General features: G+C 56.0%; 11 protein-coding genes and 2 long non-coding RNA genes across 21 annotated transcripts in view; 7 read left to right on the top strand and 6 right to left on the bottom strand.

The window, feature by feature from the left end:
• Positions 1–2,215, bottom strand: part of LOC309877841 — an 11,923-nt gene extending 9,708 nt beyond the window's left edge. The window contains exons 1-2 of the long non-coding RNA XR_014317439.1: positions 2,036–2,215; positions 1,217–1,334 (exon numbers count right to left, since the gene is read on the bottom strand). This is a non-coding gene — a long non-coding RNA (uncharacterized lncRNA). The remainder of the gene's footprint in view (positions 1–1,216; positions 1,335–2,035) is intronic.
• Positions 2,216–68,156: 65,941 nt separating this feature from the next.
• LOC309878123 lies at positions 68,157–70,340 on the bottom strand. The gene is made up of 3 exons (XR_014317486.1): positions 70,020–70,340; positions 68,853–69,711; positions 68,157–68,720 (listed from the first exon to the last, which is right to left on the bottom strand). It is a non-coding gene; the product is annotated as an uncharacterized lncRNA (long non-coding RNA).
• A 28,201-nt stretch (positions 70,341–98,541) lies between these two features.
• On the top strand, positions 98,542–110,932 carry M1AP (meiosis 1 associated protein; the record flags this gene model as incomplete). The annotated part of the gene is given in 10 exon segments (XM_082758801.1): positions 98,542–98,686; positions 104,926–105,119; positions 105,121–105,151; positions 105,154–105,178; positions 106,670–106,694; positions 106,696–106,847; positions 108,031–108,172; positions 108,714–108,920; positions 109,886–110,041; positions 110,345–110,932. Coding segments are annotated over 10 exon segments (1,218 nt in total). The 3' UTR covers positions 110,486–110,932.
• Positions 110,933–115,547: 4,615 nt separating this feature from the next.
• On the bottom strand, positions 115,548–121,836 carry DOK1 (docking protein 1). Its single transcript, XM_082758595.1, has 5 exons — positions 121,714–121,836; positions 121,188–121,487; positions 118,865–118,976; positions 118,540–118,712; positions 115,548–117,087 (listed from the first exon to the last, which is right to left on the bottom strand). The coding sequence occupies exons 1-5, from the start codon at positions 121,774–121,776 to the stop codon at positions 115,996–115,998; spliced, it is 1,740 nt and encodes a 579-aa protein (XP_082614721.1). The 5' UTR covers positions 121,777–121,836; the 3' UTR covers positions 115,548–115,995.
• Positions 121,837–125,601: 3,765 nt separating this feature from the next.
• Positions 125,602–140,890, top strand: LOC309877252 (protein O-GlcNAcase-like). The gene is made up of 17 exons (XM_082758484.1): positions 125,602–125,785; positions 129,074–129,129; positions 130,682–130,766; positions 131,190–131,320; positions 131,923–132,094; positions 132,428–132,526; positions 132,676–132,960; positions 133,235–133,363; positions 134,325–135,283; positions 135,355–135,529; positions 135,832–135,888; positions 137,501–137,586; positions 137,827–137,931; positions 139,068–139,159; positions 139,534–139,726; positions 139,804–139,975; positions 140,268–140,890. Exons 1-17 carry the CDS (start codon positions 125,746–125,748, stop codon positions 140,402–140,404), a joined length of 2,973 nt encoding a protein of 990 aa, XP_082614610.1. The 5' UTR covers positions 125,602–125,745; the 3' UTR covers positions 140,405–140,890.
• An 818-nt stretch (positions 140,891–141,708) lies between these two features.
• On the top strand, positions 141,709–160,468 carry LOXL3 (lysyl oxidase like 3). Of its 7 annotated transcripts, none has more exons than XM_082759205.1 (15): positions 141,709–141,865; positions 149,570–149,891; positions 150,420–150,583; positions 151,312–151,586; positions 154,689–154,748; positions 155,000–155,219; positions 155,528–155,708; positions 155,940–156,094; positions 156,892–157,065; positions 157,587–157,749; positions 157,968–158,211; positions 158,643–158,758; positions 158,855–158,991; positions 159,493–159,604; positions 159,823–160,468. In XM_082759205.1, exons 2-15 carry the CDS (start codon positions 149,582–149,584, stop codon positions 159,894–159,896), a joined length of 2,385 nt encoding a protein of 794 aa, XP_082615331.1. In that variant the 5' UTR covers positions 141,709–141,865; positions 149,570–149,581; the 3' UTR covers positions 159,897–160,468. The 7 variants fall into 7 exon arrangements, with proteins under 7 accessions (XP_082615331.1, XP_082615330.1, XP_082615329.1 ...); XM_082759204.1 differs by lacking the exons at positions 141,709–141,865; positions 156,892–157,065 and adding exons at positions 147,276–147,400; positions 157,212–157,367; XM_082759203.1 differs by lacking the exon at positions 141,709–141,865 and adding an exon at positions 147,276–147,400.
• Positions 160,469–162,291: 1,823 nt separating this feature from the next.
• Positions 162,292–170,860, bottom strand: HTRA2 (HtrA serine peptidase 2). 2 transcript variants are annotated; one of them, XM_082759658.1, is made up of 8 exons: positions 170,505–170,860; positions 168,536–168,740; positions 168,275–168,469; positions 167,982–168,014; positions 167,442–167,550; positions 166,579–166,648; positions 162,983–163,078; positions 162,292–162,669 (listed from the first exon to the last, which is right to left on the bottom strand). In XM_082759658.1, the coding sequence occupies exons 1-8, from the start codon at positions 170,843–170,845 to the stop codon at positions 162,504–162,506; spliced, it is 1,215 nt and encodes a 404-aa protein (XP_082615784.1). In that variant the 5' UTR covers positions 170,846–170,860; the 3' UTR covers positions 162,292–162,503. The 2 variants fall into 2 exon arrangements, with proteins under 2 accessions (XP_082615784.1, XP_082615783.1); XM_082759657.1 differs by having other exon boundaries at positions 168,275–168,740.
• A 382-nt stretch (positions 170,861–171,242) lies between these two features.
• On the top strand, positions 171,243–181,201 carry AUP1 (AUP1 lipid droplet regulating VLDL assembly factor). 2 transcript variants are annotated; one of them, XM_082758799.1, is made up of 12 exons: positions 171,243–171,359; positions 171,607–171,744; positions 172,213–172,363; positions 173,286–173,473; positions 173,561–173,633; positions 176,575–176,648; positions 177,542–177,608; positions 178,195–178,300; positions 178,620–178,775; positions 178,947–179,107; positions 179,311–179,399; positions 181,023–181,201. In XM_082758799.1, the coding sequence occupies exons 1-12, from the start codon at positions 171,310–171,312 to the stop codon at positions 181,069–181,071; spliced, it is 1,302 nt and encodes a 433-aa protein (XP_082614925.1). In that variant the 5' UTR covers positions 171,243–171,309; the 3' UTR covers positions 181,072–181,201. The 2 variants fall into 2 exon arrangements, with proteins under 2 accessions (XP_082614925.1, XP_082614926.1); XM_082758800.1 differs by lacking the exon at positions 177,542–177,608 and having other exon boundaries at positions 176,575–176,643.
• A 115-nt stretch (positions 181,202–181,316) lies between these two features.
• LOC309877440 (uncharacterized protein) lies at positions 181,317–183,023 on the top strand. Its single transcript, XM_082758754.1, has 5 exons — positions 181,317–181,523; positions 181,746–181,863; positions 181,938–182,171; positions 182,249–182,398; positions 182,647–183,023. The coding sequence occupies exons 1-5, from the start codon at positions 181,511–181,513 to the stop codon at positions 182,693–182,695; spliced, it is 564 nt and encodes a 187-aa protein (XP_082614880.1). The 5' UTR covers positions 181,317–181,510; the 3' UTR covers positions 182,696–183,023.
• Positions 183,024–183,252: 229 nt separating this feature from the next.
• LOC309877900 (dedicator of cytokinesis protein 2-like) lies at positions 183,253–249,772 on the bottom strand. The gene is made up of 53 exons (XM_082759764.1): positions 249,682–249,772; positions 248,002–248,085; positions 247,833–247,873; positions 247,553–247,608; positions 247,381–247,477; positions 247,139–247,287; positions 246,639–246,774; positions 246,392–246,546; positions 246,108–246,189; positions 244,870–245,005; positions 243,699–243,774; positions 243,145–243,224; positions 242,713–242,838; positions 242,270–242,394; positions 241,374–241,472; positions 241,150–241,222; positions 240,213–240,316; positions 237,870–238,059; positions 234,796–234,893; positions 234,337–234,426; positions 234,161–234,261; positions 233,909–234,043; positions 228,471–228,582; positions 222,801–222,871; positions 222,432–222,538; positions 222,135–222,262; positions 221,605–221,676; positions 218,166–218,261; positions 194,527–194,625; positions 194,173–194,267; positions 193,543–193,621; positions 193,314–193,414; positions 193,058–193,116; positions 192,314–192,462; positions 191,296–191,381; positions 190,663–190,819; positions 190,338–190,378; positions 190,021–190,111; positions 189,813–189,932; positions 189,273–189,362; positions 189,023–189,127; positions 187,491–187,632; positions 187,249–187,330; positions 187,061–187,145; positions 186,746–186,832; positions 186,031–186,207; positions 185,820–185,903; positions 185,599–185,736; positions 185,249–185,334; positions 184,650–184,800; positions 184,354–184,450; positions 183,977–184,110; positions 183,253–183,909 (listed from the first exon to the last, which is right to left on the bottom strand). Exons 1-53 carry the CDS (start codon positions 249,722–249,724, stop codon positions 183,820–183,822), a joined length of 5,487 nt encoding a protein of 1,828 aa, XP_082615890.1. The 5' UTR covers positions 249,725–249,772; the 3' UTR covers positions 183,253–183,819.
• LOC309877901 (uncharacterized protein) lies at positions 197,743–215,021 on the top strand. Its single transcript, XM_082759765.1, has 4 exons — positions 197,743–197,786; positions 207,576–209,457; positions 212,003–212,077; positions 214,706–215,021. Exons 2-4 carry the CDS (start codon positions 207,947–207,949, stop codon positions 214,896–214,898), a joined length of 1,779 nt encoding a protein of 592 aa, XP_082615891.1. The 5' UTR covers positions 197,743–197,786; positions 207,576–207,946; the 3' UTR covers positions 214,899–215,021.
• Positions 249,773–251,416: 1,644 nt separating the features above from the next.
• DQX1 (DEAQ-box RNA dependent ATPase 1) lies at positions 251,417–257,529 on the top strand. The gene is made up of 11 exons (XM_082758594.1): positions 251,417–252,101; positions 253,676–253,869; positions 254,116–254,491; positions 254,745–254,984; positions 255,163–255,262; positions 255,343–255,501; positions 255,681–255,872; positions 255,987–256,112; positions 256,289–256,479; positions 256,572–256,762; positions 257,001–257,529. The coding sequence occupies exons 1-11, from the start codon at positions 251,820–251,822 to the stop codon at positions 257,182–257,184; spliced, it is 2,235 nt and encodes a 744-aa protein (XP_082614720.1). The 5' UTR covers positions 251,417–251,819; the 3' UTR covers positions 257,185–257,529.
• A 7,354-nt stretch (positions 257,530–264,883) lies between these two features.
• Positions 264,884–268,449, bottom strand: TLX2 (T cell leukemia homeobox 2; the record flags this gene model as incomplete). The annotated part of the gene is made up of 3 exons (XM_082760260.1): positions 264,884–265,100; positions 265,296–265,533; positions 268,053–268,449. The coding sequence occupies 3 exons, from the start codon at positions 268,447–268,449 to the stop codon at positions 264,884–264,886; spliced, it is 852 nt and encodes a 283-aa protein (XP_082616386.1).
• Between the last annotated feature and the right edge of the window lie 8,410 nt (positions 268,450–276,859).

Raw genomic sequence — 276,859 nt, 5'->3', positions numbered from 1 at the left:
CCTGGAATTAGCTCAAACTTTTCTTCACCTTGAAAGAAAAATCTAGGAGCAGAACACATTATACATCAACAAAATTAATTCCATTTCATCCCCAGAAAAAAAATCACATACTCTCATCCCCTCCTGTACCTCAGCCGCTTGCCTACCCCACGTGGCACACGCTTCCATCTGTTCTCTTTACCCACTTATAGCACCTCTAAAAGACAAACTGGAATTTTACTCTATTGGATGTAGGAAAATAACTGCAGTGACAACCGCGCCCCAAAACCAACAGTTACCTCTGCTCACCACGCACCAGAGTCACTGCAGAGGCAGCTCGGGTCAAGACGTCCTGCACTGCGCACTGCGTTTCAGCCTGAACAAAAGGAAAAACACAGGCAGAAGATAAACATTCAGCTGACAGCAGTAGCACCCATCCCTCAACAACAAAAGGGACCCCATCTTTAGTTTTATCCTTTCAAAACAGCAGGCCACTTGCCTCTGTACCTGCAAATTAGGTCCAAGCTTGAAAGGAGCGGCCAGCATCACCCACGCCACCTGGGAACACAGAAGGACACAATGACCACTGTGCTTGCAAGCAACCACCTGCCACACTGCTCCTCTATCCCACACAGCCTCACTTCGGACCCTCACAGGGAAACACCTGAGCGTCTTCCCTTCGCTTCGGATAAGGGATGACCAGGCTGACAACACTCACCTTCCCTCAGTGCTTCGTGACACGAGGATTTCCCTTCCCTGTCCACGACTGCACAAAGCACCTGTAGAGACGAGAGAAAAGCACACTCTGAGGCACCTCACAACCACAGCGTACCTGCTGCAATACCTCTCTCTTCCCAGTTCCTTTACTTCAGTTGCTCACCAGCTCTAACTCAGATTCTTCGCTCACAGCGCCACAGCAAATTCTGCCCGGGCCACACAACATACGCTACACAAGCTACATTGCTTAGGACACACAAGCTGGAACGTTCCCGCCCAACAATCAGTCGCATCGCACAGGATGGATGCCGCATACTCCTAGAAACCAAACCTACCAGTCCTGAGCAGCTCCCAACCTCCACCTGCATACCACGTTCAGCACACTAACTGTTTACCCCTCAGAAAACCAGAAACTTAGAACATACACACACACAAAAAAAAAAAAAAAAAAACACAACTCCACAAACGCCAAAAAGACATGCACACACAGCAACCCCGGCAGCAGTAATCACAGACTTACCCTTTGCAGATGAAAAAGGTGACTCTGATACAACCCTGCTCAGTCTCTTGGTAATGCTGCATCTACGCTGCCAAGCCACATGTAGCATGTAATCAAGCTGGTGTAACTCTCCAGGGGACTAAAACAAGTGGTTTTAAACATGCAGAGATTAAAATATATCTCAAAAACAGGAGAATATGCGGTCATCCTAAAAAAAAGTGAGCCAGCAGCCTCTACTAAATATCCCTCTAATTCAAGCACTTAGAGATCTAGAATTCCAACCACTTAGAAATCCAGAAATCCATAGACTCCAGACTGCCTAGAGAACCCGGCAACTGACTGAAGGAAACACAAAGCACTTACCCCCAAAGAGCAGCCCAGGCAGAAGGAGCACTCTGATGCCATGCCTGGGGCTCATATACCTTTTGGCCCCGCCCAGCACCCAAACCCAATCACCTGGGAAAGGGGAGGGGCAAAGCACAAGAAAGTAGAAATAGAGCAAGAGAAGTAGCTGTTTTTCTTTTTGTTTCTTTTTTTAAATAAACATTATCTCAAAAGCATGCAGAGAGCAGACCAAATATTTGCAGTGATTCTAGAAGCAAAAACCGCCTTTGGCTTATTCTGCAGGTTTTAATATTGAATGGACAATATCACCAAGCTAATAACTGAAACTTTTTGAACTGGAATTACTTTACACAGGCTCATCCCCATCTGTAAACACAGAGAACCAGCATTCACTACCATGCAAGCCCTAATACCCATGTCCTGCACAACGCACACTACAACTAATGCAACATACCATTGTGCAATACTTCTCTGTTCCCAGTTCCTTTACCTCACCTGCTCAGTAGCTCCACCTGAGTAATGGGCCCGGGCGGCGCCGCGCCGAAATGGGCCCGGGCGGCGCCGCGCCGAAATGGGCCCGGGCGGCGCCGCGCCGAAATGGGCCCGGGCGGCGCCGCGCCGAAATGGGCCCGGGCGGCGCCGCGCCGAAATGGGCCCGGGCGGCGCCGCGCCGAAATGGGCCCGGGCGGCGCCGCGCCGAAATGGGCCCGGGCGGCGCCGCGCCGAAATGGGCCCGGGCGGCGCCGCGCCGAAATGGGCCCGGGCGGCGCCGCGCCGAAATGGGCCCGGGCGGCGCCGCGCCGAAATGGGCCCGGGCGGCGCCGCGCCGAAATGGGCCCGGGCGGCGCCGCGCCGAAATGGGCCCGGGCGGCGCCGCGCCGAAATGGGCCCGGGCGGCGCCGCGCCGAAATGGGCCCGGGCGGCGCCGCGCCGAAATGGGCCCGGGCGGCGCCGCGCCGAAATGGGCCCGAACAGACTTATTCTTCAGTGATGAAGAAGGTGACCCTGCTCAGTCTCTTGGCAGTACTGCACTTACGCGGTCAAGGAACCATGCTCAACTGTTTCCCAAATACAACTACCTAGCAACACCTCATAAACATACTTCTAATATGTCAATTCAAGGACATCAAGACTAGAAGGCTGCAAGGTCTAAAGACTCAACAGACAGCAAACACACAGGCAAAAGCTCCAGAAATACAATAAACTGTCCCTAAACCTGAAACAGAATACCCCTTACATGCCCACTGCTGCCATTTTCAGATACACGCTCACACAGGGAGCTTCAATGATACATTTCTCCTAAACCATGCTCCATCACTTTGCCACCAAGGTTGTGACTTTGATAAGATTTGACATAAAGGCAAAGACTCGCAGAAAACCCCGTAATTCTGCAAAAATCATAAGGGACCCAGAAACACAAAGCAAACACACAAAGTAACATCACCATACTATCCGTAACACTGCTATAACTACTACTCACCTGAGGAAGAGCTGCATGCAATACAGGCACCTACTACTAGATTGCTTTACAATGACAGATCCTACCAGTTGCCACCTCAAAAAGATAGGAGTACTGGTTTCTACTTGAAAACGCATCAGTCCATAGACTGACCCACCTAAAGAACCCTCCAAACTACTGAAGGAAAACCAAAGCACTTACCCTAAAGTGCAGCCCAGGCAGAAGGAGCTCTCTCATGGCATACCTGCAACTCAGTTACCATTAGGTCCCACCTGGAACCTGAAGCCAATCACCTGGGAAAGTGCAGGGGGAAAGCACAAAAAAGCAGAAAGAGGAGGAGCAGCAGCTGTGGTTTTATTAACTTCTTTATATGGCTTAGCTCAACAGCATGCAGAGCACAGACAAGAGAACTGGGGTGTTTCTAGAAACAAAAATCCCCATGCTTTTGCTACAGCTTTGAATATTGAAAGGAAAATACAAACAAGCAAGTAACTCCTTTTTTTTTTTTCCACCTGGAATTACCTCAATCTTTCATTTACAAAGAAAAATCTAGGAGCAGAATAGATTACATGCCAAAAGAAGAATTCGATTCCATTCCACTCGCAGGAGAAATCACTTACTTCAGCAGGCTATCTGAGAACCAAAAGGCTATGCTGATGGGTCAAAACACACTACAGGACACTGGGGCCGGGCCCTCCGCTGCACCCACTTAAAACCCATCCCTACACTCACCAAGGTGCAACCCCAACCCGAACACAGACGCAGCATTTCAGCCTCAACACAGTTTCCAGAACTGCTGGAAAGCAAGCTTCATCCTCAGCGAGGCGTGCCCAGGCTACACAGGACAGGGCTGCGGGCAACTCTTTGCCTACCGAAGAAGACCGCCATCAGCACCTGCTTTGTTCCGATCCTAAAGACTAACATCACAGCCCACGTCGCCTGGGACACCTGATAAACAGAAGAGAAAGCAGCCATACCGTTTTCAAGCCGTCCCTGCACGTGTCGCTCCTCGATGATCTGCAACCTCTTCTCAAATCCTCAACCGCTTCTGTGGAGAGCCTGCCATGGCACCTGCAAAGCAAGACCCTTCGCAGTCACCTCGTGCTACTGGGCAGTTCTGCTCCAATCCAGCTCACAAACAGCCCGCCCTTCTCGTGCTGCTCTTCAGAGTGCAGCTTGGCCCCACTCAGCCTGTGCGACACACCTGTGAAACAAAAAGAAAAGCATAGGCTGAAGCAGCATCCAAAGACACAGCACAGATAGGACAGTTACTCTCATCTGCTCCCTAACCTCTGCCCCCTCACCTGCCCTCGAGGAAGATGCTTCCATCTGCTCTCTTAGGCCAGCTACAACACACCTCTGAAATACAAACAGGATTTTTACTGTACTTTGTGCAGTTAAGTAACTGCAGTGACAACTGCACCACTAAAGTAACTGCTAGATCTGCTCATCGCTCACCTTGATAAAAGAAGCTGTGGTCAAGTCCTGTGTTGTACACTGTGTTGCAGCTTTAGCAAATGAAAACGGTCACAAGATAATCATTCAGCTGCCAGCATTAGCACCCATCCCTCAACAACAGAAGGGACCCCATTTACAAATTATTGTTTCAAAACAGCAGCCCCCTTACCTCAGCACCTCAGAAGTAGATCAAGCCAGTCACCGAGCTGCCTACCGAGTGCTGGACAGTTCCAGAAGGAGCTCTTTCCTGTGAGCAGTTCCTACTAAGGTACACACTCTACTGGGGACAGGAAAGATATAAAAATAAAAGTTTCAAAACCCCGTATCTGTAAGCTTTCATGATTCAACAGTGCACCGTTCAAGCATTATGGGAGCAGCTGCTCGCAAGCAGCTCAACTCTGCCAAATCCACATCTACCAACCTCCAGAGATGACTGTGCCAGCTGCCCGTCAGTACGCGCCCAGAGGCGGACCGGATGTCTTTGCCAATACAGTCCGGACAATGTATTAGTACACCCATGCACTGCCACGTTAGCTGTCATCACTAACTGCCAGGCAGGACAGCTCCAGACCAAACACATACACACACAGCCACGCCACAAACACTACAAACAAAACACACAACACAAGGCGCAAGAAAAAGTGACCCCCGGAGGGAAGCCCTATGGCAACAGCAAGTCACAACAGGTGCTCTGCACCAGACCCAAGGAGAGACTCAAATGTCACGACACGCGACTGGAAGACACTGCCAGAACTGGGGTGATGGAGGCCTAAAAAGCCTTCCTTCAAGACAAGAGACCAGAAGGATGGGGACTGAAAACCCCATATGATTCAAAGATTGAAGCCGAAATTCCTTTAAGTGGTATATTCTTTATTGCAGCGCTGGATGCACGGGGGGATCTCTCCACCTATCGTGCATACCCAAAGCAGAAAGCAGTCTTGAATTTATACAATCAATCTATCAATATTCTACCGGCGCCTATACATATTCATTGCCTACCCCCGCCTTCCCTCGCTTCTCATGCTAATTAGCCTTTTGGCACCTTGCGCCTGAGCAGAGCCTCCCAAGAACTGTGGGCAGGGGCCTTTGGGACGTGGGCAGGGGTCTTTGGGAGGAAGACCCCGAGTCTTCCTCACATTGTACTTTTCACCTTTGGTCAGGAATCCACTGAGTTGGCATGTTTCTTAATCGCAAGAGCTGGCTGTTGCTAATTCTTCCCTTTGTTGTCTCTTTATAATGAATTCCAACGTCCAGTTTTGAGATTTATAGTCCTTACATTTGTTTCTCTGTCCGTCTGCCGCTTCCTTATCGTGAGTTCCGGTGTCTTGTTTCGAGATATACAGTCCTTGTCTGGGGACTGTCCTTGCCTCCCCAATACCTCCTTAAACACATAAGACGACGCTTAGGAAATCAATTCCCAAGCAAGAGCTCCTGATGCGGCCCAGATGACTTCCACAAGAGCGAGGATGGAAACAGATGCGATCTCAAACCGAATATGACGCACGAGACCTGAAACAGAACTGCACTTCAAGCAGCAACTGCAAGACAAGAAGTGCTCGGATCAGAGCCACGATGACAAAACAAGCACTGAGGCCCTTCAGCACCGCTACCAAGTCCCCTGTCTGGTCAGTCCAGTGTCAAAAGCTAGAAGGATATCAAGACCCGAGAAGCACAGAACAGACATTGCAGAAGCAACACTACAGGACAGACGAACAGAAGGAAACTGTCCTGCCTGGCGCACGCACTCACGCTACAAAATAATCCCGCTGCTTCTATTAGCCTGGTGACCCGGCCACAAGCAGCCTGAACGTGACCCAGCCTGAACCACCCTCGCAGCGGCACCAAGTATTTTCAGCCAGCTGGCTCCACGCTGCTCTGGCTCCCAGCTCCCATTAGCCACCCCAGATATGCAAATACCAGGTGCCCCCCAACTTAGCTCTCAGGTTGCTGCATGGTAAATTCCCTCCGCCTCAAGAAATACACAGGCACTGGTCGTCATCTTAGTCAATTGCCAGGCTCATCATCAGCTGCAAAAACAGAGTACCAGCATTCACGAGCATGCCGGTCATGATGCCCACCTTCTCCACAACGCTGACTACTGCTGATGCAACATACAACTATGCTCACCTGTTCCTCTCCAAATCCAAGCTCCAACAGTGCAACCAGTATCATCCACACCACCTGGGAAAACAAAGGGATTAAATGATCGTTGCGTTCACAACACATCACCCAATGGTGTGGTTTTTTGTTGTTGTTGTTTTTGTTATTGTTGTTTTTTGTGTGTGTGTTTCCTGTATTTATTTATTTTTTAGTCTGCTTTAGCTCAACGGCATGCAGAGTGCAGACAAGAAAACTGGGGTGTTTCTAGAAGCCACAATCCCCACGCTTTTGCTGTAGCTTTGAATATTAAAAGGACAATACGACCCAGCAAGTAACTGGAACTTTCTTACCTGGAATTAGCTCAAACTTTTCTTCACCTTGAAAGAAAAATCTAGGAGCAGAACACATTATACACCAACAAAATTGAGTCCATTTCATCCCCAGAAAAAAAATCACATGCTCTCATCCCCTCCTGTACCTCAGCCGCTTGCCTACCCCACGTGGCACACGCTTCCATCTGTTCTCTTTACCCACTTATAGCACCTCTAAAAGGCAAACTGGAATTTTACTCTATTGGCTGTAGGAAAATAACTGCAGTGACAACCGCGCCCCAAACTGAGCCAGCAGCCCCTACTAAACATCCCTCTACTAAGTGAATTCCAAGCACTTAAAATCCAGAAATCCATAGACTCCAGCCTGCCTAAACAACCCTGCAACGGACAGAAGGAAAAACAAAGCACTGCCCCCAAAAGAGCAGCCCAGGCAGAAGGAGCTCTCTGATGGCATGCCTGGGGCTCATATAGCATTTAGCCCCGCCCAGCACCCAAACCCAATCACCTGGGAAAGGGGAGGGGCAAAGCACATGAAAGTAGGAAGAGAGCAAAAGGAGCAGCTGTGTTTTGTTTTGTTTTGTTTTGTTTTCCTTTCCTTTCCTTTGTTTTTTAAAATCTGTTTTATCTCAAAAACATTCAGAGAGCAGACAAGAGACCTGTGGTGTTTCTAGAAGCAAAAATCCCCTTTTGCTTTTGCTGCAGCTTTTAATGTTGAACTGATAACGGCACCAAGCAAGTAACTGAAACTTCTTCAACTGGAATTAGTTTAAACACGCTCACCGTCATCTGCAAACACAGAGAACCAGCATTCACTAGCCCTAACCCTAACCCCAACCCTCACCCTCACCCTAAACTCTAACCCTAGCCCCAGCCCTAGTCCCTAACCCCAACCCTGGTTCCCGAGAACTACATTTCCCGGCATGCTCCGGGCACCCAACATGGCCTCCCGGAGGTCCGGAGTCCCAGAACTACATCTCCCGGCATGCTCCGGGCAGTCAACACGGCCTACCGGAAGCCTGGTGCCGGAAAACTACACCTACCAGAATTCCCTGGACAGCCAGCACGGCCAATCAGAGGCCGAGTTTTCGAGAACTACATTTAACAGCACTCACTGTAACCCTAGCCCTTCCCGCCCTTACACAAAAAAGCCTCAAGCCCTATCCCTAAACATCCTCGAAACCCCTACGGACCTAACCCAAACTATTTACCACACTAAACCCCTGAAGTCCTATGCCTAAAACCCCTAACCCAATAAATTAAGACGCTCAAATCCCAAACCCGCAAAATTGAGATGCTCAAATCCCAAACCCAAAAAAATAGGACGCTCAAATCCCAAACCCCCTTCCAAAAAAGAAAAAGAAAAATCAAGAAAAAAAAAATCAAACAAAACAAAAACAACAAAAGGGGTAGATCTGGTGGCATCTGCCCTGTAACCCTGCAAAAATCACGAGGGACCTAGAACAACAAAGCAAACGCACAAAGTAACATTGACATCCTATCCATAAATGTGCTATAACAATTAATCACCTCCAAAGAGCTTCAAGCAATAAATGCACATACTACTAGATCGGTTTCCTCTAAAAGATCGTACCAGACCCTGACCCACCAAAAGAACCCTGCATGTAGCTAACAGAAGCATCAACAAAGCACTGACCCCAAAGAGCAGCCCGGGCAGAAGGAGCTCTCTGATGCCGTGCCTGGGGCTCCTATACCATTTGGCCCTGCCCAGCACCCAAACCCAATCACCTGGGAAAGGGGAGGGGGCAAACCACAAGAAAGAGAGCAGGAGCAGCAGCAGCTGTGTTCTTTTATTTATTTATTTATTTGTTTTTTTTTGTGCCTATCCCTAGTTTACAGCATGCAGAGTGCAGACAAAAGAACTGGGGTGTTTCTAGAAGCAAAATTTACCGTATTTATGCCTCAGCTTTGAACATAGAAAGGACAATACAACCAAGAAAGTAAATGAAATATTTTCCAAGGGAATTAGCTCAAACTTTAGTGTTAGGTCAGAGGTTGGACTCAATGATCTTGAGGTCTCTTCCAACCTAGAAGATCTGTGATTCTGTGTGATTTACATATGAAGAAAAATCTAGGAGCGTAGGAAATTACACATCAAAAAAAACAACGACGTAATAAGCAACGCGCATGCACGGCCCCACGGCCGCCTGCAGTACTCGTTTTCCACCAGCAGGAGGCGGCAGAGGGCGCCCCCGGGCCCCACCGCGCATGCGTCCCCCTCGGCCGCCTGCAGTACTCGTTCTCCACCAGCAGGTGGCGGCAGAGGGCGCCCCCGGCGTCACTGCGCATGCGCGCCCCCCGGCCGCCTGCAATACCCGATTAAAACCAGCAGGTGGCGGCAGAGGGCGCCCGCGGGCGTCACCGCGCATGCGCGCCCCCCCGGCCGCCTGCAGTACCCCTTTCCCATCAGCAGGCGGCAACAGAGGGCGCCCGCGGGCGTCACCGCGCATGCGCGGCCCCCGGCCGCCTGCAGTACCCCTTTACCACCAGCAGGTGGCGGCAGAGGGCGCCACCGGACCCCAACGCGCATGCGTGCACCCCGGCCGCCTGCAGTACTCGTTCTCCACCAGCAGGTGGCGGCAGAGGGCGCCCGCCGGCGTCACGGCGCATGCGCGGCACCCGGGCGCCTGCAGTACCCGAATAACAGCAGCAGGTGGCGGTAGAGGGCGCCCGCCGGCGCCACCGCGCATGCGCGCCCCTCGGCCACCTGCAGTACCCTTTTCCCAACAGCAGGTGGCGGCAGAGGGCGCCCCCCCGACGCCCAACGCGCATGCGCGCCCCCCGGCCGCCTGCAGTACCCTTTTCCCAACAGCAGGTGGCGGCAGAGGGCGCCCCCCGGACGCCCACCGCGCATGCGCGCCCCCCGGCCGCCTGCAGTACTCGTTCTCCACCAGCAGGTGGCGGCAGAGGGCGCCCGCGGGAGGCCTTGTCGGGCGGATCACAGCTCGCCTACTGTGCCATTCGGAGCTTGTGGCCGTATTTTTTCCAACGTATTTGCTACCCACACCCCGCGGGGCAGCTTGTCTTACAAAGAATTCTCTCTGTTAATATTCTCTTTAAGGCGGGCACGAAGCATCCACTGCTCTTCTAAGCAAGCAACCTTCCTTCTGTGCTCCCTTCGGGATGCAGGACTATGTGCACTCAGATTTATTCCACTCATTTTTCTTCCCCTTTTCATTGGCACAGTCTCCAAGGACGCCTGGCTTTCTTCTCACAGACTCGCGTCCGTTTCAGTGTAAGGCATCTTTTCCCTCCGCTGCTCTAATCCAAATTCAAATTATCCAGATAAAACAATAGCGAGGTAAGAGAGAACTGGCTGAGTTCAAGTCACCATCTTTCTGTAACTAATTTAGCAGACAGCTGTACCACATCAGAGGAGGAGGTTTAGATGCTAACCAGGTCAGGCACATCACGGTCAAGTGAGCGCCCCCGGAATCACTAAAGAAACTTAAGGAAGAATCTACTAGAAGAAAGCTGTCTCCTCTTACCACCACCTATTTAAAAGATAGTGTAGTACAGGCAGTTCTACGTGCATAAAACCACATACACACAGTATACCTGACCCAAGTAAATTCCCTCTGAGAAGTCCACCATTAAGCAAAAGAGGTGTATTGTGGTGACATACAGCTGCCGTGTAATGATCCTGAAGGGATGAATCGCCCTATGTATTCCAAGGTACTCCTGTGGTTTTTTTTTTTGTTTTTTTTTTGTTTGTTTGTTTGTTTGTTTTGTTTTGTTTTTTTGGTTTATTTTTTTTGTTTTTTTCCCCCCAAGTACGTTCAACGGTACAGATAAGTACGTTCCCGCTAAGAAAAAGAGTTCAGAATTGTTTATAACGAGTTCGTTCCACGTGTCACTTTCTCACTTAACGTAATAATAAAGATACGCTGCTGCTTTTGGATTTCATTTCCTTCTTGAATCTCACTGGTGTAATTCCAATGGTCAAACAACCTCTTCCAGAAAGACCAGCCCACTGCTTCACAGGAGAAGGAAAAGATGTCTCACACGCTGGCTAGTACTAAAAAGAGTAATGGGAAGAGAAGTTCAGGCCATCAACGTAAGTATGTTTCCCTGCCTCTTCTGCTGGCTGGTCAAGTGGAATCCTCAGGACAGCCCCAGTACCTTGTAAAGAGCTTCTTAACGCCAGCACAACTTCAACCTGTCTTTTAAAAGAAAGCTGTTAAAGGAGCAGGAGACTGTTTTTAAATGAGAACAACCGAAAATAAAATTATCTGAAGAGCCACTTACTACTGGCATATTACCGTTTAAAAGGAAAATATTAATTACGTGCAGGTGCTCCAGTCTTCGTTGCATTTTCTGTGATTCACAACATTACCTTTGAACAAAAGAGTAAGAGGAACGGAAGGGAGGATATTAACTCGGGTAACCAAGGATTTGGTAAGCTGGAACTTGGTGTCTTTAACACTTTAGCCTTGGAGCAAAAATGTACACCCTGTACAGGCTGAGCTGACTGATGAGGCAGGTGCTCCAGGGTACGTGCTACCGGGAGGTAAGTAACAAACACATTCCGCAGCTATTACCAGAAGTGGGGTTTCAGGATATGCAGACTGGTTTCACAAAAAATATTAGCGGTCTGTTGGTGACAGACAATTCGAGGAATTCAGCGCTGCCCATTACAGACTCCTCAGATCAGCACTTAACGAGAATTAATAAAACGGTTTATTTTTTTTTTTATATATATATATATACACACACACACACACACACACACACACCTATGTTCTAAAAAATGTATACAGTTAAAATATCAAATTAGTGATCCGGTAACAACACTGTTCAAAACCAATCTCTTTTGTATGAACATTAAAATAAATGCACACTTTTAAAAGCATTTCTTTTTAGTGCTTCCAAAGCACAGCGTGTGCCAAGGCAAGGCCACCTGAAGAATCTCCGTCCTCCTCACGGGATGAAAGAGAACTGAAGTCAGGGACCTGGGAAGCCTCAGGTGCGCTTTCATAATGTCTGCAGATAAAAACAGAAGAGAGTCTGAGGTAGATTGTTTAGTAACCACCAAGTGGTAACAGTCACAGGGCTGTCTTTAGCTTTCATTAACACAACAGCAGTTTCTTTACTCTCGATCTACGCTGAATCTCAAGTTTAAAGGCATGGCTAGCAGTTCTCGGGAACAAGGCCCTCGTCTCTGTGCTGGCAACATGCAATATTACCAGTGCAGGTGTTTCTGGGAGTTTTGTTTGTTTGTTTGTTTGTTTATTGGGGGGGGGGGGGGGGGACACACAACAGATGGGATCTCTCCACAATGCAGACACTGTGTGCATTTGACAGTGCCCCATTTTAGTGCGATCCACTGCCTATTGCACGTAAAACGGCTAATGACAGTATTCAAGTGAGTAAATTCTCACCACCTGCAGGAGGGGCAGCAATGGTTATTTTTTTCAGCCTGTTGAGCAAAGAGCACCCTCCACAGGAAAAAAGCCACACCTTTCATAGCACGTCCTTAAGGTTACAGCCCAGCTTCTGCCGATAGAGGTTCGTAAAGTTAAAGCTCTGCTGCTTCTTCTCGGACTCTGACAGTAAGATCACTTGACCGCCAGGATGGCGAGGGCAACAGCTACGTCCTCTTCCACTCTTCTGCGGCACAGCAAACTCATTCCCGGTCCGTATTCCTCTGGCTGGTACACTATTATCTACCGTTCACCTGATTAACTCTGTTGGGTAGGCTGTTGAACTCTAGCTCCTCTAGCGTTCTCTCTAAGTGCTGTATTAAGACACGATTTTTAAACCTAGGGAAGTAATTTCATTTCTTCTTCCAAAAACAGCAGTTAAATAACTCAGTATTATTTTGCCACGACAAACGGTATTAGCAGAGGCTCTCTGTTTCCAGCATGGAAGAGCTTCCCTCATTTCTGACATCAGAATGGCAAATTTAATTTGATACAGCCACCTTTCCCCAACCCACGCAAATTCTGGGTCTTTCTTCCATAACCACCCGTATCTTTCTATTTCACACTTCAGCTCTAGGTAACGACCATTTACTTCAGAAAATACAACGGCAGTTTGACCGCTGAAACTGTAATAATTTAAGTATGTCAAAACAAAACACTTGTTTTGGAAAAGACTGAGATTTGCTATCATGAACAACGTTAGCGTTTAACTCCGAATCATTCGTATCTATACAAACCTTGCTCCTTCCCTTATAGCAAATTCAATGAAATACTTCTGAGTTTCCATCCGTCCTTGTACGTACCTCCTCAAGAAGAGAGAAGATTTTTTTCACGATCTTAAAGAAGAGATCCAAACAGATATTAGAAACAGATCTTGTAAATGCATTTTCAGTAAATCTCAACAGCCAAAGGAAAAACAACAAAGCCTAGAGTTTCCCATTTCTGCATACAGTAATGCACGTAAGAAAAAAAAGCCAGCATACCAATAATTTGAAGTGATATCGATTAGCTGATATTCAAATGTAACGCTGAATTTTGTTCTCCTAAAAGAGCAGTATCTAGAAACACCTGCCCTTGGAAAATGCAGACTAGGTTTAATCAGCAGAGAAGCCTTGCATCTCCACGAACACGCTGCCATGATCAGCAGTTAATAGAAACAAAGGGATACCGAGCCATGTTTCAACCTAGAGCTGTCATTTTTGAAAGCAGAGGTTTAAGATAACTACTCTTTACAAGATGACCGATCTATGTGGAGCATGAGCACGATTGTCTCGTATAAAGTTTAACAAAAAAAAAAAAAAAAAGTAGCGCAAAAGAATGAACCGGACACCTTAGATGTGAAACAACAGTATTTTTTCATTGGTTTCTGTGTTTTCTTCTCTGAACCAACTATGAAAACACGAATGGTGCTGTGACTAAGCCTGCTTAAGAGTGCTGCAGTAAGGACGGTGAGGATATAAAGTTGGACTGTGAATACATGTACTTACTTTCTTGTTCTTCCACTACTTGTGCACGAGTAATCAAAAATCATTCCAAATCTGAGGTTTTATTTTCAAAACAGATCCTCATTTCAAGAAAAAGTCTGCTGTACCCCTAGCCTATTTTTAATACACTAATAAAGAACTTACTTCTTCCACGTTTGCGAACCTCTTTCACCACTCTGATTTTAATATTCCCTCCAACATTGTAGGTGTTATTTTAAATCAATTTGGCACAGATTCAGAAGTAGACTCCATCACTCGTTTTTGGTCATCTCCAGCCACGCTGTAATTTAGAGGCCCTCGAACAAGTGCATTGGTACCAGGTTTACGATCCAAGCCATCTTTGCATCATTTAAGCAATTGAACTCATCATGTAGAGAGTCTAAGTCACCAGGTGACATTTCATCCTCTCCCTTAACAGCTGGAACCGAAGAAGCCATTTGCACAGACAAGCCATCAATTTGCTTTTCCAGCAACTGACAGTTTTCTGCTTTCTTCTCTCCATTACCATCTTGGACAGTACTGATACCAGTGTCTGAAAATTAAGAAGGAGCTTAGTAGTGCATATAACTGCAGGATCAAAAAACACAGAAGGACGTTATTCTGCATCCCTTCTTGTTGAAAGTACTGTGGAGAGAGTTACTCAGCACTGTCAGATCACTTCAGTAGTTTTATTCACCCTTTGACGCAACCACAGGAATACCTCCTTTTGGGCTGCTACCGTCTCATATGACTGTCGTGAAGTTATTTGCTGTATTCCCATTTCAGTGACTAAAGTAAACTAAAGTTTCCCCTCCTTCCCCCAGTTCCAGCAAATTTTTCTTTCGACTCTGCTGCAACAGGTGGGTAAATTACTATTTGTGAGAAATTTAAAAATTTTTTTTTTTTTTTTTTTTTACACACTTTCCTTCCCCACTTCTCCCTTCCCCACTATAGAATACACAAATGAGAATTAAAAGCTGAAATGAAATCCTTGCTACCGCCAAACCATCGTGGTGAAAGGTTTCAGCACTTTTTAGAAACAGTTCCAAATTATTGCTCATTCAGGACTTCGTTACCTATAGCAACAGCCTGTTTGTCTAAGCCGACCAAAGAAATTCAGTCCCAATTAACTCTAAAAAACTTACGTGTCCTTTTGAATTAACACAGAAAGCACGGAGACCTTTTTTTTTTTCCTGCACACTATGTCCATTTATGACCACACAAGTTCCTGTACTACAACAACTCCAACATACTTTTATTTGTTGGCATGCCTTTGAGGTTCAGATATGGTGACGGAGATCCAGCAGCACAGGGTGGCCCTTTCCCACCAACATGGTTTGTCACAACAGTGACTGTGGCCGTCGCAATAGCGGCGACGTGCTACGCCTTCTCTCTTTAGTGATGCTGGAGTATTGGGCTCTCCAGGACGCTTGATCTTATTCTGAGGCCCAGCAACAAATTTATCTGCTTCATCTATCATCGTACCCTGAAAAGACTTTTTTTTTTTTTAAATATAAGTAAAAAACAATTGCTTCGTCAATTCACTACCAGAGTATTTGCCTCCGTGTTACAATTCAGTTACTTTTCAAATAGTGATACAGCAGATAGCAAGACTTCTCCTACCTTCTCATCCTGTTTGAACAGACTGCCAAGTGTATGAAGAAGCCTTTTTGGTTGATCTGGATCAATCTCCCGAAGGGGTGAAGGCATCATTTTCAACTACTCCTGATGATTTCCCCTTTGAGCAACAGGAACGCCGTGAAGGCAGTCTGCAGCAGAACAAGGTATCTAAATTTAGTCTACCTTAAGACTAAGGAAATACAAGCCTCGCATGCTTCCATTTCCAGTGTTAGCATTTAAGATCTAGAAATCACTATTTCCTCCCTCTACAAAACAAAGGAAAAGCAAAAGGCAAATAAAGCCCCTCTTTCCTTTCACCATCACTATAAGAACATCTACTGCATCCTGTTGCACAGGAAAGCTCACCCATGAAACTTAATTTTCAAATTCCAAGCACGCACAACATGTTTTGTGACAGAAGGCAGAAATTTCATTCTTTTCCTTCGGAATCTAGGGAAGGACGACTGACCCAAGAAACGATGCAAAGTCTACTTCCTCTCCCACACCGAGGACAGAAACACTACACTTAGGTGAATTAAATAGCTGTACCAGAATATTAATAAATAATTGTGTCCATTTACCTTCATCCTGCCCCACGATATCCCTGTGTGTTTTCAGAAGATTGGTTCTCATTCCGGTTAGCTGATCTAGAAGACTGTGACAAGACATATCATATGCATTTCTGAATGCCCGTGGCTTCAAATCCTAGTTTTATAATAAAACAAGTAACTTTCAGTTAACCCGCGAGTTCTCACGCACAAAGAAATTGCTCTGTGGGCTGTACTACCGTTAACTACTAAAAAAAAAAAACAAAACAAAAAAAAATTCCAAAACAACTTCAGACATTCTGAACGTATTCTGAAACAACTTTCTTTCCATCTCTCCAGAAAGAGCTTTCCTCCTATCTGTGACAAAGGAAAAAAAAAAAAAAAAGTTGTGATCGCGGGAGTCGTTACACAAAGCCACACTCTGTGAATTCACTACTACAGTTAAGATCATTTTTAGTCAAAAATACCTCGGCAGCAATGCTATCACTGCAAACATAGCGTTGCCAAAAAAAAAAAAAAATTCAACTCAAGATATAGGAGAGGGCGAGCTAAAAGCACAAATAACATGACCGATGGAGGCTGCAACAACCACCTGGTAGATGGTTGTCCACAGCCCTCGGATTGCATGGTCGTCTTTCCTGACAAACGAATACTGGAAGAACAGAAAAGATACACCGTGTGTCCGCAAAAGCCTTCGGGGAGACTACTGAAAGGAAAACCAAACCAAAAAATAAGGAACAGCAAGTGGCGTATACGTCAGTTTTGTTAACAGAGCACCACTAATGTACCAGGAATTTCCACATTCTTCGCCCCTCCTCTACCTTGAAAATGTCACCCAATTCTGTCAGTGTCTTCACCATCAGCATTTATTTATTTATTTCGTTTTTCACGTGGACATCCGAGGAAAACATTTCGAGTCCCTGTCATCGAGGAAGAAGAGGGGGGGGGGGGGGAAAAAAAAAAAAAAAAAAAAGAGAGATGAGGGGGGAAGAAGCACTGCCATTCCTTTCCTCGGTAACGCGAGCAAAAAGCTCAGGCGCTCAGCAACAACGTGCTTTGAAAGATAAAACACAGAAGAAACTGCACAGTCACGTGTATTTGTACCTGCTCATTTATTCATCTGCCAGTGTATTTTAGTACAAACGCTACAGAACATAGAAACCGCAAGGTTACTACTACCTTTTGTGACCGACGCGATCTTTGGCAGGAACAGCTATCGAAAAAGAACCAACAAAATCCCCTTCGTCGACAGCCATCCGAACCTTTATCGTCTAACAGCAGTCCTACAAACATCCCCTGGGATGCTCAACTCCTGAAACTTTCTGTTCAACTTGAGGCAGAACAAGCCCTTACCCTGGGCACCTTCACCCAGCTCTCCACTGCTAGCAGAGTAGCACCCTGATACTGTCCAGGACGCGCTGCAGCAGCCTACTCGCTTACGCGGATTTACTGCAGCCTGGTTCGAGACGCGCACAGAGGGACCCACGAAAAATCCACCCTTTCCTTCAGGGAAGTAAATACATACATACATACGGACGACACGGTAAGGAAGAAAAGCTGAACACACAGCATGCGGTCCTTTACCGTGGGGCAGATCCAGCATCAGCACAAGGAGCTTTGGGGCACGTGAGCGATCATCTACACCGGCCATCGCAACAAGCCAAACTCACGCACACAAGCCTCGACCTAAAAACACAGAACACACTAAGTTCCTTTATAGCTTATGGAAGTAACAACCAGCATCTTAGATGCAGTTGGATAGTTGGATTGCATCAGCTTAGGGACTGCCTCCTTCAAAACGCACAGGGGGGTGGGGAAACCAGTCTTGGAAACCTGTTGCCTAACAGGAAGGAGACTGTTGTCTTCTCCTCCATAGGTGACGTTCTTCCAAGCATCGTCCTGCTCCTGGATTTTACCAGCCGCGACGGGATGGTCCTACCGGCGTGAGTCGGGAACGCTTCCCACGGGGTTTCTGTGACACTGAAGTAAGTTTTCCGCAGGTACAAGTAACGCAGCACGAGACGGCAAGGAAGCTAAGGCACCGTCTGCAGCACAGCACGTGTGCGATATTGGGCCTGAGGGGACCAGTCAAAGCCTGCAGTAATCGCTGAACAGGTGGGCAAGCAGGGAGCCCTACAGGAAACAAAGCTCACGTTCTGCAAAGCTCTTTTCCCGTCAAGAAGACGGCCTTTTCTATTCAGCGCATTTACTGAACTTTAGGCTACTTCCCATTCGCTTTGGCAAGTTAGCCTTTGCGTAAGCCAAGAGGTTTTAAACTGCCAAGCACCACCGATGGTTCTTGTTCTCCAACAACAGGGAATTTCAATCAGGGCACTCGTTAACAGGAAAGCCTGGCTCTGTTTCACACAAATCACGTACCTAAACCACGGAGACAGGAGTCTGCAGGAAGAACTCTTTAAAAGGTGAACTTAAAGAGAAGGATACTACTCATTTTTCCACAACTTCTGCAAGGACTGCGGCAAAAAAAGGCTGAACCAGGGACGTCTCTATCATCATCCCCTCTAGAATTCAGCAACTCCATACAGTTATGGGGCAAATACCACAGCTGCAGCGCAAGACAAACAAAGACCTCGAAGGTCACGTTTCTGCCTGCGTACCGAGTTCCGCTGGGAAGACCCCCCACCTCTGGAAAGACCCCCAGCCGCTCAACTCCCAAGCAACGTTGCCACGGCCAGTGCTTACGCAGAGTTTTGCTCTCTCTCGCTGCTCAGTACAGGCCCAAGGCCTCCTTTATTGCACACAGTTCAAGCAAAACTCTTGGGACATAACCAATAGACAGACAGACAGAAATTGCCTCTCACGTCTGTCCTCACTGACCGCAACCAGCGTCCTGGAAAGCCCCGCAAGCACCGGTCTATTCCTAATACAACTCCGAAAGCTGAGGCGGGACAAAGTTTAGCCTCTCGTACCAAAGACTGAGCAACAGACAGAGCCTGACAGGCCAGTTCATTCTAGGTCTAAGAGGCTACTACGACTCGGCAGGCACTACGTGCCTTCCTTCCCTTTGCGCTTCCCAGCGCCGAGCAGCTCGCGCTTCCGCAAATTCAATGAAGCCTTGGAGCTGGGGCTGCAGGAAGCTTACGAGCACGCCTTGATTCCACCCCGAGGTCGCTGCGACTTACCTGGGCAGTCGGGACGGACGGGCTGCTCTCTCTCCTGAGAACCCTGCGACCGCAGCACGCCAGCTGCGGCTTTCCTCGCTTTACCCGGTGCGCCACCTTCGCTCGGCAACAAACCCCGCAGGGGTCCTAGCGGCGGGGAGCTGCTTCTGCCCCGGTGAACCGCAGCACAAGGAGAGAGCCGGCTGTCAGGACGCAGGGAGAGGAAAGCCTCCGAGGCGCGGCGCGGCGCGGCGCAGCCCAACGATCAAGCGCAGCGAGGACCCGCGCCCGGCCTCAACACCCCCCGCCCCTCCCGGCCCGACGCTCCGAGGAGGCACCCCCGGAGGCTCTCGCTCGCCTCACCGCCGGCAACCGCGCTCGCCGCCAGCGGCAACCTGCGCCTCCCGGCGCGCACGGCCCGGCCCCGGCCCGGCCCCGGCCCGGCCGCGCAGCCCGGAGCCCACGTGGCCGCCCGGCAGCGCAGAACTACAGCTCCCAGCATGCCTCGGGACGGAGCACTCCAGCCAATCCAGAGGGGCGTCGGCCACGCGCACGCAACGGCACCTCCTCCTGCTGCCCTCTCTGCCCCCCCCCGCCGCCGCAGCCGCAGCCGCCCCCCTCTCCCCTGTCCCCTCTCCCGCAGCCCCCCGAAGCCGCCCCAGCTCCTCTCGTGCTCCGAGCATCTCCAGCATTTCAGGAACTGGAACCCTGGAACCGCTGACGTCTGGCACGTGGCAGAAACGTGGCAGGAGACGTACTCTGCTGTCGCAAGGCACTTGCAAAGCCGGCCCGACAGCTGAAGCAGACTCACACAGTCCACCGAGCAACTCGGGGCCCCCACTGCTGTCCACTCACCCTCATGCTTCGTTCAAGCTTCCGTGCCTACGCCCTGAGCTACAAGAAACAAAGAGAGAAGGTCACATCCACAATGGATACGCAAACAGTGCGGCACATGCAGAGGACTCAAACACAGAGACCAGAGCCAGACAAATAAAAAAAAAAAAAACAAACAAACAAGCTGAAGTCCACAAATGCCACAAGGCCATGAATGCATAGCAGCCCCGGCAGGGGTAATGACAGACATACCCTTTGCAGATGAAAAAGGTGACCCTGCTCAGTCTCTTGGTAATACTGCACCAACGCGGTCAAGCCTCTTGTAGCACGTCATCAAGCTGGTTTTAGTCCTCTGGAGAGTTACACAAGTGGGTTGATTCATCTAGAGATTAAAATACAGATCAAACACAGGAGCGTATCATCCCACCATCCCAAAAAAAAAGTGAGCCAGCAACCTCTGCTAAATATCCCTCTATGAAGTGAATTCCAAGCCCTTAGAATTCCAGAAATCCATAGACTCCAGCCTGCCTAGAGAACCCGGCAACTGACTGAAGGAAAAACAAAGCACTTACCCCCAAAGAGCAGCCCAGGCAGAAGGAGCTCTCTGACGGCATACTTGGGGCTCATATACCTTTTGGTCCCACCCAGCACCCAAACCCGATCACCTGGGAAAGGGGAGGGGCAAAGCACATGAAAGTAGTGATTAAGGAGGTATTGGGGAGGCATTGGGGAGGCAAGGACAATCCCCAGACATGGACTGTATATCTCGAAACAAGACACTGAAACTCATGATAAGGAAGCGGCAGACGGACAGAGAAACAAACGTAAGGACTATAAATCTCAAAACTGGACATTGGAATTCATTATAAAGATACAACAAACGGAAGAATTGGCAACAACCAGCTCTCGCAATTAAGAAACCTGCCAATTCAGCAGATTCCTGACCAAAGGTGAAAAGTACACTGTGAGGAAGACTCGGGGTCTTCCTCCCAAAGACCCCTGCCCACGTCCCAAAGACCCCTGCCCACAATTCTTGGAAGGCTCTGCGCAGGCGCAAGGTGCCAAAAGACTAATTAGCATGAGAAGCGAGGGAAGGCGGGGGTAGGCAATGAATATGTATAGGTGCTTGTAGAATATTGATAGATTGATTGTATAAATTCAAGACTGCTTTCTGCTTTGAGTATGCACGATAGGTGGAGAGATCCCCCGTGCATCCAGCGCTGCAATAAAGAATATACCACTTAAAGGAATTTCGGCTTCGATCTTTGAATCAATCTGGCACCCCAGATGGGACAACCTCTCTGCCGGACCGCAGGACCCGCTGGGGACAGGACTCCCTAGGGTACCCCCGGGATTTCCCGGAGGGACTCCTCGACTCACCGGATCACTGCGGAGGCAGACAAGGACCCCATCATTGTAAGTGAGTATATTCTTTATTCTGGTTTGGTTTTCTGGTAGACCGGTCATCTGGGACTGTCCAGTAAGTCGGAAGGTGACTTCTGCAGGACAGTATTTGGTATATACTTCGTGGTTAGTACCACAAGTATATCTGGGGACCTTGGGGTCCATCTGTATCTGGAACTGTCTGTAAGTCAGAAGGTGATCTTCTGCGAGGCAGTGTTTGGTATATACTTTGTGGTAAGCACCATAAGTACATTTGGGGACCTTAAGGAAGGAGCTCGCTTTAAGGTCCATCTGGAATTGTGTTGTCTATTTCGGTTTTCTGACTCATGGAGTATGGTATTTAACTCTGGTTATTGTTACTGCGATTTTGGCTATTTTCCTGGTGGTAATAGTAGGTTTGTGGCATTGTTGTAAGAAAGATATCGTTACGGTGTTACACAGTTTGGTTTTCTGACTTATCGCATGTGGAATTTGACTCTGACTATTGTTATTGTGATTTTGGCAATATTGCTGGTAATAGTAGTTTTGTGACATCTCTACTGAAAGATATTGCGTGCCCGTATTTTTGTGAGTGATACGTTTTGTGATACGCTTTTGTAAGTAACATGTGTATTCTGAAAGTGTAAACTGGAAACTGGGGGGGCAAACAAGCAGTGAAATTTTAAAGAAAAGTGTGTTAGGATGTGTTTTAAGTCACTGGAAGGATATTGGAGGATCTGCCGGTGGAAGTGTGAACAGGAAAACATTGATAAAATATCGTAATCAGTGGTGGCCGCTTTATAAGCTGGAATGTGGAGAAAAGTGGCCCCTAAATGGAACTTTAAACTATAATATTTTGCTACAGTTAATGTTGTTTTTTGAGAAGCAGAACAGGATGAAATGTTGTATACTGATGTTTCAGCATCTTGGTGGGAAAAGGTACGGAATTAAGTTGGCCCCTGACTGAGCCTTTGATGATGGCATTAGAGAAGTACAGGCTGGAGAAAGATAAAGGAAGTGTTAAAAGGGTTGTTGAAAGTGTTAAAGGTGTTTGAAGTTGAATGAGCAGGGAAAGAGGATGTAGGAATGTTAATAGTTCTGCCTCTGCCCGAGGCAGAGATCTTAAAATCCCGGGTGTTAGCCCTTTAGGGCAAAGGGACCATGATGTGTCCGAGAGAGTTGTCACAGAAACAGAAAACCAGTTAACTCTTAAAACAACCTGAGTTCATGTGCGAGCTCAGATTGCCGATGGGACCGCTCAGGGAACTGTGGACAATTGCATTCCCCTGACCGACCCCCACTAAGACCCGAATCATCCTGAAAATTATGAACGGTTAAGTAAATACTAAAATCTGGATGAATTGGGAATTGAGAATATGCTTCCAACAAGGTCTAAAAGAAACCCCTATGGAATTTTTGGACCAACTCTGAAATGTAATGAAAATAAATAAATAAATAAATAAATAAATAAAACAAAACGGTTTGGACCTGGCTTTGGAGGACAAATTGACTAGCCTTTTCCTAGGATAATAGACCCCTGATTTCAACAGGAATAACGGGGACCTGGGGAATCTACCCTAGTACCTCCGCTGGTTATAATGAAGCTAGGGGAGGAATGGAAGTGAAATTTCTTATTGATATGGGGCAACGTATTCAGTTCTAAATCAAGCATTAATGCCTTCACAGAATTATTATGTTAGGGTAAAAGATGTGTCGTGGTTTAACCCGGCCGGCAGCTAAACACCACGCAGCCGTTTGCTCACCCTCCCCCTCCCTCTCTGGTACGGGGGAGAGAGGTGGAAAGTGAGGCCCGTGAGTTGAGATAAAGACAGTTTAATAAGACAAAATAATAATAATAATAATAATACAATGATGATAATAGTACCACTACTAATAATGTGTACAAACAAGTGGTGCACAGTGCGGTTGCTCACCACCCGCTGACTGATGCCCGGCCTGGCCCCGAGTGGTCCGGCCCCCTCCCCCCGGCTGGCCACCCCTATGTATTGTTTGGCCTGATGTCAGATGGTATGGAATACCCCTTTGGCTAGTTTGGGTCACCTGTCCTGGGTCTGTCCCCTCCCAGCTCTTACTGCACCCCCAGCCTGCCTGTTGGCAGGACAGAGCAAGAAGCTGAGATGTCCTTGGCTTGGTATAAGCACTGCTCTTTAACAATTAACACATCGGGGTGTTATCAGCACTCTTCTCATCCTAAGCCAAAACACAGAATTCTACCAGCTACTAGGAAGAAAATTAACTCTGTTCTAACTGAAACCAGGACAAGGTGTAACCGAAAAGGCTTATTTTTGTGAACCTTTGAAGTACAAGTTACGGAAAAAATGGGGCATACACAGATTTTTATATATGCCTAGCTCCTCATGGGCACTCTTAGGTAGAGATTTATTAGAGCAAGTAGGAGCAGAAATTGTTTTTGAAAAAAGGGAAAATGGAATTAAGTATAGGAGAAGAACAACTAACAAATGTGTTAAGTTTGGCACTAATACAAACTGACCCTAAAAGTGAAATACCTTTAGAGATCACAGATCAAGTATGTCCAGGAGTTTGGGCTACTGAAACCCCTGAAAGAGGTAAAAATGTGACCTTAATAATTATTAAATTAAAGCCAGGAGAGAAACCCGTTAAGGTTAAGTAATATCCTTTGAGGATAGAAGATAGGAAAGGAATTAAAGAGATAATTAATAATTTTTTACAGTATGGATTATTGATTGAATGCGAATCAGAATAAAATACACCCATATTGCCAATTAAAAAGGCAGATGAAAAAGCTATAGGCTAGTTCAGGATTTGAGGGCCATAAATAAAATCACTGAGGATATACATCCAGTAGTGGCAAACCCTTATACTTTGCTGACTAAATTAAAGAATAGTCAAGTCTGGTTTACCGTACTGGATTTAAAAGACGCCTTCTTCTGCCTAGGCTTAGCCACAGAAAGCCAAAACCTATTCGCCTTTGAATGGGAAAATCCCGATTCAGGCAGAAAGACGCAGCTTACGTAGACATTACTACCTCAAGGATTCAAGAATAGCCCCACTATTTTTGGAAACCAATTAGCAAGGAAACTCGAAACATGGATGCCTCCGGACACTGAAGGTGCTTTGTTACAATATGTACATGATCTCTTAATATCTACTGAGACTAAAGGGAGTTGTATTCAATGGACTATAAGTCGTCTTAATTTTCTGGGTTTAAATGGATATCAAGTCTCTTGACAGAAAGTCCAGCTGGCTCAACAAAGTGTGACCTATCTGGGATTTGAAATTTCGGAAGGACAACGAGAACTAGGAACTGAACATAAGGAAGTCATTTGCCAGACTCCAGAACCTCAAATGGTAAAGGAGCTACAAACCTTTTTAAGAATGACAGGTTGGTGTCGCCTTTGGATTTATAATCATGGACTATTGGTAAAGCCTCTATGTGAATTGATAAAGATTAACCAGTCAAAGTTAGTCTGGACTGGAGAAGCACAAAAAGTCTTTAAACAACTTAAACAAGAATTGATGATTTTGAAATATCAAGCAATATTGGTAGAACAGGACAACGTGGAAATTGTGATAACTAATATTGTGAATCTAGCCTCTTTTCTTAGTGATGCTCCAGCACAACCTGTGATTCACGATTGTTTAGAAACTATAGAGACTGTGTATTCCAGCCGACCAGACCTTAAGGAGGAGCCCATGGAAGATGCGGAAGAAACTTGGTTCACGGATGGGAGCAGTTTTGTTATGCAAAGACAACATAAAGCTGGATATGCTATAACAACTACTCAGCAGGTAATCGAGTCTAAGCCTTTACCCCCTGGAACATCAGCTCAAAAGGCGGAGATAGTTGCTCTCATGAGAGCATTGGAACTGGCAGCGGGAAAAAGGGTAAATATTTGGACAGATTCTAAATATACATTCGGCGTGGTACCTGCTCATGGAGCAATTTGGAAAGAACATGGATTGCTGACCGCTCAGTGAAAACACAAAGTATGCTGAAGAAATTTTAAAATTGTTAGAGGCTGTAAAACAACCAGAAAAGGTAGCTATCATGCATTGTCAGGGACACCAAAAGGGGAACACCGATTTTGAAATTGGAAATCGATTGGCAGAGGCTAAGCAGGCAGCTGAAATAACTGAGGTGAAGGCATTGTCTTTGATACCAGACGGTAAAATCCAAACTATATCCAAATTATACAAAAGAAGACTTCAAATTAATTGAAGATTTGAAAGGTAAAATGAAACCAGATGGATGAGTATATTTAAAAGATAACCACATAGTAATACCCTCTAGTTTGACATGGCCCATAGTTCTTACAGAACACAATAAAACGTATTGGGGAGCTGGCACACTGCATAAGAGCCTGCGTCAGACATTAGTGGGACGATATGATAAAACAAGTAACTCAACAATGTAGCATTTGCTTACACAATAACCCCAATACCAAGAATAGAATAAAATTTGGAATAATCGGTAAAGGAAATTATTCGGGGCAACAGTGGCAAATTGATTTTTCAGAACTCCCTAGAAAAGGGGGGTATCATTATTTACTGGTTCTGACTGACACGTTTTCAGGAAGGCCTGAAGCCTTTCCCTGTCGAACAAACAAAGCAAGAGAAGTGGTTAAAGTCTTGTTAAATGAAATAATACCATGCTTTGGGATTCTAGTAGCAATGTCTTCTGATAGAGGTTCACATTTTTGTGCTCAAGTGGTAGAACAGATAAGTAAGATTCTAAAGATAGATTGGCAACTGCATACTCCTTATAGACCACAGGCAAGTGGACAGGTAGAAAAAATGAACCATTTAATTAAACAATAAATAGCTAAAATTGGATAAGAAGCTAATTTGTCATGGCCTCAATCCCTCCCTTTAGCATTACTTGGAATTAGAGTTAAACCTAGAATAAAAGGGAATTTGAGTCCCTTCAAAATCTTATATGGAAGGCCATAGCAATTTCTATTTAGTGGAGAGGACCTAACGCAGTTAGGATCAGAATATTTATATGCTTATATAACTGAACTTCAGAAACAATTAAATAAAGTACATAAATTTGTTTTAGGGACCAGGGCTAGAGGGTTGGATCAACCAATCCACCCCTTTAAGCTCGGGAATTATATATATATATAAAGACTTTTTCAGGACAACCCCTACAGGAAAAATGGAAGGAAAGTGGATGGGACCATACCAAGTATTACTGACAACACACACCGCCATTAAGATTAAGAAGCAAGCAGCTTGGATCCACAATTCAAGGGTGAAGAAGGTCCCGGCGAGGATATAGACCACCACTCCAATTGGACCAACAAAATTACGGTTTTCCAGATCCTAATGATTGCAGGGGTGCGGTTCTCGGATTCGGGGTGGGCAACTTGGGATGAGAACTTACACCTGACCTTAATACAAACAATTTCTCAAGTAACTAATAAGACGAACTGTTGGGTATGCACCCATCTGCCACAGCATGGGAATAAGGGTGTATCGTTAATCGGGATTCCCTCGCCTGCAAACTTATCTTGGACTAATTTGTGGGAAGACACATCTTGGGGTCGAAAATATTAAGAAGTTTTGGAACTAGAAGTGAGTAGCTTCGTGCCGTTGGAATCTTACTATGTATGTGTACAAAGGTGTAACCTGCCTAAGGGTATGGGAAAACAGCATTGTATAAATACGGATACTACTTATGTGGGAAATCAGACATCTTGTAATTGAACAATTGATATTAGTACGACTAGCGGCTGGGCAAATTCAACCAGCTGGCCAGTACCAGAAGGAAAAGGGTGGTATTGGCTATGCAATGATACAGCCCGTAAGGTCTTGCCTGAGAATTGGAAGGGAACTTGCACTCTTGGAGCGGTAGTCCCCAATATGACAGTACATGATGTAGTGCCTCGAGGTTACTTGAGAAATCATATGCGGAGAATCAGACAAAAAATTAACAATCCATTGACAGAGAGACACACCGCTTTTCATAGTTTTGTTCGATGGTTTATCCCATGGTTAGGAGTGAGTGAATTGGAAAAGGCAATAGTTAATATTTCTGCAATTATAGAGAAGTTAGAAAACAAAACTCTGGATGCTATAAAGGCTCAACAAGAAGAGATATCTAGTTTATCACAGGTAGTATTACAAAATCGGATGGCCCTAGACTTGTTACTGGCCACTCAAGGGGGAGTCTGTACAGTAATAAACACAAGTTGTTGTGTGTATGTAGATCAGAGTGGAAGGATCTCTACCGACCTGGAAGAAATATGGAAGCAGACAAGGGTCCTACATATCAGTAAAGATGATCTTTCGTGGAGTTTTAGTGAAATATGGAATAAGTTAACCTCCTGGTTGCCCAATTTTCAATGGTTGAAACAAGTGTTCATTGCTCTAATCGCATTAGTAGTATTAGGAATATTTGTGTGCATGTTGTTTAGATGCCTGCTTTGTTGTGTTGCTGTAAATAATGAAAGTATCTGATGCAAAAGAATTTGCATGGGAAAAGAAAAGGGGGGATTGATTAAGGAGGTATTGGGGAGGCATTGGGGAGGCAAGGACAATCCCCAGACATGGACTGTATATCTCGAAACAAGACACTGAAACTCATGATAAGGAAGCGGCAGACGGACAGAGAAACAAACGTAAGGACTATAAATCTCAAAACTGGACATTGGAATTCATTATAAAGATACAACAAACGGAAGAATTGGCAACAACCAGCTCTCGCAATTAAGAAACCTGCCAATTCAGCAGATTCCTGACCAAAGGTGAAAAGTACACTGTGAGGAAGACTCGGGGTCTTCCTCCCAAAGACCCCTGCCCACGTCCCAAAGACCCCTGCCCACAATTCTTGGAAGGCTCTGCGCAGGCGCAAGGTGCCAAAAGACTAATTAGCATGAGAAGCGAGGGAAGGCGGGGATAGGTAATGCATATGTATAGGTGCTTGTAGAATATTGATAGATTGATTGTATAAATTCAAGACTGCTTTCTGCTTTGAGTATGCACGATAGGTGGAGAGATCCCCCGTGCATCCAGCGCTGCAATAAAGAATATACCACTTAAAGGAATTTCGGCTTCGATCTTTGAATCAGTAGAAAGAGGAGGAGCAGCAGCTGTGGTTTATTTACTTATTTATAAGGCTTAGCTCAACAGCATGCAGAGGGCAGACAGGAGAACTGGGGTGTTTCTAGAAGCAACAATCCCCATGCTTTCGCTGCAGCTTTGAATATTGAAAGGACAACACAACCAAGCAAGTAACTGAAGCTTTTTCAGCTCGAATTAGCTCAAACTTTTATTTACGCAGAAAGAAAAATCTAGGAGCAGAACAGATTATACGCCAACAAAATCAATTCCGTTCCACTCTGATTCAAAGATCGAAGCCGAAATTCCTTTAAGTAGTATATTCTTTATTGCAGCGCTGGATGCACGGGGGATCTCTCCACCTATCGTGCATACCTAAAGCGGAAAGCAGTCTTGAATTTATACAATCAATCTATCAATATTCTACAAGCACCTATACATATGCATTACCTATCCCCGCCTTCCCTCGCTTCTTATGCTAATTAGCCTTTTGGCACCTTGCGCCTGTGTAGAGCCTTCCAAGAATTGTGGGCAGGGGTCTCTGGGAGGAAGACCCCGAGTCTTCCTCACAGTGTACTTTTCACCTTTGGTCAAGAATCTGCTGAATTGGCATGTTTCTTAATTGCGAGAGCTGGTTGTTGCCAATTCTTCCGTTTGTTGTATCTTTATAATGAATTCCAATGTCCAGTTTTGAGATTTATAGTCCTTACGTTTGTTTCTCTGTCCGTCTGCCGCTTCCTTATCATGAGTTTCAGTGTCTTGTTTCGAGATATACAGTCCATGTCTGGGGATTGTCCTTGCCTCCCCAATGCCTCCCCAATACCTCCTTAATCAATCCCCCCTTTTCTTTTCCCATGCAAATTCTTTTGCATCAGATACTTTCATTATTTACAGTAACACAACAAAGCAGGCATCTAAACAACATGCACACAAATATTCCTAACCCTACTAATGCGATTAGAGCAATGAACACTTGTTTCAACCATTGAAAATTGGGCAACCAGGAGGTTAACTTATTCCATATTTCACTAAAACTCCATGAAAGATCATCTTTACTGATCTCATGTAGGACCCTTGTCTGCTTCCATATTTCTTCCAGGTCGGTAGAGATCCTTCCACTCTGATCTACATACATACAACAACTTGTGTTTATTACTGTACAGACTCCCCCTTGAGTGGCCAGTAACAAGTCTAGGGTCATCCGATTTTGTAATACTACCTGTGATAAACTAGATATCTCTTCTTGTTGAGCCTTTATAGCATACAGAATTTTGTTTTCTAACTTCTCTATAATTGCAGAAATATTAACTATTGCCTTTTCCAATTCACTCACTCCTAACCATGGGATAAACCATCGAACAAAACTATGAAAAGCGGTGTGTCTCTCTATCAATGGATTGTTAATTTTTCGTCTGATTCTCTGGATATGATTTCTCAAGTAGGCTCGAGGCACTACATCATGTACTGTCATATTGGGGACTACCACTCCAAGAGTGCCAGTTCCCTTCCAATTCTCGGGCAAGACCTTACAGGCTGTATCATTGCATAGCCAATACCACCCTTTTCCTTCTGGTACTGGCCAGCTGGTTGAATTTGCCCAACCGCTAGTCGTACTAATATCAATTGTTCAATTACAAGATGTCTGATTTCCCACATAAGTAGTATCCGTATTTATACAATGCTGTTTTCCTATACCCTTAGGCGGGTTACACCTTTGTACACATACATAATAGGATTCTAACGGCATGAAGCTACTCACTTCTAGTTCCAAAACTTCTTAATATTTTCGACCCCAAGATGTGTCTTCCCACAAATTAGTCCAAGATAAGTTTGCAGGCAAGGGAATCCCGAATAACGATACACCCTTATTCCCATGCTGTGGCAGATGGGTGCATACCCAACAGTTCGTCTTATTAGTTACTTGAGAAATTGTTTGTATTAAGGTCAGGTGTAAGTTCTCATCCCAAGTTGCCCACCCCGAATCCGAGAACCGCACCCCTGCAATCATTAGGATCTGGAAAACCGTAATTTTGTTGGTCCAATTGGAGTGGTGGTCTATATCCTCGCCGGGACCTTCTTCACCCTTGAATTGTGGATCCAAGCTGCTTGCTTCTTAATCTTAATGGCGGTGTGTGTTGTCAGTAATACTTGGTATGGTCCCATCCACTTTCCTTCCATTTTTCCTGTAGGGGTTGTCCTGAAAAAGTCTTTATATATATATATAATTCCCGAGCTTAAAGGGGTGGATTGGTTGATCCAACCCTCTAGCCCTGGTCCCTAAAACAAATTTATGTACTTTATTTAATTGTTTCTGAAGTTCAGTTATATAAGCATATAAATATTCTGATCCTAACTGCGTTAGGTCCTCTCCACTAAATAGAAATTGCTATGGCCTTCCATATAAGATTTTGAAGGGACTCAAATTCCCTTTTATTCTAGGTTTAACTCTAATTCCAAGTAATGCTAAAGGGAGGGATTGAGGCCATGACAAATTAGCTTCTTATCCAATTTTAGCTATTTATTGTTTAATTAAATGGTTCATTTTTTCTACCTGTCCACTTGCCTGTGGTCTATAAGGAGTATGCAGTTGCCAATCTATCTTTAGAATCTTACTTATCTGTTCTACCACTTGTGCACAAAAATGTGAAACTCTATCAGAAGACATTGCTACTAGAATCCCAAAGCATGGTATTATTTCATTTAACAAGACTTTAACCACTTCTCTTGCTTTGTTTGTTCGACAGGGAAAGGCTTCAGGCCTTCCTGAAAACGTGTCAGTCAGAACCAGTAAATAATGATACCCCCTTTTCTAGGGAGTTCTGAAAAATCAATTTGCCACTGTTGCCCCGAATAATTTCCTTTACCGATTATTCCAAACTTTATTCTATTCTTGGTATTGGGGTTATTGTATAAACAAATGCTACATTGTTGAGTTACTTGTTTTATCATATCGTCCCACTAATGTCTGACTCAGGCTCTTATGCAGTGTGCCAGCTCCTCAATGCGTTTTATTGTGTTCTGTAAGAACTATGGGCCATGTCAAACTAGAGGGTATTACTATGTGGTTATCTTTTAAATATACTCATCCATCTGGTTTCATTTTACCTTTCAAATCTTCAATTAATTTTAAGTCTTCTTTTGTATAATTTGGATATAGTTTGGATTTTACCGTCTGGTGTCAAAGACAATGCCTTCACCTCAGTTATTTCAGCTGCCTGCTTAGCCTCTGCCAATCGATTTCCAATTTCAAAATCGGTGTTCCCCTTTTGGTGTCCCTGACAATGCATGATAGCTACCTTTTCTGGTTGTTTTACAGCCTCTAACAATTTTAAAATTTCCTCAGCATACTTTGTGTTTTCACTGAGCGGTCAGCAATCCATGTTCTTTCCAAATTGCTCCATGAGCATGTACCACGCCGAATGTATATTTAGAATCTGTCCAAATATTTACCCTTTTTCCCGCTGCCAGTTCCAATGCTCTCGTGAGAGCAACTATCTCCGCCTTTTGAGCTGATGTTCCAGGGGGTAAAGGCTTAGACTCGATTACCTGCTGAGTAGTTGTTATAGCATATCCAGCTTTACGTTGTCTTTGCGTAACAAAACTGCTCCCATCCATGAACCAAGTTTCTTCCGCATCTTCTATAGGCTCCTCCTTAAGGTCTGGTCGGCTGGAATACACAGTCTCTATAAAGACTTTTTGTGCTTCTCCAGTCCAGACTAACTTTGACTGGTTAATCTTTATCAATTCACATAGAGGCTTTACCAATAGTCCATAATTATAAATCCAAAGGCGACACCAACCTGTCATTCCTAAAAAGGTTTGTAGCTCCTTTACCATTTGAGGTTCTGGAGTCTGGCAAATGACTTCCTTATGTTCAGTTCCTAGTTCTCGTTGTCCTTCCGAAATTTCAAATCCCAGATAGGTCACACTTTGTTGAGCCAGCTGGACTTTCTGTCAAGAGACTTGATATCCATTTAAACCCAGAAAATTAAGATGACTTATAGTCCATTGAATACAACTCCCTTTAGTCTCAGTAGATATTAAGAGATCATGTACATATTGTAACAAAGCACCTTCAGTGTCCGGAGGCATCCATGTTTCGAGTTTCCTTGCTAATTGGTTTCCAAAAATAGTGGGGCTATTCTTGAATCCTTGAGGTAGTAATGTCTACGTAAGCTGCGTCTTTCTGCCTGAATCAGGATTTTCCCATTCAAAGGCGAATAGGTTTTGGCTTTCTGTGGCTAAGCCTAGGCAGAAGAAGGCGTCTTTTAAATCCAGTACGGTAAACCAGACTTGACTATTCTTTAATTTAGTCAGCAAAGTATAAGGGTTTGCCACTACTGGATGTCCTCTTTCAGGGGTTTCAGTAGCCCAAACTCCTGGACATACTTGATCTGTGATCTCTAAAGGTATTTCACTTTTAGGGTCAGTTTGTATTAGTGCCAAGCTTCTACCTAAGAGTGCCCATGAGGAGCTAGGCATATATAAAAATCTGTGTATGCCCCGTTCACAAAAACAAGCCTTTTCGGTTACACCTTGTCCTGGTTTCAGTTAGAACAGAGTTAATTTTCTTCCTAGTAGCTGGTACAATGCTGTGTTTTGGCTTAGGATGAGAAGAGTGCTGATAACACCCCGATGTGTTAATTGTTAAAGAGCAGGGCTTATACCAAGCCAAGGACATCTCAGCCTTTTGCCCTGTCCTGCCAACAGGCAGGCTGGGGGTGCAGTAAGAGCTGGGAGGGGACAGACCCAGGACAGGTGACCCAAACCAGCCAGAGGGGTATTCCATACCATCTGACGTCATGCTAAACAATACATAGGGGTGGCTAGCCGGGGGGAGGGGGCCGGACTGCTCGGGGTTAGGCTGGGCATCGGTCAGCGGGTGGTGAGCAATTGCATTGTGCATCACTTGTTTGTACACATTATTAGTAGTGGTACTATTATCATCATTGTATTATTATTATTATTATTATTATTATTATTTTGTCTTATTAAACTGTCTTTATCTCAACTCACGGGCTTCACTTTCCATTTCTCTCCCCCGTCCCAGAGAGGGAGGGGGAGGGTGAGCACACGGCTGTGTGGTGTTTAGCTGCCGGCCGGGTTAAACCACGACACACCTTTTACCCTAACATAATAATTCTGTGAAGGCATTAATGCTTGATTTAGAACTGAATACGTTGCCCCATATCAATAAGAAATTTCACTTCCATTCCTCCCCTAGCTTCATTATAACCAGTGGAGGATCCGCTAGGGTAGATTCCCCAGGTCCCCATTATTCCTGTTGAAATCAGGGGTCAATTACCCTAGGAAAAGGCTAGTCAATTTGTCCTCCGAAGCCAGGTCCAAACCGTTTTGTTTTATTTATTTATTTATTTTCATTACATTTCAGAGTTGGTCTAAAAATTCCATAGGGGTTTCTTTTAGACCTTGTTGGAAGCATATTCTCAATTCCCAATTCATCCAGGTTTTAGTATTTACTTAACCGTTCATAATTTTCAGGATGATTTGGGTCTTAGCGGGGGTCGGTCAGGGGAATGCAATTGTCCACAGTTCCCTGAGCGGTCCCATCGGCAATCTGAGCTCGCACATGAACTCAGGTTGTTTTAAGAGTTAACTGGTTTTCTGTTTCTGTGACAACTCTCTCAGACCCATCATGGTCCCTTTGCCCCAAAGGGCTAACACCCATGATTTTAAGATCTCTGCCTCGGGCAGAGGCAGAACTATTAACATTCCTACATCCTCTTTCCCTGCTCATTCAACTTCAAACACCTTTAACACTTTCAACAACCCTTTTAACACTTCCTTTATCTTTCTCCAGCCTGTACTTCTCTAATGCCAACATCAAAGGCTCAGTCAGGGGCCAACTTAATTCCGTACCTTTTCCCACCAAGATGCTGAAACATCAGTATACAACATTTCATCCTGTTCTGCTTCTCAAAAAACAACGTTAACTGTAGCAAAATATTATAGTTTAAAGTTCCATTTAGGGGCCACTTTTCTCCACATTCCAGCTTATAAAGCGGCCACCACTGATTACGATATTTTATCAATGTTTTCCTGTTCACGCTTCCACCAGCAGATCCTCCGATATCCTTCCAGTGACTTAAAACACATCCTAACACACTTTTCTTTAAAATTTCACTGCTTGTTTGCCCCCCCATTTTCCAGTTTACACTTTCAGAATACACATGTTACTTGCAAAAGCGTATCACAAAACGTATCACTCACAAAAATACGGGCACGCATTATCTTTCAGTAGCGATGTCACAAAGCTACTATTACCAGCAATATTGCTAAAATCACAATAACAATAGTCAGAGTCAAATTCCACATGCGATAAGTCAGAAAACCGAACTGTGTAACACCGTAACGATATCTCTCTTATAACAATGCCACAAACCTACTATTACCACCAGAAAAATAGCCAAAATCACAGTAACAATAACCAAAGTTAAATACCATACTCCATGAGTCAGAAAACCGAAATAGACGACACAATTCCAGATGGACCTTAAAGCGAGCTCTTTCCTTAAGGTCCCCAAATGTACTTATGGTGCTTACCACAAAGTATATACCAAACACTGCCTCGCAGAAGATCACCTTCTGACTTACAGACAGTTCCAGATACAGATGGACCCCAAGGTCCCCAGATATACTTGTGGTACTAACCACAAAGTATATACCAAATACTGTCCTGCAGAAGTCACCTTCCGACTTACTGGACAGTCCCAGATGACCGGTCTACCAGAAAACCAAACCAGAATAAAGAATATACTCACTTACAATGATGGGGTCCTTGTCTGCCTCCGCAGTGATCCGGTGAGTCGAGGAGTCCCTCCGGGAAATCCCGGGGGTACCCTAGGGAGTCCTGTTCCCAGCGGGTCCTGCGGTCCGGCAGAGAGGTTGTCCCATCTGGGGTGCCAGATTGATTCAAAGATCGAAGCCGAAATTCCTTTAAGTGGTATATTCTTTATTGCAGCGCTGGATGCACGGGGGATCTCTCCACCTATCGTGCATACCTAAAGCGGAAAGCAGTCTTGAATTTATACAATCAATCTATCAATATTCTACAAGCACCTATACATATGCATTACCTATCCCCGCCTTCCCTCGCTTCTTATGCTAATTAGCCTTTTGGCACCTTGCGCCTGCGTAGAGCCTTCCAAGAATTGTGGGCAGGGGTCTTTGGGACGTGGGCAGGGGTCTCTGGGAGGAAGACCCCGAGTCTTCCTCACAGTGTACTTTTCACCTTTGGTCAAGAATCTGCTGAATTGGCATGTTTCTTAATTGCGAGAGCTGGCTGTTGCCAATTCTTCCGTTTGTTGTATCTTTATAATGAATTCCAATGTCCAGTTTTGAGATTTATAGTCCTTACGTTTGTTTCTCTGTCCGTCTGCCGCTTCCTTATCATGAGTTTCAGTGTCTTGTTTCGAGATATACAGTCCATGACTGGGGATTGTACTTGCCTCCCCAATGCCTCCCCAATACCTCCTTAATCAACTCGCAGCAAAAATCACTTACTTCAGCAGGCTATCTGAGAACCAAAAGGCTATGCTGATGGGTCAAAACGCACTACAGGACACTGGGGCCGGGCCCTCCGCTGCACCCACTTAAAACCCATCCCTACACTCACCAAGGTGCAACCCCAACCCGAACACAGACGCAGCATTTCAGCCTCAACACAGTTTCCAGAACTGCTGGAAAGCAAGCTTCATCCTCAGCGAGGCGTGCTCAGGCTGCACAGGAGGGGGCTTCGGGCACCTCTTTGCCTACCGAAGAAGACCGCCATCAGCACCTGCTTTGTTCCGATCCTAAAGGCTAACATCACAGCCCACGTCGCCTGGGACACCTGATAAACAGAAGAGAAAGCAGCCATACCGTTTTCAAGCCGTCCCTGCACGTGTCGCTCCTCGATGATCTGCAACCTCTTCTCAAATCCTCAACCGCTTCTGTGGAGAGCCTGCCATGGCACCTGCAAAGCAAGACCCTTCGCAGTCACCTCGTGCTACTTGGCAGTTCTGCTCCAATCCAGCTCACAAACAGCCCGCCCTTCCCGTGCTGCTCTTCAGAGTGCAGCTTGGCCCCTCTGAGCCTGTGCGACACACCTGTGAAACAAAAAGAAAAGCATAGGCTGAAGCAGCATCCAAAGCCACAGCACAGCTGGGACAGTTACTCTCATCTGCTCCCTAACCTCTGCTCCCTCACCTGCCCTCGAGGCAGATGCTTCCATCTGCTCTCTTAGGCCAGCTACAACACCCCTGAAATATAAACAGGATTTTTACTGTACTTTGTGCAGTTAAGTAACTGCAGTGACAACTGCACCCCTAAAGTACCTGCTACATCTGTTCATCGCTCACCTTGCCAAAAGCAGCTCCGGTCAAGTCCCGCGTTGTACACTGTGTTTCAGCTTTAACAAATGAAAACGGTCACAAGATAATCATTCAGCTGCCAGCATTAGCACCCATCCCTCAACAACACAAAGGGACCCCGTTTACAATATTATCATTTCAAAACAGCAGCCCCCATACCTCAGCACACCTCAGAAGTAGACCAAGCCAGTCACCGAGCTGCCTACGGAGCGCTGAACAGTTCCGGAAGGAGCTCTTTCCTGCGACAGGTTCCTCCAAAGGTTTACACTCTACTGGGGACAGGAGAGAAATCAAAATAAAAGTTTCAAAAACCCCTTATCTGTAAGCTTTCAAGATTCCACAGACCTCCTCCTCAAGCACACCGTTCAAGCACTATGCGAGCAGCTGCTCACAAGCAGCTCAACTCTTCCCCCCCACACGCACATCTGACAAACACCACAGAGATGACTGTGCCTGCTGCCCTTCAGTACGTGCGCAGAGGCAGACCAGATGTCTTCGCCAACACAGTCCGGACAATGTATTAGCACACCCATGCACTGCCACGTTAGCTGTCATCACTAACTGCCAGGCAGGACAGCTCCAGACCAAACACATACACACACAGCCACGCCACAAACACTACAAACAAAACACACAACACAAGGCGCAAGAAAAAGTGACCCCCGGAGGGAAGCCCTATGGCAACAGCAAGTCACAACAGGTGCTCTGCACCAGACCCAAGGAGAGACTCAAATGTCACGACACGCGACTGGAAGACACTGCCAGAACTGGGGTGATGGAGGCCTAAAAAGCCTTCCTTCAAGACAAGAGACCAGAAGGATGGGGACTGAAAACCCCATATGATTCAAAGATTGAAGCCGAAATTCCTTTAAGCGGTATATTCTTTATTGCAGCGCTGGATGCACGGGGGGATCTCTCCACCTATCGTGCATACCCAAAGCAGAAAGCAGTCTTGAATTTATACAATCAATCTATCAATATTCTACCGGCGCCTATACATATTCATTGCCTACCCCCGCCTTCCCTCGCTTCTCATGCTAATTAGCCTTTTGGCACCTTGCGCCTGAGCAGAGCCTCCCAAGAACTGTGGGCAGGGGCCTTTGGGACGTGGGCAGGGGTCTTTGGGAGGAAGACCCCGAGTCTTCCTCACATTGTACTTTTCACCTTTGGTCAGGAATCCGCTGAGTTGGCATGTTTCTTAATCGCAAGAGCTGGCTGTTGCTAATTCTTCCCTTTGTTGTGTCTTTATAATGAATTCCAACGTCCAGTTTTGAGATTTATAGTCCTTACATTTGTTTCTCTGTCCGTCTGCCGCTTCCTTATCGTGAGTTCCGGTGTCTTGTTTCGAGATACACAGTCCTTGTCTGGGGACTGTCCTTGCCTCCCCAATACCTCCTTAATCACATAAGACGACGCTTAGGAAATCAATTCCCAAGCAAGAGCTCCTGATGCGGCCCAGATGACTTCCACAAGAGCGAGGATGGAAACAGATGCGATCTCAAACCGAATATGACGCACGAGACCTGAAACAGAACTGCACTTCAAGCAGCGACTGCAAGACAAGATGTGCTCGGATCAGAGCCACGATGACAAAACAAGCACTGAGGCCCTTCAGCACCGCTACCAAGTCCCCTGTCTGGTCAGTCCAGTGTCAAAAGCTAGAAGGATATCAAGACCCGAGAAGCACAGAACAGACATTGCAGAAGCAACACTACAGGACAGACGAACAGAAGGAAACTGTCCTGCCTGGCGCACGCACTCACGCTACAAAATAATCCCGCTGCTTCTATTAGCCTGGTGACCCGGCCACAAGCAGCCTGAACGTGACCCAGCCTGAACCACCCTCGCAGCGGCACCAAGTATTTTCAGCCAGCTGGCTCCACGCTGCTCTGGCTCCCAGCTCCCATTAGCCACCCCAGATATGCAAATACCAGGTGCCCCCCAACTTAGCTCTCAGGTTGCTGCATGGTAAATTCCCTCCGCCTCAAGAAATACACAGGCACTGGTCGTCATCTTAGTCAATTGCCAGGCTCATCATCAGCTGCAAAAACAGAGTACCAGCATTCACTAGCATGCCGGTCATGATGCCCACCTTCTCCACAACGCTGACTACTGCTGATGCAACATACAACTATGCTCACCTGTTCCTCTCCAAATCCAAGCTCCAACACTGCAACCAGTATCATCCACACCACCTGGGAAAACAAAGGGATTAAATGATCGTTGCGTTCACAACACATCACCCAATGGTGGTTTTTTTGTTGTTGTTGTTTTTGTTATTGTTGTTTTTTGTGTGTGTGTTTCCTGTATTTATTTATTTTTTAGTCTGCTTTAGCTCAACGGCATGCAGAGTGCAGACAAGAAAACTGGGGTGTTTCTAGAAGCAACAATCCCCACGCTTTTGCTGTAGCTTCGAATATTAAAAGGACAATACGACCCAGCAAGTAACTGGAACTTTCTTACCTGGAATTAGCTCAAACTTTTCCTCACGTTGAAAGAAAAATCTAGGAGCAGAACAGATTATACACCAACAAAATTGAGTCCATTTCATCCCCAGAAAAAAAATCACATGCTCTCATCCCCTCCTGTACCTCAGCCGCTTGCCTACCCCACGTGGCACACGCTTCCATCTGTTCTCTTTACCCACTTATAGCACCTCTAAAAAGCAAACTGGAATTTTACTCTATTGGCTGTAGGAAAATAACTGCAGTGACAACCGCCCCCCAAACTGAGCCAGCAGCCCCTACTAAACATCCCTCTACTACGTGAATTCCAAGCACTTAAAATCCAGAAATCCATAGACTCCAGCCTGCCTAAACAACCCTGCAACGGACAGAAGGAAAAACAAAGCACTGCCCCCAAAAGAGCAGCCCAGGCAGAAGGAGCTCTCTGATGGCATGCCTGGGGCTCATATAGCATTTAGCCCCGCCCAGCACCCAAACCCAATCACCTGGGAAAGGGGAGGGGCAAAGCACATGAAAGTAGGAAGAGAGCAAAAGGAGCAGCTGTGTTTTGTTTTGTTTTGTTTTCCTTTCCTTTCCTTTGTTTTTTAAAATCTGTTTTATCTCAAAAACATTCAGAGAGCAGACAAGAGACCTGTGGTGTTTCTAGAAGCAAAAATCCCCTTTTGCTTTTGCTGCAGCTTTTAATGTTGAACTGATAACGGCACCAAGCAAGTAACTGAAACTTCTTCAACTGGAATTAGTTTAAACACGCTCACCGTCATCTGCAAACACAGAGAACCAGCATTCACTAGCCCTAACCCTAACCCCAACCCTCACCCTAAACTCTAACCCTAGCCCCAGCCCTAGTCCCTAACCCCAACCCTGGTTCCCGAGAACTACATTTCCCGGCATGCTCCGGGCACCCAACATGGCCTCCCGGAGGTCCGGAGTCCCAGAACTACATCTCCCGGCATGCTCCGGGCAGTCAACACGGCCTACCGGAAGCCTGGTGCCGGAAAACTACACCTACCAGAATTCCCTGGAGAGCCAGCACGGCCAATCAGAGGCCGAGTTTTCGAGAACTACATTTAACAGCACTCACTGTAACCCTAGCCCTTCCCGCCCTTACACAAAAAAGCCTCAAGCCCTATCCCTAAACATCCTCGAAACCCCTACGGACCTAACCCAAACTATTTACCACACTAAACCCCTGAAGTCCTATGCCTAAAACCCCTAACCCAATAAATTAAGACGCTCAAATCCCAAACCCGCAAAATTGAGATGCTCAAATCCCAAACCCAAAAAAATAGGACGCTCAAATCCCAAACCCCCTTCCAAAAAAGAAAAAGAAAAATCAAGAAAAAAAAAATCAAACAAAACAAAAACAACAAAAGGGGTAGATCTGGTGGCATCTGCCCTGTAACCCTGCAAAAATCACGAGGGACCTAGAACAACAAAGCAAACGCACAAAATAACATTGACATCCTATCCATAAATGTGCTATAACAATTAATCACCTCCAAAGAGCTTCAAGCAATAAATGCACATACTACTAGATCGGTTTCCTCTAAAAGATCGTACCAGACCCTGACCCACCAAAAGAACCCTGCATGTAGCTAACAGAAGCATCAACAAAGCACTGACCCCAAAGAGCAGCCCGGGCAGAAGGAGCTCTCTGATGCCGTGCCTGGGGCTCCTATACCATTTGGCCCTGCCCAGCACCCAAACCCAATCACCTGGGAAAGGGGAGGGGGCAAACCACAAGAAAGAGAGCAGGAGCAGCAGCAGCTGTGTTCTTTTATTTATTTATTTATTTGTTTTTTTTTGTGCCTATCCCTAGTTTACAGCATGCAGAGTGCAGACAAAAGAACTGGGGTGTTTCTAGAAGCAAAATTTACCGTATTTATGCCTCAGCTTTGAACATAGAAAGGACAATACAACCAAGAAAGTAAATGAAATATTTTCCAAGGGAATTAGCTCAAACTTTAGTGTTAGGTCAGAGGTTGGACTCAATGATCTTGAGGTCTCTTCCAACCTAGAAGATCTGTGATTCTGTGTGATTTACATATGAAGAAAAATCTAGGAGCGTAGGAAATTACACATCAAAAAAAACAACGACGTAATAAGCAACGCGCATGCACGGCCCCACGGCCGCCTGCAGTACTCGTTTTCCACCAGCAGGAGGCGGCAGAGGGCGCCCCCGGGCCCCACCGCGCATGCGTCCCCCTCGGCCGCCTGCAGTACTCGTTCTCCACCAGCAGGTGGCGGCAGAGGGCGCCCCCGGCGTCACTGCGCATGCGCGCCCCCCGGCCGCCTGCAATACCCGATTAAAACCAGCAGGTGGCGGCAGAGGGCGCCCGCGGGCGTCACCGCGCATGCGCGCCCCCCCGGCCGCCTGCAGTACCCCTTTCCCATCAGCAGGCGGCAACAGAGGGCGCCCGCGGGCGTCACCGCGCATGCGCGGCCCCCGGCCGCCTGCAGTACCCCTTTACCACCAGCAGGTGGCGGCAGAGGGCGCCACCGGACCCCAACGCGCATGCGTGCACCCCGGCCGCCTGCAGTACTCGTTCTCCACCAGCAGGTGGCGGCAGAGGGCGCCCGCCGGCGTCACGGCGCATGCGCGGCACCCGGGCGCCTGCAGTACCCGAATAACAGCAGCAGGTGGCGGTAGAGGGCGCCCGCCGGCGCCACCGCGCATGCGCGCCCCTCGGCCGCCTGCAGTACCCTTTTCCCAACAGCAGGTGGCGGCAGAGGGCGCCCCCCCGACGCCCAACGCGCATGCGCGCCCCCCGGCCGCCTGCAGTACCCTTTTCCCAACAGCAGGTGGCGGCAGAGGGCGCCCCCCGGACGCCCACCGCGCATGCGCGCCCCCCGGCCGCCTGCAGTACTCGTTCTCCACCAGCAGGTGGCGGCAGAGGGCGCCCGCGGGAGGCCTTGTCGGGCGGATCACAGCTCGCCTACTGTGCCATTCGGAGCTTGTGGCCGTATTTTTTCCAACGTATTTGCTACCCACACCCCGCGGGGCAGCTTGTCTTACAAAGAATTCTCTCTGTTAATATTCTCTTTAAGGCGGGCACGAAGCATCCACTGCTCTTCTAAGCAAGCAACCTTCCTTCTGTGCTCCCTTCGGGATGCAGGACTATGTGCACTCAGATTTATTCCACTCATTTTTCTTCCCCTTTTCATTGGCACAGTCTCCAAGGACGCCTGGCTTTCTTCTCACAGACTCGCGTCCGTTTCAGTGTAAGGCATCTTTTCCCTCCGCTGCTCTAATCCAAATTCAAATTATCCAGATAAAACAATAGCGAGGTAAGAGAGAACTGGCTGAGTTCAAGTCACCATCTTTCTGTAACTAATTTAGCAGACAGCTGTACCACATCAGAGGAGGAGGTTTAGATGCTAACCAGGTCAGGCACATCACGGTCAAGTGAGCGCCCCCGGAATCACTAAAGAAACTTAAGGAAGAATCTACTAGAAGAAAGCTGTCTCCTCTTACCACCACCTATTTAAAAGATAGTGTAGTACAGGCAGTTCTACGTGCATAAAACCACATACACACAGTATACCTGACCCAAGTAAATTCCCTCTGAGAAGTCCACCATTAAGCAAAAGAGGTGTATTGTGGTGACATACAGCTGCCGTGTAATGATCCTGAAGGGATGAATCGCCCTATGTATTCCAAGGTACTCCTGTGGTTTTTTTTTTGTTTTTTTTTTGTTTGTTTGTTTGTTTGTTTTGTTTTGTTTTTTTGGTTTATTTTTTTTGTTTTTTTCCCCCCAAGTACGTTCAACGGTACAGATAAGTACGTTCCCGCTAAGAAAAAGAGTTCAGAATTGTTTATAACGAGTTCGTTCCACGTGTCACTTTCTCACTTAACGTAATAATAAAGATACGCTGCTGCTTTTGGATTTCATTTCCTTCTTGAATCTCACTGGTGTAATTCCAATGGTCAAACAACCTCTTCCAGAAAGACCAGCCCACTGCTTCACAGGAGAAGGAAAAGATGTCTCACACGCTGGCTAGTACTAAAAAGAGTAATGGGAAGAGAAGTTCAGGCCATCAACGTAAGTATGTTTCCCTGCCTCTTCTGCTGGCTGGTCAAGTGGAATCCTCAGGACAGCCCCAGTACCTTGTAAAGAGCTTCTTAACGCCAGCACAACTTCAACCTGTCTTTTAAAAGAAAGCTGTTAAAGGAGCAGGAGACTGTTTTTAAATGAGAACAACCGAAAATAAAATTATCTGAAGAGCCACTTACTACTGGCATATTACCGTTTAAAAGGAAAATATTAATTACGTGCAGGTGCTCCAGTCTTCGTTGCATTTTCTGTGATTCACAACATTACCTTTGAACAAAAGAGTAAGAGGAACGGAAGGGAGGATATTAACTCGGGTAACCAAGGATTTGGTAAGCTGGAACTTGGTGTCTTTAACACTTTAGCCTTGGAGCAAAAATGTACACCCTGTACAGGCTGAGCTGACTGATGAGGCAGGTGCTCCAGGGTACGTGCTACCGGGAGGTAAGTAACAAACACATTCCGCAGCTATTACCAGAAGTGGGGTTTCAGGATATGCAGACTGGTTTCACAAAAAATATTAGCGGTCTGTTGGTGACAGACAATTCGAGGAATTCAGCGCTGCCCATTACAGACTCCTCAGATCAGCACTTAACGAGAATTAATAAAACGGTTTATTTTTTTTTTTATATATATATATATACACACACACACACACACACACACACACCTATGTTCTAAAAAATGTATACAGTTAAAATATCAAATTAGTGATCCGGTAACAACACTGTTCAAAACCAATCTCTTTTGTATGAACATTAAAATAAATGCACACTTTTAAAAGCATTTCTTTTTAGTGCTTCCAAAGCACAGCGTGTGCCAAGGCAAGGCCACCTGAAGAATCTCCGTCCTCCTCACGGGATGAAAGAGAACTGAAGTCAGGGACCTGGGAAGCCTCAGGTGCGCTTTCATAATGTCTGCAGATAAAAACAGAAGAGAGTCTGAGGTAGATTGTTTAGTAACCACCAAGTGGTAACAGTCACAGGGCTGTCTTTAGCTTTCATTAACACAACAGCAGTTTCTTTACTCTCGATCTACGCTGAATCTCAAGTTTAAAGGCATGGCTAGCAGTTCTCGGGAACAAGGCCCTCGTCTCTGTGCTGGCAACATGCAATATTACCAGTGCAGGTGTTTCTGGGAGTTTTGTTTGTTTGTTTGTTTATTGGGGGGGGGGGGGGGGGGACACACAACAGATGGGATCTCTCCACAATGCAGACACTGTGTGCATTTGACAGTGCCCCATTTTAGTGCGATCCACTGCCTATTGCACGTAAAACGGCTAATGACAGTATTCAAGTGAGTAAGTTCTCACCACCTGCAGGAGGGGCAGCAATGGTTATTTTTTTCAGCCTGTTGAGCAAAGAGCACCCTCCACAGGAAAAAAGCCACACCTTTCATAGCACGTCCTTAAGGTTACAGCCCAGCTTCTGCCGATAGAGGTTCGTAAAGTTAAAGCTCTGCTGCTTCTTCTCGGACTCTGACAGTAAGATCACTTGACCGCCAGGATGGCGAGGGCAACAGCTACGTCCTCTTCCACTCTTCTGCGGCACAGCAAACTCATTCCCGGTCCGTATTCCTCTGGCTGGTACACTATTATCTACCGTTCACCTGATTAACTCTGTTGGGTAGGCTGTTGAACTCTAGCTCCTCTAGCGTTCTCTCTAAGTGCTGTATTAAGACACGATTTTTAAACCTAGGGAAGTAATTTCATTTCTTCTTCCAAAAACAGCAGTTAAATAACTCAGTATTATTTTGCCACGACAAACGGTATTAGCAGAGGCTCTCTGTTTCCAGCATGGAAGAGCTTCCCTCATTTCTGACATCAGAATGGCAAATTTAATTTGATACAGCCATCTCTCCCCAACCCACGCAAATTCTGGGTCTTTCTTCCATAACCACCCGTATCTTTCTATTTCACACTTCAGCTCTAGGTAACGACCATTTACTTCAGAAAATACAACGGCAGTTTGAGCGCTGAAACTGTAATAATTTAAGTATGTCAAAACAAAACACTTGTTTTGGAAAAGACTGAGATTTGCTATCATGAACAACGTTAGCGTTTAACTCCGAATCATTCGTATCTATACAAACCTTGCTCCTTCCCTTATAGCAAATTCAATGAAATACTTCTGAGTTTCCATCCGTCCTTGTACGTACCTCCTCAAGAAGAGAGAAGATTTTTTTCACGATCTTAAAGAAGAGATCCAAACAGATATTAGAAACAGATCTTGTAAATGCATTTTCAGTAAATCTCAACAGCCAAAGGAAAAACAACAAAGCCTAGAGTTTCCCATTTCTGCATACAGTAATGCACGTAAGAAAAAAAAGCCAGCATACCAATAATTTGAAGTGATATCGATTAGCTGATATTCAAATGTAACGCTGAATTTTGTTCTCTTAAAAGAGCAGTATCTAGAAACACCTGCCCTTGGAAAATGCAGACTAGGTTTAATCAGCAGAGAAGCCTTGCATCTCCACGAACACGCTGCCATGATCAGCAGTTAATAGAAACAAAGGGATACCGAGCCATGTTTCAACCTAGAGCTGTCATTTTTGAAAGCAGAGGTTTAAGATAACTACTCTTTACAAGATGACCGATCTATGTGGAGCATGAGCACGATTGTCTCGTATAAAGTTTAACAAAAAAAAAAAAAAAAGTAGCGCAAAAGAATGAACCGGACACCTTAGATGTGAAACAACAGTATTTTTTCATTGGTTTCTGTGTTTTCTTCTCTGAACCAACTATGAAAACACGAATGGTGCTGTGACTAAGCCTGCTTAAGAGTGCTGCAGTAAGGACGGTGAGGATATAAAGTTGGACTGTGAATACATGTACTTACTTTCTTGTTCTTCCACTACTTGTACACGAGTAATCAAAAATCATTCCAAATCTGAGGTTTTATTTTCAAAATAGATCCTCATTTCAAGAAAAAGTCTGCTGTACCCCTAGCCTATTTTTAATACACTAATAAAGAACTTACTTCTTCCACGTTTGCGAACCTCTTTCACCACTCTGATTTTAATACCAGCATCGCTTCCCTCCAACATTGTAGGTGTTATTTTAAGTCAATTTGGCACAGATTCAGAAGTAGACTCCATCACTCGTTTTTGGTCATCTCCAGCCACGCCGTAATTTAGAGGCCCTCGAACAAGTGCATTGGTACCAGGTTTACGATCCAAGCCATCTTTGCATCATTTAAGCAATTGAACTCATCATGTAGAGAGTCTAAGTCACCAGGTGACATTTCATCCTCTCCCTTAACAGCTGGAACCGAAGAAGCCATTTGCACAGACAAGCCATCAATTTGCTTTTCCAGCAACTGACAGTTTTCTGCTTTCTTCTCTCCATTACCATCTTGGACAGTACTGATACCAGTGTCTGAAAATTAAGAAGGAGCTTAGTAGTGCATATAACTGCAGGATCAAAAAACACAGAAGGACGTTATTCTGCATCCCTTCTTGTTGAAAGTACTGTGGAGAGAGTTACTCAGCACTGTCAGATCACTTCAGTAGTTTTATTCACCCTTTGACGCAACCACAGGAATACCTCCTTTTGGGCTGCTACCGTCTCATATGACTGTCGTGAAGTTATTTGCTGTATTCCCATTTCAGTGACTAAAGTAAACTAAAGTTTCCCCTCCTTCCCCCAGTTCCAGCAAATTTTTCTTTCGACTCTGCTGCAACAGGTGGGTAAATTACTATTTGTGAGAAATTTAAAATTTTTTTTTTTTTTTTTTTTTTTTTACACACTTTCCTTCCCCACTTCTCCCTTCCCCACTATAGAATACACAAATGAGAATTAAAAGCTGAAATGAAATCCTTGCTACCGCCAAACCATCGTGGTGAAAGGTTTCAGCACTTTTTAGAAACAGTTCCAAATTATTGCTCATTCAGGACTTCGTTACCTATAGCAACAGCCTGTTTGTCTAAGCCGACCAAAGAAATTCAGTCCCAATTAACTCTAAAAAACTTACGTGTCCTTTTGAATTAACACAGAAAGCACGGAGACCTTTTTTTTTTTTCCTGCACACTATGTCCATTTATGACCACACAAGTTCCTGTACTACAACAACTCCAACATACTTTTATTTGTTGGCATGCCTTTGAGGTTCAGATATGGTGACGGAGATCCAGCAGCACAGGGTGGCCCTTTCCCACCAACATGGTTTGTCACAACAGTGACTGTGGCCGTCGCAATAGCGGCGACGTGCTACGCCTTCTCTCTTTAGTGATGCTGGAGTATTGGGCTCTCCAGGACGCTTGATCTTATTCTGAGGCCCAGCAACAAATTTATCTGCTTCATCTATCATCGTACCCTGAAAAGACTTTTTTTTTTTTTTAAATATAAGTAAAAAACAATTGCTTCGTCAATTCACTACCAGAGTATTTGCCTCCGTGTTACAATTCAGTTACTTTTCAAATAGTGATACAGCAGATAGCAAGACTTCTCCTACCTTCTCATCCTGTTTGAACAGACTGCCAAGTGTATGAAGAAGCCTTTTTGGTTGATCTGGATCAATCTCCCGAAGGGGTGAAGGCATCATTTTCAACTACTCCTGACGATTTCCCCTTTGAGCAACAGGAACGCCGTGAAGGCAGTCTGCAGCAGAACAAGGTATCTAAATTTAGTCTACCTTAAGACTAAGGAAATACAAGCCTCGCACGCTTCCATTTCCAGTGTTAGCATTTAAGATCTAGAAATCACTATTTCCTCCCTCTACAAAACAAAGGAAAAGCAAAAGGCAAATAAAGCCCCTCTTTCCTTTCACCATCACTATAAGAACATCTACTGCATCCTGTTGCACAGGAAAGCTCACCCATGAAACTTAATTTTCAAATTCCAAGCACGCACAACGTGTTTTGTGACAGAAGGCAGAAACTTCATTCTTTTCCTTCGGAATCTAGGGAAGGACGACTGACCCAAGAAACGATGCAAAGTCTACTTCCTCTCCCACACCGAGGACAGAAACACTACTTAGGTGAATTAAATAGCTGTACCAGAATATTAATAAATAATTGTGTCCATTTACCTTCATCCTGCCCCACGATATCCCTGCGTGTTTTCAGAAGATTGGTTCTCATTCCGGTTAGCTGATCTAGAAGACTGTGACAAGACATATCATATGCATTTCTGAATGCCCGTGGCTTCAAATCCTAGTTTTATAATAAAACAAGTAACTTTCAGTTAACCCGCGAGTTCTCACGCACAAAGAAATTGCTCTGTGGGCTGTACTACCGTTAACTACTAAAAAAAACAAAACAAAACAAAAAAAATTCCAAAACAACTTCAGACATTCTGAACGTATTCTGAAACAACTTTCTTTCCATCTCTCCGGAAAGAGCTTTCCTCCTATCTGTGACAAAGGAAAAAAAAAAAAAAAAAGTTGTGATCGCGGGAGTCGTTACACAAAGCCACACTCTGTGAATTCACTACTACAGTTAAGATCATTTTTAGTCAAAAATACCTCGGCAGCAATGCTATCACTGCAAACATAGCGTTGCCAAAAAAAAAAAAAAAATTCAACTCAAGATATAGGAGAGGGCGAGCTAAAAGCACAAATAACATGACCGATGGAGGCTGCAACAACCACCTGGTAGATGGTTGTCCACAGCCCTCGGATTGCATGGTCGTCTTTCCTGACAAACGAATACTGGAAGAACAGAAAAGATACACCGTGTGTCCGCAAAAGCCTTCGGGGAGACTACTGAAAGGAAAACCAAACCAAAAAATAAGGAACAGCAAGTGGCGTATACGTCAGTTTTGTTAACAGAGCACCACTAATGTACCAGGAATTTCCACATTCTTCGCCCCTCCTCTACCTTGAAAATGTCACCCAATTCTGTCAGTGTCTTCACCATCAGCATTTATTTATTTATTTCGTTTTTCACGTGGACATCCGAGGAAAACATTTCGAGTACCCTGTCATCGAGGAAGAAGAGGAGGGGGGGGAAAAAAAAAAAAAAAAAAAAAAAAGAGAGATGAGGGGGGAAGAAGCACTGCCATTCCTTTCCTCGGTAACGCGAGCAAAAAGCTCAGGCGCTCAGCAACAACGTGCTTTGAAAGATAAAACACAGAAGAAACTGCACGTTATTTAGTCTCAGCTACAGAGTCACGTGTATTTGTACCTGCTCATTTATTCATCTGCCAGTGTATTTTAGTACAAACGCTACAGAACATAGAAACCGCAAGGTTACTACTACCTTTTGTGACCGACGCGATCTTTGGCAGGAACAGCTATCGAAAAAGAACCAACAAAATCCCCTTCGTCGACAGCCATCCGAACCTTTATCGTCTAACAGCAGTCCTACAAACATCCCCTGGGATGCTCAACTCCTGAAACTTTCTGTTCAACTTGAGGCAGAACAAGCCCTTACCCTGGGCACCTTCACCCAGCTCTCCACTGCTAGCAGAGTAGCACCCTGATACTGTCCAGGACGCGCTGCAGCAGCCTACTCGCTTACGCGGATTTACTGCAGCCTGGTTCGAGACGCGCACAGAGGGACCCACGAAAAATCCACCCTTTCCTTCAGGGAAGTAAATACATACATACATACGGACGACACGGTAAGGAAGAAAAGCTGAACACACAGCATGCGGTCCTTTACCGTGGGGCAGATCCAGCATCAGCACAAGGAGCTTTGGGGCACGTGAGCGATCATCTACACCGGCCATCGCAACAAGCCAAACTCACGCACACAAGCCTCGACCTAAAAACACAGAACACACTAAGTTCCTTTATAGCTTACGGAAGTAACAACCAGCATCTTAGATGCAGTTGGATAGTTGGATTGCATCAGCTTAGGGACTGCCTCCTTCAAAACGCACAGGGGGGTGGGGAAACCAGTCTTGGAAACCTGTTGCCTAACAGGAAGGAGACTGTTGTCTTCTCCTCCATAGGTGACGTTCTTCCAAGCATCGTCCTGCTCCTGGATTTTACCAGCCGCGACGGGATGGTCCTACCGGCGTGAGTCGGGAACGCTTCCCACGGGGTTTCTGTGACACTGCAGTAAGTTTTCCGCAGGTACAAGTAACGCAGCACGAGACGGCAAGGAAGCTAAGGCACCGTCTGCAGCACAGCACGTGTGCGATATTGGGCCTGAGGGGACCAGTCAAAGCCTGCAGTAATCGCTGAACAGGTGGGCAAGCAGGGAGCCCTACGGGAAACAAAGCTCACGTTCTGCAAAGCTCTTTTCCCGTCAAGAAGACGGCCTTTTCTATTCAGCGCATTTACTGAACTTTAGGCTACTTCCCATTCGCTTTGGCAAGTTAGCCTTTGCGTAAGCCAAGAGGTTTTAAACTGCCAAGCACCACCGATGGTTCTTGTTCTCCAACAACAGGGAATTTCAATCAGGGCACTCGTTAACAGGAAAGCCTGGCTCTGTTTCACACAAATCACGTACCTAAACCACGGAGACAGGAGTCTGCAGGAAGAACTCTTTAAAAGGTGAACTTAAAGAGAAGGATACTACTCATTTTTCCACAACTTCTGCAAGGACTGCGGCAAAAAAAGGCTGAACCAGGGACGTCTCTATCATCATCCCCTCTAGAATTCAGCAACTCCATACAGTTATGGGGCAAATACCACAGCTGCAGCGCAAGACAAACAAAGACCTCGAAGGTCACGTTTCTGCCTGCGTACCGAGTTCCGCTGGGAAGACCCCCCACCTCTGGAAAGACCCCCAGCCGCTCAACTCCCAAGCAACGTTGCCACGGCCAGTGCTTACGCAGAGTTTTGCTCTCTCTCGCTGCTCAGTACAGGCCCAAGGCCTCCTTTATTGCACACAGTTCAAGCAAAACTCTTGGGACATAACCAATAGACAGACAGACAGAAATTGCCTCTCACGTCTGTCCTCACTGACCGCAACCAGCGTCCTGGAAAGCCCCGCAAGCACCGGTCTATTCCTAGGACAACTCCGAAAGCTGAGGCGGGACAAAGTTTAGCCTCTCGTACCAAAGACTGAGCAACAGACAGAGCCTGACAGGCCAGTTCATTCTAGGTCTAAGAGGCTACTACGACTCGGCAGGCACTACGTGCCTTCCTTCCCTTTGCGCTTCCCAGCGCCGAGCAGCTCGCGCTTCCGCAAATTCAATGAAGCCTTGGAGCCGGGGCTGCAGGAAGCTTACGAGCACGCCTTGATTCCACCCCGAGGTCGCTGCGACTTACCTGGGCAGTCGGGACGGACGGGCTGCTCTCTCTCCTGAGAACCCTGCGACCGCAGCACGCCAGCTGCGGCTTTCCTCGCTTTACCCGGTGCGCCACCTTCGCTCGGCAACAAACCCCGCAGGGGTCCTAGCGGCGGGGAGCTGCTTCTGCCCCGGTGAACCGCAGCACAAGGAGAGAGCCGGCTGTCAGGACGCAGGGAGAGGAAAGCCTCCGAGGCGCGGCGCGGCGCGGCGCAGCCCAACGATCAAGCGCAGCGAGGACCCGCGCCCGGCCTCAACACCCCCCGCCCCTCCCGGCCCGACGCTCCGAGGAGGCACCCCCGGAGGCTCTCGCTCGCCTCACCGCCGGCAACCGCGCTCGCCGCCAGCGGCAACCTGCGCCTCCCGGCGCGCACGGCCCGGCCCCGGCCCGGCCCCGGCCCGGCCGCGCAGCCCGGAGCCCACGTGGCCGCCCGGCAGCGCAGAACTACAGCTCCCAGCATGCCTCGGGACGGAGCACTCCAGCCAATCCAGAGGGGCGTCGGCCACGCGCACGCAACGGCACCTCCTCCTGCTGCCCTCTCTGCCCCCCCCCGCCGCCGCAGCCGCAGCCGCCCCCCTCTCCCCTGTCCCCTCTCCCGCAGCCCCCCGAAGCCGCCCCAGCTCCTCTCGTGCTCCGAGCATCTCCAGCATTTCAGGAACTGGAACCCTGGAACCGCTGACGTCTGGCACGTGGCAGAAACGTGGCAGGAGACGTACTCTGCTGTCGCAAGGCACTTGCAAAGCCGGCCCGACAGCTGAAGCAGACTCACACAGTCCACCGAGCAACTCGGGGCCCCCACTGCTGTCCACTCACCCTCATGCTTCGTTCAAGCTTCCGTGCCTACGCCCTGAGCTACAAGAAACAAAGAGAGAAGGTCACATCCACAATGGATACGCAAACAGTGCGGCACATGCAGAGGACTCAAACACAGAGACCAGAGCCAGACAAATAAAAAAAAAAAAAACAAACAAACAAGCTGAAGTCCACAAATGCCACAAGGCCATGAATGCATAGCAGCCCCGGCAGGGGTAATGACAGACATACCCTTTGCAGATGAAAAAGGTGACCCTGCTCAGTCTCTTGGTAATACTGCACCAACGCGGTCAAGCCTCTTGTAGCACGTCATCAAGCTGGTTTTAGTCCTCTGGAGAGTTACACAAGTGGGTTGATTCATCTAGAGATTAAAATACAGATCAAACACAGGAGCGTATCATCCCACCATCCCAAAAAAAAAGTGAGCCAGCAACCTCTGCTAAATATCCCTCTATGAAGTGAATTCCAAGCCCTTAGAATTCCAGAAATCCATAGACTCCAGCCTGCCTAGAGAACCCGGCAACTGACTGAAGGAAAAACAAAGCACTTACCCCCAAAGAGCAGCCCAGGCAGAAGGAGCTCTCTGACGGCATACTTGGGGCTCATATACCTTTTGGTCCCACCCAGCACCCAAACCCAATCACCTGGGAAAGGGGAGGGGCAAAGCACATGAAAGTAGAAAGAGGAGGAGCAGCAGCTGTGGTTTATTTACTTATTTATAAGGCTTAGCTCAACAGCATGCAGAGGGCAGACAGGAGAACTGGGGAGTTTCTAGAAGCAACAATCCCCATGCTTTCGCTGCAGCTTTGAATATTGAAAGGACAACACAACCAAGCAAGTAACTGCAGCTTTTTCAGCTCGAATTAGCTCAAACTTTTATTTACGCAGAAAGAAAAATCTAGGAGCAGAACAGATTATACGCCAACAAAATCAATTCCGTTCCACTCGCAGCAAAAATCACTTACTTCAGCAGGCTATCTGAGAACCAAAAGGCTATGCTGATGGGTCAAAACGCACTACAGGACACTGGGGCCGGGCCCTCCGCTGCACCCACTTAAAACCCATCCCTACACTCACCAAGGTGCAACCCCAACCCGAACACAGACGCAGCATTTCAGCCTCAACACAGTTTCCAGAACTGCTGGAAAGCAAGCTTCATCCTCAGCGAGGCGTGCTCAGGCTGCACAGGAGGGGGCTTCGGGCACCTCTTTGCCTACCGAAGAAGACCGCCATCAGCACCTGCTTTGTTCCGATCCTAAAGGCTAACATCACAGCCCACGTCGCCTGGGACACCTGATAAACAGAAGAGAAAGCAGCCATACCGTTTTCAAGCCGTCCCTGCACGTGTCGCTCCTCGATGATCTGCAACCTCTTCTCAAATCCTCAACCGCTTCTGTGGAGAGCCTGCCATGGCACCTGCAAAGCAAGACCCTTCGCAGTCACCTCGTGCTACTTGGCAGTTCTGCTCCAATCCAGCTCACAAACAGCCCGCCCTTCCCGTGCTGCTCTTCAGAGTGCAGCTTGGCCCCTCTGAGCCTGTGCGACACACCTGTGAAACAAAAAGAAAAGCATAGGCTGAAGCAGCATCCAAAGCCACAGCACAGCTGGGACAGTTACTCTCATCTGCTCCCTAACCTCTGCTCCCTCACCTGCCCTCGAGGCAGATGCTTCCATCTGCTCTCTTAGGCCAGCTACAACACCCCTGAAATATAAACAGGATTTTTACTGTACTTTGTGCAGTTAAGTAACTGCAGTGACAACTGCACCCCTAAAGTACCTGCTACATCTGTTCATCGCTCACCTTGCCAAAAGCAGCTCCGGTCAAGTCCCGCGTTGTACACTGTGTTTCAGCTTTAACAAATGAAAACGGTCACAAGATAATCATTCAGCTGCCAGCATTAGCACCCATCCCTCAACAACACAAAGGGACCCCGTTTACAATATTATCATTTCAAAACAGCAGCCCCCATACCTCAGCACACCTCAGAAGTAGACCAAGCCAGTCACCGAGCTGCCTACGGAGCGCTGAACAGTTCCGGAAGGAGCTCTTTCCTGCGACAGGTTCCTCCAAAGGTTTACACTCTACTGGGGACAGGAGAGAAATCAAAATAAAAGTTTCAAAAACCCCTTATCTGTAAGCTTTCAAGATTCCACAGACCTCCTCCTCAAGCACACCGTTCAAGCACTATGCGAGCAGCTGCTCACAAGCAGCTCAACTCTTCCCCCCCACACGCACATCTGACAAACACCACAGAGATGACTGTGCCTGCTGCCCTTCAGTACGTGCGCAGAGGCAGACCAGATGTCTTCGCCAACACAGTCCGGACAATGTATTAGCACACCCATGCACTGCCACGTTAGCTGTCATCACTAACTGCCAGGCAGGACAGCTCCAGACCAAACACATACACACACAGCCACGCCACAAACACTACAAACAAAACACACAACACAAGGCGCAAGAAAAAGTGACCCCCGGAGGGAAGCCCTATGGCAACAGCAAGTCACAACAGGTGCTCTGCACCAGACCCAAGGAGAGACTCAAATGTCACGACACGCGACTGGAAGACACTGCCAGAACTGGGGTGATGGAGGCCTAAAAAGCCTTCCTTCAAGACAAGAGACCAGAAGGATGGGGACTGAAAACCCCATATGATTCAAAGATTGAAGCCGAAATTCCTTTAAGCGGTATATTCTTTATTGCAGCGCTGGATGCACGGGGGGATCTCTCCACCTATCGTGCATACCCAAAGCAGAAAGCAGTCTTGAATTTATACAATCAATCTATCAATATTCTACCGGCGCCTATACATATTCATTGCCTACCCCCGCCTTCCCTCGCTTCTCATGCTAATTAGCCTTTTGGCACCTTGCGCCTGAGCAGAGCCTCCCAAGAACTGTGGGCAGGGGCCTTTGGGACGTGGGCAGGGGTCTTTGGGAGGAAGACCCCGAGTCTTCCTCACATTGTACTTTTCACCTTTGGTCAGGAATCCGCTGAGTTGGCATGTTTCTTAATCGCAAGAGCTGGCTGTTGCTAATTCTTCCCTTTGTTGTGTCTTTATAATGAATTCCAACGTCCAGTTTTGAGATTTATAGTCCTTACATTTGTTTCTCTGTCCGTCTGCCGCTTCCTTATCGTGAGTTCCGGTGTCTTGTTTCGAGATACACAGTCCTTGTCTGGGGACTGTCCTTGCCTCCCCAATACCTCCTTAATCACATAAGACGACGCTTAGGAAATCAATTCCCAAGCAAGAGCTCCTGATGCGGCCCAGATGACTTCCACAAGAGCGAGGATGGAAACAGATGCGATCTCAAACCGAATATGACGCACGAGACCTGAAACAGAACTGCACTTCAAGCAGCGACTGCAAGACAAGATGTGCTCGGATCAGAGCCACGATGACAAAACAAGCACTGAGGCCCTTCAGCACCGCTACCAAGTCCCCTGTCTGGTCAGTCCAGTGTCAAAAGCTAGAAGGATATCAAGACCCGAGAAGCACAGAACAGACATTGCAGAAGCAACACTACAGGACAGACGAACAGAAGGAAACTGTCCTGCCTGGCGCACGCACTCACGCTACAAAATAATCCCGCTGCTTCTATTAGCCTGGTGACCCGGCCACAAGCAGCCTGAACGTGACCCAGCCTGAACCACCCTCGCAGCGGCACCAAGTATTTTCAGCCAGCTGGCTCCACGCTGCTCTGGCTCCCAGCTCCCATTAGCCACCCCAGATATGCAAATACCAGGTGCCCCCCAACTTAGCTCTCAGGTTGCTGCATGGTAAATTCCCTCCGCCTCAAGAAATACACAGGCACTGGTCGTCATCTTAGTCAATTGCCAGGCTCATCATCAGCTGCAAAAACAGAGTACCAGCATTCACTAGCATGCCGGTCATGATGCCCACCTTCTCCACAACGCTGACTACTGCTGATGCAACATACAACTATGCTCACCTGTTCCTCTCCAAATCCAAGCTCCAACACTGCAACCAGTATCATCCACACCACCTGGGAAAACAAAGGGATTAAATGATCGTTGCGTTCACAACACATCACCCAATGGTGGTTTTTTTGTTGTTGTTGTTTTTGTTATTGTTGTTTTTTGTGTGTGTGTTTCCTGTATTTATTTATTTTTTAGTCTGCTTTAGCTCAACGGCATGCAGAGTGCAGACAAGAAAACTGGGGTGTTTCTAGAAGCAACAATCCCCACGCTTTTGCTGTAGCTTCGAATATTAAAAGGACAATACGACCCAGCAAGTAACTGGAACTTTCTTACCTGGAATTAGCTCAAACTTTTCCTCACGTTGAAAGAAAAATCTAGGAGCAGAACAGATTATACACCAACAAAATTGAGTCCATTTCATCCCCAGAAAAAAAATCACATGCTCTCATCCCCTCCTGTACCTCAGCCGCTTGCCTACCCCACGTGGCACACGCTTCCATCTGTTCTCTTTACCCACTTATAGCACCTCTAAAAAGCAAACTGGAATTTTACTCTATTGGCTGTAGGAAAATAACTGCAGTGACAACCGCCCCCCAAACTGAGCCAGCAGCCCCTACTAAACATCCCTCTACTACGTGAATTCCAAGCACTTAAAATCCAGAAATCCATAGACTCCAGCCTGCCTAAACAACCCTGCAACGGACAGAAGGAAAAACAAAGCACTGCCCCCAAAAGAGCAGCCCAGGCAGAAGGAGCTCTCTGATGGCATGCCTGGGGCTCATATAGCATTTAGCCCCGCCCAGCACCCAAACCCAATCACCTGGGAAAGGGGAGGGGCAAAGCACATGAAAGTAGGAAGAGAGCAAAAGGAGCAGCTGTGTTTTGTTTTGTTTTGTTTTCCTTTCCTTTCCTTTGTTTTTTAAAATCTGTTTTATCTCAAAAACATTCAGAGAGCAGACAAGAGACCTGTGGTGTTTCTAGAAGCAAAAATCCCCTTTTGCTTTTGCTGCAGCTTTTAATGTTGAACTGATAACGGCACCAAGCAAGTAACTGAAACTTCTTCAACTGGAATTAGTTTAAACACGCTCACCGTCATCTGCAAACACAGAGAACCAGCATTCACTAGCCCTAACCCTAACCCCAACCCCAACCCTCACCCTCACCCTAAACTCTAACCCTAGCCCCAGCCCTAGTCCCTAACCCCAACCCTGGTTCCCGAGAACTACATTTCCCGGCATGCTCCGGGCACCCAACATGGCCTCCCGGAGGTCCGGAGTCCCAGAACTACATCTCCCGGCATGCTCCGGGCAGTCAACACGGCCTACCGGAAGCCTGGTGCCGGAAAACTACACCTACCAGAATTCCCTGGACAGCCAGCACGGCCAATCAGAGGCCGAGTTTTCGAGAACTACATTTAACAGCACTCACTGTAACCCTAGCCCTTCCCGCCCTTACACAAAAAAGCCTCAAGCCCTATCCCTAAACATCCTCGAAACCCCTACGGACCTAACCCAAACTATTTACCACACTAAACCCCTGAAGTCCTATGCCTAAAACCCCTAACCCAATAAATTAAGACGCTCAAATCCCAAACCCGCAAAATTGAGATGCTCAAATCCCAAACCCAAAAAAATAGGACGCTCAAATCCCAAACCCCCTTCCAAAAAAGAAAAAGAAAAATCAAGAAAAAAAAAATCAAACAAAACAAAAACAACAAAAGGGGTAGATCTGGTGGCATCTGCCCTGTAACCCTGCAAAAATCACGAGGGACCTAGAACAACAAAGCAAACGCACAAAATAACATTGACATCCTATCCATAAATGTGCTATAACAATTAATCACCTCCAAAGAGCTTCAAGCAATAAATGCACATACTACTAGATCGGTTTCCTCTAAAAGATCGTACCAGACCCTGACCCACCAAAAGAACCCTGCATGTAGCTAACAGAAGCATCAACAAAGCACTGACCCCAAAGAGCAGCCCGGGCAGAAGGAGCTCTCTGATGCCGTGCCTGGGGCTCCTATACCATTTGGCCCTGCCCAGCACCCAAACCCAATCACCTGGGAAAGGGGAGGGGGCAAACCACAAGAAAGAGAGCAGGAGCAGCAGCAGCTGTGTTCTTTTATTTATTTATTTATTTGTTTTTTTTTGTGCCTATCCCTAGTTTACAGCATGCAGAGTGCAGACAAAAGAACTGGGGTGTTTCTAGAAGCAAAATTTACCGTATTTATGCCTCAGCTTTGAACATAGAAAGGACAATACAACCAAGAAAGTAAATGAAATATTTTCCAAGGGAATTAGCTCAAACTTTAGTGTTAGGTCAGAGGTTGGACTCAATGATCTTGAGGTCTCTTCCAACCTAGAAGATCTGTGATTCTGTGTGATTTACATATGAAGAAAAATCTAGGAGCGTAGGAAATTACACATCAAAAAAAACAACGACGTAATAAGCAACGCGCATGCACGGCCCCACGGCCGCCTGCAGTACTCGTTTTCCACCAGCAGGAGGCGGCAGAGGGCGCCCCCGGGCCCCACCGCGCATGCGCCCCCCTCGGCCGCCTGCAGTACTCGTTCTCCACCAGCAGGTGGCGGCAGAGGGCGTCCCCGGCGTCATGGCGCATGCGCGCCCCCCGGCGGCCTGCAATACCCGATTAAAACCAGCAGGTGGCGGCAGAGGGCGCCCGCGGGCGTCACCGCGCATGCGCGCCCCCCGGACGCCTGCAGTACCCCTTTCCCATCAGCAGGTGGCGGCAGAGGGCGCCCGCCGGCGTCACGGCGCATGCGCGGCCCCCGGGCGCCTGCAGTACCCGAATAACAGCAGCAGGTGGCGGTAGAGGGCGCCCGCCGGCGCCACCGCGCATGCGCGCCCCCCGGCTGCCTGCAGTACCCCTTTACCACCAGTAGGTGGCGGCAGGGGGCGCCACCGGACCCCACCGCGCATGCGCGCCCCCCGGGCGCCTGCAGTACCCCTTTACCACCAGCAGGTGGCGGCAGAGGGCGCCCGCGGGAGGCCTTGTCGGGCGGATCACAGCTCGCCTACTGTGCCATTCGGAGCTTGTGGCCGTATTTTTTCCAACGTATTTGCTACCCACACCCCGCGGGGCAGCTTGTCTTACAAAGAATTCTCTCTGTTAATATTCTCTTTAAGGCGGGCACGAAGCATCCACTGCTCTTCTAAGCAAGCAACCTTCCTTCTGTGCTCCCTTCGGGATGCAGGACTATGTGCACTCAGATTTATTCCACTCATTTTTCTTCCCCTTTTCATTGGCACAGTCTCCAAGGACGCCTGGCTTTCTTCTCACAGACTCGCGTCCGTTTCAGTGTAAGGCATCTTTTCCCTCCGCTGCTCTAATCCAAATTCAAATTATCCAGATAAAACAATAGCGAGGTAAGAGAGAACTGGCTGAGTTCAAGTCACCATCTTTCTGTAACTAATTTAGCAGACAGCTGTACCACATCAGAGGAGGAGGTTTAGATGCTAACCAGGTCAGGCACATCACGGTCAAGTGAGCGCCCCCGGAATCACTAAAGAAACTTAAGGAAGAATCTACTAGAAGAAAGCTGTCTCCTCTTACCACCACCTATTTAAAAGATAGTGTAGTACAGGCAGTTCTACGTGCATAAAACCACATACACACAGTATACCTGACCCAAGTAAATTCCCTCTGAGAAGTCCACCATTAAGCAAAAGAGGTGTATTGTGGTGACATACAGCTGCCGTGTAATGATCCTGAAGGGATGAATCGCCCTATGTATTCCAAGGTACTCCTGTGGTTTTTTTTTTGTTTTTTTTTTGTTTGTTTGTTTGTTTGTTTTGTTTTGTTTTTTTGGTTTATTTTTTTTGTTTTTTTCCCCCCAAGTACGTTCAACGGTACAGATAAGTACGTTCCCGCTAAGAAAAAGAGTTCAGAATTGTTTATAACGAGTTCGTTCCACGTGTCACTTTCTCACTTAACGTAATAATAAAGATACGCTGCTGCTTTTGGATTTCATTTCCTTCTTGAATCTCACTGGTGTAATTCCAATGGTCAAACAACCTCTTCCAGAAAGACCAGCCCACTGCTTCACAGGAGAAGGAAAAGATGTCTCACACGCTGGCTAGTACTAAAAAGAGTAATGGGAAGAGAAGTTCAGGCCATCAACGTAAGTATGTTTCCCTGCCTCTTCTGCTGGCTGGTCAAGTGGAATCCTCAGGACAGCCCCAGTACCTTGTAAAGAGCTTCTTAACGCCAGCACAACTTCAACCTGTCTTTTAAAAGAAAGCTGTTAAAGGAGCAGGAGACTGTTTTTAAATGAGAACAACCGAAAATAAAATTATCTGAAGAGCCACTTACTACTGGCATATTACCGTTTAAAAGGAAAATATTAATTACGTGCAGGTGCTCCAGTCTTCGTTGCATTTTCTGTGATTCACAACATTACCTTTGAACAAAAGAGTAAGAGGAACGGAAGGGAGGATATTAACTCGGGTAACCAAGGATTTGGTAAGCTGGAACTTGGTGTCTTTAACACTTTAGCCTTGGAGCAAAAATGTACACCCTGTACAGGCTGAGCTGACTGATGAGGCAGGTGCTCCAGGGTACGTGCTACCGGGAGGTAAGTAACAAACACATTCCGCAGCTATTACCAGAAGTGGGGTTTCAGGATATGCAGACTGGTTTCACAAAAAATATTAGCGGTCTGTTGGTGACAGACAATTCGAGGAATTCAGCGCTGCCCATTACAGACTCCTCAGATCAGCACTTAACGAGAATTAATAAAACGGTTTATTTTTTTTTTTATATATATATATACACACACACACACACACACACACCTATGTTCTAAAAAATGTATACAGTTAAAATATCAAATTAGTGATCCGGTAACAACACTGTTCAAAACCAATCTCTTTTGTATGAACATTAAAATAAATGCACACTTTTAAAAGCATTTCTTTTTAGTGCTTCCAAAGCACAGCGTGTGCCAAGGCAAGGCCACCTGAAGAATCTCCGTCCTCCTCACGGGATGAAAGAGAACTGAAGTCAGGGACCTGGGAAGCCTCAGATGCGCTTTCATAATGTCTGCAGATAAAAACAGAAGAGAGTCTGAGGTAGATTGTTTAGTAACCACCAAGTGGTAACAGTCACAGGGCTGTCTTTAGCTTTCATTAACACAACAGCAGTTTCTTTACTCTCGATCTACGCTGAATCTCAAGTTTAAAGGCATGGCTAGCAGTTCTCGGGAACAAGGCCCTCGTCTCTGTGCTGGCAACATGCAATATTACCAGTGCAGGTGTTTCTGGGAGTTTTGTTTGTTTGTTTGTTTGTTTATTGGGGGGGGGGGGGGGGGGGACACACAACAGATGGGATCTCTCCACAATGCAGACACTGTGTGCATTTGACAGTGCCCCATTTTAGTGCGATCCACTGCCTATTGCACGTAAAACGGCTAATGACAGTATTCAAGTGAGTAAGTTCTCACCACCTGCAGGAGGGGCAGCAATGGTTATTTTTTTCAGCCTGTTGAGCAAAGAGCACCCTCCACAGGAAAAAAGCCACACCTTTCATAGCACGTCCTTAAGGTTACAGCCCAGCTTCTGCCGATAGAGGTTCGTAAAGTTAAAGCTCTGCTGCTTCTTCTCGGACTCTGACAGTAAGATCACTTGACCGCCAGGATGGCGAGGGCAACAGCTACGTCCTCTTCCACTCTTCTGCGGCACAGCAAACTCATTCCCGGTCCGTATTCCTCTGGCTGGTACACTATTATCTACCGTTCACCTGATTAACTCTGTTGGGTAGGCTGTTGAACTCTAGCTCCTCTAGCGTTCTCTCTAAGTGCTGTATTAAGACACGATTTTTAAACCTAGGGAAGTAATTTCATTTCTTCTTCCAAAAACAGCAGTTAAATAACTCAGTATTATTTTGCCACGACAAACGGTATTAGCAGAGGCTCTCTGTTTCCAGCATGGAAGAGCTTCCCTCATTTCTGACATCAGAATGGCAAATTTAATTTGATACAGCCATCTCTCCCCAACCCACGCAAATTCTGGGTCTTTCTTCCATAACCACCCGTATCTTTCTATTTCACACTTCAGCTCTAGGTAACGACCATTTACTTCAGAAAATACAACGGCAGTTTGAGCGCTGAAACTGTAATAATTTAAGTATGTCAAAACAAAACACTTGTTTTGGAAAAGACTGAGATTTGCTATCATGAACAACGTTAGCGTTTAACTCCGAATCATTCGTATCTATACAAACCTTGCTCCTTCCCTTATAGCAAATTCAATGAAATACTTCTGAGTTTCCATCCGTCCTTGTACGTACCTCCTCAAGAAGAGAGAAGATTTTTTTCACGATCTTAAAGAAGAGATCCAAACAGATATTAGAAACAGATCTTGTAAATGCATTTTCAGTAAATCTCAACAGCCAAAGGAAAAACAACAAAGCCTAGAGTTTCCCATTTCTGCATACAGTAATGCACGTAAGAAAAAAAAGCCAGCATACCAATAATTTGAAGTGATATCGATTAGCTGATATTCAAATGTAACGCTGAATTTTGTTCTCTTAAAAGAGCAGTATCTAGAAACACCTGCCCTTGGAAAATGCAGACTAGGTTTAATCAGCAGAGAAGCCTTGCATCTCCACGAACACGCTGCCATGATCAGCAGTTAATAGAAACAAAGGGATACCGAGCCATGTTTCAACCTAGAGCTGTCATTTTTGAAAGCAGAGGTTTAAGATAACTACTCTTTACAAGATGACCGATCTATGTGGAGCATGAGCACGATTGTCTCGTATAAAGTTTAACAAAAAAAAAAAAAAAAGTAGCGCAAAAGAATGAACCGGACACCTTAGATGTGAAACAACAGTATTTTTTCATTGGTTTCTGTGTTTTCTTCTCTGAACCAACTATGAAAACACGAATGGTGCTGTGACTAAGCCTGCTTAAGAGTGCTGCAGTAAGGACGGTGAGGATATAAAGTTGGACTGTGAATACATGTACTTACTTTCTTGTTCTTCCACTACTTGTACACGAGTAATCAAAAATCATTCCAAATCTGAGGTTTTATTTTCAAAATAGATCCTCATTTCAAGAAAAAGTCTGCTGTACCCCTAGCCTATTTTTAATACACTAATAAAGAACTTACTTCTTCCACGTTTGCGAACCTCTTTCACCACTCTGATTTTAATACCAGCATCGCTTCCCTCCAACATTGTAGGTGTTATTTTAAGTCAATTTGGCACAGATTCAGAAGTAGACTCCATCACTCGTTTTTGGTCATCTCCAGCCACGCCGTAATTTAGAGGCCCTCGAACAAGTGCATTGGTACCAGGTTTACGATCCAAGCCATCTTTGCATCATTTAAGCAATTGAACTCATCATGTAGAGAGTCTAAGTCACCAGGTGACATTTCATCCTCTCCCTTAACAGCTGGAACCGAAGAAGCCATTTGCACAGACAAGCCATCAATTTGCTTTTCCAGCAACTGACAGTTTTCTGCTTTCTTCTCTCCATTACCATCTTGGACAGTACTGATACCAGTGTCTGAAAATTAAGAAGGAGCTTAGTAGTGCATATAACTGCAGGATCAAAAAACACAGAAGGACGTTATTCTGCATCCCTTCTTGTTGAAAGTACTGTGGAGAGAGTTACTCAGCACTGTCAGATCACTTCAGTAGTTTTATTCACCCTTTGACGCAACCACAGGAATACCTCCTTTTGGGCTGCTACCGTCTCATAAGACTGTCGTGAAGTTATTTGCTGTATTCCCATTTCAGTGACTAAAGTAAACTAAAGTTTCCCCTCCTTCCCCCAGTTCCAGCAAATTTTTCTTTCGACTCTGCTGCAACAGGTGGGTAAATTACTATTTGTGAGAAATTTAAAAAAAAATTTTTTTTTTTTTTTTTTTTACACACTTTCCTTCCCCACTTCTCCCTTCCCCACTATAGAATACACAAATGAGAATTAAAAGCTGAAATGAAATCCTTGCTACCGCCAAACCATCGTGGTGAAAGGTTTCAGCACTTTTTAGAAACAGTTCCAAATTATTGCTCATTCAGGACTTCGTTACCTATAGCAACAGCCTGTTTGTCTAAGCCGACCAAAGAAATTCAGTCCCAATTAACTCTAAAAAACTTACGTGTCCTTTTGAATTAACACAGAAAGCACGGAGACCTTTTTTTTTTTTCCTGCACACTATGTCCATTTATGACCACACAAGTTCCTGTACTACAACAACTCCAACATACTTTTATTTGTTGGCATGCCTTTGAGGTTCAGATATGGTGACGGAGATCCAGCAGCACAGGGTGGCCCTTTCCCACCAACATGGTTTGTCACAACAGTGACTGTGGCCGTCGCAATAGCGGCGACGTGCTACGCCTTCTCTCTTTAGTGATGCTGGAGTATTGGGCTCTCCAGGACGCTTGATCTTATTCTGAGGCCCAGCAACAAATTTATCTGCTTCATCTATCATCGTACCCTGAAAAGACTTTTTTTTAATATAAGTAAAAAACAATTGCTTCGTCAATTCACTACCAGAGTATTTGCCTCCGTGTTACAATTCAGTTACTTTTCAAATAATGATACAGCAGATAGCAAGACTTCTCCTACCTTCTCATCCTGTTTGAACAGACTGCCAAGTGTATGAAGAAGCCTTTTTGGTTGATCTGGATCAATCTCCCGAAGGGGTGAAGGCATCATTTTCAACTACTCCTGATGATTTCCCCTTTGAGCAACAGGAACGCCGTGAAGGCAGTCTGCAGCAGAACAAGGTATCTAAATTTAGTCTACCTTAAGACTAAGGAAATACAAGCCTCGCATGCTTCCATTTCCAGTGTTAGCATTTAAGATCTAGAAATCACTATTTCCTCCCTCTACAAAACAAAGGAAAAGCAAAAGGCAAATAAAGCCCCTCTTTCCTTTCACCATCACTATAAGAACATCTACTGCATCCTGTTGCACAGGAAAGCTCACCCATGAAACTTAATTTTCAAATTCCAAGCACGCACAACATGTTTTGTGACAGAAGGCAGAAATTTCATTCTTTTCCTTCGGAATCTAGGGAAGGACGACTGACCCAAGAAACGATGCAAAGTCTACTTCCTCTCCCACACCGAGGACAGAAACACTACACTTAGGTGAATTAAATAGCTGTACCAGAATATTAATAAATGTGTCCATTTACCTTCATCCTGCCCCACGATATCCCTGTGTGTTTTCAGAAGATTGGTTCTCATTCCGGTTAGCTGATCTAGAAGACTGTGACAAGACATATCATATGCATTTCTGAATGCCCGTGGCTTCAAATCCTAGTTTTATAATAAAACAAGTAACTTTCAGTTAACCCGCGAGTTCTCACGCACAAAGAAATTGCTCTGTGGGCTGTACTACCGTTAACTACTAAAAAAACAAAACAAAACAAAAAAAATTCCAAAACAACTTCAGACATTCTGAACGTATTCTGAAACAACTTTCTTTCCATCTCTCCGGAAAGAGCTTTCCTCCTATCTGTGACAAAGGAAAAAAAAAAAAAAAAAGTTGTGATCGCGGGAGTCGTTACACAAAGCCACACTCTGTGAATTCACTACTACAGTTAAGATCATTTTTAGTCAAAAATACCTCGGCAGCAATGCTATCACTGCAAACATAGCGTTGCCAAAAAAAAAAAAAAATTCAACTCAAGATATAGGAGAGGGCGAGCTAAAAGCACAAATAACATGACCGATGGAGGCTGCAACAACCACCTGGTAGATGGTTGTCCACAGCCCTCGGATTGCATGGTCGTCTTTCCTGACAAACGAATACTGGAAGAACAGAAAAGATACACCGTGTGTCCGCAAAAGCCTTCGGGGAGACTACTGAAAGGAAAACCAAACCAAAAAACTAGGAACAGCAAGTGGCGTATACGTCAGTTTTGTTAACAGAGCACCACTAATGTACCAGGAATTTCCACATTCTTCGCCCCTCCTCTACCTTGAAAATGTCACCCAATTCTGTCAGTGTCTTCACCATCAGCATTTATTTATTTATTTCGTTTTTCACGTGGACATCCGAGGAAAACATTTCGAGTACCCTGTCATCGAGGAAGAAGAGGAGGGGGGGAAAAAAAAAAAAAAAAAAAAAAAGAGAGATGAGGGGGGAAGAAGCACTGCCATTCCTTTCCTCGGTAACGCGAGCAAAAAGCTCAGGCGCTCAGCAACAACGTGCTTTGAAAGATAAAACACAGAAGAAACTGCACGTTATTTAGTCTCAGCTACAGAGTCACGTGTATTTGTACCTGCTCATTTATTCATCTGCCAGTGTATTTTAGTACAAACGCTACAGAACATAGAAACCGCAAGGTTACTACTACCTTTTGTGACCGACGCGATCTTTGGCAGGAACAGCTATCGAAAAAGAACCAACAAAATCCCCTTCGTCGACAGCCATCCGAACCTTTATCGTCTAACAGCAGTCCTACAAACATCCCCTGGGATGCTCAACTCCTGAAACTTTCTGTTCAACTTGAGGCAGAACAAGCCCTTACCCTGGGCACCTTCACCCAGCTCTCCACTGCTAGCAGAGTAGCACCCTGATACTGTCCAGGACGCGCTGCAGCAGCCTACTCGCTTACGCGGATTTACTGCAGCCTGGTTCGAGACGCGCACAGAGGGACCCACGAAAAATCCACCCTTTCCTTCAGAGAAGTAAATACATACGGACGACACGGTAAGGAAGAAAAGCTGAACACACAGCATGCGGTCCTTTACCGTGGGGCAGATCCAGCATCAGCACAAGGAGCTTTGGGGCACGTGAGCGATCATCTACACCGGCCATCGCAACAAGCCAAACTCACGCACACAAGCCTCGACCTAAAAACACAGAGCACATTAAGTTCCTTTATAGCTTATGGAAGTAACAACCAGCATCTTAGATGCAGTTGGATAGTTGGATTGCATCAGCTTAGGGACTGCCTCCTTCAAAACGCACAGGGGGGTGGGGAAACCAGTCTTGGAAACCTGTTGCCTAACAGGAAGGAGACTGTTGTCTTCTCCTCCATAGGTGACGTTCTTCCAAGCATCGTCCTGCTCCTGGATTTTACCAGCCGCGACGGGATGGTCCTACCGGCGTGAGTCGGGAACGCTTCCCACGGGGTTTCTGTGACACTGCAGTAAGTTTTCCGCAGGTACAAGTAACGCAGCACGAGACGGCAAGGAAGCTAAGGCACCGTCTGCAGCACAGCACGTGTGCGATATTGGGCCTGAGGGGACCAGTCAAAGCCTGCAGTAATCGCTGAACAGGTGGGCAAGCAGGGAGCCCTACGGGAAACAAAGCTCACGTTCTGCAAAGCTCTTTTCCCGTCAAGAAGACGGCCTTTTCTATTCAGCGCATTTACTGAACTTTAGGCTACTTCCCATTCGCTTTGGCAAGTTAGCCTTTGCGTAAGCCAAGAGGTTTTAAACTGCCAAGCACCACCGATGGTTCTTGTTCTCCAACAACAGGGAATTTCAATCAGGGCACTCGTTAACAGGAAAGCCTGGCTCTGTTTCACACAAATCACGTACCTAAACCACGGAGACAGGAGTCTGCAGGAAGAACTCTTTAAAAGGTGAACTTAAAGAGAAGGATGCTACTCATTTTTCCAGAACTTCTGCAAGGACTGCGGCAAAAAAGGCTGAACCAGGGACGTCTCTATCATCACCCCCTCTAGAATTCAGCAACTCCATACAGTTATGGGTCAAATACCACAGCTGCAGCGCAAGACAAACAAAGACCTCAAAGGTCACGTTTCTGCCTGCGTACCGAGTTCCGCTGGGCAGACCCCCACCTCTGGAAAGACCCCCAGCCGCTCAACTCCCAAGCAACGTTGCCACGGCCAGTGCTTACGCAGAGTTTTGCTCTCTCGCGCTGCTCAGTACAGGCCCAAGGCCTCCTTTATTGCACACAGTTCAAGCAAAACTCTTGGGACATAACCAATAGACAGACAGACAGAAATTGCCTCTCACGTCTGTCCTCACTGACCGCAACCAGCGTCCTGGAAAGCCCCGCAAGCACCGGTCTATTCCTAGGACAACTCCGAAAGCTGAGGCGGGACAAAGTTTAGCCTCTCGTACCAAAGACTGAGCAACAGACAGAGCCTGACAGGCCAGTTCATTCTAGGTCTAAGAGGCTACTACGACTCGGCAGGCACTACGTGCCTTCCTTCCCTTTGCGCTTCCCAGCGCCGAGCAGCTCGCGCTTCCGCAAATTCAATGAAGCCTTGGAGCCGGGGCTGCAGGAAGCTTACGAGCACGCCTTGATTCCACCCCGAGGTCGCTGCGACTTACCTGGGCAGTCGGGACGGACGGGCTGCTCTCTCTCCTGAGAACCCTGCGACCGCAGCACGCCAGCTGCGGCTTTCCTCGCTTTACCCGGTGCGCCACCTTCGCTCGGCAACAAACCCCGCAGGGGTCCTAGCGGCGGGGAGCTGCTTCTGCCCCGGTGAACCGCAGCACAAGGAGAGAGCCGGCTGTCAGGACGCAGGGAGAGGAAAGCCTCCGAGGCGCGGCGCGGCTCCTGAGAAGACGGGAAAACAATGGGAAAGCTGCTTACCTCTGAGAAGTCATCCTCAATCTTTGTGCCTCAGATGTTTATCTCACACGCTCGGTACATGAGTTAGCGGTCTCAGTACATTTGAAGGCTTCTTACCTCTGAGAAGTCCCCCAGGCTTTCTTCCACCAGATGATGGCTTTCCCGGGGACATGCAGCCCTGCATGGAAAGATCCCTGCCCAAGCAGCTCAAGGCCTGCGATGCCATGCACGTGCAGCTATTCTCAGGAAGATGCGCGTGCAGCTTTAAAGCCTGAACAGCAAATAGCAAGCATTTCTTTGGGGCAGGTTTTCCATCATCATCTCCCTCTGCAGGAAAGGGAAAAGTCGCTCCCCTCAGCTGCTCCTCCTCTCTTAACATTCCTAACATCCCCCCCCCATCCCACCTTCCCCTGCTGATTTTGCTCCTCTTGGGTCACTGCCTGCCTCCACCTTCCAGAGCAGCTCCTTCTCATTGAGTTCTCCTTCTGTGTCCTGTCCCCGGCTGCTCCCACGCCATGGTGCTCTTGACGGTGACATTAGCTGTCGTTCGGATCTCCTTCCCACTTGCTACCCAGTCTGCAGTTATCCCCATCGTGGGAATGGCAAACAACCTTGCAGGTCATCTGTATTCAATGAGCTGAAGGATCCGTTTACCCAGAAGATTTTGACAAGAGATTACAGAAACAGAGTCACTCCTCTGCACAACGCATTCCCCTTTCCAAAGCGACGCAAAGACGGCACAGGTGACCTCCCTGTAACTTTTTCAAATTCGGCACAGGTTTGTGGTAAGTATTAAGAAAAATAACAATAGAAAGAGAAGACCAGTAGTCTTGACAAGTTCACGAAGTCAGGAGAACTTGCCCAACCAACCCCAAACTGTTCGCTAGAGTAGCTTGATAGTCCATGTCCTTTTGAAAGCCAGATGAGGACGCGCGCATTCTGCTGTTTCCTGTCTGTGTTCTCATTCTGGCTGAACCTGGCAGGTGGACAGAGCAAATGGCTGAGTGGTGCTTTTCTCCCCACCATGGGAGACTCAGGAAGAAAAAGCAGTCAAAGCTCAGGGTTCAGATAAAAAGACAGTTTAATAGGACAAAGAAGGCAGGGAAAGCATAACAACGATGATGATGAGGGAACATTGCAAAGCAAGCGATGCGAGATGCTACTGCTCACCACCTGCTGACTGATGCCCAGCCCTCCCCGAGCAGCGGTCCCCCCTCCGACCCTCACCATCCTGTTCCCCACCGTTCCACGGGACAGGTTAAGAAAGGGCAGCAGGACACTCACCGCAGCTCCTGCTCTGGGTGCCACCGGGACGATTTCGCGGTTCAGGCATTTCCCACTCGCTCTTTCCCCCGGCTTTCTACTCCGTAAGGATCCGGAGGCTGAGCTGTCACCCCCCCAAGGAGAACACAGGGGTGTGACAGGCCTTACGCGGGCCAAAGCGACAGCGACAACGGGGTCAGACGCTGCGCAGTGACCGAGGCGGCTGCCCAGCAGCGCAGGACTACAGTTCCCAGTATGCCTCGGGACGGAGCAGCCCAGCTCCCCCGCGGGGACTCCGGAACGCCCCCCCCCCCGGTGCCGCTCCCTCCTCTCCTCTCCCTCTCCTCTCCTCTCCGTGCTCTCCCTCTCCCGTCCCTTTTCGCCCAGGCTCACCGCCGCCAGACCCCACGGCCCCGCGGAGCACGGGTCCGGCACGGCAAGGCACGCCCCCCGCCCCACACAAGCGCTCTCGCCCCAGGAACCGCCGACCTCACGGCGCTCCGCCCGCCGCCTCGCCCCACGCGCCGTCCCGGGGCGGCCCCGACCACCAAACTCGGTGCGGTGCCGCGTCCCGTCCCGTCCCGAGCTGAGGCGACGCAACTTCCGCCCCGGCGCAGGGCGCCGCCATTTTCCCGCGGGCAGGGGCACTAATGAGAATGCCGGGGGCACTGGCGCTACCACGCATGCGCGGCGCGGCTCAGCCTGCAGTACCGCTTTTTTGGCCAGAGGGGGCGGCAGAGGGCGACGGGGCGCTACTGCTCATGCGCCGAGCCGCTCAGCCTGCAGTACCCACCTTTCACCAACAGGTGGCGACAGAGGGCGCTATCGCGCCGCGCCGTTGCGCCTGCAGTAGCGCTTTCTCGCCAGCAGGTGGCAGCAGGGGGGGGGCGCCAGAAGAACTAGAAATAGCAAGTAGCTAGTACGTCAGTTTTGTTAAGAGTAACATTAAAATACTAGAAATTTCCACATTCTTTACCCTTTATGTTGCAAATATCACCCAAAACGGTCAGTGTTGACCATTAGCAATTTTTTTACAGAGAAGTAACTGCACTTTATTTAATCTTATCTATAGAGTCACGTGTATTTGTACTTGCTAATTTATTCATCTGCCAATTTACCTTGCTACAGATGCTACGAACTGTATAAACTGCAAGCTCATGTTTTATAACTGATAATGATCTTTGGTAGGAATAGCTATCTGAAAGAGCAAATAAAATCCCATTCATCCACAGTCATCTGAACTTTTATCATCTAAAAACAGTCCTACAAACATCCCCCGGGATGCCCAACTTCTGAAATTTTATGTTCAACTTGAGGCAGAACAAGCCCTTACCCTGGGCACCTTCACCCAGCTCTCCACTGCTAGCAGAGTAGCATTGTGATACTGTCCACTACGCTTTGCAGCCTACTCGCTTATGCATATTTACTGCATCCTGGTTTGATACAATCATAGAGAGACACACAAAAAATCCACTATTTCTTTCAGAAAAAAAAAATAAATTAAACTAAATTAAATTAAATTAAATTAAATAATAAAATAACTACAACACAGTAAGGAAGAAAAGCTGAACACACAGGATGTGGACCTCTACGGGATGTAGATCCAACATCAGCACATGGAGTTTCGGGGCATGTGAGTGATCATATACACCAGCCATTGGGACAAGCCAAACACGCACATGAGCCTTGATTTAAAACAAACAAACAAACAAACAAACAAACAAAAATAAGTTCCTTTATATATGGAAGTAAGACTTACAGCTTAGATGCAGTTAGATTGCATTGGCTTAGGGACTACCTCCTTCAAAATGCACAGGGGGGTGGGGAAAACAGTTTTGAATGTCTCCAGAGAAGGAGACTCCACAGCCGCTCTAGGCAACATGTGCCAGTGTTCTGTCACCTTCACAGTAAAGAAATGTTTTCTCATATTCAGCTGGAACTTTCCATGTTTCAATTTTTGCCCGTTGCCTCTTGTCCTGTCTCTGGGCACTACTGAAAAGAGTCTGTCCCTATCTTCACAGTCCAAACGGTTCCTACAAGGCATTGAAGGCAATTTTCTGACACAGGTGGTGGAGGAACCAATGAGGAGGGATGTGCTCTTGGACCTTGTCCTTACCAACAGGGATGGGCTTGTTAGGGATGTGAAGGTCGGGAGCAGCTTGGGATGCAACGACCATGAGATGATGCATGATACATGAGACAAGTGATGAAGTCTGCCACACTGCAAACTACTCTTCCCAGAGCTAAATGCCAAAGGCTGCTTACTGTTAAAGCAGTTTCCTGATATGAATAACTGATGACAGCACTATCAAATTTATTTTAGTGCTAGTATTTATACCCTACTAAACCTGCAAGAGATGTTACAAAAACAAAAGAAAAGAAAACAAAACAGTGTTCAGAGGCACACCAGTATGTCACACCACATCCCTCGCAGCATAACAAAATATTTCAAATTAAAGGATTTTTCAAATTCCTTCTAACTGAACAGCATTGCCCCCCACCTTCCATAGGCCTGACATAGGCACCATCTACTAGGCAGCCTGCCTTAAAGCATCGCTCGTCTGCCATACACGTGCACCAAGCTAAGCAAGATCCCAGTATGCTTTGGCAGCTAACTTTCCTCAAACTTCATCTGATTCAGTATTGTACAGGACATCCTGCTCACTGCACTCCTCTGCTCCGATCTGGTTGGCAAGAAGATCAGTCTTCTTGCTAAGTTATAAGAGGTGTTCAATGAGTACTGCAAATTGACTAGGTATCGGAGGAGATTAGAAATAGCACAGATTCAATCCCAGAAACAGCCTGAAACAACCCCTTGGAGAACAGTGACTATTGTACCATGTAAAAGATTGTGGAATAGATCCCATATTCAAATAGACAAATACGTCTCATATGTCAAATAGACAGTACGCTGTCAGCTATAAATGGGACACAAATATTTCTGTGATCACAATGATGGGTGGTTTTCTTTTGTTTAAGGTGCAAGAGCCAAGGTAGTTGTACTCAGAACTCTGGCAAGAAGAAAACACCTCAGACCTGTGCAATCCACTAGAGTGTGAACAATAACTATTGTTATTGTCCTGCTCAGGGAAGACAGGCCAGCAAGCCGAGGTGGTGGAGTTGCTCTTTACATGAAAAGCAGCTAGGACTACCAGAAATAAACTTGTCTCTGATACTCTCAAACAGGTTCCCATGTTCAAACTTATCCTGGAACAGCAACAATGCTTGAAATTCACTTACCAACTAGTTCAGTACAGTTTTCTTGTGGAAACAAACTCTTTCACACTGACGCTACTGCTTCCTTGTGGAAACAAGCACTTTCACACTAATGCTACTGCCTCAGGAAGTAATCAAGAGGGTTTTCAAATCAAACCAGGCAGAGGGTTTCAGTCCCATCTGTGCTTTCAATGCAGTGCCTCAACACAAATTCAAGGACCCAGGTCCTTCAATGTACACATCCTGGAGAGACACCAAGGGACCCCTGCAGAGCTAAGTAATTGCATCCATACTGTAGTTCAGGAAGCACCCTGGGAGCCCTTTGTACACCAGTCCTCACTGACAGGGAGCTGTGACCAGCAAGCAGCTTCCTTGCCAGAACTTTATGTAAAAGGAAAAAACACATATGCTCACTTTATGTAAAAGGAAAAAACACATATGCTCACTTCCCCAGTCTGTTCCTCATGTAGTGGCTGGTGTAAGTACAGAGAAAGATGGTGTGGCAGCATGCAGAAATGTATGAAAACCAGAGATGGGGTGGGAAGGGCTTTATCAAGCAGATGGTTTGCCCTGCCACCCCTTTGAGGCCTTGCCACCCTGCTACACACTTCAGTGAAATCCTAAGGGAGAGGCAGCTGGCCTTGTCTCACTGGCAAAGCTGCTTTTCCTGTGTAGTAAAACTGATGCTTGCATGCTGTGTCTCATTCTATAGGGTAACAACAGACTGGTTGCTGGTAGCAAGTCACAACAGCTGTCTTACAGGAGTTCCAAAGATGACGTGTGAAAAACATGTATTTCAGTTACAACCCAGCCATCCTTTTGAAGAGCATGAGCTGGAAATCTTTTATCCTGAAAGCAAGCAGAGGAGCTGGGCTTTCCTCATTTAAATTCTTCCTTTCAGAGATGTTTACTATAGGTAGACAAACCTAAGTGAGTTCACAGCTAGTTAGGTTTTACACACGTATCCATCTCAGTCTTATTCAGTACTGGATTGAATAATTTATGAAGGAAATTATAAATCCCAGACTAATAAAAATCACAAAGTTATTTTCAGAAATATTATTTTATTTAAAATAATAAGTTGTAAAAAGAATTATGTTGTGGGAGCTAAGCACCACACAGCTGTTCGCTCACCCTCTCCCCTTCCTCTCTGGGATGGGGCAGAGAATTAGAAAGAAATGGAATTCTGTGGGTTGCGATAGAGACAGTTTATTAGGACAGAAAATGAAGGAAAATAATAATAATAATGACAATAGTACTACTACTAATAACGTGTACAAAATAAGTGATACATAATAGAATTGCTCACCACTCACTTACCAATGCCAAGCCTATCCCCAAGCAGCCGGCCCACCCTATCCCAACCAGCCCCCCCATATAATTGTTCAGCATGACCCTATATCGTATGGAATACCCCTTTGGCCAGTTTGGGTCAGCTATCCTGGGTCTGTCCCCTCCCAGCTCCTGCTGCACCCCCAGCCTGCCCGCTGGCAGGACAGAGTGAGAAGCTGAAAAGTCCTTGGCTTAGTGTAAGCACTGCTCTGCAACAATTAAAACATCAGCATGATATCAATATTATTCTCATCCTAAATCCCAAACACAGCACCATACCAGCTACTAGAAGGAAAATTAACTCTATCCTAGCTGAAATCAGGATAAATTACTAACCATTTTTCATGGTGTTGACAAATTTGAAACTGCTCAGGAAATATTATAATTTTGTACCTTGAAATTTGGTCTCAGTTGCCTTTTCTAAACAAATGTCATCCCATACTTGCTTTCACTCTCCAAGATATCTAAGCATGTACTATATCATTTGTGAGCAAAGATACACCTTGTTCTTTAGACTGGAATCCTTTGTATGCAAATAGTTTGAGAATATAGAAAGATAAATTCATTTATATTAAATGCTGAAAGTTCTAAACTGCAGCCCATAACCTGCAATGTATCTATATAATGTAAATCAGTCTCCAATACTTCTGAAATTCACAGAGAACTATGCGGGGAGTGGGGAGTTACAACACATGCAAGAATCTCTCCATAGAGCCAGTGCACACCACAGGCTGGTAGGCTAAGGAACAGAGAGAACTTTTGCAACAGAGGCACAGGAGAAGCAGTCTCATCTTAGGTAGATGAATAATGTATTAAACAGCTGGAGCTCCTCTACAGTGTGAGGATCTAGGTGAAAGATTGATAAAAGGGAGGGTGTATTATGGACAACAAGCAGTGGACCTTTACTTTTGTAAGACAGGCTAATATCTACAAGTAAATTACAAGACAAGTAACATTAAGATTACTGAAAGATGCCACAGAGACAGACTATATGTCATTTCAGAACATGATACATGCTGAACACCTCTTCCAGTTTTCAAAAACTAGAACTGTTAATTAAAACTACTTTCAAATAGTTCGTAAAAAAACTCCAATCATGCAAGCACTGTCAAGCATGGTGCTTTTTCTTATACTTTCTTTGTAATTCTGCAGAAAGGAAAAAAAAAAAAAAAAGGAAGAAAGCTCCATGATGAAGTAGACAGGACAGCTAAATACGCAGCACTGGGTATGTTTCTGATTTTAACAGAATCTCTTGTTAGGTATTTGAATACAAACTATGGCTTCTTTTTGTCACCTTAGAAAGAGAAGGGGAGAGGAGGGAAGGGAGAGAGAATGAGGGAGAAGAAAAGGCAAGTGTATTCTGAGACATTCAGAGGGTGAAGGCAATTGTTTAGATCCTGTCCAAGTAGGCAGAGCAGTATGCCTACAACTCTGGCAAGGACGAAATACATTGAATTTAGCAAATGTGAATTTAACAGGAAACCCCAGGAAAACCTGTTACATCACCCAAGTATATGAAAGCCAGTACAAAAAGAATGGCACTCAAAGCTGTGGAAAATAATGCCTTTATGACAAGGCAAGTGGAGGAGTCAAAGAAAATGTTTCCCTGGGCCAGCAAGTTCCCACACAGCCTTGGAGAGAGATGGAGTTGCTTCATAGTTCTGGAGACCTATGGCCATGATGGGCTGTCACCTTGTGCTGCTCAGAAAAGTTTTTGTTCAAGACTATTCTAATCTATTACTCCTGCCTTCAGCCCATGGAACTACCATGACCTATGCAATAATTTCTGCACTAGCTTTTTATATATGATGGACCTTTTCTTTTTACCTGTCACGGACACTGAAGTTACTCACCTTTCTTCTCTTTAAACTTCACTTTTTGTACTGTCCCCATTCCATCATAGCCTTGAGATCTCTGCCTCCTATTCTTCCATTCTCCTAACTCACTTGCTCACAACAGCCATGTGTTTTAAGAATGTATGCTTGAAAAGCACCTTCTCACCCAGAAAAATCATTCATTGCTAGTGCAGAAGTCACTTACATATAATTTACCAAATTATCAGGTTCTATTTTAAGGTACATATGGTGCTTTCCCAGCTACAGCTGGTAGGAGGAAATGGGGCTGGATCTGACAGTGGCAAGGCTGCCACATCTCCATGCCCCCAGGCCCAACCAGTTGTGGGGCTGAGCACATGTTCCCAGCCGGCAAATACATGCAGAGCATGTGTATAGAACATGTATATATACATATACACAGCTGGCCACACAGATCACAGATGCCCAGAGTGTTCACACCAATACAGACTGCACCAGTGTCTCATCTGGCTCCCTGCTCTTGCTGAGCAGTATGGAAGTCCGCTGGCAGAAATATATAAATATATGCACACACAGATATATCTATCTCCACATTTTCAGTGTAGATGCCTCCAGCAGCCGGGCTTGATGTGGCATCTGGGCATCTGAGCCCCCGAGGCAGCAGCCATGCTCCAGTGGCTGCACAGATCATTGTGTACACACACACATTACATGCACACCCATGCACATATACACACAGCTGACTAGTATTCCCCTTGTCCCTCCAACAAACAGCTCCTTCTGCAGTCTTGCCCGTTGAAATCCACACACCCCTTGCTTCCAGGCCATTTCCCCTGTTCAATGCCTTATCAAGCTTGCTCTTTGCTAACCACCATATGCTCACTTGCACACCCGCACACGCTCCAGTTGCTGCCCCCTGGATACAGAAGCCTCCAAGCCACGGTCTGGCTCCAGCTGCTGGTACTTAGCCCCCCATGCACACATGTGCACACAGAGTAGAACCCTCACCCAGGAGAGAGTTAGGATCCAAAATAATTTATGACAGTAAGCTATGGGCTGAGTGTATCATTTTCAACCATTATCATGATTCTTAAGAACCCAGGATTAATCATAGAATCACCAAATGGTTTAGTTTGGAAGGGACCTCAAAGCACACCCGGTTCCAAACCCTCTGACATGGGCAGGGACACCTCTCACTGGACCAGGTTGCTCAAAGCCCCATCCCATCCCATCCCATTATCTTGGGAGAGCTCAGTCAGACTAGGGCCCTGTATGCCCAGTATGCTATTTCTGGCAGTGGTCAGGAAGAGATGTTGATAGCAGGAATGTAAGAACTGAGTACATACAAATGATAATTTCACTGAATCATCTTTCCAGTAATCTTCAGTTTATGAACTCTTTCTAGGACAAAGGTTTTATCTCCATCTTTCCATTTAACAGGCACTGAAGGTGTCTCATGTCATGAGTTAATTGGATTAGATTTGGAACTCATTCATGGTTTTGGCCTCTACACCATCCATCTCCTGCCTGTGAATTCCAGAATTTAAGTATACCCTGTATAAGAAAATATTTTTTTTTGCTTGTTTTACATGTAAACTTTGGTCAGATCATTTTACTCAGTCTTCTACCTCTTTTTAAATATAAATATGAATAAACTTTTCTGTTTGCTTTCTCAATGACATTCATAATCTTACATGCTTCTATCATGTATGCCCTCAGCTGTTTCTTTCAGAAGCTGAGGAATCAGTCTATTTAATTGGTTCTTATGCAGAAATTGTGACACCTATTTCATAACCCTTGGTTTTCCCCAACTTTTTCCATTTTTGCTTTATCCCTTGAAAGATGAAAGGACCAGAAAGGCATGAATTCTCTAAAAGTAGCTTCACAGTGGATTTATGTAATGCAGAAGTGTTTTCTGTAATGCCGATCATTTGTGTTCTCCTGTCTACAATCTTCTTTTTGTTCCATGTTTGAACAATGTTTAGTGTCATTAAGCCCTGCTAGATGACTGTAGCATTGGTGACATGATACAAATAAATAATATAAATATAAATAATACACTATTATTACTAATAATAATCCAGATTCAGAGACTCCAGCCAAGCACTCCCTGAAAGAAAAACAAACAAACAGACAGACAAAAAACATTCTAATGATTATATAAATTTCTGGCTTCAGCTTCCAGTCATTGGATTTGTTCTTCCAATAAAGACTCTTCTGCAGTAGGATATAGAGACGATGTACTTCTGTACTTCTAATTTCAAAGTTCCTTATCTAGATAATCAAGGATAGCACTGCCTCTCTTAACAATTGTGTCAGTCTGAGATGTTCTATAATTTTCATACCCAAATTCTCTTCTGGCTTCCCACAGATATGCTACAACCTGTGAAAAGGATTCACATGTTTCTATTCCAGCTGATCTGTATTTATCATTATCTACTGCTGTGGTCATTGTATTATCTGTAATCTCCACCCACAATGGCTATGAACATCTATACAAATAAAGACATGGGAGGTAACAGATTCTTGTAGCGTAGGCTAAGAAATACAGCTGATGAGGTATCAGAATGTAATAGACATTTGAGACATTTATTCATTGAAGACATGTATTTTAATTTATTTTATAATTTTAAGATCATTATACTTTTAAGATCTTTATTTAATAGGCTTATTTAGTTTATAAATTCTAGTTTTCTGAAAGGATCATCACTGATGGTCCAGCAAGGCTAGGTCCTTTGTAGTCCATTGTGGCCAGCAGGGCTAGGGAAGTGATTGTCCCCCTTTACTCGGCTCTAGTGAGGCCACACCTTGAGTACTGTTTTCAGTTTTGGGCCCCTCGCTAAAAGAAGAACATCATGGTGCTTGAGCAAGTCCAGAGAAGGGCAGCGAAGCTGGTGAGGGGTCTGGAGTACGAGTCTTATGAGGAGCAGCTGAGGGAGCTTGGATTGTTCAGTCTGGAAAGCAGGAGGCTCAGGGGTGACCTTATTGCACTCTACAGGTACCTTAAAAGAGGTTATAGCAAGGTGGGGGTTGTTCTATTCTCCCATGTGCCTGGTGACAGGATGAGGGGGAATGGGCTAACGTTGTGCCAGGGGAGGTTTAGGTTGGATATTAGGAAGAACTTTACTGAAAGGGTTGTTAGGCATTGGAACAGGCTGCCCCGGGGAAGTGGTGGAGTCACCATCCCTGGAGGTCTTTAAAAGATGTTTAGATGTAGAGCTTAGTGATATGGTTTAGTGGAGGACTTGTTAGTGTTTGGTCAGAGGTTGGACTGGGTGATCTTAGAGGTCTCTTCCAACCTAGATGATTTTGTGGTTCTGTGATTTTAGCTTGAGATCTCCCATGTATTCTGAAAACTAAAATCCCTTCTGAAAATTTATATTTTCCTTTACATGTCCATTTCCTAATGGATGAAAGAAAAAGGGAGCAGACAAAATGCAGCTACTTGGATGCAGAAATGACTGTCAGTCCTTTCCACTTCAGCCTTATAGGTCTACCTACATGGGTCTATATGGTACAGTTTGCCTGTGCATGCCCATGTGTGCAGAAGCGTGCCTGTCCCTGCCAATGCACACCTATGACCATGTGTGCATGTCCAGGAGTGCCTTGAGCATGTGTGTGGTGCCTGCCGTGAGCAGTGGCATATGCGCCAGCAGCCATGTGTGACATGGTCCTGGCCTGTGGGAGGAGAGCTGTGGCCCAGCATGGCTGCTCTGCTGAAGCCAACCTGAGCAGCGAGGGCCGGACAGCTCTGACCAACTGGACTGCTGTGAAGGTAACCTCAGCGCCAGCTCTGCTGTGCTGGGCTTTGCTGTGCAGTGCTAGGCTCTCCTCTTGCCCCAGGCCCAGCATCACTGCCCATGGAGGCCCCTCACAAGCCTAGGCTGGGTGCTGCCCTGGGCATGTCCTGCAGTGCATGGCCCAGCCAGGCCCAGTGTTGCTTGATGGGCATGTCCCTCAGGGTAGGGTCCCCACAGTGAGGAAAAGCTCCCTCCTGGCCCTCCTCCCAGTGTTTCTGGAGGATGAATAGCCCAGGCACTGTTTCATTGAATGCAATATACCCACTTTCTGTGAACCCTGCCATGTTAGATGCATGCCCTTGTTCTATGGCCCCCACCATGGGCAGAGCACAGAGGATATACCATTACACCAGCACTGCAGCCTTATAGACACAAATTGTAGTGGGGGACGTTGCCCAGTTTAGAGACCTGCAAATCTTTTTTGAGAGAACAAGTGCCACAGCCTTTTCAGCACTTCCTTGTTTGCGATGTGGGACATGCAGTTAATGTGCAGATTTTATAGTGTCTGTTTTGTGGACCAGAGGACAAGTGCATCAGGCAGCTAGGGGCTGTATTCCCTCATTCTGAGTACCCAGTCACAGGATTTGTGAATGGGGTAGCATTGCTTTCTAAAGGTGTCTGCAAAATAGTACAGGAAATATGAACCTATGAGAAAAAAGTTACAGTGATACTGCAGATTGAGAGACTCTGAGGTCACATCCAGCACACAAGAGGGTTATAGCATGTGGTCTAAACACACAGAACTTCCTTTATAACCAGTAGGCATAAATTAATATTGTAGGGATTTTATTCTTGATATTTAACATATGAATAGTGCTTTTTGCCACTTATATTCAGTAAAACCTTTTATAAAACTTGTCAAGGACACCTTCCAGATGTGAAAAAGACTAAGCTATATGTTATTGATAGTCATAGTGATAGTCATACACTAATACATACTGAATACATATTGAGTACTACCTGTACTTATGAGCTTTGGTTCATCATTTGAGTTTAGAGTATTCTGTACTCTCAACTGTCATATATGACAAATTCCATTCAATAGTAATAAGGAAGTATGAGTTCCATTAGAAATTTGCTTGTGAGATGCCATCTGAAATGTTTTATATAATGTGAATGAAATATGAACAGAAATGAAACAAATATGCACAGAAATGTTCAAACTGGAGTAGCTGCAGAAAAGAGTTACTAAGATAAGCAGGGGAAATACAGAAACTATTTTATGAGCTATAAATAGAAAAGCTGAGCAGGAATATCTTTTTTGTCTATAAATATGTAAATTGTGCAAAAAGTGAGACAGGAGAAAAGAAAGGTAATTCTGGCACAAGAACAACAGGCTAAAATGACCAGCCACCACACATCTAGGATGGAAATTACTGGAAAGCTTCTTGTCACTCAGGTTTAGGAAAAGTCTGTCTGTCAATAATAACAGTGGGACAGGAAGCCCTACACTACTATGAGCTTGACCTTGGTTCCAGGGAAAGTTATGCAGCAGATCATCTTGGGTGAGATCACACAGCACTTGCATAGCATCCAGGAGATAATCCCAGCCAGCACAGGTTCACAAAAAGGCAGATCATGCTAGTCCAACCTCATCTCCTTCTATGACCGTGTGACCAGACTGGTAGATGAGGGAAGGGCTCTTGATGTAGTCTACTTAGACTTCTACTTAGACTTCAGCAAAGCCTTTGACACGGTCTGCCACAGTATTCTCCTGAGGAAACTGTCTGCCTGTGGCCTGGACAGGTATACTCATCTCTGGGTAAAGAATTGTCTGGAGGGCCATGTCCAGTGGGTTGTGGCTTAATGGAGTTAAGTCCAGCCAGCATCCCATTAGGTACTGGGGCCTATCTTGTTTAGTATCTTCGTTGACAACCTAGATGAAGGGATAGAGTGTACCCTCAGTAAGTTTGCAGATGACGCCAAGTTGGGAGATAGTGTCGATCTGCCTGAGGGTAGAGTTGTCCTTCAGAGGGATCTGGATAGGCTGGACTGCTGGGCAGAGGCAAATGGGATGAGGTTCAGCAAGGCCAAGTGCCAAGTCCTGCACTTTGGCCACAATAACTCCATGCAACGCTATAGGCTTGGGGCAGAGTGGCTGGAAGACTGTGAAGAAGAAAAGGATCTGGGAATGTTGATCAATGCTTGGCTGACCATGAGACGGCAGTGTGCCTAGGTGATCAAGAAGGCCAGTGGCATCCTGGCCTGTATTAGAAATAGAGTAGCCAGCAGGAGCAGGGAGGTGATCATCCCCCTGTACTCAGCTGTGGTGAGGCCACACCTCGAGTACTGTGTTCAGTTCCGGGCCTCCCACTACAAGAAAGACATCAAGGCCAAGTAATTTGTCCGGTGAAGGGCCTGGAATACAAGCCCTATGAGGAGCGGCTGAGGGAACTGGGGTTGTTTAGTCTGGAGGAGGTTCAGGGGAGACCTCACTTCACTCTACAGCTTCCTGAAAGGAGGTTGTGATGAGGAGGGGGTCAGTCTTTCAGATAACTAATGATAGGACTCAAGGAAATGGCCACAAGTTGTGCCAGGGGAGATTTAGATTCAATATCAGGAAAAACATTTTCTCTCAAAGAGTGGTCAGGCACCGGAACAGCCTGCCCACTGAGGTGGTGGAGTCACTATCCCTGGTGGTGTTCAAGAAGCACCTGGAGGAGGTGCTACAAGATATGTGGGTAGTATTGGTGATAGGAGGATGGTTGGACTAGATGATCTTGTAGGTCCTTTCCAACCTTGTGTTTCTATGCTTCTATGATACTTTGAGTTTTGATGAGTTAACAATGGAACTGCATGGCATACTAACTGTGACAATAAGGAACGATTCACTGAGGAATCCTATATTGCTAATACAGTGTGATGTTAATGTCTTATATCCTATCATGAAACTGCTTCTAGAATAATCTGAAGTCATGGCACTGGAGATATATTGCAACTGGCCGTTAGTTCAAAGTGCAACCTTCAAGAAAGTGTTAAGTGCTTTCAAGGTAGGAAGGAGTACAGAAACACAGCTCCCTACTATTTGATTCTGTCCTGGAGCTGACAGAAACCCTTGCATGTTTACTTTGTTTCCTGCACTGATTTTTATATGGTAAAGGGTTTTGAAGAAGGAGAAACAGGAGCAGGAGACTGGCTGCTCTCCACAGTGTTGTCCCCTGCAAACTGCAGGCTTCCTTTGTAAATCTAGCATGAGTTTTTCTGTGAGAAGCAGCATTAACTCATGCTAGGCCATCTGCATTATTGTGTGGCTGTTGGGCAGCTGACAGCAAACAGAAGGAAGGCCATAGCACTTGGGAACTGGTCTGCAACACAGGCCTGGGAGCAAACTGCTCCTGCAGATTCCAGCCTGGGGAGCTGTGAGGGTGTCTTCTGGCTCTCCTCCATCAGCTGCTGCCTCTGTGCAGGGGAAGCTTGAGAGAAGTCACCATCTGCAGCTCTCCAGCCCTACTTCCCAAAACCCTTCCTGCAGCAGATTTGGTCTAATTCATCATCCCACTGCCCACAGTCCACCAGAATTTGGTGTTGATGCAGAAAGAGAAGACTAAGTTTTTAAGACTCTCATTCATAATAGCAGTGTCAAATGTGGTTGCTCAGGTGCAAGCCCTCTTCAGTCATGGCTGGGAAGGTCTTGCATGGACTAAAGCAGAACCCATGCCATGGTGTTAGATTTCTCGGTCTTGCCCAGACCAAAGAATTACTTTACCTGGCCAGCTGGAAGTACAAACAGAACAGTGTTACCTTAAATCTTACCCTCTTTGTCATATCAGTGCTCTGGTCTGGGTTACAATGCAGCAGCTGCTTCCACTGAGGGTACACAAACCAGCATCCTTTCATACACAGGATTAATGACTAGAAAAGACATGTAGAATGTGGGAAGTATGCATTCAAGGGTGAAGAGTTCACAGGAGATAACCCACCTCTCAGGAAAGTGCCCTAACCATTCGGTTAGAGGGTATTTGAAGGTGTGATGTAAGGGAAATAACTGTTCCCTCTTGTTCGGTCCTGCTTCATTGTATTGAAAAGGTTTCAAGATGCCTTGTGGCAGCGAGTAGGAGAAAGGAAGAAATAAAAGTGAGCCTATCTGTAAGGCATTACCATTGAGCGTTATTTCGCTCTTCTCTGATATGTGCATGTATCTCACAGTGATTTCATATACACTTACTAAAACACACTCAGTGATGTTTGCTTGTCTACAGTTATGTTCTGAGGCTTATGAATTATTCAGGTTTAATCCATTTAATGTGTATGTTGACTTCATATAATTCTAGTTTCTTAATCAATTTACCAGGCAAGATAAAGCATCTGCCTTATGAAGCTTTATTAATCGTACATATAATCTCATCAAAAAGATATTACAATACCTAAAAAGTTTTAATTCTGAGAGTTCAAGCACATCACTCAAGCAGAAGTCCTTTATGATAAGACAGTGTTCCTCAGAGCATTCTTGATGGGTTTTATGAGTCGGCAGGTTGTTTTATAGGAGCAATTGGGCATATGCATTATACATCAACTTATCCTTATATTATACATCAGCTTGTCCTTATCTGTCAAGACAGTGGTTGATAAGCATTCACAATCATTTGCTGCATTATTTATAGTGATTCAGAATTAGACAATGGCTTTTTTCTAAACTCCTATAGCATCATAATTCCTTTCTATTTAAGAAAAAAAATAAATCTGCAAGGGTGATAATGACTGATTTTAATGTTATGATAAAGTACCTATTCTTACTAAGAGTTGGTGATTTTTATCTCAATAAAAACACAACCCCAAAGCCTTGTATTGGCTATTAGCATTGACGTACAGAAAAACATGTAATGTCTGTTACTATATAGGATCCTGAATAATTTCAGTAGCTTGATTATATGCTAACTTTGTTAGTTTGATTTTATTCTTCTGTTCATCCTGACTTTTTAAAATAAATGTCTTCCCATCTGGGCTTGGTACACAGAGGATGTCCACACTGCTTAGACACTTCAATGTTTGTGTCTTCTATAAATTCTATATGGTAAATCTTTATATATCTTCTGATGTCTAGTTAATTAGAACTCGAGTGGAAAATTTTTGACAGAATAATCCTCATTTGTATACATTATCTGCAATTTCTCCATTTACTGTCTCTTAATCTATTTATTGACGAGTTACATTGCTTTTTATGGTGATATGGTGACTAAAAGCAAGTGTGTTTAAATTAAATGCCTCTTAGAGATCAAATTATACTCTGTTGAAACCCCTATGCCTGTGTATAATCCCACTAAAATCTACTATCAAGGAGATCTATTTTCCATACTTATGCTACTATTTTTAGGTTTGCTATTGACTATGCCTCATATCACTGTTTCTATTAATTTCCCTGGTACATACATTATGAATGACAAATGGGCTATTGCTATCTGAATCATGTTGTATGTTCTTTGTTTAAACAAGAACATTATGGTTACTGTGGAGCTTTCACAGCTCTGAGATGAGTTAAAGGTTCAGAAGGGTTCAAAGAGTTCCAGGGCGCTCCAGGGCACAAAGATCCTCTTCTCAAAGAGTAAAACATGCTGACCTAGCAGATGAACTTAATATCCACTCTAGTCACAAATGAAAAACAGAATAATTAGTCATCAGTGCTTTCTTCTAAATGCAGATCAAAATATTTATTGAACACCATTTCTGCTTGGTTAAATAAGTTCTCGATGTGTTTAAAGAGTAGCTTTTATGCTTTAATAGCTTAAAGATTAAGTTTTCATTGTCCTTAAACCTGTTAACTGATACTGTTTGTTGGTGCCTTTTGTTCACAATTTTAAAAGCTTTTCCTCACCAATAGTTTGTATTCATTATTGCATCTTGAGGTTTTCTTAGCTTAGTTGTGTACTTCTCTGTAAATAGGCCACTGTCAAAGTAGGTCTGTGGGGCTTACCTGCCCAATAAAGTATTCTTAAGTTAAACTCATTATTCACATGTATTGGTTTTGTGTTGTTTTGTGTTTTTCTTTTTTTTTATTTTATTTTTTATTTTCCCTCCACTTAAATTGAGGTTGAATCCAAGATTTGCTGACTAATTTATTAGAAAGAAAATGGTAACCGTCCTCAGTATTTGTCTTCCTGCATTGAGCAAATTGTACATTACCGTTAGTAACTAGCTTTGACAGCTAATAAGTTCTGTTTTATTGAGCAGTAAGTTAATGTTATATGAGATGCTAGAACAGTTTTCACTCATGCACACTGAATTATGGTGCAATCCCTTAGGCTAGGCTCTCTGTCAGTTCACTTGCTACTTAAATGAAGATATGATTTTACCATAGCAACCAATTAGACTATTATACAGAATTCTTTGGCTGGACAACCTTTTCTTTATCAGCTGAAGGAATTTCATTTCTTCATAACTGTGGTCTGTTAATTAATCTCTGCTTAGCAATATTCATATGATTTATGTACATCTCTCTGCACAATATTTGATATACAGAGTAAACAGCCCACCTCTCTCACAGCCTACATCAGTTACCCTTAGTCTAAGAACATAGCTGATGAGGGATCAGTTTTACTAAAGCACCTTAGAACAGGCACAGTTCTATGAAGTGTCAAGAGTGAAGACTTCATTCAAATTCAGAAAAAGTGTATTTTTCAGTATCAAAGCTCAGTTTTCCATCTGAAAACAAGAAAAAACAGAGCCAAGTTTTCTAGACTTCTGACTGTAGGATAGATTTTGTTTCCTTATTTGAGAAGGCATTAGGCGCTTGCAGAGATGAGTAGCACAAAGCCTCATCACAAAAAAAAAAAAAAAAAAAAAAAAGGGGGGGGGGAGAGAGAGAGAGAGAATTTTTTTTTCCAGATTCAGTGAAGTAATTTAGTAAACTTTACTGTATATTTTACAGCTTCAGAAGAGACACTGATTAAAGTGTTATCTGTTTTTCACTTTCCAGTAAAATTGTATCGGTTACTAGCCAAAACAAAGCAAGATACACACACATGTACATGATATTTGTAAAATATTTTCACCAGTTCTGAACTGTTAGCCTCAGTTTTGAAATTCAATCTGTGTTCACTCTGTTTTGACATCATTGACAGACATCCTAGAAATACATTTTTTTGTTGTTGGTGGTGCTTTTTTGTGTTCATTTTTGTTTTCCTGATGATACTTAAATTAGATGGAAATGTATTTCTTGTTCTTTTCAAGGCCTCAAGAAATTCTTACTCAAGCATCCTGGGGACTGTCAGAAATATGCTAGCCTTCTTCCTTCCCTTCCCTTCCCTTCCCTTCCCTTCCCTTCCCTTCCCTTCCCTTCCCTTCCCTTCCCTTCCCTTCCCTTCCCTTCCCTTCCCTTCCCTTCCCTTCCCTTCCCTTCCCTTCCCTTCCCTTCCCTTCCCTTCCCTTCCCTTCCCTTCCCTTCCCTTCCCTTCCCTTCCCTTTCCATGAACATAACAGTTGCATGTCTCCGCTAAACATACTGCACAAGTTAAGAGCTGTGCACAGGAATTCACACTGGCCTAGGTTCTTACCAGAGCCCTAGTATGTAAGCCAAGGGTGGGATTTAAGATTCAGTAAACCCACTAGGGGTTTACACAGCCATAAGAAGACATAATTTATTCTAGTTCATATTGAAAATACATGTGCAATTATATAAACACCTCCCTGGGTGCAAGTAGATTTCTGTGGTTATGTATTACTGTTACTACAATACATATTTTTGAAGGATTTCATATAACCTTAGAAACAGCACTGAATGCTTTGTGCAGATATGTTTAGACTTAGTGAAGAGCAGATTCTGGGCAGCATCTCTGCTTAAGATGTATGTATTGAAGGGAAGGTGTGTGTGGGGGGGGACGACACACAAAGGTCACATTCAAAGTCTGTGGAAAAGCATAGGTGAATACTTTGCCTCTAAACCTTTGAGCCAAACAATTATGTGTTCACTCTGGACTCAGGGCCAAATGGTTTCTCCGTCTCATACTCTGTGAGGTATGGGAAAGACACAAGACCTCTTTTACAGCATGATTCTTCTCTTTCTTGCTTCTGCTTAAAATTTCTCAAAAATAGTCAAATTTTCTTAAATATTGTGGGGAAGTCTCTCAAAACAGCACCAGCTGAGCCTTATGCATGCAGAAGTGCAGTTGTGCTTCCAGATGAAAGGGTGGATATTTGAAAGAAAGCACACAAAAAGAGGTCCATGTGCTTTGTTCTCATACCAGGTGATCTGTGGTCTCTCAGGGCACTGGAACATGCACCACCTCTCTTCCCACACACATGGGATCCAAGAAATCAGGAGCCTTCTGCTTTTCTTTGCTTCCGTGTGCAAGCTGTTGTCTGCAATGCTGACAGCTCCATCAAGCTGTTCTGACAAATCTCTGCATTGTTTGGCACAGCTCTGTGACACAGGTTAAGCACATCCACCTCCATACACAGTATTCCCAGTGTCTCTAGCCAGTTCTGGGAATCAAAGCTGGTGCTTGGCTGGAAAATACTTTCTGTTGGAGTTTCTGACATTCCAGATTTTTACGGTTGCTGTACTCCATGTGCTTGAACATGAGACACTGCAGGCAACCTTAGTGCTACATTCATTGAGGCTTTTGTTAATGCAGAGAGCTAACTTTGTGTGTTAGAAACTCCAAAGAAAGGTTGGCTCTGCATGGTTCACGATGTAAAACTGATGTATACGCACTATTTTATTTCTGCATCGTGATGGCCTTTTTTGGATATGACAGCTACTTGTCTCATCAAGGAGTGGGGGCTGTGTTCTCATCTGGATATTGGGTATGATCACTTGGCCACTGCAAAAGCAGGAGTACTAGTTCAGAGTCCTTTTATCCACCAGCTGTTGGAAATCACTGCTGTGCTGGAGATTGTTGCCACACACCTGAGTCATACTGGAGGATTGTATCACATAGCTTGTCCATGAGCTAGGCATGGCTGTGCTAGCAACATTAACTGCTCCAGTTACAGCTGCACAAGTATATTTGCTATGCATTTTTTTTTGGTTGATCCATTTTGTTTTCTGACCTTATGCATTTTCCCTTATATTTGCATGGGTTTATCCTAAAGTATGAACAAATACTTTGGTGAAAGCTATTGAAGTCTAATTCACTACTGCTTGCTATTTCTCACATTGCTTTCAAGTGAATGGGAAAAGGAGAGTCGCACTCATTGATATTTGTCAATTTTTCCAGCTCAGATGCAGAAGGGTAACTGGATGTCTACTACCTATGTACAGAAGTCATGAATTCCAGAAAATTATTCTCAGAAACACGGAAAACATTTCCTGATACTAAAGCACACTGCCAGCAGCCATCACGGATTCTCATTGTGGATGTCACATCAGCTTCCTGGGACAACACTTGTTCTGTACTCTCTGAAGCTCTGGAAAACACACTCAGTTTGGCATGCAGATTGACAGGTCCCTGCCGTGTTCCCCTTCTTAGCATCTATGTGGTACAGAACCAGCAGGAATGTTTGCTTCCCTTTGTGGTAGGTGTGAAATTATGTCTCTTGGGATGTAGCAAACATGAATGCAATATGTTGTTGCAGTTCAGTAAAGGAAGTTATGATTTCCTACAAATTTATATTTAAAAAAATAACCATTCTCAAAGAGCAAAGCCTGTTAGACTTCATGGAAGAAGTGAGTTTTATGAGAGAATGGTGTTTAAAAGGAGAAGGTTCATGTTTTTGATCTGTGAAGTTGCTCATGTGCATAAATTAGGTTTTGTACTGTTCCTTTCTGTACCATCTGTTGCACTCTCCCATATGCTACTTCCTGCACTGTCTGTGCTGCTTCATACTTACCAATCACAACTCTTCACCTGCAATAATTTGGATGGTGAAATTGCCTGTATACCAGTTGATTATACGAATATTACCACTTTGGGGGCTGTTCCAGACCTTTAAGGGGAAAGGATCAGAATTCGCAGATGACACCAAGTTAGGTGCGTGTGTCGATCTGCTTGAGGGTAGGAAAGCTCTGCAGGAGGATCTGGATAGGCTGCACCGATGGGCTGAGGTCAACTGCATGAAGTTTAACAAGGCCAAGTGCCGGGTCCTGCACCTGGGGCGCAATAACCCCAAGCAGAGCTACAGGCTGGGAGAGGAATGGTTGGAAAGCTGCCAGGCAGAGAAGGACCTGGGAGTGATGGTGGATAGTCGGCTGAATATGAGCCAGCAGTGTGCTCAGGTGGCCAAGAAGGCCAACGGCATCCTGGCTTGTATTAGGAACAGCGTGACCAGCAGGGCTAGGGAGGTGATCGTCCCCCTGTACTCAGCTCTGGTGAGGCCGCACCTCGAGTACTGTGTTCAGTTTTGGGCCCCTCGCTACAAGAAGGACATCGAGGTGCTTGAGCGGGTGCAGAGAAGGGCGACGAAGCTGGTGAGGGGCCTGGAGAACAAGTCCTACGAGGAGCGGCTGAGGGAGCTGGGCTTGTTCAGCCTGGAGAAGAGGAGGCTCAGGGGCGACCTTATCGCTCTTTTTAGGTACCTCAAGGGAGGCTGTAGCGAGGTGGGGGTTGGCCTGTTCTCCCACGTGCCTGGTGACAGGACGAGGGGGAATGGGTTTAAGTTGAGCCAGGGGAGTTTTAGGCTAGATGTTAGGAAGAACTTCTTCACTGAAAGGGTTGTGAGGCACTGGAACAGGCTGCCCAGGGAAGTGGTGGAGTCACCATCCCTGGAAGTCTTCAAAAGACGTTTAGATGTAGAGCTTAGGGATATGGTTTAGTGGAGGGCTGTTAGCGTTAGGTTGGAGGTTGGACTCGATGACCTTGAGGTCTCTTCCAACCTAGAAAAATTCTGTGATTCTGTGATTCTGTGAATTCAAAGTATTTTTGCCAAATTTGAGAAATATCCTGATCTAAGTCAATAAGAACAAGTGCTTCATTCACATAGGGATATGCTGCAGAATAAACACAGACGGAGAATTAGTAGCAGCTCTACAATAAAAGTTTGGGTTTGGAAAGCATCATAAAGTTCATGTGAATCTAAGAAGTCATCCTACTGTGGTCATACTAACCACTCTCATTTATGTAAGGTAGTATGAACACCCAGTATTAACCCTTCCACTTTATTCAGCAATGGTAAAAACATTCTGAAATATTTTGTCAAGTTTTCACATCTCAAGAGAGGCAGACGCCAACTGGAAAAAAAATAATCAAAGGCCAACGCTAACAATGAATTTAGAAAATGGGATCTGCAAGGAGACTGTATTAAATGGCATTGTTCATTTTGCATAATGGGTTATAGAGAACATGACAAGATAACTAAGATGACACCAGAGAACATTTACTGGGGAGATTGTGAAACCACTCTGATTAGGGTCTTTAAGAACAGACACTTCTTAGGATGAGTTTAGATATAATCCATTCTGGCATGGAAATATGGGATGGACTAGGCATTCTGTATCACAACTTGTTCCAGGCCTGTTTTCTGTGATTTTGCCTTTTGTCCAAGTTAATTTGTATGTGTTTAGGGCCAAACACCTGCTTTTTTATTTACTAGGGAAGTGCTGACACTGTTCCAACCTGTGCTGGCTGAAAACAAACTCAGATCTCATTCAGTAATCATGGATCACTAGAGTACAACTGACACAATCCCCCCACTTGCCCTCGTATGAATCATGTGAATCTTCTGCTGCTTATGATAGATTGTCTTTTTATGTAAAAAACAACTCATTCTGATAATCATAGGTGTTTGTTGTTTTGTTTTGTTTTGTTTTGTTTTTAAGACAGAGGAACCCTGCCTATTATATAGGCTATTATATTTCACTAAAATAGCCATACTTCGCTAAAGCATTTTCTCCAGAAAGACATGAAGTTTTTATCTGAAGATATTACAAGATGGAGAATAATCTACTTCTGTTGATAATTTCTTTCACTGGTTAATCATTGTCATTGCGAAACTTGCAGCCAGCTTCTAATTTGTATTTATTGGCTTTAGCTTCCAGGGATTTGTTCATATATTTCCTCTTTTGGCTTGACTGAAAAACCTGCTTATATCTTGCTTTTTCTTCCTCTAGAGATAATCAGGTTCCCCTGTAATCTTCTAGCTGGTAAATGAAAGAGAAAAAAATATGAGTCTAACTGCAAGGCATTTTTACAGTCCCTTAATAACTTCCAAGCCCCTCCCTGTATTCACTCTTCTGTCTTTTTCAAAGTTGATTCAAAATATGGTCACTGAGATGGATGCTGCATTCCAATACCAGTCTCAGCAATGCTGTAAAGAGAGCTAAAAAGTATCCCCTCCTCCTGTTTGCTTGATTGGTAATCACATCAACTCTTTTGCCATAATGTGTCCAAGAGACTTGTCCAAGCCTGCAAAGTGTGTGCCCAAGCTCATGCAGATCTCACTCGCTCTCTACAGGTACCTCAAAGGAGGCTGTAGCGAGGTGGGGGTTGGCCTGTTCTCCCACGTGCCTGGTGACAGGACGAGGGGGAATGGGCTTAAGTTGAGCCAGGGGAGTTTTAGGTTAGATGTTAGGAAGAACTTCTTTACTGAAAGGGTTGTGAGGCATTGGAACAGGCTGCCCAGGGAAGTGGTGGAGTCACCATCCCTGGAAGTCTTCAAAAGACGTTTAGATGTAGAGCTTAGGGATATAGTTTAGTGGGGACTGTTAGCGTTAGGTCAGAGGTTGGACTCGATGATCTTGAGGTCTCTTCCAACCTAGAAATTCTGTGATTCTGTGATCCACCCAAAGACTTGGGCCAATACCGCATGCCATGTTGATAGGCACAGCCCTCCAGTTTTGCCTGGGTGTTCTGCCTACTAAGCCATCTCTATTCAAACATCTGCTGATGTACTGAGGGCTGTTTTTCAGAACTGTTTTTTCCCTTTTAGGGACATTAAAGTATAGGAGGATGGCAATCTTTGATGGACCTTTTTTTTCATTTTGTTATAAATGATTTCTAGTCCTCTGTAGCTTCTCAGAACAGGACCAATTTTATATCTCTGTCTGCTAAACATCTATTCCATTTCACCCTTCTCCAGAAATACTAGTGCTCCTTCACTTTTTCTGTACTTCTGAATGTACCCATGTGTCAATATTGCATGTTTATCACTTTAATTTTCTGATCTAGCTAGAGAATAACTTGATAGTTCTCAGTGAGAAACCAAGATAGATATATATTGGAGGTTGCTTATTAGACAAATCATATGAGGTCAGGAAACCCCCAGAGCTAAAAACAGAGGCTGGGAGAGTACATGAGGAAGTGTCATGTATGGTTGCCCTTTTTTCAGTCTTCCCCAGGCACGAGTTTAGAGTCTGCATTCCTACTGATCTCCTCTAATGGCCTAACTCTAAGCACTCCAAAGAGCTTCCCTGGAAAGGGAGAGGTGATGCCAAAGAAAGGGAAACTAGGAATAAAATAAATAACAATGGAGAACAACAGATGGTGACAAGAGGCAGAGTGAACATTAAAGGGACAGAAACTTTAAATGTGTAAGTGGGTAAGGACTGAGATCACCTCCAACTGATGGGCAATTTTCACAGAATCACAGAATCATCTAGGTTGGAAGAGACCTCCAAGATCACCTAATCCAACCTCTGACTAGCAAGTCCTCCAAGTCCAACAAGTCACCAAGTCCAACCTAACACTAACAAGTCCTCCATTAAACCATATCTTCCTACTCTTTTTCCCTGGAGATGGGCAGCAGGGATGTCTCAAGTACATTCCAGAGTTGAAACTGCAGCTTGCATAGACCAGCCTAAGTTAATATTTAAAGCAGCTGTATGCATGCAACAGAAAATGCAACTCTGCCGGTGCCAGTTCCAAGACACACAGGTAGTTAACTGGGCTTTTGGCTGCCCTGTAGCACATGCTGAGCCCTGTTCTGCCACTGAGGAGCAATACGTGACCTGGGACAGATGGTTTACATCTCTGTGAGCTGCAACTGCCTCTTGGGATTGAGGGCAAGCATCTGAACTGTAGGGAGTTTTACTATAGCACTCTGAAGAGCATCATGGCTCTGTGCATGTACATAAGGTTCCCAGCCTCACAGGAGAACTGAGATAATGGGCCAGACATTTCTCCCACTGTGGAATACAGTCAGTATAAAGTGTGGTGACTTTCCTTAAAACTGCTCATCACCATTCTGACGAGAGGTTTGGGCTGTCCCATCTTTCTGCCTCACCTTGTTTGCAGAGCCATCCGAGCTGCCTGTGACAAGCTTCAGCCTACCTGGTTCGTAACTCAGTCACCCTAAAAGGCCATGCTGTAAACCATGGCTGCTCAGGAGCTGCTTAATGAATCAGTGCCAAGTTTCTAAAGCAAATGAAGCATTCGTTCAGCTGTTGCCTCTTCTGTGAGGAAAGTGACTTCTGGCAGTACTGTTTTATATTGCTTCAAACAGATTTGCTACAGTTCATTGGTAGTTTTCCCTGTGGCCATAATTTGCCAGGTTGCTTGCTGGTTATTTGTCAACTTTGAGTTCTTGAGCCCAGGTGAGCTGACGTGTGTAAATGCTAGGCTAGCTATGTTCCACACACCTTTGGATCCTGGGTGCGCTCTTGCTTTGTCACATCTATGCTAAAGCAAGGACATGGCTTGGTAACAGCTACTAGGTAGCTTTAACTAATATGGCTCAGGGAAACAGAGTGTAAGGGGCCTACCAGAATTGTGGCCAGCCTGGTTCATTTTCAGACTGCTTTCTACAGATTTAGGTGATCAGTATAAAATGATACCAGCTTCAAGGAAGTGATGAGCAACATATGTGATATATGGGTTTGGTAGCCCTGGACTATAAGTAATCTAAATCACAATAGCAGACAGTGAGAATATGGCCCAATATCCTGCAGTACATGAGACTGACACAAAGAAGCACTGTGGAACTCATCAGGTTAATAAACTGTGCATTTGTAATGTTCATCTTGCTATAATGAGTCAGACCAGCTGTCCTTGGGCAGCCATTATAGAGTAGTAGTTGTTCCATGAAAGAGTAAAATGTTTTCAAATGACAATTACAGAATAACTTTTCTTTTCTAATACTTGCTCTGGTATCTCATTTTTGAAGCAGGAGGGTCCACAGACCTTCCATCAGCATCTGCTCTGAGAATTATTACTGTGGTGCATATTCTAAAAGAGCATTACAAGAGCACAAGAAACGCCTTACTGGGTCTGACCAGCAGCCCACTAGCTCAGTCTCAAAAGGAGAGGCTGTTTTGGAGGAGTACCCCAGCCCAAGCACTTTCTGTTGTTCTTTCTCCTTGTGCCCCCCAGTTCCACAGCTGCTGTATTAAGAATGATGAAGGATATGTTTGAAGTTATTCTCCTTGCTATCAGATTATGGACCCATTACCCATTAGTCTGTGGACCCCCTTTTTGACCTGACAATGCAGTTTGACTTCAAGCTCTCCAGTGTGCAGGTCCCAGAGGTACACAGCCTGATGAGTGATGGAGTATGGGTATGACAATGGTGATATGGCCAGGGGTCAATTCATATCACTGTTCATGGCTTTATGACTAGTAAAAAGCTCCTGGGCCATGTCTTATCTCACTGCTGTGAATTCAAAGGCCTCATTCCAAATTATGGAAAAATATTTCATATTATGGTTGACATTCTTTGTGTTTCAATTTCATTGAATATTGTTTTTCAGCAACTGAAGGAAAGCTTTGCACGAGTTCAAGCCTGCATTTCAGAGCTCCGTTCACTACCAAGAGAAGGCTGTTTCCCGCAGGGGGGAGATGGAGTGGTACAGGCTGTGCAAGATGGATTGCAGCAGTTCAAGCAATACAGCAGACACACAGTGGTAGGAGGCTCAACAAATAGTTCTGTTGAGGTAAGAAAACATTGGGAAGATGATAGGAGCCATCTATCAGACTTGTGACTTTGCCACTTGTTGACGCATTAAGATGATAGTCTGTGTAATATCTAAAGACCATGGGAGGGAAAGAGTAATTAAGCCCACCAAAATACCCATGTTGCAATCTCTGGATGCTCATGGATAAGAAATAAATTTGGGTTTGAGATATTTATGGAGAACGACTTACTTTAAAATATAGAAAAATGAATTTATTTTCCAAGCATTTAAGACTGGCTCAAGCAGAGATAGCTCTGTCCTCTTTGCACCCTCACTTCAGGTAGTTATATACATTGATAAGATAAACTGATGATGACTTCTTGGTACAGGTAATAAGGGAGCCTACTAGGAAAGGCATCCTCCAAGATTTGTTGCTTGTAAACTGAGAGGGTCTAGTGGGTAAAGTGGTGATTGGCAGTCAAATTGGTCATAGTGCCCATGAAATAGTTGAGTTTAAAATTTTTGGTGATAGGAGGAAGGCTGCCACCAAAATTTCAACCCTGGATATGGGGAGAGCAGACTTCAGGCTGCTCAGGGAACTAGTTAGTAAAATCCCCCAGGCATCTGCTTTTGAAGACTTTAGGGTACACCAGTGGTTGTCACTTTTTAAATGCCACCTCTTAAAAGTACAGGAACAGGCAATTCCAAAATGTGGAAGTCAAGCAGGAGGGGTAGAAGGCCAGCTTGGCTAAGCAGGGATCTTCTTCTAAAGCTTAGGCATAAAAAAAAAGTGTATGGTTGCTGGAAGCAAGGTCAGGTAACGTGGGAGGACTGCAGGGATGTTGTTCACCTCTGTAAGGAGAAAATCCAAAACTTGTGCATGATTTGCTGCTCCAGCTGGATGTATGTAAGTCTACAGGTTCTGATGGGATTCACCAGAGTGCAGCTGCACCAGGCTGCCTGCTGTGCTACACCACCCCCCTGCTGCCCTGTGGCCTGCTGCTGCTTTAGGGAGAGGACAGGGGTATGGATAGATACTGGTGATGCTGTATGCTTGCATGTGAACTCCTAGCAGGAAGGTGAGGTGCTTAAGGAGATGTTATGGTTATGTTAGAAGTATAGTTTCTTTAGTGTGGGACCATGATGGCCAGCATTTGTAGCACAAGAGCACCACTAGCAACTTGCATGTGCAAATCAGATGCAGTCTTCAGGCAATGTGCCTTTTCTCAACAGTAAAACCACATAGAGGGAAGAATATTTCTAGCTGGCTAGTAGGCATAGGAGGTAGACTTTGTTACAAACCACAGTCATACAAAACCCAAACATTTTATAAAAACTATTGAAAATGCGTACTCTTTGGAATAATCCTCACTTCAGAGGGGAAAAAAAAACAGCAGCATCAGTGGGGCCAAGTCTCAGCAGCAGCTATGGAACAGGGAACACAGTGAGCATGCATTAAGATGAATAGTACTTTTCAAGTCTCCAGCAGACCATTCTTTTGCACAGCATCATAGAATATCCGAGTTGGAAGAGACCCACAGGAATCATCAAGTCCAATTCCTGGGTCCCCAAAGGACCACTCGTCCCTCCCCCCCACAAAAAAAAAATAAAAAAAAATCAGACCATGTGTCTGAGAGCATTGTCCAAACACTTATTGAACTCCAACAGGCTTGGTGCTGTGACCACTTCCCTGGGGAGCCTGTTCCAGTGCCCAACCACCCCGTTGGTGAAAAGCCTTTTCCCAATGTCCAGTCTGGTCAGATTGAGAAGTATAATGGTATTCAGAGATTATATTGAGGAACTGTAGTAATAGGAAGATAAGTTACAGTAGCTATCTCAGCTTTTGTATGTGGTAATATATTTCTCCTGCTCTCTGACTGGCATGTGCTAATGTGAATCAGGTTGTGAAAAGGGTAAATGGGAGGTGATAAGCTACAGATGAGATGCATCCGTTCTTTTGAATAAATAATTGTGCATCAGTATAGCAAATGCTCTGTCTATATCTCCACAGATGATAATAGTCTCTTGCAGAAAGTCCAGCACCCCCCACTTCAAGAACAGTCCTTGTTAACCTTTTCCAGTAATTCCTAAAAGGAGATCGTAAGCCTTACTTCACTCTTAATACCTCAGAGCCAAACACCAGAGATACATTTAGATGGAGAAGTTATACTTTACTATGGAAACACCTTTAGGATAGACTATATTCACACACACATACACACATATATTATTATATATTAATAATTCACATCCAGCCTTCAAGTGAGACAGACAGATTTAATCTTGAACTATAACTGATGCAGGAGTGGGAAGTGGTGCTTTCCTTCAGAAGAACTCAGGCAGAAGCACTTCTATACATACGTTGACTCACTGCCCTTAAGTGCAAAGTATATTCTATAAGGCAGCTGTTGGTTGTTCCATATTCTTCCAACAGCAGCACAAATACTGTTGATGTTCCCACAGCAAACCTCTGAATATACTATATTGGCTTACAAAAGAGCTAAGGCTCAAAAATCTACGCTTTTAAGTCTGCTTTTGAATAGATTATACATTTCTCTCCTTTGTGCTATTCAGAGAGCAGCTCAGCATCATTGCTGCAACAGAGGATTAGGGTCAGAGGCAGCTCTTACAGTCTGTAATTTGTGTTTCAGATCATAATTTTGACAAGCCAGTCAGGAAAAGAAATGGTAAAGCATCTGGAAAAGAAGTTAAAGGATGTAGACCTTGTGAGTCTGAGAAGAATACAAGTCATTGAGGTTTCGAAGAGAGGCTTTTTGGAGCCTGAGGATGTGGAACAGTGTATGCTAGCAGAAGAGCCCAGCAGCAATGGTGAGTATAAGACAAACAAGGGACTTGGAAAAATCGTGGTTTTGGACAGCAGGACAACCACTACTTCTTGGTTTTGTCCAATATCTACTATTTTTTCTATCATTTAATTTCACTCACTTCAGTGGGAACTACTGAAACGGAAAACAGCAAGACACTTGTACTACAACACTTATCTGGAAGCATTATCACATTTGGGCAGACTTAGCATAGGACTTCACACGCTATTTCATCTCTCGGTATTACCAAAAAATGATTTCATGTGCAATACAGCTTTATTGAGGAATTAAAGAGAATAAATGCCTCCCCAGAGTTTGTGGGGATAGCACACACTCAGACAGTCATAATGGTAAACACTAACCTTTTGTTTTGCCCCTAGACTACATATTCCTCTGCACTAGGAAGAGTTACTCTTCCAGACCAAGTTGTGCACTTACTCTCCCACTCTACTCTGTGCTGGTGCAGCCTCACCTCGAGTACTGTGTGCAATTTTGGGCACCACAGTACAAAAAAGGATGTGAAACTATTGGAGATTGTCCAAAGGGCTACAAAGATGGTGAAAGGCCTAGAGGGGAAGACGTATGAGGAGCGGCTGAGGTCATTTGGCCTCTTCCACCTGGAAAAGAGGAGGCTGAGGGGAGACCTCATCGTGGCCTACAGCTTCCTCACAAGGGGGAGTGGAGGGGCAAGCAGCAATCTGTTCTCTTTATTGACCAGTGACAGGACCAGAGGGAATGGTGTCAAGCTGTGACGGGGAGGTTCAGGCTGGATATCAGGAAAAGGTTCTTCACCGAGAGGGTGGTCACGCACTGGAACAGGCTCCCCAGGGATATAGTCATGGCACCAAGCCTGTCAGTTTAAGAGGCATTTGGACTGTGCTCTTAGTCATATGGTCTGAATTCTGGGGTAGATCTGTATGGAACCAGGAGTTGGACTCGAAGATCCCTGTGGGTTCCTTCCCGCTTGGGATATTCTATGATTCTATGATTCTGTGATTCTATGATTAGCTGTTTTTGTTACTGTTATTATTCTTGCTTAGCTGCTGCTGCTTTTCTTCTGTGCTTAGGTCATCTTTTCCTGATCTCTTAAGGTTATACATCCTCTGTAACCAGTAAAAGTGCCTATCAGTAAGTTCCTTAAAGCCCTACTGTCCATGTTTTTCAATTTTTTAATATTTTTTTTCAATGTTTTTCTCCATTTTAAAAACCATTGCTGTTATCTCACACTCAAACTCCACACTAACAAGACACACATGATACCAAGCCTCAGTTCATGTGACAGGTTCTCACAACAAGTTCGATAAACCTGAGTCACTATTCTTTGCAAAGTTAGGGTAAGGTCTGTTACTAGCAATGGCAGTATTTTTTTACAGCATGACAGACCATATTGGATGTTGTTTCCTTACCTGTCTCTAGCTCCTCTTCCTTTATTCCTGGTTGCAGTAGCAAATTTCTAGACACTTGTCAGAGTAGGGGTTGAGACTGTTTTAGGTAGATCACAGATTCCTTTTGGTCCTAAGTACACCCCAGAACCTGAATGATATTTTTCCTGGCCTTATCTCTAAAAAAACTTCTGCACCAATCTGTGTGCTTTCAGCAGTGAGAATTTAAGCTATAGTAATGAGAAATTCAAAACCAGGAATTCCTAATAGCTTCTCTTTTGAGTCTTTTTGTTTCATAGGAAATGATTCTGAACAGTCTCTACATAAATCAGCCAGGCGGTGAACAGAAGTCCTATACCACAATAGTTTAGTGCAGAAGCCTGTACAACACAATGCTGCTCTAACTGCAGTTTTCATTTCTGTATTTCATTTTACCTGACTTTAAAATCTGCTCAGTTATTTCAGCTCTTTATGAAGGCTGATAAAGTGACTGCTAAATAGCAGGAGCTTGCACTGGTTTTCTCTTATTTGCAGCACAGCACATACTGGTTGCATTTTGCCACAGGTGACAGTTGCTCTCTTTGCCACCTCTCCTCCTAGTAAGCTGCTGGCCAGGCTTAATCCAACTCTGAACTCTATAATCAAGCACTGTTACTACATGCTGAAAGCTTCCTGCCCAGAAGGGACTGTCTCCCTCAGTAAGGCATAGGTGGTTATTCTGGACTCTGCCTGTTTTAAAACAGAGGGCTCAGGGAGAGTGTTCCTCCCTGCTGCCCTGAGGATACGGCTGTTTTTCTTCCTGAGCAGCACTGCTGTCGCTGAATCATAAGGAAGAGGATCAGGGTTCTGTCACAATGACATGATTTTAGAATTAATTCAGGACGTCAGAGCACCAACAGCACCTGATCTGCAAATTACAAAATGATTTTGGAAAGAGCTGTTGCCTACAGCTCTGAGGCTGAGGTGTTCTTTACAAACACTGATCTAGTCCATATGGGAAGAGGGCAGCATTTTAGGTAGCTGCAAATGCTGACTTCTCGGATGAGGAGGATTATTATCAGGACTTTGCATTGTGCTGGTGTTCCACAGAACCCTACAGAGAGGCTTTGGAAAGCTAGACACTACAAAACAGAAAATGCTGTGTGCCTCTTAGTCACAAAACTGCTTTAGAACATGCAAAACCCCTCTCTATTGTCTAAAGTAAAGTTGTGTAGCCCTTTTGCCCAATAAATGGAGTGAAAAAAATAAATGGAGATACAATACATTGAATTTCAGACTATGAAATTCTAATTTTCTGTTGCTATGAAACAGTTGTCTGTGGTGAATGCCAGGTTCACAGAAGCAGCCTCATTAAGCTGGGCTTGTCAAATATCTGGTCTGGGCTGGATTTTTTTTAATGTATGCAAGAAATAAATACATATAGTGTTGAATATGCTGCTGACTATTGTCATCAAGACAGACAATTACACTGGGGAAGGTGCAGACAGAAAGCTGGAAGTTTAGTCATTAAAGACATAACAGCTGTGACACCTGTCTGGACATTAGTGTATTATCTTGGATTTGTATACCATGGTTTCAAGATGCATTTATGAACAATCCAGTGGGACACTAGTATTTCCATGATAGAGTCCCATGGAATATATGGTATTACCCTGCTTTCTTCATTTGGATCTTCTGTAGGGCTGTAAACTCTTCAAGACATATATCATCCTGTTGCCTTGATTGTACTGCATATACTACAGTGAGATTCTAATCCACTGCAAGGGTTCCTACTGGGCCATTAGTGAATGTGGTCTGTGTTATTTTACTCTCACAAATTGCTTCTTCCAAATCCTAGAAGATTTGGAGAGGCTAACTCTGCATTGTGAGAAAGCACCTGATTTTTGAGTTTTTACTCTCAGCTAGAAATTTTCCTCTCTCATTTGCCCTAACAGGTAAAGCAACATGCAGTTACAATTTCCTATAGCACTGAAAGAAGAAAGGCAGAATCAGGATATCCACTTTCATAGGCTCATTTCGAGGTTAACGCAGGTAGAAAAGAGCTATATTTTGAGGCCCCGTGGTTAGCAAGTCTTAGAATAGCTTGGAAGATGAAGAACAGCCTGTCTTGGATGAAAAATGCTTGCTGTTTTTATTTTCCTTACAACAGCAACCTCTCTAGGAGTGTGAATTTCTAGACAGAGACCATGTGACAAGCAGTAAGGATTGGTTTTTCAAACCGCAAAGCCACTCCTCTGTGGAATAGACTAAATCTATGGTATTTCCTTAATGGTGAAACATTAGGGCTTGGCAGACTGCAGGCTGAAGCAGAGACCACGATATAAGTCTGATAAAGAGACCAATACATAAAGCTTTTGTAGAGGGAATAGTGTGTACTTGTAATAAGTAGGATGCAGTGGACTGGCCTCTAATGGTTTTCACAGTAAATATCACTATGTCTGTCTTGTCCCTACCCCATTGTGAACACTTAGAGCGCCTGGGTATTGCTAAACCATTTGCAAATGATGGTTAATATTATGTCATATCGATGCTGGCCCTATCTGTCTTTCGGGAAAAGAAAAATACACACATTGGAGTTGAAGCACTGATACATTTTTAATGAACATAATCCATCTTCTACAAGCCCAAGGGAACCTTTTTCTATATGCTCTGCAGACTGACAACCAATAAATGGTTTTGTATACCTGGTGTTCAGGGATTCCTAGAGCCATCACACAGCAGGCATCAGCATCCCAACACAATCTTCCTTTGGACACCAGTGAATCCAATGAATTTCTTTTTACAATTGCCATGTATTGTGTTGACTTAAGATGTATAAGTGGCTACATATCTATTAGAGAAAATTAAAAAATAGGAAAATATTTACTGAGGAAATAACTAAAACATTTACCAGCTGCAAAACACTGTCACTCAAAACACAGCTAATTCCCCTTGTCACTTATGTATAAAGCATTTGTTAAAGTAAATTATGTGCATTTCCTGGTGCTTCGTCTTTTGAACTACTAATGCCATCTGCATTAATATGTAAGTGCATATCCCAGAGAGACACTTACATCTAAAAATCTAGAGAGTTCATCACAGCTGAAATACAGCCAGCAAGGTCTCCAGGTGCATTCTGCAGAGAAAAAAGAACAAGGATCCTAGCATCAGGGCAAGAGCCTGACAACAGTAATAGTTCTGTTATTAAATAAAATAAAAAAAAAAGGAATTCAATGTGCCTGAAACCAAGGACAGTCAGACCAGACTTTAAGAAGGAAAGGCTTTCAGTAGCAAGGACAGTGGTGGGTAGGAGTTGATTCTACTTTGTTGCAGAAGTACAGCCTACCTGAGCTCAATGACTTCCTCAAGGCTGCAAGGAGAAACAATTGTTAGGCCATCCTACTCTGATGGACAAACAACAAGTTGCAAGTTGCAGACCATTTGAAGATTACAGTCTCTTTTAGATTATTTGCCATCTAGAGGGAGATTAATGAATTTCTCTCTCCCTTTCTTTTTTTTTTTTTTTTTTTTTTAATTTATTTTAATGGAGGAGAGGATGCATAGTATCATGTTTGCAACCTATAAATACTAAGGCATAAAGAAAAGATTTCTCATGGCAGATGAATATAGCACTGCATTTTAGTCTCCAGCTGAACTGGTGAACACATTTGGGAAACCAACCAAACAAACAAAAAAGCTATTTCTGCTATGCATTCATTGTCAGTTGTATGGTGACCCGAGTAATGTAAACACACTGTTTCTCCTCTGTTTATAAACACCCATATTATACGTCTTATGCATTTTGCAAATTGTTCATCAGATTCTATTTTTTCCCACTTTCACCTATTTTATTTTTTATCATTTTTAAAATGTATTTTATCTGCTAGACTGTATGCCACCTCCTCATTTCAGCTATTACTTAGACAGTTAAGGGTTTTATTTATTTATTTATTTAATTTATATTGAGGGGTTTCATATTGTTTATGAAGTTCCTGACTCTGCTGTCCAGCCTACATTTGCCCATTTCTAAATGTTGTGAAGAGATCATATATATTTGCTCTGCACCTTCATCATGGTGGCTTAAATACTTGCTAGGTATTTTTAACTTCTTTTAATTTATTTTGAACAAACCTCATAATTTTATGCATTTCTCTTATTTGAAATGAAAGTAACCATGGTGGATAGCTTTGCCTGTTGTTTTACCGACATGGATGTTCTGCTGTATGATTGTTGTTACCAACCAGTACTTCAATAGTAATGTGTTGAACCATGTCTTCTGTGTTGTGCAGGTCCAGGTCAAGTTTTGCTTCTGTTCTTGTCAGGATTGTGACTAGCTGCTTCTTTAAGTATGCATTGAGGGTGTTTAGCAATTTTGTTGTGGGTCCATATTGCAAAGTAACATTCATCTTCTATATGAGGAGTAGTACTTTTCCATCACTACTACAAAGTACTCCATTTCAATAGCATTTCTGTTTTGCAGTTTCTCTGATTTGTCATAACATCATGCATCCAGTGTCCCTTGCTTGTTGAAAAGGAGCAAATGGTTTAAACTTTAAAGAAAAGTCCCTAAGGTCAGTGCTAAGATAACCACTTACTCCAGCAGATAATGTGTCACATCTACTCCTCTGAAGATGGTAGTAGCAATTGCATCTGCCCCAGTGATGAAGACAGTTGCTGATTTGACCTGTGGAGCAGCTCAGCTTATAGCAAAGTTCTTCTAAGAGGGCAGGTGTCACAGTTCTGTGTTATGATTTGCACGGTAATGGCTTTTGAAGCACCTCCTTTGTGAAAGCATTTGAGGAACTAATGGGGTATAGTGTAGTGGAAAATGCAGAATGTTCTTTTCTATTGCTGAAAATATTTTCACCATTTTTCCCTGCAGACATTGCAATCCTTGGAATGGACATTGATCTGCAAACCATAGAGGACAATGTCATCAGCTTGGAGATGCTGTTTAAAACATGGCTTCATGACTGTGGCTCAGAGAGAGAACACCTCCATCTCCTCCTTCCATCAGGAGGCTCCAGCTATGCCACTGCACCCAAGACCACCCTAAGTATTTATTTTTTTCTCCCTCTCTGCAGGGGATCCTGACTCCCACAACCTTAATGATTACCCAGGCCTGTCCTGGGCATGTTCCCCTACATATTGAGATTCAAGTAAGGCCTCTGGGTGACACTGAAAGATGTCTGAAGTTTCTGTTGTCTGAGTCTGAGGGGCCATCTCCTTAGAATGTGTCTAAGTTGTTGTGTACTGTGGCTGCTGATGCTATAGTCCATTTCCATTCTGCAGCTAAGATGTGCTTTGAAGAGCATGTGACTTTATAGCCACTGGATCAAAGTAAAGGGGCCTTACATACTGAGAGCCAGAGACCTTCTGGCTGTTACATAGCTCTAAAATTGTGTTTCTTGTGCTTGATGCTAAAGGTCACTTAAGTAAAAGCTGTCTTACAAAGTGACTTGGCATGTATTTTTATTTATTGACTTAGAACTGAAATAGGTAACATAGCTAGACCTGCCAACACACTGGAATATTTATAAGGAATATATATATATATATTTATATATTTGTTTTGGTTTGTTTTTCCTTTTAAAAGCCTAACACCAAGTTCCTAACCCACACTTGGGCAAGCACTGATAACACCAAAAGCTACAGGAGATAGAAGTGCTTCCCCTAAGTAGCTGTTAGCTGTATTATGCTGCCATGGAAATCTGCACATGCAGTACCAGCACCCCCCCCCTTTCCATGCTGCTCCAATATGGCTCTAATGTGCTACTTCACATTGCCTTGGCAGTAGAAGCACACTTGTTTTCTGCTAGTGGTCCACAGACTAGCTCTAGACTGGAAGCAGAGCTCATAGAGCAGTCAGTGCTGGTGGCTGTTGGAGATAGGTGTCACAGCAAACAGATCAGAAAGCTTGGTGTGACTTTTTATTTACATAGTAGCTACCATAACAGCCTCCAGATCAGTGCAGACAATTATGTTTTATTCTTAAAAGTTGATTTTCCTTCATCATAACATTGAATTTCACAATCAATATATTGTATTACTGTAGCTAGCAAGACAAACCAGGTTTCTCAGCAGTCAGGTTTTTTCACCTTCCCACACTCAAGAAGTCTTTAGAAAGCCATGGAACGTGTATCTTGCAATATAACTTACTATACCAGTGCTGGTATCCTCAGTCTAGCAGATTTCTCCACAAACATGGCTAGAGAAGCTGGCAGGAAATAGTATGGCCCTGAACCCTGTGTGGCATTGGGAAAGATGCTTCTGCTCCCTCTTCAGCTGGCCACACATCTCCAAAAGTGGAACTTGCCTGTGCGGTTTAGCAACCAGTCATTGTTTCATTAATGTCTCAAGCATGTGGTAGCTCCTTTGGGAGAAAGCTTGTTGCGTTCTTTTGCCACAGGCTTTAACGCTGTTCTTCCAGAGAGGGAGACATATGGCTTAATTTTTAGGTAGTCCTGTATAGAGCCAAGTGTTGGGACTCAAAGATTCTTGTTGTGACCTTACAACTCAGGATATTCCATGATTATATGATTCCCTTAATAGTTGCTGTTGCTAGAAAACATTAAGTGTATGTAAGTGCTTTTAGCATGTCATGTGCTACACGTTGCCATTTCCAGCAGTCTAAACCAATTTCCTTCTCCTAGTATGCCTGAAGTGTGATTTACAGGAAAGACTGCTTGATCCAGCTCTGCTTTTGGGGACTGCTGATGGCACCATGAAAACATCTGATTCAAATTCATCCTGCCAGATGACAGCCTGGCCAGCTACAGTGCTGTATAAACTCCAGGTTGTAAAGTAAGTGTTATGTTCTTTGTGCTTGGTAACTGGAAGGCTCGTATAGAAGTAACCTTAATTCTTCCTGTGCAATTTCAACTAGGAATCAGTAATATCAATATTAAGTGCTGGGGACTCAAAGAGCTTGTGAGCAAAATTCAACTGTAAGACACCCACATCCCCTGTATCTCTTAATGTTATGGATTAGCACATCCCACACATGCTGACAGGTGTGCAAAGTCAAAAAATACTGTTACCACAACACTAGCACTTTTGAGTGTAAAAACATAGATATTATTTATGTAACAGTTGTTTCCTTCCAGCGTGAAGTCTTGTAGGTTGTAGCCATTGCCCCATATATGATACTGCTGTTCTCTCACTACCTAAATGCAAAAAAAGCAATGAAAGCTTCACAGTGCTGCATGACTTCAGGTAAGAATTTATTTGCTTTCCCATCAGCAAGCTCTGCTGGTAGGCACAGAGAATAACAAGAAGAGTGATACTCTCTAGTGTCTTTTCTGAGCTTTGTTTTTATTTAAAAAGTTGTGTAATTTCTGAACTTCTTTTTGAACAATTTTTCTTAAAATGATTCTCAGCCTGTCAGTAGTTGAAGAGCACTCAGTAATTGTGCATAAATGGCCCACATCCAAAGCACTTCAGCTACGTAGTATCTATCAGCTCTGTCATGAAGCATAAGTGTGCTACGGACAACTTTAAGTATTGAAATCTATGTGGTAGTGTTTGAGGTGGGATCCTGGCTGTGTGCAGGAGCAGAGCACAACATCTCCATTTAAGTGAAGGATAACCACAATATACTAAAGTCACGTAGGAAGGGATGTAACTGCTTGAGTGAGCTATTGCCCAAGAAGCCAGACTACTAATCTGTTTTGTATTCAAAATGCATGAGGGTTGGACATGGTCCATGGCATGCTCTTGACAACACAGACACAAGGGAATCTGGCAGCATGCTGCAGGATGCTGAATTCCATGCTGATCATCAAGAAAGCCTTGGATGGCAGCTCTTTCCACTGCAACTGACCTTTTTTTCCAGGGTTTCATAGTGGCAGGCCACAGTATTACAGACATTTGTAGCAGTATTGCAGCTGATACTGCCATAGCCATTTGAGCCACTCGTCCCCCTGCAGTCTCGTCTTGGCAGTTTCATGCTGGCTGTGCTTCATTAACATAAGCTATACATTTACAGAGCTCTGAAGTCTGAAGGGGTCTGTGAGTCTGTACTGTATGGACTGCCTTTCATCATCAAGCCCACAAGCTGCTGGCAGCTAGACTGGGATGAACTGGAGTTAAATCAGCATAGCTTCCATGCTCTATGTCATAGTCTTCTGGTGAGTGTAAAATTGCAGTCTCATGGGGAGGGATTGACACAGAAAGGGATTGTTAGTGCACATCTAGTAAGATCTATCTAGCCTTCACCAGAAAACATGTTTCAAAATTTGCAGCTTCATCTCATGGGCCAGGGTTGGGCTTGTAAGTCCTTCCAGCCAATGCAACCACTGGAAAGAAGATACAGCACATCAAATCTTAAAGGTGCTCTAGCCTATCAAAAATCCAGTTTGGAGTGCAAAGTCACGAAAGGAGTTAGACAAGCATTTTTAACTGTGAAAATAGTTAACCAAGGGTTGGAATGTGGCAGACTTTCCATTACTAACAAGTCTTAAATCAAACTTGGATGTTTTCTTAAGAATTGTCATGCGTTCGATTAGAAAAAATTCAGGTTGTCCTCAACCACAGTGCAGATTAGTGTTCTTATTCTGATACATATGAATGACTCTCTGCTCCTGAGCCCAGCAACCCATACAGCAAAAATGCTGATGGAAGAGGCTATTGCACCTTTTTTTCACGTTGATTTTGGTGTTTGCTATCTAGAAAAGGAAGTGGATGCTTTTGGCCAAACTCGATCCACAGAACACTTGTCCAAGCTGGAACATCGTGGTGCATTCCTACTACATCATTGTCCCTTCTGACTCTGCCACTCTGCTTGTCAAAGCAGTCGCTGTAAGAGAGCTCCTGATGCCATCAGTCTTTCCAGCCCTCCTTGCTGAGCATCCTGAGAGAGTGCAGGGCCCTATAGAGGTAAGTCATTGATGGCCCTACACAAAAATATGTGGAAAGGATCCCAGCTATACAAGCAGGGATCTGAGTAACAATACCTTCACGCACAGGGAATGCAAATGCTACTGAGGCATACTTACCTCCCGTGCTCCTGGGAAACATGGCAGACTGCAGACAGGTGCTTTAGGCATAAGATACATCAACACAAAAGCTCTCTTGATGTCTTCCAGTAGCTTCAGACTTCTGCACTTCCTCTTGTGCATCCATACATTCTTCTCCTGAGTTTTCTGTGTCTGCTTCAGGTGATGCCAGAAAGGGCAGGGCTCCTCACTATAGGTCTTAGAAGATGAACAGAGGAGGAAACAGCTGTGAAAATGTCCAGTGGTGACTGGAACATGATGAACTTTTCCAAAATTTATTCCCAGCAGCCATTATGTCCTACAGTTTTCCTCACAGACAGAAAAACGCTTGTCCTTTGGAACAATGCTGCTATGTGGGAAGGCAACTTCTATCAGCTTCTGAGGCTGAGAGGGCAGCAGAGAAAAGGCATTGGTTGTGAAGGAAAGGTGCAAGCACCATGTGGTGGAGTTGGTAGGGCAAATGGAGGTATATCTACTGAGGGGCAATCTACTGAAGAATTATTGAGGCTAACAACATGTAGACTGGGTGCTACAGCTTGTTGTCTGATTTCAGGCATGGGGGAGGATAGGACTGTATCCTGCAAGGGAAAGCTTAAATCCACTGAGACCTGGTTGCAGATGCCTGTTGCTCTATACACAGCTAAGAGCAGTCCTTGTGGGCTGCAGCACAACCAAAGAGCCCATCTTGCTTCAGCATGCCAAGAAGTGTCATCCATCTCTCAAAAAAAAAAATTCTTCCCCACGCCCCCCCCAAAAAAGAAAAAAACTATGATAATGATAATAAAAGCCCGCAGCCTTCACCTGGCATATCTCATTACCACCAGGTTCTTTCTTCTTTCTGAGCAGAGTGCCCTGAACAGCTTGGAAGTGGAAGTTACTTATAACCCCTTGCACCTGAAAAGCAATCTGTACAAACACCTGAAGAGTATATTGTACAGACCACTGCACAGGCAGCAGGCCCAGCACAGGGACCAGCGACCAGAGCGGCATCAATCCAAGCAGGTATGACTCTTGCCTTTGACTAGCCTACGTAGACCCTGTCTTGTCCTCCTGGTCTGCTTCTTGCAGAGGGGAAATGGGTAACCCCCAATAGCCTGACAGTACAGGGAAAGCAGCATAGGGCAGCAACAACATTCACTTGTAGCTGGTAGAGCTGTGAGTGGGGTATAGCATATCCTTGTGCTATGGGGGAGATAGGTGCTGACCAGCTGGCACATGCAGACAAAGACAGCATGCTGAGAGCTGTTGGAGAAGCCAGCCCCTCCTTCCATGAAGTGCATTCATATTTTTCTCCCTGCATTGCAGCATCAGAGCAGAGCCAAAGCCACAGTAGCACCCCTTCTGATGGCTCCTTCTCCTGCCCAATTGCTCAGACCAGCAGTGGTGAAGAGAGATTCCTCTGAGTACTCCTTTCTCCCCAAAGAGGACGACGAGTTCCTGCAGTGAAGATACCCCATGGCACTGCTTACGCCTGCTCACGTGCAATTACAGCTTGGCTTCTGCTTGGCTGCTAAGGCTTACTCACTGAGCCGGAAGCGGTCAGGCAAGACACTAAGCCTGTCCGTGGTCAGACAGTCACTTCCCATTGTTTGTTCCTCCTTGTTTTATGGTTTTGTTAGTCACTAAGTCAGTCTGCAGGAAGCTTGCTACTCTGGGGCTCCTTGTCCCCTTGCTATTCAGCTATCCCCTGCGACACCCTGTATTTCCCATTCTCATCAGCACACATCACCAACATGCCTCAAATTATGGTTTCTTAGAATAGGCTAGTGCAGCCCACAAACCACAGATTACTGTCAGCAAGTGCAGTAAAGCTGCAGACAGTGTGGTGAGGAAGTCAGGCAGATAGACAAAAGTACAAAGCAATGTCAAACTGCCCTCATCCTGCAGGAGCAGCTTCACCAGGGTGTTTTAATAAGCATAAAACAGGGCTTGTGAATTCACTGTAAAGCCCAGAATGCTGTCCTCCAGTGCAGCATTATAAATGACAATGATGACTTGCCCGCTTCCATGGTGGTCTCACCGTCCAACTCCCCAGCTTGCAGATGGGTTTGTAGCAAGTGCCAAGCCACCAGCAATGCCCTGGCTGGGTCCTGCATGAGAGCTCACTGCAGCTGGACCCCAAGCACTCTTCTCTCAGACAGCTGTTGCTTGGATGCACTCCTTCCTGTGTCCTGTCCACACCTACAGTGCCATTCAGCAAGCCAGCACAGTCAGTACATTTTGGACTCATTAAATGGGGAATATAGCCTGAAGCTTTCCAGAGAGCTTCTGCCCAGTGCTAGCACAAGTGTGAGCCCCAGTTTTTTCAGTGCAGCAATAGAACAGCTGCTACTGCCAGAGCCGGAGCTGAATACAGTGTGACTGAGCCAAGGTGGGGCAGCCTCACTTGGCTTCCTGGATACTGTACACCACCAGGCATTTACATTCTACTTACTTTGTTCTGACATGCTGTTTCAAAATAAAGTTCTCCCATATAACATTACCTTACTGCCTGTGGTCTATAATGCATATGGTGTGCAGCAATCCTAGCACTGACCTGCACTTCCTGAGAAACAGCTGCGGTTGACCAAGGGCATGGTGCAGGCAGCACACTCCCCGAGGGACTGCAACAGCAGGAGAGCAGAGTGAGCTGTTTCCTCCAGGATCTCAGCTCAGTAACAGGGTCTGATTGCCACCTATTGTCTACCTGTTCCTGAGGCACCGCTAAGGTGGCAAAGCACCCAACAGAAGAAAAGGTAATGATAGCACCTGTTTGCCTCTGACACTGGTAGTCTCATCTCAATCTTGAATCTTAACAGTACGCTACTGAGCTGCAGAGGCTTCGATGAGGGCAGCAGTACCCTTCCCAGTGTGGAGAGCAGGGGAAGGAATCACACAGATGTTATTAAGTCTGAGAAGTGCAACCTGCTTCCTCTGCGCCTCTGTGGGAGCTGTGCCTTGAACAACTGCCTGACTACACATCTCTACAGTTGCATGCAAAGCCTGGGTCCACCTTGCCACCGGTTTCTCCTGCATGGGCCTGTTCTTCTCATGCCCCAGGAGTACTCCATACTTGGCAGGAGGTTGCATTGCAGGCAGCTGCTCAGGGCAAGACATTAAGGGAAGGTACCTCAAGGACAAGGCAGACATCCCTGACAGCATGGGGAGATGCATTTCCTGGGGTATGCAGGTAAGCAGCCAGTCCTTACCTGTCTCTTAACAAGCTCAGGGGGTGTGGAACTGGGGAGTGTCCAGTAACAAATGGCAGTAAGGCACATGCAAATCGTCCCACCTGGGGCATGCAAACCAGACAACATAAAAGTGACAAAATCAGAAGATAAAATAATCCACCCCCCTCTCCTTTACTGCTCTGTTGACTCAGATGGAAATTACTTTAGCAACCTTATCAGTGGGAAAAAGTAAACAAACAGACCAGTGGTTTATTGTGACTGGAAGGAGGCTGCTAAAAGGGAAAGTTGTGAAGAGGGAAAAGGGACTATAAAGAGAAGCAAGTCAAAAAAAAAATTGGGGCTGTTGGGGGATTCCTTTTGAATAGCCCTCCACCTGATCACCACAGTACAGTGATCAGCTCCTGACAGCCAGAAGGGACTTGGGTGCTTTCCCAAATACCAACATGGGAACAAATAACCTGGCAGAACAGCTGTCTCACACCTGCACCATACTAGGGCCCCAAATGGGAGGAGGAAGTGGTTATAAAAGGATGCATTTTTCACAATGGGAAACAGAAAAAGGCAATACAAAGAGGAAGAGGAAGAGGATGGCTGGGCAATGGCAGCTCCCAAGTCATTTTCTCCTGGTAAAAACTGCCACCTGGCCTACAGAGACCAAGACTACTTCTTAATCCCAGCCAGCGACTGCTAGACCTGCTGTACTTGGGAGCATTTTTCAGCTAATCTGGGGTCTGGGCTTTTCACAGAGAACAGGAAGGCACACAGGCTGTCCTCACACGAGGAAGTCTGATATCCAAATGACATTCCATGCTACACTGAGTCTGGCTCATAGCACCCGGACAAGGCATAAGCAAATTTGCTTGTCCAGAACCATTTCTGCAGTGCAAGAAAACAGTGAGCCATCAAGAATGAGCTGTGTATCCCCAGGCATCTCAGCAAAGCCTTGACTCAGGACTGGCTGCCAGGATGCTGTTTCCCCAAGTATGCAGACTGCATTCAGCTATGGCACACAATTACAGTGACGTGCCAGGGCCATCTTCATTCTGCACCTGGTCATTTCACTGTTAAACACATGGAATTTAGTTGTAAGGAGACAGTGGAAGCAGGGCAAAGGGAAGGGAAGGACAGAAGAAACCCTAATCCAGACAAAATCCAGGAGAATCATCTCCTGCTCCTAAAGTTCATTGCAGACATGCTTTGGCTACAGGATGGGTGTGACAAGCCAAAGGCTCGTTCTGTATTTGCCTTGTTTCTAATGCTTTCCCAAAGCATCTATGGCACCCTGAACTGCTGCAGAATGGAGATAAAGTAGAGCACAGAGCAGCAGTTTGAGAAAGATGACAAGTCTGGTCCACAAGACTGAGACAGAAAAAAAATGGACTGCTCTCCAGATCAGCAAGAGCCCTCCAGGCTGCATACACTGCTGACACAGAACAGGCCACATGTAGAAGTGTTCCTCCTGCCTTGTGTTGTTACCTCTTAGTTTTAAGCCAGCTGTTATGAGAGAGGACATCATTGCTGAAGCAAGAAGAACAAATATCTTTTCATCCCACCCAGAAGGAGTGTCGTGCTGTGGCAAGGACAATGGTTCTGGCACAGATGCTCGAGCATTTTCCTTCTTCCCTAGCAGTCTCTTTAGTGAAAGCTGGGTCAGCTGCTTTGGAGCCAATGCACCACCCTGAGACACAGTGGCAGCAGTGATGGAGATACACAAATACCCACCATAGTATGGAAAGTAGAGCCCCAGAGCTCAGCTCCCAGAAGGCTGCTCATCATCATTTAGGTCTTGGAGCCTGACACTGGCGCCACAAGCAAGGATTATGAGCATGCACAGTACTCTTCCCTTGTGAGGCTGGGCAGACAGCTCCCAGGACATGAAGCACCTGCATAGGGCCACCCAGCAGGTAGGCATGAGGAGGAGACACATGCCTGTATTGGGCTCACCTCAGCCTCTCTCAGGCTCCCAAAGCCGCTTAGACCTCCTCCCATCTCCTGCAGCAAAACCCCAGCAGGGAAGAGGACCAGCACAGGATAACAGCGAAAAATTGGTCCAGGCTACACACATGCTGTACTGTTACAGGACTGAGGAATACCCCCTGCAACTTGGGCACCAAACACCTATTCAGAGCTCGCTGCCTTGTTTCCATCTCCCCAGTCTTGGGACACGAACCTGGCCCTCCAGACTTCCCCACTGGTTTATGACTCCCTGGGTCTGAGCTGGGGCTGGAGAATTCATGCTTAGCTCTCTGCACAGAGGTAACAGACTGCTAGGTTGTCAGACCGCTGCTCTGCTGCTGTCTCTGTCAACAGGCTGGCAAACCTGCAGAAATCTTTAGCCCCAAACTCAGAGACAGACAACTCCAGGATGCCTGACACAGCCCTACACGGAAGGAACAGAAATTCTCTCATAACCATTACCAACATGAAAAGGGAAACCTATTTTCCCTTGCACAAGTTTCTGTCCAAGGATAGCCACACAGCACTCACAGCCAAACCCCTCACCTCAGACCACAGTCAGATCACAGCATTTGCCATTAAAGTTAATGGAACCCAGACTGCACCTTCTGAAGGTGGGTGGTGGGAGGAAGGGAATCAGAAGGATGAGGATGGGGAAGGAGGGACCCTGTGACCAATCAACAGTCACTGAGCTCCAGCACAGACCTGGAGCCTGGTTCTGCCCAGCCTTAAGCTTGGAAAAGACCTGCACTTGCTCAAGTCATCCCAGCATTTCACATCCAGACCAACACTGGCATCCGTGAGTTTAACACATGTGCCTTAACACGCTGGCATCAGGGCATCCTAGCCACTGCTGGACCTGGCACCCACTTTCTTTGCAGTTTCCCCTTAGCTCAGCAGCTCTGGCGCAGATAGACTGGCATGAGTGTGAGAGTGTGAGCACCACTCAGCAGGGGCACCAGGCACCACAATGATGCAGTGATGCACCAGCATTCGCTCTCTATAGGTACCTCAATGGAGGCTGTAGTGAGGTGGGGGTTGGCCTGTTCTCCCAGGTGCCTGGTGACAGGACGAGGGGGAATGGGCTTAAGTTGAGCCAGGGGAGTTTTAGGTTAGATGTTAGGAAGAACTTCTTCACTGAAAGGGTTGTGAGGCATTGGAACAGGCTGCCCAGGGAAGTGGTGGAGTCACCATCCCTGGAAGTCTTCAAAAGACGTTTAGATGTAGAGCTTAGGGATATAGTTTAGTGGGGACTGTTAGCGTTAGGTCAGAGGTTGGACTCGATGATCTTGAGGTCTCTTCCAACCTAGAAATTCTGTGATTCTGTGATTCCCCAGTCACGTGCCTGACAGTCTAGACATGCTACATGAAAACACTTTGTTCTGAGACATACAGATTTTAATATCAAAATACTTTTGTATAAAAATACTTCTGGAGACTGATTGCAAGCAGTCCTCCAGGCATTGCAGTAGACATCTCAGCCCTGTGGCCTACCCAGAGAAGCCAGAGCAGAACCAAAGCCTCTGGATTCGCAGCAGCAGGCACAGTGCAACACAGCCAACCCTCCTGATACATCAGGAGGTGTCAGAGGAGCTGGCTTGAGCCAGGAAGTGCACCTACAGCAGCTGCAGCATTCTGGCTCCCAGGTGCGGGAAGGACCCAGGGAGATGCAGTCCCTGGGTGCTCGTGAGCAGGAGGGGCTCTGCCCAGTCCCACACAGTCCCCAAACCCAAGCCACCCACAGGACCAATGGAGGACGGTAGCCTGTGCCACTCACAAGTGGGTCTAGGCCCCACAGTCTCCCCCAGACAGGTACAGAGCAGCGGCATGTTATATTTCTCCTAAGTCCTCATAGACAGGTGACAAGCTGCACTCATCCACAGACTGCTCCTTCTTCTGCCCTTGCTGGGGCTTCACCACCTGGCTGTACAGCACCTCCACTTTGTTGTTGTTGTTGCTGCTGCTGTTGAGGCTGGGTTTGATGACTGCCTTCTCAGAAGCAGGGTTCCCTCGCCGCTTGCCAGGGTCCCCACTTCTTTCGACACCTTTGGGGATAAATGCTGCTGGGGGCTTGGGGGCAGGCACTGGCTTAGGGCCCTTGGCCTTGGCCTGGAAGGCAGGAACTGAGTAGTCATCAGTGCTGGGGTTATAGGGATACTCGTAGCCGCCCTTGCCATCGTGACCCTGGGTACGCCAGGCCTCGCCCGTGGGCCGCGCTTCATCATAGATGCAGGCAGCAGAGGGTACTGCACGTGGAGCGCGGCCCTCGGGCTCATCATAGATGTGCTCCTTCCGCCCAGGTTCCTGGCTGCGAGCCTCGGCCCGGACCTGCTCATAGGCGCCCGTGTACAGTGGTGCTGGCACCCGGAGCTTCGCCTCATCTGGGGCCCCACTCGCGGCCTTGCTGTCAACGGGGTCCGAGTACAACGGGTCCAGCCAGGGCCGGAAGCCCTTCACCGAGTCCAGGGGCTCTGAGTACAGGCTGGAGGGGTCTTCAGCCAGTAGCGCAGCTCGTGGTGCCTTGGGCAGAGGGGAGCGCGGGGGCGTGCTGGGGACGGTGGGCTTGGCCTGCAGCACTGGGGGCTCTGGCAGGGTCCGGTTCTTCAGCAGAGACACCGTGTCTCTCTCCTCCGCTGCAGCAATGGACCTGGGTGCCAGTCCTGCTTTGGGTGCTGCAGTGTCGTCCCCCTCCACGGGCAGCTCTAGGCTCAGAGAGTCGGCCAGGGCCTGGCGAATCAGGACCACACTGGGGCTGTCTGAATCCAGTGAATCACAGCTCTGCCGGTTCTCCTCCACCTGTGCTTTCTGCTCCCGGATGGAGTCTTCCACCAGGCGGAAGATCTCATTGCCTTGCTTGGTCTCAAAGGTGAAGTTCCCTGGGCCAGAGTCACAGCGCCGGCCAGCTTCAAAGGAGAACATCACCTGCAATGGAAGCCAAGTGTCACATGACTTTCAGCACTTACCCTTCCAGAGCCTCACACAGGCTGTACTCTGCTGACATGCACTGGCTATGGTGCTGGTCCTGCACATCTTGCAAGAGAGACTTCAGTGAGCACCCTGAGGGAGCAGGGTGAGCAATAGCTTAGCAGGGGAAATCACTGTTGGCATCTTGGGTCAACCAGCATCAGTCAGGGAGAAGGGAAACAATCCAGAAACAAGATCCAAGAGAGAAGAGCACAGCTTTTCATGAGAGAAAGGCCAGAAGAAGCAGCTTCCCTACCAACAGTAAGCAAAGCATTTGCCTTACAAGCATTACTGTTAATGGCATGAAGTACTTTAAAGAAAAGTCTTGCACCAAGGCTGTGTTCCTTAGGCCTGAACACACTCAGGCATAGGTTTCCACCAGCAGAAGTCCAGACCCTTCTTGGACCTCTGCTCCTGAATCCAGGGGAGATTTTTCTGTCTTACTGGTGTTGATATGCAGCAGCAGTCTCTTGGGTTGCTACAAAAGCCTCTGGGGCCAGACTTCCTTTGTGGGTCAGTGCTGCCAAACACAAGCACAGCCAACCTGTCACCACCGGTGACCTGAGTGTGCAGTCACCTGCTCCTCACACAACTTGGTTCTCATCCTGCCCCGGCATAGATCCTGTGGATGAGCCAGCTGCCTCCCCAAGAGCAGCTTGGTGTCTACTTCTGTTTTGGTAAAGTGCCGCAGAAAGTGCCACTAGCAGGCTGCAGCTGACACCATTGCTTCTGTAAACAGCCCTGGGGAGACCACTTCCTCTGCCTCCAGCACAGCAGGTACATTTTATGCTCAGTGTAGCAGGAGGACAGGTGGGGGAACCCACTGCTACACGACACTGGGGAGGCCTGCACAGGTCAGCTAGGCTCATAGCAGTGTGCCCCATAAGATGAACAACTATATATATAACATATAATATAATAAACATATAATATAACAGGTGTCTTGAACAACCCCTCCCGCTCTGGCCACTGTCCTACAGGAAGGATGGACGGCATCCAGGGAGTACTTGGAGCCAGGCCTGCAGACAGCTGAGCTCCCTGGCAGGTATGGCATGAACGCACAGCTGGCAGCACAGGCTGGGAGTGGAGAATGGGGGTGGGCAAGAGCTGCAGTGGCCTCAATGGGAGTGTTGCAAGAACCGCACAGAGAAATGCCCTGCAGAGCCGGGTCCCTGGCAGGGATGGGAGCCCCACAATCCACGCTCCTACACGGTGACACATGTGGGGAGCTGGGAACAGACCAAGGATCACAGATGCCCCAGGGACCCCACTGTGGTCACCGTGGTCTGTAGCACCTCCGGCATTTGACAGGGCCCACAACACGGCTGCCACAAGCAGGTCTGGCACAGCAGTACGGGACAGCCTGTGGGGGCACGGGCAGGCCCATGGCATGTATGGCTATACACCCACCTTGTCCCGGCCGTATCTCCGAAGCAGCCGGTAGGGCCAGACATAGAGGATCTCGTTTGTCCGTGGGTCCTTCAGGACAAGGCTGTCACGCTCAGCCTTGAGCACATAGGCACCACGTAGCTCACATCGCTCTGCAGCCTCGGTCCGCTGCACTGTCACCCAGAATGCGTTCACTGCAGGAATGGAGGTGCTCAGGGGAGGCAGAGAAACCCCATCCCCTGTTCCCTGCAAGCCCCGGCACTGCCCACCAGAGCCTCTGCAAGGGCGCAGCAGCAGGACAGCCCCAGGGAAGGGAGGCCCAAGGCCAGTGCAGGGCAGGTCCCACCTTCATCTCTCGAGTAGTAGATGGAGTTCACAGCCATCTCCAGGGCCGGCGCCTCCCCGTTGCCCTCTCTGCCACGCTGGGCTGCCACGCCAGCATTGCTGGGGCCATTCCCCTGACAAGGGAGAACAGATCAGTCCCAGCCCCTCCACCCACAGCAGCCCCGCTCCCCTCCCCAAACTCCTTGCAGCCATTGACCCCAGTCCCACATCCCCTGGGTCCTGCCACCCTCACCCACTTGGTCCCACACAGCTCAGCTGCACCAAGCTCAGTGCACGGGACAGGGTGCAGATGAAGCAGTCCCCCCAGACCCTTCCTCTGGCACAGTGTAAGCAACCACCAACATGGCCCCCAGGACCACACGTGCCCGCTCCACCACTGCTCCTTTGCAAGCTCCAGCTTGGGCTTGTCCATGCAGGTGCCTGGTGTGGAGGCAACAAACAGCTCCACTTCCATACAGATGCACTCCAGCGTGGGCAACTTTGGCACCCAAAGCATGGTGTGGGTCCAGGCACTCCGCCAGCCACACAAACTAGGGGAGAGCAGATGAGATGACCCAGTAACACAAGGGACTGCGTTCTTCTGCGCAGGCAGGCAGGAAGACAGTGCCAGTATTGGTGCTCAGACCGCAGAGGGAAGCGAGCACTTCTACTTTTAGCATATGCAGAACTGAAAGCGCAACGCACACACTCTGCCAGAGGCCATGTCCCCACAGCAGGGTCCCCTAAGAGCCCGTGTGGGGGGTGCACTCCTGCTGCCACCAGGGGAAACACATGGACCCTCCTCCAGGACAGCCCCACACACACCAGAGGTTCACAGATGCCCTACAAGAGCTATTCCGGCAGATTTTGTGCTTCTGCACAAGGGTCTGGTCTCAGACTGAGCCAGAAGCTGTTTCTCAGGGTCACGTGGGAGGGATGGGGTTGCAGCAGAGTGCACATCTTGCAGAAGGCAAGCTGTCACAGTTTCGGTTTAAAAATGGTCACATGAGCTCCTCAACTAGAGGTGAGGCCCAAACAAGGCCATGAGGCCCCTCTCTTTCTCCTAAAGAGAATGGGGAGTGCTGAAACACAATGTCTGAGAGCGGCAGCTCTCCTGTTCAGCTACAGCATCCAAAGAAGTAGAACTCCAGCCTGGAGTCAGGCAGCGAAGAGCCCTGGAGGGCTGCTTGACTGCGCCTTCCCTCATCTTCAAAAGAAGAATAAATTCTGTTCTGAACTCAAATCATCTCTTCCCACCCCAGTTGCCAAGCCGTCAGACCCTGCTCGCCTTCTGGGTGGCAACAAACACCACCATACAAAGTCATGCTCTCCAAGCAGATGAGCAAAAATTACAACCAAGGACCTTTAGCTTCTTGCTGAGAGAGCACACGTAGCTCCTATGTCTCTTGCTCCAGTGCCGTTCTCACAGCCCTTTGCCAACCTCTTCCTAAACTGTTAACTTGCTTCTGGACCTCAAGTACACAATTAGCAACTGCCAAGCAAATTAAGGCACAGACACAGCCCTGCTCTGAGCAAATGCTCCTTGCCTTTTCGTTGCCCCTGCCACGCTGAAGGCCCGTGATGGATTCCCAGCTAAGCCCCAAGAGCCCTTTCCAGGACAAAGGCTGCCAACACCATCTGTGTGAACAGTGCCATGGAGTGACTCCCAGTGCCTCTTGGCTGGGCCAACTGGCAGCCGGTGGCAGCAGGGAGATGCTCGAGGCAAGTCACGCTGAGTAACACCTGGGTCCTCGTGGGAGGACCCTGGGGCTGCCAGCTGTGCAGCAGCCATCTTGCAGGGCAGCCGAGCCCTGCACACACAACCTGCAACTGCCAAGCACAACCCAGGGCTGCACAGCCCATCCGTCCTGGGAGGGAGCGTGGAGCACCCGTGGAGCCAGGCAGGCAGGCACTGCCCTTGTGGAGCAGTGCGGATGACAGCACCTGCGGGCCACTGCTGTCCTGCACACCGCCTTCACGAGGCAGACAGACTGACCGCCAGTGCTGGGGAAGGCTAGGGGAGCCCAAGGGCTGTGCCGTGGGCCCAGCACCGACAGCATGTCCCCAACACCAGGGAGAGACCCCTGTGCTGGGCAAGGGGCTGCCCCAGGAGTCAGGCACCCCGACGTGCTCGGGGCTCCGCTTCCACAGCGGGAAAGGCAGCGGCAGCTGGGCCAAGAGGAACCGCTGCCCAGCCAGCCCTGCCAGACGCCCGGAGGGGACGAGCAGGGCTCCACGCGGCAGCAGCACGGGGGGCCGGGCGGGAACCCCCGGGGGAGAGGGGCACAACGCCCCCCGCCCGCCGCCACGCCGGGACCCAGAGGCGCCACCCCCGCCCCGCTCACCGGGAAGGCGATCTCGCACAGCTTCGCCACCCACTCCTCGCTCTGCTGCTTGTCGGCCGCCAGGAGGTAGCTCCTGCCGCTGGTCTCCAGGCGGAAGGCGACGGTGCCGGCGCGGGGGCCGCTCTCGGCGGGCGCGGGGGCCACGCTGGTGCAGTCGGCCAGCCGCACCACCGTCTTGTCCAGCCGCCGGGTGCCCAGCCGCCCGGGGGGCCCCGCCGGCTCCTTGCAGTCGAAGAACTCCAGGCGGGCGACGCCGTGCTGGCTGGCCGGGAACAGCGCGAACCAGCCCCGCTTCCACCTCTGCAAAGCACCAGGGTCACCGCGGGGCCGCCCCGGCACAACCCGGCCGAGCCCGGCCGCCGCCGCCGCCCGCCCCGCCCCGCCCTGCCCCTCGCCGCCCGGTGCCGCCGCCGGCAAAACCCCGGGCCGACTTCCCCAGGCGCCGTTAGCGGACGGCGGCCCGGCCCAGACGGCTCAGACAGCGCCCGGCCCCGGCCCCGCTGCCCGTCCCGGCGGGGCGCCGAACCTTGGTGCCGAACTTGTGGCTGTGCTGCACGAAGAGCGGCCCCTCCTTGGCCGGCGGCTCCATCCCGCGCCCGGCGCTCCCCCCGCTGCCGCTGCCGCTCCCGCGCCGCGCCGGGCCCGAGCGGCGGTGGCCGCTGGGGGCGGGGCCTGAGGGGCGGGGCCCTGAGGGGGCGGGGCCGGGAGCGAAAGTGTCGGGGGCGCGCGTGTGGCCGTAGCCGGGCACGCGTGGCTGAGCCCGCGAGCCGGAGCCCGCGCGTCCGTGGGCGCGCTCGGGTGTAACTGCTTGGGCGCGTGCACGCCCGAGAGCGCTCCCGCCTGTCTGCGCGCCTCGGTGTGCGTGGATGCTCGTGCACGCGTGCCTACCGTGCCCGTCCCGCCGCACCCCGGGTGCCAGCAGCGCGGCTTCTCCGCGGGGGCTGCGGGCGGGCCCTCGGTCGCTCCGCCGGGCTCCAGCCCGGGCACCCGGCCGCTGCGCCCCCCCGGTCTGGCCTCGCCGGGGGCCCCCTGCGCGGCTGCCGCGGGGCTGGGGTGCGTGGGGCGAGCAGGGAGCGGGGTCGTCCCCTCCCCAGAGCCGGGCCGGAGCTGTGGGAGCGCAGCCGGCGGGTGGCGGTGCCCGGAGGGCTGCAGCCTCTCGGGGGGCAGCCGGCCCTGCTGCGTCCCGCGGGAGAGCCCTCGGCTCCCAGACCTGCCGGGGCCGCGTCCTGCGCTCCGGGACGGTCCGGAGGAGATGGAGGCTCAGCCCTGGCCCTGTCACACCTTCCCCAGGTGCGGGGGCAGTCCAACCCGGCAGGTTTTGCGTCTGTGGTGGCAGCTCCTGGGCGAGGGTAAGCTCAGAGCAGACGCTGTGAGCCGCAGCCCCTGCCCAAAGCCCACAAGGTGCCTGGAGAGGTGGGCACTGCGTGTCAGCCCCAGAACCGGCAGGATCGGGCGCCTTAGTCCTTGCCCTGAGTACAGGTGTGTGAGTGCCAGAGGGCACAAACGTCTGCAGGGGGAGGGCTTTGTAGACACCTGAAATGCTAATCCAACTGCTGATCCAGGGCATAACACACCCTGTAGGGTAAATGTGGACTGGCCTGTGAATTAGAAGGTGTAGCTCGTCAAGATAAAAACAAACACAGAAGAGGAAGATGTTGCTAGGCATGCACTCGATATGGGCTGGTTCTGCCTTCCAGACATCAGGACTCACTGCGTACGAAGCTGGGAAAGACGAGGGACACAATTGCCATGTCTGGGGCAGGACTGACCCTGTCCCCCTCCCCGAGGAGTCTCTTGCAGCTCCCCTGCAGCCTGATGTCCCCAAGGAAACGGCTCCCAGCACAGCATGGGGCTTGGGCACCCAAGGGCTTTGGGTCCCAGGGCTGCTCCCCCAGACCTCACTCCAGGTAGCAGAGAAGAAATACCTGGGAGTGTGAGAGTGGGGAGCAACCTCAAAATGCCTTTCAGAGACAATGTGATGAATTCAGGGAACTGGAGGTTAGGTCTAATAAAATGCAATCTGAAAACCTGGCAGTGCTTTAATGAAGCCACAGGGCATGATAGAAACCACCCCAGCACTGGGGGAAAGGGAGGGCTTGTAGTTCAGACAATGACCTGGAACTTCAGAAGGAAGTGCACAAAAGTAGAAACTGGGCCAAAAGCCCGGGATAAACAGAACAGCAAAAAATCAGAAAAGCCAAAGTGTGATATGAGATGTAACTAGCAAGAAACACAAAGGATCACAAAAAAAAAAAAAAAATCCAAAAAAAGGAGGTGTCAGCAAGAGGATGCTGAGCTGTCCATGTGGCCCATTGTCCTGCTGAGACAGAGGGACAGCAGGATGTGCCAGGACTCAAGTGCTCGATGTCTTCCTCCTCTCAGCCCACGCTGAGGAGAGTAGCTGTGATCGCACAATTAACACTGTTAACATGAGCAGCAGAGGAGCATGCTCAGGCTAGATAATGGAAAATGTGACCAGATTAGCTAAACTGAGATAATTGAGAGTGACACTCAGAGCTGGTAGAGGATGGATGTGTTTTCAGAGAACAGGAAAAAGGAGTGACATGGTACCATCTTTGAAAGAAGAAAAAAAAAAAAAAAAAAAAAAAAAAAAAAAAAAAAAAAAGGAAGTGATGAATTAGAGGCCACTTAGCTCAGCTTCAAAGTCCAAGAAAACCACGGAACCAATACACCCTGTACGCACAGCCCTGCTTAACTTCTCTGACAGCAGTGAATAGGGGATACCAGCCACAACTCTACCTTTAACATGCCATGACCCCAGCTACTGCAGGGGCACTGGGTTGCTCCTAGTGCTGCCCATGCATGCCATGGCTGGCTGCTCTGGAGTCTGCCCCAACAGCCTTCTCCAGAGGCCAGCCTCAAACTCGGCTGTCCCAGCAACAAAACTCAGCACAGGCTAGTGTAGATGGTGAGGAAGGAGCAAGCACAAGCATGGCCTGTGCCCAGCTATCCCCAGCAATTGCTCTCTGTGCATGAATAATCCAGCCTGGCAGAGCTGAACTGGCTTTTCTGCAGCAGCAGCATCTGCCTTGCTCCTTGCATCCAGTTTTTATTGACATGTGTAAGTCTGGTTATGAGCAGTATAATGCCTACTGAGGTGCTGAGGCTTTGAGTGCTCTGGGTGCTCCTTGCAGTGTTCAGCCTTCTCTGAGCCACATCACTGAGTTTTGAGCACACCGTGGCAGCCCATGGCACACTCTGATCATCTCTTCCATGTCTAGTTGCTGTTGGTCTGTCACCTGTGGGCTCCTTGGTCACCAGATGGCCCAGACACAATCACTCAGCTTCCTAGCACTACATTTACCTGCAAGGGAATGAGGGAGCTGCCACAGATCCGGGCTTTCTAGGCCTCTGACACCCACTTCTCCTGTGAAACCCCATGCTTGTGGGCTGGAAGAAAGTGTGGGTGGCAACAGCTGCTGGGAGGGCACTCAGCAGTGCTTGCTGGAGGAGAGCACCAGTGCTTCTTCTGGCTTGATCACTCACACATGCATGGACCATGGTAACAAAGCTGTGCACGTGGTCCCCATGTTTTAAAACCACATAGCTGGGAGAGGCTGCAGGCATGCTCCAGAATAGAGGTCTGTCTTGCAATGAGTCTGACAAGCAGGAAAAGTGGTCAGAAAAAGAGCAGAGAAGCTCAGTGATGACAAACACGAGGTCCTGCATGCAGGCAGGTACCAGCGGCTGCACAGCTGCAGGACAGGGAACTACTGATGTGGCAGCACTTCTGCAAACCAGAACCTGTGGGATGGAGAGGATCACGAGCCAAGCATGTGTCAACAGCTCAGAACAGTGTGACTAAAGGCAAATAGCAGCCTGACGTTTGCAAGCAGGTGAGTCACGTGCAAGACAAAACGGTCCTGAGCTCCACGGACTTGACGGGTGGGAGACGCATCTCGGCCTGGGCCGGCACAAGGGGCCCAGCGGGGAAGGTGCTGGTGCAGGGGCGAACACAAGGGCAGATGCGATGCGGGAGCTGCTCCGGGTCTGGAGGGGGCACGCGACAGCGCGCAGGTACCGCGGAGGAGAAACCTCTGCCGGTGCGGCACGGTGCGGCGGGGGCTGCTGCGGGGCACCGGGCTGCGGGCCTCGGTGCCAGGAGCGGCGGCCGGAACCGGGCTGCGGCTCGAAGCCAGGCGCTGCCCCCACCGGGCAAGGCGGCGGTGACTCCAGCCCGGCGGGGCCGGACACAGCCCCGTCCCGTCCCGTCCCGTCCCGTCCGTGACCCCCTCCGCGGCAGGGCTGCGGCCCTCGGCTCTCGGCGGGGCGGCTCCGGCCGGGGACTGCGCCTGGTCCCCGCCCCGCGCCCGGCCCCGCCGCGGCCCCACCCGCGGGGCCGCCCCCTGCGCTGCGGCGGGCGCGCTTCTGCGGGGGCGGGCAGGCGGCGGCGCGGTCCCTCCGTGCAGCCCTCCATCCCTCGGAGCGCCTCTGCATCCCTCCGTCCGCCCTTGCCCGCACCCCTCCATCCTTCCCCGCACCCCTCCCTGCAGCCCTCCGCCCGCCCCAGCGCCAGCAGGGCCGTTCCTGCCCGGTCATGGCGGGGCGGCCGCGCTTCCTCTGCGGCGTGGTGGAAGGTAGGTCCTGCCGGGGCCGCGGCTGGGGCCCGTGCCCCGCCCGAGCATTGCAGGGGCTGGCCCGGCACACCCGGGGCGCACCGCGGTCGGGGAGGGCTGCCGGCACCCGAGCCCGCCGCGCCCGGGACCCCGGGTATGGGAGAGGCAGCGCCCCGGGCCCCTGCACGACACTGGATTCGCCCACGGGTTGGGGATCAGCACCCCCGAAGCTCCCCAGCTCACTCGCAGAGCACTGATGGGCCCCCCCGGCATCCCGGCACAGCCCGCTCCCAGCACCGCGTTGTGGCGCGGGGCCTCGCTGCCCTGCCGCCAGCGCTCTGCGGTGGCTTTTTCTCTGCCCTGGGCACGAGGCCGGCATCCCGCTGCGTGCCCTCCTGCCCCCTGCCCGCAGCGGAGTGTCGGCACGGGCTGCGCCTGACAGCCCGCAAAGAGCCTGCTCTGGTGTGGCAGCTCGGTATGGCTCAGCCCCTGTCCTGCCCCCCTCAGCTCCTGTTTCTGCAGCACTGCACCGCTGGAGCTGTGTGAGGCCTGGCACCTGCTGGTCAAAAGCATTTCCACCTTTTCTGGCAGCACATCACCACGCTGCAGCCCACTGCCTGCTGCCTTGCCACGCAGGGAGGAAGCAAAAACACCAAGCAAATACACACAAATCAAATAGAAAGTGCAGGAACGGGGAAGTTGATCATAAGAAAGAATATGAGTCAGACTAGAATCATCGATATAGGAAAGCTGACCTGGGAAAGAGAAGGACAAAGATGCTGCCATTCCAGAGCCATTCCAGGAGAAGGTTTCTAGAGAGCGAGGGAGGAAAGGTAACTCATCCTGCTGTAACACAGGCTCAAAGATGAGCTATCCCAGATGCCCAGAGGCTGGCAAGTAATGGTGTTGGCTGGATACTGGTGTGCTCTGGGCTGTCAGAGAGCCAAAGGGCTCTCTGCATCATTTATCAGTGCTCATCTATCTCTAAAGCAAGGCACCTGCATCCCCCTCCTTTGGAGATACTGCCACAAGTACAGTTAGGTTTTTGCTAATAGAGTTTAATCCATTTTTTTCTGGGTGGAATATGCTAGGGTGGTGCTTTCAGTAGTGCTGCTCTTGACAGTGCACGTGTCATTTCACAGCAAAGTGTGAGTGAGGTTCTTGGAGGCAGATGCTGTGGAGGGACTCCTGAGATATCCTGAACTGTGAGCTAAGCAGGAGCTCCCTTAGGCTGGGGAACAGAAAGTCTGTTTCTCACAGAAATACCTTCTTTGGATGAGATGTTTGCTGGGATTCTTGAGTGGCTACAGATTTGGCCCTGTGCACAGTAGGATATGGCTAGCATAGCAAATCTATATTGCCTCAAAGTAGATGGAAAAGACGTGTAGTTGTTCAAGCAGGTTGAAAATCCATCTGCAGTGTGGCCCAGCACATCGTTGTCCAAGTTTCATGCTAGGGGGGCTGCAAAGCAGACTCCTGCCAAAAGGAGCCGGGCACAGAGTCCCCTCCAGGCAGAGCCATTCTGGTGCAGTAAGGTGCTGCATGGCAGCACTGGCCTCATGGCAGTCACTGAGAGCTGACCCTTTTTCCCAGACTAGTGGTGTTGTCGTGACCTGCCCTTGTGCACAGCACATTTCAGCAAATGCTTTCACTTCCCTCAATCTCTGCTCCTGTTCTTGTCTGCTAGAAAGTGCTTGGCTGATGTAAAAGTTGCCCATGATGTAGAGCCCTTCTGATGCTAGGAGCTGCCTTGATGACTAATTACCATCAACGTTCTAAATATAATGTATTTTCTGTGAGCCTTCATATCTGGGCAACATGCTCTCAGTGACCCTGCTTGAGCAGGGGGTTGGATCAGATGACCTCCAGAAGTCCCTTCCAACCGCAACCATTCTGTATTCCTGTGATTCCTTGACTTGACTGCGTGGCTGAAGAGCCTTTTCTTGCTAAATTTGAGATCTGTGTTTGAACACTTCCAACACTTTATAGCCCAGACAGGAATGTTGATGCTCTGCTTGACGCAGCTTGACACTACACAGAGAGGGAGATGCACAGAGGATCCATCCAGAGGGACCTGGACAGGCTTGAGAATTGGGCCTATGTGAACCTAATGAGGTTCAACAAGTAAAAGCGCAAGGTGCAAGTGCAAGGTCGGGGTAGTCTCAGACATGGGTACAGACTGGGAGAAGAAATTGAGAGCAGCCCTGCAGAGAAGGGCTTGGGGATGAAAATCTCAACATTAGCCAGCAGTGCACACTTGCAGCCCAGCAAGGCAACTACATCCAGAGCTGCATCAAAAGAGGAGTGGCCAGCAGGTCAAGGGAGGTGGTTGTCCCCCTCTGCTTTGCCCTTGTGAGGCCTCAGTTGGAGTGCTGCGTCCAGGTCTGAGGCCCCAGCACAGGAAGGATGTTGATCTGTTAGAACGGGTCCAGAGGAGGGCCACAAGGATGATCAGCGGGCTGGAGCACCTCTACTATGAAGAAAGGCTGAGAGGCTGGAGCTGTTCAGGCTAAAGAAGAGAAAGCTCTGGGGTCACCTTATTGCAACTATTCAGTACTTGAAGAGGGCTTATAAAAAAGATGGAGAGCAACTTTTTGCTCATTCAGGTAACAACAGGACAAGGGGAGATGATTTTAAACTAAAGGAGGGGAGATTTAGATAAGAGGTTAGGAGGAAATTCTTCAGCCAGAGGGTGGTGAGGCACTGGCACAGGTTGCTCATAGAGCTTGTGGATGCCTCATCCCCGGAGATGTTCAAGACCAGGTTGGACGGGATCCTGGGTAACCTGATCTAGTGGGTGGCATCCTTGCCCATGGCAGGGGGATTGGAACTGTGTGATCTTTAAGGTCCCTTCCAACCTGAGCCATTCTATGATTCTATGACCCAGGAGAAGCACAGAGTCAGTCTCTGTATAGGAGTATCCCCAAGAAGGAAACTCTAGGGTGGATGTACAATAGCTCTGTGCTTTGGTGCACCCCAAATGCTCAAGTGCCAGGCCTCAGCAGTCTCCTCTAGGCTTGGCTTTTACCACATAAATTTCCCCTCTCAGGATAATTATTATCTTGTGCATTTTTTCCCAGCTGCTTCTTTCTGGGAAGGATGGCAGCATAGATATTATTATACCTGCTGGCTTGAATACCAATTCCCCCCAAGATCATAGCAGGCTAACAGGCACCTGAATCATCCTGAGCTGAACAAACCACTGGCTCTTGCAGTTTAAGAGCAGCTTCTTAGGGACAGTGCATAGAGAGACTGTTTTAAGGAAGATACTGGCAACTGTATTTTGGTTTTTGCTTTTCCTTTTTACAGGTTTCTATGGGAGACCGTGGTCTATGGAACAGAGGAGACTGCTCTTTCGATGGCAAGTACCCCAAATTTTGCTCTCTGGACGCACTGACACGTAACAGGTTGATGAGGTGGAACTCGGCAGTGCATGCCAGCCCCCCTCCCGTGCTGCTCCCAGGGCTGGGGAAAGGGAAAAAGCCCCTGCCCTGCCCCGGCCTGACAGCGGCGGGCTGTGCTGCCCTGTGCCCGGCAGGTGGTGCTGGGGCTCCGCAGCCCGCTGCAGCCACAGGCGTCCCGCCGGGGGCTTGGGCCGGGCTGGGGAAGCGGCCGTGGGAGGGCTGGCGCTGGGGGTGCTGCGGGGAGGGTGCGAGCTCGGGGGGGGCGTTGCTGGGTCCCAGTGCCCACGGTGTGGAAGGATGTGGGGAGGATCCGTCACCAGCTGGTTATGAGAATCACGGAGCTGATCCTTGCAGGAGAGAAAAAGCCCTCTCCTGGCACCTGCTCCGTGCACCGGCCCTTGGCGCAATGAGCTGCACCGACGGACCTGTGCACCCGTGGTGCGATGGTCACAGCCCAGGCAGCACGCCCGTCTCTGTGAGCAGTGCCCTAATGATGGCAGCACACGGGATGTTGTGGGCAGGGTGCCGGTGACAGTGTGGGCAGGATTCTGGTCACAGTGTGGGCAGGATGCTGGTGACAGGGTGCTAGAGACAATGTGGACAGCGTGTTCACGACAGTGTGGGCAGCATGCTGGTGACAGCATGAGCAGAGTGCTATTGATGGCTGGGCCAGTGAGCCAGGAGCAGCAGGGGCTGTGTGCTGGTTGCAGTGTGCTGGTGACAGCACCAGAGCTGTGCACAGCGTGGGAAGCATTCTGACAACAGTAAGAGAGTGCTGGTGGTGGTGTAAGCAGTCACAAGTGTAAAGACTATAGTAGGGGAACCAGAGATGCAGACGCAGTAAAATGTTACTTAGAAAATCTGGGAAAATGTGTCACTGAGACAAAGGAAAACAAGAGATGTTGTTTTAGAATATATTAAGAATGAGCAGATCTAATGATCTAGCAGATCTACCTAGTCTGGTAGCGGGTTGGAATGTTCGTGTGTTTGCACATGCGAGCAGTGTGTTTATCTGTGTTTTCCTTCTCTGGGAAGAAACAAGATGTAGCATTTGTGTCATGCAGTACATGACAGTCTGTTCATCATGGGAAAATGTAAAACGTCATCTACTAAGGAGGATAAATACAAATAAATGAATAAATCAGATGGCTTTCATACAGGAGTGCCAAAAGAGCTGTCTAAGGAAGTGTCTGCCCTATGGAGTGCTGTGCAGATTCTGGAAAGAATTCGTGGTTTTGAGGCCAGAACGGGCCTTTTGATGGTGTAGTCCCATCTCCTGAAACAGCCAGGCCCTGTTTTTACTCAGACCTGTTTTCCTTCAGCTCCGCTTGCAGTGCAGCATCCGGAGAGCAGGGCATGGCACAGCCCTATGAAAGAGAGGGAGTTGTGAGCTGAGCAGCATTTGTCGTCATGGGCTGGCATGCCTGCCTGGATGCCTCTTTGCAAAGAGTCCTCCAGTCCGTCTGGAGCCTTAGGTGACCTCTTGTCCTTGCTGCACAGGCTGGAACGCCAGGAGCTGAACTGCTACATGTACGCACCCAAGGATGAGCTGAAGCACCGGCTGCTCTGGCGAGAGCCCTACACAGAGCATGAGGCAGGTAGCGGCTCTGCTGGGCCCCACCATGGGTGGGCTGTGGCATCCCAGTCCTCACAGGTGACGCATGGTCTGCATCTCAGCCAGGGGCAGGCTGGCTGCTACTGCTCCTCCTGCCAGAAGCCTGCCCAGCACAGGGAGCCCCCAGACCCTGCCCATCACAAGGTGTCTCCTTGGACCCTACACCGCCCATGGAGCTCCCTGTGCAGGTCTTTGGCAATATGCTCCAGTGTGCCAGGGCCTGCAGACCCTTGTGGAGGGTCCTCTGTGTTCCAGCACTCTGGACACCATCTCCCCATGGCCCTTCTCTTCAGTGTTCTTTTCTGACTCTGGGTGTTTGTGGCTCTTTCCATGGGGCAGCAGTCATTCCCCCTCCACTTGTGCCTTGTCTCCCAGCGCTCACAGCCCTCCTCTGCTTTGTCCCCAGCCCGGATGCGGTCTCTCATAGAAGCTGCCCAAATGCATGGCGTGGAGTTCATCTTCGCCATTTCTGCTGGCCAGGACATGGTGTTTTCAAGTGCTGGGGATCGGCTCCTGCTGCAGCAAAAACTCAGGCAGGTACCGTGGGCCATTCCTTCATCCCATGGCTCCCAGGCAAGCTTCAGCAGGCAGTGCTGCAGGAGCTGCAGGAGAGGGACCAGCCGAGCCTGAGCCTGTGGGCAGCACCAGGGGGCTCCTGCAGGCTGGTGCTGAGGCCCCGCTGCCTGGGAAGGGCGAAGACCCTAGCACAGCCTCTGTGCTCTGCGGGGCGACCACTCCTCCCTGTGGCACGGCACAGCCAGACAGCAGCTGCCCATCCACCTCTCAGGCTGTCCCCGCAGCACCACGGTGTGAGAGGGGAATGGCCAGTGGTGTAGATGTGGCACAGTAGGGGGTCTGGGCCGCCACAATGCCTGCCCTGGTTTCAGAGGGCTCCTGGCCCGCAACAAGCAGGGCTGTGCCAGGGTTTGGCGAGGAGGGCTATGGTGGAGGGGCAGCCTGCGTGGAGTGGCTGTGTGTGGTGCGCTGCATCCGCTGGATGTGGCAGCATGGGTGCAGGCATTGTTTGTCAGGCTGCTCCTGACTGCCACTGTTCCTGCAAGGAGTGAGGGGCTCGACCAGGGCTTGCTGCATCCTCCTGCTGCTGCCCAGGCGTCCTAGCGCCCTTGCTGTGCCCACAGGTGGCTGCCATGGGGTGCCGTGCCTTCGCGCTGCTCTTTGATGACATCGACCCCTGCATGTGCCGAGCCGACAGAAATGTCTTCACCTCCCTGGCAGAGGCCCAAGCCTCTGTGGCCAACGAGGCATACCAGGAGCTGGGACAGCCCTCCATCTTCCTCTTCTGCCCCACAGGTACTGCCTGCAGCTGCACAGCCCCCAGCTGCCCCTCCCCAGGACCGGGTGCCTGGCAAGCCCTCATGCCCAGGCCATGCGCCTGCCCTGTGGCTGCAGCTACCAGACATGCACAGCATATCTGCCTCCTGCAAGCTGACTGCCCCGATGGCCTGTAGCCTCCACCATGCCTTGGGGCAGCCCTGGAAGCTTCAGGATAGGACAGGAACCGGCTGCAGAGGGGCCAATGCTGCTTTCCTTGCCCGGTGCCTCTCCCCTGCCCCTGCCCACTGCGCCTGGGCAGCCTCTCTGCCCCAGTCTCTTCCCTCAGGGGATGCTCTGCTCTCTGCCCAGAGTACTGCAGCTCACTCTGCTCTCCAAGCCCTGGCCAGTCCTGCTACCTGCTGACCCTTGGACGGGAGCTGCTCCCAGGGATTGGGGTCATCTGGACTGGTGAGCACCCTTCCCGGCTCTGTGGGCATGCATGCGGCTTGTCCTCGGTCTGCAGTCGGTGCCCAGGTGCATGCGCGCCCCGGATGTGCTGTGTGCGAGGGACTGTGCCACCCATGTGTCCCATCTGAGTCTGTGCCCTGATGCTCCAGGCCCAAAGGTGGTGTCACAGGAACTCTCAGCCATGCTGCTGGAGGAGGTGGAGGGCGTCCTGGGGCGCCGTCCCATCATCTGGGACAATTTGTTCGCCAATGACTACGACTGCAGACGTGTCTTCTTGGGCCCCTACACGGGACGTGCCCCTGGCCTCATGCCTCGACTCTGTGGACTGCTCCTTAACCCAAACTGTGAGCTCCAGGCCAATTTCATCCCCATCCACACGCTGGGCAGCTGGTTTCGGAGCGAGCTGAGGAGCTGTGCCTACCCTGACCATGCAGGTACCAGGTCCCTGTGCCCCAGGCCATTCTGTATGTGGGGCCCCACACCTGTGATGAGGTTTCGTGCCAGGGCAGCCCTGGCCTGGATGGGCCCTGCCCATCTCTGTTTGGCTTTGCCTTGGCCCCACAGGCTCCCCTGCTTGCCAGCCTGGCTCAGGTGGCACCCCCTGTCCTGGGCATGGGGTCCCTCCTGGGTTGCCCTCCGTCAGAGTCGCATGGGATAGCTTGGTAAAACAAGTGGGGCTATCCAGGCTGATGAGCTCCGTTTCACTAGGGACGGAGACTGCAGCAGCCCTGGGGGACAGCCAGGGCCCATGGGAGGGGAGCTACAGCCCCCAAGAGGCCTTGGAGCTGGCACTGCTTGACTGGGTGGCTGAGATAAACCAGCAGGCCTTGGAGACAGGTAGGTGAAGAGCTGGCACCATGCAGCATCCCTCAGCCCTCAAACTCTGGACCAGCTCTGCTGGGAGCAATGTGGGGTGGGAGAGCTGCCTCTTGGGATGGGATGCTGCAGTGGGGTCCCCTGTTGTCAGGCTCAGCTGGAGGAGTCTCTGCCTGAGCAGAGCTGGGAAAAGGAGGGGACTTAAGCCAAGCAGGTGGGGCAGAAGAGTTTGAAGCTTTGGCCTCACAGTTAGTTGGGCTTTGGGCTTGTCCTGCAGCAGAAGTGAGTGAGCCCATGGGATGGAGGATTGGATGAGCCAAGAGAGTGTTACCAGCAGATTTGTGCTGCCTTACCAGCCTGCCTTCCCAAGAGAGCACTTTGGGAAAACAGACATTGACAGAAGACAATGTGGTGCTGGGGGAGGAGATGACTGGTGGGGAATGCATGTGAGGTCCAGGAGAAGCACTGCAGGGTGACGAGGTGACGAGGGCCAGCTGGGTAAGCTGGCTGCAGGGAGTGTGGATGAGGTCTTTGACCCCAGGGTGTGGTTCAGGAACTGCTTTGGAGTGGAAACAGGGTGAAGCAGCAACCTAAGCAGCTCTGGATGGCACCTAGCTGCCTGAAAGATCATGATGTGGCATTTGCTGCAAGGAAGGAGAGCAAAGCCTGCTCCTTGCTTCTGCATTCCTGTCCGTGATACCATGGGCTCAGCAGGAGGTTAGGAAGCCTAGATCATGGTACAGCTCTGGAAGAGGGGGCTAAACATGGTGAGGGCTTGTTTTGCACTGCTTGATTCTTGAAAGCCTGTGGCCTCCCCAGCCACAGTGGCCCAAGTGATGCAGAGCCCACAGTCTGGGCAGCTCCTGGTCCCTGCCAGCACAGAGCTGAGCTCCTGGTACAGCCGCCCTGGGGCTGTCCTGCATCTGGGCAGCCGTTCTGGTGTGGGTGCCAGAGGGGCTTTGCCTTTGCTCTGTCCCACCAGGAGGAAGAGCTCTGTTGCACCCCAGCACCGGCTGTGAGGGAGGAGCGGGGCTGCAGCCAGGCACAGCAGGATGGCAGGAGGCCACGCCTGGCCCCCAGACCCATGGCGCTGCTCCTGGTGGGGCAGACCAGTGTGGCCCTGAGACCTACGGCGGGACACCAGGGGAGGGAAGGAGGAAGGTGACCTTGGTGCCTAAGAAGGACAGTGGGAGCAGGACCCCCACCTGCAGTCAGCAGAGCCCCCCAGGGGATGGGGACCAGCTCGCCTCAGGTAGCGGAGCAAGCTGCGAGCCCTCCTCTGCTCCACCCAGCACAGTGGGCAGTGCCAAGCCTGCTGGAGCCCCTGGAACTGGTGAGACCTTCTGCAGCCTGGAGACCCCAACGCGCTGCAGCAGTGGGGCCGACAACAGCCAGAGCCTTCTCCTTGACACCAGCAATGCCAGGGGAGGGGATGGCAACCTCCCCCAGCCCCCTGGCAGTCCCCAGCCTGGGGCCAATGGGGCTGATATGCCCCAGACACTCCCAGGGGTTGAGGCTGGTGCCAGTCCTGTCCCCACAGCACCGCTCACCAATGGGGCTGGTGCCAGCCCTGTCCCCACAGCACCGCTCACCGATGGGGTTGATGCTAGCCCTGACCCCATGGCATTGCTCACTGATGGGACCAGTGCCAGCCCTGGCCCCACTGCACCACTGACCCCAGAGGAGGCCACGTCCATCCACGTGGCACTGCTGGCCCCAGAGGAGGTCAGGTCTGGCTGCATGACACCCAGGTTTCTAGAGGAGGCTAGGTCCAACTCAAATGACCCACTGACCATGGAAGAGGTGCGAATGCTGGTGGAGCTCTTCTACTTGCCCTACCATCATGGGCCACAGGCACAGCAACTCCTGGAGCACCTTCAGTGGCTCCGGGCCAACAGTCCCAGCGTGGGGGTCCCGGCCACAGCACCCAATTCTTGTGAGGTAAGGCTAGCCTGGGCACTGCTGCAGGAGGGTGCCCACTGTGGCTGTTCTGACACCCGGTCTGTCTGCAGGGCACCCAGTGGCGTGGCCGAGCACAGTCCTTCCAGCTGCTCTGCGCCCAGACGTGCCGCCTGCACAGCCGCTTCGTCTGCAGCGCAGGGCAGGCGCTGCTCTATGACCTTCACCCCTACCTCTGGGACATCCGCAACATGCTGCTGGCTGCCAGTGCCTTCATCCTCTGGTTGGGTATGTGGATGAGGCCACCCTGAGAGCCAGGCTCTACCACTGTAGTCGTGTATCCACATCCTGGCCAAATCCAGCCCTGCTTCCTAAGGGACAATGGAGCACAGGGTCCCTGGGCACCATGGCACCTGAAACTTCCTCTGTCCTTTCCCCTAAAGAAGTGGAGGTGTCTGGGAACACTCCCAGCAGGCTGGGGTCCTGGAGTCTGGCCAGGCTGCCAGAATCTCTGCTGGGAACGCATCTCCCCTTGATGCCATCCCCGTGCACTGCCTTTGCCTGCACTCACCACCACATCTCCTTTGCAGACGGCCACCTCCTCTGTGACCCTGACCCCAAGGGCACCTGGAGAAGCTGCTTCGGCTGTAAGTATGGCACTGCTCTCGCCCACCCACGAAGGCTGATGCCCTCTGTAACCTCAGGCCCCACAGCTAGCACTTGCCATGGGGCTGTCCTTCTCCTACCAGTGGAGCTGGCATGGCTGCAGGAAGGCTGCACCCCTGCACACCCTGGCATGCCAAGGCAGGATGGGGACGGCTGCTGGGAAAGGACAGCAGGGCTGAGGGTTCCAGTTGTGTGCGGTCTTGCTGGGCTCTGCTCCTCCAGCTAGCTGGGGGCAAATGCTCTGCTCTAGGACCCAAGCAGGGACTGAAAGAACCTCTGCAAGGCAGTGAGGGCATTGCCCCACAACATCCAGGCCCTCCAGCTCTGCCCCCAGGCACCCAGCAGTGTCCCAGAGCTGCACAGCTGCCCCACCTGCACAGGTGGCTGAGCTCTGGCTCTCTGGCCACGTTGGGAACACCCACGCTAGTGAGCATGGATCACTGGGCTCACGGAGCTCATCCAAGTTCCCGTGCTCCTGAGAAGTGTGTCGCAGCAAGACACCTAGCTTAGTGTTCTGCAAGGAGCTGTCACCTCAGGAGCATCCTCCCTGCAAATGACTCCTAACCTGGCCGGGAGGGGCCAGGGGGCTGGATAGCGGAGGGGGAACTGAAGTGAAGCAGCCTGGAAGGGGGGCAGTGTCACACGTCAGGGAGGTGGCACTCATCAGAGCAGCACTTCACTGTCTTGTGGTTTAAAGGGAATGCCTGTTTCTGGGGCATGGCTTCTTGGCATTTTTAATCCCAGGACCTTTCTGGTAAAAGGGGTACATGGAAGAAATTCTTTACTATGAGTGTGGTGAGGCAGTGGAGCAGATTGCCCAGAGAAACTGTGGATGCCCCATCCCTGCAAGTGTTCAAGGCCAGGCTGGATGGGACTTTGAGCAACCTGTTCTGGTGGGAGGTGTCCCTGCCCATGGCAGGGGGATCAGAACTAAATGATCTCTAAATCCCTTCCAACCCAAACAATTCTGTGATTCAGTCTATGATTCTCTGGGCTACTGGGAGCAGTAGTGTCCTGGGTGACAGAAGTGAGGCTGGATTTTGAATGCCTGTGCACCACTTTGCGAGCCCGATTCCTCTGGTTTAGATTTCCATGACCTTGTGAGTTTTTATAAACCAGGAGCTGTTACCAGATGACAGCCTGAAAGGGGCTCCAAGTTTGGTGTGGAATGTGGTCATGTACCTTGAGCCACTTCTGTGGAGAAGCAGCTGCACATGGTGCAAGGGTGCCTGTGCCCAGCTGCCCTGCAAGCTCCCGCTGGCACTGCTGGCTGAGCAGCAAAGCAGCACACTGGGCTCTGTTCCAGGCTGCAGCTTCTCGGTCATGCCAGGAGCTGTGGTTTTTCCTTACACCTTTCACGGAGGCCAGATCAGTCATCTTCCCATTCCCCCACTTCAAGCCGTGTTGCAGGGGGCTTGCTGCCACCAGTGTTGGGCTGCACAAGTCCAGGGAGAGCTCCAATACCTGGGCTGCATGCATGTGGGGCAGATCCTGAGCTGTGACAAGCACGGATCATGATGCTGCTGTGCAGGGGAGGCTGGTCCCAGCTGGTTATTTTTCACCTCATGTGTGTCTGTCTCCTGTTGCCTTCAGGGTGCCAGAGCATCACTGCCCCACTCTTCCCCAGGGAAGATGCTGAGCCCTGGGCACGCCGCGGGGGCCTCTTTGGAGAGCTGCAGGTGAGATCGCACCCCTGGCTGCTGGGGACTGGAGGAACCCTTGGGAAGCCAGGATTCCAACTGCTGCTCCTGCCATGCTGTCGGGTGGCTGCAGGCTCAGGGAAATGATGCTGCTCAGGCCTCTGCACCGTGGCTGCTGCTCCTAGGCTTGGGGGGTCACAGAAGAACCCTTGTCCTGCCACCCCAAGGCAGGTTTGGAGCCAGGACAAGCTGCTCCATGATGGACTGTACCTCCTCCAGGCCCTGCTTCCCGTGGGGAACAGCTGTGACCTCTTTTATCACCCACCTCCACTCTTTCCATCTCGCCAGCTGTATCTCCTGCGCCCACTGCTGCCTCAGGACAAGGTGAGACTCATGGCCTGAACACACCACCTGTGCTGCTCACCCTGTAGCTCACCCTGCATGGCCTTTGCCAAAAAAGTGCTGACAAGAAACATGCACGTTGGCTGCTGCCCCCAGGGCTGAGCTTACAGCACAGGATGATGGCAGTGGGAAGGGACCCCAAGGGTCAGGCAAGCCTGGGGCAGGTCGCTCCATGCTGTGTCTAGCAGTGGTGGCAGTCCCCATGGTGGAGCCCCCTTCATCAAATGCCACACAGCCTGCAGCAATCACCCTGCTCTGTCTGCTCTGCTGCCCCTCCCAGCTAAAGGAAATGCTGGCGCTGCAGATCAACCACCATGGACTCGTGCATCCCTGCTAAACACAGTACCCTGCAATGCACACCTGCATGGCTAACAGAGGTGGAGTTGCAAGAATGTGAGAGCAGATTATAATACCAGACTATGGCCACCAGTGATTCCCATTGCAAGAGTTTGTTTTCAGTTGCCTGTTGTCAGATTACATTTGAACGTCTGTTTCCAGTGAAACTGTGAGAAAAACTCTTCTGAGCACTTAAGCCAGTTCTGGGAAGGCAGCTCAGAACTGACTTGCTTTGATCTTGTTCAGTGATCAGGCAGCCTTCCCTTTGAGAAGCAGTATTTTTACCAGGATGTTCTTTTTGCTGATCCTGTGAACAGCAGATAGCTCAAATTTGACCAAGACAGGATTTTTTTGAGAGGTCCCACTTTGCACGTGCTCGATAGAGACTTGAATTTCGGTATTAATTTTGCTACTGTTCTGGCTGCTTTGAGCATGCTCTGAACTGGGGCTGATCAGCATTTTCTCAGCAGCTGCTGCTCTGGGGTGCCTGACTGGAATGCCAATGGCTCATTTTAAAGCGTGCTGTGCTGTGGCAGCAAGCCTCAGGGGCTAGCAGGACATGGTACACAACGGCTGTGCACATTGCTCTGCACTAGCACCCTGGGCAGGCTGCAGTACCCGCCTTCCCCTGGCCAGCAGCACTGGAGGCTATGGCTCTGGTTGCGGTCCTTCTCTGGGGATAACGTGGGCACCTGTTGGTGCATCATGCTCTGGTGGAGTGGCAGGAGCCGAGGGGCAGCAGTGGGGCAGGGCCAAGGCTGAGGTGGTTTGGGCTCTTCCAGGGAGAGCTTTACCGAATGTGCCGGGAGGGTCTGGACTGTGACCCCAGCGTTGCAGAGGTCCTCATGGCCCACCCAGACCTTCTGGGTGACAGGTGAGACCTGGTCCCTCTGGGGCTCCCTCTGCATGCGTGCCAAGCCTGGGCGATGTGGCCTTGGCCAGCCAGGGCCCTCTCCTCCCACCCTTGCAGGGAGCAGCTCCGCACTGTGGCTGTGGTGGCCTCGCAGTATGGGATGGGGCAAGGGAGGGCACTTCCAGCTGGGTCATGGAAGCTGCCGTGGGGACAGACCTGTTGCCCAGCTGGTCCCTAAGAGGGCTGCAGTGGCTCCCTCAGCTGAAGTCATCTGTGGGGGTCTCAACAGCACAGGGCGGGGGCGCTGGGTGCTGCAGGGGCAGAGGGTGGACGGCTGCTCCAAGCTTTCGTTGAGCTGGGCTCGGCCTCGGCTCATCAGTGCCTCTGGCTGGCAGGCTGCTGGGCAGCTTCCTGCACCTGAGCCCTGAGTACACGTTCGTGCTGGAGGACGAGGGCGGCCCGTGTGGCTACGCAGCCGGAGCGCTCTGTGCTGAAGGTTTCCTGCGAGAGCGAGCCAGCAGCTGGCTGCCGGCCACGCGGCACAAGTACCCCCGGGAGCTGGGTGTGGGCGGCCCAGCCCTGGGACAGGTGAGGGGAGCGTCCGCAGTGGTGGGAAGTGGGGAGGGAGGAGGGAGGGCTCCTTCACCTGTGCTTGTCACCTGCAGGATGCCCTGGAGGAAGCACTGCTCTTCTTCCACGCAGAGCCACCGGCCGTGCCCCTGCCCGTGCTGCGGCGCTTCCCCTCCCTGGTGCAGCTGGGCACGGCCCCTCGGGTGCTGGACGTGGGGGCCAGCCGCAGCCTGGCTGTCTGCCTGCTGAGTGCGCTCAGAGCCAATGGTGAGCTCCATGTTGGCGGGTCTGGGACTACTCCATCAGTGCAACCCCATCACGAACCCCTGCCCACCCCGGAGCTGGGGGCAGCCATCTCTGGGGCTCCCGTTTCTGCAGTCTGACCCCAGCTCCCTGGCACCATGACCTCCCTTTGCACCAGGGACATGTGGACATGTGTCACAGGGCCTTGCATGGTCACCCGCTGCCACGGGCAGCACTGGAGGGGGCTCAGCTGCTGCCCTTAGCCCTGGGATGAGGCTCCCAGAGCTGGGGGCCTGAGCTCTTCTCTCCCTCACAGGCTCACGGGGAGTGTTTTGCCAGGTCAGTGCCGCTGACCAGCAGCAGCTGAGCTTCTACAGCAAGCTGGGTTTCGTCGCCCTGCCTGTGCCCTGGCCCAGCTCCCCTGGTGCTCGGCTCCTGGGACGCCTCCTCTGAGTGAGCATTGGGCATGGGCACAGGGAGACAGCACCACAGGACGGGAATTGGCAGCGTGTCTCAAGGGATCAGAAGCAGAGGGGCACCTTTGGCAGGGCAAGTACATGGGGGATGTGGCCTAGGGGTAAGCAGGGTGCCACTGGGATGTGCACAGGGCACCAGGCTGTGGGAGTACTTGGCAAGAGAGAGGCATTTCTGCTGCTTCAGGAGATTTGGCCATCCAGGCCCTTCACTCCTGCTTGCTGAGCACCCTCCACCTGTGCCAGGGAATCAAAGCACCCGGCCTGGCAGGTCGTGCAAGGGCAGTATTTGGGGTAGTGGTCTTGGGGCATGGCGTGTTGGCACTGGGACAGTGTCCCCGTCCCGATGGAGCTGCCCAGCTCTCTCCATCCCCATTGTGGCCGCAGTTTGGACAGCTGGTGCCAGGGCTGGCTCTTGGCACCCAGGAGCTGCTTGTTGTATGGATGGAGCTGGCATGGGGCACAGTGAGACAGCCCTAATCTCTGCTGCCCAGGGGCTGAGGGAAGTGCTGTCCTCAGTAATAAAGCATTTGCTGGTCTCTCACCATGGTTTGTCTCCTGGGGATATTATTGGGATACCGGCATTTCCCTCCAACACCCCTGTGTCCGCCTTGCACAGACTCTGCTTACAGACAGTGCAGTAGAACCCAGGCAAAGCAGTGACTTCGTGGCTGCCTCTCCAACTGCTCACCAACCCTTGGCCTCCCTCACACCACACTACGGGAATGAGCTCAGCCAGGCTTCCCGCAGCTCCAGGGCTCCCCTGTGGCAATGGCTCCTTGGCGTGCCTGGGGGTCCCTGCCAGGACACGCAGGAGTGCCAAAGGGGGACGCCTGGCTGGCTGGCTTGCCTGGAAGGAGCTGGGAGGGAGGCATGAAGGGAGCAAACGGGTCACTGAGTACTTTTCCTCTGTGCTCGCCAAAGCTGACTGCCCCTTGGTCATGGGGCGAGGAGGAGGCTGGGTGGCAGAGGGACCCGGGGGGTTCGGGCAGCCCCTGTCCTTCCCCGTGCCTCACCGGGATGCGCTGCTCCACGCCCGGGAGCTGCTCTGCGGGGGTCTGCAGCCCGGTCCCCGTTCCCGGGTCCGCCGGGGGCTGTGCCGGGAGCGCGGTGCTCGCGGGGCGGGGGCGCAATGCCGGGGACCCCGCAGGGAGAAGGCCGAGCTGGAGGCCCCGTGCCGGGGTCCGGTGCCGGCCCCGGAGCGGAGCCCCCCGGGGCAGCGGGGCCCCGCCGCGGCCGGATCCGTGCGGGGCGCCGGGCCGGGGCCGCTCCGCGCGGGCCGGGGCGGCGGGGCCGGCCCCGGACACTGGGGCGCTGCGCGGGGCGGGCCGGGGCGGAGAGGGGCGGCTCGGCTCGGCTCTGCTCGGCACGGCCCCGCCGGCACTCGGCTGGACGCTCTCGCCCGGCGCCGCCGCAGCCGCGCAGCCCGTGGGGACGAGAGGTACGGCCCGGGGCCCGGGGCGGGCAGCGCGGCTCGGGACCGGCCCGGAGCGGCGGGGCTGGGCGCGCCGGGGGCGCGGGGGGCGGCGGGCGCGGCGCTGGGCGCGGGTGCCTGGGGCGCCCCGCGTGGCCCCGGGGCTCGCGGCGAGGGGCCGCGCGTGGGAGGCTTCGCGGCTCGCGCGGGGCTCCCGGCGCGGTGCGGGCGCCGGGCCGGGGTCGCGAGGCGCGCTGCAGAGCCGGGCGGGGGGCGGCCGGGCGGCTGCCGGCGCGGGGGATGAATGGGGGCTGCGTGGGGCCGTCCCGCGCGAGGGCTGCGTGACTGCGCGGGACGCTCCAGCTCCGTCCCCGACCCCCGGTTCCCCGGCGCGGCTGCGCGGTGCCGGCGGGACGGGCTGCCCCAGCCGGCGGCCGCACGGGGGGTGCCCCGCGCCCGGTACAGAAAGCCTGCTTTGTGCGCGGTGCCGGCGGCGCCGTGGCTGGGGGAGCTGTGCCATGTTCGCCGTGCCGCGCGGCGGCGTTTGGCGGGGTGCAAAGGTTTGTGTCCGGCTGCGGCGTGCGTTCCCCACGCGCTTGCTGGGAAGGGGAAGGGGAAGGGGAAGGCGAAGGGGTGCCCGTCAGCCCCGGCAGGTTAGCGGGGTGCTGCCTCGGGGCTGCGCAGCCACGCGTAGCCCTGAACGTGCTGAGCAGCGCCTGCCTTCAGGAGGCTCGTTTGCTGAGCTGTGGTTTACAAAGGGCGGTGGAGACTCAGGATTTCCATGAAGATGGAATTTGCTTCTTCGCTGGAAGAGAGGAAGGATGAAGGGACGCAAGGCGTGAAGGCTGGAGGGCCTGGGCACGTCCTGCATCCTCCCAGCTGCTCTCCAGAGGAGTTGGCAGGCAGCGGGGCAGGTCTCCTTGCTCTCAGTAGCTCTGAGATGGCTGGTTCCCTGCCCTGCGGTGCCTGCCCCCCCCCCTGGACCCGTGGTTTGCATCCTAGCCTGGCTGGGCTGTTGAGACTGTGGCCAACGGCTACAGCATCTGCACATTCCTTTGGGGTCTTCCCCTCCTGCCTGCCCCTCCAGAGCCCAGAGGAGCCGAGAGCAGAGTTGGCAACCACCTCCCTGCTGTGTCTCGGGGAAACCCAGTGATGTTAGGAACTGCAAAGAGCTGCACTGTGTGCTGCCCTGGCTTAAAGGCTGACAGCAGAACAGGGGACATCAGACAGTCCAAAGGGCTCAGGACTGCTTGAACCAGTGGGCTGGACCTGGTAAGTGCACTCAGGTGCTCTGTCCCCAGCTGGCACTCAGGACAGCCCCAGTGCCGGGGCGTCTACAGCAGTGTCCCCATCACCGCCTGGGACAGGGACACGCAGTGGGACGGCGGGGACAGGCACGCAGCCTTCTTTCTGGTCAGCCAGTGACAGCGAGCCCCCAGCCAGCCCCACCAGGAGGTGGTGGTGTGGGGAGGTGTCACTGAGCCTGCCAGTGTGGTGGGGCTGCCGGGGTGACCCTGGGGTGTTCCTCGGTGCCACTGGGAGCAGTTCAGCTGGGAGCCCTGCAGCCCCTGGACTTCGCTGTGCTTCTCCTGTGCCTCCTATCCTGCGGGGTCCCTGCTGGCAGGTCCAGCTGGTCCTGCCCCAGTGAGGCGGGGCTGTCACAACCCTCGGCTCCAGCACCCCTGGGCTGCTGGGAAGCAGGAGGACGAAGGAGGCCAGTCCAGGCAGCCAGGATTGCGAAAGGGCCGGTGCGGGAAGCCAGGCTCTGGCCTGTGTGTGCTGGGGCCCCAGGGAGATGGGGAAGGAACAGAGCCCAGTGCCTGAAACCATGGGACCTAACAGACCTTCTCCTGCCCCTGTGCTGGGGACATGACCCTTTGCTCTCAGGGATGTCCCGGCATGGGCCTTGTCAGAGTGTGATCCCATCACCTCTTGACCTTCCCAGTGATGGATAAACAGAGGGAGCTGCTTCCTCCTTCTGCTGGCAGGCTTCCCAGGTCATCGGTCATTTGCTCTCTCTTCTCCGAGTCCTTCCAGTCTGTCAGTGCCTGCTTTGCTGCACCTCCCTGTGCATGCCTTAGGCCTCCTGTGCAGCACTGCTGAGAGATACCACTCCTGTGGTGCCACCCCAGCCTGGCCCTTCCCTGCTGCTGCTGCCTGGGACCTTGTCCCCATGCCATGGAGGTGACCTGTGCTTGGCTGTTGGCATGCATGAGGACCCAACACACCGACCTGCTCTGTATCTGCTTCATCTGCTCCTTCCCAAGCCTGTTTACTATTCACTGAGGTTTTTCTGGGGCAGACCAAGGCCTGTCCCAGTGCCTGGTGGGTTCTGAATAGCACAGCCTCGGAGCCAACATCCCCATACTTGGGGTTCCCCCGCTGCCACTGCTCGCTTCTGCTGGTACAGCTGAGCCCCTGGAGGGCTCAGCCCCCATGCTGGGGGAGCAGAGCCATGCTGAGGGCACTGGGGCTAGGGAGTGCAGCTCCTGTGGGGCACTGGAGCCCTTGTTTGCTGGGAGGGGCAGAGTGGTGGGGCTGGTTTGGAAGCAGGTCAAGCAGTGCCACAGTTCCTGCTGCCACATGGAGCTGCCCTCAGCACAGAGGGGACCCTGCAGCCGGGCTGGGGGTGTGGATCCTGTGGTCTCGGCTCTGTCGTGCACTCAGGTACCCACAACCATCTCCATCCCTACTGTTTGCCAGGAAGGGGCTGGGGCCTCGCACATGCCTGGCTGGGACATTCCATGAGACAGCAATGCACCCTTGTGACCAAGAAGGCCGATGTTATCCTGGGGTGCACTACAGCGAGTGTTGCCAGCAGGTCAAGGGAGGAGATCCTGCCCCTCTACTCAGCCCTGGTGAGGCCACACCTGGAGGATAGTGTCCAGTTCTGGGCTCCCCAGTACAAGAGGGAGATGGAGCTACTGGAGCGAGTCCAGTGGAGGGCTACAAAGGTGATGAGGGGACTGGAGCATCTCTCATATGAAAAGTGGTTGAGAGAGCTGGGCCTGTTTAGCTTGGGGAAGAGGAGACCAAGAGAAGATCTTATCCATGTGTATAAATATCTTTTGGGAGGACAGGGCCAGTCAAGAGGCAACGGCACAAACTGAAACATGGGAAGTTCCAGCTTAATATGAAAAAACATTTCTTTATTGGGAGGGTGAAAGAGCACTGGCACAGGTTGCCCAGAGAGGCTGTGGAGTCTCCTTCTCTGGAGACATTCAAAACCCACCTGGATGTGATGCTGCGCAACGTGCTCTGAGTGATCCTGCTTGGCCGGGGGGTTGGACTAGGTGATCTCCAGAGGTCCCTTCCAACCTCACCCATTCTGTTATTCTGCGTTTCCTGAGGTTTCCTGGGCAGTCACAAGGACCGGGGCTGCTCTCCAGCATCTATGGCTGGTGCTTGCTGGGGGCCAGCCCATCCCCCCAGCTGGGTGTGTGTCCGAGCCCCATTCACCTGCCAGGGGAATGCAGGAGCGCCTTGCACAAAACCCCTGTCAGAGAGGGGACTTTGTGGCTGCAGACAGAAGCCAGCAGTGGGGTGCCTGGGGCCCTGGGGCAGGCAAGTCTGGGCAGGATTGTGCCCAGCTTCTGGGTAACAGTGGCAGCCAGGGCACCCATCCCTGTCCCAGGCAATTCTTGGCCCCCGACCCTCTCCACAGGTGTTGCCTGTCCATGCCCCCAGCTGCCTGCACATCTGTTCTCCAGTGGATGTGTGAGGTTCATGCTGATCTCTGGTCCTTAGGAGCAGAGCTAGCGTCCTCCCTGACACCCCTTGTACTGCTGCTCGCATCAAGCATCCCCTGTGCTGGAGGGGTGGCAGCCCCCTTGCTCCCAGCAGGACCAAACAGCCTGTCCCCTCACGGCCTCCAGCAGCCGCAAGGAGGCTGGACAAAGGGGTGCCCCTGCCTCTGGCCAGAGGGAGAAGTGAGGGCGATGCCCCCTCAGGACTCTCGCTCAGGTAGATCAGCCCTTCCAGGGTGCAGGCAACCCCCAGCTTGTCTGTGCCTGCCAAAGAGCCCCTAGCCCTGGCACAGACCTCATGCCTGCAGCAGATCCAGCCGGCAGGACTGTGGTCCCGTTGGACTGAGTCAGCGGCTGGCCCTCTGGTTGCAGTGATCCAGAGACAGGAGCTGCAGGGAAGGGCCCAGGCTTGAAATCAAGAGATGCTGAGTGCAGATCTGCCCCGTTGGAAGCCTGTGGGACTGTGCCGCAGCTGCCTGGGGCAGGGCGGGCAGGGGGCTCCCTGTTTCCACAGCAGCACTTGGGTCCGGGAGCAAAGCTTCCAGTGAGCAAGGAAATGGGGCAGTGTCACCATGCTGGAGGAGCAAATGCACTGCTGGCATTTAAGAAAGTGGAAAAAATGATCTGGACAACGCCAGCCCTGTTAGCCCAAGGTCTGTGACACCAATCCTCAGAGTGCATTGCGAGAGGGAGATGTTACAGGAATGGGAAAATGGCTCGTTTTTCCCGCAGGGAGTCCATGCTGCCAACCTAACCGTGCTCCTGGATGCACGTGGGAAGTGCTGCAGGCTTGTGCCGACCTCACCAAGGGCAGGGGGCAGAAGGCAGGGGCTGAGGACAGGCTGAGCTGAGGCAGCGGGAGCAAGTAGGGAAGGGGACGCTGGAGCCTCTACAGAGGACAGCGGTGACCCAGGAGCAGTGCAGGCGGTGACAGCAGGACCCCTTCAGTGAGCTGTAGTTAATACAGAAAGGGGTGGTAGGATTTAAGCAGGTTCAGAAGCAACTGAAGGACTGTGAGGAAGACAAATCCACAGAGAGCTTTTGAATGCAAAGACAGGGGTGGCTGAGCTGTGGGCACCACAACAGGGAAGCAGCAGAGCATCCCCGCCCTGTCCCAAGGCACTCCTGCTACTGGCCTTCTATGGCTACAGACAGACCGAGCACTTTCCTGGGTGCTGTGTTCTGGTCTCTGATCCTGCATGCTCTGTTCTTGCCCTTACATTTCCTTCTAGACAAGGGTATGGTCTATGTGATGCCGTTTTGCCAGGCCACCCAGGTCTGTCCCCATCTACACACTCTGCCCATTTCAGTCTTTGCAGACTGTACCAGGAGAGGACTTTTTTTCTCCTTCAGACATGGTTTTGCTTTTGAGAAGCATGTGATCTTCACCAGAGAGCCCACTGAATGGTGACTTTCCAGTTGTAACCACATTTTAGTTACAGCAGGTGTCCAGTTTTAATCCACTTAGCAGAAGGTGCACTGATTTTGTTGAGTGCTAATCATTCATTAAAAGGTCATGCAAGATGAATCGAATGCCTTCCAGTCTCAGCCTGTTGTATCAACACAGTTACTTCAATTAACCAAACTTGTGATCTCATAAAAGGTCACACCAGCTTTGTGACATGGACTATTTCTGCAGAACTGTGGAGACTGGCATTAATTGTGCTGCTGCCCTTTAGTGTTGTATCGGCCCCGTCGCAAAGCAGCCTGGAGCTTGCCTGCAGTCAGCACCAGCAAAGATTGCCTGCCTCGTTCAGTGCAAGTGCGGGGGAAGCTTTAGCTCCACATGTGCTTGCAGATTCCACAGTCTCCCCAGGTAAGTTAAAATTAGCACTGAGAGGGCCCAGACTTGCTGGCAAGCACTTGTGTGTGACGTGTGGCGCAGCGTAGCCCTGCAGATTTACATTGCTTCAGTTGGGAAGGACAGGACGTCCCCTCTGACTGATGCACAGAATAAGAAGCGTTTTATTACTGCTGTGAGATGTTAAACTGATCCCCTCACTGCTTTCTAGACAGAGCAGAAACACGACTGGAGCACTCCTGCCCTGCCTGCCCCCGCTGGCAGAGCTGGGATGGCCCTTTGTGCCTGCCCTCCCCTTTCTCCTGCCTAACAGGCTGATTAAAAGGTTCAGCAAAGCATTTTCCTGCTGCCTGCCCACAAATATGCTTCCTGCTGGGCTTCACTTTGTTCTTGCAATGCCAAAGCAGGCAGCTGAGGCACGGGTAGCCCAGAGCCAGCCACTGCAAACCCAAGGGCTCATGGGGCGCATTCCTGACCCCCAGTGCCTGGTGCTGTCCCCATCAGTGCTGCTGTGTCCCCCACGTCCCAAGATGTGACAGAGGAAAGAGCAGGGCCAGAGTTGATGCGATTGCCCCACAGGGGTCGGCGTCTTCCTGCTGCAACGTCTGCGCTGGCCGTGGAGCAGTGCTGTTGGTCCCCTTGCCATCGCCCTCCCTCCTCGCATGTCCCTGCAGGCACTGGGACTCGCTGGCACCGTGCTGGTGTCCCAGCCCGAAGGGGCAGGAGGCAGCAGGTGTCCGGGGCAATGGGCACAGGGAAGGGTTTGTCTGCCTGTCCCTGCTTCATGTTCAGGAGTCACTGGAGGCTGGAGTGGTGACCTGGAAAAGAGAGGCATGACAGAGCAGGAGCAGGGCCGATTCCCATAGAAAACCTATCCCATGGGTGGACACGGGGCTGTGGGTCCGTCCCTGAGCCTAGGCTCTGTGCTGGTGGCAAGGCACAGGGCGATTGTCCCAGTGCAGCACAGGGATGTATCTCGCCCCAAGAAAGGGGCTCTGACAGCTCTGTGGCCCCATCAAACCAGCACGCTGGAGCTGCGAGGGAGCAGGGGATGGGGCGCACGGGGCGGGGGCTGGCAGAGGAAGTGTGCCGGCACCATGGGGCTTGTCTGCGAGAGGCACAGGCCCGAGCAGGAGCATGCGCAGGGCTTGCATTTGCTTTCCCTTCTGCATAGCCCTGTAGCTCGACATCAGCCTGAAATCACCCCAGCCTTTAGGTGACTGTGCTGGACCTTATTTTTTTAGTTATCTAATGACAACCTGTGTGAGTGAGGCATGTGGGATGTGCTCCTGGTGGGTTTGGGTGCTGGGCCTGTCCCAGGAGGGGCTCCCAGGTGGAGGGGGCACTGTGCAACGGGCCGGCTGGGGGCAAGGTGTGGGGCTGCAGCCCTGTGGCAGGAGGCTCGCTGTGCCTTGGTGCTGTGCCGCCAAACACGCCGCCAGCCCAGCCTGGAGCAGTGCTGGTGCTGCCTGCACAGGTATGCTGGTCCCAGGCTGCGCGGCGCTGAGAGGGTTAAGGTGGTCCCTGGCGGCAGACTTGGGAATAGGGTGAAGGAGGTTTACAGAGAAACGTTTTCACCATTGTTTGTCAACGAGGCTGGTGCAGGAATACCGCATCTCCCACAGGTATTCTCAGGGAACCACAAATGTTACTGAAGGGCTGGAGAAAATGCCTCACAGGGAGAGATGTAAACGGCTCTGGTTGCGTCGCTCCTGACAGTGGGCAGGAGCGTGGCTTGGCAGCCCCTTGGTCAGCAGCTCTGGCCCCGGCTGCTGTTCAGCCGGTGGCGCACCGAGGTCCACTGCCAGCCCAGCCAGGCTCCCCCCCATTCCCTGGCCCTGTCCCAGCACCTCTGCTCCAGCAGCCGGTGCCCCTCCTTTCTGGAGGTGATGCACATCTGCTTGGCACATCTGCTGTCGTTCTCAGCGCGGGAAATGTGAGCCAGCAGCACAGCGGGGCGAGGGGCCGGGGATGGCGGGCAGCGGGGCTGGGGGGCAGCGGGGCTGGGGGGGCAGGCAGGCGGTGGCCAGGGGCTGTCCCCGGCTGGGGACGGGACACACGGGCGTGCTGGCACCCGGCAGAGCTGTGCAGGAGTGGGGGGCTTCACCTCACAGCACCGGGCCGAGCTGGCATTGCGGCACGATGCGGTTCTCCTGCTTGCCCTGACGCTGTCTCCCCACACAGGGCCACGCCGCCATGGGACACCACAGCACGTGGACGTGGCAGGAGCTGCTGGTGCTGCTGGGGGGGCTGTGGCTGTGGGGGGCCAGCGCCCAGCCCACCCCTCCGGGCCCCACGCGCAGCCCCACGCCCCAGCTGAAGTTTCGGCTGGCTGGCTACCCACGCAAGCACAACGAGGGCCGCATCGAGGTCTTCTACAACGATGAATGGGGCACCATCTGCGATGACGACTTCACGCTGGCCAACGCTCACGTGCTGTGCCGGCACCTCGGCTTCGTGGCTGCCACCGGCTGGGCCCACAGCGCCAAGTACGGCAAAGGCGTTGGTAAGAGGCGCAGCCGTGTGCTGCACGAGGCTGGTGTGGGGGCCAGCAGGACCCCATGTCTGCAGAGTGCCTGGCAGCGTGGATGTGCGTGTGTGTGTGTGCCTGCGTGTGCGTGCATGTGCAAAGCAGACTTGGAAACTCCACGTGTGTGTGTGTGCGTGTGTGTGCATGTGTGTCCCCAGCACTTAGGGAGGATGCACGCACTATGACAGTGGGCTGTGCATGCCCTGGGTGGTGCAGGTGGCTGCAGCGCTGTGCTGCTTAGGACATGTGCAGAGGGGCAGCAGGCTGCGTGCAGGCGAGATGCCATACAGGCCCCAGGTGCTGTAGAGACTCCCTACCAGCTGCTCCCACACTCAGGCTTTCCCTCGTTGCATGTCTGGCCCCAGCTTTGTGCCAAGGGAGGGCTGCCCCAGCCTCATCTCCATGTGCCTGCTACATGTCTGTGTGGCCTTGGCACCTTCCCTGCTCCTGGGGGCTGCTGCGTGGGCTTGGTTCCCTCTCACCTCTGGCCCTGGCATGTGGCAGGGCGGATCTGGCTGGATAACGTGAATTGTGCGGGAGGTGAGAAGAGCATTGGGGACTGCAAACACCGTGGCTGGGGGAACAGTGACTGCAGCCACGAGGAAGATGCAGGAGTCATCTGCAAGGACGAGCGCATCCCAGGCTTCAAGGACTCCAATGTCATTGAGGTGAGGGTGCTGTGTCTGGGGCGGCCCTGCCTGGCTTTTGACCTCCCTGCCTGGCTGGGGGCAGCTTTCTCACTGCAGCCCGGCAGGCACCTGCGTGCAGGACCCGCGGTGCCCTCCGTCTGTGCCTGCCAGTGGGGAAGAGGGGCTGCGATGTGCAGCCCTGCAGCAGGCAAATCCTGCCCCACGTGGAGTGCAGTACTGCCACGGCATCCCCTGGGCATCCCCTGGGCATCCTGAGCTGCTCCTTCCCTTGTGGCTGTCCTGTGCCCCTGCAGACTGTATTCCCCTGTCTCCTGTCTGCCAGGGGCCCTGGTCCCAGACCTGCTGCTGCACGCTGCACTCAGCTGGCATGTGTGGCCGCTCCCCTCTATCTCTTTTCCAGGCTGTTTCTCAGACCACACCTGGGGTGTGGGGACATGGCGCAGCTCTGGGCATGCACTAGCTGGGGTCCCACCAAGAGAGGGGTGCTGGAGCCATGTCCTGCAGGCTGTGTCCAGCATCCAGTACCCTTTGCTGCCGTCCTGCCCTGGGAGGGTGCCTGGGCTGGGGTCTGGATACAAGGTTCTGAGGTGAAGGGATGGCAGCACTGGCTCTCCTGGCTGCAGTCCTGGAAATAGACCTGAGGGACCAGGGACAGGGATAGGTACTTGGCTACCCTGGGCCATTGGAGATGGGACCGTCCTGTCCCTGTTCCCTGCATGGGTCTGGGGACCCCCCCCCTCCTGCAGGGCATCCTTGGGCTGGCAGGGAGCGGGGTGCCAAGCAAGCCTGGGGTGACCCCTGCCCTGCAGACAGAGCAGAGCCACGTGGAGGAGGTTCGCCTGCGGCCGGTGGTGTCAGGGGCCCGGCGGCGGCTGCCAGTGACAGAGGGTGTCGTGGAGGTGCGCTACAAGGATGGCTGGGCACAGATCTGCGACGAGGGCTGGGACACCAAGAACAGCCGTGTCATCTGTGGCATGATGGGCTTCCCTGCAGAGAAGAAGGTGAACAGGAACTTCTACAAGTGAGTGGGGCTGGCAAGGAGTCCCGTGTGGCTGGGGTGTTGGAGCAGCACTGGGGAATGCCAGGGGCAGTGCTGGGGGGACAGTTGGGAGCTTGCTGTTGGGCATTGAGGCTCCCCAGCATCCCTCCCGTCCCTGCAGTTCACCCAGCCCTAGCTCCATGGGCCGTTTGGGCACTAGCTAACCAAGCTGGGGGTCCGTGGCACGGCTTGGGGCCACCATTCTCCCCATGCACCACTGCAGAGCCTGACCAAGAGGGCAAGTTTTGCTCCCTGGCAGTGGTGCACCTCCACATTTCCCTCTCATAGGGAGTGAGGGGGTCCCTGTGCCCAGGGTGGTTTGTCGTGAGCCAGGCAGGGATGCTGCCACAGCACTGTGACTCAAGGGAGGGGTCCGGGTGTGGGTGCGTTGCCCGCGGTGCGGTTCCCAGCACTGTGCGCACCCCTCACCACACAGCCAGGGTGTTGCTCCTGCAGGCGGTTGAAGCGCGCAGCCAGGACAAAGGGACGGAGCCCAAGGCTGGGCAGCAGGTAAGGGGCTGGGGCGCCCCGTCTGCTGAGCCCTGGGCAGCGCCGGGCTGTCCTGTCCCGCCAGTCTCTGCAGTCCGAGCGGATCCTGGCATGAGCGGATCTGGACAGAGCAGCCTGTGGTGTGCTGGGCAGGAAGAGCCCACTCCAGTGGGACCTTTCTGGGTGCACTGGGGTCCCCTGTCCCCCATGAGAGATGCTCTTTCTCCTAGGCTGCTGGTGCCCCAGGCCAAGCAGCCTTGTCCCGCACAATGGGCAGGGTCTGTGTCTGCAGAGCAGACCCACTGTGGGCAGGGTCCTGGTGGAAGTCATGGGGAGGGCTGCGGTGCCCTGTGCTGCAGCCCTGCGGGGACAGGGAAGCCTCGGAAAGGAGCTCTCTCTCCTGGTGGATAGGGAGAGTGGACTGCAGGAATGGGCTGCTTTCTGCAGAAAGTGGCAGTGGGGAAGCTGGAAAGGCTGCGCACTTCCCTATTCCCCGTGGGGTGGGATGGCGCGGGCATTAAAGTGCTTGCTCAGCAGTGCTGGTGGTGCTGGGCACCAGGGCAGTGGGCATGGTGGTGCTGGTGGTGCTGTGCACTGGGCTGATGGTCGTGGTTTGGTAGGTCTTGTCCCAGGTGCTGCACCTGCCCGGGATCTCTTGCACCGTCTGCCCACTCGCTCTTGCTGCCATTCTGCCTGACCCCGGGGACAGTCTGGCTGCCCTTTCCCTCTGGCCCTGCACTGCTGCTGACGGATTTGGCAGTGGGTGCAGAGACCCAGGCTACTTCCAAAGCCATCCAAAGTCCATCCTCCTTGGGCTGTTGCATGGTACCTCTCGCTTGAGCCCATCATGTGGAGAAGCTGCTCTGCCCCTGCCCTGCTTCAGCTCGGTCCCACCATCCCCGTGGTGCTGAAGGTGCCCCATGTGCTCTTGGCCCATCCCAAGTCCTTCACTGTGACCTCCTAGCACTGTGTCATCGATGGACACCGTCCCCAGCTCCTGTAGCTCTGCCTGTGCTGGTGGTGGGAATCCAGATGGGGTCAGCCTGTGGGGGTCTCCTCAAAGCCCCACTCACACATCCCTCTTGCTGCAACTTGCTGCTGCTGCTTTGTCTGGTTGGTGCCCTCTACCTCTTTCCCACTGAGCAGGCATTATCCACGTGGCACTGGGCAAAATGCTGCGCCACGTCTGTAAGCAGCGATCCGCTCCCTTTCCTCTGCCTGCCACAGGAGCCAAGCTCTGGTTTGCCTGGGCTGAGCTGTTCAGGCTGCACGTCTGCAGCCCGCATGGGGTGATGGTAATGGGTAATCCCGGCTGGAAGAGACCTCGGGGTTCTGGTCCAACATCTCCTGCAGCGCTGTGGGCTGGCTCAGGGCTTCATCCAGCTGGCTTTTGAAAGACAAGGACAGAGATCCCACAGCCTTGTAGACTCTGCTCTGATGCTGAGTGACTCTCATGGGGAAAGTTTTCCTTACATCTAGTGTGACCCTCTTCTTGCAAATTTTGCCTGCTTTCACTTGTGCACCTGTCATTAGCAGCCGTGAAGAGCCTGGCTCCGGCTTCCTGACAGCCCTTTGTGGGTGCAGGTCGGGGGCTGCCTGAGCCCCAGGAGCCAAATCATCACCAGGCTGCAGCAGCCCAGCTTCCCATTTCTCTGCCAGTCCCTGGCTGTCCCGGTGCTGTCTGCAGGGCTCGCTCCACTTTGCTGATATCTTTCTTGTATCAGGAGACCCAGCATTGGGCACAGGATCTACCTGTGGTCTCAGGAGTGCTGATGGGTGCTGATGTCCTCTGAACATTTGTGTGAACCCTTGTCCTGACTGTCGTGCACTGTGTCACGGGGCTCACCGGGCTGCGTGGGCTGACACTGATGTGCTGTAGGCTGGCAGGACAGCTGCCAGGCTTGGTTTTGCCTTATCCCTAGTTTCTGGGGAGCTTGCAGTCCCCTGCCCTGTTTTGTCACTCTTTTCTCCTGGTCCCTGGGGATTTGGCTGTGCTCAGCGTCTTCCTCCCCACCAAGCAAAACAAACCATTTTTGGTGTGTGTGTGGGGACACACAACACACCAGCATTCTACGGTTTTCTCTGTGCTGCTCAGTGTGAACCCAGGGTACTCCCCGCGCTGAAGTTGGGTGCGGTGAGCTCGCAGAGTGTCTCACCATCCCCATGGCTTCGGGGAGAGCACTGTCCACATGCACCGCTAGCTTGGCGCCGTGCTTGCTAGGTGTCCTGCTCCCCTTGGAGCAAAGCACAGTGACGTTGTCTGGTGTCTGGATGAGGACAGGGGCATACCTCACTTGCACCTGACAGATCAAATCATTGCCACTGGTGTTTGATCTTCTGCTGTGTGTCAAAGCAGCACGGGATGTTGCTGCATCTGTCACAGTTTCCTGGCGGGATGTGGGCAGGAAACTGCATCATTGCTGTGGAGGGCAGTTGTGTCATATTGCTGGCAGCAGATGATGCCATTGCACCCACGCATGACACGAAGTGGATGTGCATGAGGATCGCCAGGGGCACGTATGCCAAGCTCAGTCTCCAGGGAGAGGTGACAGCCTGGGGGCCCGGGCTCCTTGATGGTTGTTTTCTGTTTTCCAGGCTGGCCTCCAAATCTCAGCCTAAACAAAAGCGCAGGGAGGACGTAGGGTCCAGGAAGAGGTAAATGGCTCCAGTGGGCAGCCCGAGTGCCTGGAGCCCTGCTCAGCGCTGCTGGAGCCACGCGTGTCCCTGTGCTGCTGGGACAGGGGCAGGGCTGGCAACTGGTGGGCACCCCCGGGGCACAGCGCATCCCGCCGGGGACGGAGCCAGGGGATGGAGTGAGGGGCAGGGACGGTGCAGCCGCAGGGGGGGCAACCACTGACACCTCTGCTCCCGGTGGCTGTGCTGCAGGCTGTGCTCTCTCCTTGCAGGCTGTTCGCGGAGCGGCAGCAGCTCAACTACCGCCTGCACTCCGTGTCCTGCACGGGGACGGAGGTGCACCTCTCCATGTGCACCTTCCAGTTCTACCAGGGCAACACCTCCACAGCCTGCGGGGCCGGCATGCCCGCTGTTGTCAGCTGCCTGCCTGGGCCCCTCTTCACCTCTGGCAGCACCCACAAGAAGAAGCAGCGCCAGCAGCAGCAGGGCCAGGTGAGCCCTGCAGGGTGGCTGTGCGGTGCTGTGGTGGCCCACAATGGCCACTGCCCTGTTGCAGGGCTCTGAGCCCAAGGCTGGGCCAAGAGCAGGCATGCGGTGTCCCTGGGGCAGGAGGTGGGGACAGCGTTCTGTCCCTGCACGTCACAGCCACCTCTGTGCTGCACTGTGCTGTGCCGTGGCACACCGCTGTGCCATGCCACACTGTGCTGTGCCACGTTGTGCTGCACTGTGTCTGCCATGCTGTGCCACACTGTGCTGCCCCACGCTGTCCCCTGCCATGCCCTGACCCCATTGCCCCGCAGCTGCGGATCCGGCTGAAGGGAGGTGCGAAGGCCGGGGAGGGTCGCGTCGAGGTGCTCAAGAGCAACGAGTGGGGCACAGTCTGCGATGACCGCTGGAACCTGCTGTCAGCCAGTGTGGTGTGCCGTGAGCTGGGTTTCGGCAGCGCCAAGGAAGCCCTCACTGGGGCACGCATGGGCCAAGGTGAGGGTTCTGGGCCAGGCATCGCTTTCAGATGGCCACGCTGGGCGAGCCACAGCCAGGCCTGTCGCTGCAGCTGCGGGCAGCACGTGGTGCAGGGCTTGTCCGGAGCATCCCGGGGGACTGCAGCCGCTCGGTCCTTTGGGGAGGGCAGGGCTGTGCCGGAAGGGGAGCAAGGGCAGCTGCGGTGAGGGATGGTGCGGCTGGGCGCTGAGCCCCACAGCTTCTCTGCAGGGACAGGGCCTATCCACCTGAACGAGGTGCAGTGCCTGGGCACCGAGAAGTCCCTCTGGAGCTGCCCCTTCAAGAACATCACGCAGGAGGACTGCAAGCACACAGAGGATGCAGCCGTCCGCTGCAACATCCCCTACATGGGCTACGAGAACTTGGTGCGTGTTGTGGTGGAGGCTGCACATCCGTGGGGTTCCTGGCATTGGGGCCACGGAGTGGGGGGCTGAGGGACCACGGCGGTGCCTGTGTCACCTGCTGAGCCCGGGGAGCCCATGGGACCTGACATGGGATGTCCCCTTGTCTGTCCTGTACTGCACCCATTGTTGTTTCCTCCCGATCTGGGGAAAGGGCTGCCCAGGAGGGGTTGGGGATTTCTGGGGACTGGAGTCCCAAACTGCCCCTGTGGGTAGGGTGGTGGAAGGGAGGCCCTGGGGGCTCTGAGAGCTCTGTGGTGCCCCCTGCTCAGTGGTGTGGCCAGCTGCTCCCTGGTGAAGCACCTGAAAAAAAATCGCTGTGGGCCAAGCAAGAGAGATTTTTTTTTAAACTGATGATGAAATGAGCAAATGGAGCAGCACCTTCCTTTGACCTAGCGTCTCATTTCATCCACTTTGGGCTTTTTAACCTTTTTAACACTCTCACGCTTGTCATTTCTGAAATGAGAACACATTTTGAAATGAATTGTTTTCCCTGCTTTGGTACACACTTCCTAAACCCACAAAGTTTTGGCCCCAAAAGTGCCATTTTTGGTGAGCTCCCAGCTCACCAAAACTTGTGCCTGGCTCTGCTCAGCTCCTGTCTGCTTCCTCCTTCATGCCGTGCCGCCCTGGCCCCGGGGTCCGTCCAGGTGCTGCCGCGTGGCCCCGGCTGCCTGGGCAGGATGCAGTGTGGGACACGGCCCCAGCAGCAGGAGCATCGCTCATGATGCCGATGACGCTGCCACTGCCTTTCTCTGCAGATTCGGCTGAGCGGGGGTCGGAGCCGCTTCGAGGGGCGGGTCGAGGTGGCGGTGGGGGCTGGCGACGGGGACGAGCTCCGCTGGGGTCTGGTCTGCGGCGAAGGCTGGGGTACGCTGGAGGCGATGGTGGTCTGTCGCCAGCTGGGTCTGGGATTCGCTAACCACGGCTTACAAGTAGGTGCTAGCGCCAGCTTGGCCAGGGCAGCGAGCCGCCACCACCACTGCTCCGCGGGGACGGGGATGGGGACACGGGGACGGGGACGTGGCGGGGGGCAGTGCAGTGCGGGGTGCACGCTCACGGCCCCAGGACTTCCCCACAGATCCGCCTAGCCGGCGGGAGGACGGCGTTCGAGGGCCGCGTGGAGGTGAAGCGCGGCAGTAAGTGGGGCACGGTGTGCAGCGATGGCTGGACCACCAAAGAGGCCATGGTGGCCTGCCGCCAGCTTGGCCTGGGCTACTCCCTGCACGCGGTGACGGTAGGTGCCGGCGGGGAGGCGCCTGGTGATGCCCTGGCAAGCACAGACACCGGCGCTTCCCTGATGGCCCCGGGGCTGAGAGGGGTGATGGGACGTGGCCCCTCTGTGCCATAGGACCTGTGGGGGCAGCTTGAGTGGGTGGGCAGGGAACACCGAGGCAGAGTGCGTCTGAGCCGGGTCACCCACAGCATTTGGCCCAGCCTGTCTCACCCACCCCAGGAGACGTGGTACTGGGATGCCAGCAACGTGACGGAGATGGTGCTGAGCGGTGTGAAGTGCGCTGGCCACGAGATGTCCCTGAGCCACTGCCAGCACCACGGCAGCAGCCTGAGCTGCAGGAACACGGGCACGCGCTTCGCCGCAGGCGTCATCTGCTCTGAGAGTGAGCGCTGATGGGGACTGCGGGCACGGGGCCGTGGGGTCAGGGGCTGCAGAGGCAGAAGCTGTGGGCAAGGGGCTCCACAGGTGGTGGGTGCTGTGGGGTCGGCCTGTGCCAGCTGATGGGGGGGGGGGGGCTATATGTTCACCTGGCTGGCTCAGCCCTGCTTGCACTGCGCAGCAGTGTGTCCAGCCGTCCCTGAGCCACTGCCTGCTCCCCAGCCGCCTCCGATCTGCTGCTGCATGCGCCGCTGGTGCAGGAGACGGCGTACATCGAGGACCGGCCGCTGCACATGCTGTACTGTGCCGCCGAGGAGAACTGCCTCTCCAGCTCAGCCCGCCTGGCCAACTGGCCCTACGGGCACCGCCGCCTGCTCCGCTTCTCCTCCCAGATCCACAACAACGGCCGGGCCGATTTCCGCCCCAAGGCTGGCCGCCACTCCTGGGTCTGGCACGAGTGCCACCGGTGCGTGCAGGGAACGGCTGGGGCTGGGGCTGCGGGCAGCAGGAGGGCGGTGGTGCTGCTGGTGGGCAGGGGGAGGGTGGTGCCGGGACCCGTGTCATTTTCCCCAGTTTTGGCTCAGCGGTGTTGGGGCTGAGGGTATTGGGAGCAAGGACGGGGCTGCAGGCTGTGCAGGGGCTGAGCCTCCCCTTGCCGAGGCCACCTGGCTGGGGCCAGCCGTGTCCCATCCCAGGGCAAGGCTGAGCTCTGCCCTAGCCCCACAGTGCTGTGGCCTCAGAGCAGGGGCTGTGGGGACCTTCCCAAGCACTGAGGGGACGGGCAGGTGTGGGACCTGTCTCCTGCTTGCTCTGTGGGTTTCCTCGGCTGCTGCTTCCACCTCTGGCCCTCCCTGAGGGTTGCAGTGGTGCAGAAGGGCGTTGCGGGCTCTCTCACAGGCACTACCACAGCATGGACATTTTCACCCACTACGACATCCTGACTCCCAATGGCACCAAGGTGGCAGAGGGCCACAAGGCCAGCTTCTGCCTTGAGGACACAGAATGTGAAGAAGGTGGGAACCGCAAGGCTGTGGGGCACTGTCCCTGCCGTGTCCCCCCTGTGCAGGGGGCTGCAGCAGGGATGAGCCGTGCTCTCTTCTTGCCTGCAGATGTGGCCAAGCGGTACGAGTGTGCCAACTTCGGGGAGCAGGGCATCACGGTGGGCTGCTGGGACCTGTACCGGCACGACATCGACTGCCAGTGGATCGACATCACTGACGTCAAGCCCGGCAACTACATCCTGCAGGTGCTGCAGCTGTGCCCCCTGCCCCTCTCACACCCCCTGAGCAGTACTGCCTGGGACATGCTGGAGAGCCCACCCAGCGCGGGCTGTGCCGTGGGGCTAGGAGGGCTCTGGAGCTTGCCTCTGCTCCATGGTCCTCAGCATGCTGCTGGCCCTTCTGCGGACAGGGTGCCTGGCCCCAGGAGCCACGGCACAGAGGGACTGTGCCTATCCCAGGGCCTGGAGTTGTGCAGGGCTCGCGTGGAACCCGCTCAGGCTTGCTGCGGCCTGAAAGCCATTTCCTGCCCCAAGAAATATTGCTCTTGGGCACATGGGGCACAGTGACAGGGCCACCAGCTCCTCAGAGCCCTCCAGCACATCCCACTGCGGCCAGGGAGACAGGGCCGTGCTGGGGCCGTACCCCGGGCAGCTGCTATGCTGGGCTGGGAGGGCCAAGCTGACATGGTGAGGGGCTGCAGGGCCTGGGGCAGGGGCCCACAGCGCCTCACTGTCAGCGCCCCACAGGTCGTCATTAACCCCAACTTCGAGGTGGCAGAGAGCGACTTCACCAACAACGCCATGAAGTGCAACTGCAAGTACGACGGGCACCGTATCTGGGTGCACAGCTGCCACATCGGTAACGGCCCAGGGACACGGCACGGGCTGAGGCGAGGGCACGGTGGGGCTGGGGGTGTCCTGGGGGGGACCGAGACAGAGGCAGCAGAGGCTGGGGGCAGGCTGGGGGCACGGGCAGGCATCGGGGACAGGGGCTGGGGTGCCGGGGGTGGCTGGGGAAGGGCGGAGGCGCTGGCGGGACAGCACTGGAGCTGACAGCTCTTGTCCTCTGCCGCCCAGGCGACGCGCTCAGCGAGGAGGCCAGCAAGCGGTTTGAGCAGTACCCGGGCCAGCTGAACAACCAGATCTCGTAGGGCCCAGACACAGGAGCCCCGGGGAGATGGGCATCTCCCTCCTCCGCCCCACACGTGCAGGAGGAAGCTGGTGGGGGGCTCACCCCCAACACCTCCGAGCCCTGCACTGCTCTGGGGGCTGCCCAGGACTCACCACCGGGGAGCCAGGGCTGGAGGCACCGGCGGCCCGGGGCACTGCCCCAAACACTGGCCGGACGCTGCGCCCCCTTCCTGGGCTGCGGCACCAGGGCACGGTCCAGGGAGGCCCCACGCCTCCTCCTGCTGCACCGTGCTCCCCCCGCTCCCCGTCCCCACCACCCCACTGCACCCCCTCCTGCTCCCCCAGCCCAGTTCCTGTCGCCCTGAGCTGCCTTCTCTTGGGCTCTGCCCTCTGCTGGCACCAGGACCCTCTGCCCACCTGGGGACCGCCCCGCTCAGGGCCAGCCTCTGTCATGCCCCAGGAGCCCCTTGTTCCCCAGGACGCTGTGGCCGCCCTGCACCGGCAGTGCTGCCTCTGGCTGCCCAGCAGCAGCTCCCACTCTCATTCCTTAGTTGTAATTTTATTTTCTTGATAAAGTTGTCTGTTCTATTTCCTCAAGGGGTGCTGGGTCCTCTCTGGGGTGGAAAGAAGAGCCTGGTAACTCGGGGGTAAAGCACGGCCAGGCTGTCCGGCACGGTGTGTGGGAGCTGCCCCCGCACAGGGGGGAGGAAGGGGCTGCCGGAGGCTGCAGCAGCGGCACTGGCCCCACGCAGCCCCACGGAGCTGCTGGAGGCCCACAGCAGCAGGAGCACATGGGGCCACCCTGGCGCAGCATGGATGTGGTGAAGCGCTGTTTCCCCTGTGCCAGATGCAACGCAGATGTCATGTAGCAGGAATCCCAAGCAGCATGACCTTCCACCAGCCCCGCAGGGCTGTGAACCGCAGGGAGTGCAAGCTCACAGCAGAGCTGGGCTGCCTCGATAGGGAGCAGCCCCACAGGGATTGACATGGATGGAGCAGAGCCCCACGGAGTCAGGGAGACTGCGCACACATCGGGACACCAGACACGTGAAAGGGAGAAAGACAGCTCAGTTGCTGCAGCTCTTGTCCTTCAGCCAGAGGCTCTGGCCCTGTGTCTGAGCAGTGCAGAGGAGCAGCTCCAGGCTCTGCTGGGGGCAGACCAGGGGAGGAGAGGGGCAGCTGGCACCGGGCAGGCCCTGGCTCCAGCACTGGAAAGCGCTGCGGTCAGCGCTGCCGGAACAGCTATGCAAGAAACGTCTGTGCTATTTCCCCTGCGAGTGGCTGCCCCTCCCCACGGCTGGGGCTTGCCGGGGAACAAATTCCACTGGTGAGGCCAGGGCCAGCCTGAAAGGAGGCCTGTTCTCCGCGTGGGAGGCACGGGCACGCAGGGAGCAGTGCTTTGAGCCGCCTTCTGCCGCAGCACCCCCAAGGAACTGTGCTTCCTTCATCACCTAAAAATGACGGGTGCACGAGGGCTCAGGAGCCCCTCCACAGGCACGGCCTGGCTGGATGCTTGCACTCCTGATGCTGGAGCGGGGCCCTGATGCAGCCCCTCCGGCCCCCCAGCCCCAGCAGCTCCCTGCCTCCCACAGCTGCTGGCAGGGGCGCTGGGGCTGGAGCGGAGCAGGGCTCTTCCAGGAAGGCGAGCACAGCCTGGGCTGCTCCTTCCCAGTGCAGACAGGCTCTTGGCCGCCAGCTGCAGAGGACAGGGAGGGAGGGAGCGTGGCCAGGCAACAGAGGGCCCGTCAGGTCCCCAGGGGCCGCTGCGTGCGTGGGAGCGCAGCGCTCTGGCGCAGAGATGCCGGCCAGGGGAGGGAAGGAGGGAGGGGGCCCAGAAGGCACACGCAGCCCTCTCACAGGCTCTCCCAGATCGGGGCTGGCGCTGTGCTACTCCTGCCAGATCGTAAGCTGGCTTGGCCGTGACATTGAAGACCCCTTCACTGTGACCCAGAGAGCCGTGTCCAAGGAGTAGATGTGGACACTGACACTGGAGCATTTTGCAATGCTCCACATGGGAGTGATTTGACCTGGAAAACATCAGCCCCCTCCCCGAGGCCTTGTGGGAACAGCCCCATCAGCGAGCTCTGCCCAGGCCCATCTCAGCCTGCATGTGAGGGAGGTGGTGACAGCCCTCCACTGCAAAGCCCGGCCCCACAACAACCCCAGGGCCCCTCGCTAGCGGAGAAGGAGGCCTCAGGAGCCACGGCCTGATGCGAGCCCGTGCGTTATGGAGTCCAACCACAGCCCATGCAGGTGCTGAGGGGGTGTTAGGACACTTCTCCCCCAGCACAGGGGAGGCTGCTGGTCCTCCCACTGCTGCAGGCTGACAGGAGGGACAGGGTCCCACACAGCCCACCACTCCCAGGCTGCGTGCAGGACACCCTGCGCCACAGGAAGGAGGCCAAGCAGCACCGAGGGGCTCCCTAGAAAAGTGCTTTATTTGAGCAGGGAGGGGAGTGGTTGCACACTGAGTCCATCCCACTGCCGTGCCCCCCGCCTGGCCCCTCAGTCCGTCGCAAGCTCTCAGTCTCTCCCCAGCGGGCACACAGATGTGTCTCAGTCCTGTGTCCTCGGCTCTCGGCCAGCACCGCCAGCCAGCGCTCACGGCGGTTTGCGCTGCAGCACGGCTACTCCGTGACCTCGGGGATGACGCTCACCAGCAAAGTGTCGTAACCACGGCGCACCAGCAAGGCCAGGCTCTGCTGTGTCCGCACTGCCTCGTAGACATCCTCTGCGCGGCGCGTTGCCTGCCCGTTGATCTCCAGCACTACATCGCCTGCCTTCATCCCTGCCCTGGAGGGAGAAGGAAGTCAGGAGTGCACAGCAGGCGAAGCAGACGCTTGTCTGCGGCTTCATCCTCCGGGCAGGAAGGAGAGCCAGGCACTACAGGAAGCTGGGGCTGTTGTGCCAGGCATTCCTCCAGCTCCGCAGGTAGCTTGGCCAAATGTTAAGCCCAGGCAAGAGCCACCAGTCAGCTTCTGCTGTAGACTGAGTGGTCTGCAGGGCCCAACCCCTGCTGCTCTGGGGCAAACCACTCGGAGCTAAATACATCCCACCCTGTGTACTTGTTCCTATGCCAACCCCCGAGGCACAGCTCGGCACTTACTGATGGGCTGGGGAGCCGATGATCACCTTGTGGATCAGCACTCCGTAGGAAACATCGGGAAAGCTGGGGTCACGTAGCTTCAGCTCAGCTAGGATGCTGCAAAGCGAAAATCAGCATCGTAAGGAGCTGGGGAGCAGAGCAGGATTCCTGCCTGGCTATGACTGCACAGGCTTGAGGAATGTGGTGCAGAACCTCTCCTTCTGTGCTGCTGCAGAACTGACCAGCTGCAGACCCTGGGGACACCCAAACACCACCATATTTCTGCCAACAACTAGAGAGGATGCAAGTCCTGGGCATGCCAGGGAGAGCTGGAAACTACCAGAGCTGCGGCCAGCTGGCTCCCAGCTTCTGGTGATGCACTCCTCATGTCTGAGTAGCCCCACGTCAGACAGCTTTTCCTGGTATCAGATCTGCACCTCCCCTACCGTGGTTTCACTTCTCTCTCCTGCAGATAGGTCACAGGAGAAAAGCTATGCCCCCTCCTTTTGCCAGATGTGTCAAGCAGAGGTACGCCTACATCTCTCCCCTGGAGTCTAGACTGAACAATACCAGTTCCTCCAGATCAGGTTTTCTAACCCCAGTTCTGAATTCTGCATCTCTCTGCTCCTATCCGGATGCTACCTGCCCCTGAAAGCAGTGGACACGGCGCTCCAGCTGGACCTCACAGCTGTGCACCATGTGAACTGCCCTCTTCTCTCAAATACTGTACCAGCTCTGATCCACTGTAAGCCCAGAAAATCCTGCACCCAGCTCCTTGCTCCCCACCAGGTACCCATTTCATCAGCTGACTCCCCGCTTTACGCAGGTTCATGCTGAACCCCCGTTGCACAGTACTTTTGCCCAGATCTTTGTGAGTTGCTGTCCCTTCTTCATTCCGCAGTATCACAGCACCGATGAGCTTAGAAGGGTGCTCCGGAGGCCACCTCGTCCAACACCCTGCTCAAGCAGGGGCAGCCAGAATGGGCTGCTCAGGGCTGCGTCCAGTCCGGTGTTGGATGCCTCCCAGAAGGGAAACTCCACACACCCCTAGTCAGCCTGCACCAGGGTTTGAACACCGTCACAATTGGAAAAAAAAAAAAAGTGATTTATTGCATTCAGCTGGAATCTGACGTGTTTCAGTTTGTGCCCATTGCCCCCTGTCCTGTCAGCAGGACGACCGATGTGATGTGAGCTGCGTACTTACCATGACCAGCCTGCTTCGCCTCCGTCACTAACACAGAACCAGGCGTGCCCTTCAGCAGGTGTCTCCACAAACATAACAAACCCACGGTTTTGTGCATTCATGCCACGAGCGGCCGGACCAGGCTGCGGTGGGGTGTCAGCCCCAGCCAGCAGGTAAGCCCCCACCCGGGCGCTCAGTCACTCCCCCCAGCGGGATGGGGGATGGAATCAGAAGGGCAGAAGCAAGAAAACTTGTGAGCTGAGATAAAGACAAGTCAGCAAGCGAAGAAAGGAGGAAGCAAACAAAACCACAAGGGATGCAGAGGTATCGGCGCCTCCCATTGCAGACTGGCACCAGCCAGCCCCTGAGCAGCTCCCCCAGTTTTACTGCTGGGCACAGCGCCGTGTGGCCTGCACGTCCCGTCGGTGTCCCCTCCCAGTGGGAAGAAGCGCGAGGAACGCAGAAGGCCTTGGTACTGTGCATGCAGTGCTCATAGCTAAAGCACTGGTGTTACCAACACTGCTTTGGTCACAAATCCAGGACACAGCCTCCTATGAGATTCTATGCAGAAAATCACCTCCTCCCCAGCCAGCCCCAGTACACACGGTCAGATCAAGGGCCTGCCTGCACCACCACCCATCTCCTACACCGCCTGCTGCGGATGAGATAGCTCCCTCCCCAGCTGCCTGCTCTGGAAGCTCCTGAGCTGAAATGCTGCATCTGAGCTTTTAACAGCCAGTAAGATTTTGCTTCTGTAAGGGTTGCTCTTTTAAATCCTACAACATCAGCAAGTTCTACTGCACGCAGCATGAAAAACCAACCCATGTTTTAACATCTCTCTAGTAACGTCCCCCACCAGCTCCTGTTTCACATAGGACCTGTTCCCAACAGTCAGCACCTATTTCCTTTTCTGTTCCCCAAGTCCCTTGCTCAGCCCTCGCTTACTCCATGCTATAAGGCACAACAGCAGGAGCTCAGGCCCCCACCAGCTCTACACTAAATATTATTTGAGAAGGCAGTTCCCTAGCTGTATTTTTCTCTCCTCTCTAGAGAGCCATGCGAATCTCAGCAAGGACTTTTCATGGGAGAAAACAGGGTGCCCATATGGGCTCTGCTCTCTGATCAGAGCCCCACCTTTGGCTGGCAGCATGAGCCCTCACCACAGCCTGTTCCCCATGGTGTCCTGTTCCGCAGCACGCTGCCCCACCAGCTCCTCACGCACCAGCTGCAGCTCTCGTGCTGAGCACCAGCACCACCTGCTGGGCATGCCACCGGTGCTGACAATGTTCCCTGCCCACCCTGCTGCCCCAAAATTCAAGAGGTGCCGCGCATCTCCTCCTCTGTTTGTGTGCCCACCCAAGGAACCAAGACCGCTGGTGGTGTGCAGTGCACAATCCCAGCCAACCACACAGGAGCCACCAGAGCTGTAGCAAGGGCAGAAGCACAGCCCTCAAATGCGTTTCTGGCAAGCACGTGGCAAGCATCAACCCCGCTAACATGTTGAGCCCCAAGAATCTCTTGAGAGGTAGCTCCAACAGCCAAGAAAGCAAAGCAGGTACTCTGCCTTTGAAAAGGAAATTGCTCAGAGATGAGAGTGAAGATCCAGCGCTCTCCTGACAGCTGCATCTAGGAGGCCACAGGCAGGAGATCACACAGAGCTGCAGCAGTTCCCTCCCAGGGCCTGCAGCACCAGGCAATGCTCTGTGCAGGGCCGCCCAGTGCTCTGCCCCAGGGTGCTTGGTTTGGCTCGTATGTCGTGGGTCCTTGCCGGTGCCATGCTGGTTAGGACCATGATTTCTGTCCAGAGGCAGCACCCAGCTCCATCCTGACACGCAACACCCTCACACGGCCCTCCGGGAGACAGCCACGCTGTGTGTGCCAGCACGGGGCCTGCTCTCCCACCCCTCCCCTCCTGCCCCAGGCACTGAACTCCACCGCAGGCACCCCTGCCACTCCTTGTTCTGGACGTCCCAGATCCCAGAACTGCTTTGCACCACTGCAATCCGCCTGCCAGAGCCCTCCTTGCATAGAGCACAACCTGCCCAACGTTTTCATCACAACTTTCAGTTGGCGCAATGAACGTCTACTAATTACACATTTCTGGTGGCTGCTCATTCAGGCAAGGGCGTCGCAAAGGCTCTTTGCAGAACACCTCTTAATGAGGATTAAGACACCGATGTGGTAGACTTAGGGACTTTTTATCTGCTTGCATGTTGTGCCACAAGCATAGAAATTTGCAGGTTTCTAATTTACCCCTGACACACAACTTAGAGTCTAACCACAACACCAGCAAAGAGATTTTGGAATTTAAATGCTTGAGCTGTGAAGACAATTCTCCCCAAACCTGGCACTGCCAGTTGGTTTGGAAGAGCCCCTCGCAGTCACCATACCCCCACAAGGCTGGCCTGCTGGCCCCTGATCTCAGCGCACATACCTGGGCGTAAGAGTCAGCATCATCACCCCGATGTAACGGCGCTTTGTCTCGGCGTTACCGAACCAAGAGCCTGCCGATGGAAGGGACATCAAATGGCAGGGCTGCAAACAGACACGCTCAAAACAGCACCGGGCTGAGCCAGGCAGATCAGAAAGCACACACACCCCCCAGCAGACATTGCACAGCGGTTCTGATCCCCTCCCAACACAAAACGGCAGTTCCTTTAGCAGCTCTACAGGCACTGCAAACTTTGTTCTCTTGGTTTGAGTTGTGGTTGTTTGGCCTGAGAGCATCCCTCCATAACATTAACACAGAATCAGATAACAAGAATCTGCATTAAACAAATTATCAAAAACCCTAAGAAAAAAAAAAAAAGGCACTGTTCTACAGGACTAAATTAACCACTTGTCATTTATGATACAGTTGACTTCTGTTCTTATGTTTCTGTTCTTTACCTTGGCAGTACCCACAGGGCTAAGTAGCCTCCAGGGTCCAGCTCATCCTTCCCCTTCTTGAATCTCAAGAAACAGTGCGCTCACCTACTCTCTGGGGACTTAGCTGCAAGCTACTTGGGACGCTCTGAAAGTCGTTATCTGCAGCAGCAGCAGGCCAGCATCCTCCTTGGGGCCAGTTATTTCATGCTCTGTGGCCACAGAAGCAGCACACAGCTTTCCCCTGGGAAAAGCACTCACTGCTTCGTGCCAGACGGAATAATCTTGCCCCCACACAACGCTCCTCCTGCTACGTGTGCCCTTCTCTCTGAGGAAGCGCTGAGAGTCCAGCTAGGCCAGTGCTTCCTGCTTCCACCCTCCTCCTCCTGCCCTCCTTCCTGCAGCACCTGAACGGGGAGGCACCCCACTCACTTTTGCGCTGTTCCTCCTTCTGCAGGAACTTCCGCAGCCGGTCTGAGGGGATGGCAAAGGAGATGCCTGACGTCACCTTCATGGTGTTCACTCCAATCACTTCTCCATCCTGCAGGGAAAAGGGCACAATGTTCTCCAGCCCTCACCTTTATGGAGAGGAGGGGAAGCAGAACGCAAACCCAGAGCCCTGCCTGTGCCCCCATCCCTCCCCAGCCTGCCTGAGGCTGGGCAGGGACGGGCCCCAGAGGCTGCAGCCACGCAACCCTCCCCGTGCCCTGAGAACATCAGCCATGCCGGCCTCACCACGGCGAGGTTTGGCTCTGCCGTGCAAGTTCCATCGGTGTGGGCTCCCCAGAGCAGCTGCTGAACAGGACCAAGCAGGGCTCCCACCCTAGGCCATTCCCTGCTCCCTCCTCAGGGAGCCTGCAGCATGCACAGTCCCCTCCTTCCCGACAGCTGCGAGCGCCCGCACAGCGCTGCCACCGAGAGCACCCAGCCCCAGGAGGCAGAGCCCACCAGCGTACCCGTGGGAGAACTTACCAAGTTGACGAGGGGACCCCCGGAGTTCCCAAACTGCAGCAGGAGAGAGAGCAGTGAATAGGCCGTGAAAGAGACACCCTCAAACAGCCCAACCCTCAGCAAGGAGGCAGAGCCCAGGGAACAGGGGTCGGGCCACGAAACAGCCAGGTCACCAGCCAGAAACCCCCTTCTCCCAGCCCTCCACGCCCAGCTTCCTCGGACCTCACGGCACCCAGGGCCCTTCCCTAGCTCCCCCTTCCCAGGGAGGGCCGTGGGAAGGGGTGCCAGCCGCCGCGTCCCCCCGGCTCCCTTACGTCGATAGCAGCGTCGGTCTGGATGTACTCCATGTCAGAGGCGGCCAGGCCCAGCTCCTGGCTGCCGCGCTGCGCGGAGCTGACGATGCCGGAGGTGATGGTGTTCTGCAGGGCGAAGGGGCTGCCCATGGCCACCACGAACTCTCCCTGGCGCACCTCGGAGGAGCGGCCGAGGGGCAGGGTGGGCAGCGGGCGCTGGAAGAGAGGGAGAGGGTGAGCGGAGAGCTGCCCAGGGAGCCCCTCTGCAGCAGTAACACGCACCTTGGGCTTGATCTTGATGGTAGCGATGTCTGCGACCTGGTCCACGTCCTGCACCACCGCGTCATACTGCTCCCCGCTGGCCAGCTTCACCCGCACGCGCCGCCGGTTTGCCACCACGTGTGCGTTGGTCACAATGAGCCCATCCGGAGACACCAGGAAACCCGAGCCATTGGAGATGGGCACGTCACGGCCCGAAAACGGGTGCCTGCAAGGTGGGCGGAGGTCACGGGGGTGGCAGGGACCCGGAGGGGACCGATGGGGGCCTGGGGCAGCAGCTGGAGCCCAGGCAGGCCGGGTGCCCGGGCTGGTAGGCCTGGAGAGCAGCAGGGAACAGCGAGGAGGTGCCTGGGGGGCAGCACAATGCGAGGGGTTCCTTCACCTCCCCCCGGCAGGCACCCATCCCAGGGGTCTGCACAGATGTGCACACAGTGGGGGAACAAGCAGGAGGAGCCACAAAGCCACACGCAATAGCAAAGGTGTAACCCCGTGAGGACCACAGGGACGTGGTGGGAAGCACACCTGGCTGGAGAGCTGCACGGGACAGTGCAGGTTCTGTAGGAAAAACAGGCAGGGACTTAGGGAAAGAAGAAACCTGAACACAGAGCTTTGCCTTGGAGCAGGTAAGAACCACCTAGGAGGGGAAGGGTACGTCTGTACCCTTTGTTTCTCAGGAATCCCGAATTCCTGTGCCAGGAGGCGGTATCTGTGGGAAGGCAGCGTGACACAGAAGCTCAGGTGGGGACCACTGAGGCCAACCAGACACGCACAAGCCCGTGGGACCAGACAGGGGGCAGCAGGCTGACCACAGAGTCACTGAGGTTGAAAAAGACCTCCAAGATCACCCCCTACCACCATCACCCACTAAATTGTGAGAAACAAAGCTGTGTTTTGGCAGTAGAAATGACCCCTCGGTGTCCCTCAGCACCACGTCCAACCCTCCCTTAAACACCCCAGGGACAGTGATGCTGCCATGTCCCTGGGCAACCCGTTCCAACGCCTGACTGCTCCTTCTGAGAAGAAACCTCTCCTCATTGCCAACCTGAAGCTCCCCTGGCACAACTTGAGGCCATTCCCTCCCGTTCTGTCCCTGTTGATCTGCAAGAAGAGGCCGACCCCCAGCTCCCCACAACTGTAATTGTAGAGTGCAGTGAGGTCTCCCCTGAACCTCCTCCAGACTAAACAACCCCAGTTCCCTCAGCCGCTCCTCATAGGGCTTGTATTCCAGGCCCTTCACCGGACAAATTACTTGGCCTTGATGTCTTTCTTGTAGTGGGAGGCCCGGAACTGAACACAGTACTCGAGGTGTGGCCTCACCACAGCTGAGTACAGGGGGATGATCACCTCCCTGCTCCTGCTGGCTACTCTATTTCTAATACAGGCCAGGATGCCACTGGCCTTCTCGATCACCTGGGCACACTGCTGGCTCACGGTCAGCCAAGCATTGACCAGCACCCCCAGATCCTTTCCCTCTGCACAGTTTTCCAGCCTCTCTGCCCCAAGCGCTGCATGGGGATGTTGTGCCCCAAGCACAGGACCCGGCACTTGGCCTTGCTGAATCTCATCCCTTGGCCTCTGCCCATCGACCCGTCCTGCCCAGGTCCCCCTGCAGGGCCTCGCTACCCTCCGGCAGATCGACACATCCCCCAGCTTGGTGTCCCTTTGAGTCTGCTATTGGCGCTCTTCAAACAGTCCCAGTGTCTAAGGAAGGCTCCTGAGGGCTGGGAAGAGGGAAACATCACAGCAGCCTTCAAGAACACCACGACCAAAACGCAGGCCAGCCAACTTCACCTGTCCTTGGCTTCACCTGGCCGGCTCCTCCGACCAGCGGCAAGGCGCCCGCAGGGGGCTGTGCGCTGCCGGCTGGGTAAGGCGGGTGACGAAGCCCCCCAAGCCCCCGGCCCGGCCCCCGGCCCTGCCCCGAGCACGGCCCCAGCTCCGCGCCCCTCAGACCCCCGCCCCCGTCCCGGACCTGCCCACGATCTCCACGTAGACCAGGGCCGGCGCCGTTTTCTCCACCACATCGGCGATGAAGTTGAAGGCGGCGCGGGGCGAGGCGGGCGGGGCGGGCACGGCGGCGCGCAGCGCGGGGGGGCGGCCCTCGGCCTGCCGGGCCCACAGCACCGCCAGAGCCGCCGCCCCCGCGCCCAGCGCCGCCGCCAGCGCCTGGCGCCCCACGGGGGGAGGGGGCGGCGGCGGCGGCGGGGGAGGGGGCGGCGGGGGGGGGGTCCCGGCGGCCCCGCGCAGCGCCCGGCCCCAGCGCGCCGCGCCCGCCCACGGCCCGGCCCGCGCCCACCGCGCCAGCGCCGCCATGCTGCCAGCCGCGGGGCGCGCCGGGAGATGTAGTTCTGAGCTCGGCAAGCCTGCTGGGAGGCGCCTCGCACCGCGAGGCACGCTGGGAGTTGTAGTTCTCAGTCCGGTACGCCTGCCGGCAGGCACCGTTCCACCGCGGGGCACGCTGGGAATTGTAGTTCTCAGCCCGGCGGGCCTGCCGGCAGAGGTAGTCCCTGCGCGGGGCGCTCCGGTAGCGGCAGCGCGGGTCGGGCCGGGCCGTGCGGCGCAGCAGCTCTCCGGGCCTGCACGACGCGCAGCCTCCTCCCCGCGGCCCCGAGCGCCGGGGCCCCGGCAAAGTGAGGGGGGGGCGGGGGGGAAGAGCCGCGGCGCGGTGCACGCCGGGACAGCGCCGCCCCTCCCAGGCTGCCCCGCGCGGGCCGGGCGGGTGGCGGCGGAAGATGGCGGCGGGCGGCGGGCGGCGCTGAGGCCCCGAGCGCGTGGGGATGGAGCCGGGCGCGGCGCCGGGCCCCGAGCGGCTCTTCGACTCGCACCGGTGAGCGCCGGGGGCAGCCGCGTGCCGCTGGGGCTCCGCTGCGGGGGCCGTGGGGCGCCCCTGGGCAGCCCGGTGGGAAGGGGCGGCCCGGGGGGGCGGGGGCCGGGCCGGGGGTCTCGCTGGGCCCCGTACGGTGCGCCCCGGGGGCGAGGCCGGGGGCGAGGCTGGGGGTGCCTCTCCGTGACCCGGCCCATCCGCGGGCCGTCCCGGCGCCCTCCGTCTACGGGCGCTGCGCTGTGCCCCGCAGGTTGCCGACCGACGGGTTCCTGCTCCTGGCGCTGCTGCTCTACGCGCCCGTGGGGCTCTGCCTGCTCGTCCTCCGCCTCTTCATCGGCGTGCACGTCTTCCTGGTCAGCTGCATCCTGCCCGACAGCGTCGTGCGGCGGTGCGTGAGCCTGGGGGGAAGGGGGGCAGCGTGCGGGCACCCGGCGGGGCTGGGGGGGGCGCCCAAGCCTGGGGCCTGTGCCATGGAGGCTGGGCTCGGGCAGAGGTTTCCAGGGAGCTGTGCTTCAAGAACATTTTGTCCCAGGGACCTATAAAGGCGCCTTCCTGCCAAGATCAAAGCTGGCAATCGCTCTTGTGTGCTCAAGGTTCGATCTGGAGCACGTGGATCGCTGCATGTCCTGCCTGGAGGCTGCATGGTTTACTGCCCTGTGGTGTGTGCTGGCAGCTTCTGGCTCCAGCTGCAGCCCCCTAACAAGTCCTGGCCCATACACCTGCCACACCATCACCAGTTTGTACCAGTATACTTCTTCCAAATCACATAAGTTCCTAGGTTTTTGCTTGTAGGATGTTCTGAGACAGGTATTGCTCAGACTGTGGGACTTGAGGAAACCCTTTTTCTCCGCTGTAGGTTTATTGTACGTGTGATGTGCTCAGTGCTGGGATTGTTTGTGCAGCAAAGCGATCCCCGGCTTCGGGATGTCAACGTGCAGGTGTACATTGCCAACCACGTGACACAATTCGATCACAACGTCATCAACCTCCTGACCTCATGTAACACGGTGAGCAACGCAGAGCCAGGGCACGGTGGGTCTGGAAACATCTCTCTGCATGAGAAGTGCGCAGAGAACTGTTTCAGAATTCAGGTATTGCCCTGAGCTTTTTCAGTTCTTGTGGGTTAACTTAGGATTGTTTGAGTCATGACTCTTTTATTTCCTGAGGCTTGGTTTCATGCTTGCGTGACAAACTGAAACAAGGTGAGGGTAACAGGAGTTGGTGAGGGTTACAGTGGGGAGGGATTTTGTTGAGAGTGGGCATTTTCTAGCATCTATATCTTTTCGTGGCCCTTGGGGTAGGTGATGTCCAAAGCAGGGCTGGCTGTGGGCTTTTCTCACAGCGCTGGGTGCCGTGTCTGGGTGCCGCCTGCCCTGCACAGGCAACACCGAGAGGAGCTGCGCCCAAGCAGTGTGCTTGGGTTGTGCTGGGCTGGCAGCTGTGTAACTTTCCCTGCGTTCTTACAAAGTTTCCTGTGTATGGGGTCCCTGAATCCGTAGGCCTCAAATGTGTCTGGGAGTTAACTGGTATTATGTCCTGAATGGCAGTAGATTGGGTCCTTACCTGGAGAAAAGTAACTCTTGGAAGCAGTGTATCCTTCGCCAAGCATATTGGGAGCTCCTAGAGAAAACGTGGAGAACGTGGCCGTCACCCAGGGCGGGGAGCAGTTTGTTTCTCAGATGGATGGGATATGATCTGAACTGAGGATCGGGAATTAAAATTCCCAGGAAATGGGCCAGAGCTGCCACTGAAACCTGGCGGTAGCACGTTCTCTGCTGCTAGCATTTTTAGCATATAGGTTGCTCCCTCAGCCCCCAGAGGCATTTTTGCTAATAAGCAGAAGCTTCGTCTCCCATTATCACCTGAGAAAGTAGGCCTTGAAGGGCGGACAGGGTGTCATTTCTTCCCTGTTCTTATCTTTTCCCACAGCCTGCGTTGAATGGTGCTCCTGGCTTCATCTGCTGGTCCCGGGGGTTCATGGAGTTGGGAGTGACAGGCAGCCGGGCAGAGCTGGTGGATTCCCTGAAGGCGTATTCGTCGCACAGAGAGAACCCGCCGCTGCTGCTCTTCCCCGAGGAGGCTGCCACCAACGGCCGGGCCGGCTTGCTCCGCTTCAGGTGCTAGGAACGAGTGCTCCTGCAGCACCTGTCTTCGGGGTTCTTTCAGCTTCGGGGTTCACTGGCAGCTGTCCTCTTCCTTTTCAGCTCTTGGCCGTTCTCAATCTTGGACGTGGTGCAGCCAGTTGCCCTACAGGTTCAGAGGCCTTTGATCACCGTGGTGAGTCTGGTGGTGCTGGGCAAGGAGGAGTTCTGGAAGCTGTGTCAGGGTGTCCGTGGTGTCGCTAACTTTGCTTCTGCTTTGAAGGCTGTGGGTAGCGCAGCCTGGCCTGGTTCCCTGTCATCCTGGGATGAGCTTCTCATGTTTGCAGTTTGCTTTTCAGCTGCCTTTTCTGGAGAACTTGAGCTAACTAAATCAACGTTCTTCTAGTTATGCTCAGTTTTGGTAGACATTCTTAGTGGCTTGGCTGTCTAACAATATGCTGTCTGGCTTCCATGACCATCGGTGTCTTACACCCTTTTGGTTAGTTCCCTTCTTTTAAAATGTTTTGAAAGAACTGCAGCCCCCCTAGAGACTGAGTGACGTACTGAAAGTTTTGCAAGGCTCTCCAAATCAGGTTCTTGAATTCATGTTTCCTAAGTGCAGATATGTAATATGATGCAATGTTAGCTTCAGAAAAGTGGCAAAGTTCACAACAAGAGTACTAGTGCTGCTAAACTGACAGCAGTAAAACTGCTCTCATCTTATTTACAGTGAGATTTTGTTGATTTTCTTACTTCTTGATGTGGCTTATGGGCTTACTTGATTGAAACACCCGTTTTATGTTGGTTAGATGCTTTACTGGGTTTTCCATTTTCATCTTTTTAAGGTGGCTGGACACACTAAATAGGTTTAAAGCCACTTGCCAGCAGGTCACAAAACGTCACTGCCTGTAGCAAAACCTCAGCAGGCAGGTATTTTTCAAGTGAGATTCTGTTAGCTGTTAGTTCTTTGTCACATGCTATTTAGTGCTCCTGTCCACAGGAGCACGGTATTGAGATTCTTGCTGGCACAATTTCCTTAGTGAATAACGAACAAGCTGGGTTACTGAGGCAATCCCAATATTACAAGTCTAACACAGCCGGTGGATGCACAAGAGGAGCAGCTGGTATAGTAAGGAAAAGGGTGTTAGCTGCACACGTGCAATGGTGACAACTGCTGCTACAGTAGGCTGCAAAGCTCTGGTAACCCTGCTGCCAAGAAAGTGGGACTAGAGGGAGCTCAGGAAGGCTGTAAGCATGGTGCACAATCCACAGACCAGGATTTGAAGGCATCCAGCTTAATCAGCTTATCAGAGATAAGGCAGAGAGATTGAGGATAGCTGCTTGCACAGTGGAGAAGTTGCTTAAGAGTGAGATTTATTTTTTTTTTTGTCAAAACACAGCAGCAATCTTTGCAGCTGCTGAAAGTAGGTACTGTTAATACACAAGTTCAATTTGGGATTAAGATGTGGTTTTCTAACAGTGATGATACTTTAAATTTTTGAATGACTACTTCAGTGAGGTGGGACAGATGCCCTGTCCTGGGTTGTTTGTGATGAATATGTTGTCTTGTTATGGTTTTGATCCCTCTAAGAAGTTCTGTGAAATGTGACAAGTTGTAGGGAAATCTTTAAATTTGTCTGTCTGTCTTCTTCCTTCATGAATGTTAGGGAGAACAACACACACACAACTGCTTATTTGGTTGAAGGTGCTGGTTATAACAATTTCTTGGCTCAGACTTTTACCTTCAGAAGCGATGTAGTATTTTTTGTCCTTCATACAAACTGGCGAAGTAAATCCCAGTGGATTTCTTATGTCGTTTTAAATCATCAGTAATTTCTCAGGACTGGAGATGGGATGCTTTGGATGGTTCGATCAGTGCTTTACAGAAAGCTAGCTTGCTTATCTGATACATAAATATATAGGCACATGGACGCCAGTCTGAGCAAACGCCCAAGGCAGGGTTTAAGAAAGAATTTTCTCTAGCTGCAGTTGGCTGGAACCTTGAAGGGAGGTGTCGCTCTGTGGCACACAGCAGTGTTACTCTGAAGACTGGCTCTTGGGATCATTATAAGGCTTCTGATTTCAGGCTTCTTAAATCTCAGATCTGTTTACTCAGGAGATTAATTCTTTATTTTCCCCTTGGTGGCTGTGGTTTCTGAGCTTCTCTCATTTATAGCACCTTTTCCAGGCTGTTGAATAAACCAGGTGCAAGGCCTGTCTTGGAGCTATGATGCTTTGGTCCAGGATGAGGTCACAGGCAGAAGAAGCCAAGGGAGCTACGTTATGGGCTGTAGATTTTGAGGTGTTTCCACCAGCTTGTGGAAAGTTTGGTCACCTGCAGGATAAAAGTAACCAACTACCGAAATCCTAGAAACAGTGTCCATTTGGTAGCAAATTCGTTAGAATCATTGAAAAGTTTAGGTTGGAAGGATTCTCTGGAGCTCTTCAGTTTGGCTGTGTGCTCACAGTCAGACCAGCTTCTGAGTCTGAGCAGGCTGGGAGGGGCAGAGAGCCCTCTGCTACCGTGCACCTGTGACACTGCTCAGCCACTCTCTTCTGGCAGGCATCGCAGTCCTTCTTAGGAAAAAGGTTATTTACTACTTTTCAGAAATAGGAAGACAGTAATGAATTACAGCTTGCCTTTAATGATTTATCTTCAAAGAGAAGAGTCGTTCTTAAAGCTCCACAATGCAAATTGCAAATGGAGAGAGAGCTTCTGGGAGCTGAGGCATTACGCGGGCTGTTCCCATCAGCGTGTGATTCCCGTCGTGATTCTAAGGGAGCGTTAACAGGTCTTAAAGCATTGTCAGTCCTTTCTAAGGGCACGGTCCTGTAGAGAATGTGGGGATATTGAGGGAAAATCTTGCTGTCCTAGTGGGAGGAAAAGATGACTTGGAGCAGTGAAAACTGACTCTCTTGCTCTGCCTGGCAAGGACTAATGAAGGTGAATCTGCCCTGGGGCTTGCTCACTGTGCTCTGGGTTTGTCCTTCTCTCTTGCCCACTCATCTGCATCTCTGCCCACGTATCCGTCCCCCACTGCCAGGCCTTAGCTCTGCTCTGCCCGCCTGCTTCCCCGAGGGAGACCTGAGTAGCTCATGTTTTGTGGGCCATAACCTCATTGTGCTCTTTTCCCCAGAGTGTGGCTGACTCCTCCTGGATCACAGAGCTGCTCTGGACCTTCTTTGTTCCCTTCACAGTTTATCAAGTAAGGTACTATCTCTCTCTCTGTCTTGCATTTGGGGCAGGGTTTAGGGTGGGCAGAGAGCCTGACTTTTTGCAACTGTAGTAAGAGGTCTTCTGGCATGCACTAACGTGCACCCTCGTGGTATCACAGCATGGCTTTGTCTGGCATTATTGTTCTGTGCCAGGTCCTTCCAGCCAGTTTCTGAAGTGCAGAGGGCTCTCAATTCCTGCTCTCAGCTGGTGAAGGAGACGAGCCTCACGGGGCTTTTATTTCAAGTTTGCTGGGTATATTTTTAAGTTAGATCCTCTGCTGTAATTCACCCCCGGGCTGCTCAGGGTGTCCCATGGGTGACGCCCTGCAGGCAGCTCTGTCCTCTAGCATCTGTCTCTTCCCTGCAATACCTTGTGAATTGCAGAGGTTGTTCAGACACAGTCCAGGCTCACCTGGGCCCCAGACAGGTCTGATTAGCTGTGGTGTAATAAGGGTCTGGAGGCAGCTGAAGGGGCTTGGAGTTGAATTCTTTCCGGTGTGCACTTAGGGGTTGGGGTATTGCGGTAAAGAGCAGTCTTTAACGTTTCTTCAGTAAAGAAAAGCCAGCTGCATCGGGCTCGTGTCTTGCTGATGTGCTTTCTACTCCCATGTAAATGGCAGCATCTCCTCGTTTGGGGCCTTTCCGGGAACTTTATTAGGACATAACTTGCATGTTCTGCTTGAGCGTTAAGATCAGATGAGCTGGTTTTGTCCTCTGGGCCATGCCTTGCCCCTGATGCTAGTGGTAAAGCTTGACACTCGTCTCGTGGGAGGAGAGGTGGGGTGAGCAGGGAGAGCTGAGGTGGGGATCGCACCGTTGGTCCCGGATGGGGCTGGCTCCCCCAGCAACCCGTGAGGCAGTCAGCCCAGTGCTGTTGTCCCCATTCAGGTGGATGCCGTCTGTCCCCAGACGAGCTGAAGAACTGAGTGAGGATTTTGCGCTCCGAGTTCAGGAGGTAGGAGGATGACGTGGGAGAGGGATGTGTAGGGCTACTGCGATTTGGGATGGTCGCAGAGGAGAGTGGGGTGTAAGGAGAGTTGCAAAGGGTATTTCTGGATGGGTGTTATTTGTGATGGGGACTCTGGCCTGTATTTATCACCCCTTAATAATTATTCAGTTTCCATGGCCTACTTGCCATCCCCCGTTTATCCTTTCTGCCAGTTATCAAGGGTCTCCCTATGTAGCTCAAACCTCTCATGCTAAGAACTCCCCTTTCATAATATCACAAATCAAATAAACAGTGGTTGTTTCTCCACCTTTCCCTTTAGTGCTGGGTGCATCATAGCTCCTGTACCAAAGGTCTCGAATCTCCATGTCAGCCTGTTTTGGCAGGATGATATTGCATACTCCTGGTCCTTCATGTGCTCCATGCAACACTGAAATGCATCACTGAGGACCTGGAGAAATCAATTCCCTGTCCTCTCCCCCCTCAGTGTGGCTCTAAGCAGGCCTGTCCATCTGACACTCCCTGCAGGATGAGAGTGCCTGGGTGGTGCATGTTGTGTGCCGTGTACATGTGACTCTTCTCTACATTTCTGCAGCTCTTGGCCATGGAGCTGGGTGTGGTATCCACACGGCTCACTGCAGCAGATAAAGCTGAACACATGAAGAGGCTGAGACACACGTCGCTTCTCCGCTTTGCCCCAGGTGGGTGTCCATGCTGTGGAATGGCCGCTTAGGCTCTGCCTTTGGGGAAGCCTCAGACTGCTCTCGGTTACGGACGCGTGGTGGGAGAAGAGGAGAGGTGTGACATCCTCCAGGGGACGGGGGTAGCTGCGTGCTCTGGGCTGTGGGTGTTGCTAGCTGTAAGGAGAGGATCACTGCTCCTCAGCACAGATGTGGTGGTGCTGTGCAGGAGGTCCTGCTTGCTTACCACCCCCATTCATAGGGGCAGTGGAGCTGGTGCAACGTGAAGGCCGTGTACCTGTAGGCTGCCTTCTTGTGCCCACTCTTCTTTCTCTTGCAGCCTCGAGCCAGCCTCTGGCAGCCAGGCCCAGGATGCCTTCCAGCCTGCCTGGAGTTGGGTCCTTTGCTCCTGAGGATGTGCGGATCACAGCAATGGCTCAGCGGGTCAAGGAGGTGCTGCCTCATGTGCCTCTGGAGGTCATCAGGACAGACCTGGGTAAGCACAGGCCTAGGGTATTAGCAGGAACAGATCACCTTCCATGCCACGTCTCCATCATACCTGAGAGCAGAAACCCTTGTCCCTGCTGCACTGTGGAGCATGATGGCAGCAAGAGCATGCTACAGTCCAGAAACTCGGCTTCCTGACACATCCTCTGTGTTCCTACAGCCCAAACGAACTGTGTGGATACCACCATTGCCAACTTGCTGGAGGGGAGAGTGCCCTTCTTCCCTGAAAGTGAGGCTGGTGCTGACCTGCCTGCTCCGTCTACCTCCCAGGCTGCAGCTGCTTCTGGCATCCAGGGCTCCGTAGCTGTGCCTACTTCCAAGGTACTTTTGGCAGTTGTGATGTTTCCCCCGCTCTGATGGCTCGCAGCCAGAGCACAATGGCCTGTTTGGAACTAGCCGTGATGTCAGGGGAACCGAGCACTTTAAATTGGAGACCAGATTGGCATGCTGGATGCTTACAGGGCCAATAAGGAGATTTCCTGGCTTTGACCGTCTCCTGATGACTCTTGTGTTTTCTGTTCCAGCCAGCTACAAAGCAATTCGCAAAGTCCCCGGTGGAGCGGCACCTGTCCTTGCAGGAGCGGAAGCGAGCGCTGTACGACTATGCCAGGAGGTGAGCATCGCCCCCCTGCCCCACCTGTCCCCAGGAGGGTATGCCCCAAGCAAGGCTCGGCCTTTGCTGCGCCAAGGGACCTGTTCTTTGGATCGAGGTGGGGTGGGGCTGGGGCAGTGAACCATGCTGAAGGACAGAGGAGGCCGGTGTTTGCCTGCTTCACCTCTTCCAAGCGCGTAGCCCATTGTTGTTCCTGGGAAACACCGGGTCTCCTGCACTGTCACCGGGCTTCTGCTTGTGGGGACTGGGTGGGATAGTATAGATTTCATTGAAAATAGTATTGATGCTGTGGAATGCTCGTTTTAGAAAAGAAGCTTGCTGTTTGGCAACAGGGGTAGTGTAATTAATCTTCCTCAGCATAGCTGGAGAATACTAACAGAGAACAGGGAGGGAGTCTGACCTCTGTGCGTGGTCTGGATGAGGCAACTACTGGGATGAGTGTCCAATTCTGGCGTGTGGTACTTTTTTTAGAAAAGATACTGAAAATTCAGGATAAGTTTGGAGAGGAGCCACAAAATAATACGAGGGGAAGCGAAGTGTGTTACATTTACTGTAAATGAGATGGCTCACTGTATGTAATTATCTTACTGGGTGAAGGAATCAGGCTCTTTAATCTGGCAGAGAAAAGCAGAATAGTACCTAATGCTTAGAAGTTGTAGGCTTATTTCTGAGAAGGAAATCTGTAATCGGTGGAATAAGCTTCCAGCAGAACCAATGGTTTCTTGGTGTCTCCAGGTGAGCCTGGCTGACTCCTTAGAAGATGGTAGAGGTAACAGCCTTTGGTTCAGGCCAGAGTGATAAAAGGCCAACTGCTACCAGGGGAGGTTCCTGATCAGTAGGGTCTTGCAGTAAAGGGGAGATTCTGTCTGGTGCCGAGCTCAGGTGTAGCACTGAGCTTTGCTCCAGAGTGCTCGTAAGCAGATTCTGAAGATTCGGGGATCAGTTTAACCGTGGAGATCCTATGGCTTTATGACATTGTCAGTTTCTCCCTACTAGGGCTAGTTTAGGAAATTCCTATGGCTGGATGTTGAAGCTGGGCAAACTCCAAGTGCCCATATTTAAAGGGCTGGTCCTACATAACCGCGGGTAGCTCATTGTCAGCAGGAATTCAAAGAGGTCTGTTCTTCTGAAAGATCCCTTTAATTTAGGGCTCTTACAGTAGCCCTGTGGCTGCTCTACCAGAACGGGGCTGCTCAGAAGGTTACGCTCTGCCTTCGGAGTCAGGGAGTTACAGAAGGGTTGGGGTTGGGGTTGGGGCAGGGGCCTCCGGAGGTCTCCTGTTCCCAGTGCCTGCTCAGGCCGCCTCACCTGGAGCCCTGCCCAGGACCATGTCCATGAAGGGGGGGCACGGGGGGGGCACAGCGGGAGCCGGGCAGAGGGGGGGGAGGACGCGCGGCTGGGGCCCTGCCGATCCCCGATGGTTCCCCTGCCCGGCGAGGGCCTGCCCGGGCTGCTGCTGGGGCGGGCGGGGGGCGCTGCCCGGCGTTGTGCGGGGGTCCCGCGGCGCGACCCGCCCTGCCCAGCCCCGGGGCTGCCCCCGGCCCCACGCCGGTTGCTGCGCGGAGCCTCCCGGCTGCGGGCCGGGGCCGGTCTCGGGGGTCCCTGACCGCGCTTTCCCCGCAGGAGGTTCGCCGAGAAGCACGGCGCGGCGCGGGCCGGCGGCAGCCCCTGAGCGGAGCGGACGGGACCGGACCGGGACCGGCACCGGCGGCGGCGGCGCGGGGCTGGGGGGCGCGGCCCGGCCCGGGAGGGGCCGAGCCCGGCGCGGCGGCGGCAGCAATAAAACGGCGGAGGAAGCAAACGGCCGCGTGCGGGGAGGGGCGGGGCGGGAGGGGCGGGGCCGGGGGCGGGGCCCGGGGCTCCGTGCAGCTCTGCACGCGCCGCGGCCGTCGCCCGCCGCACGTAGGCGCCGCTTAAAGGGGCGATGCGGAGCGCGCGGCCGCCTGCAGCGCGGACCCGGCGGGCGGAGCCGGCGCCCTTTTAACGCGCGGGCTCCCGGTGCCGGTGGTTCTATTTACATGAGGGGGGGGCGGGCTGAGGGCGTCACGTGACCGGCGGAGCCGCGGGGCCGGTGGCGGCGGGGGCTGAGCGCGGCGGCGACCCGCGGGGCCATGGCGGACGGCGGTGCGCGGGGGGCGGCGGGCGGGGGGCGCGGCCCGGGGGGCGGGGGGGGTCCCGAGCCGGCGGGGTGACCCCGAGCCCAGCGCGGGGGGCGCGGGCGGGCGGGAGGGGGGCGCGGGGCAGGTGCTGGGGGGGCGCGGGTCGGGGCGGGGGGCGGCGGCCCGGGGGTGCCGGGCGGGGGTCCGGGGTCTGGGGTCCGGGCGCGGCGCTGACGGCTGCCCGCAGGCTCCTGGGTGCAGCTGCGGAGCGCCCCGGGGGGCGCCGACCCCGCGCCCTCCTCGTGCCACGCCGACGTGGAGCGGCTGCTGCTGGAGGCGCAGCTGGAGCCCGACGGCAGCGACGGGTGAGTGCCGGGCGGGCGGCGGGGCCGGGGCCGGGGCCGAGGGGCGCCCGGTGACCGGCGGGCTGTGTCCGCAGAGCCCCGCCGGCGCCCGGCCCCCCGGCCCGAGGCGAGGAAGGAGCGGGGCGGGCGGCCGAGCGGCCCCCTCCCCGCGGCAGGGCCCCCCCGGGCCGCCCGCAGCCCCCGCCGGGGACGGAGCCGGCCGCCCGCGCCCAGCGGGACGCACCGGAGGACGCCGAGCGGACGGGGAGACGCCTGCCCGCAGCCCTCGGCCGGGGCTGCGCCCGCTGCCCCGAGCAGCTGCCCGCGAGGTAAGGCCCGGCCGTGCCCCGCGCCCTCCCGCCGTGCCTGCCCGTCCTGTGCAGCCCCTAAGGCTCGCTCTTCCCAGGGACTTTGCCTTCGTGTGCTCCCCGCAGCCGGTGCTGTGGAGCCTGCCGGGAGGGGCGGTGGGCAGGAAGAAGAGGCTTTTCAGTTCAGAGCTGCTGCTGCTCTTCATCCCCTCGCTGCTGCTCAGCCACGTGCTGACGCTGGGACTGGGGTGAGTCTGCCAGGGCCAGAACCGACCCCCGGGTGCTGGTGGGGCGCAGCCGTGCTCTGCCGTTGGGGGCCTCTGGCTGCCCTGGCAGGAGGCTGTCGCCCTGGGAGGGGAGGAACTCTCCTGCTCCTCCTTGGGAGCTCTCCCACCGCTTTTCCCAGCAGCTGCAGTCATCTTTGTGGCTGCTGCCTTCACGCCTCGCAGCCGGGCTCTCCCCAGGCAGGTTCCTCACAGTCTCTGTCTCCCATCAGGATCTACATTGGGAAGCGGCTGGCAGCCTCCTCAGCAAACCCGCTGTGAGGAGCCGGGCTCGGCGAGGGACAGGCGGCTCTGTCGCTCTGCTCAGCACGGAGGGAGCCCCGGTGCAGCCCCGCTGCTCACAGACGTCGTGTTGGTGGCACGAGGCGTCGTCTCTCTGTGCCCCTTCTTTACCCCGGCCTGGGGAGCCAGTCCGTGCCCTCCTTCGTAGCCAGGAACCCGCTGATGGCAGCTTCCTGCTGCAGGCAGCCCCGTCCCTCCCCGTCCCCTCGGTGTGGGTCTGGGTTCCTGCTGTTTAGTACAGAAGACTGTAAACGTGGCTCCTGAGCCTGCAACGCCAGGGGGAAATAAAAAGCCTGGTGCAGCTCCGCAGGCAGAGTGGCGAGCTGGTTGTCCCTGTGCGAGACCTGGCACAGCCCCGCTGCTGAGAACGGGAGCCCCAGCACGTGGGGCTGCTTTGGGCTCTCCTCGCCACGAGGCCCGGCTCTGGAGCACGGTGTGATGCTGGGGCCCTGTGGGGCAGGGACGAGTGCTGCAGCGTGCGCTGGGTTTTGATGAACACTGCAGGGCACCTGGCTGACAAGTGGGTCCTTTATTAGTCGGCTCGTGGCTGCAGCCTGCCTGCAGCAGGGAGGCAGGGGCCGTGCCGCTGGCTGCAGCGGTACTAGCTCAGCACAGGTGGGGTTGTGAGGCTGGATACCAGCAGGGGAGATGGCACTGCACAGGGTACGGCGCTGCCCAGGCTGTGCTCACCGACCTGGCTGGCTCCTGTGCGATCATAGCCAGGGCCAGAAGCGTCCCAGTGCTGTGGGATGGGGGGGGCAGCAGAGGAAGGGTATGAGAGGGTTCAGGGAGCTGGCAGGGAGTTTTCCGGCTCGCTCTGTGCCGGGGTGGTGGCGGTGGTGGGATGGCAGTCCTCTTGGCAGCCTGCAGGCAGGGCACTGGGGGACAGCGTGGGGGAGGCAGCAGGGCCGGGCCAGGTCTGAAGCAGAGCAGTGGTCGGGGGGTCCCAGCTGGGGTCCCAGGCTGAGGGCAGCAGCATCTCAGGGTGCACGGGGTGTCCTGGAGCCACGCGGGTGCTTCTGGTGCGAGCGCTGTGGGAGAGGCAGGGGGGCAGCCGGGACAGGGCCCCGTGCTCCAGCCCCCATGGGCAGGGCAGGGACGGCTCAGAGCTGTGACAGCCGCTTGGACTTCGGTGGTGGCGGTGGGGGTGACTTCAGCGCCCTGCTTCCATCCGCTGTCGGTGACGGCAGCGCCTGCGAGCAGAGGGGGTGGTTACGGGGGGCAGGGGCCGGGCCGGGCCGGGGCAGGGCCGTGCGGTACCTTCCCCCCGCTGGCAGCATCGCTCTGCTCCAGGAAGGCCTCGTACACCGTGGGGCTGATCCTGCGGGGCAGCGGCGGGGCCTTGCTCGCGCTCTTCACGCGGCCGCCGAAGCCCGTGGGGGACGGGGACAGCGCTGTGGAGGAAGGCGGGCTGGGCAGCGCGGCCGGCACAGCACCGGGGGGCCCGGGCCTGCTCCAGGGGCCCTGGGCTGCCCGTGGCCATCCCCAGGAGCGAGGGCCCAGTGCTGAGGGGCTGGGGCTGCAGCCCTGCTCTCAGGGGTTGGATGCCAGCCGGGCTGTGGGGCTGGGGAGGTGCCCCCCGGCTGCAGGGAGTGGGAAGGCTGCGGGGCTGGGGGTACCTGTGGGGCTGGGGGTACCTGCGGTGCTGGGCTCGCGGCTCGGTGGCGGCTGTTTCCCATCGCAGCTGCCCAGGCTGCTCTCGCTCATGTTGCGGGACAGTCTCCGCTTGTCATCCTGGGGCACGGAGAGGGGGCTCAGTGCCCGGGGGGCAGGACCACGGCCCGGGAGCGCAGGAGCCTCTGGCAGGGCACGATGCTCCCCAGCACCCTGTCTGCAGGGCTCTGAGCCCCGCACGCCTCCAGCTCTGCCCCTGCTCCCCTCCGTCAGCCCAGAGCGAGCAGGGAGGCTGCAGGGCTGTGCTGGGCACCATCACCTTGGGCTCTGGCAGCTCCGGGACAGACAGGCGCGTCTCCTGCCGCCAGTACCCAAAGAAGGTGCTGGAGCGGTTCTCCTTGCGCTCGCTCCTGCGGTCCTCGCCCTCGGCAGTGCGTGGGGCAGGCTTTGGGGTCGGGGGTGCCTCCGTGCTGCAGAGAGACTGGGGCTGGTGAGCGGCCAGTGCAGGGGAGTGGGAGCGGGGCCGTGCTGCTCACCAGCCGGGCCACAACCAGGCACGGCCACCCTGAGCCAGGCACCAGCACCAACCCTGGCAGAGCTCAGCAGCGGGTGCTTGAGGTGGGACCAAGAGGGAGAGGCACGGATGGCTCAGGGACAGCGGTGTCTGGGTGAGCTGGGAGGGCTGCACGTGGTGTGTCTGCTCTGTGTCCTCCCGATGGGATGGGGGTGGCGTGGTGGGATGGGCCCCTAAGATGTGGCTCGGCATAAAGCACCAGGGAGGGAAGCTGGGTGGGCACTGCGCTGGGGCAGGAGGGAGGGAAGCGTGTGGTGCCCCGGGGAGTGGGAATGGCTCAGGGCTGTGGGGGTGGCAGGGGGTAAGGCAGGGCCACCAGCGTTCCTCCCCAACACCGCACTCGCCTGTCTCCAACGTGGCTCTGCCGGTCCCAGTCTGGTCCCCAGGCTGCAGACCGGGGTCGCCCACTTCGCCGGTCCTCGAAGGAGATCTGAGAGCGCCGGGGGACCAAGAACCAGGAGGGGTGAGGCACGGAGCCTCCCGCCCTTCTCACCCCTCCTGGTTGCAGTGCTACCCAGTGGCAGTCATCCCTGCTCCCAGGGCAGGCAGAGACCCTGTGCTCCTGCACGCACGCTGCCCCCAGCCCTGCTGCTGCTGCAGCTGTTGCCCTATGGGGCCCAACCCGCTGCCCCAAGATGTGGGGCACCTCGTGCAGCAAGCCCTTGCGGGTGCCACACGCTGCCCTGGCACTCACCATCTCCCGCACGCCGTACTGGCTCTCCACCTTGGCCCGCAGCTGCACAAAGCACTGCTCCATGCGCTCGTGGAAGGGCCGCAAGTCCTCCGTCACCTTCCGCTTGTGGATCCGGATCCCCTCTGCCAACAGCGGGGTCTGCAGGAGAAGAGGGTGCGGGTCTGGCTGGAATCGTGGGGCTCCCCGGGCCAGGGCTGCTGGCGGGGTGCCACAGGCGGTACCTGCCAGGCGATCAGGTCCTTCAGCTTGTCGATGTTCCCCTGGTCCTCGGGGTGCTCCTTCAGGTATGACTCCTGGAAGAAGGCCTGCAGCGAGCCCCGCTCAGTCCCGCTGGTGGTTGGCACGGGCACAGGGTGGTGCTGGTGCCCTGTGCTCTGTCCCCACACCAAGAGCACCGTCCCGGGGCAGCACCTGCACGTCCTCGGTCCTCACCGTCTCATACTTGGCGAAGCCGCCCATGACGGCGGGGTCCACGATACCGTTGAGCAGCATGGAAAGGGGGTTGACAGGCAGGCTGGGGTCGTTCTGGTGCCGGTTGATCTCGCTCAGAATCTTCTCATTTGTTTTCATCATGGTCTCGATGGCATTCTCCAGCGGAGAGATGATGTTCTGTGCCCAGGGAGGGGGGGTCAGCAGCTGCCTGGCCTGCAGCCTTGCCCTCCCCAGCCCCGGGGCTGCACATCTCGCCCCAGGGGCCCCAAGAAGCCCCTCAAGCCTCTGGCACTGAGCTGGTGGCCTGCGGGGACGCGCTGTGTGGGTCCCTGGCTCCGGGCTGCCTGCAGGGTTCTCACCGCAGGCGAGAGGCTGCAGCCCAGGTGACAGCGTGGCAGGGGCAGCTCAGTGGGGAGCTTACGGAAACGTCATTGGCACTGTGGGGGCCGCTGTGCAACAGCAGTGAGCACCCCGGGGACGCCGTGTGACAGCACTTGTGCTGCTGTAGAGGGGCTCTGCAGCAGAGCGGTGCCACAGCCCAGATTGCGTGCTGCCTGCCTTCACTGCCGCAGCACCCGGCCCCCCTGGGCTTTGGGCTCCCCCCCACTCTGACCGAGGGGTAAAAGCCACGAGCGGAGCTGCTGGCTGGGCAGGGGGCAGCCCGGGAAAGGGGTGCCTGGGGATGGCCCCACTCCCCTCACAGCCCCCTCCTCACCGTGGTAGTGGTGGTCACCGCGAACCAGCGCAGGATGCCAGGCAGGGGGTAGGCTGTCACGAAGGTCGTCCGCTCAATCCACATGGTCTGCGGGCAGGGCAGCAGTCACTGCACCGCCCCGCTCCCCGTCACCCCAGGGTGCCCCCGGCCACCCCACAGGGTGGGGGGCTCCCACACGGGGCTGCTGCCTTCCCCATCCCAGGACCAGAGCCCCCTGTCCCTCTGCATCCCCTTGAGACCTGGCTCCTCTCAGGGCCCCTGCAGCTCTGTCTTTCCCCCCGTCCTGGGGTCCCGGCAGCCCCTGGAAGCACTCACTGCAAATTCGTTGTCTGGATCCTTTGGGCCTTTCTTGAAGGGCCGCGAGTAGCTGAACTTCTGGACGTGGTTGGCCTTGTAGAAGCTGCAGAGGAGGGAAGGGACAGGGCACAGAGACGTGTGCAGGGGAAGACGTCCCCGTGGTGTCCCACACCAGGCGGTGCACCCGTCCCTGCCGGGGGACTCACTTGGTGATCTGCTCCGGGATGCTCCGGTCCTTGAACCGGACCTTGGCTTCCTCCACCGGCTGCACGGTGAAGCACTGGATGTCTGCGGGAGTGAAGGAGCCTCAGGCAAGCACCGTGGGGCTGAGGGGCTGGGGCTGCAGGGGAGAGGGGATGGGGGGTGCGCGGGAGGTGCTGCGGGACCCGCGTGGGGATGAGGGCCCAGGGAGCCGCCCGCCCTGCCCGTGCCCACGCTGCCAGGATACACTGCCCCGGGGAGCCAGTGATGTCGGGGCCGGGCGGAGATGTGGTCTTCAGCTTCTCGGCGTTGGGGAAGGGGCTCAGCAGCCGCATCTCAAAGTCCTCCCGGCGCTCGTACTCCTTGCCCCGGTAAATGAAGACCTTGTTCTGTGGGAGGAAGGGCAGTCGGTCCCAGCACGCTGTGAGTGGGGCCAGGGGGCCCCCTGTGCTCGGGTGCAGTGAGCACCAATGTGCACGGGCGGGTGCAAGTACCAGGAAGGCTGAGCCTCCAACCAAGGGGGAAACCCCTTCTTGGAAAAAAAATCCCCTAACCCAACAGCTGGAGAAAAATGGAATTAAAGGGTAGCTGGCTGTGGCAGCTGGGGCTCTGGAGAGAAGCTCTTTGCTCAGGTGCACAGTGACCAGGTCTGCAGCCAGTGGATACAGAAACCCACCCAGGAGGCAGCAAGGAGACCTTGGAAATGGGGTTGACCTTGTGAAAAATGATGCAGCTCTTGCTGTGGCTGGAACAGCAGAGTAGCAAAATAAGCACCAACACTTCAGCTGGAAGAAGCACACCAAGCATGCAAACTGGTGCCCAAGCAGACTAAAAAATGTAAGAAAAGTAAAAGGAGTGAATGGGGCTGAAACACTGCCTTGCTCTCGCTGGGGGATGCTGGATGCCTGTTTGCCAGCGCAGGGAAATGGAAGGGTGCTGAGCAAACTGCTGCCCGAAGGCCTCCCATTCTCCCTAAACCTGTGCTGCTGGCAGGGACGTGGAGGGGCAGTGGGGATGCTCCGGGAGGTACCTGGATGCGTTCACAGGTAGCACAGACATCTCTGCACCCCAGACAGGATACAGCACAAATCTGCCTCTGCGCCCAGGCAGTGTGGTGCAGACACAACTTCCCTGCGTGCTGCAGCCACGAGGTAGCGCAGGTAAAGCTGCTACAGGTGGAGCACCAGGACCAGCGCTCTGGGCAGAGATGGGCCAGCAGAGGTACATCCCTGTGTGCCAAGGGCACTGCCCAGGGCCTTCTCTGTCATGTGCTATTGAGAACTGCAGCTTTTCATGCCATGTGTTTCTTTCGTAAGTGCTGCACCCCCAAAGCAAGCTGGGGTGAGCTCCAAGGAGCTCCCGCTCACCTCATCTCTCAGGACCATGTCTCCATCCCCATCCCCATGTGCTGCCAGACCTCCACTAGATCACAGAATCACAGAATTGTAGGGGTTGGAAGGGACCTCAAGAGATCATCGGGTCCAAGCCCCCTGCCAAAGCAGTTCCCTAGAGCAGGCTGCCCAGGTAGGTGTCCAGACGGGCCTTGGATATCTCCAGAGAAGGAGACCCCACAACCTCCCTGGGCAGCCTGATCTCTCCAGGCCACAAGGACCATCTTGTTGCTGCCATCCTGGTGAGGAGCAGGGACAGCTCTGGGGCTTCACTCACAGGGACAATGCCCTGAAATGGCCACAGCTGCTGGACAGAGCTGGCCGTGGGCAGGGCACAGCACATCACTGCGGAGAAGCCCAAGCTGAGCGCAGCAGCCAGGAGACTTACCCGGAGGAAGGTGGGGAAGCCTTGCCCATAGTAGCCCACAGCAAAGTAGTCTGGGCTGGGCCGCAGCACCTTCAGGATCTTCTCGTAGAACTTGGCTTCCCGCTGCTGCAAGGGGAGATGGTGCTGGAGGGGTGCAGGAGCCCCACAGCCCCCCCTGCCCTGCCCCACGGCTCACGGCCCAGTGGCACAGTGCCCCCAGCCCAGACCCCGCTCCGCTCCATCGCCCAGCCCAGCCCAGCCGGGCACTCACCAGGATCTCACTCAGCATCTCGTAGTCAAAGATTTCGCTCTCGTACTGCTCTGCCAGCTCCTTGCAGATGTGGATGGCCTCCTCCCACATCTGCAACAGAGGGGCCAAGGTGTGGGGTAAGCTGGGGTGGGAAGGGGACTGGGTGCTTCCAGGGCACACAGCCTCTTCTGCAGGGTAACGGCAGCTCTGCTCCTGCACGAGGAGCAGGATGGGTCCCCAGTGTATTGCAGCAGGGCTCACCTCCTGCCATCGTCAGCCACGGTGTCCCCTGCCAGGCCAAACCCCGTGGGGTGCCAGAACTCCCCACATTTCCCCAGGGCCAGGGCTGAGGCTCGTACAGGATGGGGGAATCGAGAGCTGGGGGGCTGCAGGGATGAGCCGTCCAGCCCCAGCTCACTGCCTCCTGCCTGGCGCAGGGCAGCTCCAGCCCCACCCCGGCAATAGGGCAGGGACACCCTGACCACGAGGGGATCGGAGCAGGGCGGTGATGGGGGGAGCTGGGATGGCTGGGGGGCTGCAGCTGCCCCGCGCTGTGCTCACCTTGCCCTGGTCGAAGTAGTTGATGATCTGGTTGTAGAGAGCCTCCTTCAGTTGCCGCTGGGTGTGCAGGCTGGGGCTGTGCAAGCCCTGCATGGGCGCCGTGTTCGCCTCATCCGACCACTGTGCGGGGCAGCAGCAGCGTGTCACACAGAGCCCTGGGGACCCCGAGGCACGTGGCAGCCCCCGGCCCCTGCCCACTGTGCCGCACCTTGAGGAGCCTCGCGTGCAGCAGCAGCGTGTAGGCTCCCTCCGTGTAGTTCTCGTAGCTGATGTGCAGGTCCTTCAGCTTGTACAGGTACCTGGGAGCAGGGCGCCACGTGCCGGGCATGATGCCGGGGAGGAACAGCCCCAGCACCCTGCCCTCCGGCCACTCCACCTTCCTCCCCCCATGCAGGGGCTGGGGCAGGCGGGGTGGGGGCAGCTCAAGGATGGGGACCCCCTGGCTGATGCTGGGCGCCTTCCTGTGCTTGCCAGCTCCATCGGAGCACCGGCCGATGCCGGGGGTCTCCCTGGGGCAGCGCTCACCTGATGTACATGGCCTGGCGGTCGATCTCCTTGTAGAAGTTCTGGGGAAGAGCAGGCATTAGAGCGGCCCCAGGGGGCTCCCAGCGCAGCCCCCGTGCTCCCCAGCTCCGGGTCACGCTGCCAGCAGGTCCCAGCCCAGCAGGCACCGGGCTGCCCTTGGCAGTGCAGGGCTGCGTGGTGCTGCCCAGCTGGGGGCACCAGCCTGGCACCCTGTGTACCCCAGCTCTGCTGTGCTGGGGCTGCTGCAGACCCCACAGGTATTCAGGGGGATGTGGGGCTGAGCACAGCCGGCCCCGGGAGCTGGGGACACGGGGTGGGCACCCACCAGGAGGTTGACAGTGCAGCTCATGCTGTAGGTTTTGTTCTCGTCGTTCATAACCGCCCGGTAGTCGAGGAGCCGCTCCAGGAGCCCCGTTACCAGCGCCACAAAGCTCTCCCCAGGCTTGGCCAGCTCAGGGTGACCCCGGCAGCAGCTGAGCAGGCTGGGGAGCAGAGGAGGCGATGGGTCTGGCTGCGTGCTCAGCTCCGCAATGCCCCAGCTTAGCTGCACCCGAGGGGCGGGTGCCAGGCCCCCCCACAGGGGACAAAACAGCACCGCCGGGTCAGCGGCCAGCCAGCAGCCGTGCTGCCCCCAGCAGGCACAGCAGGGATGGGGGAGAGACCCAAATGCCCCAACTGCCCGCACACCCGGCTGAGATGGGCACCGTGGGGCAGGAGCAAAGCCAGGGCAGGGCAGGGACCGGGGGGGGCTGGCTGGAGCTGCTGTGGTGCACGAGGGCACACGTTGCTCCCCGGGCACAGCCTCTTACCTCAGATCCAGCGCCCCAGGAGGTGCGCCCTGGGTCAGAGCACAGCACAGAGGAGCGGGGTGGACAAGATGCAGCTGGTGCAGGGGCACAGAGCATAGCAAAGGGTCGTTCACAGAGGGAAGGGCATGGTGGAGGTGCTGCACACTCACATGCTCTCAAAAAGCTGCTTGTACTGCTCATCTCCCCGGCCACCCTCCACCTCGCTGTCCAGCTTGCGCAGGATCTCATCCTCGAACTGCAATGATACAGAGGTGAGCGCGTCCCAGGAACCGAGGATGTGCTGAGCTCAGCCCCAGGCTGCCACGGCCGCAGCTCTGCGGGGCACAAGGCAGCGGCACCGGGAGAGGGTGGCTGCGGGGCTGGAGCCAGCTTGGGCCACACAGGCAGCCCTGGGCTCAGCTGCTGCGGGCGGCTCTCCCAGGGCTGCCCAGCTCAGTCCCCCTGCCCAGCTCAGTCCCCCACGGGGTCCCAGTTGCTCCCCAGGTCCTGCTCCTTCCTCATTGCCACCTCCCAGCAGCCTGGGCCGCTGCTGCAGCCTGGAGCATCCCAGTCCTGTGGAGAGGATGGTGTCCCAGGGATCTCTGGGCTCTTCCCCGTGCCCCCTAAAGCCACTGCCTGCCCTGCTGGGGGTCAGGGCTGTGCCTGCCGGGGTCCCCCACCCACCAGCTGAAGCTTAGCCTTGGGGTTTGTGCTGCAGCTGCTCCCAGTGGACTCTGAAGCTTGTACATTCACAGCACGGGACATGAGAGAGCATGGCTCTGGGCGTCCCAGCCCTTCTTCCACAGGACGTCCCACAGGGAGATAGGCTTCCAGCTCAGAAAAGACCCAATCACAAATCGGAAAAACCTTTTGCACAGAGAAAACTCACAGCAGCTCAGGAAGAGTGTGCCAATACGGGAGGTTTATACCGACCTCTCCCCTCCTGCCGTGCTCTTGTTTCCAGCCAGTGCTGGGGCCCACTGAGTGCAAACAACCTGGCCTGAACCTGCTGCTCACTGAGCAATGCTCGGCACCACCCTGAGGTGGGAGGCCCTGTCCCCAGCCCCTCTCTGCTGCAGCCCCACGTCCCAGGAGCCCCCACCCATGCCACAGGGATGGTGAGCCCGGGCGAGAGGCAGGATCCAGCCATGTTGGCCTCCCCAGCCCCACCTGGCCCTGGGCACTCACCCGGCTGAAGCTCGCGGTCAGCTGGTACTCGCAGAGCATCATGTCGAAGAAGATGGGGATGGTGGACTTGCGCAGCTCCGGCTCCGGCACAAGCGTCATCTCCAGGATGGGGCCGACCATGCCCGGGATGAACTCGATCTTGCGATGGCCTGGGGAGGGCACGGAAGGCTGGTCTGCCTAGGCACTCGCAGCCTGTGCCCAGGAACAGGCAGCGGTGTGTGGAAGAGGCCGGGGAGCGGCGGTAGGAGAGGTCTGTGCACCCCGTGCTGGCGGCAGGGAGGTCGCGCTGTGTGCCCAGGACAGCACGACCAACACTCAGCTATGGGGCCATCAGCCGGGGCTGTGCTGGTGACCCAGAGGCACTGCACAGGCAAACAACCCGCACGGGAGCCTGAGGGCACCAGGCACTGCTCTGTGATTCCACACTCAGGAGGAGACATCGTCCCAGCACAGCCCCTTCCCCAGGCCATGCCCGACGCTGCGCTGGGGCTGCCCTGTGCCCCCCGGCACAGAGCCACGGGCAGACGCCAGCCCCGGCGTGGGGACACTGCTGGCTGGGAGAGGGGCCTCAGGACCACGGGCTGGCACGTCCCACAGCATCCCATGGGGCACACGACTGCAGCCTCCCATGCCCCACACTTGGACTATTCCACTCCCCAGCACCCGTTCTGGGGACAGAGGTGATCAACGCCAGCCTGCAGAGACTCTCCAAGCCTCCTCATTGCTGGCAACACCACGGCTCACCTAGGTTGTACCACATGTCCCGAATGGCAGCTCCAATCTTGGCTCTCATGTCCCCGTACCTGCCAGGATGGGGGGTGGTTAGCATCACTCTGCAGCTGGGCATGGTCCATGGCATGTCAGCTTCCAGGCCAGGAGGCCATGCACAGCCTGAGCGGCTCATCCCCAAATCCCTGCCTGCACAGCACAGCTGCAGGCTGGGGCTGGAGCCTCGACCCGAGCAGCAGAGCTTGGGCAGGCAGGGGCAGGAGTGACTCACTTGGCCAGGATGCTGGTGCGCTTGGCCTGGGAGAAGTTCTCCAGCTGCAGGGAGTCCTGGGTGAGGAAAGCCACGGCCAGGTGGAAATAGTTGTTCCAAAGCTGCAGTGAAAACGGGGACAAGTGCCAGGTGGGGTGGCACAGGGGGAGCTGGGGCTGGATGCAGCAGCCCCGCAGGCTGGGCATGTTCCCTGCAGCCCCCGTCGGGGGTGGGGGTGGTGCCCCCTTACCTGCAGCTCGAAGCTGCTGCTGCTCAGGAACATCTCCGTCAACGTCGTGGCAAACTGGTTGATGGCGCGCAGGAACTCCCTGCAGGAGCACCCGCAGCATGGGCGCTGAGCTGGGGATGGCCGTGCTGCCGGACCCCCTGCCCACCAGCAGCAGGGGGGAGCAGGGCTGGCGGCCCCCGACCACGGGAGGCAAGAAACAGGGGCAGGTGGGGGCAGCCTGGGGCACCACCAGCTTCCCCCAGGGGCTGGGCCTCTCAGTGTGCTCCTGCCCCCGTCCCCATGGCACCGCATCCCTTCTGCCCACCGGGCTGCAGCCAGGGGCTGCACGGGTGCACCCGCTTGGAGGTACGAACAGACATGTCCCTGGCATCCCAACTTCAACCCCAGCACAGCTGCTGTGCGCAGATGCCCAGGGAAGGAGGGATGGGGTGTCTGGCAGCAGCTCCCCCCTCCCCCAGGACCCCACAGCATGCCCATGGGGATGGAGAGAGCGGCTCCTGTTCCTGGGCTGCTCGAGACAGACGTGGGGGGCCAGGGCAGCCTCAGGCAGTGTCTGCGTGCCCCAGCAAGGTGTCCCAGCTCTCACACCCAGCCCCAGCACCGGGGTCCCTCCCAGCCCAGGGTCCTCACCGGTTCTGCACCATGTTCATCACCATCCAGTCCGAGGGGTACACCGTCTTGCCGATCAGGTCCTTGAAGAGGATGAAGGTCTCCATGAGGAAGTCCTGCCGAAGAGAGGAGATGTCAGGGGCTGAGGCTCAGCCGTGATGCTGTGCTGAGCGCCAGGGCCAGGAGTGAACGGCCACCCAGCAGTGGGGACGCAAGCGGTGCCGGTGGCCAGGGCAGTGACAGCAGTGCCAGGTGCCTGGCTGCGGGCAGGGTGGTGGGGCCAGCGGAATGTCGCTCTTGAGGGTCAGAGTGGAGATGCCCATGCCCTGTGCCCCCTGCCATGGCCCAGGTCTCGCTGCATGGGGCAGCACTCACCATCAGCTCAGCCCGGGAGGGGAACGCCTGGATGTAGGAGCTGTAGTGGTCCTTGTCCATCTGGCTCAGGATGGCAGCCATGCAGGCCACGTAGTGACTCTGAGGAGGGAGCAGCTGGGTCAAGCACTGCCGTGGCCAGTGTTGAGGGGGCCCCGTGAGCCCACTCAGGCTCCTCCAGCCATCCCCACTCTGAGGCCCCACTCCCTGCCTCTCCAGACCTCTCCTTGTGCCCCACTCAGCCCTGGCTCCCTCGTCCCTTTGTCTCCGCTCTCTGCACACCCCGCTCCCAGGGTGGGACAGCCCTGTCAACTACCATGGTGCTGCAGAGAATGTGGACGTAACCATAATGTATTTGTGGTAGCATAAATCTGTGGGTTTAAAGTGAATTAAAGGTAATATGTAAGTGCATTTTTAGAATGGCAAGCAGCTTCTTTCTGTGCCTTTAGTGAAGGGTCCCAAACTGAGCTGTGAGCTGTGCTCCCGCTCTGGGAGCTCACAGCCTTGTTATGACATGAGCAGGGCAGCTGTAGCAAAGGCTGACCAGGATTCCCATTCTGCACAGTGAGAAAGGTTGTGCTTGATCTTGGACTTGTGCTCTGTTGCATTGTTCATGAAACAAGAGAGGAGCAGGTGGCAGAGAGCAATGCCCCACCTGCTGCTCACCAAAGCCTTTCATCTTCCCTTTAGTCTATTATAAATGCAACATTTTCTTGATGATGCTTCTAACGTAAAATCTGAGTCTGCAGTAGACTTTAAAGCACTTTGAATACTGACTTGTTAAGAGGAGCTTTGGTCTGGGGACAAAGCTAGTGGAAACTCCCTGATGGATGCTCAGTGTTGAAAGCCCGAGAGCTGATGGGGTTGGAGCTCCTGATCACTGAACGAGAAAGTGTTGCTCGATCTCCAGGATCATCTTGAGCTCTGGTCACTCAGCTGCTGGCCAGCACGCAATACCAGGCTCAGAGAGGTACTTCAAAGCATTTCTTCCCAAAGGCTGCCTGCCACCAGGCACAAAGGGACTGCTCCCTGCTGGGGCGGTCTGCAAGAGGACGCCACCGAGCCCACACCTTGGGTGCATGCCAACAGCTTGAAGCCCTCGCGTGCCATTCGGGGAGGCTGTGACTTGGAGCCACCCCGAGCACAGCAGCACCAGGGACACACCAGCCCTGCCCCAGCCCCACAACACGCAGCAACACAGCCGGTGTGCTGGAAAGCTGGCTGCTCTGAGCGCCAGCCGCAGCCACAAGGGTGCCACAAAGAGAGAAACGTGTTCCTGGGGAAAATACAAACCAGCCCGGCTGCCCTGGGAAGTGCCATTGTGAGCAGGGGCCATGCACAGCCCAGGGCAACTCAGGTCACTTCAGCGCAATGGAGAACCCTGCACGGCTGGTGCTGAGCGAGGACAAACACTTGGCCACGCAGCTGCACGACACCTCCTGGGTTTCGGCAGCATCCAGCATGGCCCATGCTTGGCTGTTCAGCCAGAAAGCTCTCCCTGCCCTGGTAGCTGGGAAAAGGCAGCTCTTTCTGAGGAGGATGCATCATTTGGCAGGCTCAGAATGAATGAAGGTGGCTTAGTGTCATTGGCAGGGCCCGTGGGTGGTTTCAGGGATAACTTTTCCTCTGGGGCTGCCGTGCTGCCCCCGAGGAAAGGAAGCAGCACAGGGAATTATCTTGTGAGAAGCAAACAAATGACAATGCCATGAATCCCAATCCTTTTTTAGCATCAAAGTGAAGCTACAGACCTGAAGTGTCCCTGCTGAAGGCCGGCACACAGCAGGGTCAGCAGCACCTGCACATGGGGCAGCCTTGCAGGCACGTGGCAGCAGCGCTGCAGAGACACTCCGGTCACCAGCTGCCCGCGTGGCTGAGCGGGCACAGCTCGCCCGCAGAGCTGGGGTCAAGCCTCTGCTCACCGAGCAAGGCTGCTGCCCCAGCCCCAGCCAGGCCCACTCCCAGACCAAGTGCTGCCAAAGCCAGGGCTACCACAAGCCCACCCACATCCCCCAGTGTGGCCGTGTGTGGTGCCACAGAGCCGTCTGGGCAGGCACACTGCTCACAGCAGGCAGGAGCAGCTCGTTCCTTCCTGGGGGGCCATTTCACACGCACCACCCGCAGTGGATGTCACCCACCATCGCTGCAGGGCTGCATGAGCCTCGCACCTCATTGCCCCAGGGGTAAGGCCAGCAGTGCCCCAGGGGCAATGTGGTGCGAGGCAGGAAGGATGGGAGGAAACTTTCGTATGGGCCGGGCTATGCTAGGGATTTGATGAGATTAGTTCAGTCACCTGAAAGCAGCTCTTCTGGTGGCTGCCGGCATTAGATCCAGGTGAACTCCCTGCGCCGCTGCTACACTTCGTTCAAGGGAAGCTGTATTTACATTTAGATTGCATTACCGGGGAGCTGTACAGCCAGACCCTGCTCTGCGTATGGATGCAGTTTGTCCAGCGGATGGCACGTGCATGTGGAACCGACACAGCCCTCACACAAACAGCACAGCCCTCACACAAACCCACCGGTGGGACCCTGCTCGCTGACAGCGCCCGGCGGGGCCACCGCCCCAGCACGGGGCCAGCAGACCCGGAGCCCATGCACGGTGCCGGCGCTGCCCCAGCACCACGGGAACCGGGGCACACACGAGAGCCGCGGGGACGGGCTCAGAGCCAGCGCAGCGGTTCCTGGTGCCCGGGGGATGCCGAACCAACCGCCTGGGGCCCGGCGCGGCCCCTGCCCGCCGCTGCAGCTCCCGGTACCGGTACCGGTACCCGCCCGCTGCTCCCCCCAAGCCTGCGCCCGCTGCGTCCCCTCCCGGCGGGCAGGGCCCTTCCCGGCCCCGCTCCAGCCGCTCCGGGGCCCCGCGCTGCGGGCTCGGGGGCAGCGCCCGGGGCACGGCCGGGCTGGGGGCAGCGGCTTCGGGGCGCCCCGCGACGCAGCAAAGCCCGGCGGCCGGCGGGGAACGGCCCGGGGGGGCTGCACGGGGCCGGGACCGGGGCCGCGTCCCCTGCCCTGCACTGGAGGCGGCCGCGGGGACGCGCGGGGGAGCGGCGCGGGGCGCAGCGGGCCCCGTCCCCGCTTGGGGGCACCGCCCGCGGCTCCCCCCCGCCCCGGCCCCGCCGCCACGGGGCTGTCCCGGCCCCGCCCCTCCCCGCCGGCTCCGCCTCCCGGTACCGGCGAGCCCGCGCGGCTCCGCCCCGGCCGTGCCCCGCGCACGCCGCCCCGCGCCGCTGCCGCCCCGCGCCCGCCGCCGCCGCCGAGCAGCAGGTACCGGGCGGGGAGCGGGGCGCACGGGGAGGGGGCGGCGGGGCCGGGCCGGGCTGAGCCCCGCGGGCATCGGCCCTGCGGAGCCCGCTCGCTGCGCCGGGGCCGGGAGCCGGGGCGGAACGGGGAGCCCCGGGGCCGGGAGCCCGGAGCGGTGCGGGCAGCCCGGGGCCGGCGCCGGGACCCCGGGGCAGCGCGGGGACCCGCGGCCGGGAGCCGGGCGCAGCAGCCCCCGGGATGCGCGGGGGCCGGGGGGGGCCGGGGGCGCGGTGCCGGCTTGCCCGGCAGGGAGCCGCGGTGCCCGGGCGGCCGTGCCCGTTCCTCCTCGCCGCCGGAGCTCGGAGCCCGGCCCCGGGCAGCCCCGGCTCCCCGTGCTGCGGGGGTCGCAGCGCCCCGGGGCTCCTCTCGTCTCTGCCTGGGGAATGGCGGGGGGCACGGTGCCCGCGGCACCCACACCCTGAGCAGAGGTGGCCGGTGGCACCCGCACCGAACACATTGCTGAGGCTGTGCCGGGGTCCCTGGGGGCACGTGGCCGTGCTGGGGGCTGTGGCCGAGGGGATAAATCTGGTGTTGGGCGCTGCTGTGTTACAAGGGTTGAAGACCCCCGGGGTCTGGTCCCTGCACCGCAGCCCTCCTGCCCTGCCGCCTCCCCCAGCCCGTGGCACCTCCGCTCGCAGATCGACTCCTGCGGGAGATGTGGGCACGGAGCTGGGCTCCAGCAGCAGCCTGCCTGGCTCAGCCCGGCTCACTGCTGTCCCTCGGCTGGAGACACGTCCATCAGCCAGAGCCGTGTTTGTGTTTGACACGCGCACACACATGATCCCAGGGATGTCACTTTCGGTACTGCACGCTGCGCTGATGCCGGCCGCGGGTACGGCTGCTGGCGCTGGAGGGATTCAGCCCACGTTGCTGCCAGCAGCTCCCAGTGCCGTGTTCTGTGCTCAAGGCCTTTGTGTCTGCCGGCGGGGCTTCAGCAGCTGGGGCGGTGGGAGCGGGGCCGGGGCAGCCGTAGCTGCTGCCCATGAAATACAAAGGCACGGCTCCTGTGGACTGCTCGAGTCCCTCTCCTCCCCGCAGGAGTGCGCGTGGAACTGAGTCGGAGCTGCAGCTCCTCGCGGAGACACGCAGGGTGTTGGGAGAAGGGGTCTCCACGGAGCCGTTTTTTCTGGTCAGAGCACGAGGTGGACACGTGTGAGTAATCGCTGGGACCCGGCTTTGTGGCTGTGTGCCCAGAGAGGGACAGTGAGAGCTGCGTGCCCGTGGCGGGGCAGGGTACTGCTTGCCAGCCTGCTGCTGCCAGCACCTCCCAGGGCACAGGAACAAGCCCTTTGGGACAGGCAGGGATGCCAGGGTCCGCTGGCTGTGTCCCCTTGCTGGCGGCCTGCCTGAGAAGGGGACCAGGAGCTGCCCAAGTCCCTCCTGGGCTTGGAAGCAGCTCCAGGCAAGAGCTGGCACAGGCTGGCGGCCCTGGTCCTGTCCTGGCAGGTTCCACATCTGCTGGGAAGTGCTCAAAATCCTTCCCGTGCGCTTGGAGAAGCAGAGTGGATTTAAACACAGAAGCTCCTTTAGACTGAGGTTATCTTCTTTACAGATCATAATTATTATAATTATTTAATAGTATGGTAGTGTTCAGAGGCCACAAATAATTAGTGGGTTCATTTGCATCTGTAGTAACAATACTTCAGTCGTAACCAGTGCTTTTGGACGGGGTCTGTCTCGTGTGCTTGCAGTGGTACTCGTACCACCCTGGCTGCTTTGTGGGTTGGGAAACCGAGGCACGCGGCAAAGACACTTGCTAATTCCTAAATTCCCCTGGTAGTGAGTGTTGTCTAAGGCGCATAAAGATAAAGGGGGGCCGGCTGCTAGATGGCATTGGAAATCCACTTAAAGGCAGGAATTTGTATTCTGAGATGACGTTCTCCGCACTGGTGCTGGGAAGCTGCAGCCGCAGAGGCCTCCTGCTCCCGCTGCCAGGGCTGCAGCCTGCAGACGGTGCGGCGGTGGGACGGGGGCACCGGTCCCCGTGGGGCCGTGGGCTCGGAGCTGCAGGGGCAGCGGGGCTGCGTGCCCCCCGTGGGGCTGCGCCAGGCTCCCCGGGACGGGTGCACGCGAGGCAGGGCATTGTGGCCGTCTGCCCGTGAATTGCTGGGCGGCAAAACCTTTCTAGCTTTTTCCAGAAATGTGCTTTGTGGACAGCTTGTGGCTTTCTAATAAAATTCCTGGCATGTGAAGGAGCACATCCAGTCCCCGTCTGCCGGGGCTCCCCAGCCCGCAGGCTGCTGGCTGGCGGCGTGGCTCCAGATGGAGAGCGGAGCCCGGTTCTGCGAGGGGTGACATGCTTCTCCCTGGGAAAGTGCGGAGCTGTGGGATGGCTTGTGACGAGCTGTGTCTCCTGTGACCACGAGCCTTTAGGCCATGTCCTATTTTGTTTGTCCTGTAATCACTCTGGGGACAGCCTCTGCTGGAGGAAGCACCGGCCGAGCCTGCCTGCTCTCGAGGCCAGGTCTGTGTCAGGTGTTTTCCCCATGTCCGTGCACCTGCACGAGCTGTCTCTGAGACTCAGAAGAATGCAGTGTGCCCACGCCACATTTGCTGGGAAGGAAGCAGACGAAGGGGTGCCTTCTTCCCATGGTGGTCTCTTCTGTAGCCTCTAGGAAAGGCAGCCAAGTAGTGCTGCGCAGCCCAGGAGCTGCAGGCTGCACGGGAGGTGTTCATGCCTCCCACTGAGGAGGTTAAGGAAAGCCTCGGGATGTAAAACAAACTCCTAACCTCCTCCTGCTCTGTACTGCCTGGTCTGCCTGTGTTCCCCTGGGCAGGTCACTCTGCCTCTTCATGTCTCATTTGAAATGGTGACAGTGGTGCTCCTCTGCATTGCAAAGAGGTGGGAACGAAAGCAAGTCACAGCAAGAACACAGCCACTACTGCCACCACAGCCATATTAGCATCCGTGGGAGACAGAGGAATAATTTGGCTTCCACAGGCTTCTAAAGGCTTTCTCCAACGGTTTTGCATCTTGCTGCATCTCCTGGCCATGTAGTCTCCACCTGACAGCACCAGTGTATCTGCAGTTGAAAGAGGGAAGCACGATGTGACGGTGAGATGACGGCCTCTGGGTGCCGGGAGGGCGTTGTTGCTTCTTCATGGGTTTTGGTGTCCTTTTTGCTGGGCACCGGCCGTGGGACCCAGGCAGGGGCTGCAGAAGCCTCAGGCAGCCCTGGAGAGGTGCTGGGGCCTCAGGGAGCACCCGGGCTGGGCTGGGGGCTCCTGCCATCTCCAGGGCCCCTGGACTGGGAGAGTGACTCATTTTCCTGCAGAGCTCTTCAGCCAGTGACCTAAATAAAGATGTGTGCAGATCCCTTGGCTCGTGCGAGCTGCCACTTCCACCAGGCACCTGCTGTCACAGAAAAGGGACCTTTGTGCCAGCAATGCTCCTCTGGGGCACCCAAGTGGCATCTGCAGTGAGCGTGCGTGGTGGTGTGAGTCCTTCAGGGCACTGCCCCAGCTCAGGGAATTTGCTGTCCTCAGATGGAGCTGTTTGGGTGTTCCCAGTAGAGCCCTGGGGGTGCTGGAACAGAGCGCGAGACCTTGCCTTGGGTGCTGGTGGTGGAGAGGTGTTCAGCCCCCACGGGAATGGGCGAAGCTGTGGGGGTGACGGAGGAGCAGGGAGCTGGCCTCGAGGGTGTGGGCAGGGCTGCCCCTGCTCAGCACCACCAGCCTGCGCCATGGAAGGGGCCTGCGTCCTCGTGGCAAAGCACACGGGCTCCGAGCTGAGGAGGGAGAAGAGCTGTTCAAGCAAAGCACGGTACTGGCACAAGCACAAACGGATATAAACTGGCCGTGATTAAGTGCCTGCAGGAAATTAGGAGGCCTGCACGCCTCCAAACAGCCGGGTGCTGGAAGAGCCTCCAAGAGCAGCTGCGAGGGCAGGGCACGTGCTGGCTTCGTGCTGGCGCTGCCCCTGCGAGGAGCTGGGGTTTGGCGTTGCTGGCTGCTGAGGAGACGCTCTCCGTCCTCCACCCCCACGTCCCGTGGATGCTCCACGCCGAGTACAAACGTGCCGAGTCCTCTTGGAGCCAAAATGGGATTAAGTCCTGCTACCGGCTGATGTATTGAGAACCTGGCTCCTGCCTGGTCATCGGCTGTGCGCAAATGCCTCATCCTCTGTTTCCTCCTGTGCTTGCCGTAGCACCTCATCCCCTTTCAGAGATCAGGGACAGCAAAGGTTTTGTCCCAAGAGGAACCGTTGTACCCAGTAGTGGAGCTGGGTAATTAGCTGTTCTCTTCTGCAGCTCCAGAAGAATATGACTTCCTCTCTCATAAATCTAATCTCCCAGCTTCCTGCGTCTTGAGGAGAAGATTTATGTGTCTGCTCTGGTTTTCCTTCTTCCACAGACGTTGCCAGGAGGAGGAGGAGGTGGAGGATGGGTGGAGAAGGGGCTGGGGCCGTGCAGGATCGCTGCCGGGCACGGGGGCAGCTGGGACCCCGTGGTGGTGCCTGCAGCCCTGGGTCCGGTGCCCAGGGTTTGTCCAGCAGTGCTGGGCTGGTCTCTGCTGGCGTCGTGGTGTCGGAAGGAAGAGCTGGGCAGGGCTGTGCCGTCCTGGTGTGGGGAGACGAGAGCAGGCAGGCAGCTGGAGGCTGTGCCTCCGCTCTGCAGCATCTCCGGTGGATGGAGGAGCAGGTGTGAAGCAGGGCTTTGTTCCTCTGAGCCCAACCCTGCAGCCCACGTATCAAGATAGAGCATGGAAAGATTTGCTGCCTCTCTTACAAGATTTACCAGCCCATTAATCAGGACGGGCCGGAGCAGTGCCACTGTCGCAGGCCCTCGCTCTCCAGGAGGGATGTGCAGGGCCTGGGCTGCGGGCAGGAGCTGACGGCGCTGGCAAGGTGCAGGGCAGTGATGCACCACCGGGCTCTGGACACCAGCACCTGCAGCACAGCAGCAGGTTCGTGGACCTGAAGGACGCCGGGCTGATGTGAGTCGGAGCCTCAGTGCCGGCCGTGAATCCCAGACGTTTGGAGAAAGACTTGATGCGTGTGGGGGCAAGGGCAGCCTGAGCGCGGGAGCATCGGCATTGCAGTTCGGTGGTGCCGGTGGCCAGGCAGTGGGGAAGCAGCCTGTGTCCCTTCCACGGCTCCTGGGTCTCGTTCAGCTGATGGGACATCTGCTCCCAGCTGCACTGAGCATCCAGCATATCTGGCGAGCCCATCACTGGAGTCCTCATGTCATCTATTGCATTACAGTGGCGTCATCTGGTTTTATCTATAAATCATCGCGTATGACTTGCTGCTTGTAATTCCCATGTGAACAAGAGGAGAAAAACACTCAGACCTCAAGCAATTGCCAAGACGGAGGATCCACCACCATCTAAATTCTTTCCAAATTGCTCTCACACTGGATGACCTCACCTTTCAAGAAAGTCATTCCCCATCTGAACGTGCTGACCACCAATTTCCAGGCACTGTTTTGTTGCACTTTACCTGCAAGGCTGCAGGGGAGTGCCATTCCCCACAGCACAGACCCCTCTTTGCAGTGCCTGTTCCCTGCCTCTTGCATGGCACTTTTGCCATTCTCATTCCTTATCCTTCTCTCAGTCTTTGTATCATCTGCACATTTTATCGGTGCTGACTTTTCTTCTTTGAGGTCACTAATAGCCAGTGTTAGCGCGGGGCCCTGGCCGCCCCTCCACAGGACCTGAGCAGAAGCACGGCTAATTGGTGATGATCGCTGGATGATTATGTCTTGAGACATGCTGGTTAGCCAGTTTTTAATCCATTTAATGTGTGCCACATTGCTTTCGTACCATTCTGCTTTCTTCGTCAAAATGTCAAATGCCTTACAGAAATCTCAGTCTGTTCCATCGAGGCTTTTACCTTCGTCGACCAAACTGGGAACCTCATCAAAACAGACAGAAAATTAGTTTGATGAACCATGTTTCCTATAACCCCGTGCTGACTGGCACGACTGGTACATGCTGCCATCCTTCATCTGTCATTAATCAAGCTCTGCATCTGTTCCCACCGCTGCCCGCAGAGGCACCAGGCTGGTGGGTCCCCGTGCCAGCCCCCCCGGTGCCTCTGCGCTCAGGGCTCTGCGGGTCTGACCTCCTGCCTGCGCCGGGCTCTCCTGTGGCCTTGGTCCTGTAGCACCGTGGCGTCCCCACCTCCACACCTGCAGGAGTGCTGCGTGCCAGGGTGCCCACAGCTCTGGTGGGTTCCTCACCTCCGGGAGCATGGCTGCCCTGCCCTGCCCTGCCCTGCCTCCTCCACGGGTGCGCACGGGGAGGTCTCCTCGGGGCCAGCAGCAGCACGGGCAGAGCCAGCCTGCCCTCCTCAGTGCAGCTCCGCTGGCAAAGCTGGGAGAGGAACACTCTGAATCCCTGGTGCCTGCCTGCTCCCTGCCCTGTGCACATGGGCAAAAGCAAAGCATGGGGAGCCCTCCTGCCCCTGCATCAGCTGCTGGGGGTGCACAGAGCTGCTTGTGTTTGCTGGGTGTGAGGCTGGGGTGCAGGCGTGCGCAGCCCTTACACACGCTTGAGCAGGGACTGCTGGAGAGCTGCTGGCACAGGGCACCTGAGGACAGCCTCAGCCACCACGCAGGAGCGAGGACAGCTCTCATCCTTCAGCTGTCCCCTCCCCTGTCTGCCTGTATCCCCAGTCCTGGTCATCCCCCTCCAGAGGGGAGCTGCTGCAGTCCTGGGCTGACAGCAGCTTGGCCCTAAAGGGGCTGACTCAGTTTCAGGACCCCAGAAGGGCTCCAGCTTTGTAGCACCACGTTACTCAGCACGGCAAGACCAAGCAAAGCAATCTGTGCCTTGTTTTGGGGAGGGTGGCACCATCAGGGAACGCTTCTGCTCCTGTGCCTTCCGTCTGGCAGCTCGGGTCCTGCACAAGGTGCCCAGGGGCAGGGAGCCGTGGGCACAGGAAGATTTGTGGGCTGTGGTGCCCTGCTGGGAGAGCAGCGCTTGTGCAGGCGCCTGGGTGAGCATGCAGGCTCGTTGGCATACACCGTCCCGAGTGCCATCTCCCAGTAAACAAGCTTGAAGATAGCAGCTGGAAAGCCCTGGTGCGGCTGAGTGCCGCGTGCCTGTGCTTCCTGCACAGCCCCTTCCCTGTGGCCCTTTCTGTGCATTCAAAATGTCCCTGGAGCCGTACTTCCAGCTGGATCTATTGGCAGAGCTGTTTCCTTCAGCTTCGGCTCCGGTACGGGGGGGTACATGAGGTACAGCAGCCGCTCGGTTCCACGGTCCTGATTCAGTCCCACAGCAGGACTCATTAGCACCAGAAGATGCAGGCATGCTGGAAACAGTGCCTGAGCACAGCACTAAATCTGACCGTGCTGTGATGCATATGCAGAAGGACGAGTGGGAGGGTCCTAGCTTTTGGTGTTTGACTCCCTTAGAACTGTTCTCCAAATGCAGTTAGTGCATGTATAATTTATAGACTTTTTCTTTGTCCTTGTGGCATGTCTCTGATCTCTCCAGCGGAGCGCGGTTCGGGAGGCAGGGGGTGCCTCAGCGGATGCCCCACTGACTGACAGCGTCGTGTTGGCTGTGCAGGCAGTGAGGTGTGCTGGTCTCACTCTGCCGTTGGCCGTGGCTCAGCCTGGTCCCCCTGGGAGCTTGCAGGGTCTGTGTCTGCCCCCACTGCCTGGACTGTGCCGGGAGTGCTCCTGCCCCGTGCTTGGCTGTTGGAGTGGCTCCTGGCACCCCTGCCCCATGCCCATTAGCATCCTCATTAAGAAAGTCTCCGGAGCGGGGTGGCCACACAAGCTGTCCTCTGGGAGCGCTCAGCCAGGCTGCACTGGTGCTGACCCCCATGCAGGGGCACGATCCAGCACAGAAACGTGCCAGCCCATCCATCCCCTGCCACTGAGCGTGTTTCCCGTACTGGCACAGCCGTAGCTGGGGTTGCTGGTCCCACGCTGCGGGGCTGGACTGGGTCCTGTGGTCCTGCAGGCTCTGCCCTGTTCCATGCGGTGCCAGCACGGCCACTGCCTCAGGCATGCACAGAGCTCGGCTCTCCAGTGAGCTCCCTCCCCTCCTCAGCCTGTTGCTGTCCATACTAATGAGATGCCCCATCCGCCGGCCATGCCTTCGCCGCGTCCTGCCTCACAAACACCTCCCGGTGTCTGGGCACAGCTCCAAGACTGGGGAAGGGAAGCGCCGGGCGGCTGGCTGCTGGCGCGTGGAGCAGCATCCCGACTAGCGCTGGACGAGGGGTGCAGAGGCGTGAGACGTGGGTCCCCCGCACTGGCAGGGCCGGGCCAGGCCCTGGCTGAGCCTGCTGCTGCTGGGCTCGCTGTGGTCCTGGGGAGGCGCAGGAAATCCAGCCCAGCTGGGAAGTTTGCTCGTTCCCAGTGCATGGGGACTCCAGGCTGCTGTGCTGAGTCAGCTGCTTTGGTGCAGTGAGAGCAAGGCAAGGCGGCGAGCGGGGCCGGGGGGCCTGGCTGCAGGGAGGGCGAGAGGGCTGTGGGGGGAGCAGAGCTCCCAGCTCAGTGTGCTGCAGCAGTACGGGGCTGGGGGTTCCCTGGGCTACATGGTGGGGTTGGCACCACCAGTGCCAGCTGCGGGATGCAGGGCACGGCATGGTGCCAGGGGCACCCATAGCACTGTGCTCCTTGCCCGTGCCCAGGCACCTGTGGGTGTCTGCAGACCTCAAGTGCAGGACAGCAAGCCATGAGTCTGAGCAGTGTCACTCCCTGCCGGGGCTGGCGACTCCCGCTCTGCCCCCCAGTGCCTCCTTCTCACAATGCTGCTTCCCAAAACGAGCCACAAATCCTCTGTGCCCAGGGGAGCAGGGGCTCCTGAGCAGGGCTCACAGGCATGTGCCATGTACCTGAGCAGTGCGAGGGCCGGAAGGGTGCCCAGTGACCACTGTGGGTGCAAGAGATCCGGCTGTGCGTGGGGGCCTGGTGTTGGTTGGGGTCAGGGCTGGGGAAGGGGTTTGCTGTGCAAAACCCTGCATGGGGAGGAGGCGCTGTGTGCAGCTGTGTGCCAGCGACAGCGGGGCTGGGGGGTCCTCCCTGCGTGGGAGCCCTGCTCGCAGCCAGGGCAGCCTGCCCCAGCGATGCCCGTCTCAGAGAGGAGCCCAGCACTGGAAGCTGCCATCCCAGATGCAATGCCTCTTCTTCCTCGAGGCTGGTTCTCACATGCCCAAATTGGCTAAATGTCCCCAAGTCACAGCCTCGTCCCGTGCACTGAGCTGCTCTCCCACGCCCGCAGCCCTGCCCCACCTCCAACAGGTGGCACGTGCAGGATGGGACCCTGTGCCCCATACACGACGGGTCCTGTGCCTCTGCAGCCAGGTCCCACATAGGTTGGGCACCCCACGCCTTGTCCAGCCCCATGCACGGCGGGTGCCCCCTGCCTGTCCATCCCCACGTACGAGCCCCCTGTGCCCAGCGCAGCCTGACCTGCTCCTCTGCGCTGTTCCTGTCCCGTCCCGCTGTGCCCCTGCAGCACGGGCTGCCTGCTCCCAGCGCCCTCTGAACACGAGGTACCAAGCCCCAGCAAGGCAGAGCTATTTTTAACAGCTTCTTCTGCTTGATTTGAGCTGTGAACTTGTAACGTGTTTATGCTAAAGGGGTTTCTTTTTTTCCCTTCTCCTTTTGTGCTGAGGAGGCAGCGCCAGAGATCAAAGCTTGTCTCTTCGCGTTTTGTGATGGCCGCGCTGGGTGGGAGGGTGTGCAGGGGCCGGTGGCTCCACGGGGCAGCCAGAGACGTCCCCGTCCCCATCCACGGGAGAGAGCAGGCAGCAGGGCTGGGGCTCACCGCCTTTCTCTGTCCCCGCAGGTCTGGGAGCCAGGAGCCATGCGCAGGGACGGCTGGCACCCGGTGCCCTGGGGAGCCCACCGTGAGGGGCACTGAGCCCGGGCGGAGGCAGCGGGACCATGGGCTGCTGGCACCAGCGGGGAGGTGCGGTGGCGGGCAGGGCCGTCAGGGCGTCAGCGTGCCGCGGGCTGTAGGGGCTGTGCGGCGGGCGGCGTGCCCAGCAGCCCCTCGCCCGCCTCCCACACGGCATCCCCTCTCCGCGGCAGCACGGGATGAGGCCGCCCAGTGCCCCGGCCAGCTCCGGGGACGGGCGCAGCGCAGGGCTCCGAACGCCAGAGCTCGGCCCCGCTGCAGCGCCCCGCCACAGGGCCTCGGCCCCGGGGCCGTGAGCCATGGTCAGCAGGGAGCCCCTTCCTGGGCCGGCCCCCGCCAGCGAGGGCGGCCAGGAGAAAGCCATGACGGTGCGCTCGGTGCTGCTCAACCGCGACTCGCCCGACATCGAGAGCCGCCTCCAGCGCCGGCGCAACCGCACGCAGCAGGTCCGCTTCAAGGACCTGGTGGAGGGCAGCGCGGAGCAGGCGGGCAGCCCCCCACCAGGGCCCGCGGCCGCCCCTGGCCCCAACACCCCACGTGCCTCGCCGCCCCCCAGGGACGCCCCTGAGCCGGCGGCTCTCTGTGCCTCGCGGCGGAGCTGGCCCCAGGCCCAGCCATGCTCGCTGACGCTGCCCATGCCCAGGAAGGCGTGCGCGAGCGCTGCCATCCAGACCTCCCCCAGCCTGCAGAAGCCCTTCCCAGCCTCCCAGCCCCGCAGTAAGAGTGTCTGCGACATGGCCGGGGTAGTGGGGCTGCCCACCGCCCTGGGGAGCGCCCGCTGCCCGGGGGGCCCCTCGCCCACCCCCTCCGTCCGGGCTGTGCCCCCACACGTGCCCGGCAGCCTCCCCGCGCATGAGCGTGCCGCCGCCCTCACCCAGCGTGCTGCGGCGTGCCATGCGTCACCGCCACCGCCCAGGGATCCCTGTCCCCCTTATCCGGGCACAACCGGGTGCCCTGCTGCCAGCTGTACCTCCCCAGCCAAGAGCTGCCCCCCTGAGCCCTGCGCCCGGCTCTGCGGGAACCCCAGGGGCAGCCGGAGGCCCTCCCAGCGCCCGGCCTCTGTGCCCTGCGGTCAGCCCCCGCTGCCCGCTGAGGTGCAGGGGCTCGGCCGGAGCGACTCAGAGCACAGCCTGCCCCGCGGGCGCCTGCTGCCCCAGCCCTCTCCGCATTGCCAGCAGACCCTCCCCACCGCGCACATCCAGGGGCTCCGCCAGCCAGCTCAGGGCACCCCCCCCCGGGACCCCCCACCACCCCAGCACCAGCTCTGCAGCTCGCCATGGGGGGGGCCCTGCTGCACCCCGCCAGCCCCCATCCTACCAGCGCCAGGCTGGCACAGCTCAGCCGCCACACCGGAGAAGACACCAGCTGCGCTTGGCCGTCTGGACACCCGTGACGGCATCAGCAGTCGGCTGCGGGCCGCCGATCCCGGGCACGGCCAGGCGGGACCAGAGGGACACGGGGAGCTGCTGCCCCCGGCCCTGCAGGGCTCCGGCACCGGGACTCAGCTGGGCGGGCGGGCGCCAGAGGCCCCCCAGCACGGGCAGCCCTGCCTCACCGCCCAGCAGTCGGAGACGCTGCGCCACGTCCAGGACCTTCTGCAACTGGTGGTCGCAGCCAAGGGGCCAGTGGCAGCACCGGTGGGGGACGAGCGCGCCCGAACATCTCAGGGACAGGGCCCTGCGGGGGCGCAGGGGGACCTGCAGTCCCAGCTGCAGTCACTGGAAGGGGTGCTGGAGACCAGCCAACAAACCATCCGAGTGCTGCTGGACGTCATCCAGGACCTGGAGAAGAAGGAGGCCCAGCGGGACGGGTGAGCAAGCGCAGGTGGGGGGCGGGGGGCAAATGTCCTTCGGGGGGCTGTGAATGAAAGACGGGTGGCCAGGGCCCTTGTCAAGGGCTCGGTCTCTGGTGCTGCCGGTCTGTGCCACAGGAACGGCCCCCACTGTCTGTCCTGCCCATCCCTGCTCTGTAGGTCAAGGGCAGGGCATGCCCCGGGGCAGTTTTCTTGGCCTCGTTTGTGTTTTGCGGTACCAAGCGCTGCCCGTGGCTCGGGATATTCCCGTTAACAACTTGCTAGGATTCCTCTGGGTTGGCCGCCAGCAAGGCAGAGGGTCCTGTGCTGGGAGCCTGCCATGCCCAGGGGGCACAGCCTGGGGGGCTTGGCAGGGTTTGGCACGCTCTGCCTGTTAATGAACCTTAACGAACCGTCTGTGTCTGAGGTGGCCCAGGTGACTGGTGCCTGCTGATGGGGACATCGCCTGCGCCAGCTGCAGGTGGCATCGCCGGTAGGGCTCTGCTGGGCTTCAGCAGCGTGCGACAGCCCAGGGCACTGGGACGGGACAGCTCATTAGTTTGGCAGCTCATTAGTTTGGCCTCATGCTGGCAAGGGGCCGCGCCTGGCACGTGCACCAAGCCGGGTGTTTGCCATGGCAGCGAGCTCAGGGAGGCAGGGGGCACCCGGCGTGAGGTCCTGCCCTGCCAGAGGGCACCTCCTGCGGGTCCTGTCCCTCCCGCCTGCACAAGCGCTTAATTGTTTAACCAAATTAAGTGGCTGCTAAATAATTCCTTCCACTTAGGGCCAATAATAGCAGTAAGGATCCCACAGAACCGCTAGTGAGAGTGCGAAGGCAGGCAGGGCAGCTCAGAGCGGGCTGTGGTGCCCAGCTCCCCCCCGCAGCATCCCACTGCCGCTGAGCCACCCACCCGCACCCCGCCTGGCCTCGCTCCTCGGGGCTGTGTGGGGGCTGCTGCCCGTGCTGGGCAGAGGGCATGGCCCTGGGGTGCCCCTGCCTGTGGGGTGCCCCCAGAGGGGCCCCGCTGATCAGGGCTGTGTCCCAGCCTGGCTCGGCGCGGGCAGGTCCAGAGCAGAGCCCGTCGAAAGGGCAGATCTGCTCCCACGGTCAGAATTGAGTTTGTCTGCTCAGGAAGCTGATTTAGCTTCACCGTGGGGAGCTTAATTAAGATCTCGGCTCCATATACTGTTGCAGTCAAATGAGCAAACGCTGCCCAGAGACATAAGGAATGGGGTAGGAAATCACATAAAAGATTTTCCTAGTGTCCTTCTGCTGAGGAACAGCCTGGCCTTATTTGCCACGGGTCAGCGTCCCGGCAGACCTGCGGGTGGCCCCGAGGCACCGTGCACCCCGGCGCTGCCACCAGCCCCGGCACTGCTCGCCCCATAGTGCAGCCTCACAGGGCCCGGGTGTCGCCCAGCAGCAACTTCCCGAGCCAAACGTCTGTCCCCACGTTAGCTCTCATCCTGACAGAGGCGCAGTTTATACAACATTAGGTACACGTGTACACACACCTTCTATATACGCATATAAAAGGTATCATGATCTAATTTATGTGCTAGAGTATAATCCCAATTGTAATATGTAATTTGGTGCATTAAAAGACCTAGTTTCCGAGGGCTGAGAACAGTCATGATCAAGGTCGAGTAAGAGGAGAACGATTCAAGCAGGAAGCTGTGACTGGTATTTGGGACAGGGGGGTGTTTTCTCAGCTGTCCCCCAAAAAGCCACAGCCTGCACTGCCTGAGGGGCACAGGAGGTGAGGAGGCAGCCGCTAGGGTGACCGACAGCCTTTAGGGGGGCCCTTTCCCCACAGCTCTCAGAGCAGCTGGTGCCAGGGGCTGGGGCTCGGTGCTGCACAGGGAGACGCCCCAGGGAGCTGCTGAGCTCCGGCAGGGCAGCAGGATGCAGCTGGGCGAGGATGCATCGGGGCAAGTGTTTAGCACTAGCAGCAGAATACCATTTTCTGCAGAGATCTGGGAGGAGGACTGGCTTTGGGGCTGAGCTGACCTTTGGGGCTCATCAGCCATCTCTGCTTTATTTAAGTCCCTTGCACCTTCCCTGGAGGAGGCTGCTTCTTTGATACAAAAGCTTCAAAAAGAGAGAAATCCTAAGTCCAGCGTAGGCTGGCGATTAGGCTGGCACATCTCCCTCTGCCCATCTGTCAGGGCACTGCTGTGTGCTGTGAGTGCTCCTCCCCGTCCCCACGCTGCCCATGGCCCCGCTCCCTGCAGGTGCTGTGCGTGGGGAGATGCATAGTGTCCTGGGGTGTCCCTGGGCACGAGGTACAGCTCTGGGGTGGTGATAAAATGAGGCTGACAGCGTGCAAAGGATTCAGGGCTTCTGCCATGCCTGCCTGGTTTGCAACCAACTGAGAAATCTGCTGAGCTGAGAGGCACCGTGCTTGGCCTGGCATCAAAGAGCATCGCACGGGGTAGGAGAGGAGCGGGGATCCCGGGAGCAGAGGGGCCCCTGCCGGCCGGTGTACGTGCTGTGGGGCAGCTGAGGGCCTGGGGGAGGCACAGGAGTCTCCAGGCTCACAGCACTTGTGCTCTGTTGCAGGCGACACTCGTACCGGACAGGGCAGGACATTGCCAACTGCGGGACCTGCCGGGACTGCGCCTGCATCATCTACAGGTACGAGGCAGCTCTGGGGTGTTCCCGGTGGGGCTCCTGCTCTCCTCTGTCCCCATTCCAGGTACCACACTCCTAGCGTGGCTACGAGGCAGAGCAGGGCAGGTCCCAGCTCCCAGGGGGGACATGGCACGACAGTTGCAGCTTTTCCATGGCCCCCCAGCCCCACCGTGCTGCCCGCCCCTCGGGCATTGCTGGTGTGCCAGAGGAGGCTCGCACGACCTGAGGGACGATTGTGGCACCATAAGACACCTGGGTGCACGCTGCAGCACCTCCCTCCCTGCCTCCAAACTGGCACCCCAGGGACAGGAGGGGTGCTCAGGGGCAGAGCTACAGCTGCTCGGTGCCGGTGCCGTGGCTGCTGCCCAGGGCAGCGTGCCTGTCCCCACGCCAGGCTCAGCTCACCACGGCCAGAAGGCCAGGGCTGCGTCCTGGTGTCCTTGGCTCTGAACCTGGGCCCTTTGTCACTGTGGGGGCAGCTCTGGCTTCCCCTCACGGCTGCTGTTTGTTTCACAAGGGATGGTGGGCTGGCTGGCAGCTGAAAGGAGATCTGCTCTGATGAGGTGACAGGGAATTTATCTTCTCTAAAAGCAACGTGTTGGGGGAAAACCTCCTTACAGGAGCGCTGGGCTTGCTAGCTCTGAGTCTGGGCTGTGTCATCCGTGCGTGAATTCACGCAGGTGCTGCTGTTGGGTGCTGGTTGTGCTGGGGAAGGCACCTGTCCCATGGCGGTGCCTGGGGCTGCCGGGGGACGAGTGCCCCTAGCAGTGTCCCTGGGCTGCCACATCCCTGCCATGCCAGGGCCTCACCAAGGTGCAGGACTGCAGTGCCTCGGCTCTGCTTCCCCAGGGTCACGGGGTGTGCACAGGAGCAGCCACTGCCCCGCTGCACTGCGTTGGGTGCCTGGGACGCGTGCGCTCTCCATGGGCACCTCAGGGCCAGGGGTGCCCCAGCTCTGTTCCCCTGTGCCCTGGCACCCTTACACCACTGCGGCACTGCTGTGGCTGTGTCTCTTGTTCCCGGCTTATTTACGCCAGAGCCAACAGCCAGCTCCCCCTCCTTAGCTCATGGGGGCCTTCAGTGCTAATTGGGACTGACGAGCCTGTCTCCACGCGGCACTGCGGCTGGGAGATGTCACTGCTGCGGGAGGTGGCTTCATGTAACAGCCAGGCTCCCGCTGAGGGCTCCCGCTGGGTTTAGCTGCCACCTCCGTGATGGGAAAAGGCTCCGGTGGGACATGGGGTGGGGGCAGAGCGGGATGGGACAGGGGCAGGGGGGCACCACCATGGGCAGACCCCAGCCAGCAGCAGCGCACCCTCTCTGGCCCCGGGGCTGTGGCTGAGCACCTCACAGGGGCTGCACGCAGGCGGGGACAGAAGGTGGATCCCCTGTGGCGGGTGGTGAGGATGAGGACGGGTGGGCTGAGAGCACGGAGGGGAGGGGCTGCAGGGGTTCTGGCCGTGCTGCGAGCACCTCCCGACCTTTCCCTGCATGCGAGGGACATCAGCATCAGTATGCATCCACTGTTTCAAAGGGTGCTGCCACGGGGACCTGGTTTTGGGAGAGTTCCCCAGCGGTGTGATGGAACCTGTGGGGAATTACCCCTGCAGCAAGCACGTGCACCCTTCCTTGGAGCCCGGGAGCCCTGTTAGAGGCAGCTGGGGACAACGGGTGTCCTGATGGCATGCAGTGACACGAGCTGCCAGAACACCACACAGGAGCTTGCTGGGGTCCCCGTGTGCGTGGCCAGGCCACGTGCGTGGTGGCGGCAGAGGCAGCAGCACCTTGCTGATCAGAGGGGAGCCGGCTGGAGGTTGGAGCGCTCTCTGGGTGAGGAAGCATTACAGCACGTGGCTGCCGGCAGCTTGCCTGTGGGTGCTGCAGGGACAGCGGAGGGGACGTGCAGGAGACCTGGCGCCAGCGGTGGGTGATGCAGCCCCCCCTTCCCTACCCGGAACCATGGCACCCACGTGCCTTGCGTGATGAGCGGTGCCGGAGCCAGCAGTGAAGGCCTTGCATGCCTGGTGCCGCGGCTGCACTGGGCTCAGGGGAGGGCACTGGGGGTCTGTAACATCAGGGCTGGGTACAGCCCTTCTCCGGGGTGCTCAGTGCTAACCAGGGTCCCTCAGACCCTGGACCCCCCCCTGTATCTGCACCAGTTTCCAGCCTGGGCTGGTGGCCAGCTCCCACCCCAGGCAGGTCAGTACCCTGGGGGTTTGCTGCAGTAAGTCTCAGCGTTTCTTACTCTGAGCCACGGCTGCTCCTCCAGCTGGAGGGGTCCCCGCGAGCTGCGGTGGGGTGCCACATGCCCTGCTGCAGACCACAGGCAGGACAGGACGGCTGTCTGGGATGGGGACAGGTCCTGTGTGCACCCCTCTTCTCACAGCCCCACAGGATGCAGGCAGAGGGCAGCAGCTGGCTGCAGGAGGGCCTGTCAGCAGGACCAGGGCAGGGCCAGCACCCTCTTGGGTCACCGCTGAGCTGTGCCCGCAGTGAGGGGCTGGCAGGGAGCCGCAGGGAGGGAGCCTCAGGGCGCTGGGACCTGGGGGCACGAGGACTGGGGTGCAGGCGGCCCTGTGGGCGCAGGGCGGCGGCGAGCGATGCCTCTCACGCGGCCCCTTCTCCCTGCAGCGTGGAGCACGACTTTCGGCAGCAGGAGGGCCGCTTCCAGCGGGTGCTGAGCCACATCGAGGGCGAGGCGGCGCAGAGCTCCCCCGCGGCAGGGCCCGTCCCGCCGGCCAGGCAGGAGCCCTCGCCGGTGAGCAGGCTGCCTGCGAAGCTGGACTCAAAGAAATCCAGGCGCAAATGCTTCTGGTTCCTGTAACCGGGGCTGCCGAGGGGCACGAGCGCCCCGCGCCCACGAGGACCAACCCAGCTCTGACACCGCACAGGCTCCTTCCTCCTCTCCCTCCCTCTGACGTTAGGGTTTGGGTAGCACCAGCTTTTATATTTTTAACTGTTCAGTTTAATGTAACGAAGCCCCTGTGTAAATAAGAGGTGAGGGGAACAGCTGCTGTATTTAATGAGAAACCAATAAATTCTAGGGAGACGCTATTTTCGTTACATCCTCTCCCAGCTGTGCATTTCTGTTCTGGACGAGGACGGCGCAGCGGGCACACCCCACACAGGGCTGCGGAGCCCCCCAGCCCCATCTCCTCCCCATAGGCCCTGCTGCTCCAAGCCTGTCCTGGCTGCCAGCAGCTCCACGGCCCCGCAGGAGGCCCTACAGAGTCCCCCCCGAGGTCAGAAACACCGGGGGTCTCCTGCACCCAGGGGCCAGAGAGAGGAACCCTGTCCCTGCCCCGTCTCGGGTGGGAGGCTGGGCTGGGGTCCCAGGGACACTGCCGCTCCTTCTGCCAGCTCCTCTGCCTGGTAGGGCCAGGGAGCCTGGGGGGGCTGGGGGGCACCACACGGCCTGTCTGTACCCGGGGTGCTGTGGGACCCCGGCTGCCTCTCTCCACGCAGCCAGGGGCTGGAAATTCCCACTCCCACCCTTTGCAGCTGGCTGGTGGGGGAAGGTGGCCAGGGCCTCCCCGGCTGCAATATGCACTGGCTAATTACAGGCAGGCAGAAATTAGCAGCTCAAATCTTCCAGCCTCTGCAAGGCTGCCCACGAGAGGAGAAACTCAGCATCAGTTTAATGAGGGTCCTGGATGAAAGCAGCTGGTGGCGGCGGGTGGTGAGCATATGCTGAGCACAGTGCAGTGAATGTTCCCTGATGCTCCCCACAGTCCCGCCGCCACTGCCATGCTCTGGAGACCCCTGCGAGTTGCAGAGCCTCGGGGGTGAGCGCTGCACGGAGCCCGGGGCCAGGCACACCATCTGCATGCGGATCTGGGGGCTCACAGCTGGGCCTCAGCTGCTGCCATCCTGCTGGGGGACTGGGCCCACAGTCAGAGGACAGCGCCTGGCTGGGGCAGGGCAGCCTCTGGCACCCCCATGTTCGGTCATGGAGCCCCTGCAAGCAGGAGTGAGGATGGGGAAGTCTGACCAGGGCATCCCCAGCTGGCACCCAAGGGTGCCCCACCTGCACGCACCCAGCAAAGGAGCTGGTGTTGCCTTAACGCCCGTGCCTGTGTCGATGGCACTCGTGTGGCCATGGCCCCGTGGTGCCGAGGGGACCCCACAGTGCCATGGGGCCTGGCTGTGGGAGGTGCTGAGCGCCCCAGTCTTGGCAGCTCAGCAGATCGTAGGGTGCCTGCGAGCCCCCCGGGGTGGGGCTGAGCCATGAAGACCTGGCAGGAGAGATCAGGCACCTTTCAGTGCCTGAGTTGCTGGGACAGAGAACACAGGGAATGCCTTTTTCCAGGTCCTCTTCTGATTCCCAGCAGCAGCAGGACGGGGCTGTGGTGGCCTTTGGCACAGGCATGGGTGTCCCTCGTCCCCCCCAAAGCTTTCTGCAGCCACAGCTGCTGGGAGCAGCCTGGACTGGGGGCCCAAACACAAGGGTGAGGCCCAAGACTGCAGCAACACCGTGAAAATGATAAACTAAAGTGGGAAAACTGCTAGACAGCATTTCTGCAGATCAGCAGGGCCAGCACGTGGGAAGAGGAGCAAGCAGAGAAAGTGAGGATCAGCCAAAGGCTTGCTCTCCTTCTCTTCGCCTTGAACATCAGGCCATGCTTCAACACCCGGTGTTCCTCATTATCTCTGTCACAGCCCTGGTAGGTAGCTTCAAATAGCTCTTTTTTTTTGCTCTTGCTTCCTCTAGCACTGAATCATGCAGCCTGAGAACAAAAGCTAAACGCAAGATGATACCAAACCCAGCCCTGCAAGCATCTCCTGCCTGAATCACACCTGAATCACAAGCAGCAGGAGCTGACCCTGCCCGGCTGGCACAGCCCCGGGGGCGCAGCCTGGCCCGGCAGCACGGCCAGTCCGCAGGCTGCTGGCAGCCAGGCGAATATTTGGGGCAGCACCTTGTCAAGTGCAGCCGTTTGGGGACAGCAAAGCTGCTGTCAGGGAACAGCCTGGGGACTGGGCAGCCACAGGGCAGCAGGGGCAGGGCCAGCAAGAAAAAAGCTCCCGTCCTGCCTGCTGGCTGTATCGCCTCGCGTGCATTAGGTTTTCATGAAAGAGAGCCAAGGATGGGATGGCAGAGCTACAGGAGTATCCCAGTACAATTCCTTAAGCAAAGGGCTGAGCTGCAACTCAGGGTGCTCACACCTCCCTGGGCATGGTGCACTGCACAGCATGGTGTGACACGGTACAGCACGGTGTGACGTGGTACGGCACGGTGTGACGGTACAGCACAGTGTGACATGGTGCAGCACAGCGCAGTATGGCATGGTGCAGCACGGTGTGACGTGGTACAGCACGGTGTGACGGTACAGCACGGTGTGACGGTACAGCACAGTGGGACACGGTGCAGCACGGTGCAGTGTGGCACGGCACGTATAGCTCTTCTCCACTGCTCCACCCCCAAAACACAGCCAGTCCCAGATGCTCACCCCCTCGCTACCCAGAGCTGTGTGCCTGGCCTGCTCCGCACAGCCTGGTCAAGCATGCTGGGTTTGCCTTCATGCTTCTGTAGCACACGTGTAAGCCCACACAGGCCAGGGCTGTGCTGGACTGTGCTTCCCCCCTTCATGACTAAATCATTGCACCCAGTGCAGCAGCTCTGCAGGAAGCCTCAGCTGAGCAGCACTGTGACCTGCCAACCCTTCAGCGCAAGGTGGGTGCCCCAGCACCTTCCTCCCATGTGCTCCCGGCATGTAAAATTGTGAAGGGTCGCTGGGTCTGTCACTTGTTTTCCAGAGAATACTGCCCAAACCCCTTCATCTGCTTCCAAAATGTCCTTTCTGCATCACAAATACCCGGCCTGCTCCTCCCAGCACACCCTCTACTCCAGAACCGGCTTCTGGCACATTTCCTCCCTCCCCTTTTGGGCTTTCTCATGCATCCTGCGGTGTTAAATACCCATAAATCCATCCCTGGCCAGCTGCTGTCAGAGACCGCAGCACCAGCTGAAGAACACCACTCGCTGCCTGTTCCCACGTGCCCACGTCAGCGCAGCCCCGCGCTGCTCCATCCCCAGAGCCAGCAGGGGATGCGGCGCGGTGCCGCTGCCTGGCAGAGTGGGGGTACTCACCCTCAGGCTGTTGTCCCGCTCCAGGACGATCACCCTCCGGTTGACGGTGTGCAGCAGCCGCTCCAGGACCAGCTGGACATGCTTCTTCACCTTCACCTGAAAGGCAAGAGGTGTCATGGCCATGGCAGGTGCTGCCGGGGGGGCAGGTGATGCACACCGCTGGTGGGCATCTCCCCAGGCAGCACCAAGCCAGGCTGCAAAGGGTTCGGCCTCCTGGGGGCTGGCATCACCAGCACTGCAGCTCATGAAAACAGCAGGCAAGGAGGCTGCAAAATGCTCCTCGCTCCTGCAGAATGCTCCTCGTTATTGCTGGCAGTGGCTACAGGAGCTGGGGCTGCGGGCATGGGTTTCCTCAGCACCCCCTGAGTGCTCCACACAGTGCCCCAGCCCCTGGCAGCAACAGGCAATCGGTGCTTGTGGAGGAGAAGCTGCACCCTGGAGCCCCTGCTCCTGCTGGAGCAGCCCCAGCACCCCCCGCAGCCCTCCCCTGCAGCCCAGGTGCAGGTTGCTGCTTCACCGCATCTTCCTGGCCAACAGTAACGCCGCCCTGAGCAGAGGCTGCGCAACGCTGCTCCCCACATAAGACGCCAGCTGTGCTAGTACAGACGGTACTAGGAGGAGGCTCCAGCCTCCCCCTTCATTTGTCCATAATAGAAGAAACATTCCCAGCTCACACAAAGAACTCAGAGCAGCTGGAACGCTGTTAACCCTCCAGCTCCGCCATCTCCAGGATTCCTGCAGAAGTTTTGCAGGGTTAAAAACCAAGTTTCTCTGCAGGCCGGCACAAGGAAGAAGCCACCCCAGGTTGTCTCAGCAGGGCTCTGCGGTGATGCCGGAGCAGCTCCAGCTCTTGGGAGCCAGGTCTGGATGTGTAAGAAAGGGTGTCCTGCGAGGAGACACCTGGGGACGGATGGTAACACCAGCAGCGACAATCTGAGCAGGGCAAAGGTGGCTCTGTGCCAGAGGTGTAAGGGACACCCAGGCATCCCTCCCTTTTCACAAGACCCAGAGCAATTTCCCCCTGCAGGACAGGAGGCACCTCTGCAGCTCAGACAGCACTGGAGAAGCCCTAACACCTCCGAAATAAAGTCTTGTGGATGCCAGCACAGCACCTACCACTTGAGCAACCTCCTCCTGTGGGGGCCGGCACTGGGACTGCCAGCCTGCATGTGCAGAGACCCCGAGCCCCGCTGTGGAGCACAACGTGGCCTCGTGTGCCTCCCCAGCTGAGCTGACACAGCCGCCTCACCCACCCAGGGCACGGCAGCACACGTCTGATCCAGCCTCCATGCCAACAGCTCTGAGGTCTGAGCCTCCCAGAAAGCAACAACGGAGCACAGAGCAGCTGGGGAAAGGCAGAACCAGAGGCACCTTCAGCCAAGGCTGCAAACGGCTGCTCTCCTGCACAGGGGCCATCTCCTCTCCTGTGTCAGATGGCTCTGCCCTCTCCTCCTGTGCTGCTCTGCTCAGCAGCCACAAATCCCCTCTGCTCCACCAGGGTGCTGTGCACCGAGACCCCAGAGTGCAGAAATCCAACACCCTCTTTGTACAGCGGATCCCATGCACGAAGGGGAGCCCCCGTCCCTTCAGCAACCCCTCAGGGAGCATTTGGCATCCTCAGCACACAAATGTCTTCCTGCACCTCCCAGCCATAGCCTGTGCCAGGAAGGATGCCCATCCCCACGCAGGGCACAGCCTGCAGGCAGCCACGGGCCCCTCACCTCCACACAGCCCAAGTCTTGCCCCAGCTGCATCAGGACCACAGTCCGCAGCCTGCCACAGCTTCCACCTTCAGCTCTGACCTAAACCACATTCTTTGCCAGCCTCTGTCCCTAACCTCTTTATCCAGTGAACTACGCACAGGAGTAACAACTCCTGGTTACTGATATCTGGGACAAATTGCAATGAACTTCCATAAAGACAGCAAAACACCATCACACCCTAGCACAATGGGTCCTGCTGCCACAGAGGTAGAAAACACCCTGAGGAACTGTCCTGCTGAGCTGCAGCACAGGTCTGTGCTGTGCCGAGGTGCTGCAGGAACAACCTGCACCCACCGCTGCCAGGGACCTCGCCTGCTCCGATGGGGGCTTGTCCGGAGGGGCGGTGGTGGAGGGCGCATGTCGGAGGGACGGGGCGCAGTGACCGAGGCACGGGCACGTCTGAGCACCAGGTGCCTCAGCCTGGGCTGCAGCTGGGCTGAACCCTGGGGGGGGGCACACCTCCAGCACCAGAATCCATACAGGAGAAAATCTGCACAAGCCTAAAGCTCGGCTATCCTGAGCCAGAGCCGCTGTCAAGGAGAGCTGTCAGCAGGTGGCTGTGTGTGCGCAGGGAACGCCTCGGTGTGAGCACGGCCAGCAGCGGGTGCGGATGGAGGGTTCAGCTCTGCAGAGCCCAGGGCACGCTCTCAGCACCACCAGTCCCATGGCAGAGGCGTGGGGGAACTCTGCCCTCAGGGCTGTGCGAGAGCACTGGGGCAGCCCTGGGGAGCACGCAGGCACTGTGGTCCCATGGCAAACACTGCAGGGCTGCCAGGGCAGCAGGGCACCGAGCTGCAACAAGGGTCAGGATCACACAGCTCAGAGGAACATCTTGCCTGCAGTGCGTGGCTGAGGGAAATCAGAGGTAAGAAATAAAGAAAACCTGGTGGCAAACAGGCCATGGGACAGAGCACGGCTGCAGAGAGAGCACTTCAGCAGTGGCACTGACATGCCTCTGCCGTGTGAGAGCTGGCACGGGACCGCTGAGCACAGGGAAAATGAGTTACAGCGCCAGGCAGTTGTCCGTGCACTCACCAGCTCGCACCTCTAAGTTATAAAGTGCACTGCTGGTTTTCTATAGGCAGGAAAAGCTCAACGCCCAGAGCCAGAAGCTGTTTGGTTACAGCCTAGACTGAACAAAGTCAGCTCTGAGGCAGGAGGCAGTGGTGCCTCCCAGCCCCCCTGTGCAGCTCTCGCTGTGCCCCGGGACGTGTGTGTGTCCGTGCCTTCCACCTGTGCAGCAGGGGGGCACCGTGGGGGCTCTGGGTGAGAACCTGGCCCACGACCCACACAGAGCTTGCCCTCGCTCGTGCCGTCCCAGGAGTCTGCTCCTGGCCCAGCACAGAACTTTGCTCCTCTAGGGCTGGGTTAGGTGCCCAGCGGAGATGCCCAGGAAGGACTGGGAGGGAAAACGCAGGCGCTGGGTGCAGACAGCAAGCGGCCCCGGGCAACCAGCCTGGAAGGCAGCGGCAGTGATGGCAGAGACATCCTCATCCTACCCCTCAGCTAGGGCTCACAGCACAGCCCGGAGTCACCCAGCCCCATCACCCACGGCTCCGGGGAGGCGTCTCCACCCCTGCAGCACCCCAGCCCCACGCTGTGACCCCCAGCTCCAGCACCGGGTCTGTGGCTGCCGTGGGAGGCGGAGAAGCCTGGCCCCCAGGAGAGGCACTCACCAGCTCTGAGTCCCCATGGTTCCCGTGCCGCTCCGCACCCGCACTGCCCCGCGCCTGCTGCTCCTCCGCTCTCTGCAAGACAGAGCCTGGCGTCAGGGCGAAGCCCAGCAAGGACAGCACCTTCCCACCTGGGGCCACCCCAGGGATGTCGGTGTCACCGTTCCTTCTCACAGATTTTCGGAACAGCACCGCATTGTCTGCTGGCCAGAAAAGGGACACTGCTCCTTTGTGGGGCTTTGGGCAGTGCTGGCACTGCCCTGCAGGCAGGGGGAGCACACTCACAGGGGGTTCAGGGCAGCCGTAGGCCAACTCAGGCTGCCTGTCGGTGGGTTTTAGCACCAGCCCGGGCAGGTTCCTGCCATGACTGATGGGCCACAGCAACCCCATTCCACTTAGGATGGGCCTTGATCAGCCCAACCAAGCCAAGGGCAGCAGTTCGTGCTTAGCCCTACTCCGACGTGTTCCACCAGGTGCTTTCCAAGGTGAATCCTGGAAGGGGAAGAGGGACCGGCAGAGAAGCCAGGCTTTACCTTCTGGGCCTTGTAGAGCACCTCCAGGATGTTGCTGAGCAGCTCGATGCAGGCGTCTTCCTCCTCTCCCTTCTCGATCAGCTCCTGGAGGATGGGCACCGCTGTGTGCAGCAGCAGCTCCCGGCACTCTGTGGGAAGGAGGGGGCGCAGGGCTGGCGGTGTGCGCACCCCAGCCCCCAGGCTGCCAAAATATCGGGGCAAAGGGGAGGAACGCCTGTGGCGGGGACGTGGCCCCGTCCGACCAGCCCTGGCAGCACCGGGCCAGGCCATGCAGTGAGCACCATGTGCTGCTCTCACCGTAGGACTGGAAGACCTTGGTGTTGATGATGTTGGTCAGGGACTGCAGCTTCTGCTTCAGCAGGCGCTGGGGGAGCAGGTTTCCGATGAAGTCCCGCAGCAAGACCCTGCGATCCAGACAAGAGGATTTAATGAGCATCAAAACACCAGGCTTGTGGGAACAGGGGGCGTCTGCAGCCCCAAGCACCCACAGCCCCCTTCCTCTAGGACAAAACCACTGGGGGAGCCAGGTGCCAACTGAGCCCCACAAAAAGTGAGCAAACGCTCCCCTGCATTTGCACAGGGAAGGGGTTAAGGAGGCACAGCCCCCCGCCCTGTGCTGGGGGCATCCCGCGGGCAGAGCGGAGGCGGAGGGCTGGGGACACCTACCCCAGCATGGAGGAGTCAAAAATCCCAAACACGTCCTCCAAGATGGAAGGCAAGTACTTCAGGGCTGCTCCCTGCAGAGAGACGAGTGCTGACTGCCGCGGTGTGCCCGCAGGGACGATGGACGGACAGACAGACAGCACGCAGGCAGGGCGGTGACCCCGTCCCTCCCCACCTCAGCACGGGCTGAGCACCTCTCCCACTCACCCCAGCTCCACGGCCCCTGCTGCCAGCCCTCCACGGTCACCCCCTCGGGAAGGGGCGTCCTGCTGGCAGCAGTTCTCTCCTGCTACGCCACCCACACCAAGCAAAGCACCTGAAATCACAGTGATAACACGTGTGTCTTGTAAACAATTGTTTCCAGCCTGTACTGTGGAGCCATAGAAAATCCAACTGCACCAGGCACACGGCCCCTGGCTGGGGGCTGCCTGTGGAGCTTCCCAGCACTGCTCACAGCCACTGCAGCCGCAGGGGGGCTGCCGGAGGGGCAGGGGGCTGCCCGGAGCCCACCCTGCCCTGTGCTCCCATGGGACTCTAAGGGCTGGGGGCATATGGCTAGATTTTTTTAGAAAAGCAAGCACATGGGCCACAAATCAGTCTGCATTAAAATCTACTTCATTATGTTTGCAACATGGTTAAACAGCATAAACAACTTGCCGAGTTCTGCTCCTCTCTAGCTCTGCTGGGGTGCCTCGTCCTGCAGGCTTCCCTGGACTATGCTGGCACTAGAGCTGCGACCCTCAAGCCTAAGGGGTGCCCCAGCTGGGATCCAACAGTTTTGAGTCATGCAGAGGGGCTGCCGACGGAGCTGGATCCTCGGCGGGTGACAAGTCCAGCAGCTAAGGGCTGGGATTTGCCACCCCCTCCTAGGCAGCTGAAATCGCACCAATTGTCATCAAACACAGCACACCCCGAGTCATTTCTGCAGCTCTTGCAAACCCTTCTCAGGTGTTTCTGTGTCCCCTGTTGCGGATGAGGGCAGAAAACCCGACACACGATCCACAGCAGCCTCCTCACCTCCTGCTCCCCTCTCCAGGCATTTATTTAGTTCCTCTTTGTGCACACACCCACAGACCATCTTTTGCTCCTCTACCCAGGCCCCACAGTGGCCTTGCCATCAGCTGGGCACTTCTGGGGCTCCCGGAGCCCCCTGGCCCCGCTCCCCTCCCAGCTGTGACCCAGGAATGCCGCCCACACCCCGTCTGTCCTGCAAACAGAGGCTTCTGAGACAAGAGCCAGAGTCCCTGGGACCCCAAGGAAATGCCCATCCCAGCAGGATGCCTCTCCATTTGTAATGACTTTTTTTCTTTTGTACTGAGAAGATATATAAAAAAAGATTAAAAAGTAGTTATTCTAATACATTTATACGATGCTAATTTTAAATAAGAATATTTTACAAAGTCAGACAGTTGTTAGTCTCGCATATTATGTCAGTTATCTTATTCAGTCACATTCACAACGTCAGAAAAATCAGCTAAATTTGATTTTTTTTATTAAACTCCATGCTTAAGTAAAGCTGGACTGATTAACATTAATTTTTCTGCCATCCTTTAATGCTGTATTGATTACACCCTCTCCATGACAGAGCCAGGATCCACGGCCAGCCTATTCTGTCTGCAGCTGGCAAGGTCAGCAGCTTACTCACCTTCTAAGATATGAGATAATATCAGAATTTTTCCCATTCCTTTTCTTCCCAGCATTACAAGACTCCCTAAGAATCAGCAACCACGTCTCAGTATGGCTTTCTTCCAGAAATTGCTCCTGGCTTTTATGTTAGCTGCCGAGGTGGCCCCCCGGTCATGCAGAAGTGCGCAGCGTTTCTTCCACTGCTGAGGACCGAGGGCACCAGCCTGCCCCCACCCACCAGCCGTGCCCGATCCCCCTCCCAGTGCAGGACAGCACCGCTTGCTGCATGTCAGCTCCTGTGCTCAACCCCTCGAGCCGCGGTCCCCAAGGCATCCCCGAGGGCAAGGGCACGTCCAGCACAGGGGACCTGCCCTTGGCACTCCCCGTGCAGGCTCTCTGCAGGTGCTGGCTTGGCACGGGCCCTGCAGCAGATGTCACCCATGGGACTCCTGCTGGTGCCTGGGCAGCTGCTGGGAGCCCCAGGTGCTGGCAGCCTGCGGCTCCGTCCCACCCCAAACCTCAACCCATTTAGGGGCAGAGGAAAGCAGGGCTCTGGGAGCGGGCAGGGGCTGGGTAAGGCTCCTCTCTGGGACCCCTCCTGACACAGTAGGAGGCAGCCCCCACAGCCTGCTGGAGCCAGGCAGGGCTCCCAGGGCGCAGGCAGCCCCCCGCCTCCTCCCACACTGGGGGCAGCCGCCAAGTGCCAGCATTTACTGGGGGTGCTGGAGGTGTCCAGCTGCTCTCTGGCCAAGGGCTGTGCAGGTTCATCCCTGGACCCCGTCCTGCCCAGCGCTCAGCAGCAGCTAAAGGAGATCCAGTCTCCTTTCCACAGCACAGAGCTGTCAAAATAGTACAAAACCTCGCTGCCTGAAGTAGTCCAACAAAAGACTGGCTTTCTCCACAAAAGAGGTGGCCTTTGAAAGAGTGTTGCAGCTAACAAGCTATTATCAGCCCTGCCTTGGGCTGATCAGATAATTGCAGCTTTAACGACAAGAGTAGGCAGAGCTGGATGAAGCTGCGACGCTTACGTCAGCCACCGGCAGATCCTGCGGGTGTCACCTGGGGCTGCGGGCTGGGAGCTGCTCCTGCAGCCCGAGACGAAGGGGTCTGTCAAGACGTTGCAAAGCCCACGTAGAGAACGATAAAAATAAAAACCAAAAAGTTCTCTCCTTAGAGCAGCTGCTGAGCACGTCCAGGATGCACCATCAGGTAGCTGGGCTCCAGCTCCAGGCACGGGGCGATGGCCAGGCTGTGTGGAGGCGCCTGCAGCCTCCCAGCACAAGGCTGGGCAGGGCTCAGGGCCAGGGGACGGGACCTTGCTGGCTAAAAACAGAGCAGTGCCCCTGGTCAGGGCCTCTTGGGTCAGAAATGTCTATATGTTTAAATGATCTTGGATGGATTTTTTTCTTCCGCAGAGCAGTGCTGCTGTTCCCAGACTTGTGCAGACTTCTAGCATCAGCAGCCTGCTCCAAGGAGCAGGCACAGACCGGCACAAGGAGCTCCATGGCTTTATCCCATGGGATGGGGTGGCAGGCGCTGCCTCTTGCCTGTTTCACGAGATGCTCCCTCCTTCCTGGCTCAGGAGACACCTCCAACAGCCCTGTGCAGCCCCTTCTCCAGGGCGGTTGCAGGCCTGCCCCCCGTTCTGGCTCCCCACACTTCCCCTTCCCGGGATGTCAAGCTCTGCTCTGCTCTGCCCAGGAGATGCCAAATGGAAGCTGCCCCATGCACCCAGCGCCCCTCGCTGAGGATGCTCCAGCCCGGCTGCATGCTCTGAGACGTGGGTGCCAGGCAGACTCATGCAGGGATTTTTACCATGGCAAAGGATCTTCTCTTCCTGATTCCCTTCCTGATAATTCCAACTTCCAGTGATCGGTGCTAGCAGTGAGCTGACGTTGCCATAGCACTATCTGTTCTCATCCGCCAGCGTGCTCGTCAGCTCGCACCCATCACCGGGCATTTAAAGTTAAGGTGTTTCTCGCTTTTAAAGCCATTTTCCCATTTGCACTCCAGACTGAATAATTTCACCTGGGCACTCCAGCACACAGCAAAACACTTTGTCTGACCCGGGAGAACCCCAGCACTGGTGACGCTTGCAGGCCCCCACACAGCCAGCAGCGGGCAGGGGAGGACGAGATGGGGCCGACACAGCACAGCTGGTGTGAGCACACCGTGATCAGCCAAGGGCACGGCCACACCTCTAGCACCGAATCCAAGTCACATCTCAAAACCAAGAACTTTCAAGTTGGGTGCTGACAGCAACCCTGGGGAGGCCGAGGTGAAGCTCCGCAGTGCCAGCAGCGCCGCAGCAGTGCGCTCACGCCACCCAGGAGCTGTCACTGTGCCAGCGAGGGGGACAGGAGCTCTGAGCCACGGGACTCGCACCTCCAGCTGCTCCAGCAGGCCCACGTAGGAACCGGGTGCTTCTGAGCGGGACATTTCACTTAGAGAAAACAATGCAGATCTGCTAGAGGAGCCTGAATTTCTCCTGGTCCCTCTGTGACCATTACAGCTCCTTTCACGGGAAATGCTCCCACTCAGCAGCTGAGATCCTACTGCAGAGTGCAGCCGTCACCAGAAAAAAAGCACAGCCTGATTCTGCAAACCCAGCAGAAGCAGAATGAGCACATTTCTGAACCTCATCCCAAGTGTCTCACAGGTCACTCTGGGTGGAGGAAGCACCCAATGAGCCCTTCCCCCTGAATGAAAGGATCCTGCCCTGAAGCCACAGCAGTGTGATGGTGCCTAATGAAATACCATTTTTCAGTCTGTTTTCTAATGCGGGTAGGTCATTACGTACACCCACAAGGCCCCAGGCACACAAGGACTGTACTAGTGCTGCAATAGAAGTTGTCCTGCTGAGGCTGGTACCACTGCCTGCCTGGTGGCGCGGATTCACCTGGACGCCCGTGGGCACCAATGCTCTGGGGAGTCTGCAGTCACGGCAGCCTCAGTTTTGGGAATCTCTGTCCCCACGGGTCCCAGCCTCACATCATCTCCCTGGTGAAAGCTCAGGGCCGCTTGCTCCCTGACTCTGCCTGCAGCCACTCTTGACCGCTGCCTGCCTCTGTGGGTCCTGCTGCCTGGCGGAGCGTCGTGGCTGGCTTTGTGCCATTACCATCACTGCTATTCCTGATCCATGCACGGGGATGCTTGGTCTGGTGAGGCACAGGAAGGCTGTTCTCCTCTGCACCTGGACAGTGGCACCTTCGCCCTGGACATGTTTGCAAAAACTGTTCCTTCAGGCCTGAATCAAGGTGCTGAGCACAGAACCACAGAATCACAGAATTTCTAGGTTGGAAGAGACACCTCAAGACTGTCGAGTCCAACCTCTGACCTAACACTAACAAGTCCTCCACTAAACCATATCACTAAGCTGAGCGATGCAGAAATCACACAGGTGAGTCTGCAGCAGCCTGGTAAAATCGCAGCCAGGTTACCATAGCAGAGAGTCTCTAGAGCAACAGTACCGAGATGGAAATTGGAACAATGATCGGTGTTCTGAGGGGCAAGAGGATGAGGAGGGACAGCCCCATTCTTCATGAGGGTCACGGTCATTATTGATCTTCAAACTACTTTTTTTTTTTTTTTTAATTAGATTCATTTATAAGGCCTTATTTAAGAATGCCAACAATGCAACACAGAAACAGAAGTCCCTTGTGAAAAGAAGGGAGAAGCTGGCAGGCTGCGGGTGCTGCAGCCGGGGCCTGGGTCCTCCCAGCTGGGTGGCCGAGAGCACAGCCCCGTCCCATCCCCATCTTTTGGCGTCTGCCTCTCCTCTCATTAACCTCACAGAGCACAAACAACCTCACCACGATTTCTGCTCAGCACCTGCCCTCTAGGAACACACTGCAGGCAAACAAGGTGCAGGACCAAGCCATGACACAGGTGGCACCATCCCAGTTCACCCCGGCTGTGGCACCACATCGGGACAGCCAGTGCCCAGCTGGGCCACCACCTGCCCGTCCATCTGTCTGCCTGTCCATCTGTCTGTCCCACCTCACACCCCAAGCCAGGCCCAGAGCTGGAGCCCACCCGCCCGCATACCTGGGAGAGCAGCGTGGGCCCTTCCAGCGGGGACTTCATCAGCTGGTTCAGGGTCTGGAAGAGCCGCTGCAGCGAGCGCTGGAACTCGGCCGTCTCCTTCCCCTCATAGAGCCTGCAACAGCCAGGGTTACCCCACATCACCGTGCTGCTCCAGGAGCACTGCTCCACGCAGCCGGGCACAGCAGCCAGCTCGGTCCCAGCGCTGCCCCAGCCATCGGTGGGACCCAGAAGCAGCCAGAATTAAAGACTGCAATCTGATCCTCTGCAGGCCGTATATGCACCGCTCGTACATACCCACATGTGTACACATAGGGATTTATGTACATATATGTACATATATATACACATACACACACACAACGTGAGAAACAGAGCCGTGTTTTTGCAATAGAAGGTGTTTTTGCAGTGGAAAATTCCACTAACCTTATATTCAAAAGTGATTGTGCAGCACAGCAGCGTGGAGTATATAAAGCAGATAAGGGGAAGGTCCCACTGTCCAACAGTAAGGAGCAGAGCTAAGAAAAACAGGATGAGCAGTATGAAATCAGTAAAACCAAAAAATTATGGGCCCTCTGATCATGAGAAAAGAAGGAAAAGAAAGGAAAAGGAGAAAATAGTGGTTGGTCAAATAAAAATGTACATCTGTGGTATAGAAGTGCATTGAGTAGGCTGTGAACCTGTAGTACTCAGCCAACGAGGAAACGGGAGAAATCAGGTGTCAGGTATAGGGGATATAGGGTTATGATAAACTTGTACGGCGCGCTCCTGCTTGCAGGACGCCCGCCATTGCAAGCACGAATAAAATGGCTTCACAGAAGGTCCTGTCTGGAGAAAATTATTGAGACTTTTCTCACATAACGTACACACAGATGTATAAAAGAAGCCTTTTACATTACTTTGTACTGCCCAGGTCACCTCAAAGGAGGCTTGTATATTCTCCCGCCTCAGCTGGAAACCAACTGAGCCCTCCAGCCTGAACACGAACCACACGACCAGCCACAGAACAAGCTAAAAAAACTAAACTAAACTAAACTAAACATGTGGGAAATCCTGGCCACGTGAATGGAAAACCTTCAGGAATGTTACAAAGCAGCTAGGTAAATGCCAAACTGCAAGAATGGTCACCACCACAACTCACTGCGGCAAACAGGTCATGTTTGAGCTACTTCGCCCAGACCATCGGCGTGCTGCGTGAGCAGTGCAGGCACGGAGGGTGGACACGGGCGTGGGGGCACGGACCTGCCCGCGGTGCGTCCTGCCCGGCCCGCTGCACGGCTGACCCACTGCTGCTAGAACCATGTGTGCAGCAGCAGAACGAATGAGAGCATTAATTCCTGCTTACCAGCTGCTTTGTTGAATCCGGGTTTTGTAAAAATTTTGCTTCCTTGTTTCATAAAATTGCAATTGGATTGTTCTGGTTTCAAATTCATCTTCCCCTTCTGGTAAATGAACCCAAGGGAATGTACAAAATATCATAGGCTTAACAGCAGAAATAAGCCTGTGAATTTGACTGAAGCATCTTAGTTTTGCTTTTTTTTTTTTTTTAAAAAAAAAAAAAAAAAAAGCATTTGCTGAATAACTGCCAGCTTACACCCCTCAGCTAACACTGAAATGAAACTAAAATTGAAATTAACCTGAGGAAGTTCCATCCCTCTCACCCTGAATGTACAAAGTCACGTAAAAATGAGGTTCCCTGGTAACTCTGCCGTTTCTCAGAAGCCCAATTCTGCAGCCTCGGTACTTTGCTTGGCCCAAAACCAAACATGAGGCCAGGAAAATTAAAGAAGCCTGTATGTGCAAAATGAAATGCAGAATGCATTTCATTGCAAAATGAAATGAAGAATCACATACAGGCTTTACTCTCACAGCAACGATATCATGCAACGAGCATCGTTTATTAGAGATTTGCCAGGTTTTTCACGTAGTCCCTTTTTTTAATGCCACTGCCCACAAACAACTGGCATAAATTTTCAAGCTCACCCCCCCTGCAAACTCTTGCCTACAAAATTCTGTATCCTTACACCAGAGAGGGCATACATGAATACGATACACTATATTAACAACTGTAGGATAAATTATCAACACTGATTTCTGAACTTTTAAGTGCACAAGGACTTAACCAGAGCATGATAAAGCAGTCAGAGCACACATCATGATTAAGCTGAGACAACTGCTGGTTTGTGTGGCTGCAGCAGACGTGTGTCAATGCGGTCCCTAACTGACCCCTGACTCCCTACTGCTTGGAGGATCTCACGGGAAGCCTGGCATGGGGGGCCCAGCCCTTCAGCCTGGTGCACTGGACCCTGAGGCACACCCGAGCTCACGGCACACCACGGGAGGCCTTCCGAGCACTGGCAATTAAGCTGGGCTGGAAAATTACCTGGCCACCAGCACGCTAAGCAAATTAGCATAGGCAGCGATGAAACAAGTGTGCATTCGAAACAAACTGCGTGACAAACGTGGTTTACTTGGGAGGAGCCAGCATGGTGCCCAGGAAGGGCAGCGCTGGTGCAGTGGGGTCAGGATGCGCGCAGCCGGCGGGCATGAGGGGACACGGGCAAGGATCAGCCAGCGCCAGGCAGGAGCAGGTCCCTCGGGCACCGGCCCAGCCTGGGATCTGCAGCTTCCAGAGAACTTCGCTTGTGCCCAGCAGCAGTCAAAAAGCCGGGAGGAGTTAGCAGGGAGGAAGCAGAGACCAAGTGCAATGTCCAAACCCTGCGGAGCTCCTGCAGGGAGGGGACGGGAGATGTCTCCCGTGCTCAGAGGGGCTGGCAGGGAGCGCGGCTCAGCCGTGCCCATCCCCAGCACGGGGCAGAGGGGCTCGGCTGAGGGAAGCCCCTTCCCCATGCCGTGGCCACAGAGCTGCTGAGTGAGCCCGGCAGCAGCAGGAGGTGGCTTCAGTTTCTCATCGGAGGCGCTGGAGCCGCTCACCCGATTCTGTCTGTGGCATACATAATGAAATGGATACAGCATACTGCAGTAACTTATTATAATTACAATCTAATTTCTTTAAATTATAGACTGTGTACAAAATTTAGTACCATTTAAAGTATTTGGAAGATCTGAAGAGTCTGTGTTATTCCACTGTTAAGATCAGTAAGATAAAGGAAAGATGAATAAAAACTAAATGTCTTCAGGGATGTCTTTATTTTAATGCTAACTAATTCATACGGCTGTTTGCAAATGCTCCATATAATTAATTTTCTTCGCCAGAAGCCTTATAAGCTGGGGAATGTGCCCTCTACCTCCACTTACAGCGAAGCAATGGGTGCCTCAGTTGGATGCGGGAGCCCCCAGGGCCCTCGAGCAGCGGGGCCACGAGCGTGACCCAGGGACCGCGGGCGGGCAGCAGCGGTGAAGCCAGAGGCCGGCAGCAACGCACACGGGCAGGCACAGCGTGCTGCCACACGCCCGCACAGCGAAGGCTTTGCAGACAGCAAAGGGAGGCAGTGAGGACAAAGCAAAAACGGGGTCTGCGAGCCTATCTTGGTGCCAGGACCCAACTCAGCTCCTGGCTGCTGTGAGACACGGCAGCTGCCTGCACACCCACCTGTCCCTGCGTGTTGCTCGGGGCCTCGGGTGACCCAAGCAGACCCGCTGTGCTTGCCACCACTCCTTTTGGCTCTCTGGGAAACGGGCAAGAGCCGGCACACATCCCTGTGGCACGGCCAGGGGCTGTGTGCTTGGTGCCAGGCAAGTGAGGCTCCAGCACAGCCCGGCTGCCCTGCGCGGGGGCAATCACCTCCAGCAGTTGCCGGGGCGGCCCCAGCTTTCGGTGCCTTGTACTGGGAATGAAACAGGAACGTAACCTGCTTTTCCTGATAACTCTGCCTACTTGTATTTTCACAAGTGTCTGCTGGGGAGTTTTATTTGTCCCACCACGCTCCATGTGGGTGAGAATGGGAACCTAGGGACAAAGGACACCAGGTCCTAGATGACCCCAGAGGTCCCCATGTGGGAGGACTTTGACTTATCCTCAGCAGCACCAAGGGGCACGTGGCCCCTTATGCCACCCACGCTGAGCCGTGCCTTTGCAGAGGGGACAAGCTGCTGGGGCAGGGCGGCTGGAGGTGTCCTCCAGGTCCTCAGGCAGGCTGCCGGCATGCTTGGTTTTGCTGCAGCATGAGGGACACCCCCAGCACTGTGAATACACAGGCTGCAGTTTAAATGATGTAAAAGCACAGTGACAGGCTGAAGTGTGACTGAGCAGCTTGTGAAGAGGCCTGAGGAGCTGTATGCACCAGCAACTGCAGAGGGAGAGGGTGCTTCGTATCGACCCTGTGATGCTCAACTTGTCTACTTCGTTACCCGTGTGCCTGTGCAGTCCCTGCAGAGAGCTGCAGGAGTCAGGAGGTGACCGAGCACCCCCAGCCACCAGTGCTGGGGCACACAGGCAGGACCAGGGGCACGGCCACACCAGACCCAGTGTGGCCAAGAAGGCCCCGGGCAGCTCCAGCAGGCGAGGAGGATGAGGATGGGTGCCAGGGCTGCCAGTCCCAGTGCAGTGCTGGCTGCACAGGGCAGGGGCTGCCTGGGGAGCCCTGCTGTCTGCAGCACGGCAGGCTTTTAAGAGTGCATTGACAAAAGCCATCTGTCAGGAGTGGCTTAGGCAGAGCCAATCCTGCCCTGGGGCAGCAGTTTACTGCACAACCTCTGCATGTCCCTTCTGGCCTTACTTTATTTGGCGCTATGATTAACAGCACACAAGAAGAGCTCGCTGTTTCCTGAAGCCGACGCATGCAGCAGTGGGAGCCGGGGCACGCTGAGTGCTGCAGGGGCAGAGGAGAGCTGCCAGCACCAGCGGGGGAGCGGGGTCCCTGCCGGCCGGCCCCAGACACGGAGCTGCTCTCACCCACACCTCACTCTGACACTGAGGCAGCAGAGGGGAAGCGCGATGTGGTCCCGCAGCGGTGAACCCGACAGAGACCCAGCTACAGGCACGCTTCGTGCTGTCACCAACCCGCTGCCTGGCTGCCTTAGTGCTGGGCGAGCCCGGCGAGACGCGGCTGCTTCCAGGCACAGCGTGGTTCATGTGAGAGCACATCACCCCGCGGCCCCGCGTGGAGGCACTCCCGCCCCGGACATGGACGGCGCTGCTGGCTCCAGTGCTCGACCGCAGCCGCTCCAGCAGCAGCCGAATCAAGCACCGAATGTGGCAGAAAATAGATGGAAACCTCAGCAGGAGGAAATGCAGCAGTGCAGAGAGCCTGGCCAGGAACTGGCCGATGTGGCAGCACCTCCCCAGCACACACAGAGCCAGGGTGCCACCCACGGGTGTCACATCACACCCAGCACCCACACCAGCACCAGGAGGCACCAGCACCACGTCCCCAGTGCCGGTCAGCACCAACATTGCTCCCACAGTGCACAGACCCCGTGGGACCCCTCCCCACTCCCTCCAGACCCATTCCCAGCAGCCAGCGTTGTACAGTACTCACTGGGCAAAGAGGTGCCTGGAGCGGACAATGAACTTGAAGATGTACTCCAAGGCCTTGAAGGTGCGCATGAGCGGCTCACAGGGCTCTCCACGGCTCGCCTGCTCCACGTACTGCGTCAGCACCGAGATCAGCTTCCTACAGGACAGGGGCACCGGGAGGGCTCAGCGGCTTCCCTGCCACACGGACCTGGGCTGAGCCCCCTCCCGGCTCACACCCCCTCCCTGTCTCCATCCCTCCTGGCACCCGCCGTACTTGTAGGCGAGCGTGGCACTGAAGTGCTGGCGGATGTAAGCCTCCAGGACGGCGTTGAAGTGGTGAAACTTCCTGTCGGCCACAAGCCCCACGATGAAAACCTGGGGAGAGGTCGCATGGCTTGGCACGGGGCAGCCAAAGCTCAAAGCTCAGCAGGGAAACAGGATTCTGCCTACCAGGGCATCAAAGACAAGCGTGTCATAGACATCCGTGTCTGCATTCTCCATCATGATGGAGAACAAGGCGTCCAAAGTGTCCTGGAGGAACTGGGGAGAGGAGAAGACTGTGAGGGCTCGAGCACTCGCTCCCAGCATCACCCCAGCCCTGACAGAGGCGGCACCCATCAGGCACAGAGCCGCCTGCGATCCCTTCACAGCTGCTCTCCATTGGAGGCATCCGGCCCTTTTCCAGGACACAGTTCCTCAGCCTGACCCGTCCTGACTGGGAGCCCGGCACCTCCAGCCACCCACCATGCCAGGAAGCCCCCAGCACAGACACCGCCAACCCCCAGCAGCTGCTGCACCCCCCATTCCCCTGGGGGAGCAAGAAGCCAGAAAACACCCGGGGTCTTGGCAGGGGAGATGCAAGCAGGGAAGGGCCGGGGGACGCACAGGCAGCAGCAGCCCCTCTCCTACCTTGATGACTTCTCCTCCGTCCACATTCATCAGCTTCTGCAGGTTCCCTGCCAGGAGGCTGGGCTTTGACCGCCACTTCAGCAGCCCCAGCAGGTTGACTGTGTGGGGACAAGGCGTGGGTCAGCTCGGCCTTCGCTCACCCCCAGGCTCCGCGTTACGGTGCCCGCAGCCTCACCGCTGCCCACACACCCGAGCGACACGGCAGGGGCTGAGCAGCCTCCCTGCGACCCCGAGCCCGCCAGCCCCATGGGGAGGGACCGGGGGGACATTCACAGGTGGCCACACTGCCCCCCCGTAACCTCCGTAGCCAGACCATTGTGGGGCCAGGACCCCCAGGGGGCACCGTGCCCCCCCACCGCAGTGCCCTGCAGCCCGCACACAGCAGCCAGCTTCTAGGCGAGGAGAACCCACGGTGAAAGGGGAAGCTCAGTGCCACTGCCAGCTCTGTGCAAGGGGGGGGCCATGCAGGCAGCCATGATCTGCTGCAGGGTGAGGGCACGTCTGCGCACGAGCCTTTGCACTGGCTGCTTGTGGACATTTAACATACTGGTTCGGTTTCATGCAGCCCAGTCCTGCGCCTGCAGGGCCCACAGCACTGCACGGCCCCGCACCCCGTGAGGGATATCCACATCCCCGGGCAGCTCCTGCCCCTGCAGAGCACGGCACCGGTCAATGACCCTGCGTACAACAGCTGCTCAGCACCGAAAGCTTCCCAAGTTCAGTACCATAAATTCAGCTAAAACCAGGATGATTACTACAGAAGCTGCATTTGTGCTGCAGGAAGAGAATGAGCTGAACTCCAGTGCCCCAAGCCCCACATGCGCTGCACCGTAAGTCCCAAGCCCTGTTAGTGTAGCGGCAATGAGTCACCACGTCCTGCACCTCCTGCACTGCAAAGCCAGTTCCCCGAGCACTGAGAGCCCCTGTCAGAGCCGTGGTTTCCCCTGCTGCATCATTAAAATTTAAAAAAAGCAGGGCTGAGTATTACAAGCTGCTGGTCTTGCAGAGGAGGCACTATAGTTCGGGAGGAAAGCATCGGCATTCCTCCGGTGTCCTCCCCGTGGACCAAGCACTGACAGGACCCGCCTGCTGCCAGTGCTCCCGTGCAGCGCTTTAACCCCAACCCAGATCAAAATGTTATTTCCACGTGTTTGTGTCCCCCCGGGGAGGGACAGGCTGCTGCTGAGCTTCCTGCAGAGACACAGGCAATGCACCCGGAGCTGGAGCACCCGGCACCGCCACACAGAGCCGCCAGCCCCAGGGAGCGCACTGCCACGGACACCCGCGTGCTGCACGCCTCCAACGCGGGCGTTGTAAGGGCACTTGGACAGTGCGGCTTTATCAGCAGAGCAGAAACCTTGCGTTATCAGCTGGGCTCTCCTGTTCACTTCCGACGCACGCATGGAGTTTGTGTAATTGCCAGCGCTCACTCAGGGTTGCCTGCACCTTTTTGTTTGCCACATCCCGAAACATTTTGTGCGAGGCAAAATCCTGTCTCTAAATGCTGATGCATCTGCGTTTGGATGGCACGCACGCTCTTGGCTGACTTGCAATGAACTGAGCAAAGGACCTCCAGGGCTAAAAGCCCCAGCTATGCAACTTAAGACAGGGCTTTGAAAAACACCGAGTCCCAATTCCCATCATGATTTCAGAAGGGCCCAGAGAAGGTCGCACAGCGTTTGACAGCAGCACTCAGCAGCTCGTTCCAGCTCCCAAATTGGAGGCAGCAGCTCGGTTCCCTCAGGGCCATGAGCAGATTAATTACCATCTGCAGGGGTTTACACGGGCCAAGAAACTGCTAACTACCTATAGCTGCTGGCAGGCTAGGCTCCGCCAAGGTGGAGAGCGCGTGTAAATACTTGCAGCCTGTTACTGTTTGTTCTCATTCCCCTGCCTTTGAAAACTAATCTGCCGCTAACTCAGGAGGGCTCAGGAGGGCTCAGGAGACAGATAAGCCAAAAGACAACCTTAATAAAAAAAAAAAAAAGAGAGAGAGAGAGAGAGAGGTGAGAACCATTATGAGCTCCAGCCCTGAGCTATCAACCCAGCCGTACACAGAGCTGGTGGTGAGCAACACCCCAGCACAGCAGCATGAGTCCTGCGGCAGCGGTGCCATGCAGCAAGTATGGCAAACGGGGGGGAGTGGTGGCTGCCGAGGGCAGCGCCGGCCCCAGCAGCAGCCTCGGCCCCTGGCTGCCCACTCCTGCCCCCAGGTCCCAGCCCTGAGACCCCTGGGACCCCAAAACCCTGTCAGCCTGCACAGCCCTGGGGGCAGCCTTTTGCTCCAGAGGCACTGGCCATGTCTAAGCAGTAATGCAGTGCTCAACACTTCTGCTTTCCCCGCGTTTTCCGCATGCTATCTACAGGGTCCCTGACACCACTGGTGATGGGAGCGAGCACCACGCTGGGGAGGCCGCGCAGCGCCCCGGCCCCGAGCTCCAGCTGGGCTCCCCAGGGCTGCTGCTCACGCACTGCTCTTGTCCTGGCCGTAAATCACTCAGCCACAGCACCCGGCTCCCTCGTAAAAAGGGGATAACAGCAGCTCCCTTTCTAACAAGCCCCTGCGGGGAGGTGTGCACAAGCTGTATTTATTCCATATTTTAGGAAGGAGAGCAGGCCTGCTCCTGTTCCCTGGCCCCAAGGACAAATGGCTCAGCTCAGGCAGGCAGAGCCCAGCCGGCCTCCCCTCCCTGGGCCAGCTCCCCACAGGGGCACTGTGCCAGAGACCAGCGGGGTTACTGAGCCTGCTGTGGTCAGCGTGCAGGGACAAACACGGTCTGGCACGCGGGGACATCAGCCAGGGCACGGGGCACAGACGGGTGCCTCTCCCCATCCCCGCGCGCTGCCGGCCTCGGGCACCACCAGCTGGGCACAGCACAGCTCTCAGGAAACTGGCCAGCCTTTGCTCAGATGCCCGGGGTAATAACCGGGGGCACTCGGTGCTGTTACTCCTGCAGAACTTTCTCATGGACGTGTTTTTCAGCCACAGCTGCCGGCAGCAGGCCCGCGCGCAGGTTCTCCCCCCACCACCCAGCGATGCAGCGCGATGCAGCCGCCCCGCAGCCAGGACTCACCGTTCTGCGTCAGCTTCGTGGAGCAGACGAGCGTGGAGATTTGGAAGCTGTCCCGGGCCGACACGGTTAAGCCGGACGCGCCTCCGCCCACACGGAACGAGGACCCCGAGAGGAGCTTGGGCTCGGGCAGGTTCCTCGTGGAGGGCAGCGCCAGGTATGAGCTGGCGTCCTCCAGCTTCCTGCTGTCCCCCTGCAAGCAGAGCACGTCGCACAGGCGAGGTCCCCCCCGAGCGGCCGGGCAGCGCCTCGGGAGGGGGGTGTCTGCACGCCCTGCCATCGCCAGCTTGGCTCTGCACCGTGGTGCGAGGGAATCAGCAGAGCCACGCACAGCAGCGACTCCTGCTAATGGGCCAGGAGCTGCTCCTGGCACTGGGGCATCGCAGCAACCTGACGGCCAGCCTGGGTGAGACACTGCCCACGCTGTGGGCTCCCCTGACCTTAACTTCTACAAAGCACCCAGCAAAGCTGCCTGCGGGGCTCTGCGGAGTCCCATCTGCAGCTGATGCTGCACAGATGGGGGAAAAGGCCGGTCCCCGGCTGGTGGAGCTGCAGGGGATGTGAAATGGGTGCGTGGGAGCGCGTGGGGAGAGGTCAGCCCCAGTGCCCAAGCACTGTTGCGAGGACGGACACGAAGCCCACAGCGGCTCCCTGCTCAGGGCCCCCACCTCACCACCAGCAGCCCCTGAGGGCACCGCGCCGGGGGTGCCACAGGGCTGGGAGGAGAGCAGAGCCCCCGGCCCCACACATCCCCCTGCTCCTGGGGACCGCAGCGCTTCTGCGTCTCGAGAACGAGGCATTTGTCTTTTCCCTGACTGCAGCCTGCTTGGTAAACTTCTCTGTTGGAGGTCAGACAAAGATCGCAAAATTGTTCGTTTGTTTGTTCGCTTTTCCCTCGGCGTGTAACTTCCCCCGGTGTAACCGCGATTTCCAGCTGACTCACGCGAGGCACTCCATGCCTTCCGAGGGCAGCTAAGCCCTACTAGGGTAAACTGACTTAATTTCAGACATTTCTCAACCAGCGTGAGATCAAGAGGTCTGAAGAGCTAAAAGCATGGAATTCACACTCCTCTGGCAAACAAAGATAAAAGATTAAATAGCTTCTGACTCCCAGAGTCAAGCTCCTTTGTTTGCTGGGAAGAGCAGAAATCTTCTGCTGGATCAGCCAGGGAGAAGACAAAGCAGAACAGAGCATGCCAACTCCAACTCGCTCGGAGGCTGAGGACACTGCTGAATGCGATGGGTTCAGCGAGGGCAGCAACAACTCTTTAAAAAGTAGAAAATGCATCCAGAGAGGAGACGTGCGAGGCTTTGGTCTCTGCTGCAGCCAACAGCAGCAAGCCTGAAGGCACCCAGAGCTCGTTCTGCTGTGGGACGTGGAGCAGGACGGTCCCCTGGAGAGCCAGGGAAGGCCACAACAGCATTTAAAGAATTCGGGTGTTTTGCCCAAAACGAGCACAGAGGACGGGCGGGATAACAGATTTCAGATGCATTCATCTTCTGGGGAAAATATCACCGATCTGTCTCTGCAGCCACAGCTCACTGCAGGGAGGGGCACCGGGCATTGCGGAGGCGATAGATGGGAACAGCAGCACGGGGAGGGCACCAGGCAGGCAGCAGGGAGCCCGTCCATGACCACAGGCAAGAGGGTGTGCAAGGCTCGGGGCAGGAGGCTGAGAGGGCGGACAGACAGACGGACGGACGGATGGATGGATGAATGGATGGACGAGGCTTGCTCAGGCAGCACAGGCACCCGGGGCAGCCGGGAACACAGCAGTAACACCGGCATCGGGCACAGCGCCTGTGCCGTGTCCACTGCCTGGGCACCGTTAATGGCAGGAGGAGCTGGGGCTCCCCTAAAGGGAGGCTCCCCTAAATGGCTCCATGGTCCCCACGCCCCGACCAAGCCCAGCTCCTGGCACAGCAGCACAGGTGGGCACCCGCTCTTGGGCACTTTGGCACCAAAGCTGACCGCATTTTTCCTAATGAACGGAGAGCTTTCCTCCTCACATTCTCTCTACGCTCCCTCAGAACAAACCTGGGCAGTTTTAAGCAGACAAACCATGGTGAAATCAGATAAAACGCAGCAAACATCTTCACCAGGCTGTTCCCTCCTGTGCCTGACACATTTAAATTGCTTTTTCCTAAACAAAACTTGTCATTGCAGAGGAGCAGAGTGGGGGCTGGAGATGATGTGTGCAGAGCTGCGGCAGGGCCTCCGAGGACAGAGAGGAGATGAGGACGGGGCTGGGGACCCTGCAGGAGACCTCGGGCAGGAGCCAGCGGTGCCTGCAGCCGGGGCACCTGCGGTGGTGACGGGGCCGGCGCGTCCAGCTCCACCAGTACCTTGTAGAGGAGGAGGTCGTGCTCCCCATCGCGCAGGGTGGTGCCGTCGGGTCGCATCAGCTTCACGAAGGCCATGGAGAAAATCTTCTCACTTTTGTCTTTAGCTGGGAGAGACAGAAGCACGGGGGAGGTGAAGGCAGCGTGGGGACAGCCTGGGGAGCCGCGGGGTGGGCAGGGAGAGGCAGCCCCAGCTATGCCTGCCACTGGAGCGCTGCAGGGAGGTGGTGCCGGGGCATGGGAGCTGCGGGCAGCACCGTGGGCAGCAGGGATGGCAGCAGGGATGGCAGCAGGGATGGCAGCAGGGATGTCTCTGTGGGCAGCAGGGATGTCTCCGTGCGCCTGGGGGCAGCGGCTGCAGCAGCCAGGCAAGGAAAAAAGGGAGGGGGAGAACACCAGCAGCGGGGGGGGAGAGAGGGGAGGCCGGGGACCCTGTGAGGACTCGGCTGGGCTTGGGGCAGGCGGGGTTTGGCTGGTGCAGGATCAGGCCTGTGAGCATCCAACCCAGCTGCAGGTCCCTGCTGCCCCTCCCTGCAGACAGGAAAATCCCGGTGCCTGGGATTTTCAGCTCCGCCAAGCAGCTGCCGGCAGCACCTCTGCTCCCGGCTGCACGCTGCAGCCCACGGCCTCCCCGCAGCCAAAAGCCACAAGAGGCAGAGCAGGTGCCAAGCCCCGAGCCCAGGGAGCTGCCTGGCAGCGATGTCCCGGAGATCTGCTGCCTCGCCACGGGCAGCTGGGACCGAGCAAAGCAGGGACGACGGCTCGCCTCCTCCCGCGTGAGAATCCAGGTGTCACAGCACACCCGGGGTGTCCCCACAGGAGCGGGACCGGGACCGCTCTTGAGGTCCTCCCCTCGCTGCAGCCCCCAGGCCACCCGCCGCCACCGCAGCCTTGGCAGGGGACACGGGCGGAGGAACGGGTGAAGGAGAGAGATGCTCACAGTCACTGGAGGAGCGGTGCTTGAAGGTGAATCTCAGGTGGGTCTTGTGGACGTCTTCGATGGGAACGGCAATCTGAGAGAGGGAGGCAATCTGAGAGAGGCTGCCACAGCGCCTGTCCCCCGGGAACCAGCCCCAGTGGGACCCCTCTGGGACCCCTCTGGAGCAGGGGCAGTGGGACCTGGCCCCGTGGCGGGCGGTCCTGCTACAGCCCCCCGGGGCAGACCTTCACTGTCTCCATCCACCGCTGGTGCCGCTGCTGGTAGTAGACCACGGAGCGATATTCGCTGGCCGGCTTGTCCCCTGCCCCATGGTAAATCACGTTCTGTGGGGAGGACAGCAGCGGACAAGATATCTGTGGTCAGCTCTTGCAAGACTCACCTGACTTGCACATCAAAGCGCCCCAAAGGCCCCGGGAACTTCACATCCTCGGCTAACCCAGAACAGCCCCTGCCCCTGAGCCTGTGCCAGCATTCCCCTCCGCAGCCCCACACAACCTGGCCAGAACGGGGCCGTCCTGAGCATCGCTTCCCATGCAGGTGGTGGGGGCTGCCAAGGGCTTCCCCATCCCCACCCGCATCAACCAGGGCTGGCCACAGCCTTTGAACGGAGGCAGGAAGGATGCACGAGCCTCTGGTGATGCTCGAGGCTTGAATTCCATTGCCCCACAGGAAATTCGTTATCGCGGGCAGAGGCAGAGGGAGGGGGGCTGTGTCTCTGCAAAGCCCAGCAGGAGCCTCAGTAATTAAAAACCTGCTCAGCACGGGCCAGATAAGGACTGAGTTAGAAATGAAAGCAAACACCCTGGGAAGAGAGGTGAGGCAGCACGGAGGTGGGAGAAGCTGGGTCTGAGCTGCCCCCCGGCTCCTTCCCCTGCCCGGGCACACGAGGGCTGTGGGCAACCCGTGAGCAGGGTCGGCCGGGTTTCTGCCTGTCCCTTCCCGTGACTTTTTCAAGTCTTTATCCCAAAGGACAACTCCAGGAGCAGCAGGTCTCGAGCCGCTCTGTGCCAGCACCAGCACTGACACCTCACGCCGCAGAGCTGCTGCCCCTGCCCGAGCCGGGGCGATGCACGGGGGGTCCCTTGCCCAAGGGCTGGGGCTGGCCTGGCGCTCGCCGTACCTGCACCACGTTGCCCGACTCGTCGCAGACGCACACCGTCACCTCCACGTTCTTCTGCGTCTTCTTGTTCCCCTTGTCGAACTCGCCCTGCACCAGCGTGAGGTAGATGTCGTTCCTGACGTCCCCTAGGAGCAGAGCCCCGTCATTGGGCCAGGTCCCCCCGCAGCCAGGGTGCCCCACGGCCTCACCCCGGGACCCCAAGCAGCCACCAGGGGATGAGCCCACCCGCCCCACGCTCTCCCACACGAGCCGCCTCCCCTCCTGGGCTGGCCGGGATGTGCACACTCCGGGTCCTGCCTGCAGCCCCCCGAAAGCCCCCGGATGCCCTGCTGGGGGTGGCTGCTGCACCCACCCCCTGTGAGCAGCGCGTGGCACCGGGCAGGCTTGGCACAGAGGGAAGGGCAGGGGAGGGGAGGGGAGGTCAGCGCTGCCTCCCCGCTTGCCTGGCATGATGACCTCCGGGTAGCCCAGCTTGCGTGCCACCACCGTGCTGCGGTCCACGAGGTGCGGGTGGTCCTTCCGCACCTGGCTCAGGTCTCCCCACAGCATCTTCAGGGACACCCAGAACCCTGCCAGGGATGAGGCGAGGGGCGTCAGCCCCACGGCCAGCAGCAGGACTGAGCCGTGCCACGCTGGGCAGAGCCGGCCGCCACGCGTTGCCCCTGCGGGAGCTGCTGCCCTGCCCCGGGGCTCGGCCCCAAGGTGTTTGGGGGGTGGGCGACCGCCCCAATGCCCCACAAGGCTCTGGTCCTGACCGTCAGGACAGTTCCCACACCAAGCTCCTGCTGCGCCTGGGACCACACTCGCAACCTGTGGCCACTGTAGGGTTTTATTTGTGTTTTTTTTGGGGGTGGAGGGCACGGGGGAGCTGCTACCTTGTCCTTTGTGGTTGATGTCCTTTCCCTCCACCGCTTTCCTGATCATGTTGTGAAGGAAATCGTTCTCAGCAGCTGCCCTGCCAAACACCGGAGCAGGGAGAGCTTCAGAGGAGCTCCCAGCCAGGACTCGTGGGAGCCCCGCAGCTGGCAGCAACGAACAGGAGAACAAGCTGGACCCCCCCGTGGTCCCCCACACCCACCCGACACCGAGCCCACCTAGAGGAAGGTGCAGGACAGCATCCACAGCTGACACGGGACGAGGTCCCCAACCCTGAACACCCTTGACCCTGCAGAGCCCCAGCAGGGTTCCAGAAGGATTCTCTCAGTACCTCCTTGCCCATGTAAATGCCCTTTTGTCTAACTTCACTGGGTTCCTAGACCTGGTGACATCCAGTCCCAAGGATCCACAGTCCCTTTGCAAAGCCAAATTTAACAGAAATCCTTTGCTCTGTGATCCTGGCACCTCCTGAGGCCCCTTGCTGCCGCTGTCCCCATGCCAGCCCAGCCACCGGAGCTCTGCCTCCCTGCCCGGCCCCAGCCCCAGGACTCACAGGTGCACAGGGATGAAGTGCTGCTTGTCCTCGTCGCTCTCACACTTCCCCTTGCTGATGTCCGTGATGTCCATCACTGCAACGGCACAGACACGGCAGCATGGGGTGGCTGCACCCCCAGGGACACGGCCCTGGTGCCAAATCCTCCAGGAGGCACACGCGGGGCTGGCTTCGTCCCTTCCTGCAGCCAGCACCCTGCCTGCGCCCCCGCACTGATCCTTCTGTGCCTGGCCAGAGCTCCCCAGGGAGGCCCCCATGTCCCACCAGGACCCTCTGCCACCTCATGGTGCTGAGCCACAGGGGGCTCTGCGCAGGGACCCACACTACACCCACACAGCTCCGTGGTGAACGGGCACAGCGCTGACATGGGCTGGGACCCAGCACCCGGCCACAGCTCACCCATGGGAAAGCTCCCAGGGGGTCTCTGCTGCACCCCCAGCAGCACCACAGCCCCACACACAGGGATGGGCCCTGTGCTGGGCGCAGGATCCCAGGCAGCTGGGGGCCATCCCCCACCTTTCTCCTCCTCGCCCTGCTCTGCTCCAGCCACATGGGCAGAGCTGGGGCTCGGGGCGCACAGCACCCACCCGGCGCCCCCTCCAGCCACGAACCGGCTGCTCCCCGCCAGGTACCTCCGAGCCAAGAGCAGCCATACCCGGGACTCCTCCATCCCCCACGGGCACCGGGGCTCGGTGCAGGATGGACAGGGCACTGCACCGCAGGCACCACGACAATCCATCTGGCCCCCTCCCCAGGGACACGCTCAGCTCAGAGCGCAATTAGCTGCCGGTATGTTAATAATTCACCTGGTAATTGCTCTGTGGCTGAGATCCTAGTGCACGCTAATTGGCCAATTAAAATCAATAATTTCCTACCAAGTTCATCCGATGAGGATCAATACTCAGAGCAGGAACATTTGTCAAGGCAGAGGAGGGTGCGGGGAGCTCCAGCGCTCCTCCCTCCACAGGGGGTGCCCAGGGCTGCTCCCGGGGTCCCCTGCTCCTGGGGTCCCCGCTGGCACCACCGGGCTTGGAACGGGGCAAAGCAGGCGGCGAGCACGGGGGGCATGGGCAGAGCACGGCCACGCAGAGAGGTGAGCGAGGGTCGGGGTCCGAGCACAGGAGCTGGCTGAGAGCCCGGTGTGGGGTCTGCTCCGGGAGCCCCTGCTCACCCGAAATGCCGAAGGGCCGACGGAGGCCGGTGCTGAGCTTGCGGCTGAGGGTCTCGCGGAGGTCCATGCGTCCCACCCGGATGATCTGGCACACCAAGAAAAGCCTCTCCCGCTTCAGGTCTTTGCTGCCCAGGTCCTGGGGGCACAGGGGTGTGAGCGGGGTGCCAGCAGCACCGTGTGAGGCTGCTCCTCTACCAGCACTGGGAGACCACGGGGAACCTTCTGCTGCCGGGAGGACGAGCTGGGGGTGCAGAGCTGCCACGGGCTCTGCCTGCAGGGGCTGGGGAGGGCCCTCGCTGCTGTGCCCCACGGAGGGGCTTGGCAGGAGGGCACAAAGCTCCGCTGTCCCAGGGAGCCCGGGGTTTCTGTGCACCCCCAGACAACGCCGTGCTGGTGGAGACCGATGGCCCCACGGGGTACCCACGGTGTGGCAGCGTGGCTGAGGCAGGCACAGCTCACTGGGGGGGGGGCAGCTCTGCCATGGGGCAGGGCCCAGGGGGGCAGCCCCGCACCCCAGCTCCAGGCACCCCAGCCAGGCCAGGTCCTGCAAGGATGCGGCAGGAGGACGTGGTGTGGGGACACAGCACAGGGACACAGCACAGGGACACGGCATGGAGACAAGGCACAGGGACACGGCACGGGGACACGCGGCTGGTGCTGGCAGTGAGCGGGGGTCGGAGGTGACCAAGAGCTGGGGGAGTTGGATGGTGGGGCTGGAAGTGCTGATGCTGCTCATTTGCATTGATTTCCTGGCTCATCTGCATATCGATGGCTTGGGCTGTCCTGGGGGTCAGCTCGGCTCTGCTTGCGCAGCGCAAACCTGCCCCGTCAGCAGGAGCTGCTCCTCGCCTGCCTCCCCAGAGGCGGCTGAAACCAGGACAAGCCCGGTGAGGGCGGGCACGGGGGGCGAGGGGCAGCCCATGGGGGGATGTGCAGAGCCCTGGTGCCAGGGCAGGGGCTGCACCGGGAGCCACGGGGCTGGCGTGACGGGAAAAAAAGGAGAAAGGAGCAGCTGAGGGGAAGAGCTGGGACTGGGATGGGGGTGGGGGACAGGGGCTGCAGTGGGGTTGGCACCTCCCGTGCACGGTGCCCCAGCACACCCCACACGCTGCATTGAGGGGCACGCTGGCAGGGCCGTGGGGAGGGGAGGACGCGTGGGCTGAGCGCCTGCGGAGGGGCAGCGAGCAGGCAGCGCCGCCTCCCAGCCCCAGCGGGGACAGGCGAGTTCCCTCGCTCACCGTGAAGATGGCCTTGAGGTTGTTGAGCAGCTCGATGTCCTGCGGGACGCCCGTGCTGGCCCAGCGGATCACATAGTTCTCACTGCGAGGGGACGGTGAGACGTGAGGAGCCCGTGGCCAGTCCTTGCACCTCGGGGGTCCCGCTCCAGGCAGAAGCCCCCGGCAATAGGACCCAGAGCAAACAGGGGCAGGGGCTGCCCCGCTCCGGGGGGCGCAACCAGGGGATGCTGTGGGGAGCAGAGGGATGGGACCGCTGCCAAGCGCCGTGCCACCCGGGGCCCCACCTGATCATGCGCTGCTCGCCGGGGTCGTACAGTGCCATGAAGAGCTGCGCCTCCTCACCGATGTTGCAGACGAAGTTGCGCACGCAGAGGTAGAGGTTGTGGGAGGGCGAAGCCGCCAGGCGGGCGCTGCAGCCCAGCTCGCTCTGCTGTGGGCACTGTGGGGCAGGAGGTGGCTCAGCCCCACGGCACGGCCCCACGGCGCGACCCTGCAGGCTCTCGGCACGGCGGGGCCGGCGCTGGCTCTCACCGTCTCCTCCTGGATGCGCTGCGTGATGGTCTGTGCTGCCTTCTTGTGTGCCTGGAAGAGGCTGATGACGCTGGTCCTGTCGGGGTCCAGGATGTTTTCATCCTCATCCCGCACCACCAGGTCCAGCGCAAGGATCCTGCAGGGGCCGGGATGGGTGAGATGGGACCCAGCACCCGGGGAGCTGGGCGCACGAAGGGCTGCGAGCACGGCGTGGGGGCAGGATGATCCCAGCGGGCCGTGGCCAGCAACAGCCAGGCGGGGAGGGGACGGGAGCACAGCAGCAGCAGGGACGTGCTCCTGCCCCACCCAGGGCTCACTGGCAATAGCCGTCGGCCAGGTGCAATGCACAGCCAGCAGCACGCCAGGGGGGACGCGGGGACAGCAAGCCGGGTCAGCACCGACGCTGCAGCAGGAGGCAGAGCATCCAGCACCCCCCAGCACCACAGACAGTGCCTGCGGTGGTGGCTGATGCAGCGCCTCGCTCCCATCCCCGCTCTCACTTGTTGCCGTAGTCGATCTTGCTGGTCACCTCCTTCTTGAGCTGCAGCAGCTCGTCCTTGGGCAGCGTCCCCGAGAGCAGCTGCGAGCGCCGCTCCATCAGCTCGTACATCATCTGCTTCACCTGCCGGTACCGCTCCGTCTGCCCTGCCTGCGGGCGGCCGCCACGCACAGGGTCAGGGTCACCCTCGCGCCCCCACCGAGTCCCCGCGCCCCCGCGGCCCCGTCTCCCCCCATCCCTCACCACGTAGAGCTGCTTCCAGATGGTGGCCCACTCCCGCAGCGTGGTGGTGATCTCCTGCACCATGGGCATCTCGGCGGGGACCACGCACTCCTCCGCCCTGGGGAAGACGCAGAGCCCTGCAGCACCCCGCTGCTGGTGGGGCGGGCAGGCGGCCCCCTCGCCCCGTACCTACCCCCTGCGCTCCACCACCGCGCCCTTCAGGTGGATCAGCGAGGCCGGGAAGATGCCCTGGGGGGGCAGCAGCCATCAGCACCCACGTGCAGGGGCTGGGTGAGGATGCAGTGCCCCCCTGTACAGTCCTGGGGGGCCAAGACTGGGGACTCCCTCGGGACTGAGCACCCTGCTGGGGGTCCCCAGCCCGGCAATGCCCCCAGTGCCTGGTGCAGCCCCTGCCGGGCACCCAGCCGGGGCCATCCCCTGCACCCCGTCCCCCACGGCAGCCCCTCACCTACCCGGGCAGCCCTGTTCCTGAGCGAGTACCCGCGGTACCAGCCTGCAAGGGAAGGGGAGGTGACAGCATCAGCCAGCCTTGGGGCCTGATGGCCCTGGCACGAGGCGCTGGCGCTGGGTGCACCTGGGTACCCCAGCCTGGCACAGCTGGGGGGCACCGGGGCCCCTTACCCTCAGAGGCCTGCAGGATGTGCACCGTCTCCCCGACCTGCAGCGGGAGGTGATGCTCGTTGGTGCTTGGGAAGTTCCACACGGCTGCGGAGAGAGGGGCCAGGAGCCGTGGTCAGGGGACCTTGCCTGCCTCCCCCTGCCCAATACAGCCCCCTGGGAACAGGGTGCCCCACACCCCGTCTCCCCCAAGGGGCAGAGCCACCCCAACAGGCACTGCTCAGCTCCCAGGGTGCTGGTGCAGGGTCCCAGCCCCACATGAGCAGCCTGAGATCCCAGGGGGGTGAGGGGCTGGGTGCGAGCAGAGCACCTTGGGGTGCCCCAGCCCGCAGGAGGGGACCCCACGGAGCCAGCACGCAGCTGCCACGGCACTGGGCAGGGCAGGACCCCTCAGCCCCCAGACCCAGCGCGTGCTGGTCCCAAGCCCTGCGTCCTCCCAGCAGGCTGCCAGCCGCCCGCAGCCCCGCACGGCCGGGCCCCGCTGCCCGAGGCACGCGCCCACCGCGAGCACAGGGGCTGGGAGCGCAGCACGCAGGGCGCTTCCTGCCGCAGCGCAGGCTGCACCGGGACTGCTGCGGTTAGTCCTGCCGCTATTTCTGGTGCTGCGGCCAGCGGCGGCTCTGGGTAGAAGCAGCCCTGCCCTGGCTGCAGGACCTGCTGCATGCTGCTGGGACCGTCCCCTGCAGGCACGCACGCCCCCAGCAGCTCCCTCCAGGACCCTGCCCACCACCCGCCACTACAAAACCTTGCCACCTAAACCCAATCCTGCAGCTCACGTCCTCGGGGGTGCAGTGCCCCCAGACCCGCACAGCTCAGCCAGGACCCCCTGGATGGACACACACAGGCTGCTGGCCCCAGGGCTCCCTGCAGCACCAGGAGCCCTGAGCTGCACCAGGAGCCCTGAGCTGCCTGGGGACCCCTCCTGCCATCCTGCCCTCTGCCAGCCCCAGCTCGGGTCCCAGCTCACTCCTGGCCCAGCTCCTTCCTGCCCCCAGCCCCCACCAGACCGGGCTTCCTCGCAGGCCGGTCCCTAGAGCCCCCTGCAGCCCCCCAGGCCCCATGTGGGGCTCAGCCCCCACTCGGGGTCGCTGCCCGCAGCGCAGGGAGGGGACGTGGGAAACGGCCCCTCCAGAAACGGGAAGAGGCGCGGGGCGGCGCGGCGCAAGGAGAAGTGCCTGCTGGCTCAGGGGCTGCTGCAGGGCTCAGGGGCGTTGCCGCAGCCCACGCAGAGGGTGGGAGCAGAGCCCCCAGCAGGCCTGGGGCAAAGAGCGGGGCTGGCTCTGGGCTGCCTGCTGCAGGTGCCCTGGGTGCAGGGTCCTGAGCTCCAACAGCCAGGCTGAGCCCAGACCCCCAGCCCAGCGGGGAGGGATGGTTCCTGTGCTGGGGACTGGAGAGGTGCTGCCCCCACACCCCTGCCCTGATGCTTGGCCCCTCGGCTCCCCATCCCCACCCAGCATCCGCGATGCTCAGCCTCCCGGCATGCTCAGCCCCCAGCCCACCCCGTCGCCGGCCCTGCAGCCCCCGCCTGTCCCACACTTGTTCCTGCATCCCGTGGCCTCGCAACACCAGCATCACGGCATCACGTGGACCTGACCCCTGCCTTGTGCCCTGTGCCTCGCCGCTGCTCCACCCAGCACGGCACCGCTCGCCCGCAGCCCCCGGCGCCCCAGCGGCTCCACTCACCCACGCCATACTTCTCCTCCTTGGTGGGCAGCCACGGGGCCATGGCCGGCTCTGCAGCGCACCGCGGGGACCCGGGGCCCTGCGTGGGGCAGCTGCCGGTTCCTCCCGCCCCGCTCCCCGGGTCACGTGCGCCTCATCGGTTTGTGCAAACCTCCGCTTCCTCAACGCCCAGCTGGGTGCTGCGGGACCCGGCCAACGGCCCTGCACCCCGACGGGGCACTGACACGGACCCCGCTGCCCCCACGCTGCCCGTCGGGGACTGGGGCTGCCTGGGGTGCAATGGGGCTGCCCAGGATGTGATGGGGCTGCCCGGGGTGCGATGGGCTGCCTGCCCTGGCCGTGCTGCAGCACCCAGAGCCCCCCCAGCTGAGCATTGCCCAGAGCAGAGACAGCGGGGCTGGAGCCTCTGGCACTGATGGCACCTGCCGGGACGAGGCCTTGGTGCTCCCAGCTGGGGCTGGGCTGTCCCCGTCCCCCAGGGCACGAGGCCGGTGGCACGGGCACCACCGGGGGGGCTCCGCGGGGCCGTGCCCAGCCCCTGCCCTCCCGCAGCACCCGGCGGGGAGGGAAGCAGCGGCTCGGCACCGACCGCTTCCTTCCTCCTGCCCGCTGCACCCCGGCTGCCCCTGGGTTCGGGGAGCTGGGCTCCGCCGCCCTGCCCCGCTCACGGAGCCCCGGCCGGGCCCCGTCCCCGCCGTGCTCCCGGCCCGGGGCAGGCGCCCCGGTGAGCCGAGTCTCCGCCAGCAGCGCCCGGCTCCTGCGCTGGGGTCGCCCCTGGGTGCGTCTGCCCCGTGCCCAGCCCCGGACACCGCGGGGCCCAGAGCGCGACGGGCAGCCCGGGGCGGGGGCACCGGGAGCCCACGGGGAGCCCACGGGGAGCCCACGGGGACGGGGAGGCGGCCCCGGGGCAGGGGCAGGGGCAGGGCCGTGCCCGCGGGCGGCTCCCCCCGGCCGCTGGGAGCCGCCGGCCCCGCCGCCCGCCCGCGGAGCCCGGTGCCGCCGCCAGCCCCGCTGCTCCGCCACACCGGGCACGGCCCCGCCGCTCACCGCCAGCCCCGGAGCGGGCGCAGGGCCTGAGCTCCGCGGGGTGCCCGGTACCGACGGGGTGCCCGGCACTGAGCGGGTGGCCGGTACCGATGGGCTGCCCGGCGCTGCCCGGTACCGACGGGGTGCGTGACACTGACGGGGTGAGCGGCACTGCTGGGCTGCCCAGTACCGACGGGGTACTCGGTACCGGCGGGGTGCCCGGCACTGAGCGGCCCGGGACCGGCCGACCCCGCCGCGAGCCCCGTGCCCGGCGTCCGCGCGGGGCTCCCGCGGCGTTCCCGGTGCGGCAGCTCCCCCTGCCGGCCCGGCACAGCCCTGCCCGGCACGGGGCCACCCGGGGCTGCTGCAGCGCCCGGCACGGCCCCGCGGCACCGGGGAGCGGGACCCGACGGGACGGGGGGAGCGGGACGGGGCGGGACGGGGCGGGCGGGGGGAGCCGCGGGGGGGGGGGAGCCCCCGGGCCGGGCCGGAGGGGCGGGGCTCCCGGTGCCGGAGGGGCGGGGCCTTCTCGGGGTGGCCACGCCCCCGCCACGCCCCCCGCCACGCAGCACGGCCGCGCCTAGCAACGGGCCGCGCGGCCACTGGCGGCCGGGGGGCGGGGCGGGGCGGGCGCCGCGCGGCGCTGATTGGCGGCGGCGGCGGGGCCACGTGACGGGGGCGGTCACCTGACGCCCGCCCGAGGCAGGGCCCAAGGTGGCGGCGGCGCGGGCAGGTGAGCGGCGGCGGGGCCGGAACCGGGACCGGAACCGGAACCGGAACTTGAGCCGGGCCGGTTCGGGGCGCTCGGCTCCGTGCGGTCAGTGCCTGGCCCGGCAGTCACGGCCCTGCTCCGGTGCTGCCCGCTGACCCCGTCCCGCTGACCCCGTCCCGTCCCGTTCCCCCCCCGCTGCCCGGGGCCGCCCCCTGCCCCCGGCCCAGGCCCAGGCCCAGGCCCCTCCGCCCCCGCCGGTCCCTCCCGGCCCCGGTCCCCGCGCCCTGCCCCGAGCCCTCCCGCCCGGCGCCTCGCGTCCCGCCGGGGCCGGCACCGGGCCGGGCCCCCCCGCCCCCTCCCCGCCCGCCCCTCGCGGCGGCAGCCCCGGGGTGGCCCCGCCATGGCCGCCTGCGGGGCCCCGGGCTCCCCGCCGCGGCAGCGCGGCCCCGGCTCGGTGCCGGAGGCCGAGGAGGAGGAGGACGACCCGGCCCTGGGCTGCGACGGCGACCTGGAGGTGAACCCGTACGACGGGCTGCCCTTCTCCTCCCGCTACTACGAGCTGCTGCGGCAGCGCCGGGAGCTGCCCGTCTGGACCACCAAGTACAGCTTCATGGAGCACCTGGAGGGCGGCGGCGGCATCGTGCTCGTGTCCGGGCCCCCGGGCACCGGCAAGAGCACCCAGGTGAGCGGGAGGCCGGGCCGGGGCCAGGGCCGCTGCGGTGCTGGCCTCCCCACGCAGCGCCGTCCCTCCCGCTCAGAGCAGCGGCCGTGCCACGTCCTGCACTGGGCAGCCACCTCCCCACAGGTCCCACGCACACGGTGAATGTGCCGCAGCCCCGGGGCGGGCTGGCTCCCCGCGCTGCCCTCGGCCACGGTACCGGGGAGCTCTGTGGCCTCAGTGTGCCCCTGGCAGGGCAGTGCTGGGATGCACGGGGGCAGGCACATGGGTGCTGGGCAAAGCCTCAGTACAAGCCGGGGAGGTGCTGCCGTGTGTGCTGGGAGCGGCTGCACTCAAGAAAGAGCATCGGGGCCCTTCCTGGGGCTGGGGGCGCTCAGGCTGGGTGATGGTGGGCACGAGGTGCTGGGATCTGGGCTCCTGGCCCAGCCCACAAACCTGCACAGCTCATCCCAGCCCAGAGCCTTGGGCACGGCACCTGGAGGCGTCGTCACGCAGACTTTGACCAGGGCGGGATCGCCTGGGAGCTGCAGGGGTAACCCTGGGCCTCCCGGGGCCAGACGCGGTTTGGACTGAAGCTCAGCAGCTCCCAGTCCCTGGGTTTATCAGGGTGTTGGCAGCAGGGCTCGGGGCTGTTGGCCAAACCACTTCCCTGGGGCGTGACTGCGCGGCGGCAGGCAGCCCGGGATTTAGCCCAAAGGGCGGCCTGCCAGGAGCCCAATTTAGGGAACGGGGACCCTGAGCACTGCTCGTGTGGGGCTGTGCTGCCCTCAGCCTGAGGCCGCTGTGCCTCGAGCAGAGGAGATACGACTTGATCCGCGTGCAGCATCTGACCTGGCACCTTGGTGCAGTGACAGCCTGCAAACACGATGCTCCCACGCAAAGAGGGAAGGGCTGGTGCTCAGGCCAGGTCCTGTTGCTGCTCACGGGGCTGTGTCCCATGGGGCTGGCAGTGTGCGGTCCTGCCGAGCTGTGAGCGGGGTGCTGAGGGTGGCTCTGCCCCCTGGGCCACGGCAGCACCTGCCTGCAGACGGGATGGTGAATGGCAAGCCTCTGGCTGCAGGAGAGGGGTGGGGGGCAGCTCCCCTAACGCAGGTACAGGTACAGCACTAGGCTGTGGACGCGGGCTCCTCGGTCCCAAACCCTGGCCGTGGTGGGACTGGGGCTGAGACAGGCGACGGGGAGCAGTTGGAGGAGGAACAGCTCCCCGAGGGAGGGACTGAGCAGCCAAGGCTGGGTTTGGTAAGACGTTACCTCTGCTGAGGTTTTTTTGGCATGGTGAGATAGAGATGGCAGCTGGCCACGTCCTTAACACAAGCCCCAGGGCCGTGGGGCTTCGTGATCCGTCAGGAAGCTCTGGGCACGGGGCGATGGGGCCGAGGAGCTCGCTGTGCTGCTGCAGGCAGGTGCTGGGGACGGAGCGCCCATGAGAGGTGTGGGTGCCCCTGCACCGCCCCGGGTCCTTCGGGCATCAGCGCTGCCATGGGGAGGGCTTGGGGGGCACTGCTTGGGGTGGGGATGGGGCATCCACCATGCCCGGGGCCGTGCTGCCAGGCCCCGACCGGTGCCGCCCCTCGCAGGTCCCGCAGTGGTGCGCGGAGTACGCCCTCTCCCTGCAGTTCACGCACGGCCTGGTGGCCTGCACCCAGCCCCACAGCCTGGCCGCCCTCAGCCTCTCGCTGCGCGTGGCCGACGAGATGGACCTGAACCTGGGCCACGAGGTCGGCTACTGCGTCCCCCACGAGGACTGCTGCACCACCGAGACCATCCTGAGGTGCGGGGCCGGGGCCCTGGGCTGCCCGGTGCTGGCAGCGCCGTCGCACCGCGCTCTAATCCCGCTCAGCTCCCGGCCGCCGCGTAATCTCTTAATCCCTGCTGGCCTCGTTAGGGGAGCAGGGCAGGGGGAGCGCCTCCCCCCGGGTCAGGGCTGCCGCTGGGTGGGTGAGGTGCTCCCGGGGGGGTGGTCCATGGGGGCAGCGCCCTGCAGCCGTGCCCTGACGGGGCCGGGGCACGCACACAGGTACTGCTCGGACGAGATGCTGCTGCGGGAGATGACGTCGGACCCGCTGCTGCGGCAGTACGGGGTGGTGGTGCTGGACGAGGCGCAGGAGCGCACGGTGCCCACGGACGTGCTGCTGGGGCTGCTGAAGGACGTCCTGCGCCAGCGCCCGGAGCTGAAGGTGGTGGTGGTCACCTCGCCGGCGGCGGAGGAGCAGCTGCGCGCCTTCTGCGGGGACCCCCCCGTGGTGCGGGTGCCGGGCCCGGGGCCGCCCCCGCAGGTGCTCCACAGGGACCCTCCGGCCCGCGGCCGCGTCGCCGCAGCCTGCCAGGCCGTGCTGGACATCCACCGGCGGCAGGAGCCCGGCCACGTCCTGCTCTTCCTGGCCAGCGAGCAGGTGGGGCTGGGGCACCCTGGGCATTCAGGGCAGCTCTGCCCCGCTGCTGCAGGGGAAACGGGGAGGTGGTGGGGGCATGGAGAAGCCCCAGGAGAGGTGTGGGGTGTGCCCTGGGCTGGGACACCTTGGCTGTGGGTGCGGTGGGTCCCTGTGGGCTTCCCCCAGGGCGGCCAGGTGGGCGCGGGGCTGTGCTGGGGATGTGCTGCTGCTCTGGGCGCTGCTGGAGCGTCACGCGTGCCCCTGTCCTCTGCAGGAGATCACCGAGTGCTGCGGGGCCATCCAGACCGAAGCCATGGCGCTGAACCCGGGGCTGGGCCCGCTGCTGGTCCTGCCCCTGCACCCCGGCGTCGGGCGCGCAGCGCAGAAGGTGTACGAGGCGCTGGAGGAGGGCGGCCGGGAGCGGCGGGTGGTGGTCACCCACTGGCTCGGGGACTCGTCCTTCTCGCTGGGGAGCGTGCGCTTTGTCATCGACACGGGGCTGGAGCTGCGCAGCGTGAGTGTGGCGGGGACGGGGAGCCCGGCTCTGCACCGGGGCGAGACGGCAACACGGCAAGCGGGAGGCCGGGCTTGGGGTCGGCTGCATGCACGGCCCAGTCCCCGCACCAGTGGGGCAGGGGGAGCCGCAGCGAGGGCAGGGGCTCATCTGCGGGTTCCCTCCTGTGACCCTGCAGGTCTACAACCCCCGGATCCGGGCAGAGTCCCAGGTGCTGCGGCCCATCAGCAGGAGCCAGGCGGAGTCGCGCATGCAGCGAGCTGCCGGCAGCCCCCAGGGTGCGTGTGGGGGGGTCCCTGTGCACCCCCAGCAGGAGGTGGCGTCTGCCCTGCCCCTGCTCACGGCCCCCGTCCCGCAGGTACCTGCCTGCGCCTCTACTCGGAGGCCTTCTTTGAGCAGCGCCTGCCCCCCAGCCCCGCGCCCCACGTCAGCGAGACCAGCCTCAGCCGCCTCGTGCTGCTGCTGAAGCGCCTGGACATCGCCGACATGGGGCAGTGCGACTTCCTCGACCGGCCAGGTAGCGCCAGGGCTGGGTGTGCTGGGGGTGGCCGTGCAGGAGGGGCTGGGGGCTGGACGTGGCCGCAGCCGTGGCCCGGGCTCCCTCTGGAGAGGGCATGGGGGTCTGTGGGGGCGCGGGGGGGTGGCAGGGCTGCCTGGCCACGCTGGCGCCGGCAGCCGGCTGATGTCCTGCCCCAGCCCCCGAGTCACTGATGCAGGCGCTGGAGGACCTGGACTACCTGGCGGCGCTGGATGACGACGGGAACCTGTCGGAGGTGGGGATCATCATGTCGGAGTTCCCCCTGGACCCCCAGCTGGCCAAGGCGCTCATCGCCTCCTGCGAGTTCGACTGCGTGGAGGAGATGGTCAGCCTGGCTGCCATGCTCACAGGTACCCCGCAGGGGCACGGGGCGGGGGGCAGGGGCACGGCGCAGCCCCCAGGAGCTGGCACCGGGAGCGTGGCGGTGGCAGCACGCGGTGACCTCCCCCCTGCGCCGTCCCCAGTCCCCCCCTGCTTTGTGCCCCCTTCCACGCGCCTGGAGGAGGCGGTGACCACGCGCCGGCGGGCCCTGCTCCACCCGGCCGGAGACCACTTCACCCTCATCAACGTCTTCAACGCCTTCCAGCAGCGTAAGTGCTGGGCCGGGAGGTGCTGAAGCACCTGCCCGCACCTCAGGGCTCCCTTGCTCCTCGGGGCAGGCACGGGAGCTGCCTTCAGGACAGCCCCCGGGCGCCTCAGGCTGGCTGCAGGGCGCTCCCAGCCCGGGGCCGGTTCCCCGTGCAGCCCCGTCCCGCTCTCCCCGCAGACAACGCGGACGAGGGCTGGTGCCGCAAGCACGGGGTGAGCGGGGAGGCGCTGCGCCTGGCGGGCATCGTGCGGGCCGAGCTGCTGGAGGTGATGCAGCGCATCGAGCTGCCCGTCTCGCCCCCCGCCTTCGGCACCGACGCCAACGTGCTCAACATCCAGCGCGCGCTCATCTCCGGCTACTTCCTCAAGGTGAGGGGGGCTGCGGGGGGCTCGCCTGGCTGGGGCCGGGGCAGTGCCAGGCAGCCCCCCCCACCCTCCCTCGCTCCCCCCTTGCTCCCCAGGTAGCTCGGGACATCGATGGCTCCGGCAACTACGTGATGCTGACGCACAAGCACGTGGCCCACCTGCCCCCCTCCTGCTGCTACCTGCTGCGGCAGCCCCCCCGGCGCCTGCCCCCCTGGGTCCTCTACCACGAGTTCACCATCTCGCAGGACAACTGCCTCCGCGTGGTCTCGGAGATCCAGCCCCAGATGTGAGGACCCTTGGGGCTGGGGAGGGCTGGGTCCTGCCTGGGCTGTGTCCACAGCTGGCTCCGGGGCTCTGGCAGCACCCTGGGGCCATGCCTGCGCCTCCTGTCCCCGTGGGGTGGCTGTTCCCATTTGGGGGGCACAAGGCTGCTCCCAGTGAGGTCCCTGGGGCTGTAGTGCCCCCACCAGCCCCTTGCACGCACCCCAGGGCCGCCTGCCCCCCCTGACTCTCCATCCCTGCAGGCTGGTGGAGCTGGCACCCCAGTACTACCTGAGCAACCTGCCGCCCAGCGAGAGCCGGGACCTGCTCATGGAGCTGCGAGAGAAGGTGGTGGCTGCAGAGGAGGTCCCAGAGGTGCCTGAGCCCCTGGAGGAGGCGGCCGGCAGGGAGGACGATGAGAACCAGGACGTCTGCGTGCTGCAGTGAGCCGGAGCCAGAGCCCACCTGGTTTTGGCTGGGACAGCAGGGGACAGGGAGCCCCAAGGAGACGGCGCTGCCATGAGGGCTGCCCCCATCCTGGGGAGGTGCAGGCTCTCTGCTGCTAGGACAACTCCACACTACGGTCGTGCCACAGGACTGGCCCCTGCCTTTGTCCCCAGGAAAACACACGGGTTTGGGGAGCGCTGGCCCCGTCCTGGACCTGGACAGGGGTGGGGAGCCTCCCCTGGGTCTGCTGGCCCTGCCCCTCTTCCTCCCCACAGGCGGGGGGCAGACCCTCAGGGGCTGCGGGGCCGCTTGTGGATTTCTCCTGTATAAAGTTTTGTGACCTTTGCTCTTGGCTTTGCGTGGTGTTTGCACTACACGGGGCTGGGGGCAGGGTGGGCTTCCCTGGGGTCCTGCCTCCGCCAGGGCCACGGCTCTCACTTCACCCCCTTCCACCAGCACTGACCCCTCACAGCCGAGCCTCCTGGCCCCAGCCCGGGGGCTTTCTGAGTGTGATGCATCCCCCTCCTGCCAACTTGCCTCCAGTTCTGGGTACTGCGCCGCTGCTCCTGGTCCCGTCAAGGGGCAGCCCTGGCCTTTGTGCCGGGTATTCCCCTCTGCGGGTGTGCTCTCTTCTGCAGAAGCAGAGGGGAAGCTGTGGCTGGCGGCGGGGGCGGGCGGCGGGCTGGAATCACAGCCCAGTTCCCTGCTCCCCGGAGGGGGCGATGCGCTGGGGGGAGCTGCTGCCCTCTCCCCCTGCCCTCAGGGTCCCCTCCCTGCCACGGGGGCTCCCCCCCAGCATCGCTGCCTTCAGCAGCCTGCCCCGTGCTGCAGCAGCGAGCTCAGGCCGGGGGGCAGGGTGGGGATCCTGGCCCCGAGGGGAGGGGGTGCTGCGCTCCCGAGCTGCCCCCAGCACTGGGGGGGTGCTGCTCGCCCCCCTGCTGCCACAGGCGGGGGTTCTGCTGTTACTGGGAAGGGGCACGGAGGCTCCATCCTCCACCGCAGCGCCTCGAAGGCTGAGCAGAAAGGTGATGGCTGGGCCTCCCCCCCACCCACGGCCACGCTGGAGCCTGAACTTCCCCCTTGCTTTCTAGGAACCCCAGAAAGTACGTGAGCGGGAGCAGTGGGTGCAGCTCGCGCCCCCCGTGCTCTCCCGCCTGGCACCGCAGTGCCCCCAGCACGGGGGCTGCGGCCACCCCTGCCCGAGGCTGCTGCCCCCTGCTCCATCCCAGCCCCCCGCAGCACCCCCATCCCTGCCCCTGCCTTGGTGGCGGTGCCGGGGCAGCTCCTTCTGGGCAGGGGCTCGTCCCTGCTCCTGGCTGGGGCTGGCAGCGCCCCTCTGGGCTCTGTCCCTTTGCCACAGCGGGGCCACCAGGCGCTGGGTGCGGGGCTGGCGGCTGCTGGCACCTGGGTCAGGCAGCGGGGCAGGGGCTGGCTCCTGCCTGAGGGTGGGCTCCTGCCCCTTCCCTGCTGTGCCTGTGGCCGGGGCTGTGGCCGTGCCCCCTCCAGGCTGCGCGCCCCCAGGCCCGGTGCTGCTGGAGCTCGGAGCTCGGCCGCCCCTTCCCTGCTCTCCCGAGGGCGCAGGGTGAGGGTGCTCGGCGCAAACTCTCCAGCTGGTCCTGAGCTCAGGAGCACCCTGGGGGAGCTGAGAGCATCCAGGGCTCTGGCACCGTCCTGGGGGGCCCTGCACTACCCCCTCACCCCTCAGCCCCTCGGAGGGCCCCCCCCCGTGATGGGGTCCCCGCTGCTCTCAACCTGGTATCGCTGGGGAGCTCCTGCTGCCCACGGGCAGTACCCATGCCCGATGAGGCTGGAGACCGAGCGTGGGTACCGCTTCGCAGCTCCACCCCGCTCCACCCCGCTCAGCTTTCTCCTCTTCTAAGAACTCTGATGCCTCTGTGGTTTGGCTTCACCTTGGGGCAGCCCCACAGGGTCCTGGCTCAGTATATACCCCGCAGCTCACCGGCCCCAGCCCGTGCAGAGCCAGCAGGAGCAGCGCACACCATGGCCGGCGAGGTAGGCACAGCGGGGGTCCCTCGGGGGCTGGGGAGCACCGGGAGGCAGGGGGCTGCTCCTGCCGGGGGCTGCACGGGGAAGGGCCGGGTGCTGCGCCCACCGCCCACCCTGTGCGGGGCTTTCCCAGCCGCTGCCCCCACGGCTCCGCTCCCCTCCCTCCTGCCCAAACCTGCTGCCACCCTGGCTGAGGCTGCTGTGCCCTCGCCCGCGCTGCCGGCCGCACCCTGCCCCGGCTCCTCTCGTGGGAACGGCTGCCTGCCTGCCTGGCACGGGGCTGCCTTCCCCCAGCGCTGCCCTTCCCCTCCCAGATGCTGATGCTGGTGGGACTGGTGCTGTGCCTCACCCCCACGGACGCCCTGACTACCTTTCCCCCAAAGTGTGAGTCCTGCCCTGCCCAGGCACTGTGGGGGGACAGGGGCCTCGGAGGGGGGCACCTTGGTGTGGGGAGGGCTGCAGGACCCACAGCAGCTGGAGGGACCCAAATCCCTCTGGTACGGGGCTGTGTGAGCACGGGACTGGGGCAGCTCTACGGGCTGGGGGACACAGGGGGGACAGGGGGTGATGGAGGAGGCTGGGGACTGTGGGGAAGGGTGGATCTGGGGGGTTGGGATGAGGGCACGGGGGCCGGGCTGCCCACAGCACAGACCTGCCTCTGACCCCATCCTCTGCATCTAATCCCCAGTTGTGGTGGGGAGCCTGAACGAGGACTTGGTGGTGAAATGCAACACTTCAAAGCAGCAAGTGACCTGGACGCAGAACGGGGAGCTGGAGCCCATGGCCGAGCTCGTGGTTAAGGGACAGACTCTCACCATCCTCGGCTTGGACCTGCCAGCCACGGGCAACTACAGCTGCTGGGCCGGCGGCGTCCTGCTGGACACCACCCACGTGGTGGTCAGGGTCACCGGTACCTGGGGCTGGGGCAAGGGGGGCCGGCACAGCCCTGCGGGACAGTGGGGTGGGGGTGGATGCAGGGAGTGTGGGGGCAGGTGGGGGACCACGAAACGCCAGGCTGGCACGTGGTGATGAGGGAGGCTCGTGCCACAGCCTGCAAGGTGGGCGATGCTCTGCGCAGGGCTGCAGAACCCTTGGGAGACCAGCCATGGGGCCAGCCTGCCCATGCTGCTTGGGGAAGGGGCACCGTTCCTCAGCCCCGGCCGACCCTAACCATTGTCCCCTGGCCCCACCAGGTGAGGAGGAGGCCAAGAACGTCTCCTGCCAGGCTGACTCCTATCGCGGCTCCTTCCGCTGCTCCTGGACGGGGCCCCGCTCGGCCGTTTTCCGTGCCCGGCTGATGCGCAGGTGGGTACCCGTGACCCTGGCCCCAGCCCCGCGGGCGCCCAGCGCTCACGCCTGCCTTGCTTCGCAGTAACGGATCCTTCGGGGACTGGGTACCGGTGACCGGTCGTGGTGGCCAGTTCAACGCCAGCTTCACGGACCCCTCCTTCTGCCCCTTCGCGGAGGAGCTGCACCAGCTGCAGCTCTACCTGGAGGGGATCTCGGACACCTCCTTCTTCAACTTCACCTCCCCCCGCTTCTTCATCCGTGACATTGGTGAGCTCAACCCAGCAACAGCAGGGTGCGGGAGACACCTTCAGGGTGGGGTCTGGGTGCCAGAGCCTCTTGGGAGGGCTCCGGCCCCAGGCTGGGCAGCGGTGCCCCGTGCTCAGCCCCCGCTGTGCTCTGCGCTGCCCACAGTGCGGCCAGATCCACCCCAGAAGCTGACCGTGCAGCAGCAGAGTGAGCAGCTCCGCCTGACCTGGGCCCCCCCAGCCTCCTGGCCGCTCCCCAGGTCCTACTTTGCTCTTCTGTACCGGCTGCAGTACGAGCTCTCCAATGGCACCCAGGTAACTGCACGGCTGCCCTACCCCCTTCTGCCTCACGCTGCCCCATGGCCTCGCTGCCCTGCCCCACAGCCGTGCTCCCCCTGCCCCAGCTCGGCCTCCCCCTTAGCACAGGAGTGTCGTGAGGAGCAGTGACTTGCCTTGCTCAGTGGCACACAGGGGGTGCAGGAAATTGTCACCCCCCCACAGCAGCTGTCACCGCTGCTCCTCTGCCACCACGGCTAAGTCTAGGTTGGGAAGTCGGTGACCCCAACCGCTGTGCCCCCAGCTCCGTGCCCTGCACCTTCCCCTGGAAAATGCCTCCCACAGTGCCTGTGCCAGTGCCCCCTCCCCGTGGCCGTGACCTGACCACCCTTTGCAGGTTGAGAAGTTCGTGGAGGGCGCAGAGGAGACGATCGTGGAGGAGCACATGCGGCGGGTGCGCATCAGCTGCCAGGACCCCTACGCCAAACCCTCCTGGAGCTCCTGGAGCCCCTGGCAGGTGGTGGATGCAGCCCAGCAGCACAGGCTGCGTGCACACTGAGCCTCTCCCCCAGACCACGGCACCCAAGGGTGCCAAGGGATGCCCAGCCTGGGGCCTCAAGGAGCGCTGGGGCCAAGGCAAAGGGCGCTGGGTGCAGTAGCCAGAGGTGCCCCCCCCCTTCCCCCAACGTTCACTTTCACTTTTGTTATTTTAAAATGGAATTTTATCCCTATAAAAGAGCTGGGCTTGGCTTTGCTACAAAAAAAAAAAAAAAAAAAAAAAAAAAAAAAGAAAGAAAATCGTTTTGTGTTGTGTGTGTGGTGGGGAGCAGAGACCTGAGCCCTACAACAGCCCAGAGCCCAGGAGGGCCAGGACCCAGGGCAGGCTGAGGGCACAGCCAGGGCGAGGAGGGGCAAGAAGCAGCCACCAGCACCAGAGAGGCTCAGCTCTCCGGGTCAGTGTCCACCACCATGCAGCTGGGTCCCCACCATGCCACCCTGCTCAGCACCCCCACGGGGCACCCAGACGGCGGCTGCAGCCAGGCAGGAGGGAGCCGAGACCCCGCAGCCCTCGAGACCCCGCAGTGCCCCCGAGCGCAGGGGCCCGCCAGGACGCCGGCCCCATCACCACAGACTGCCCGGCACTGGGTAATGCCACGGGGCCTTTATTGAGGTGCTTCCGCGCAGGTCGGGGCCAGGACCCCGGCCCTGCTGCTGCTCTGGAGAGGCTGGTGAGAGTGGGCGGCCCGGCGGGCGCTGCCCTCCTGGGGTGCCGGGGCCTCCTGGGGCGGGGGTCTGGGCAGCCCAGGTGCCCGGGGGTCCCCGGAGTCCGGGGAGTCCCGTGGCGAGGGGGTCCAAAGGACGGGGGGTTCCGGGAGTCCGGGGGTCCCACGGCTTGGGAATCCGGGGGTTGTCCCGAGGCGCGGGGCAGCGGGAGCTCGGGGCACCCCGCAGCGCAGCGGTCCGGGGGCCGGGGGTCCGGCGGGGGCCGGCAGTCCGGGGTCCCGCAGCGCGGGGGGCCGGGGGCCGGGGGTCCCGTCACGGCGGGGCCACGGAGCCCAGGCGCAGCTCTTCCCCCTCCAGCATCTCCCTGCAAGAGACGGGCCCCGGGCTGAGCCCCGCGCCCGCCCGCCCCGCCCGCGCCGCCCGCCCGCCCCGTACCGGTACGCGGCGATCTCCGCGTCCAGCGCCATCCGGAGCCGCAGCAGCGCCGGGTACTCGCGCAGGCACCGCGCCATCTCCTGCTCCGCCTCGCCGATCTCCCGCTCCAGCTCCGCCACCCGCTCCTGCCGTCGGGCCGTCAGCGCCGCCCCGGAGCCCGGCCCCCGGCCCGCTCCCCCCTACCCTCCCCCGGCCCCGGGTGGCCCCCGGGACCCCCGCCCCAGCCGCCCCCCGACCCTGCCCCCGCGGCCCCCCAGCCCCGGCCGCGCCCTCGCCAGCCGGGCCCCTCTCCGCCCCCAGCCCCGGCTCCCCCCCACACCCACCCGAGCGCCTCCCCCGCTCCCCCCGCTGACCCGACCGGCCGGGACCCCCCGGCTCCGCCCGCCCCCCCGGCCTCGCCCACTCCCCGTACCCCGCGGCGCCCCTTCCCTCCCGTCCCCTCCCCTCAGCCCAGCGCCCCCCGTCCCGGCCCCCCCGCACCTGGTACTTGGCGAGCTCCCCGCTGCGGCGGTCGCGCAGCCCCTCCAGCTGCCGGTGCAGAGCCCCCACGGCCCCGCGCAGCGCCTCCACCTCCGCCGCGCGGGCGCGGAGCAGCCGCCGGTACCCGGCCGCCTCGGCGCGGGCACGCAGCACCGCCTCGCCGCCCCGGGAGCGGGGCCGGCAGCGGGGCCCGGGCCAGCCCAGCGTGCAGGCGGCGGAGCCGTCCTCCCCCCCGCCGGGGCCGGCCGCGCTCATCCCGGAGGCTCTGCGGCGGCGCCGCAGCGGCTCCCGCCCCCCCCCTCCTCCGCCTCCCGGTAAACGGGGCCGCGTCACGGGGCCGCAGCCAATCCCGCCCCCGGGAAACCGGCACCGGCTGCCCGCCCCCCCCCCGGCGGCGCTGCCGGCACCGGCGGGACGCCGCCCGCCCGCCCCCAAGCCCCGGGTGGGGGCAGCGCCCTGCCGGCACCCCCGGTCCCGGAGGGTGTCCCCGTGCGCCCCATCGGGTCCCGGGCAGCACCATGGACAGCGGCAGGGCGCGTGTAGGGCCGGGGTTGGGGTCAAGGTCAAGGGCAGGGGCAAGGGCAGGTCATCACGACCCATCGGCAGCCGGGGACCCCATCTGGAGCTGGCTCGGGAGGGGGGGTCCCCGTGTCCCGGCACCACGTTGCCTGAGCTGTGCTCCATCCCGGTCAGGGCTGGAGCTGGAGCAGGGCTGAGGGGCTCAGGTCTGCGCCCTGGTGCCGGTCCTGCCTCAGGAGGGGACAGGTCGTGGGCCAGAAGTTCTCTGGACCAGGGGTTCTGCAGCAGACCCCAGCAGACCCCACTGCCTGCACGCTCTGCGCCTCACCACACCAAGGGTTCAGTCCCACACCAGGACCAGGCAGCGTGGGGAGGAGGCAGAGGTGTCCCCAGGGAGCAGAGGCTGGAGGGGGCAGCCTCTGGCCGGGTGCTGCTGCCCGCTGGCAGGTACAGGGACCCTGTGTCCAGTGTCCAGGGCCAGCACTGCAGGAGGATTGGGGGCAGCAGCACCAGGAGGTCCTGCCCTGCAGCAGAGGAGCTGTCTGTCTGGCTGCTCAGAGGACAGAGGGGCTGGGTCTCCTCGCCAGCCCTGGGACCCCCAGCTGATGAACTCCGACTCGGGTAAGGCCGGTGCTTGTGAGGCCGCCATCCACCCCAGCACCCGCTCACAAGGGCAGCGGCAAGTTTCCAGCACTGGGAATGTGCAAGTCTGGGGGAGGCCGCCCGCACCCTGGGCTCTGCCCTCCCCAGCAGGATGGTGGTGGAGCAGCGGGGGCAGCCTGGCCGGGAGAGCTGCTGATGGGGGGCACCGGGCCCCGGGGAGCTGGGGGGAGCAGGCAGCTCCTGCAGACAGTCCAGGGCCGGCAGAGGCACGTGGGGAGAGGGGCCCAGTGCAGGGGCTCCCCCGGAGGCTGTGGGCACGGGGCTGCCCATGGGTCGTGGTGCTCCAGGCAGGGGTCATCGGGGCTTTGGAGTCCACCTGCCCGGAGCCACCGCTCACCTGGGGCAGCGCTGGGGCCCGGAGAGGGCCAGTGCCCGGGGGCCGGGGACATGGGGAGGGGGCTGCCGCTCAGGGGAGTGCCCAGGAAGCAGCAGCCCCCTCCCTGCCACGGGACAGAGGTGCTGGCTTGCACCCTGCCAGGCTCCTGCTGCCCACAGCCTCCTCCTGACAAGTTCAAGGTCCCCAAGGTGCACAGGCGGTCCCCCTCTGCCACACAGGGACCTCACACCACGGAGGCCACCCCTGAGACGGACGTCACCTTATTGTCCTCGGCCCAGGGCTGCAGGTTCTGCAGGGCGTACAGGGAGGAGTTGTGCATGCAGAGCGGGTCCTGGGGCAGCGGCTGGCTCAGGCTCTTCTGGAAGGCCTCCTGCTGCAGGTGCAGCATCAAGCGGTTGGCCTGCTGGCGCTCCGCCTCGCGCTCCTCCGCCGTCTGCCTCCTGCAGCACACGCAGCCCGTCTGCCACTGCCGCGCGGCCTCTGACCCGCTGGGTATAGGGGACGGGTGCCGCCGGTCCCGCTCCAGCCCAGCCCTCCCCGGGGCTCAGTGGCAGAATCTGGCCCCCCGAGGGATGCAGCCAGGCGGCGCTGCCCGGGGGGCTGCAGGCGGCTACCCCTGTGCCCGGGCCCGTTACCTCCACTTGGTGCGGCGGTTCTGGAACCAGGTTTTGACCTGGGCGTCCGTCATCTTGAGGGCCTTGGCTAGAGTGGCACGCTCGGCTGAGGCCAGGTACTTCTGGCGGTGGAAGCGCTTCTCCAGCTCGCAGATCTGCACCCGGCTGAAGGAGGTGCGCGGCTTCTTGCGCTTGGGCGGCGTGCGGTTCTGGTAGGGGTGCCCGATGCGCCGGGTCGCCGCGAAGGGCGACAGCGCGGCTGCGGGCAGAGGGGGGGTGAGCGGCCGCGCCGGGGCGGGGGGAGCGCAGGCAGAGCGCCGGCCCTCGCTGATGCCACGGGCAGGGGCCGGGGCCGAGCCGCTGCTGAGGGGCTCGGCAGGAACAGGCTCAGCCCTGGGGCAGCGACAGAGCCCGACCCGGATGCTTGAGTGGGTGAGGGGAAGGGGAGCTCCATGGGAGCTGCAGAGCGAGGATGGAGACCCTGAGTCATCCCCATCCCGCTCCTGCAGACTGGGGACGCACGCAGCAACACACAACGGGCTCGTGCTCGGTTCCCTGCCACAGCTCCAACTGCTCTCTGAGCCCCATGAGCGGCACCCGGGGGCTGGGACACCTCCAACCTCAGCAGGCAGCAGGGCGGGCCCGGTCCCAGGCTCGGTGCAAGGCTGGCAAGGCTCCCGGCAGCACAGAGCCACCCCCGCGCCAAGCACCGAGCTGGGCCACAGCCCCAGAGGAGCCACCACAGACCTGCCAGGGCCTCCCACCCCTCCTGGCGGCGCGGATGGGACCCCAGAGGCCATGAGGAGGCAGCTGATGTCTCCCCCTGCACACCAGCAGTGTCAGGGCTGGCTGCCCACCAGCTGCCTGGGGGCCGGGGAGGGGCTTCACCCCCCTCGTGGACACAGGGACAGAGCCACGGGGAGCGTCAGGGCAGCAAAGGCGCCAGCAGGAAGGCAGGAGCCAGCCCCTGCACATGCGTCCCACTGCCGAGACACGGCCCCAGGGCACCACAGCCCTCGCCAGCGCTGCGCCGCATGGGCAGGGCTGCACGTGGCTGGGCCCATGGGGCTGCTGTGGGGCCGCCGTGGGGCTCCGACACCCCATGCTTGCAGGGAGAGGGGCAGACCCCGCCGAGCCCACCGCGGCTGGGAGCCAGGCTGCCCGCCGGCGGGGGCGGAAGCGCTTGACGCAGGTGGAGCCGTGCAGGCGGGGGGCTGGACGCCCCCGCGCCCCCTCCCCACGCGGGGCGGCCCCTCGCCGGGAACAGATGCCGACAGCCCCGAGACCACCCCAAGGCCGCGGCGCTGAGTGATAGCCACGGCTGGGAGACCCCGTGCCGGGGAGGGGCCGCCCCGTCCACCCGCTGCTGGCGCCAGGCAGGAGACGGGGACGTCACCCGCCGCCCCTGCACGGGGACGGTGCTTCGTCACCGCGGGCCCCCGCGTGGGCCGGGAGGCGAACCCGGCTCTGCCGGCACCCAGGCTCGGCCCTCCGTGGCCCCCAGCCCCCCGCCCCACGGGGCGCAGAGCCCCGGCCCCCCGCGGCCCCGGCCTCGTCCACCGCCCTCGTCCCCGCTCGGAGCCGCGCTGCGGACGTGGCAGCGCCGCCATCTTGGGAAGGAGCCGAGCTGAGCCCGGCCAGCGCTGCCCGGCACCGCGCTCACCCCACAGCCAGCACCCGCTCCCGGCACCCCAAGGACCGGCAACCCGCAGCCTCTGCACTGGGGTGCAGCACCCAGTCCCTCGCCCAGCACCCTGCAGGCACTCCAGCCACAACATCGGTGCCCAGCACATGGCCCCATCGGCAGTAACATGGCCCCATCTGGAGCCCCCACCGGCCTCCAGACCCCCAGACCCCCACATCACCCGTCCCAGCCTCCCATCATCACCCCAGCATGCACCACCTCGGCACCCTATGGCCCCACAGCCGTCCCCATCCACACATAGATGGGGTTTTGCAACCCGCACAGCCCAGTCCTCATCCCCATCCCCATACGGCCCACAGCCCAGCCCCACAGCCACCCCACAGCATGGGCCCCCTGCCCCGCAGCAGCCCCATACGATGTCTGCTCCCTGCACAGCCCCGTCCCCACATGCAGGCGGGTGTCGTTGCGCTCCCCACACACACCCCGGGTCCTCGCCCCCCATCCCCACACACACCGCGGTCTGCACCCCGTGCCGCCCCCATCCCTGTGCCTCTCCTGCAGCCACCGCCCTCCCGGTGGGACCGGGCCGGTGCCTTACCCCGGGGACGGGACCGGTCGGTGCCGCGGAGCCCGAGCCCGCGGTCAGAGCGAGGCGGGACCTCTGGGGTCCCCCACGGAGCGGGACCCTGGCCCCTGCCCACAACTGCCGGGAAGCCGGCTCCGGTCCCCGCCGCGCGCCGGGAGTCGAAGAAGCGCAGCAGTGGAGCGGCCAGCGACAGCGCCATCCCGGAGCCGCCGTTTATCGGCCCCGACGGCGGCCGCTTCCCGGTGCGTGGGGCCGCAGCGGGAACGGGGAATGGGCGAGAGCCCGGCCCCGGGCACGGCGGCGCTCGGCGGAGCGGGGCGCGGAGACCGCGGCGGCGAGGCGCGGGCGGGGGCCTCCGGTGCGCCGGGGAGGGAGCCCCGCGCCCCGGTACCGGCGGAGCGCGACCCGCCCCGCGAGCCAGCTCCGGCGCGACGGAGCCCGGACCGGCCGGAGCCCCGGTCAGCCGCGCGCCCCGCCGCGCCGTCGGAGCGGCCGGGAGCCGTCGGAGCGGAGGGGAGCGGCCGGGAGCCGTCCCGGCGGCGCTCACCTGAGAGCCGGTCCTTGGCGATGCGCCGCGTCGTCTCCATCCAGGGGAAGGTGAGCCCCGAGAGCCCGGGCACCGGCGGCGGCGCGGCGGGCGGCGCGGCGGGCGCGGGCCGGTGCGCCGGGACGCGGATGACCCCGGCGGGCGGCGCGGCGGGCGCGGGGGTCACGTTCACGCTCACGTTCATGCTCATGTTGAGGTTGTAGGAGCCGAGCGAGCAGGCGGGGCCGTAGCCGCCGCCGTACAGCCCGTAGTCGGGCTCCCCCGCCGCCCGGGCCGGCCCCGCGCCGCCGCCCGGGGGCTCGGGGCCGCTGAGGATCTGGTCGATGCCGAAGCTGATGGGCTCGTGGGGCGGGGGGGCCGGGCCGCCGCCCTCCCGCGCCAGCGCCGCCGCCTCCATGGCCCCGCCGAGCTCAGAGCCGGCGGGGCGCGGGCATCGCGGGGCCGCCCTAGGCGCGGGGGGCGGCCGCGGGCGGCCGGGAGCGGGCGCGGGGGCGGGGGCGGCTGGCACCGGGCGCCCGCTGCGGCAGGGGCAGGGGCAGGGGCTGGGGCATGGCCGGCGGCGGCTGCGGGCGGCCGCGGGCTGCGGTGCGCGGCGCGGCGCGGCGGGGCCCCCCGGCAGCACGCGCTTTTCTGCCCCGCTCCATCTGGACCTGCCAAAATCCCGGCCGCCCGCCCGCTGATTGGCGGCCGCGCCCCGTGATTGACAGCCCGCGCCCCCGGAGGCGGGGGCTCGCGCATCCCGGGGCCACGCCCCGGCACCGGCGCCCCCCCCCCCGGCTCCCCTCTCCCCGCCTCGGCACCGGGCCCCCCCCCCGCCCGGCCCGGCCCGGCCCGCCGTCCGCCGGGACGGCCCCGGGACCCCCGTTGGCGCGGCGCGGGCAGCGCGGCCCCCGGAGCGGCTCCGCCGCGGCCCCGCTCCTGCCGGTCGGGTCCGTCGGGCCCCGAGCGCACGGGGCTCCGCCCGGCCCCCGGACACCGGCCGGGCCCGGCGGCACCGCCGCGCTCCAGCCCGCGAAACGCCGCGACGGCGGCGGAGGCTCGTCCCGGGTCCCTGCCGCCGGGCGTTCCCTGGGTCGGAACAACGGAACGGCGGCCCGGGGCGCACCGGAGCCGCCGCCGCGACTCCGGACAGCGCCGCGGCGCCTCTCCGCGGCTCGGCGCAGCCCCGGCGCTGCCCGCAGCCGGCCAGGACCGGGACCGTCGAGGCGCCGGGCGCGCAGAACCGGGGCCGCCGCTCCCTGCCCGAGCCGAGCCGGCTGCGCGTCCCGGGGCGCACGGAGCGGGCCCCGGCCCCGGGGCCGTCATGGGGCCGCGCGGGGCCGCTCCCGGGTCCCAGGGAGCTCCGGGGCGCAGCGGCTTCGTTCCCCCCGCACCCGCCGCTGCCAGGGCGGACCGGCCGCGGTCCCGCCGAGCCCACCGATCACGGAGCAAACGGATCCCGCGCCCCGGCACCCTCCCTTCCCGGGCCACGGACCCTTCCGCTGTTCCCGGTGCTGGCTGACCCTGGCTACAGCAGTCCCGCCGTTCCCGACAGCACGCGTCCCGATTCCCACGGACCCGCCGCTCGCGGTAGCACCGACCCCGGCCCTTCCCGCCCCCCCGCCGTTCCCGGGGCACGCCCGTACCTGGCTCGGAGGAGCGGGACCGTGTGGCCGGGGCTGGGCAGCGCCGCGGAGCCGCCCGGGCGCGGGGTGCGACGGCGCCGGTCGGGGCGGGCTCGCCCGGTCCCGCTCTCCTGCCGGTGCCGCTCCGGCCGGCCCCGCGGCTCGCCCCGGGCGCTAACGGGCAGCGCAGAGATCGCGAGCCGGGCCGCGGGGCCTCCCGGCGACTATCGCGACAGCCGCGCCGTGGGTGGCGGGATCGGGACGTGTGTGGCAGGGCCGGTGATTCCCCGCTGCGGCTGCCGGGACGGGGTGCCGGGCTCCCCGGCGGGCCCCGGTTCAGGGCGAGGGCGGCGGGTCACGTCCCCGGGGCAGGGGCCGGCGGGGGAGGGCGGCCACCCGGCCACCCTGGCGCCACCGGTCTGGGGCAAATGACATTACCGGGGCCTGCGCCTGTAAATCACGGCAGCACCGGGAGCCGCAGCTGCTGCGTCCCGGGGGCACGGCCAGGCCCAGGGGCACTGGTGGACCCGGGGCTCCGCACACACCATGGGCACCAGCACACCCGCACTCAGCGGGACCCACTGCGGTGTGGGGAGACCGGCCCTGCCGTGGCAGCTCCTCGGGGCCTGGGGTCATGGCACGGGTGCTGTGCTGGGTGCACGCTCACCCGGCCGCGGGAGGTGGGGATGCACACCCCACACATACACCCCAGCAGGACCCAGCTGCCTGCACACACACGTGTGTGCACACACCCTGCAGCACAGCACAGCCACACAATGCACACAGACACTGCGCGGCGCGGGTGCACGCCCGCACACACATGTATGTGCTAACACAGCCCCTGTGCCATGGCTCAGCCGCACGTGTGCACCCCAGCACTGCACACGTGTGCACCCCAGCACAGCACAGCCGTGTGCGCACACACACACACCCCACAGCTCAGCACAGCCACACACACACACACAAATACTGACCCACCTGCACGGCGTTGGAGCACACACACGCACACACACACGTGTGCAGAGCACGGCGTGGCGATGCACACCCACAGCCCATGGGGGCTCACTGGAGCTGCACCCACCCCTGCTGTGTGCACACAAACACGCGCCCCGTGCAGGGCCCCCAGCCGCTGTGCCTGCACAACGCGCACCCCATTCGCACATGTCCCAGCCAGGCCCACGCCAGGCACACGCTGTCCCACATAACATAGCCCTGCAGCTGTCCTTGTGCATGCACAGTCAGGAGGAGCTGGCCCTGCCGTGCCCGATCACTTTGCTGTCCCTGTGCTCCCAAGCAAGCCCTGTGCCACTGGTTTGGGTCCACACATCAGCGCAGGGCAGGGGAATGCTGCACACCAATCTGCAGCACTGGAGCTGCCTTCCTGCTGCCCTGCCAGGCTGAGCCCCCCCCAGTGTCTTGCTCTTGGCCCAGCAGATGCTGGGGACACTTGGCCGGTGCCGCCTTTGCCAGAGCACGGCCAACCTCCAGCCCCCCAGCTCCAGCAGCAGCCCCAGGCGCTGGGCGGCTGCGGGCGCCGTGGGCAGGGAGCAGCCCCTCGGGCCGGAGCTGGCACTGGCCCAGGCGCGAGCGGCGCCTGCCCGGGCGCGGGGCGGGTGGCGGGGAGGAAATGCCTTGTGCTGGGGGAGGGACCGGGCGGCAGCAGGTTAATTAAACCTAGAGCAGGAGGCAGATGTTTGGAAGTGCCCAGGGGCTGGAATGCTGCATGGTCCCGGGAGATGGATTGGGGGGCAGGTGACAGGGCCTGGGGCGGGCAGGGGCTCCCGTGGCGCCTGCCTGCGTCATGGTCACCTCCGCCCTGTGCCGGCGGGGGTCCGCCGGGTGGCAGCCCCAGGGTCCTGGCAGGGGCCTCACCGTGATGTGTGCCCTGACCCCAGCACCGGCCCCTGCTCAGGGTGGAGAGCTGGCGCTGGGTGCTCACTTTGGAGAGATGCGAGGTCCGGGGGGGCTGGGGCTGGCTCCTGCTTCTGGAGCAGAGACCCCTCCCCAGCTCCCATAGCACCATGGCTGGGGCTGCTCCAGGGTAGGGGGCTCACAGGGAAGGGTGAGCCCTCGTCAGCATGGTGCTCAGCAAGCCCAGTGCCACGATGGCTGGGGGTGCAGGTCACCCATCCAGGGACCCCCACAAGCCCCAGGGCCTCCCCATTGTCATCTGCCAGTGCTGCTGGCCCTGTCTGCACCAAGTGGCCCTTGTGCCACCCGCAGCCAGCGTTGTCCCTGTCCCAGGTGCCATGGCCCTGCCATGAGCCTGAGCACTGTGTGCACAGCAAAGCTTGGGCGAGGGGCCCCCCTACACACCTGCAATAGGAGGGGGCCGGGAATATCCCAGTGCACCCCCACAAAACTGCTCCGCATCTCTCAGCCACATCTCACACCCCCACGGTCCCTGGTGGGTGCCCCCCTCCTGCTGCAGCAGGGCTGGATGTGGGGCTCCCTGCGGGGCGCAGCAGACGTGTCCCCAGGCCAGTGCACTGCATGAGCCGACACCTGCATGGCACAGGCAGGACGGGGACAAGGCAGAGGGGGCACTCGCCTGGCTTGGGGTAGGAAATCAGCTGTCAGCCTCAGTACTCCGCCTGACCCTGCTCAGCACCAGACCCTGCTGCTGCCAGAGCTGCACAAGGGCCGCACACCCCAGCACCCCAGCACCCCGCTGCCCCCCTCCCCAGTGGCTACACCCAGCCCTTGGCACAGCCGACCTGGCAGGCAGGGGATGGACGCACCAGTCCTGGCACCTGCCCCGTGGCCCCGTGCAGTGACACGGTCCTGCCCGCTGCACAGCCGTCCCTGCAGCTGTCCTGGGTGCTGCCGTGGCCCCCACAGTGCCCCTGCCCGCAGCCCCTCGCCCCATCCCCCCGCCTGCCTACGGGCACCTGCAGCCCGGGGCTGCTCGCCTGCGGCTGCTGTGGCTCCATGGCGCTGAGTCCCCACGGGCCAGCCCCGTGCCTGCGTCCCTGTCCCCTGCAGGGCCTCCTGCCGGGCTCAGGTGTTCCTGCTGGGGGGCAGGAGTTATTAAAACGGGTCCCTGCCCACCCTTCACTGCTGACAGCCTGCTCCCTGCGCGCCGGCCAGCGCGCAGCAATTAAGCGGCGGAGGCCTGGTAGGGCCCCACGTTACCACCGGCGAGATGCTGCCAAGCCGTCCTCTCCCGCCCGCTCCCCCCCTAATCTCATTATCGCTGGACGTCCCCTTCTTCCTCCCGCTTCCCCCCCAAACCCGCTGGCAAACTGTAGGGACAGTCAGCTCCTCTCTGGCTGCTGGGTTAATTCTGGGCTAATTAGATGAAGCCAGCCCAGATTGGATTACTTTAGCCTGCATTTGGTCCTCCAGTCCTTGACTTGCGGCTCCCGGGGGAGCTGCTGGCGCCTCCTGCCTCAATCAGACACTTCTTAACTGCATGAAACACTCCCGGTGCCCCGCACCCGCCGGCCCCGGGCTGGGCGCTGGCACCCGGGGTGGGGTGCAGGGGGTGACGCGGTGGCACGCACGCCTCCCACCCGGCACGCAAGAGGGCTGCGCCGGGCCGGGACGCGGCCGTGGCGGCTCCCGGGCAGCTCGGCCGTGCAGCGAAACGCGGCCCCACCGCACCGGGACCCCCTCGGTGCCCGGGCCCCGACGGCCGGAGCCGCCCAGGCTGGACGTCACGGTGGCCGTCGGCACCTACGCAGCGTCCTCGGGGAGGAGCTCGGTGTGACGGGGACGCAGGCGGCTGCGGCGTGGTGGCACCGGCCGAGCTGCCCAGGGTTTGGTCCCGCCGGGTGGCCCCGGGCTGCAGCCCCAGGATGAGGGGGAGGCGCCTGTAGGGGGCTCAGGGCAGCCCCTGTGCCCCATCCCTGGGTCTGGGAGAGGGCAACCTGGGCTGGGGGCAGAATGGGTGCTGCAGCCCCCCACGCTGCCCACCTCCATCAGCTTTATGGGATGGGAGCAGGGACAGAAGGGTTTGGGGAGGGGTGTGGAGCAGGCGTTGCTGCCCGTGCAGCACAAACCTTCTGCCACGGTGCCTGGGAGCACGACCCTGGGTGCCCTGGGGGGGGCAGGAGGGACCCGCCGTGACCAGTGGCAATGCTGCAGCTGCTGGGGTCGGTAGCCAAGGCCCCGAGGGTTCTGCAGGGCCAACAGCACCAGGACTCAGGGCTGGGCTGGGGGACGCAGAGCAGGGATGTGGGGACGCTGCGGGAGCAGGGAGACAGCAGGAGGGGGGGGGTGCAGCCCCTGGCCCCCGTTTGGCCACAGGCACCAGGTTGGTTCCTGCACCCTCCCGAGCAGCAGCGGGTCCTGCAGTGCCGCAGGGCTGGTGCTGAGCCCAGCAGCCACGGGCAGCCCCCTCCCCACCTCCCCCGGGGGCTGTGGGGGTCCTGACAGCGGGACCGGGGCTGCGGGTGCCGGGGGGCTCCCGTCCCCTCAGGCCGGGGTGCCGAGTGCCTGCAGCCGTGGCTCTCGCTGCCGCGGGGCCGTTGACAGAAGCCGTCGCTCAGAACCTCGTTATCAAAGGCCGAGGGCAGGTAATTGGATTCTGCAAATCCAATCAGGTGCATTAGGCAGGGAGTTCAGTCCATAACCGCCCAGCCCCCGGCCCTGCGCCCCCGCTCGAGCCCCCCGCCCCGCGCCCTGCCCGGCCCCACGGCTCTGCCTCCCCCAGCCCCCCCCCGGGCACCGGCTGCCCCCGGAGCCCCCTCACCGGGAGACTCCCTCCACTGGGACATGTGGGGCTGGGGACGGTGTGGGGCAGGGGGCCCCACGGTGCTGCCGGGAGGGAGCTGAGGGCACCTAGGGGTGCAGGCACCTGGGTGGCAGCCACTACAGCGGGACTGGCCCGGCAATGGGCCCCCACCCGCCTGGCCCAGGGGCTGGAGCACCGCTGCCCTACACTGGCTGCTGTCACGAGTGTGCCAGGCCTCAGCGCAGCCCCCCCGTTGCCCACTGTTGCCCCCAGCCCTGAGCAGGGTCCGTCCAGCCCCGCACCCCAGGGCCGGGAAAGCCCCCGGCAGGCGCTTACCAGAAGGAGCCGCCCAGACCCCGTGCGGCTCCGCAGCGGAAATGGAGCTGAATATTTGAGCAGGTCTCTGCTAAAAGCACCGGCCTGCCCGGCCCCGGAGCTTCGCGGAGGCCAGGGAAGCGCCGGCTGCCGCCCAGGCATTAATTATGCATCGGGAGATGGAGCTGCGCGGCCCCGCGCGTGCCAGGCTGCAAACGTGGCCCCGGGGGCCCAGGCTGATGCGGGGACCCGTGCCCCGCTGCCAGCTGCCCCCAGCCCCTGCCACCCCGCACACCCCGCTCCTCACCAGTGCTCCCAGTCCTGCTGCTGGCACTGCTGGCACGCCAGGAGGTGTTGGCGTGAGCCTGGGCACGACTGGGGACAGCACACAGGGTGACAAGTGTGTGTGTGGGGGGGTATGGACGTGTCCTGCGTGCAGCAGGTGTCAGAGGGGTGGCACACGTGGGGACTGCGCATCCACACCACAGGCTGGGCTGAGGGGACAGCACGCCCAGCACGGAGCACGCGTGGTGCCCCTGGGTGAGCCGATCCCCTGGGGATGTGCACCAGCAGGGTGGCAGCTGGGTGCCTGCACACACCGGTGCCTGTCCCTGTCCCTGGACACCTCTCCTGGGCTCGGTCCTGGCCAACAGAGCCACCCCAGCCCCAGGATCACCACCATGGCCTGGGCCACAACTCAGCCAGGGGGCTGAGGGGACAGCGGGGCACAGGGCTGCACACACACAGCACGTGGCTGTGCCAGGCCAGAGTGTGTGTGGGGAGATGGGCTGGGGCTGTGCTCGCTGCGGTGCCGCGGTGCCGGTGCTCGGCGCGGTGACCTTGCTCCGTGCAGTGCTGGTGCCGGTGCGTGGTGTGCTCCTGGTGCTCGGTGTGGAGCTGGCAGTGAGCGATGCTGCCCAGCCCCAGGGCTGTGCTGGCCCAGCTGTGACCCCCGCAGCCCCCGGCGTGGCCGTCCCTCCCAGGAACTGCTCCTGGCAGGTACAAATGGGGCCGGGCCCTCCCGCGCTCACCCCAGACGCGGGCGCTCACCCCGGCCCCAGCCTCATTTCTCACCGCCTGGCGAGGACGGGGCCGGAGGGGGGGCAGGCTCTGGCTGGCAGCAGGGGGGGCGTTGTGTGGGCCCACGGCCACCCCAGGGCGCAGGGGCTGGTCCAGGCTGCCCCGGCTGGGGGTCCCCTCTGGGGGTGCCTGGACTGGGGGTACTGGAGCCCAGCCACACAGCACTTGGCTGGGGCAGGAGGCAGGGAGAGGGCGGCCGACAGCTCGGGGACACGCTGGGAGCTGCCTCCCATGGGCCAGGCTGAGCCGCTCAGACACGGGCTGGCTGGGACCTGGAGGAGTTGAGGTGACTGCTGGGACCCAAGTGCTGCAATCGAGACCCAGGCTCCCAGGAGGAGCTGAGCGGACCAGGACCAGGATCAGGACCAGGAGCAGGAGCAGGACCAGGACCAGGACCTGGACCCAGATCCTGACTCGGACCAGCACCAGCCAGGCCAGCAGCATCCAGGGGCTGGTGTGACAGGAGGGCGCTGGTGGCAAGGGGACGGTGCGGGGCTGCCCAGGACCCCCACAGCTCCACACAGCCCCAGAGGCACCGGGCCCCGCACGCCCAAGCCGTGGTGCGGAGGTCGCAGAGCTCCTGCAGGCGGCCCAGGGCCGAGGAGCCCCGCGGAGCCCCCGGGCGCCCCCGAGCCCCGCGCTGCCCTCCCGCACCCCGGGTCGGTGCCGGTACCGGGCTGGTCCCTGCGCCCCGTGCCCGGCCCCGGCTGCGGGATTTGGGATTTCGGCTCGGCCGGCGCTCGGGGGCTCCCCCCCTTCCCTTCCCCGTCCCCCCCGCTCCGTGCCGGGGCCGCCCCGCAGCGCCGGGCGCCCGGTGCGGGTCCCCCGGGGCCGCGCCGTCTGCCCGCCCGGCCCCGGCCCCGGCGGCTCCCCAGGCAGCACTTGTTGCTGGGGATTGCAGCAATAATCGTAACCGTAACGAGCCATTACGGCCCTTAACAGCCTCTGCTTTGCATTAGCGGGGCCGCTCCTTCCCCTCCAGAGCCCTGATCCAATCACCCCCATTAGCGCGGCTCCAGGCTCCGGCGGCTGCGCTGCGGAGAGCGCCCGGCCCCGGCCCCGGCCCCGCGCCCCCGCGAGACCCCCCCGGACCCGGCCCCGGCCCCAGCCCCAGCCCCCCAGCCCCGCAC

This window comes from Aythya marila (genome assembly GCF_965140915.1).
Source record: "Aythya marila genome assembly, chromosome: 4".
NCBI classification, from domain to species: Eukaryota; Metazoa; Chordata; class Aves; order Anseriformes; family Anatidae; genus Aythya; species Aythya marila.
Note: the sequence above shows the minus strand (reverse complement) of the source record. Positions and strands in the feature narration are given on the sequence as shown.

What these genes read in the sequence shown, in the direction of transcription:
- DOK1 (XM_082758595.1), bottom strand. Translation starts at nt 121,776, where the DNA reads ATGGAGCCGCCGGCCAAGGAGGGGCCGCTCTTCGTGCAGCACAGCCAC. An exon ending in GCCACAAGTTCGGCACCAAG is followed by an intron (nt 121,488 to 121,713) that starts GTTCGGCGCCCC and finishes GGTGCTTTGCAG; the next exon opens with AGGTGGAAGCGGGGCTGGTT. An exon ending in GGAGATACGGCCGGGACAAG is followed by an intron (nt 117,088 to 118,539) that starts GTGGGTGTATAG and finishes CTTCCATTGCAG; the next exon opens with GTGATGTTCTCCTTTGAAGC.
- LOC309877252 (XM_082758484.1), top strand. Translation starts at nt 125,746, where the DNA reads ATGGCGGGGCGGCCGCGCTTCCTCTGCGGCGTGGTGGAAG. An exon ending in CACTGCTGCCTCAGGACAAG is followed by an intron (nt 137,932 to 139,067) that starts GTGAGACTCATG and finishes GGGCTCTTCCAG; the next exon opens with GGAGAGCTTTACCGAATGTG. An exon ending in GAGTGCGCTCAGAGCCAATG is followed by an intron (nt 139,976 to 140,267) that starts GTGAGCTCCATG and finishes TCTCCCTCACAG; the next exon opens with GCTCACGGGGAGTGTTTTGC.
- LOXL3 (XM_082759203.1), top strand. Translation starts at nt 147,371, where the DNA reads ATGTGCTTGCAGATTCCACAGTCTCCCCAG. An exon ending in GGACACAGAATGTGAAGAAG is followed by an intron (nt 158,759 to 158,854) that starts GTGGGAACCGCA and finishes TCTTGCCTGCAG; the next exon opens with ATGTGGCCAAGCGGTACGAG. An exon ending in GGTGCACAGCTGCCACATCG is followed by an intron (nt 159,605 to 159,822) that starts GTAACGGCCCAG and finishes TCTGCCGCCCAG; the next exon opens with GCGACGCGCTCAGCGAGGAG.
- HTRA2 (XM_082759657.1), bottom strand. Translation starts at nt 170,845, where the DNA reads ATGGCGGCGCTGGCGCGGTGGGCGCGGGCCGGGCCGTGGGCGGGCGCG. An exon ending in GGGGTCCCCTCGTCAACTTG is followed by an intron (nt 167,551 to 167,981) that starts GTAAGTTCTCCC and finishes TTTTCCCTGCAG; the next exon opens with GATGGAGAAGTGATTGGAGT. An exon ending in ATCGGCTCCCCAGCCCATCA is followed by an intron (nt 162,670 to 162,982) that starts GTAAGTGCCGAG and finishes TTCTCCCTCCAG; the next exon opens with GGCAGGGATGAAGGCAGGCG.
- AUP1 (XM_082758799.1), top strand. Translation starts at nt 171,310, where the DNA reads ATGGAGCCGGGCGCGGCGCCGGGCCCCGAGCGGCTCTTCGACTCGCAC. An exon ending in TCCTGACCTCATGTAACACG is followed by an intron (nt 172,364 to 173,285) that starts GTGAGCAACGCA and finishes CTTTTCCCACAG; the next exon opens with CCTGCGTTGAATGGTGCTCC. An exon ending in TAGCTGTGCCTACTTCCAAG is followed by an intron (nt 179,108 to 179,310) that starts GTACTTTTGGCA and finishes TTTCTGTTCCAG; the next exon opens with CCAGCTACAAAGCAATTCGC.
- LOC309877440 (XM_082758754.1), top strand. An exon ending in GAGCCCGACGGCAGCGACGG is followed by an intron (nt 181,864 to 181,937) that starts GTGAGTGCCGGG and finishes CTGTGTCCGCAG; the next exon opens with AGCCCCGCCGGCGCCCGGCC. An exon ending in CCCGAGCAGCTGCCCGCGAG is followed by an intron (nt 182,172 to 182,248) that starts GTAAGGCCCGGC and finishes CGCTCTTCCCAG; the next exon opens with GGACTTTGCCTTCGTGTGCT.
- LOC309877901 (XM_082759765.1), top strand. Translation starts at nt 207,947, where the DNA reads ATGGTCAGCAGGGAGCCCCTTCCTGGGCCGGCCCCCGCCAGCGAGGGC. An exon ending in AAGGAGGCCCAGCGGGACGG is followed by an intron (nt 209,458 to 212,002) that starts GTGAGCAAGCGC and finishes GCTCTGTTGCAG; the next exon opens with GCGACACTCGTACCGGACAG. An exon ending in TGCGCCTGCATCATCTACAG is followed by an intron (nt 212,078 to 214,705) that starts GTACGAGGCAGC and finishes TTCTCCCTGCAG; the next exon opens with CGTGGAGCACGACTTTCGGC.
- LOC309877900 (XM_082759764.1), bottom strand. Translation starts at nt 249,724, where the DNA reads ATGGCCCCGTGGCTGCCCACCAAGGAGGAGAAGTATGGCGTGG. An exon ending in GCGGTGGTGGAGCGCAGGGG is followed by an intron (nt 247,478 to 247,552) that starts GTAGGTACGGGG and finishes CGTCTTCCCCAG; the next exon opens with GGCGGAGGAGTGCGTGGTCC. An exon ending in GGACATGTGGTACAACCTAG is followed by an intron (nt 192,463 to 193,057) that starts GTGAGCCGTGGT and finishes TGCCCTCCCCAG; the next exon opens with GCCATCGCAAGATCGAGTTC.
- DQX1 (XM_082758594.1), top strand. Translation starts at nt 251,820, where the DNA reads ATGGCCGCCTGCGGGGCCCCGGGCTCCCCGCCGCGGCAGCGCGGCCCC. An exon ending in TCTTCCTGGCCAGCGAGCAG is followed by an intron (nt 254,492 to 254,744) that starts GTGGGGCTGGGG and finishes TGTCCTCTGCAG; the next exon opens with GAGATCACCGAGTGCTGCGG. An exon ending in CGGGGCTGGAGCTGCGCAGC is followed by an intron (nt 254,985 to 255,162) that starts GTGAGTGTGGCG and finishes GTGACCCTGCAG; the next exon opens with GTCTACAACCCCCGGATCCG.